General features: G+C 45.1%; 9 protein-coding genes across 15 annotated transcripts in view; 5 read left to right on the top strand and 4 right to left on the bottom strand.

Annotated features, from left to right (window-relative positions):
* Positions 1-55014, top strand: part of SYN3 (synapsin III) — a gene marked incomplete at both ends in the record, with an annotated part of 318172 nt that extends 263158 nt beyond the window's left edge. The window contains 7 exons of the mRNA XM_080935390.1: positions 33221-33363; positions 39881-39955; positions 44057-44159; positions 48238-48372; positions 49035-49122; positions 53623-53914; positions 54882-55014. Of these exons, the coding sequence (XP_080791516.1) occupies positions 33221-33363; positions 39881-39955; positions 44057-44159; positions 48238-48372; positions 49035-49122; positions 53623-53914; positions 54882-55014 (969 nt within the window). The remainder of the gene's footprint in view (positions 1-33220; positions 33364-39880; positions 39956-44056; positions 44160-48237; positions 48373-49034; positions 49123-53622; positions 53915-54881) is intronic.
* A 6853-nt stretch (positions 55015-61867) lies between these two features.
* On the bottom strand, positions 61868-87851 carry FBXO7 (F-box protein 7). Of its 3 annotated transcripts, none has more exons than XM_080934958.1 (9): positions 87576-87851; positions 85154-85448; positions 80207-80434; positions 78422-78563; positions 77148-77231; positions 66467-66562; positions 64922-65098; positions 63355-63392; positions 61868-62448 (listed from the first exon to the last, which is right to left on the bottom strand). In XM_080934958.1, exons 1-9 carry the CDS (start codon positions 87695-87697, stop codon positions 62062-62064), a joined length of 1569 nt encoding a protein of 522 aa, XP_080791084.1. In that variant the 5' UTR covers positions 87698-87851; the 3' UTR covers positions 61868-62061. The 3 variants fall into 3 exon arrangements, with proteins under 3 accessions (XP_080791084.1, XP_080791086.1, XP_080791085.1); XM_080934960.1 differs by lacking the exon at positions 87576-87851 and adding an exon at positions 87391-87446; XM_080934959.1 differs by lacking the exon at positions 77148-77231.
* A 20793-nt stretch (positions 87852-108644) lies between these two features.
* Positions 108645-150868, top strand: BPIFC (BPI fold containing family C; the record flags this gene model as incomplete). The annotated part of the gene is made up of 15 exons (XM_080935389.1): positions 108645-108768; positions 113127-113247; positions 116604-116732; positions 119124-119279; positions 119404-119467; positions 121557-121617; positions 130985-131076; positions 132697-132873; positions 134624-134677; positions 136090-136260; positions 137022-137089; positions 145378-145420; positions 148200-148263; positions 149233-149309; positions 150743-150868. The coding sequence occupies 15 exons, from the start codon at positions 108645-108647 to the stop codon at positions 150866-150868; spliced, it is 1527 nt and encodes a 508-aa protein (XP_080791515.1).
* Positions 150869-153637: 2769 nt separating this feature from the next.
* On the top strand, positions 153638-172610 carry RTCB (RNA 2',3'-cyclic phosphate and 5'-OH ligase). Its single transcript, XM_080935566.1, has 12 exons — positions 153638-153799; positions 155199-155277; positions 157481-157548; positions 159525-159624; positions 161631-161787; positions 162656-162812; positions 163517-163676; positions 165739-165914; positions 166316-166504; positions 167052-167162; positions 169335-169454; positions 172166-172610. The coding sequence occupies exons 1-12, from the start codon at positions 153707-153709 to the stop codon at positions 172271-172273; spliced, it is 1518 nt and encodes a 505-aa protein (XP_080791692.1). The 5' UTR covers positions 153638-153706; the 3' UTR covers positions 172274-172610.
* Positions 172611-182101: 9491 nt separating this feature from the next.
* Positions 182102-182539, bottom strand: ASCL4 (achaete-scute family bHLH transcription factor 4; the record flags this gene model as incomplete). Its single annotated transcript, XM_080935687.1, has 1 exon — positions 182102-182539. The coding sequence occupies one exon, from the start codon at positions 182537-182539 to the stop codon at positions 182102-182104; it is 438 nt and encodes a 145-aa protein (XP_080791813.1).
* Positions 182540-193433: 10894 nt separating this feature from the next.
* PRDM4 (PR/SET domain 4) lies at positions 193434-229978 on the top strand. Of its 3 annotated transcripts, XM_080935715.1 has the most exons (13): positions 193434-193568; positions 193647-193852; positions 197673-197806; positions 202276-202461; positions 204896-205690; positions 207362-207511; positions 208799-208917; positions 210170-210255; positions 211314-211441; positions 211965-212279; positions 213464-213632; positions 217612-217920; positions 220736-220876. In XM_080935715.1, exons 3-13 carry the CDS (start codon positions 197674-197676, stop codon positions 220743-220745), a joined length of 2400 nt encoding a protein of 799 aa, XP_080791841.1. In that variant the 5' UTR covers positions 193434-193568; positions 193647-193852; position 197673; the 3' UTR covers positions 220746-220876. The 3 variants fall into 3 exon arrangements, with proteins under 3 accessions (XP_080791841.1, XP_080791843.1, XP_080791842.1); XM_080935717.1 differs by lacking the exons at positions 217612-217920; positions 220736-220876 and adding an exon at positions 229908-229978; XM_080935716.1 differs by lacking the exon at positions 220736-220876 and having other exon boundaries at positions 217612-218972.
* On the top strand, positions 199821-201380 carry LOC308435242 (TATA-binding protein-associated factor 2N-like; the record flags this gene model as incomplete). The annotated part of the gene is given in 2 exon segments (XM_080935924.1): positions 199821-200213; positions 200217-201380. Coding segments are annotated over 2 exon segments (1515 nt in total). The 5' UTR covers positions 199821-199862.
* Positions 220754-234315, bottom strand: PWP1 (PWP1 homolog, endonuclein). The gene is made up of 15 exons (XM_080935718.1): positions 234183-234315; positions 231518-231576; positions 231211-231395; positions 229896-229981; positions 229701-229797; positions 227999-228109; positions 227159-227289; positions 226660-226721; positions 226091-226187; positions 225322-225383; positions 223668-223779; positions 222707-222797; positions 222501-222622; positions 221419-221524; positions 220754-220888 (listed from the first exon to the last, which is right to left on the bottom strand). Exons 1-15 carry the CDS (start codon positions 234252-234254, stop codon positions 220779-220781), a joined length of 1503 nt encoding a protein of 500 aa, XP_080791844.1. The 5' UTR covers positions 234255-234315; the 3' UTR covers positions 220754-220778.
* A 26620-nt stretch (positions 234316-260935) lies between these two features.
* ABTB3 (ankyrin repeat and BTB domain containing 3) overlaps positions 260936-288358 on the bottom strand; it is a gene marked incomplete at both ends in the record, with an annotated part of 259402 nt that continues 231979 nt past the window's right edge. For 2 of the 3 annotated variants that reach the window (XM_080935712.1, XM_080935714.1), the window contains 10 exons: positions 260936-261145; positions 265190-265303; positions 267627-267695; positions 271606-271687; positions 273935-274037; positions 278123-278228; positions 284670-284848; positions 286269-286489; positions 287090-287225; positions 287346-287439. In XM_080935712.1, the coding sequence (XP_080791838.1) occupies positions 260936-261145; positions 265190-265303; positions 267627-267695; positions 271606-271687; positions 273935-274037; positions 278123-278228; positions 284670-284848; positions 286269-286489; positions 287090-287225; positions 287346-287439 (1314 nt within the window). The remainder of the gene's footprint in view (positions 261146-265189; positions 265304-267626; positions 267696-271605; positions 271688-273934; positions 274038-278122; positions 278229-284669; positions 284849-286268; positions 286490-287089; positions 287226-287345; positions 287440-288358) is intronic. The other variant, XM_080935713.1, reaches the window with a different exon arrangement.

Below are 288358 nucleotides of genomic sequence, written 5' to 3'. Positions count from 1 at the left end.
GCCCAAGGTGTCTGAGGGCCTCAGTCCATCATGACAGGGTGACTCAAGGCTGTGAGAGACACATGACAGCTGAGGATGTCAGTCAAAACCAGAAGCAACTATAATCTACAAGGCCCCACTCTGAGTGATTTTTTTTTCTGACAACCAAACTCCACCTCTTTTGAAACTCACGTCTTCAAAATATCACCATAAGATGGGACTGTGCATTCAAACTGTGAGCCTGTGGGAGGCTTTCAGACCTGAACATTAATAAGGCACGAGGCAAGGATGCTACAAGGCTCGGCAAACTACTGGATCCAAATACCACTCTCATATACACTGGGCTCTGTTAATAAAGTTTTATTGTAACATGGCCCTGCTTGTTGATAAACATCCTAAAGAGCTTGTTTTTGCACTTGAGTGCAAACCTACTTGAGTAGTCTTATGGCCTGGGGTGTCTAGAATGTTTTCTACTGGACTTTACAAAAAGACTCACTAATTCCTGGCTTAATGCAACACCCTTTTCAAAATTTAGTAGCACAGACCCCGATAACTAACACATCTTTCCTTGCCACCTAATTCCAAAATCCTGAGCTAAGTATCCCAGAGCCACGCCTGCTGTCACTATGTGTAAGACGCCCTCATATTTTCTGTTCTAGGGTTTCACTTTTAGAGTATTGTTCATGGCCCGTGGCCCACTCAATCAATCGGATGCCCCGTGACGTGAATACTAGTTCACTACAAAACAGATTGCACTACTTTATTCCAGGGATATGTCTCCACCGCTTTCTACACGGCAGGCACTGTTGTAGGCACTGGGGTTGCAGTACGGGCTCCAGCAGTGTGCTACCATCTAAGGGAAGGCAGGTGACACAGAAATAGACAAGCCAACCTGCCATGTGTCACAGCAGAGAGGAAACAGCATGACCCTGGGCTCTAGGGCAGGAGCCTGTGCTCCGGTGAGTCGAGCATTGGGGGAGGGGCGGGTGGTAGGTCAGAAGAGTGCCACCAATAAAAAGGATCAGAGCAGAATGAAATCAGCCCCGAGGAAGAAACACTACACTGAGCTGAGCAGGTAAATCTGAGTCTCCGCCTGCTTACTCATTTGTCCCCTCAGGGGCTGGCCCCCTTTCTACAGGGAACAGCTGCCACATAATAAGTACAGGATGGGGACCCCTGGCCTTAAAACTGCTAGTGTTTTGGATCTGGTTGTGTGTTTGTTTGTTTGTTTTATAGTTTTTTTTTTTTTTTTTTTTGGTTTTTTGGTTTTCAGTTTTGGAGCTATTTATAAGTAATGAGATAATTGGGGGAAGGGACCCAGGCCCAAACACACACAATTCTTTTGTTTTATCTATATGTATCATCTGGCTTGAATGTAACTTTATTCAGTACTTTTAATCATATATAAAGATATAGATATATAGATATCTATACACACATGTAATATGTACTCGTGTGTTTGCATGGTTGTGAGTATACTGTGTATTAAACGGGTCCCTGCGTGCGAGTGTATGCATGTGTGTTGAAGTGTGGAAGTCTGCAGTCGGCATTGAGTCCTTTGGTTGTTCTCCTCCTTTTCTGACGAGGCCTGGCCTCTGGCCGAACCTGGAGCTTGTTTTGGTTTGCCTGGTAAGCCAGCTTGTTTCAGGAATTTCAAGCAAGTTTCGCATGGGTGCTTAGGATCCAGACTCCGATCCCAATGCTCATGCGACAGGCACTTTAGCGGCCGAGCCATCCCCCGCGCCCTGTGCCGTATTTTAAGTGTAACCTGTCACACAAGGTCAGAATTGTCCAATATGGCTTCATTTCAGTACTCAGAAGTTTCAGGTTTTGGAGCATTTCGGGTTTCCAGTTTTCGGATTAGAAATGCTCAAGCTGTATTTCCATATTCATAATAAGATACTTTGGGTGGAACAGAAAACTCATTTTTCTATAATATGCAAACTAAACATATAACCTGGAGGTGGTGTTGTAGCAATATTGTTAATAATTTTGTGCATGAAAACAGCTTAAGGGTATAGAATTTTCCACTTAGGTTTATGCTAAAATGTTCAGAAAGGTCCACATTTCGGATTATTTAAGACAAGGCCCAGGGGTGGGTGCTAAGCAGCAAAGGACAAGAGAAAAGCCTCTAATCTCAGTGCGTAGAGGCAGGTGGGGAACAGAGGTGGGGAGAAAGAGACAAGAACCGTGAGGGCCTTGAATAGCGGTTCCGAGAAGAGATAATGAACCCAGACAGGACACAAAGCAAGAGCACTGAGGAAAAGAACGCCGTGAAGGGATGCTGTAGTGCATGAACTCCAGCAAGAATGCTTGGCAAGGGAAGAGAAACTCTGCTTTGAGACCCCACGCCTGAAACAAGCAACCAACAGCAATGGGCGTCCGAGCTAAGAGAGGGTCAGTGAAGTGCTTGTGCAAACATGGGGACCTGAGTTCAATCCCCTGAACCCCTGTAAAAGAGCTAAACAGGGAATCACTGTAGTCGAGTACTGAGGAGGCAAGGCCAGGAGAACCGCTAGGGCTCACCTAATGGAAAGACCTGGTCTGAAACTGAAGTGTCTGTGGGGCCTCCGCCCCCATCAACTATGGAGAAGAACCCAGGAGACTGTTTCTGAGGACAGATCATTTATTGAAATAACGGGGCTAGCTTATACAGTTCAGGGAGGAAGGGAGGGAAAAGGACAAGGGAGGAGGTGCTGCAGCGGGGACAGGGGCCCTCCAAGCGTGTCAGCTAGATTAACAGACTGCCGGTCATGTGATTTCTGAGAAGTCAGTTCTCTAGTGGGAAAACCTGAGTGACCTTTGTCTTTATGAAGTTGAGTAGGCCCAAGCCTGACTTAGTAGAGAGCAGCCGCCCACGCCTGGGGCACTTCTGAGAGACGTGTAGGACATGGGACAATGCTCTACTGTCCCACAAGGGTCAGGTGCTGAGGAACAACGGTTGAGGTTGATGTCTGGCCTCCATCCGTACACATCCAAGTGGGGCGGGGGCTCCCCAGATTCTCCAGATGCATAAATCTGGTAGGATTGTAGTAGAAAGGTGAGCATTTTAAATTTGAAGTAACCCATTTAAACAATCACGTGTAAACCATTTGAATAGGACTCTTTGCTGGGCCCCCTGCTTCAGGATTTCTGTGCTGAGTCGTTTAGTTGTCTCAACTGCCAAGTGCACTCAGCTTGGCGTATGGTAATAAGATGTTTGGGGAAGACACCCAAGTCCAAACACACAATTCATGTGTTTCATTTACACGTCACGATCTGGTTTTCATATGATTTTATGCAGTATTTTTGTCACATGTACACATGTAATACGCGTGCGTGCGTTTGCATGCGTGTGTGTGTGTGTGTGTGTGTGTGTGTGTGTGTGTACTGTGTGTGAGTGCACACACGTGTGAGTTGTTGGAGTGTACTCTGTCTATGAAGATGTTCCTAACGTGTGAGTGGACAGATGTGGAAATGTAACTTAGCAACACTATCTGTGGAGTGCGGCATCTTCTCCACCGTGGAAGGCAGGGGTTTAACTTGTTATGATCTGGGGGTAAAGGCTTATGTGAGTCCCATGGTCACAAGTCCATTGCCCGCGGTATTTAGGAGCCCTACAGTCCACAGATGCCTGGCTGTGCGCAGTATGCGGCAGGTGCACTCGCTCTGCTCTGCTTCTTTTATGTCTTTCTTTTAATTTTGTGACGTTTCACCACGTAACATTGACTGGTCTGGAACTACCTTGTAAACCAGGCTGGCCTTGAACGTAAGAGATCTGCCTGCCTCTGCCTCCGCCCCTCGCCCCCCCTCTACCCCCTGCCCCCTCCCCCTCCCACGCCCCTCCGCCCATGCCCCTCCCCCTCCGCCCCTCTGCCCCCTCCCCCTCCTACACCCCTCTGCCCACACCCACACCCCTCACCCCTCCCCCTCCGCCCCCCTCGCTCCCTGCTCCCCCACCCTGCCCACGCCCCTCGCCCCTCTGCCCCCCTCCTCCGCCCACGCCTCTCGCCCCTCCCCCTCCTCCCCTCTTCCTGTCTGCCACTAGCTCTGCTACTGCCTCTGAGTGCTGAATGCCATCACGCCAGGCCTATTCCTATTCCCTTTTGGGTTTTTTTGTTTTGTTTTTGTTTTTTAATCTCTCTAAGGAGAAATCGTAAAGGTGGCGTGATCTTATCCCTTTAGCAGCTGTACATGCCCACCAATGATTACTTAATTTTAAAATTTCTTTTCACGAAGTTAATCTCAGTCAACTCACACATGCTCTGCCTTATGGAGGATAACTGTATAGTTTCTTCTGTAACCAAAATAGGGTTTCCCCCTTGTGCAGAGACAGAGAAACTTATTTTTCACATACAGATCTCTTGCCCGGCCCAATGCCAAATAGGCAAAGCTGCTGTTCACGCCTGTGTCCCCACATCCACGCTGCCCAGGTAACGATCAGCAAGGCCTTTTGGGATGTCCGCAGCAGAGCTGGGACAGACACTAAGGATACTTACCAAAAGTGAGAGCTGGGCAAACTGAATCTTTACTGAGTCCACGGAGAATGCGGCAGCTGCTTTCTCAGTGAGCTCAGGAGCAAGCGTGAGGCCTGACTCTGCACATAAGAGCTGCCCACTCCTACACCGGAGTCAGTACCTGGAATGTTGCTGTTGATTTGAGTAAATATGTCCAAACCACCTTCCATGTGCAAAGAGCAAGCAATACAGTAATGTATTTATCAGCCAAGTTATTTCACGGTTATTGGAGGGAACAGAAACTAAGAGACAGCCTGAAGCAGGAGTGCAAAGGGGGCTGGGAGCTGACCAGGAAGCAGGGGAGCTGAGCTTGTTGGGTGATCCCTGGGGGCTTCCCTGCAGGGGAGACAGTGGCACAGGGGCTATGAGGAACCTGCCTGCCCACAGCCTGTGTGACTATCTACAGAGACATTGCAGGCAGGGGGGGATAGTGAGGGTCGTGGCCCAGGGCTGCATTGAGCCTTATGAGTTCTAGAATCGGGAGAACGATGAAGGGGTGGGAGTAAGAGAGAAGGTCGGAGATGCGGAGATACATCAGGGCCACATCCTGCTCAGCCTGGGATGTCCACCTGCCCTGCAGCCTTCATGGGGTTCATTTGGGTGCTAACCAGGTGGGTGTGTTCTGTCCCATAGTGAATAATGACATTTGAGGTCACCCCTTCCTTGGCAAGGAAAGGGGCCCTGATAGGGTGGGGAGAGGTCAGGGGTCCTTCCTTTTCCTTCCTCATTTTCCCTCCCTGTTGTGCCCTGTCCCCAAAGGCTTCAGTATCTCCTTCAAGCCAAGGGGACTGAATGGACTGGGTCATATCAGAACTCTCCTTTCGTATGAACCCTACTGTTGTGGAGTGTCCAGCAGGGCTCAAAATGCGTAACTATAGAAACTAAAACACGGGGCTAGTGCATTTAGAGACTTTCCCATAACTGTGGACTTTGATGAATTAGGCCTTTGTTTTTAGTTCCGGCCGGTGGCGTTATCTACGGGCTAAGTTTTACAGCCTGAGTGGTATTTCCATCATGGGGACAGTTGTGCTAAGGTCTGGGGGGCCCACTAAGGTCTGAGGCCCTGTTACGTCTTCAGTTACAGAATAAATGATAATAGCATCATATTCGCTGTGATTTTAATTCGGTATTTTTAGTTTGTGATAGACATAAATTCATAAGAGAAGGCAGGGGGCTTGAGTGTGTGGTGGGAATCTCGGTGCTTAGAAAGCTGAGATAGGAAAACTGAGTCTAATGTGGGGGTGGGGAGAGAAAATGCGTGAGCCCCCCTGGGTTCTGTATGACTGAAAGCTCATAGGACCTTTGCAGCTAATCCCGCCACCCCACACAACTGTCCTAACAAGTCAAGATGGAAGGAACTCACTCTGAGCCACCCAGACAGCTCACGGACATGGTACCAAAGAAAGCCTGCTTTTGTAACCAAGTGCTTCTCCCTTGGTAAGCTGTTCATCCATGGATGGGTTCATCCACTTAGGAGGGTAGGGCCCAAAGGTCACACCTCCAACCTGGGTGTGTGGGGAATAAATGTCCCGCACATGAAACGTAGAGGCAGGCAGATGCCTAGGAGCCAAGCCTTCACACTGGTCACGCATCTACTTAGCAAGAGGTGGAGTCCTGAACACAGCGCTGAGCAAACAGAACGGCTGCCCTCTTGAAGACTGTGAGTCTAGAAGGAACTTGTTAGCTTGGACTAGCCTATCCCTGGTCCCTTATGCTGCTGCTCCCAGTAAAGATGACGTTTTCATTTGCTTTATTTTAGTTCTTCCCTAGAACCCCTCATAGTCTCCAGGTTTACTATTTTTAATCTCTGTATGTATATGATATATACACATGTGTATGTGCTTGTATGTGTAGGTGCAAGTATTCGAGTATAGAAATCAGGAGACAACCTTAGGCAACAGTCCTCACCTCCCAACTTGTCAGAGGCAGGGTCTCTTTGTTCACTGCTGTGTTTGCCAAGATAGCTGGTGTGTGAGCATTCGGGGATTCTCCAGCCTCTGCCTCTACTCCCCCAAGGGAACATGGAATAACAGTTGCACACTACCACACCCAGCTTGACATGGTTTCTAGCGATCCAAACTCAGATCCTCGCACCTTTATGGTAAAGTTCTAATCACTGAACCATCTCCCCATTCCTGGTCTGAGTTCTAATTGTGATTTTGAGATCGGCCTGGAAGACCTATGTGGGTACCATTCCCACAGGCCCAGGGTAAAGTGGCAGCCACTGGTGACTCGCTGCTTGTGTCCTGGGTTAGGCAGCTCCAGCAAGAACAGGTCTAACACGATAGAAATGTTCTGGAGACTCTGGGAAAGTTTAACCCTCATCAAATCTAAAGTATCCCAGATTCTAGTAGGAACCAAAAGGCTTTCCCTGCTTTGACCCACAGTATCATGCAACGATGATAGCTGTGAGCTTTTATGCCCCACGTGTTACTGCTTATGGGGAAGTGCTCTACCACTAAGTGCATCTCACTGACATGAGCTGGAGATGTGATCAGTGTCAAACACGGTTTTGCTATGTAACCCTGGTTGGCCCGGATCTTTCTATATAAACCAGGGGTCCTAGAACTCACAGAAATCCACCTGCTTCTGCCTCCTGACAGCTGGGATCAAAGACATGTGCTACCATATCCAACAGTAATGTCCGAGTTCCTATCGGTAGTGGGTAAGCCTCTGGGTTCCAACCTCAGCACAACTGAAACACATTGGTAAAATAGTACCGAATATCACTACCCTGAGCACTAAAGGGTGGTTTGGTTTGGTTTGGTGTGGTTTTTGAGACAGGGTATCACAGTGTTGTCTAGACTGATCTCATATCCATGGGCTCAAGCCATCCTACTGTCTCAGCCTCCCACACAGCTGGATGTGCAGGTATCTGATCTGTGAACAGATAGGCAATGAGCTTCCAAGTCAGATCCAATTGCCCGATGCACATAGAAATTCGTGTCATGTTATTAAACTGTCACTCATGGGTTCGTGTCCATCTGCATCACCCTGCAGTTGCCAGCATCATGCACTAAGGACCACTGGTGGGAGGAAGATGGTGCCAGGTCCTGAGCACAACGATGCCGATCTTATTCTTAGCCTACACATAACGATGTATGTCTGACCGGTGTACCCATTGCTTCATCTGCCAAAGTGAGAGTTGGCCTGATGCCTCCAAAGGTTCTTCACAGGCCAAGGCTCTTCTCTAAGTTGCACTGTAGGTAACACACCACAATAGCAGCTGTAATGTCTGTCCTCTATGCTCCCTAACAGGTCTCTTCCCAGAAACCACAGCAGTCTTCCCCACCTGGAAGAGAAACCTGCACAGCTTCTGTTTCTGCTTCTGCTTTAAACCCAAACTAAGCTCTTTAATCAGAAAGAGAGAAGGAAACATGTTTTAGGCAAGTCAATATATTTTCACTAACTCCCTAAAAGGCCGGGATCCATGTGGGAAGGGCTCAGCTACCTTGTTCTGTTGACCATCGACCTCATGTTTTCCCAAACCTCATTACAACATTCTCACCATTTTGGCTTTGTGCAATGAGTCACATCCCAACACACACATACACACACACACACACACACACACACACACACACACACACACACACTGTACTGCTTTTCAATTTTGTTTACATGGCCTTTAAGATCCCAGAAGTTCATAAGGGAGTTAACTGGGCAAGGAGGAACTCCACACCACTGTCTGTCTTTGGCTGTAGACAAACACTCCCAGTTTTTAAAGCAAGTCAGCATATTTTTCACCAACTCCCTAATAGATGGAGAAACATAGGGAGGGTTTGACTGTCATATTCAGTTAGAAGCTTCCAGGTGAGATAGCCCTGTATTGCTCTACCTAGTGCATTCTCGGTACAACCCACTTTCAAAACAGAGGACCAAAAAGAGAAAAACCCATGCCATTAAAAAAAAATCCATGCATAAAGTGGCTTAGATGATATTAATATATATTGGACTTTGCAATAAATAATAATCAACCTCAAAAGAGCCTTTATTATGGAGGTGTGACAGACAGCTGACATTCACCGTTCTGTGGACATGTTTGACCTTTCTATATTTTTAGTCACCATAGAAGGCACGTTTATAATGGTGAACCTGGTTTACAGGTGAGGAGAGAGGGATGGAGATAAGCAAGGAAGTTCCCAGAGCTCAGCACAGCACAGACCAGCACTCATATCAGTGCCTGCTGCTCTTGAAGAATCCATATTTTCTGTGGCTTTCATGCATATAATACCCACCAGTTTGGATTAAGAGAGAGATGATGAGGGGTTTAGCAGCACACACACATTCTGAGAGAGGGGGGAGGGAACAGCTCATCCCAGATTACAGTGTTTAATCTGAATCTAGATCAGCTTCACCCGAAGCTTAGAGCTTTCTTTCTGCTCCACATGAAGTCTCATCTGATTTTTCTTACTAGTGGCCTGGGAGGGAGGCGTAGTTTGGTAAAGCCTAGGTGTATATTCAGTGCAGTTCTGCTAGGCTGGTAAGCTTCAGGAGATCATGAAGCATTTGAGCAGCGCAGAACACCTCTCTCCTGCTGTGTCCTTTGTAGACTGTCTTCCTGATACCTGCCTCCCTTGTCATCCATCTATGGTCTGGATGCTTATTTTGTGACTGCCAAACGTGTCTTATGTTAAAGCGACGGTACTAGAAGGTGAGGAATCTTGAATGGCGTGAATCTGGAATGTTTCCAGCAGGCTCATGTTAGTAATTCTCAGACATCAGCCTGTGGGGCTCAGTTGAAGGTTGTGGAGCCCTTAGGGGACAGGTCCTGACTGGCATGTCTTTGAAGGTAGTACCTAGCTTTAGTTCCAGCCTACAGCCTTTGCCTCCAGGCACACACCATGTGAACAAACAGAAGCCTCCACCGCAGACCAATGTGCTCCTACCTCCGTGCCTTCAGCACCATGTTGGACTGTGACTCTTTGAAACCAGGAGCCAACACAAATCTTCCCTCTCTCGGCCACTTCGGTTAGGTATTTTGCCACAGCAAAGTGAAAAGTTGATAATATATTGTTCTCATAGAATAAGCCCAAGTCCAGCCTGCCAGCCAGGTCCAAGTGATAAGCTGCAGGTAAATGAGAGAATGTGTTTCAAAGAAAGGTGCTGCGTCACTAAAGATGACATCAGATGTTGTCGTACGGCCTTCACACACACACATATTAACTTGCACACACATGAGTATGCACACGCATACACACATGGGCATACATTTGTTTTAAATGCCTTTCCTTTTGAGACAGGGGCATGGAAACAGCAATAGAACGATTGCCTGTGTTTGACAACTGCTTACTTCAGGTTTCTTTTCTCCTTTTCTTTTTTCTGCAAGAATTTCTGCCAATTGAAATCAGCCCATTTGGGAGGGTTGGTAGTTGTCTTTCTAATTCAGGTTTCTCAAACGTGGAATAAGCAGCTTATTTTCAGCTGAGAGCTCCATCCACTGCCTTCTACTGTACTTCCAGCTGCCAGGCTTTATTGGCCGCTGGGATGTACTAAACTCTGCCCTGAGTACTGCACATGGTTGCTTAGCTGGTTCTGTGACCTGTAGTACCTCTCAAGTAGACAATGGTAACCACTCTGCTGGAACCCACTTCTTCATTTCGTGAGTCACAGTCCATCGTGGTTTGAATAGGAATGGCTGATGTGTCTGAATGCTTGGTCATAGGGAAGAACACTATTAGAATGTGTGTGTGTGTGTGTGTGTGTGTGTGTGTGTGTGTGTGTGTGTGTGTGTGTGTGTGTTTGGAGGAAAGTGCATCACTGTGGAGGCAGGTTTTGAAGTCTCCTATACTCAAGCTGTGCTCAGTGCAGCACACAGTCTCCTTCTGCTGCCTGTGGATCAAAATGTAGAACTCTCAGCTCCTTCTCTAGAACTATGTCTGCCTACATGCCACTGTTTCCTGACATGATAATAACAGACTAAATCTCTGAAGCTGTAAGCAAGCTGTAGTTAAACAGTGTCCTCTATAGGAATTGTCATGGTCATGGTATCTCTTCACAGTAGTAAAACCCAAACAATGACACAGTCCAAAGCCAGGTGAGCTGGTTTTGGGGGCCATGCTTGACTAATCCTTTTTCTTTTTAGTCCTTACAATCAAACCAGGTCCTTACAGACACTAGACATTTGATCGTCCACCAAGCCATCTCCCCTTGACTTACTTTTCTCACATAAACCCTTATGATCACCTTTTAAGAGTCCAGAATTTAAGGGTCCCAGGGAGGTCCCTTCCAAGAGCCTTCTGGCTGTGTTTATTTTCTCATTTTCTTGGGTCCTGTGGCCTTCCCAGGAAAGCCCTAAGAAGTTACCTAGAGATGTGGCCTGAGGCAATGAAAGTCCTAAGTGAAACACAGGCCAGCATCTGCCACCTCGGTTTATTATTGCAAACAAGCTGAATTCAGCCTAATAAGCTCTGAGTCACCTTTATTCCCCCATCCATCAGGCAAGACAGGAAGGAGTATGAAACATATTTAATGAGCCTTGGAAGGGAGCAGAGCTGTTCAGGTGCCAAGCACTCCAATGAAAGACCAGACAGGCAAGGGCTAGCAGAGAACCCAGTCCGTCCTACAGGGGTCATTTCGTGGGTGGATGATGTCTCTCTTATCTGCCAAGATGATTCCTAGCCTGAAGGTCAAATTCTCAGACACCAAAGGAGATTGAACAAGTATAGCTTTGAGCAAGGAACAAGACAACCTGAGGGATCACTCACAGAGCTTGCACTCCTCACACCAAGGCCAGAGGTCACAGAGGAACAGTGAGTGGGAAAGGGTGAAAAGCAGGTTTTAGTCAGGGTCAGAGAAGTTGCACCAAGTCCAGGATATTGCCCATAATGAATAGTCATTTCGAAGAAAACATTGAACTAATAGCCAGAAATAAATGTTGTCTTATTAACAAAAATGGGCCATTTCTCTTTGCTTTATAATAGGGGCATTAGATCTCAGACTGTAAAAAGTATTTAAAAGCAGTTACTTGGGCTAACAAGATTACTCAGCTAGTCAGAGCATCTGCCACCAAGCCTCAAGACCCATTCAACCCTTAGAAGTCACATGGTGAAAGAAAGAACTCCTTCAAGTTGCCCTCACCTTGATGAGTTTATATTAAATTTTTACAGTGCCATATCCAGGAAAAATGAGAAATAAAATATTTTAAAATTATGACATTCATCATAATGTATTTGTACGTGCATGCAATTTGATTTTCATGGTGAATATACCAGTTTGCATTCCAAGATTCACTGATGTATTCTACCAAACTTCTAGGAAGCCAATATAAACACTAACCCAACTGTCCCACAAAGTAGAAAGAAATAATTGGTCATCTGATCATGCTTTTCATACTCTTTTGGTCTGGAGGAAGCAGAAACCTTTTACCATCAGTGTCTTTATGAACAAAATAGGCAATGTTGTGATAAACAAGGGAAGAAAACAAAAAAAAAAAATTTTTTTTTGTTGTTTAGGTAATAGTGGTAAAGGAAAAATGTTAATGTTAGCAAAGAAAGATTCTCATAAATGTTTCGAAGCAAAAGGATCTGCATTTGACAACAGCCACTCCACAATCCAAGGACCAACAACCACATAAAGAGAAGTACAGAACTCGGAAAACAGCTACCGGCATCCACTAAGGGAACATCATGTTCAGAAGATACAGTGAGCTTCTGCTGTTATCCGGCATCCGTCACAGAACTCCTTTTATGCTTTGAGACCCATGTTGGGTGCCAAAATTTTCTGCCTTAAAGCAAAGAGAAAAGCATGTTACTCAAAGCAAATGTGAGCGAGAATGATCCAGAAATGTGGATTCAAGATATCCAGGGTGATGTGTTCCACTCTGAGAGGGGATATGTGGAAATGTAGTCACAGCATAATGATCATAAATCAAGACATTCAACAAATAAGTTGACAGAGGTGTTAAGTCAATAGGCTATAAAAAGTAATGATTTCCTGTAGGTATCAGGGAGAACAGATCCTATTCAACATCTACAGGAAACACGAGGGTAGGGAATTTGAGGTCGGCTAAGCTCGGCAATACATTCCAATGGGTTTACTTAGTAGTTTTGAGAATATTAGGGTAGATGCAAAGGTTAAAAATACATAGCCACTTTCAGAGAGGAACCAAAATCATCCAAGATGATGTTATCTCTTTACCTGCGACCATAATTATGATGTTCTACCTAGCCAACATCAACTCTACAAGTCTGATCCGAAGGAGAAAAGCAAATTTCATGATCCCCATGGGGAAGACAGAGTGAACCATGTTTCCCCTGTTTCCCCTGTTTCCCATCAGTTCCTCCAATGCAAATACGATAATGCTCCCCCTCAGGGTAGGCAGAGAAATAAGCAGCAGACAGTTGAGTATTCTCTCACACCGGAGGAAGCTGCAAGAACTTGGAAAGAAAATATTATCTTGGTTATCTCTTGCCCCACCCAAAGGCACTGTGATGCCCAAGAAAAGGACTCAGGAGACTTAAATTCTTCCAGAGTGAAAAATTCTTCTGCCGACGGGGATTTCCACGAGAACATTCTCTAGCCAATAGATCTGACCTGGCTGTTAGTAACCAGCTCATTCTAGATCAAGATTACTTTTGATGCAAGATTACTTCTAGCTCAAGGAAATATCACCTCAAACTGAGCATGTGTTAGCTCAATGTCATTAAGCCCAGCAATGGAAAGTCTGAGGCAGGAAGATGACCATTGGTTAGAAGCTAGTCTTGACTTCCAGAGTGAGTTCTAGACTATTAATGGGTAAGAAATAAAAGGGAAAGGAAACTCCATTTGAAACTAGTCTGGGGCTCGTGGGCCTAGCCTGGTCTCTAGCTCAGCTCACTGGCTTTAGGAACACCCGCACACGGTTGAGCATTTTCTCTGTTCTTCCTGCCTGCTGTCAGCACTGGGAGCCATGTGAATCCTTCTCATCCATATCTACCAGGACCAGGGAAGACCTGGAAGAAGGTGAGCTCTCCCAAAGGATTGGGCCATCAACACCTCAATAGTAAAAACGGAGCACTTGGCTTCTCCCCCTAACCTGCACTTCCTACAACCTGTCTCACAGGAGCATCACCAAGGGGGAGAAGAAATCTGTCCTTCCTCCTGTCCTGCTCCAAGCCTGGCATCATCCTTCACATTTACCTCTTTCTCTTGCCACGTTGTCTGCCTATCAGCAAATCCCTCTGTGTCCCCTTCCTAACAGTCCCAGAACCTGCCTGCCTTTCTTGGTCAAGGCCCTGCCATCTCTCACTGTTAATAAGCTAGCTTTCTGACCCATGTCCCTTCTCACATCAAAGCCAACCTTTTCACTGTAACAAAGACATGTCAGTTCCCCAACCCAAAACCTCCCTGGCCATAGTTGTCCCTGTCATTTCAAAGAAACCTTAAATCCATGTAAGGGCTCTGAAACCCACCATGACCTGCCCTCACCTATCTGATGCCCCTGCCATTCTTCCCTGGGTCCCCTCCACTGTCTCCACCCCAGTATCCATGCTGTCTGGCAAGTGTACCCAATACCTCCAGCTTCAGGCTCTACATTGTGCTCTCTACCAAGATCTATCAGAGGCACAGGGCCCACCCTTCCACTTCCCCTAGGTGTCTGTTCAATGTCTCCTTATTGCAGAGGGCTCCAAAATAGCTCCATATGGAACAGCCCCATTCTGACCCCCTAGTAGTTCTTAGTCATCTCAGTCCAATTCATTTCCCCTTCTACACTCGTCTCCACCCAATTACCATGTATTTATTTGTGGATGATCTTCCTATCCAGCCCCACTGCTGCACCCCCAGTTCCTACAACAATGCCTGGCTTGTAAGTGGGGCTCCATAAATATTTGTTCAATGAATAACTAGGCCTTAGAGTCAGACAGACTTGGGTTGGAATGTCAGCGCTTCTGTGTTCCAGCTCTGAGTCCCACAGCCAGTACCGTATCCTGGCTAGGTCCCGGCTTTTAATGTTCAAAATGAGAACAATAGTACTAACCTCATAGAATGCTTACAAAGACTAAACGGATTACAATATGGCATGTAGACTTGTGCCTGGCACATAAAATGCACTCATTAAGCACAGTTGTCATCATCTATCATTGATGTTATTATGACCATTGTCACTATTATTATTTATTCAGAGCCTGAGTCACAAGCCCTATCCCAGGGTCCCACCCCAGATTCCCTAGCTTTACTCTCCAGCCAGAGGTGGAGTGGGTGATTTGGGTGGTGGCAGCCTGCCCTATGAGTCAGCTGTGAACCACAGCCATGCTGGGGTCCTCTGGCATAGGCTGCCTTGGCCAAGGGAGCTCTAGGGTTGAATCATCAGGGGCCATGATTCCAGCTGGAGGATGCTTTGGCAGTGGAGTTTGGCTGGCAGAATCTGACCTCCCGAGTCCTTCCAGGAAGAGACTGGGCACCTGCCCCATGAAGCTCTCAGATGTTCTACCATGCCAGTCTATTGGTACAACATGAAGGAAGAGGCCAGATAGAGGTAAATAGGAGAGAGCTAGAAAGGAGAAAGTTGTATTCATCACCTGCTTCAAGCCAGAGCAGGATAAAGGACATCGTTCTGAATTCAAACTGGATGACCTCAGATAAGTCCTTCGCTTATCCGGGTCTCATCTATGAAGTGTGAAAGACAACATGGTCCTTTCAGAGTTCCAGCAGGATTTACTGAGTGGAAACAGGTCTTAGTTACTTTTTCCCTTACTGTGATGAAATGTTCGAGAGAAGCAACTTACAGGAGGAGGGGTTCATTTTAGCTCACAGCTTATCCCTCCTCCCCTCCCCACTCTTACAAAAAATTTGTAATTCCTCAGTAGTTTGCTTACAGATTTAGAAGGTTAGTCCTTAATTATCACGGCAGGAAGCATGGTGGCAGGAAAGCAGGCATGGGCCTGAAAGCTTACATCTTTTTGAGTCCTCAAAGTCCACCCCTTGAGTGGCACTCTTCCTGCAATAAGGGAATACCTGTTCCAGCAAAGCCACATGTCCTAATCCTTCTAATCCTTTCAAACAGTTCTACTCCCCGAGTGTCAAAGCACCATTCTCCTTCAAACCACCAGGGGGGTGGGTACTGGCAGCTGAAACTCAGTTCCTAGCAGTGGGAGTTCCTAACACAGTGGCTCACAGTGGATCAGGAAACAGTGAACTCAATGGAAAAGCCAGGCCTAGCTAACACACTCCAGGCTCACCTCTTTTCCCATGTTTCAGATCCTCCATCTAGGCTCTATCTTCTAAAGCCTCCATGGATTCCCAAAACAGTGGCACCGGCTGCGGATCATAAGTTCAAACCAACACATGAGCTTGTGGGAGATGGCTCACATTCACATCATGAGGGGAAAAAATGCTTTCTTCAAGTCCCAAATCCTTTATGAAGCCTTCACAGAGCTGAAACTCTTTTATAAGAGTTGCCTTGGTCATGGTATCTCTTCCCAACAATAGAACAGTACATAAGACACCCATGGTGGTCAGGGAAAATTGAGCTGTGAGCTAAAACAAACCCCTCCTCCTATAAGCTTCTTCCATCAAACACTTCACTCTACAAAGTCCCTAGTTTCAGTAACATTTGTAAAAGGAGAGAAGAATTTGCCCTTTTCCATGTTCCTCCTAACTCTCCCCCAGACGTGGGGACTTTAATTCATTCCTTCTGCCTTTCACACCATCAGTAGGCACTAATTGGGCACCTACTGCATACCGTGCTGTGTCATATGTAAACCATGACATAGTAGGAAAAGAAGCCAGCATATAAACGCATAAATAAACAAACCATTACAAAGCCTACTCAGTTCTAGAAACAGGTTGTTAAATAAGAGAGAAATACAGTAGGGCTATCAGAAAAATCATCCCAAGTCATGACAATCAAGCTGGGAATAAAGGAAGAAAATCTGGTAAACAGGAGGGAAGAACTTGCCAGGCAGAGAACAGCAGATGTAAAACTCCAAGGCTCGGACTGTTTGAGGAATGACCAGTAAACACTGTGCAAGCATGAAAACAGAGTAGGAAAAAGCAGGCTGAAGGGGGCTGAGCCAACACGAGGCTCCTATCCAGAGGTCCTCTCCTCTCAGTCACTGTAGCCTAGCATGGTCTGTTTCCACGGCCTACAGACAGTCGCCTCGGAGATTGCTCCCAGCTTTATGGTTGTTTACAAAGACAGAGCTCATCTGGGTCCATGATGGCCGGAAGCCCCCAAGACTGTTTCTGAAGACGGGATGATACGAGTAAACCTAGTGAGACGCGTCCTGGCAGCACAGCCCTGGCGTGTAGTAGCACTCCATACGAGCCAAAAAAAAAGAAGAAAACAGTAAGCTCTTTCCAAATAGTGAATATGAAAAGACCACGATCTGTAAAATCCCCATATCAATATCGACCATGTATTATTATTATTTCGCCCTTACTCCCCTGCTAGAGATAGCCTTTTAGGACCTTGGAAAAGCCAAGAGCCTATTTTACCACTGAATTATACCTACTAGACATTTCCTCTTTTGCAAAGGTATTATAAGTCGACACAGCATACAAGGTTGATGTAAATTTTCCTCAAACAAAGATGATAACGTATCCAGATAGCGCGACCTAGAAGGCCTGTGTGGATCATCTCCTTGGTCTCCATCCAGGGCTCTAAGAAGTTGTAGGAGGGACCACTGCAGACCCAGGCCCAGCTTCTTTCAAGCATTGTAGGAAGGAGCTGAATGGTGCAGGAAGGATGCTGTGTTTCTCTTCGTCACTGAGAGGCCAGGGAACTGGACTGTCAGGAGACTCCTTCCAGAGCAGTTTCGTCTCTGGGGTTGCTATAAGGAGAGCCGAAGTGCAATTTACTGTGGCCCCTGGAAAGCTTTCTGTGTGGTTCAGGGTCTATGTGGTGCATGCCCACAACATCCCACCTTTGTGCCTCAGTGGTGCTGGTGTCACCATCTTCTTTCTTAGTTAACTGTGATCTTGAGTTCCTGTTCTTTCTGCTGCTGCCCTTTAAGTGCTGGGGTTATAGGTATCTAATGTAACGCCAACTGTCTCAAATATTTCTAATGCATACTGAGAGAGAGAGAGAGAGAGAGAGAGAGAGAGAGAGAGAGAGGGAGGGAGGGAGGGAGGGAGAGAGAGAGAGGAGTAGAGGCCGGCCATGAGCATGTGGAGAGAGAGGGGAGAAGGGAATGGAGAGAGAGTACAGGCAAGAAGGCAAGAGTAAGAGAGCAAGGCGGGCAACCAGCCCCTTTCATGGTGTCAGGTACACCTGGCTGTTGCCGAGGTAACTGTGGGACGAAGCTTAGACAGAATGCTAACACTTGAAGGATTAATCTAAATAGTAAGCTTACTCTCTTGCTAACCACTTTAGTTTACACACACACACACACACACACACACACACACACACACACACACACCATGGTTCTGGTGTCTTCATCTTGAAAAGAGCTTACACAATGTTCTGAAGAGTAATCTTAAAGCAGGCACAGTGGCCCATTCCTGTAATCGCAGCCCTCAGGAAGCTAGGTATAAGATCCAATTGTTTGAGGCCAGCCTAGGCTACATAGCAAGACTCTTTCAAGATAAAAGTGGGGAGGGCTAATCTTTCAATTCCCTTAAGAGTGATCTGGTTTGAAGTGTCATCTGACCCATTGGCTGTGCCTCCAGTGGTCTCTTCCTCCAGGGACACTCCTCCAAAGACTTATGCTACTTATTGCTAGGGAAGAACCTGGAAAACAATCACATAAAGTCACACTTCCTGTACTGCAGCATTCTGTGATTTCAAAGGAAAGATGGCAGTTCCCAACAATGAATGGTCACTGTGCACATGACTAACCAGGTCGGTTAAAGCACAAGGTTGGATCCTGTGTTCCTCCCAAGGCATTGCGTCTTTGATTGGTGGGACTGTGTGGAGTTTGTGTTTTAAATAAAAGTGCCTTGTGAAAATCAGTGAGGGACAGGAAATGAGGTTGATGGTGCCCAGTGGTCTGGGAGTTTCTTCAGTATCCAACAAATTTACACACCCTCTTAGTAATCGTAAGTTCATTGGTAATGAAATATTATGTTCATTAGGACTTCTTGGAACATTTAACAAGTTTATCAGGATATAAATAACTGCTAAGCTAGTTAGCTTTAACCTCTTCAGAAATGAAACTGTTACGTTGGCCTAAAGATACTTTTTGTAAAGAAAATATAATACCTAAATTAGGCAACATATTCCCGGGAAGTCTGGGAACCACTAGCTTAGTGCTTCCGTAACTTTTCCATAGCTCTTCTAAGCTGTGGGTGAAGAGCTCAAGGGCTATTTCTGTGCTAAAGCATGGCTATGGCTTGACAGTAATGTTACTCAGAACCTATTCCTGGGGGAGGGGGACGTGTGCATATCCTTGTATATGCAGGTGCACATGCGTGTAGAGGGCAGAGGTCACCCTCTGCAGCCATTTCTCAGGAACTGTCCTCCCTGATTTTAGAGACAGGGTCTCTCACTGGGAATTAGGACTTGGTGAGTAGGCAAAGACACAAGGATCTGCCTGCCCAGCCCTGGGATTACAAGTGTGTGCCACTATACCTGGCTTTTGTATAGGTGCCGACAATTGGACTCAGGTCCTCAAGCATGCGCAGTAGGCTGTTTTGGACTGAGCCATCTCCCCGGTCCCTGGAACCTATTCATACTCCTGCCTCCTAGGTGTAGTTGCTGTAAGAGTCATTAAAACCTTCCTTGCCCAGCACCGGGTATTGTTATCGGTAAATGTACTTCAGCTTTTATCTGGTTGGTCAATAACCCAGGTCAGTAAATTACCTTACATGTTTATCTTTATTATTTTTTAAAAGCGTGTGTCTTGACCACAGCAGGCAGGAACATACTCTAAGCCCGGTCTTCCAGGGAGACATGATGGGAATGTACTAGGCTAGAGTGAGCAGCTGGCCAGCACTTGCTATAATGGTTTTGAATGGTCTGAAACAGTGCAGCGAGCTTCTAATGTGCCCACACATCATGCTTCTGGGGAAGGTCTGAACCCCGTTTCTACATTCGTCTCAAAGGGAAGATGGACTAGATGTGAAGGTTTGTAGATCTCAGCACCAACCATGTACCCCTTTACCTCGGGGTCCCCACTAAAAGCCCCTTCCTTGGCTCTTCAGCAAATGTTCATTGTCCTGGGCCCTACGCTGGGCGGTAGGGTATAGGATGGAACAAGAAGAATGACATCGTCTGTTAAGTGCTTGTGATGAGCCAAGTAGTGTGTTTGGAGCATTTGCATGTAGGGTCTTGCATAATGTTCAACTATAATACTCAGCAGCAGCCCTACAACTAGCTACCGATATTTTGCTACATGAGGGAAGTAAGGTAAGATCGGTTGGTTAATTTTTCCAAGGTCATCCAAGAAAGTAAGTGATGAGGCTGCGATTTCAGCCCGTATTTTCAAACTTTCTGTTGTGTTGCTCCCTAGAAAGACCACGGAGCCTTACATACAAGAAACGGACAGTGTGTGCGTTCATTGTCAACTGCTGCACAAGATAGCTGGCGCGCCAAAGGTCTAAGGCTTCAAAACCACACACTGGCTCTGGCAGGAGTGTTGACATCCAATGGCAGGAGCCGAGGGCTGGGAGCAGGGAGAGGCCCCTGCTGCTCTTCATAGTTACCTTTCCGGAGCTAACCAGATTCACAAAAGAATTGCATCAATTCCTGCCTACAGAACTGGAAGGAACATGAAGGTGATGAGCCATCTCCAGATTCTGACCTTAGGTCCACAGGTCACAGGAGAACTAGTCATATGAGAGGGGGCATCTCCTCCACTTTCAATCACTCCCTCCTAGGCTTTACCTCTTCAAGCTCCCTTACCATATCCTACTAGCTCATTGGGGACCAAGCTGCCCACCCATGAGCCTTTGGAAGACATGATCAACTATAGGAGCTTTACATTTTTACCCTAGAAACTCGTGGGTACAGACCACTTCCAGTGGCTCCGATGCTCTCCTGCAGGTGGCCTGGGAAGGAGCCACCCCAGTCTGCCAAGGCTCCACCCCAGAGCTCAGAGCACACTAATCCCACCAAAGCTGTCAACAGCTGTCGGGGTGGGAGCAAAACACACCTTGTTCTCTGCATCATCTCTAACTCTTCAGCTTCCAGATCAATGGTGTGCATGCACCTGTTTGCCACACAGCCCTCTCTGTCCCAGCGCACACTGGGAGGTGACATCTTTGCCTCCTTTCCTCAGTTCCAGCTGAGACACTTTACATGCCCTTGAGTCAGCATATTCAAAGGAGATTTCCAGAAAAGTCTTATCAGCAGGTGACAGCTTAGGGTTGAGAGAAAAATGGAGACTTTTATCTTTTTCCAGATTTTCTTTTATAGTGTAAGCCCTTGTGAGACCATACGTGTGTGATTTTTTTTAACTACAAAAGTACACTTTATGAAAGACAGATCAAAGTGGTTACAAAATTGCATTCCCTTGATCACTTGAAAGCTGCTTTTCTGAAATGATGTTTTAAGAAAAAGACATGAGGATATGAGATTCTTTGCAGTGAACTGTGTAACAGGAAAGCTCAGGTTGGGCTGCGGGATAACTCAGTCAGCTTGCTTTGCAAACATGAGGTACTGAGTTCAACACCCAGGACACACTTTAAAAAATAATAAATAAAATAAATCAAGTACGGAAGTGTCTGTTTGTGAGCTCAGCAAGATCTGGAAACAACAAGACTTGGAACTCTGGCCAGCTCTGAGCCTACTTGGTGAATTCCAGGCCACTGAGAGACTCTGACTCAAAATAACATGGTTGAGGAAGGAAAACTGAGGCTGTCTACTGGCTTCCAAATGTTCACCTACACACACACACACACAGAGAGAGAGAGAGAGAGAGAGAGACAGACAGACAGACAGACAGACAGACAGACAGACAGAGACAGACAGAGACAGAGAGAGAGAGAGAACTCTTAACCCCAGGTGATGAGAAGTTTAATGGATGAAGCATGCATGCCTTCAGCCATAACATCCTTGGTGTGACTTCTCAGCCCCCAGAGTTGTGAGAATAATTCTCTGCTGTTTCTGAATCTCAGTATGCACGGATCTGTGTGGGGACTGGAACACAGGAAGATGGGAGCCCCGGTGAATAAATCAGCTGTCAGTGGAGATCAGGGCCGGGCTGCCCCACAGCGCCCCTTGGAGGAAGCATGGGCAAACACCACTTTGCTTGTGCTGCAGGAACAGCTGTGACTCCTTTCCTCTTAGAGGAAAAAACTGGATGATGTTTGACCCAATTGTTGTTTTGGTTGTTTATGATGCACAACGGAGGGGCCACACCCACTGCTAGGCATTGCCACTTGCACTTCTATCCTTCTTATGACTATACTTTCTATATCCTTGTCTCTTTTGTCCTTTTCTCTCAGGCCTGCTTGGTCTTAAATTTTTATCATGGACATTTTCAAGTATACACAAAAGAGAAGAAAATGGTCAATCTTCAGATTCCACCAGTGTTTATTCATGGCCAGTTTTGCTACACATACACACACACACACATACACACACAGTCACACACATACACACACATACACATATATACACAGTCACACACATACACATATACACACACAGTCACACACATACACACATATACACACACACATAAACACACAATCACACACATACACACACAATCACACACATACACACACACATACACACACAGACACACACATACATACACACACATGCATACACACACAAACACACATACATACACACAGACACACACACATATTTCCTTCACACACATCTATCTTTTCTCCCAAGCACTAGATACATTTTATTTTTAAAATCTGAGATCTGGTTCTCAGACAATTTCTCCTAAGGTATGTGATTCAGTGTTGTGTTCCCTTGGAGTATGCACAGCTAGGAGCCATGACACCCTACAGTCCCATCTCAGTGCTCCATCCCCATCCAAAGTCCCTGCCAACCCCTTCGCCTTGGGTCCTGGCAGCAGCCACTCCTCTTCTTTCTGTCTCTATGGCTCGCTGGATGGTTTCAAAGCAAATCCCAGAGAGTGTGCCATTTTATCCAGAAATAGTCCTGAATGTATTTTTAACACATAAAGGCTTCTTTTGCTGTAACCCAGCCGAATGCCACAATCACACCTAAACCTTAATAATCCTCGGTCTAACAAGCAGGAAGTGTTCAATAGCTTTCATTTTTATTTGGATCTTTCATTTTGTTGTTGTTGTTGTTGATGATGATGATGATGATGATGATGATGGTGATGGTGATGATGATGGTGATGGTGATGATGATGATGGTGGTGGTGGTGGTGGTGGTGGTGGTGGTGGTGTTGATGGTGATGTTTCAGTAAGAGTCCTGCTATGTGACTCTAACTGAGCTAGTACTCGATGTGTAGCTAGCCCAGGTTAGCCTTTAACTGTAAATCAGCTTTCTAAGTGTTGCACCACAATACGAGTAGTCCCTTACTCTGGCTGCAGTCACACAAAGCCTGACGTCACACAGCCAGTCATGTATTTGCTGAGGGGGAAACAAGTACTTTTTCTATAGAATTTGCTCCATTCGGAGTTTATCTGGTAGCAGCCCATGGTGCTGTCACTGTCTTCCCTGGGACCTGGAGGGGCCGTGCAAGCAGGGTCCTACGATGAAGAGAGAACACCTTGAATAGGTAAGGACACTATCCTACACCATACCTGAGGCAAAGCCATATCTGGGAATTCTCTCTTCATGTAAAGCTAATGTGTGAGTTCAGGTGTTGTCTTCATGACCCCTACCCTGGGAAGTTCCTAGCAATTCTCCCCCAACAATATGGGCATCTACCACTGTTGCCTGGATACACTGTTGCTATGGGGTTTGCCAAAGGATGCCCTCCTTGGCCCTCACCCCTCCATGTATTATCAGAAAAAAACATTTCTTCATCCTTTTCAGAATAATGATGTGTCTTAATTTCCTCCAAAGGTGGCAGCCACTTATTTTTAAGTCGTGGATTGTTAACAATTCGATGTATTTAAATCTGCTGAATTAATTATTCTTCCTGACTCTCAAATGATCCATCTTTGGTTTCTAGGAGTCCTTCGTGAAGTAGATTCACAGTCTTCATGTATGCCTCTCTCTTCTCACTGTGAGGAGATGCTCCCAGCTCACCACACATTTTCTACCTAATTCTGGGATCAGCCATCCCTCAAGGAGCCTGGCTCCCTACAGGATAACAGCATTTTTAAGGACCATAATCAAAGTGCTAAGCATGTTTTTGCCATTTTGCTGTCTTTTAGGTCATTTGGGGGCGGGGGCACAAAAATAGATCATAAATCTATACTGACATTTTGAATTCAAATTTTAGGTAAGAGAGATTTCAAATTGCACTTTTTTTTCACTTAGGGCTACGGATATGACTGGGTGGTATGGCACTTGCCAAACATGAGAGCAGGAAAAGGAAGGAAGGATAGGGAGAGAAAAGGAGGGAGGGATGTAGGAGGGAGGGGAAGGGAGGATCTCGGCTCCTAATAATTCTGACATTATTGCTATCGCGGACCTTTTCAAACAGCCTTTCCATTACTCCCACAATGCAGTCATTGAATATAAATCTATATATGCTTCTTCGTTATTTTTAAGAATTCATTACATACTTCTGCCAAGGGTATACAGTTACTTGTTTATAATATGAATTACCCTTGTCCGTGTCTAGCTTCCAAATGGATGAGACTCGAACTGTGATTTATCAGGCTCTGCACAATTACTGGGGGATTACCCATAATCTAATTCTCTAAGATTAGAGACTGGCCACTTCCCCAGCTGGGCTCCCAAACACTTGCTGTTTGAATGTTCTGGGGTTATTTCTGCTCCAGACTCTGGTGTCCTGGGGGGGCATTTCACTCCGGCATGTGCTGCTGGTCATCATGACTAATGTAGACCTCCTGCTTTCTCGGTCGTCCCTCCTCCTCTCTCTCCATCCCTTCTTTCTCTTCCAGCTTTCTCTCTCTCCCTCCCTCATCGTTCTTCTCTCCCTCCTTCTCCTCCTCCTCCTTCTCCTCTCCCTGCTCCCCCTCTCTCTCCCCCAGCTTTCTCCCTCTCCCTCTTGGTTCCTACCTGGGACCCCAGCCCAGTAACCTCAAATTCCACATTTCTCTATTCCTTCCAGTAATTGGCGATAGTCATTTTTATTTAACTGATGGTTTTAAATGAGAGAGTAAGGTTTGCACAACAAAGGCTGGTTGGTGTACATGGGAACTTGCTCATCTTGGGGCAATGAAAACTCGGAGTACAGAACTTGGCATACGAATACAGGAAGCACCAGACCAACCCCCAACAGTTACTGCTGTGCTAAGTCTCTGTTTTCCAGGTTAAACCAATATTTATAAGCCATGTCCCAATTGCCAACTATTGATTAGGCAAAAAAGGCATTTTCTTATTTAACACCCCCCACATATAAGCTGCCTGTAGATCCTTATAGTGTCTTCAAATGTCTCAAAGGCTGTGGAGCTCAGCATCATTTAGCATGTTTTGGATGTGGATTTAGCCCCTCCCCGCATCAGAAATACCTCCGGCAGGCTCTGTACCGAAAGCCTTCAGTTCCCAGCCTGCACAGCTCACCCCTCGCTTCACTTATCCCCTGGGTGGTTCCTCTTTCCGCTCATTCCTTGCCCGCCTCACCCTGCTCTATCTTATTCCACAGCATCCCCTCAAATTCTATCTCACCATTAACAGTGTGTTAGCTTAAAGACTGTCAAAAAATTACCGGATAATCAACTTTAAAAGAGCAAAAGTTTGGTCTGGCTCACAGCTGTGGATGTTCCTCGGCTGCTTGGGTTTACGGTGAAGCAGGAAAGACAGGAGAGTGCTAGAGAAAAGTCTCACCTCGCGAAGGTTGGGAAGCTAAGAGGAAAAGGCAGGAGCCGGGATTCCAATATCCTTCTCAAAGACACACCACAGTGACCTAAAGTCTTTCCACTAGGCCACATCAGAAAGGTCTCACCACCTCCCCAGAGCACCCTGGGAGGAAGAGTAAGCCTTTAACACATGGCTCTTTGGTGGCATTTCAGATCCAATCTATAGCAAACATGTATAACAGTTCATGAAGAACAGCGGGGAGCTAACTAATTGTTGAATGACTAAATGAACACACCTAACAATGTATCTCGGAGATCCCATAAAGCAGTTCTATGTCACCCGACACCAGATCCACAGACCCTCACATTCTTCATTGTGGTGGTTAATGTTGTCAACTTAACAGATTCTGAGATACTTATCTAGGCATGCCTGGGAGGGGTATCTTGATTAAGTTAATTGGTTCGGGAAGCCCCATCTTAAATGTGGGTTGGGCTATTCCCTCTGCAGGAATTCCTGAGCCTTAAAGAGAAAGCAAGCTGAACACTAAAAAGCACCCATTGCTGTCTTCTTGTTGGCTATGGATGTGATATAAGCGGCTGCTTCCCCGGGACTGTATATCTTGAACTCTGTGCCGGAATAAGCCCTTTCTCCCTTAAGTTGCCTGTACCAGGATGTTTTATCAGTAGGAAAAAGACTAAGATATTAATAAAATATTTTAATGCTGGAATATAACACACACATTTATATACTTGTATATATGTATTTATATATGTATATATATACTTATTCTTAAAAAATAAACCATGTTTCCTTCCCAGTCCTGCTCCTGGAATGGCAACTCTCTGTGACTATTTATTATTAAATGTCTAGGACCATAAGCGTTGGCTCATTCCCTGAGAAGCTCGTAACTTATTTAGTCCAGTTAAACTTCCACTTGGCTAGTTGATTCTCTTCAGTCCTGGCCCACTTCTTCCTTCATATCTCCTTAGCATCTCTCCAGAATCTCTTTTATTGTATCCTGAATTCAGCTACCTCTCTAGTTTATATCCATCTCCCCAGTCCGGCTCCTGAATCTCTCTCTTACACTCTCACTATTCCCAGAATCCTCTTTCTGCCAGTGCCCCGCCTATTTCCTGCCTCAGCTCCTTGGCCATCAGCTTTTTTATTGGCAACTGATGCTTACAAAAGATTCTCTCTCCAACTTACCACATCTAAGACCATGTAAATGTTTTGTAAATTGTGTGTTACTGTTGTTGTTTAGAGGATAATGACAAAAGGTCTCCATATGTTTAGTATGAGCATATTTTGGCCAAATATTTTTAGTCTACAGTTGGATAAAACCAGGGACACAACACCCCTAGCTAAGAGGGGATAACAGTATTTACAAATATGGGACATCAGGTGCTGGCCTGGAATGTGGGGGTATAAGAGGGATATGAGACGGATTGTTCTTATCCATGGGGCTTGATACTTATTAACTGCCTTGTTTCTACTAACACAGCCAACTTAGTGTTGACTCTTCTAAGATCTGTATGGAGATGCCTTAGATAAAACTTCCAGGTCATTGTCAACCATGAGATCCTGAAAGTCCACATCTCTCCTTGGACTTGGCTGACAGAATATTTCAGTCTCGGAGGGTGTTTCTGCATTTCCCCAGCTTCTGTGTCTCCATCCGTCTTCCCCGTCCTTTCTTCTGATGGTCATTCTCATCTCTACATCACCCGTGAACCCAAGGGACCTTTCTCAAACAAAATTCCGGCTGTTCGTTAAGTTGCTTCTCTGAAGTTTGCTTTTCTTAACTCTTACATGAGATAATACTTACTTTACAGGATGATGAAAATTTTAATTAAATTATGATAATTATCCAAGGACTTGCCCAGCTTAATGTCTACCCCATTCTAGGCGCTCAATAGAAGTTGGTTTTCTTCAGTTGGCTGGTTATTGAGGATTCTGTTTTGCTAACGTAGAAGCATAGGTAAACACTTTGTTTCCTACAATAACTTCTTCTACTGCAAACTACTTTCTCCATACTCAGCCAAAGCCCATCTCAGCTCTATAGTATGGTGTGGATCATTGCAGAGGTCCGAGAACACAGTAGATGTTATTAAAATAAGTATATGTATTTGTCGGTCTTCTCTTGTTACTGTGGCTTCTCAGTAACCGACTAGGGATCTCAGGTAAAGTAGGGTCAGGGTCAGTCTATAAACCCTCTAGTCCCACCCCTACAGTTTCATTTCAGACAGCTAAGTCCCATGTGCAGAAGGTCCTACAGCCATCTTGAACAAGCACCACCAGCTGGACACCAAGGGTTCAAACACACGAGCTTGTGGGAGGACGCGTCCTCTTCAAAAGGCAACAGCGGTGTAAACAAATGGCCGAACAAAAATTCTGAGGATTGGATGGCGATTAAACTCGCTCATTTGTTGGCCATTTATTCATCTGACCTCATAATTAAAACAGCAAAAGGAGTCGAATGGAAGAAAATCCATGAAAATTGGAAAATGAAGTGATTCAACAGTATACAGCAGTGGTGACTTAGAACACAGATTTATTCTAAATAACCCTGGGAATCACTATGCTTCTAGGTTTTTTTAAGTAAACTAACTTGTTCTCTAGCCCTGGTATTACAATCTGCTTCCTTCATCTTCTTGTCAAGCAGATAAAGAGCAGATACAGGCAGATGGCCTGACACTTCACAGGGACCTTTCGTTTATTCTTGGGCCCACATACGGTGAGACAAGGTAGAGGAAGAGGAAGGAGCTGCCATGACCATTCACAAACCCTGCCCCTCATTAGAGATGTGTGAGCACACGGCAAGCAGTCCTTTGGGGGTGTAACTCTTTCTCCTGTCCCAGATGGGAATTCCAGGTCTTCACATAAGAATTCCCATCAGAAACCCTACCCCTTCTACAGCTTCTGTTGTTCTCTTTAGGATATGCACTCACATGCACACCTGTGTGCACATGTATATAACATACACATATACATCATGTACATGTACATTTACCACATATATATTATAAACATAATATATGCCATATACTACAAATACACATACACATATGCACACAAAGGAAGTTAAGCAGTTATATAGGCATTAAGGGAGAGGCAGGTAAAATCCTGAGCATGAACGTGTTGGGGAGAAGAGAGAGCATGAAAAGAGAGGAAAGACAAGGCAAGCCGAAGGTGAAAGGGTGAGAGAGGGTGGGACGAGACACCTAAAGAAAGATGAGAAGTAAACAACCAGTTAAGAAAATGGAACTTAGAAAAGAGGGAAAGAGATGTTAGCAGGAGAGTGGAAGGAGAGAAGGCAAAAGGAGGCAGGGAGGGGAGAAAAGAACAGAGCTGCAGGCACGATGGGGTGGGTGGTGAGGCTGTGTCTTCACAGTTGGTGCTCTTGGCCCCACACTGTGGGTAACACATGGGTCTCCTTGAATCACAGCTCATTTGGGTTTTCCTGTTCTCATCTCATTTTTGTGACCCCTGGAGGCTTTTCCAGCCAATATATCAGGCAGAGTACCAAGTTTCCCTGGCCAGGGCCCAGGTCTACACCCCACAACTGTGCTTCTCATGGCCCTCGGTACCCTACATCTCTGTCCTGAGGTCTGTCTCAGAGGCCTCTTCAGCTCTACCAACCAGCTACGTGGTACCTGCCTCTTTTCGAGGATTCCGGTTTCACTGGGGCTTTTGGCATTTTAGCAGGGTAGCATCCAGTCTAGAAATATGAAGAGGGGAAAAAAAAGTTCATCTTATAAAAAGACATACTTTTCTAGGGGCTGGACACATGATTCAGTGGGTAAGCCCTACAGGAATCTGGATCCCCAGAACTCACATAAATGGTGGGGGAGCGTGGCAGCCTGCCTCTAATTCCATCAAGACGCCCTTGAGGGCTGAGACAGGAGAAACCTGAGAAACATGGCTCACAGGACTAGCTGTGTAGATGAGCTCTGGCTTTGATTGACAGACCCTGCTTCAGTGAACAAGGTGGAAGGATGACTGAAGAGGTTTCACGACACCAACCTTGGGCCTCCACACACCTGCCACATACAGTGGAGAACAAAAATGCACATCCCTGAAGCACACTTGCTTTGCCACTCTGACTCCTTTACGTCTTCCACCACCATGACCCTCACCCAACCACAAGTTCTCGTCTCTATCCAGCTTCTTAGGGTCCAGAAAACACCTTTTAACGCCTATAATTATCATGTCAGACAGGAAGGTTATGACTTAAAATCCACTGTCCATCTCCATCACCAAGAAGCTCAGCATCTAAAGGGAGACGGGCACAGGAGATCCGGAGAAGAGCTCCAGCACTATACAATCTGGGGAGCCCTCCGTAAAGGAAACGATACCCTGTTGCTAGGAACAATTGGCTCTTTTGAAAGAGCCCATGGAAGAGCTATGCCAGCTCCGGAGGAGGTTAAGATGAGTATCATTCCCCCAGCTACCCAGAATCAAACAGAATATTTCCAGAGGAAGGTAGACTGACACACTAGCTCACTGATTAAACCACTAGATCTATGCTCTTTCTGTTTTAGTCCCCTTTTGTCCCCACTAGGGGTGGAGGGTGGGGAGAATCCAGATGCGTTCTAAGGTTTACATTGTGATTGAGATAAAATCTAATTGTCAAAGCAAAGTGACTTAAACAAACTAGAAGTTTCTGCTTCCCCTAATGGAACTGGATAAAGGGAAGCCCAAAGCTGGCATGGAGCCTCCACGGTTTCAAGGGTCAGTCTCTTTTCTTCATGTGAATCATCCACATGTCATCTCTGAAGCCAACGGGGGAAGGTCGAGAGCAAGGGGGAAAGCCCAGTCCTTCTTGGCAGATCACACCGCTTCTTTGATCCCACCAAAGCACCAAGGTGTTGTCACATGGCTACAATAAGGTGTTAGGGGAAAGGGAAAATGTCGTGTTTCTTCTGGTGGCCAAGGATCGCTATGTCAGAAGAGAATGCAGACGGAGAAAGGGTGCTGTGGACATTAGACATCCGTAAGGCTGCCGCATATCATGCACACTGTGTGGTCTAGAAGCCACGAAGCAGAAGTTCTAGTCGTTCAGAAGCCTCTAGTAACAGAAGCCTGGATGTGCTATGCTGTGCCTGCAAGCTCTCTTCTGAACTCTTTCATTCTGGTAACTTTGCATCCCTGCACCTGAGCCCATGTTTTGGCTAAAAATGATGCCCTAATGCCATGCAAAGGACACTGGAGGAAGACGAGGCAATAACCAACTTCGAGAGAGGTACCAAAAAGGAAACAGTGATGTGTGTGTAAACCAAACTTCGAACGTTTATCAATTCCAGATGTTAGCCAGAGCCACAATAGGATACAGCCCAGGGAACTCTATAGGATTCACCATTGAAGAGGTCTTGGTGGCTTTTATTGATTGGCAACTTGGCAGGATCTAGAATTACCTTGGAGACAAGCATATTCATAAGGGCTTATCTAGGTTAGGTTAGCTGGAAAGACTCATCCTAACTGCCAAGGAGGGCCAGGTGAGCATTCATAACTGTTTAGTGACTATGGATGGGATGTGATTGGCCACCATATGCTCCCACCACCATCAGACTATTCCCTCAGATTGTGAGCCAAAATAAACCCACCTTTCCAACTCTAAGTTGCTTTTCCAGGTCGCCTGTCCAAGCAACAAGTCACATAAGTAAGACAGAGGCCAAAGTGACTCTGACATGACCCAAGAGAGTGAGACCTGAAGACCGTGGCTTGAGAGAAAATCATAAAGTAGAATCTGATAGAAACAGAGAGTGGTGAGAACCCAAAGTGCCCATAGCAGACGGCAGACCCTTTGCTGACTGGTACCATCACGATAACCCACAATAACTGACACTAAAACATGAATGACAAAGATTCGGTACAGCTTCTCTCACAGAGACCAACACAACAGAACTTAGCTAAGTTAACGTCCATTGTTCTTTCCTGAAGAATCTAAAAGTACAAAATACTGAGGAGGGGTTTACAACACTGGGGACACTGGGTGACAGGAACCTCCATGTTACCACTCAGCCATCCTCAAAACATGACTCCTATCCCATTGCCCAAGATAACTGCTGCTACTCAAGTTACCATGTCCATATCACAGCCATGAGAAAGAAGGAAAGGGGAAATGAAGGCCTTCTAACCTCCAGGGACCATCAAGGAGTGTCTCACACCACATCTGCTTCATTCTCATTGGCTGGAACGTGAGGAGTTCACCACATCCACTTGGACACTAGAATAAAAGAATCTGTGTCTTGGAGATCAGGTCCTCAGCTTAAACTGTAGGGTCCTGTGGCTAAGGAGTGGGGACAGTCAGCAGTCAGAGCCTCAGGAGACCAAAGACAAGGAGACAAGGCACACCCTTGCCTCTGCTGCAGCCGGAAGGAGAGAGGGGTCCTGTGCGCGGGAAAATGAATAGAACATAGGAACCTCTTCCTGGTCGACCTTGTTTGCTCTGCAACATGTGCCTGAACATCATTGCTGTGAGACTGGACTCTTCAAAGACCAAGAGAGGGCTTGCTTCCCTACAACCCTCAAGGCAAAGAGAAAGTCTGCATGTGCAAAGGCCCTCAGCTGCTTAGGAACAGAGTGGGCCTTTGGCTCAGGGTTTTATCGTAGGCTCTGTGCTCCTATAAAGACAACTCAGTCACCACATCTGTAGAAAGACCATAAGGTATAGCTTGCACACCTTGCCCCAGAGGTGTACCAACTTTGCACACTGTAAAGTTGGTACGACGCACAAGGACCACACTGTGGAAAAAGAGATGGTGTTATCAAAGCCGAGATGCAAAAGGCGGAAGACATAGGAAAGAAGGTACCCTGGGGTTCAGCCCTTTGCTTGTCCCGATTCCAGCCACACTGTCCCTACACTCAGCTTCTCCCTGCCTGTGGCCCAGTGTCAGATGCTCCGCTGTCAACATGAGAAAAGAAAGGAAAAGTGTCATCTAGACAAGTAGGGTCCCCACAGCCAGCTGGAGACCACTACCATAGAGACGTGATTTTTGTACCCCGCCCTTGGTCTTGGGAGCTTTCTTAAGACCTCTTTTTTTTTTTTAACCTCAAAACATTACCCTGTGGTCCTGGCCTCGACCCATTAAGCAGGGCAAGTTTCTCCTCAGCTTCTGAATTATAAAGCCAGCAAGCATACATCCAAATACACACTACTATAAATACACAGTAGGACCAGATGTAAACACAAGATATATACAGCAAATACCACATGAACATTCAAAAACATACCATGTCCACTAAATACATGTAAACATGGTACACACACACACACACACACTCACATACACACATGCCACTTTTTTCTAGTTTCTCTATTGTCTTTTACACTCCCATTCAACCCCTCATACAACTAAATGACTGTTCTGAAAACACAAATTAAAGCACTTACTCATTTATACTCCAGTCTCTCTTCCTGTGGCTTCCAAAATCTGAACATATGATGAGAGTCAGCCGAACCTTCCGTGAACTGTCCCCTAGGATGCCACCCAACCACTGTCCCCACTTTCCTTCCCCCAACAACCACATGACTAGCCACCTTTCCCCAGAGGCTCTGACGTTTCTCATGGTTTGCTCCCCAGCCCTCCTACGTCACCAGTCACACACCCAGAATGTGTATTTACAGGCTGGGCATGGTGGCCCACACCTTCAATCCAGCACTCGGGAGGCTGAGGCAGGGGGATCTCTCAAGGCCAAACTGATCAACATAGGAAGCCCCAGGACTACAAGAGAGCGAGAGAGAGAGAGACAGACAGACAGACAGACAGACAGACAGACAGACAGACAGACTTTGACTCAATAAAAGAAGTATTTATTATCCTAAACCCCTTTGAAGCTCACCTAGTCCCTAAAGGGCTCCTGCCTTCCCAGTTGGAACCAGTCCCTTCCTCTTCTGTTCCTTGGGAAGGTAAGCAATGGGATGAGTCACCTCCTGTGTCTGTGTCTCCTGTAAGACAGATCGGAGTACCCTAGACAGCCATACTCACATGTCCTCCTTACCCCACAGATCAAAGTAGAAAACCAGCATGACTACCAGGACATCACCAGCGTGGTGGCCATGGCCAAAACCTATGCCACTACGGAGGCCTTTATTGACTCCAAGTATGACATCCGCATACAGAAGATTGGATCCAACTACAAGGCATACATGTAAGTCAGCAAGGGCTGGAAGGTGGGAGGAGTCAGTGGGCAGAGACCGGGATGTGGGAGGAGTCAGTGGGCAGAGACCGGATGTGGGAGGAGTCAGTGGGCAGAGACCGGATGTGGGAGGAGTCAGCGAGCAGGTGCTGGGAAGGAGGAGCCTGCTTTTTTCCACCAGGAGGACTCTGTATGTCCTCACCTCTGGTTCTGTTGCAGCTTAGCTCAGGGTAGATCTCTCTACAAAGAGATGTGAGTGTGTGTGTGTGTGTGTGTGTGTGTGTGTGTGTGTGTGTGTGTGTGTGTGTGTGTGTGTGTAAAAGGGAGAGATTAGTATAAATCAAGGACTCATTTGGGTACCTTACTGAAGGGTCAGAACTTTTTATGTGATGGAGAAAATTGTGTGGTCTGGTATGTGTATTGAACAGCAATCAGTTATTCACTGGAACCAACAAGATTCATTCTGAAGACACATTAAATTCTCTGGTTGCAAGCAACAGAAACTACTTCTGAATATTATGTTTTGCTTTTTGAAAAAAAAAGTTATAAAATCATAGGCAATCCCAGGACATTGCCGACTGCAGAAGCACTGAGGTTCAGGGAAGCCCCGGGAGCGTACGGAGCCACAAGTGACAGCTTGTGGTCATAGACCAGAGCTGAAGGATCCACCAGAGTCTTCCGCAGCACGTCTCTCAGAGTGTGACCTGCCCCTTGCTTTGGTTAAAGAGAGGCAGGAAAGCCCTATGGTGAGTCCCAGCAGGAAGGCAGGCAATTTGAGCAAGATCGCTGCCTGATGGGAGTAGAGGTGCTACCTCTAAAGAAAGAATATGAATGCCGTGTGACACAGGCAGTCCCCTGCCTCTGCTTCAACATGAGTCAACAAAGGATAGGCTAACCTGCTGCTGAGGCCATCAGTTTCAGTGTGACTCTGGAGTAGGTGGGAAGACTCCCCTTGCAGAAGTCTTCCCTACTCTGGGTCTCTGTCTGTTCCTCATATTGGAGTGTTGTTGCAGGTTTCTCTTGAAAGGATGAGACCCAACAGCCAATGCGGCGTTCTTGTCACCTTCAGACAGCACTGACTGTGGTCATAGCTCCATATCAGGAAGCTGCAATGACTGGCCATGGACAGTTGGACAGTCTGTCTGTTTATTTGATTCAATGCAGCATAGCTTTTGCCTGAGAATCCTTTGAGCAAGCCAAGCTGTCACCTGACTCTGTAAGGACACCAAGTCAAACAAAGCTGTGTCTGTTCATGCTGCGCCTGCTCATGAATGCATCCTCTGCCACAGCTTTTTACCTGGATTGCCTCGGCATCAGAAAAACAAGTCTTTGTGTAAGGGCCAGGCGGAGCCTGGGGAGGGAGCTCAGTCAGGACCGTGCAAGCATGAAGACCAGAGTTTGATTCCCAGCACCCACCTAAAAAGATACGATGTTACACACTTGTAATCCCAGCCCTGGGGAGGATCCTGGGGCTCAATGGCCAGCCAAGTTAATATAATTTACAAGCCCCAGGTCACAGTGAGAGAGTCTGTCTCAAAAAACAAGTTCCTGATGGACAACACCCAAGCTAGCTTCCATACTCCCTCACATATGTGTGTGTGTTTGTGCATTCATGCTCGTGTGTATGTGTGTGTGTGTGTGTGTGTGTGTGTGTGTGTGTGTGTGTGATTTAAAATAGGCCTGGAGTATTTCAATAAATAAAGCACTTGATTTGCAAGTACAAGAACCTGAGTTCAATCCCAGATCCTACATAAAAATACGAGTTATGAGGGCGAGTATGGTTGTGTAGCCTTTAATTCCAGTACCTGGAAGACAGGCGGGTCTCTTCAAGTTGGAGGCCAGCTTCATCTACACAGTGAGTTCCAGAGCCAAAGTTACCTAGTGAAGCCCTGTCTCACAAAGCAAAACAAAGCAAAAGTAACAAATGTAGTCATAAGCTCTTGTAGTCTATCCTAACGGGTTACCTCCAAGCTAATGAAAGACCTTATTGCAAAAGAGACAGATGGTATTCTACTGATGATACCCCAGGTTTTCCTCCAGACTCAACAGGCAAATGTTCACACACACACACACACACACACACACACAGAGAGAGAGAGAGAGAGAGAGAGAGAGAGAGCAAAATAAATAAATAATTAAATATTACTATTCATAATATAGAGCTAGGGAGTGATTTTAAGGTTTGAGAACCATGCAGTTGGTTGCAACTCTACGGTTACCTGGGACACTGGGAATTGACGAAAAAGAGCATAGTCCTAGAAAAGAGATAAAAGCCAGTTTTCAAAAGATAGTTCTGCAACAAGCCTTGAACCACACCCTCCACCCCTGAAAGCAGGCCAGAGTGGTTACTGCTTTCGGTTGTCCTCTCCCAGTCTTGGGGATCAGATCTCCCACTCCTGCCTCATCTGGGCTCAGCCCAGTGAGGTGCTTCAGTGTATCACTTCCTTCCTCCCATGGCCAGAACTTACATTTGATGTCGGTGTCACCTTGCCCCAGTTTCTTCTCTGGGCATTACCTCATTGCTGCATTCTTCAGGCTGAGCCCTTCTGGCCTGACAGCTCCAATTTGTCACTGCCTACTTAGAGGCCCAGACCCTCGGCTGGTCCACATCCAAGGGATGGGACTTATATCACATGTCAGCTAGGGCTGTCCTCCCTGCCCACTGCCATCCAACCTCCTCTGGCCCACATCCTGTTCTGCACTCAGGCCCTTTTTGATCGCTGCCACTGAGATGTGACTGCTCTCAGATTCTCTTAGCACACACAGCAAGGACATACATATGTATGTTTGCCCATTCATACACATGCATCCATAATTATTTCTGGAGCGGCACTGCTGTTGGGACTTTTATCTGGTACCACGTGGCTCACTTTTGCCTTCCCTGATTGCTTGTTTATGCCTCTATGCCAGCCAAGGAAAGGCTGGCTCCAGCACCCATCACTCCCTGGGCTAGTTACTTGATCCTCATCCATGTGAACAGTTTCAGCCTCTGCCTGGTGGTCCAGTGGGAAACAACTCCACCAACCACAGCACATGCTTATAGAAAGCATCATTTACCTTCCGTCCTAATGTCTTCATTCCAAGGTTGCTCAGACAGAAGCTTCTCCGCCTCCAAGGTTGTACATTTGGTCTTATACACCCTCCCGCCCCAAGTCATATTGAAAGTCTTCCCCTTCTTAAGTGGTAATCTTAGGAAGAGGGTTCAGAGAGGGGACTATGCCATCAGGGTAGAACATTCTAGAAAGTATTCAACGCTTGTTCTAGTTCCATTGTGTTACTGAAGGTTGACCACTCTGAACAAAAGCAACTGAAGGGAAGAAAAATGTATTTCAGTTTCCATTCCACGGTTGAGGAAAGTCAATGTGGAAACTCAAGTAGGAGCTTGAAGCAGAGACCATGAAAGAACGTAATCTGCTGGCTGACTAATAGGCATGTGCTTTGGGTTTTCTTATACAGCCCAGGAGCTCTAGGGAATAGTACTACCCACCATGGGCTGGACACTCCTGCATAAATTAACACAGATAATCGCACAGACATGCTCACAGGCCAATCTGACCTAGTTAGTCTCCCCACCGAGATGCCCTTTCCCAATGATTCTGGGCTGTATGGAGTTAAGGCAGAATTCTTAGAAAAAGAACTCAAAAGGAGCCCTTGCTTCATCCACTACATGAAGACACAGTAAGAAGGCACAGTCTGAGAATCAGAAAAATGTGTCCTCACCAAACCTGAATCTTTTAGGCATCTTGAGCTTAGACTTCCCAGCCTCCAGAACTACAAGAAGTGAGTTGTTGTTTATAAACCACACAGCTCATGATTCTGTCCCTCCAGCCCAGATAAATAAAGGCATATAGCCCAGATAGTTTCTCTGATCACTATGGGGATTACTACCCTACAGCCCACTGGCTGCATCTCATTCAAGTCGAAAGCAAGGGCCCATGCATGCATGTATAATGGGCTCCACGACCTCTACGTGGCCAGTTAAGGGTTTGTGAAGTCATTTGAAGGCATCTGCCATTAGGAGAGGATAACACCTGTGCCATCTCCTTCAGTTCTGTGGGGCTGAGCTGAGCTGGTGCTTACGAAGCCCTGTCACACGTGTCTCAGATGCCCAACGATGTCCTCAGGTGCCAGCTCTCCCAGTAGTCATCCTCTTGGAAGGAACTCAGTCTGGCTTGAGTTCCTGCTGCTTCAGCTCTTCAATGCCTTCTCACCTCCTCTTACTAAAAATAACAGCACAGCCCGTTGGTGCAGAGGGCCTGATGGGAACATTTCCTCCCGTTCATCCAGGACCCCACTAGCGTCTCACCTGGTCTCCGCTGATTCCCATCTTACCAGGAAAGAAGTTAGAGGCTGGCTGGTGCCGCCCATGGTAAACCACTAGACGACGCCGGAGCCTCTGACCTCATCAGTCCCTGCCTTCTTTCACCCTAACACATGATGCCAAGTGCTGTTCAGTTGCCAAGGCACCTCTCAATGGACACATCCTGGAGCCACAGCCAGTGACTTGGGGATTTCTTGTGCTTCCTGGAACTCATATCCATCGCTAATTTACCACGCCAGTCCTCCAGCTCGGAGCTAGCCAAGGCGGGAAGTGGGCGTAGACTAAGCCATATCCAGGATGATGGCTGAGCCCATGAGCACCATTGTCATCGTATTTTGTCAGCTTGACACAAACATTAGGCACCTGAGAGGGGCTCTCGGCTGAGGAATTGCCTCCGTCAGATTTTACCCATGCCGTAATGACCCTGAGGCATTTTCTTCATCACTAATTGGTGGAGAGGGACCCAACCTCACGTAGGTGGTGCCATCTCTGGGCAGGTAGTCCTAGGCTATATTTGAAAAAGTAATTGAACACGAACTAAAGAGCAAACCAATAAGCAGCTTTTCCCCATGATCTCTGTGCATCAGTTCCTGCTCCAGCCCCTGCTGCCTTGGGTTCTCTCAGGGGTGGATATCCTGAGCACTGTTCTGTGGCTGTGAAGAGATACCATAACAGGCACTTATAAACAAAGCACTTAATTAGGGGCCTGCTTACAGGAGTCCAAATGTGTCCTGGGTTCTCCCCAGCATACAGCACCCCTCACCCAGTCGGTAGCTCTTGGGCACATACTATATGCTGAGTCCCATTGGAAAGGTGTCCTCAAGGGATGGAGTGAAATGTGCTCCCTGGTTTTTGTTTGGTTTTTCGGTTTGTTTGTTTGGTTAGTTGGTTGGTTGGTTGGTTGGTTGGTTGGTTGGTTGGTTGGTTGGTTTGGAGGAGGGGGACGTCTCCTCTGTCGGGTCAGGTTAGATGAGCACTCCTGAACACAGTGCTGAAGAAGGGAGAGAAGAGGAGAAGAAAGGAGAGGAGGGGAGGGGAGGGAAGGAGAGCAGAGTCGTCTATGAAAGTGCAGGAAGATGTGACACAAGCCACATTCAAATGAAGCTTGAAAGAAGAATACTTAGGAAGGCAACAGTGGTAACAAAGACTGCTTGAGCCAAAAGTGCAAATGAGCGTGGAGGGTTCAAATCAAGACAGAACTCAGGCACAAACAAGCCCTAAGAAGGTAAACAGCCATGACTGAGGCAGAATGAAGTCCAGAAAAGGAATTGCGAGGGGTGACAAGGCAGGCGGAGGTCACAAAGCCTTCCAAACTCTTTGCCATGGGAAAGTGATTACTTCCTCCCTAAGACCATTTTTCCTACATTTAAACCTTTAAAAAATTCCAGAATCATAAGGTAAATACAATGCCCTAGTTCTCTTAAAAATGAGAAGTCATGCATATTAGTCATTTTTCCATTACTATAACAAAATACTTGAGCTAGTCAACTTAAAAGAAAAAAAAGGTTTATTTTGGCTCACAGTTTCAGAGGTTTCAGCCTATAGTTTTGTTTTGTTTTTTTGTTTGTTTGTTTGTTTGTTTTTTGTCACTGTTGCTTTGGGTCTGTGGTAACACACTCTTAAAGACTGCTCACATCATGGTAGCCAGAAAACCAAGAAGAGACAGGAAGTACCAGGGTCCCTTCAAGAGCATGACGCCAGAGACCTAACTTCCGTTTCCCAGGCATTAGCTGCTGAGGATTCCCTCACGTCCCAATGGCACTATAAGATGTTAAAAGTCAAGCCTGGGCTTTTGAAATCTGGTTTGGGGACACTGCAGCACCAAAGTGCCATTTTATCCAAGGCCTTTACTGAAATTTTATTGCTTTTGAAGTTCCCAGCATCCACATGGCACACACATGCCACACAACATACAAACAAAACACTCAGACACAGGAAACAATATAAGCAGAAAATACAAATAAATACAATTTAATCTTTAAATCTCAAAAGAAATATTTTGAAAGCAATACGTAATATCCAAGAATAAACAAACCAGTCAGCAGTAATGGAAATTACAGAAAGGAAAAAGAGAAGACAGAATACAGACATAAATGTTAGATATAATTTGGGCCACATAGTTGAAACATCTCCTAACCACAGGAGCAAAGAAAGCAGATTAGTGATAGAGATCTCTATGTCCTTGATGTGTGTTCTGTTCTAACCCAGGAGAACCTCCATCTCTGGAAACTGGAAGGCCAACACAGGCTCTGCAATGCTGGAGCAGGTGGCCATGACAGAAAGGTAAGAGACAAAGGGTATCCAGAAAAGATGCACCAGCATCTGGTGAGGTCAACCTCTGCCCAGTGCCCCACCCACTGAGCACTTCCCAGCTTGCTTTTCTAGCTGGTCAGCATCAATGACAGGGTAGCTGTCAAAATTACATTTACAGAAGGTAGCAGTTCCAAGAAATAAAGTGGTTTGTCCCCTGTTCCAGAAGTGGATGTGGAACCCTGAGGTCTTGGGTTCAAGTCATCTGGGCCCTGCCCTGCTGCCTCAGTAAAAGAACTAGGAGCCTTCCCCACTCCCCAATTGTTAGCAGATATCTAGGAGAAAGCAGTTAATGATTAAGACACGGTTAAAATGGAGATCAACCTTCCTCAGAACATATGAAGAAGGGAAAGCAAATTCCCCTTAAATTGTGAGTTGTTTAAGGTACAGTGTGGCTGGGGACCTATAGGTCTTTCTCACTTTAAGCACTACCGTGTTTGACCTCCTCAGCTGAGGAACGGCTGGGCACCTGCTCTCCGCATCAGTCACAGACAACTTCCCTAGGAACCTACTGGACACTGCCTGCAAGCCAGTAGGAGTAGTGGCCAGAGCATATGCTCTAGGGTCAGTAAACACTGAGTGTCTACTGTATACCACAGTGTGATGAGCAGTAAAGGGGCCAAGGAAAAAAGGCTCTGAGCATTTCCTCTAAGAACTGTGGCGCAGCTGCTGCAAGTGTGAGAACACAGCATGTTGGTTTGTGCCTTGGGGATGCACTAGCTTTTGTTGATGAAAGTTCAAGAGGCATGTGCTCAGGAGAGTCATAGGATCCCACCCCCACCCCTTCTATTGAAATTATTTCTTGCATGGCTACGTTGGATCACACTTTCTCTGACAGAGGGTCACAACACCACCAGGTTTAAAGCCTCATGGTCAAATCTGACAGAAAAGCCTGGGATGAAACCTTATCAGCTGCTTAGCCAGGATTTGGGTCACATGATCATCCCTAAGACAACACTATCTGAGAAGGCTACAGTGCTGCGTTTGCCGAAATCTACGTCAAGTTTCTACTCCGGAGGTTGGAGTGGGGCCTACCTCTTGAGTCTCAGGGAGGATTGTAATGCTATTTGTTAAGACATCTTTAGGAGGAGGGGGACTAATTGCCCCTCCTAATAACAGCCATCTTGCCCATCTTCCGTAAAGGAGGAGACAATTATGTTAGGACAGCATGAGACATGAACACTTGCAGTAGGGACAAGGAGACGGGGCACCCAGTGAAACTTTGGTAAAGAGAGATGAGGGAAGAGTTCCTGAAGAAAGGGGCACCAGAATTTCATCCTAAAGAATGAGTGGAAACCTAAAGCTTTGGTATCGTCTCTGCAACTATGTCATAAGCATTCAGTGCGGGCTATAGTTTTTAGAGCTGGGCCCTGGAGAAACAGTGGTGGGGTGAAGAGAGACATCAGCCCAGCCCCTGTGAAATTGTCAGTTCAGGGTCTGTAAGCTCAGGAAAGCAGATGAACCAAGGCGAGTGCCCCAACCCTTCTAGATAAGTTAACAGGTAACTCTGAACTTCTTCAACTGGAAAATGACGAAAGCAATAGACAAGTCCACGTGTCACCTGAATGACTAAATCCATGACGTGTGCCTATCAGGGTGGATATATGCCCTTCTCAGCAAGCATAGGTGGGAGCTACAGCGTCTTCTTAGAACTCCCTTGTACTAGTTGGTCTTATGGGGATGTGCCTGGCACCTATTCCCCCCAGGGGACCTTCATGGACAGCCAGTGCTGTAAGTCTTACCTTCTCCATTGCTTCAGAAGATCACAATGGAGATCCTCAGGTTGCTACCATCCTGTGGTTTGGCTCAGTCTCAAGCCACGCAGATGACTCCAAAAGAAACCTTCACAGGACAAGGTTTGCTCAGCCTAGCATACACTGTCCCTCATGTAGTCAAGAGCAGTGCACATGGCCTGGACAGACCTACCTAGTAAAATTCCTACAGTCTCAAAGTCCCTAGAGACCCTTAAAAAGGACCGGCCCCTTCTTAGTTCCCTACTTGTTGGGGAGTCTAACTCCTGAGCCGTGTTCATGCCATTTGATTAGCGCCAGCCCACCTGGTTAAAGAGATCTTTCCTATCTTTCCTGGCCCCTGAGGTTTCTGCCCCTGGGCTGACGCACACAGACGACCTGGATTTTCATCATTTGAAACAGTCTCTGGAATCTAGTTGCCTCTAGTCCTAAATCTAGACTCCTATCTCTCCAGGAAGAAGCTTGACTCATGAGTGAGTCTCAGGCACTGTGCGCTCCTTGATCATGTTGTGTTTCCATGAGTCTTTGAGGAAGAACTAAAAATAGGTAGCAGCCACCCAGTGACACAGGGCAAAGTCCTGAAGCTGGCCATTTATTTGTACCTGGGCTTCATTATCTTTGTGTGTCCCAAGCACAAGAACCAAGTGAAAGAAACGGAGGCACCCAGAGAGAGGGGCTCTCCCAGAATCACTAAGGAAATAATAGCAAACATCACAGATCAGGCCATAAGGTACTTGACGCATGAGCATAAGGGTATGAGTTCGATTCCCAGATCCCACATAAAAAAGCCAGGCAGGTATGGCAGCATGCAGCAGTGGTTCCAGCATGGGGGGGACAGAGACAAGAGAATCCTGGGGCTTGTTGGCCAGCCAAGCTACACTGTGTGGCAAGTCTCACATTCCGTGGTAGACCTTGTCTCAAAAAAACAAGATGGAAGGCTGCAAGGCTCCAGAGGAACAACATCCAAGGCTGGCTTCGGGTCCTAATACTCCTACCCAACATGTTTACATGCATGTGCATAAATACATACACATGCTTACTAGCTCCTCTGTGCGAAGTAAAAACAAACATACATTGTGATGTTGTAGCAGGCTCCAAATGAGAGAGAAGAGAGAGAGAGAGAGAGAGAGAGAGAGAGAGAGAGAGAGAGAGAGAGAGAAGGAGGGAGGGAGGGAGGGAGGGAGGGAGGGAGGGAGAGAGGGAGAGAAAGTTTTGCTTACAACCTGGTCACAGACAGGATCTAGGACTGGAAGCCAATATGTTATTTATTACTCTCTCCAAGCCTCAGCTTTTCCATCTGAAAAGTGAGTTCAGCCCTCCCTCTCTGATCAATTTGTGGTGAGCTCAGACAGAAAGAGGAGTTTGCCTGCCAGGCAGAGGGTGGCACAGAGTTGGAGTGGAGTCCAATGGATGTGGGACCTCCATCCTGCTGTTCTCACCAGCACATTCCTGGCAATGGTTAGATGAGAGGGCTAGACTGGGTTCCAGTTCTGGGAGCTCTAGATGAAGATGACCATGTCACTTCCCTTTCTAGAGAGACCCTCTCTCACCTCACTGAGCCCTGGTGGAGAAGATCAAAGACTGCATTCTTAGAGATCTCCAGCCATGCTCTCTCCTCATCCCAGGTCATACACACAAATAGATCTGAGAGCCAGAGTATTCCGTGTGACCCTGGAGAGTGGGGAGAGAAGCAGGAACTCAGACACAAAGTCCCCAGTGACTCCCAAATCCACTCCACAAGAGGAAGCCAAATGCAAGCCCAGAAGATCTCCCCAGATACAACCAACCCCTTGTTGTGGGGTCAAAGTTCAGAACCCAGATCTGTCCCCAGCAAAACAAACTGGCCCTGCAGCTGTCCGTCACTGGGACAGGAATAAAAGCCATTGGTCCAGAGGGCCAGGCCCCTAGGCAAGTCAGGAGCTGTCTGAAGGAACTCCCCTGCCACCCGTACCCCTCCTCCCCAGGCTCCGAGAGAATGAGGCCCTTTGTCCCCCTATAGGCTCTTGTCTGGCTGGGACTTTGAGTGGGGAGGGCAGCCGGGAGGGGTTTTTAGAGCCCTTCTAGCAGCTTTCCCAAGGGAAAATGGCTGCAGGGGTGTCTGGCTGGGTGTCTGGATGGCTCTGGATAAGAGCAAGGCAAGTTTCCTATTGCTGCAGAGCCAAGGCCCTGGGGCACTCATTCCTTCCCTCCTCCATTCTTGCTCTTTCTCTCTGTTTCTTATTGAGCAGCACCCCCACCCCCCAGTCTGCCCTCACCACCCTGTCTCCCTCTGACCTCCCTCTCGCTCCTCACCCCCTGCTGACCACCAGTCCTGTCTTTGCAGGTACAGGCTGTGGGTGGACAGCTGCTCAGAAATGTTCGGCGGCCTAGACATCTGTGCTGTCAAGGCCGTCCACAGCAAGGATGGCAGAGATTACATCATCGAGGTGAGGAATAAATTAGGAGGGGCTAGCCTGGACCATCCCAAGCAGGAAAAACTCCAAGCTGAATCCCAGCAAGGCAGCCACGCCCTGGCTCCTGGCCTGCCTACCTGTAGCTCAGGGTATATAGTAAGACGTTCCCAGAAGTATCTGTCTCGTACTTCATGCGCCTACCTCAGCTGTAGCAACAGCTGGAGCCTTCCTGTTCAGTACTCTGAGCTCAGAGATCAAAACTCAGGGCACAGCTTTTCCCCAGCTTGTCAGACCAAGAGTGCACAATATTCTGTGCCAGGGTTCTCATCCTTCAAGCGCCTGAGGTAAATACTTCCCTTAGCACCATGCAAGGGTTCCATCCTTACATTCTAAGACGCAGTCTTAAACACAGGAGATTCAGAATTTGCAGGGTACAAGAGAAGGTGACAGGGCATTGTTGAGCAAAGGGACACCATGGTATAGAGTGTGGCAGGAGGGGCAGATGCAACTACCAGAGATAGAATTGTATGAGATGCTCACAGATGGGCAATGGGACCCTTCTGAAGCCCATACATCTCTCTGTCCCATAGTATCCCCCTCCCTTTATGAGCCCTTCCTACCCTCCTCAGAGCCCCCTCTCCTTTCTTCTCCAGTTCCCAGTCTCCAACCCTTCCACAGCTTTACCCTGAAGCACCCCTGTGGCCTAAGGCTCCCCTCCAATCCCAGCTACCTATCTCCACAATGACATGTGAGCCTTCCAGCTCTCTCCTTCCATGAGGCTAGGGAGGAATGAGCTGACACTAGGCCAACACACGTGAGGGAAGCCCTGCGCTCACCAACCCCCTACAGCTGCCTCTCCACGAGTGTGGACAAGTAATGAGAGGCACATGGCTGGGAAGAGCACAAGCAGCCAGCTCTCCAGTCTCCTGTGTCTGCCCTGTGGCCTAGGGACCGGCAGGCAAACAGCGCCAGGTAACCGAATGCGCAGGAAGGTGTACCACCAGGTCAGGGCGCAGTTCCCTTGGCAGTGGGGGCCGGGAGCCCAGGGCAACAGACAGTCTCACCAACTGACTCAGCAGGAAGGTTGAATGTTCCCACCAGGTGAGGGGCATCCCTGTGTCGGACCCCATTCCGGTCTCAAGTCAGGGACCACATGCCCTCTGACTGTCACCAGAACGGAGGTGAGTAGAGGACCACTTCACCTGGGACAGCAGCACCTGTCAAGCCACCCAGCACTGCCTTTCCTCACTGGGACAGTAGACATAAATCTGGTGTGGATGCTCATGTGTGCACACACACACATACAAACACACACACAAACACACATACAAACACATACAAACACATATACAAACACACACATACAAACACACACACAAACACACATACAAACACATACACATACAAACACACACAAACACACATACAAACACACATACAAACACACACATAAACACACACACAAACACACATACAAACACACACAAACACATACACATACAAACACACACAAACACACATACAAACACACATACAAACACACACATAAACACACACACAAACACACATACAAACACACACAAACACATACACATACAAACACACACAAACACACATACAAACACACATGCAAACACACACACAAACACACACACAAACACACATACAAACACACACAAACACACATACAAACACATACACATACAAACACACACAAACACACATACAAACACACACAAACACACATACAAACACACATACAAACACACACACATACAAACATACACATACATACAAACACATACACACATACAAACACACACATAGAAACACACACACATATACAAACACACATACACATACAAACATACAAACACACCACACACACACACACACACACACACACACACACACACACACACGCAAGAGGAATGAAAGATGCTTCGTTCCAGTTTGGGTCTTCTAAACACAAGAAAACTTTTCAGAACTGTTGCAGAAAACCTCAAACAAACAAAATAATTTTCAGACTTGTTTTTTTTTCTTCTGAAGCATTAGAGAATTGTTCTCCTTTGGAGTTTGGGGTAGGGTCAGGAACAGAGGGAGCTTGTTCCTGGGAATGTAAAATGTATTTTTCCCAGTGAAGGGGGAAAAGGCAGCAGAGATCCAAAAATACCATCTCCCAGTGCTTGTGACACATTTGGTGAGGGTGCTCAGGGGAAACACCCTGGACCTCTCTGACCTGGCCCAGGGGATGACCTTGCTCACTGGGAAAAAAATGTTTCCCTGGGGAGAGCAAGTATCTACTTCCTTTGTCTGTGTCCACTGTGGGGATTCCAGTTCTTGACCTCAGGCACCTTGTAGCGGCCATTTTCCAGCACAGAGAATGAGGAGAACCACGCGGGGCAGGAAGCAGTGGGTAGGATGGAGGAGACAGGCAGAGAGCATCAGGGACAGACCCAAGCACTGTTATAACTACCGCTGGGGACTGCCTGGGACCTCAGCTTCTGAGACACTTTGGGTGTTTGTTCTCACCGTCTCCTGAAAGTCACAGCCAGGAGGGCCTTAGCAGCTGCCTGAACCCTTAGTTTGGTTGACAGGAAATAGACCTAGAGGAGACAAGAGACTTTCCACAAGCAAGTTCACAGCAGAGCGCAGGCCTGGAACCCTCGTCCCCTTCTGCTACAGAACTCTCCGTCTACTTCCTCACCACTGATGAGGAAACCATCATTATGGGACCTGCCTTGAAGACTCATTCTGAGATGGGGTCCCATGTAGCTCAGGCTGCCCTCCAATTCAGTATGTAGGAAGACCTTGAATTTCTGATGCCCCTGCCTCTGCCTCCTGAATGCTGGAATCATGGGTGCTGGGGTGGGAGCCAAGGGCCCAAGCATGCAAGGAGAGCAATGTAGTCACATCTCTAGCCCTGCAAACCGCAGCTCGGAGATAGCACGGACGTCATCTACACCTGGTTCTTAGAATAGTGTCCCATGTGACACTATACTGCTTGGTGACACTGTACTGTCAAGGCCTTCCCATGGTAAATGCAAGGACCTCCCCCCAGCCACCTGACTTTGAGTCTAGGTGGCCAAAAAATGATAATTCTGGGACTAAGCTCTCCAATGAGTCTGTTAAGTGAGCTCAGCAAAGGCATGGGTACAGAGCAACTCCTAAGAACATGTGTGGGTCTGAAGGGTTTCTGGAGGAAGGGCAGACCCTGGGTGTCCCATGACGGATAAGGAGTTAGCCAGGGGAGGGAGGGGTGGGCAGAGAGAGCTGGGTACAGGGTCTGGAAGTGAGAATACCCTATTAACCCAGAGCTGGGCAAAGGGCAAAGGCTTGACAGGGTGAGTCAGGTGACAGACAGGGAAAGGCTGCATTCCAACAGGAGAGGAAAGAGGTGGCAAACACAGCTCTGTCACAGGTCTACCAAGACTTTATGTCCCCTTAAGGCTACCAGCTGCCCATACCTAGTGATCACTTGGTACACTGACTCACACCTCTGAGCCTCAGTTTCCCCATCTAGACTGGGTCAACGTGACCTCCCAAAATACCACCCCTTCTTCCTTAAGGACAGCCTGGTTCCCAGGGAGAGTTTAGTTTTAGGCCTGTGTCCTGCCAGAAGCCCCAGAACAATGTCTTTCCTCTTTTGTCTTCTGTTAACCCTGGGTCACTTCCAGCTTGTGTCAAAATTTTAGTTGTTGTTCTAATTGAGCCCCCACCAGTTCCCAGCTCTGAGGACATCTTTAACCTTGGGTCAGAAGAGAGAGGGCCAGCCCCAAGCCCTGGGAGGAGAGTAGAGTGGGAAATGAGGGGGTGGGAAATGAGGGGGCAGAGACCAACGCCCCAAAGAAAAGTACAGAAAAGGTCAACACGTGCTCCCCGGCCCTGGTCACGTTGCTGGACTCCAGTCTGTGGGGGCTGAGTTGAATTGGATCCAGGGAGTCTGTTCAGAAGGAACTAGAGAGAACTGGGTGTCTGCTGGGAGCCCAGACAGCAGGAAGGCCCCAGCTGGGCACTTTGCATGGAGGACATTGCCATCTAGTGGTCATTCTGTCTTGAGCCCAGTGTCAACATTCCTGGAATATAGTGTCCTTTCCTCCACCACCACTAGGTCATGGACAGTTCGATGCCCCTAATTGGAGAACACGTGGAAGAGGACAAGCACTTAATGGCTGACCTTGTTGTCTCCAAGATGAGCCAACTCCTGGTGCCAGGGGCCACGGTGCCCTCGCCCTTGAGACCTTGGGTAAGGTTCCATTGAGAACAAAGGGGATTAGTGTGTCTGGAATGAAAACCCCCAGGATACGAAGGAGATAACCCCAGACAGGCTTCGTGTAGGAGAATAAGGTGGGGACTGAGGCAAGCAGGGGCCCTCCCCGCCTCACATCCCCTAGGAAGAAAACTCCTATCCCATCAGCCTTTGGACAGATTGATGGCAGTGTTCATCTCTGTGTCCCCATGTTGGATCTGAGTGGAGGCATGTGAAAGACCACATGTTCCCGGTGCACAGGTCAATCGAAACTATTGTGTCTCAGGCTTCCCCGTCCCCCAGCCCAGCAATCTCACACCCTCCCCCTGCACCAGCCCCACCAGAAACTACCAGACCACTCTTCGAAAGGTTACCAGCTTGTCAGCCTTCTGGGAAAACAGGTTTCAAGTTGTCCCCCCCAAGCCCGGCCCATGCTTATCCCGTAGAAATTCATCTTTTCATAGACAGAGGAATAGTAGTTGAACTCGAGAGGCTGCCGGGAGCCAGGGGGCTTTTGCAGCAGCCTCCATGTCTATTCTAAACGTCTATCAGGAGGCACGCTGTGGATTTTACACCAGTGGTTTTAAAAATACGTATCTAAGGCTCTGCCTCTCACCAGAAATACTGTAGCCACTTTCCTTTCTTTTCTCTTGCTCTAGGGTCCACAGACTAAACCTGCAAAATCTCCCGGGCAAGGCCAGCTAGGACCTCTGCTAGGCCAACCCCAGCCAAGGCCACCTCCACAAGGTAAGACACAGGACAGCCACTGAGAAACACTGTACCCATGAAGTTGAAATGCAGCGCAGAGGACAGTGAGGTGTCTCAGTGATAAGACTGTGTAAGCATGAGGACATGAGTTCAAATCCCCACCACACAAGTAACAAGCTGGGCCTGTGGCCATAGCACAGGGGGAAGGGAGGGAGAGGCAGCATAACTGGCTGACAAGTTATGTTAAGCTCCAATGACAGGCTTCAGGCTCAGTAAGAGATGCTGTCCAAAGCAGTGGTTCCCAACCTGTGGGTCATAAACCCCTCTGGGGTTGCATATCGGATATCCTGCCTATCAGACATATACACTGTGAATCATAATAGTAGCAAAATTACAGTTATGAAGTAGCGACAAAAAGAATTTATGATTGGGAGGTCACAGAAACCTGAGGATCCAGATTAAGGAGTCACTGCATCAGGAAGGTTGAGAGCCACTGGGCTAGAGGGACTAAGGTAGGAAGCAACAGAGGAAGACGCTCAGTGTCCTCTGACCTCCACGCGTACATCCAAGGGTGGGTACATGCACAGAGCAAGTAAATAATTAAATCAGTAAAAGTGCATTGCTGGAGACAGTCTAGTCCAGTGGTACTCAGCCTTCCTGATACCGTACCCTTGATATGCATATCCATCTGCATGATGAGGGCCCTAGGAGGGATGCTGTCCTCCTGAGGTCAGAGTAGGAGTAGGGAAGAGAGAACAGGATTGCTAAGAATTTAACCTGTCAGCCCCTGTGCTAGGGCCACTCCCTTCTACACTGGAATTCATCCATTCGTCCTCCCAGCCACTCTGCAGAGGAAGGGTTAGTGTTTCCCTTTCCCAAGGAGGAAGTTGAAATTTTGCCCAGGAAGGCGCAATGAGAAGATGGCACGTTTACAAGCCTGGACTTTCGAACCTTCTGGGAAATGTTATTTCTAGCCACTAGTGATGCCTGGGTATACATTTGTGAGCCAACCAGCTAGAGTGAGAAAGAGAAAAGAAACTCAGAACATTATACCCTCTGCTGATATTCTTCCTCAAAATCATCCCTGCACTACTCCAGAAAAGCCACTGCTTGTTAGGGGGTGGATGAAAGATGGACCACAAGAGCAGGAATCAGGAAAAAAAGACCTCCTGGAGGAAGGTCAGATGTGGAGGGCCTCCCATGCATGGGCTCAAGAGGAGTACCACAAAGTGTCAAGCAGATCGGGGTGCTCAGCCCTGCTGCTCTGGGCCAGCTGGGGCTTCAGAGCAGCTTGGCATGGAGATGCCAAGGCAGATGATCTCCTTCAGCAGAAGGAAGACAGCTCTATTCTGTCCTGAACTGTCTAGTCACTTTTATTAAAGCGACAAATTTGCTGGGGGCACCAGATGGCTTCCCCTCTCACAGATCTAGGAAGCACAGCTCCTCTTCCTTCCCTCCCTTCCTTCATCCCTTTCAGCCTTCTCTCTCTCCTTCCTGTAAAAGCAACTTTTATTTTGTAGTAATTATCTGAGAGGTCTAGTCCTAGAAGCCTCTGGCCTCCATACAATCTTACCTAGGCCTAGAATGTTTTCAGCCTCTGAGACTTGCCACTGAGTCAATTTACCATTTCTAGCTCTTTCTGATGACTGGCTAATTCAACTCAGCTGTCTGGCTCAAACTCCTCTCCAAGCTGACTGATTTCAGCCTGGCTTCTCTTGGCTTCTCCTGAATTGCTCTGCTTGGCCTCATACTAACTTTGGTGATCTGTTCTAATCTTCCGGCTTCTTTTCACTCTCTTGCTAGTTCTGTCTTCACCTGTGTAGAGCTTGCTCTCTCTTCAACCTCTCTCTGTAAAACTTTTCCCAGGGAAAACTGCCCATCCTCCCCTTCTCTCTCTTCCCTGCTCTTCCTTAGGTAGCCTCTCTTTTCTTGTGAGAGTTGGGCATATCCTGTTTTTGTTCTCTCTAGTGACAAAGTCTTCACAGTTTGAATAAAGAACAGCAACAGTAATTGTGTGGACAAAAACCTGCTGGCCCCACCCATAGAGCTTTGGGGGCCTTTAAGACACAAACCAAAGCAAACCCTGTATAGTGAACAGTCATGTTCTGGAGGAGTATATGTGTTCAGTCCAGTTCATCTCACCACCTTTCCGGTTTAGCTCAGTGATTGTGACCCATCAAAGCTCAAGTTCTGCAGTGACAGCAGAAGAAATAACCACTTCCAAGTCTATAGGATAACGCTGACCACCATTAGAAAGGGATCCAGCAAAGGGGTGGTCATTTGTAGAACTTCTGTCCTCACTAATAATTCACGATTAATGACAACTGCACGGCTCTTACGATCAATGCCTGCTGTCTTATGAGCAATTCTAATAGACAGATTGCTGTCCGTGGTTGTCATTAGCAATCCTTCTGACACATGTAGCTCTTCTCTCCTCCGACCTGACAATACCATACTTACAAATGGTACCAAACTCTGTATTCACTGCCCTCCTTTCCCTCTCTGGCCAGGATTTTAATGGCAGCCCATTAAAAGACAGACAGCTGGTGTGTTCTGATCTTCTCTCACCCACAGGAAAAGCCTACTTGATAAAGAGATTATTTTAAGAAACATGTGGCTAGGAGCTGGAGAGATGGCTGAGTGGTTAAGAGCACTGACTATTCTTCCAGAGGTCTTGAGTTCAAATCCCAGCAACCCCATGGTGGCTCACAACCATCTATAATGGGGTCTGATGCCCTCTTCTGGTGTGTCTGAAGACAGCTACAGTGTACTTATATATAATAAGTAAATTTTAAAAAAAGAAACGTGGCTAAACACTATGTTAAGTGAGTTGAAAAATAATCAATTTAAAACAAATTAAGGTAATTAGAGGAAACATTCAGTGAATTAATATTCAAACTAAAAATAACAAGGCTAATTTTAAAACATTTTCACCAATTTCTATAAATAACAAAATCACATTATGACTTTGTTTTGAACTTACTTCCAAACACAGTGAGCATAAAGTTTTCTTTTAATAAACTTCATCTTTTTAGGATCAAATTCTGTGCTTAGTAAAAATCATGTGTATTGTGTGTGTGTGTTTGTAATGATCAAATTAAAAATACTAAATTGTTTGCTTTGCCAAAAAGCTTTAAGAAATAGCCAAAGTATCTCTTGATGAATCCCAGGAATAATAGTTAATGAGTTATTTAACTAGGACACAGATTTTCCAAGATAGTTTCAGCCCAGAGGCAGAGGGGGAAGCGTAAGATGAAAGGAAAGAAAAAAACAGATGTTTTGTTTGACCTGCACTGGGTTGAGACAACAAAAAATGTTATCAACATACAAAATTCATAGAACTTTTACTTAAACATCTGGATTTTTCTCTTAAGTCTTCTACCCCTACTCCTGGTCAATTTTTAGCCTCTCTAGAAAGCCCAGATGTTTTAGAAATACCCAGCAGGTTTTCCTACCCAGCATGCCATGGTGATTAGTAAGAGATGTTCCCTTGGTCACAGAAACTTACTATTTGTCCCCGACCTTGCTCTTCTCCCTGCCTTTCCACAGAGATAAGAATCCATTCATATTTATTCTTTAGGAGGAGAGTGAGAACTATGTCTTACACTAAATGGGAATTAAGTCTTAGTATTTGAGATAGTGTCTTACTCTAAACACAGACTGGACTGAAACTCGCTGTATAGCCAAGGCTAGCCTCAGCAAGCTTTCCACAGTCCTCCTGCCTCAGCTTCCTAAGCACCGGGATTACAGGTGTGAGTCCCTATGCTTGACTCTGTACACCTTCCTGATTAGCTCTTCCTTTTCATTCCTATTACATCAAAACTTTACCTATGACCTCTTTAAAGTCCCGTTGAGGGTTTAAGGTATCAACATTTGAATTTAAGGAAACATGTTCTGTCTGTAACACCATCCCAATCCCTATCCTGACCCAATTGACCTACAAATCCATCCATACATTGGAGTGTGGGGCCTGACTAACTAATGTGCAACTTTCCAGTGTTTCTCTATTACATGGCTCTATACATTAATGCTAAAATGAAAAACACGTGCTATCTTGTAAACTGCCTTTCCTGTTTAGTGATGTATATTTGGCACATACTGCCGACAGGTTGGTTAATAGTACCCTGTCAAGACGTGATAATCATCCCAGACTCTGTTGCTTTCTTGTGGCTACTCTGTTTTGACACAGGGTCCTATGCCTCCCAGGATGACCTTGAGTTCTGCACATCATCAGTAATGACTTTGAATTCCTGACCTTCTTGCCTCTGCCTTCTGAATACCAGAATTACAGACATTCCCCGTCATACCTAACCGCGTGGAGAATCAATAATAGGACTTTGTGCTTTCTAGAGAAGCACTCTACCAACCCAGCTATGTCCCCAGCCATCTAGATGTTTCCTGATGTTCCTAACCATCTCCCTGAGCATCTATGTTGTTTTTAGTTATAAACAACATGTTTATATAAACATGTATTGCGTGTAAAGTCACATTTATTCCAAAAAAGAAAAAATGAACTTTAACCCTTTCTTCGCCGTGTAGGGGGCCCTCGCCAGGTTCAGTCTCCTCAGCCTCCCAGATCTAGAAGTCCATCCCAACAGAGGCTCTCCCCACAAGGCCAGCAGCCTGTGAGTCCCCAGTCAGGATCTCCACAGCAGCAAAGGTCACCAGGCTCTCCACAGCTATCCAGGGCATCTGGTGGCAGTTCTCCAAACCAGGCCTCCAAGCCAAGTGCCAGCCTCAGTTCACATACCCGGCCTCCTGTGCAGGGACGCAGCACCTCCCAGCAGGGTGAGGAGCTCCAAAAGCCAGCATCACCTCACCCCCACCTCAAGTAAGTATTTGAGAGTCTGAATGGGTATAGTATAGAGATGGAATATGCCCAAAGATGAGCTGACTCAGGGACCCAACAAGGCTTGCTTAGGATTCACACAGGGGAAAGTGGACCTATAGGGTGGCGTCTGTGTAGCAGCGATCAGCACTTTGAGAGTACAGGTTAGGCCCCAGTCATCCCCTGCTGTGTTACCAACAAATCCAAATTTATGCAGCTGAAGAAAAACAGTTTTCTAGTTGTTCTAATTTCCTTTCTGTTGCTGTGATAAAACATTTTCAGTGAGAAACCATTTTAGAGGGTGCAGAGAGACAGCTCAGGGGGTAAGAGCACTGGTTAAGAATACTCTTCCAAGTTGGGAGAAGACTGAAGGCCCAGAAATAGATGGGAACACCACAGGAAGTCTAGCAGAGTCAAGAGTCCTGGACTCCTGGGACCTCTCAGAGCCACCAACCAAAGAACATACACGGGCTAGAATGAGCCCCTCCCCTTCCCTGCCTCCCTCCCCCACACATGAAGCAGACAGGCAGCTCAGTCTTCATGGCTGCCCTGCCTGGCCTCAGTGGAAGAGAATGTGCCTAATCTGGCAGAGACTTGATGCGGGGAGGGGGGTCCCCACCCTCTCAGAGGAGAAGAAAAGGGGGAATGGGGGAAGGTACTCGGTGAGGGAGGGACCAAGAGGAGGAATGTTTGGAATATAAACTAATAAAATTTAAAAAGCAGAAAGCCTATCCAAACCAAATACTTGTCTTAGGAAACCCAGTCTCTATATACACCTAAGAAAATGAGGACACTATTACCCACCTTGCAAGTTCTAGGGTAGCATCATGTGCATACTGTAATGCCTGATTTCTGGTCTCACCATCTTTTAATGACCCTGCTCAGCCAGCAGGCTTCAGGACCAGCCCGAGACTCGTTTCCTTGGGAGTTCCAGCCTTGACCATCCCAAACTTCTTGCTTTCTGTTTCAGCAAATCACAATCCCTGACTAACAGCCTCAGCACGTCAGATACCTCCCATCGAGGAACCCCAAGTGAAGATGAGGCCAAGGCTGAGACAATCCGCAACCTGAGGAAGTCCTTTGCCAGCCTCTTCTCCGACTAGCGCCTATCCAGGCTGGAGAACAGGCGGGCAAGAAGCCTGGAGCCTTTCTCTGGTTCCCTCCTTCTCAGCCTTGGTTCCTGATGGAAATATGCTTCCTAAATACGTCTGACCCAGGAACTGGTGATCTGCATTCATTCCCACCTCCCTGACCATGACATTCCAATGCTGTCTGACTGAGTGGTAGCCTTGAGAGCCCATAGGTTCCTCAACAGGCCTCTAGACAGACAAGACACCCCTACACTCACCATTCGCTTGCTCCCCTGCCGCCAGTACCAAGTGAGACGTCTATGTGGCTTGTTTTTGCAGTCTTATTAGTATTTTGCTTGCCTTTGGGCAGAGGCCCCCTTCTAGGCCTTGACTCACCTTCATCAAATGCATACATTATAGTCAGACCTCAGCAACACAAGAGGCAATACTTTCTAATGGTGTTTTTGCAAAGAGATGGGAAAGCCCAGCCTGGAAGACCACTACTCACCTAAAGCAAACTAGTGTCATTCTTGCCAGGAATAGGCTGACAAAAGGCCCCATCACAACTTGATGTCAACTGGAAAAAGCTAGGCCCTATGCAAAAAGTGGGACCTTTGAGAACAGGCCAGAGGGAAACCCACAAAGCCAACAACAGGAAACCAGAAGAGAGAGCCTGTGTTCTCTGGGGAGAGAGTCACAGTATTGTACTTGTCTGATCTCACCCAGAATCTGTTCTTCATCCTTAAGGCTAGATGGGAACCCAGAGAAAGTGAATGGTTCCCTGACTCAGGATCAGAAGACTCAGTTTACCTGCTCTGATAAAGGAGTCAGTAGGCCACTCAATTTATAGTGGGAGAGCCTTCAAAAACAGTGTGTTTTTCTTTAGGAGACATTGAAGCCTTTTGGAATTTCTTCCAGAAAAAGTTCCACTCCAACCTTGTTTCATCGTAGTCATGATGAGTAGGATGGTTTGTTTGCTGCAGAGCTAGGCAAATTGGTCCTGATTCTTTTTCCAGTGGTCTTTCCCCTGCACCAGTCTGCCTCCCAGGATCACATCACCAAGTACCTGGTGCTAGAAACATTGTATATGCCAGAAGCAGCCTCCTGGTCCCAAGAAGACTGACCCAGGACGTCAGAACAGAGCCATGTCTCTCTGTACAGCCCCTGCGGTCACCTAAGGCGTGCTCTGTGTGAGGGAGGGAAGTTATTAACTGAAGCAGCTCTGGTTATTCTCGAGTTCTGCATAGTGTCTGGCGATCATCTGAGGCTTCCTTGACTCTCCAGGGGCATAGAAGCAGTCACTATGGTTTCTAGGGAATCTGTTTTCTTGAAACAGTCTCTCTCACTCAGCAACTCAGGCTGGCATGGAATGTATTATGTAGCCCACACAAGTCTCAAACTCTGACTCTATCAGCCTCCCACGTGCCGAGATTACATTTATGAAACACCACACCCAGCAAGTAAGTAATCCATCCCTTTTTGGTCATGCCCAGACATGAGTGGCAGAGACTCTCTCCTGACTTGGTTCACTTAGAACCCTGCATTTTTGCAGAATGCACTGACAGGCTGGTTTCCAGCAGGGATCAGCTCAGTATCAAAGCAGTAGCTATGCCGCTGGCTGCTAGAGATCCAGTTGGCCCTCAAGGTCATCCTCTTTCTCCTTCCCTCAAGACCAAGTCAGTACTGAGAGCAAGCATACTAGAGTTATTTCAGAAGCCCCCTTGGCCTCTCTTTTCATGTCCTTGGTTTAGTGGTAAGTGCCAGCTGTCATGTAAGCACACGTAGGACCAGTGACCACTGAGGCCATCATTTGGAGCTGGAGATGCAGGGCTTAGGCCTAGTTGGAAATGCCCAGAATCAACAGCAAAGTCGAGTGAACTACTGAAGGCCTAGAAACTCCAATACCAAGAAAACCCAAGCTGTCTTACTGCTAACTCCCATGAATTCAGTGTGAGGACAGTCCATGGGCATGCCCTCACCCATCCTGCCCACATCTCTCTCAACTGCTCTTCTACCACAGGATGAAGATGGCAAAAGCTTCCAGAATGCTTCTTTAGGCTAATGGGGATGACACACAGAACATATGTCAGTGCATTCTTCTGCTCCCTGGAAAGGGAGGACATGAGGCCAGCAGCTCCAGGCCATGCTTTAGGTAGGTTATCCAAACAAGAAAAAAGATTAGTCTGTTGCTTCCTCCTCTTGCCCCTCCTCTGACTTAGTTCTTGCACCTTTCTCTAGAACCTCTGAAGAAAGTTAGGTGAAGCATAAGGAAGGAGTATGGGAGGTAAGATTTGAAATATCAAGTATCAAAAGACAGTCTGAAAGTGAGTTTTACAGAAGAGGGTGTGGCTGTGAGTGCCTCGCTAATGACCAGAACGAGTACATTAAGACAGACGTAACATCTTAAAGCCCCATTCCCTCACTTCAGACTGTAGTCATCTTTCTAGCAGGTTCCTGATATTTGCTTCAGTGACAGACTGCTGGAGAAGCTCGGCCTCACTCATGAGGCACATGCGGAAGGCAATCAGAACACCTGCTTCACAGAAGCTCCTGACAGGAACAGCTCAAGTTGCTCCTTCAGGAGCACCTTTCTATAGAAAGCTTTGCCGTAGTCACACACATACACACACACACACACACACACACACACAAAGAGACAGACAGACAGACAGACAGACAGACAGGGGAAATCCTGTGGTCTGGAACAGAGTGAGAGGCATCACAGAAAGCTACCCTCTGGGTAATTAAGAACATGGGGACACAGGGACACAGGTAGCAGTCATCACTCTACAGCAGTTTCAACCTTGTCTCAAAAATAAAACAGCTCCTGACACAGTGGAGTAAAAACCAGCAGCAGGAAGTTTCTCAAAATGTGGGCAATGGCCCTGGACGTAACTAGTTATAAAGGCCCAGAAAACTTTGCTTCAGAGCACAGAACTGTGAACCTGTAGTTAGAGGGCTCAGAGCCTGCAGCTTGATCAGCCCACTGAGATTGGGCTCGGTTCTGAAGCAGGGCTTCAATCACCAGCCTTGCTAAGGACCTACTCCTTTAAAGTGGCTCCATAAATAACCATGTGGCCAAAATATTCTCACATTCTGCCATTAAAAACATCTCAGCAATCAATGACATCCCTCCAAGATCCTAACTACAGTAGCACAAATGTCTTTCAAAGTCTAAGTCAGGCTAGGCATCCTGATTTTTATAACCATGCAAGTGTGTCTGTAACATTAGACTGTAGCCAGCACTTTCAGTAATTTCCAACTGGCCTGGGAATGAAAACAGAAGCCAAGAATATAGATACAGCTCCCATGGAGCCCACATCTCTCTCCAGTGGACTGTTTTTCCCATAGGCTACAGTACATGTTGCTCCAAAAACTTTAACCTTCAATAACTGTGACATTTGGAGATGGAAAAGGGCAAAAGGAATGGGGGTAGGGCCATTGTAAATAGAATCTGAAAGGTTCTATTTATTGGGTTCTGCTCTTTTACAATTTTGACCCAAACAATAGCATTTTCCTTCCAAGCTGACCTAGTGAAGCTGAGACACAACAAAGACCTATTCAATTTGTACACAATGACCAGGGACTTCCCAACACACCCCAAAGGACACCTCGAAACAGCCACAGCACACTTCCTCCAGACAGGTCCCATGATCAGATGATGCTGGATGGACTTAAGGCACAGAATGCCCACACCATTCCTCTTTCCCCAAGGCTTCTGGGTTCTGCACCCACTCTAGCAAGCAGTTAGTCTATTCCCCAAGTATCAGATGTGGCAATTCTTCAGACTCTTTAAAAAAAAAAACAAAACAAACAAAAACCACCCTCCATATAACTGAACAGCCACTGTCTCCAGGAAGTTCTCATGTGAATACCCATAAAAGCAGCACCAGGGAAGTGAGCTTGCTGGGCACCTGGGATGTGGCACAGGAGCTTCGAGCAGCTGCTCAGCGGTAGTTAGGTATTAAGGAATCTCTTTGGGTTACTCTCCTAGAAAATCAGGAAATTAATGACATGTATGTGACAGATTAAGATTGGAGAAAGGATGGTTTCCTAAGCCTATAAGATGAGGAAGTCATCTGAAATTGCACCAACAGAAATATCAGTAAAAAGAGAAAATAGAAAAAAATGCTACTGGACCCAGGAAAGGAAGCGGCCCTCTACATGAGAGCCTCGAAGTCTATACTGATCAAACACAGCTCAGCTTTGTAAACAAGGCCCCAGGACAGTGTGCACCGGCTCCTAGCAGCAGGCCAATCTTGCCTGCTTTGGTCAGCTTCATAAAATAGTTTGGTGGTTCATTTTCTATATTCAGAAGTGGTGAAGGGCTGCAGGTTAATCCAGCCTTGCACATATAAGTGGTAACATAATTATCACCAGGACCAGCCCATTCTCTTCAAGAGAGTTTGCCCATTATCTCTAGGCTTCTTATCCCAAAGCCAAGACAGCTGATAGAAATAACCTGGTGTCAGATTCGGCCCTAAACCAGAGTAGCTGATTAAACTGTTTAATATTTAGACTTTAATAGGCAGCACTTTAGGCTGGATTGAAGACAAATGAGAAGTTGGGTGACAAGCAAGCCAAATTGGTCCACTTAGGAGCATAAAGGACAGACACAGAAGCTCTTTTGTGTTCCCACAAAGCATGAGCCCAGACTGATAAAACATGCACACCCAGGCTTCATATTCAGATCTAACTGGCAGACCTAGAGAGAGAGAAAAAAAAAAAAAAAAAAAAAAAGAGGTTTTTTTCATCAAGTCTCGAGAAGTTAACACTTTTTATACCCAACACTTTCTTTTACTTTGGAATATCAGTAACAAGTGTTAACAACTCACACGAGATTCCCAGTAGAGAAAAAACGAAGTCAAATCAGATCTTTAGGGCCTGGAGAGTTCTGTGTTTGCAGTACAAGCACAAGGAGCTGTATTAGACTCTCAGAACCCATGTTGAAAAGCTGGGCCTGGTGGTGAGCGCTTGTAATCTCAGCACTGGGAACACAGTCTGGAGTTCACAGGCGAGTCGGTCTAGCAGAGTTCCTCCAGGCCAAGTGAGACAGTGTGCACACATCTCTACATGACTGGCCTAGCGTACCCAACTCCCTTACCCATGCTTACAAAGCACTGCTAGCACCTAGCACAGCACAGTACCTGTCCAGCTCTTCTCCAAGGTTCAGATAGGCAGACAGGAAGAAACAGACCTAGGAACCAACTCTGAACGGAAGCGGGAGGATAATCCAACTCACCGGTTAAGAATTACAGAGATATGTACGAGGCAATGTCTTCAGCAACTGAGAAGAACTAGAAAGGAAAAAGCTACAGAATTCTGGATTTCTACACAGGGAGTCACAAGTTGGAAAGGGCTCTTCCAAGACTGAATTACCAGCCATGTCAAATGGGCAAAGGGGAGGAGAATCAAGGTCCTATTACTGAAAGTGACTGCTGGAGGACTTAGGGGCTGAGAACGATGGGAGGCTACTACAAGCCAACACACTGGGGCTGCACCATTCTCTAGCGCTTGCCATGGGCTTCTAGGCTGTCCTGTTCCCGTTACAGTGCACGGAGAAGACATCACAAAGCCATGATTCACTCACTCTGTTATCAGCAATACATAAAAGCTCAACAGTCCAATGACAAGGATGCAAAGACTTTCTAAGCTTCTCAATATAAAAGAAGCTGTTAGTCAAGAGGAAATGCTTTGAGGACACTTTAATAAAAATTCTGAGAGGTGCCTAAGTTTAGATTTAGAGCACTCTGCCAGTATCTTACACTCAAGACTTGCAATGTCTGCCAGTTAAGCCCAGTGAGGCCGGACACCAGCACCATCGGGATCTCCCAGGGCCCATTCTGAAACTTGTAATTGGTGCTCTGGTCATCACTGTTTCCCATGTCTCCTTTCTCACACACTTGTGCATACACACACACAAACACACACACACACACAAAATCACTCCATGGGCAACCTAACATTCAGCTACAAAAACATGTTCTGAAATAGAATCTAGATCAATCAAAACTTCAGGGTGACCTCTTTAGCCATACCTAAATGAAGCCTATGGCATTCAGTGGACATTAAGACTGTCCTATAGATCATAGAAACATAATGTTAAAGGTCATACAGCCTCTAGCCTCTGGAATATCAAACAGAATTTTCTTCACTGTGATGCAAAGACTCAAAACACATGTAGCAAAGTGTCACTCGCATACAGGACTCAAAATATCTCTGCAGCACATATTCCAAGCCATTTCCTAATATGCAAACATGTTTTTAAGAACAGGAAGACACTGGCACTATTCCTATTTCCTGCAGATGTTAATAGCATTTTATTCTTGTGCAGCAGCTCCGATATAAATGTGTCACTTCAGCATGTTCCTATAGTAATTTGTATGAAGTCATTTGTGTTTGGGCTTTTTCTTGTTGTAGAATAAATAAATGTTGAATTTTGAGTATTTTAAGTCTTAAAAGCACAACCTCCCAGAGAGGGGGCTGTCCTTGAACAAGTACATCACTTGACAGCACATAAAGAATGCTGGTGTTAAGACTGTCTTTGATACCAAAACACAAGTGGGAAACCAACCCTGGGTTGTGTCTATATCAACTCTGGTGTTCGGAGCCCTTGAAGTTCCTCACAGAACCCAGAAAAGCTGCTAAGTAAAGGGTTGGGCTCACTCTGAGTTCAAGGGAACTAGTTCAGCTTTTATCATGATGTAAGCTGAGCTTTCACACGATTGAGCACCACTAATAAAACAGGCACTTCCTATAATCAACCACCTTTTCACACTGAGGTGTGAAAACACATATTTTCAAATATACAAATTAACAGTGTGACTAAGGTTTTTCTACTAAATATATCCTTAACAAAAGTCAAATCTGCAATACAATTACAATTTTTACTTTTATTAATACAACACGGAACATTATCTACCACCATCTCCATCCCAGAAGTGAATCCAGAGAGGAGAGACTAGCAGTCACCTATTCCATGCTAAGCCCTCTTTGAGCAACCTTGTCCTTGGTGCCCACAGAAGCAGAAACTGACAGCAAAGATCAGCATCCATAGTTTCCACGAAGTCTCCAAACTCGTCACAGGTATGGCAGCCGGCTGTCAGTTGACCTACCCCTGCCGGGTCTGAAGGGAAATCTGTTGTTGGGGCTAGCTCTTCCTGGCAAGAGAGAGTTAGGTCCTGGAAGTGGGCCAACAGGATCAAAATGTGGTCTGAGTGGATGGAACTCGCTAGAAGGCTCCCCAGGCCTTGGGATGAGTGAGGTGACTGGGTCCCCAACACTAGGCAGTATCGGCCTCTCATCATATTCACCACCAATGATTCCTGGAGGAAGCAGCGAGGTGGGAAGGTAGGTCCTGGGGTAGACAGGAATGGGACAAAATGGGATAGGGTGGGTGGATGGTAGGAACATCGCATGCCGCAGCCTCTGAGCTTCTTTTCTTTGTATGTGCTTCTTTCTGTACAACTGTAGAAAAAGCAGGGGAGAGTAGGGACAAGATACGGTGAGGAATGGAGGTCACCCCAAGCTCTAAGCTGCTTCCCTGCATAATTCATCTGTACTCTTCTTTCTCACTCTCTGCAAACAAGGCAGACACACAAGAGAATGGTTGCCAGCTTCTACCACATCAAGAGCCTTGACTCCTGGTGCAGTGCCAAGTGAGCTCTGGTTCTTAAGTACTTTGCTACAGGTGACTGTCTAATCTGAGGTATCAAGAAGCCCAAAGAAGGAAAACTCAGTGGTATATATTTTTAAGAATAAAATCTAGTACTCCATGGCTAGCATAGGTTTAGGTGAACCTTCTGGGCATGCAATTTAATGACTTGTTGAAAACTCATGCTATAAATATCATTCAGTACTACTGGCAATTTCTTGTTTCCATCCCTAGTGGATCTCAATTTAAAGTGCACCTGGTGACTGTTTTAAAGGGCAGGACACAGACTCAAGAACAATACTGACACTCTGCAAGCAGCTGAGGACTTCATTCACTCATTTTTTTCCTTAGTCCTTCATCCAAAGAGTTTTCCTCAGGCTTATCAGTGATTTTTATAGTCACATTCTGCAAATAAAACCACTTATCTTATTCTTTTCACAATGTAGTATGCTAACATTTAGATTACCCAAATATAACAAAAATTTTTATGACAAAAAACAAAAAAACTTTGTTATATTTCAATGAAAAATGTACTAACTTTTCTTTGAAAACAAGGACTAAACCTAAAATTAAAGACATTTTCATTACCAATATTTAACAATAAATTTAATTATAAATGACTTTATAATATCACACTAAAAGTAAAATAAAACCTTTCATTCTTGACTCACTCGTTATTTGAGTCATAAACATTAGTCTTCATATTTAAAAATACTTACTTCTTTCCAATCTGTGTCAGGACCTCTGACAGCACCATCTGAGAAAGTAAAACAAAATATAAATTATTACAAAGCACGGCCTGCATCCAGTATCAAACAGTGCAGACATGGGGCATCTGTAGCACACGCCGCGCATCATTACTTCCACAGTAAGTCAGGCAGTCTTCACTGCCATGTGCACTACCTCAGGACACTGTGGGGCAGCACGTGTCTTCTGCCCCAGGCTCATGAAGGTGTACCAGCTGCTTCTAAGCCATGCTGTGAGTTACACTGGTCTAGCCTGACAGCATTTATCTGGATTACAGCCCACATTCATTCCTGAGGTCAAACTGAGCAGACTTCCCTCTATAGGAGTATAAGCATACAAAGAACTACTACTATAAGTGTACTTAAAATTCATGAAATGAGGAAAATTCAATCATCATCAAGTCTAATGAGTTTAGGATAAAGCTGGCCATGTCTCCTCTACGAGGTATTGACTAGCTGTGAAAGCTCTAGCCCAGTGGTCCTCAACCTGTGGGTCACGACCCCTTTGGGAGTTAAACAACCCTTTCACAGGGTTGTTCAACCCTGTTTCTCCTAAGACCATCAGAAAACACAAATATTTATGACTCATAACTGAAGCACAGTGACAGTTACATGTTTTATGGGGAGAGGGGTCAGCACACCATGAGGAACTGTACTGAAGGACTGCAGCATTAGGAAGGCTGAGAACTATTCTAGTCTCATACGAAGCTGTGACCCACAATTAGAAATGAACCACAGACCAAAGGCGTGTGATTTTGTACGGCAGCCCAGTTCTTGTCAGTTGTTCCATGCATGCTCATCTCCATGTATGCTGATCACTATGTCTTTTTCTTATTACTTGTCTGTAAGACAAATGACTCCATGATATTCTATTAAAGGGGATCTACCCAACAGATTTTCACACTAAGGTAGTATGTTACAGCATCCTCACATGTTCACTAAGGTGTTTGTGACAGGACACACGGAAAGTATGTTGTGCAGCACAGCAGTCCCTACTTGAGATGGCCCACTCCTGTTTCCATGTGGTTCTGCTGCTCTCTGCCTGCTTTACAAACCGCCATCAAGTCAATTTCATGACCCACCCTACAGTTTAAACAGTCAGGCTCTTCTGTTTCAGAAACCATGTGCCCAGGCCTAGCATCTCATGACTGCTGCTGTGACCACCCAGTCACAGCTGTGAGTACTGCAAACAAGACACAGCACATTGACAGTGACACTGGTCCCAAAAGGCAACGGGCAGAGTGTGGTTCATTTAAGTCAGAGACTAAAAATGCTCTCTGGTCTTCTATTTTATATCCTGACATAATAGTTTATTGCTACTTAAGGGTTGTATTGCAGAAAATATGAAAAAAGAGGGCACAGATAGTGTTTGTGGCACAGGCTTCTTTACTCAAAAGCTACCCCTTAACAAGCTGCAGACCAAAACAAAACAGCAAGGGAAGAAACCTATACTTAAACCCTTAGCCAGCTGAGTAACACCATGGCAACCACGGACAAAGAGCCTTTTATTCTCCCACCAACACGTCATTATGTAAATCACCTCGAAAATCCCGCAGATACAAACACCTCCACAGCAGGGGGTCATTTGATGCAATGAGGAGGTCCTGACAGACTGCAGACAGAGCCAGGACAGACCGAACATCCAAAAGTCGGAAGATGCGGAGTTTCAGCTCCAATGGAAGGACAACCAGCCCAAACACATCTGGAAGGTTCAGTACTAGATGGGAAAAACAGCAACAGAGTTACTGAGGAAAGAGTGTCATCCAAAGCTGTCACTGTTCTCTGAAAAGATGACGGGTCTTGACTATCCGCTTTCTCTGTAACTACACTGTCAGCCACTCCCATCAAGTGTCACATGACTTGCTCTCTGCAGCACACTGGACCTCAGCACAATCTTCTGAGGACCAGCACATGGCAGGCTCTGACAAGCATGCCCCTGATGCAGGTCACTCCACCAGACCCAATACACATGCACATAACTAAAAATAAGTGCCTCACTATTACATGGAGCAGAGAGAGCTGACTTATAAAAGATCCTCTGAAAAATATAAAGCTTGCTGAATAACAATTTCATCATCCATAAAATATCCATAGTAAAATTAACTTCAAAGTTACTAACATTCAACAAAATCACCAATGTAAAAACATCTTGTGCCCAATAAAAGTTGCTTCCAAAACAATGAAACCAGTAAAGCTGGAGAGAAGGCTCAGCACCCAGGTTTGTTTCCCTGCACCACATGGTGGATCACCACCATCTGTAACTCTGTTCTCAGGGGTTCCAACTGCCCTCTTCTGATCAGCCAGCACTGCAAGCACACATGGGACACACATACCTGCAAGCAAACTACTAATACACATAAGTGTGTGGGGTTTTTTAAAGACGCATTTAAAAAAAGAGGAGAGGGGGAGCTGGTTATGGCTTAGCAACTAAAGGTGCCTGTCATTAAGGCTGGCCTTAGTTCAATTCCCTGGAATCATATAATGCAAAAACAGAACTGATTCTTGCAAGTTGTCCTCTGACCTCCACACACATGTCCTGCATAGCGACCCAAATGCACATATGAACACATGTTCACATACATGCACACACATACACCCACACACAAAACAAATAAATGTAATTAAAATTTTTTACATGCTATATATACTTTGTTTACTAGTCTGGCCTATTGTGGGCGAGAAAATGAGAATACAAAATTGATTAAGATATATTCTTTACCTTCAAGTCACAACCTTACACTGAAAAGAAATCATGTCAACCATTAAAGGTACAGCACAAACACTGCCATGGAAACCAGGTATGGCAGAGAAGCTGAGCCAGGGGAATGACAAATTCAAGGCAAAGCCTGGGCTACATAACAAGTCAGATGCCTCCCTGGGCTACAATAAGATGAAAAAAAAATTGAAAAAGGGTTCTGGGTAAATGTACAAAGAAAAAGAGGGTAATGCTTAAGGAATAATGCAGTGATTTGAAAGCAGGATTTCAGTAGAATGGAAAGACAAGTCAGATCTCAGAGTTATGGGACACTGAGCTCTGGCCACCCTTTCAGTCACTCAACAGGAACAATTTACCACACCTCCTCACCTTGTCGCGTGAAAGCCAGAAGAGGGTACACCAGCTGGTCTTTGAAGAGACGAGAGAGCTTCTTAAGATCTTTGTATACTTTGGCTGCACTTTCCCCTAGAGTGTTTTTACAAAGTAGAAGTCAAAACCAAATAGAAAAACCTGGAGTAGCATCTGTCTTCCAGTTCTGTCAAACAAAATCCAAGTGTTAAATATTCATGAGTAACTCCTACATGGAAAGTAAAACTGAAATCCTTAAAAAAAAAGAAGGAAACACAGCACATGACTGATAAAAGTCATCCTCAGGTGCAAAAATTCATGTCAAACTAATAAGAAATAAGCTCAAATCCAGCTTTCCGGGCTGCAGAGAAAAGCCTGAGGGGTCTGTGCATACCAGTAAGACTTACCGACTAGCTAACAGCCTGCTCTGAGCACAGTGCAGTGTAGCAATGTCCTTATGCAGCATGAAGCCCAAGAAAGGGACAGTACCTATTACACAGCAGACATGTACTAAACAGTGTCGAGAGCTCTCCAGCTTTCTCACAGCAGTCTCCTCCAAGAGAAACCATAAAAGAAAGGTACCACTTCACCCTTTCTAAAAACATGGCAGAGTGTATCCTCAGTCCCAGGAGTGATGAGGCCAAAAGGGTACAAACCTAACTGTGCCTGACCCAAAATACTCGGTTTCCAAGTATCCTGAATCACAGAATAGCCATCTATACCAGGTCATGCCAACTTAACATGAGCTACAGTAGTTTTAGAAAATCAGATAGGCCTCTGGTGACCGAGCTTACTATAGTGGTGACACCCCTGGGGCTGAATGAACAAACTGAAACAGCAAGTGAGCAGTTTTCCTCTATGGGCTCTGCATCAATTCCTGCGTCCAGGTTACAGCCTTGCGTCCCTGCCTTCACTTCCCTGGATGACTGATGGGACAACACGCTATAAAATGAAATGAACAGTGAGCGAAGCGTGTCTCCACCAGAGCCCAGCTATCCTACCACAAGTCCTGATCATCCCAAGGGAGCTGAAGCACGAGAAAACTGCCTTAAAACCAACTATGGGGAATGGCAGACGTCATGTGAGACCAAATGAATAAATCCTTTAAATAAATTCAAGAGAAAACAAACAATTGGAGGAAATAAATAATTTCCTTAAGAAAATGCAGTGTAAGGAAACAAGTAAAACTGTTCAAGACCAAAAAAAAAAAAAAAAAAAAAAAAAAAAAAAAAAAAGGAATCAGAAGCAATAAAGAACATATAAAATAAGAGAATTCTGGAAGTGAAAAATTTAGGAATACTAACAGGACCTGCAGGTGCAAGCATGGCCAACAGAATGTGAGACAGAAGAGAGAAAACATGAATATGTTATTCAAAATAATGTTTTTAAAAATGCCTGACGTTGTTTAATGAGGTTCAGGAGTTCTCTGGTGGATTTTGGGGATCACTTAAGTATACTATCATATCATCTACAAATAGTGATATTTTGACTTCTTCCTTTCCAATTTGTATCTCTTCCATCCCATATATAGTCACTAAACCCAGACAATATTGTGGATGCCAAGAAGTGCCTGCTGACAGGTCCCTGATATAGCTGTCTCCTGAGAGGCTCTGCCAGAGCCTGAGTAATAGAGTCAGATGCTCTCAACCAACCAATGGACTGAGAACGGGGTCCACAATGGAGGAGTTAGAAAAAGGACTGAAGGAGCTGAAGGGGTTTGCAATTCCACAGAAAAAACAACAGCATCAACCAACCAGACCCCCCAGAGCTCCCAGAGACTAAACTAAAGAGCACACATGGAGGGACTTATGGCTCCAGTGCCATATGTAGCAGAGGATGGCCTTATTGGGCATCAACTAGAGGAGAGGCTCTTGGCCCTGCGAAGGCTCGATGCCCCAGTGTAGGGGATTGCCAGGGCGAGGTGAGAGGGAGTGGGTGGGTGGGTGGGTTGGGGACCACTCTCACAGAGGCAAGGGAAGGAGGGATGGGATGGAGGTATTCCAGAGGGAAAGCCAGGAAAGGGAATAATAACACTTGAAATGTAAGGAAAGAAAATATCCAATTAAAAAACTTTTTTAAATTTCTGAGACAGAAAGAACATCCCAGAAATCTGGAACACCATGAGAAGACCAAACCTAACAATAACAGGAATAAAGGAAGAAGAAAAATCCTAGCCCTAAGGTATAGAAAATATTTTCAATAAAATTGTAGAAGAAAATTCCCTAACTTAAAGAAGGAAATGTCTACAAAGGTAGAAGCAGAAAGAACACCAAATAGATTGGAGCAGAAAAGAAAGTCCCCTTGTCACATAATAATGAAAACACTAAACATAGAGAACAAAGAAAGAATGTTAAAAGCTACAAGGAAAATAGACCAAGTAGCATATAGAGGCAGGCCTATTAGAATTATGACTGACATCTCAATGGAGATTCTAAAAGTAAGAAGGTTCTGAATAAATATGCCTAAGAGACCAGAGATGCTAGCACAGACTATTATACCCTGCTAAACTTTCAACCACCAAAGATGGAGAAAATAGGATAATCAACGATAAAGCCAAATCTAAACAATATCTATCCACAAATCCAACCTACAAAAGGTGCTAGAAGGAAAACTTGCCCTCCTGAGGTTAAATACAACCATGAAAACAGGAAAAAAATATTCTCACACCAGCAAAATTTTTAAAAAAATCAAAAGTGTACATGTATATATATACACACACACACACACGCCCAATATAACTACCAACAATAACAAAAAACAAAATAATAGGAATCAGCAATCACTGGTCACTGATCTCCCTCAATATCAATGGTCTCAATTTCTTTAATAGAAGGAAGACATAGAATGGATGTGAAAACAAGATCTCTGATCCTACTGCATCCAAGAAATACACTTCAACATCAAAGAAAGTCTTACCTCAGGGTTAAGGGTTGGAAAACAATATACTAAGCGAATGGACCTAAGAAACAAGCTGGTATAGCCATTTTAATATCTAACAAAATACATTTCAAATCAAAACTAATCAAAAAAATGGGAAGGACACTACATACTCATCAAAAACAAACACAAAAAAATGTACCAAAATGATATTTCAGTTCTTGACATCTATACCCAAACATAAAGGAAGTCAAGATTGTGAAACACCACTACAGTTTAAATCACATATTGACCCTTACACACCGATAGAGGGAGATACCAATACCCACACTTACTAATGGAAAATTTATCTAGATAAAAAACAAACAGAAAAATGCTGAAGTTAACAAATGTTATGAAACAAACAGACCTAAAAGGTATTTACAGAACATTTCACCCAAACACACACACACACACAAAGAAATCTTATTCATACCTCATGGAACTTTCTCCAAAATTTATCTCATACACAAAGCAAGTCTCAATAGACACAAGAAAAGTGAAGTAATTTCCTGCCATGAATCAGACAACAACAGAAACAACATAAAGCTTACAAACTCATGAAAGCGGAACAACTCTCTATTGAATTTAAAAAAAAAAAAAAGTGTCAAGGCAGAATAAAAAAGAAAATAGTCTTTCTAGAATTCATTTTTTAAAAAGTTGGAGATCTCATATTAACAATTTAAGAGCTCACTTGAAAAACCTAGGGAAAACAAAACAAAACAAAACAAACAAACACACCCAAAAGAGTTCTTTAAAAAAAAAAAGTGAATAAATTGCTGATGCCAAGAAGTGCTTACTGGCAGGAACCAGATATGGATGCCTCCTCAGGGGCTCTGCCAGAGTCATACAGATGCAGCTGAGCATTGTTTGCAGCTAACCATTGAACTGAACACAGGAACCCCAATGAAGAGCTAAAAAGAAAAGAATGAAGGGGCTGAAAGGGTTTGTAACCTCATGGGAAGAACAACATTGTCAACCAACCAAACCCTCCACAACTCCCAGGGACTAAAACACCAACCAATGAGTACACATGGAGAGACCCATGGCTCCAGGTGCATATGCAGCAGAGGATAGCAGTGTCTGGCATCAATGTGAGAAGAGGCCTTTGGTACAGTGAGAGTTCATTTTCCTAATGCAGGGGAATGCCAAGGTAGTGAAGTAGGGAGGGTGATTGAGAGAGGGTGCACCTTCATGGAAACAAGTGAAGGGGGTGGGGAGATGGGAGAGCAGAGGAGGGGATAACATTTGAAATGCAAATACAGAAGAGTATCTAATAAGAAAGAAATCAACAAGATCGACAAACCCATATCCAAATAACTAAATGAGACAGAATATCCAAATAAAATCAGAAACAAAAAATGGAACATAACAGACACCAAAGAAATCCAAAGAACTATAGGACATACTTTAAAAACCTGTGTTCCATCAAATTGGAAATCTAAAAGAAAGGGACAATTTTCTCCACAGGTACTACTTATCAAAGTTAAGGCAAGATCAGATAAACAATAATCCCCTAGTGAAATAGAAGCAGTCATTAAAAGTCTTTCAATCAGTCTGCCCACAGAGGGCTGAACACCCAGAGGAACCTCAGGATCGCTCTCACTCCTGAGTCCACGAATGAGTCCCCACGTTCTCTCCACTGACTATCCATGGACAGACCACTGGGAACTCACGGAGCACAGAGCCAGTCCACCACCATCAGGACTCACTGCCTACCCACAGAGAGCTGAAACCTAGGAGCAATCTCCCTCCTGAGTCCATGGACCCACAGACCCACAGGAGAGACAAGCTCCAGTCAGAGACAACAAGATCAACTAGCACCACAGATAACAAGATGGCAAGAGGCAAGCACAAAAACTTAAGCAACAGAAACCAAGACAACCTGGCAACATCAGAACCCAGTTCTCCTGCCACAGCAAGTAGTGGATATCCAAATACACCAGAAAAACAAGCTATGAACTTAAAAATCATACCTCATGTTGATGATGGAGAAGCACATGAATAAACTCCCTTAAAGAAATACAGAACATAGGTAAACAAGTAGAAGCCCTTAAAGGGAAAACACAAAAATCACTTAAAGAGCTACAGGAAAATACCATCAAACAGATGAAGGAATTGAAAACAGAAATAAAAAAATAACAAAAGGAGACGACCCTTGAGATAGAAAACCTAGGAAACAGATCAGGAGTCATAGTCACAAGCATCACCAACAGAATACACAAGATGGAAGAGAGAATCTCAGAAGCAGAAGACACTGACACAACTGTCAGAGATAATGCAAAAAATCAATAAGCTCCTAACCCAAAACATCCAGGAAATCCAGGACACAATGAAAAGACCAAACCTAAGGATAATAGGTGTAGAAGAGAGCAAAGACTCCCAAAGAAAAAGGTCCAGTAACTATCTTCAACAAAATTATAGAAGAAAACTTCCCTAACCTAAAGAAAGAGATAACCATGAACATAAGAGAAACCTACAGAACTCCAAATAAATTGGACCAGAAAAGAAATTCCTTCCATCACATAACAGTCAAAACACCAAGTGTTCAAAAAAAAAAAAAAAAAAAAAAAAAAAAAAAAAAAAAAAAATACTAAAAGGGAAAAAGGAAAAGTAACATATATAGGCAGACCAAACAGAATTACACCAGACTTCTCAACAGAGACTATGAAAGCTAGAAGATGCTGGACAGATGTCATACAGACCCTAAGAGAACACAAATGCCAGCTCAGGCTACTATATCCAGCAAAACTCTCAATTACCACAGATTGAGAAACAAAGGTATTCCAGGACAAAACCAAATTTACACAATATCTGTCCACAAACCCAGCCCTACAAAGTATAAAAAATGGAAAACTCCATCACAAGGAGGGAAACTTCACCCTAGGAAAAGCAAGGAAATATTTGTCTTGCAACAAACCCAAAAGAAGAAAAGCACACAAGCATAATTCTACCTCTATCAACAAAAATAACAGAAAAAAAAACCACTATTCCTTAATATCTCTTTATGTCAATAGACTCAATTCCTCAATAAAAAGAAATAAACTATCTGACTGGATATGGAAACAGGACCCAGCATTGTGCTGCATCCAGGAAACTCATCTCAGAGACAAAGACAGGTACTACATCAGAGGCTGGGAAAAAACTTTCCAAGCAAATGGTCCCAAGAAACAAGCTGGAATAGCCATTCTATTATCAAATAAAATAATCTTCAACCAAAAGTTATCAAAAAAGATAAAGAAGGGTACTTTTTACTCATCAAAGGGAAACTCTATCAAGAGGAACTCTCAATCCTAAACATCTATGCTCCAAATACAATGGCACCCACATTCTACTAAAGCTCAAAGCATATATTGCACCATACACAAAAATAGTGGAAGAATTCAACACCCAACTCTCATCAATGGACAGATCATGGAAACAGAAAATGAACAGAGACACAGCAAAACTAGCAGAAGTTATAAACCAAATGGATTTAACAGACATTCATCACGAACATTTATTTCATCCTAAAATGAAGAATATACCTTCTCAGCATCTCATGGTTCCTTCTCCAAAATTTACCATATAGTCAGTCACAAAAGAGGCCTCAGCAGATGCAAGAAAGATTGAAATAATCCCATGCACCCTATCAGATCCCCATGGACGAAGTTTGGTTTTCAAGACCAACAAAAACAACAAATATCCCACACACACATGGAAGCTGAACAATGCTCTACACAATGATAACTTGATAAACCATCTAAACAGCCTCATAACACCTAAAGAAATAGAAGCAGTCATCAAAAGCCTCCCAAAAAAAACCTCAAGACCAGATAGGTTTAGTGGAGAAATCTATTAGACCTTCATAGAAGACCTAATACCAATACTCTCCAAACTATTCCACAAAATAGAAATGGAGGGAACACTACCCAATTCTTTCTTCAAAGCCACAATTAAGCTCATACCTAAACCACACAAAGACCCTACAAAGAAAAAGAACATATTCTTTGACTATCAAGTAAAAATACTCAATAAAAATTCTTGCAAATCAAATCCAAGAAAATATTAAAACGATCATTCACCATGATCAAGTAGGCTTCATCCCAGGCAAGCAAGGAATGGTTCAATATACAGAAATTCATCAAGGCAATATAATACATAAACAAACTCAAAGGAAAAAAAAAAAACATGATCATCTCATTAGAGGCTGAGAAAGCATTTAACAAAATTCAACACCCCTTCATATTAAAAGTCTTGAAAATATCCGGAATTCAAGGCCCATACATAAACATAGTAAAAGCAATATGTAGCAAACCAGTAGCCAACATCAAACCAAACAAAATAGTGAAAAACCTGAAACAATCCCACTAAAATCAGGGATTAGACAAGGCTGCCCACTCTCCCCCTACATATTCAATATAGTACTGTAAGTCTTGGCCAAAGCAATTAGACAGCAAAAGGAAGTTAAAGAGATACAAATTGCAAAGGAAGAAGTAAAAATAGCACTATTCGCAGATGATATGATAGTATGCTTAAGTGACCCCAAAAAAATCTACCAGAGAACTCCTAGAGCTGATAAACAATTTCAGCAAAGTGGCTGGATCTAAAATTAACTCAAATAAATCAGTGCCTCTACTCAAAGAATAAACAGGCTGAAGATGAAATTAGGGAATTGACACCCTTCACAATAGTCACAAATAATATAAGACACCTTGATGTGACACTAACCAAGCAAGTGAAAGATCTATATGACAAGAACTTCAAGTCTCTGAAGAAGAAAATTGAAGATCTCAGAAGATGGAAAGTCTCCCATGCTCATGGATTAGAAGGATCAACATTGTAAAAATGGCCATCTTGCCAAAAACAATCTACAGGTTCAATTCAATTCCCAACAAAATTCCAACTCAATTCTTCATAGAGTTAGAAAAAGCAATTTGCAAATTCATTTGGAATAACAAAAAACCTAGAATATTGAAAACTATTCTCAACAATAAAAGAACTTTTGGGGAGGGGAGGGATCTCCATCCCTGACTTAAAGCTGTATTACGGATCAATCATGATAAAAAAACAAACAAACAAACAAACAAAACCAAACAAAAAAATGGTATTGGTACAGAGACAGGGAGGTATATCAGTGGAATAGAACTGAAGACCCAGAAATGAATCCCACACACACATGGTCACTTGATTTTTAACAAAGGAACTAAAAACATTCAATGGAAAAAATACAGCATTTTCAACAAATGGTGCTGGTTCAATTGGCAGACAGCACTCAGAAGAATACAAATCGAACCTTTCTTATCTCCTTGTACAAAGCTTAAGTACAAGTGGATCAAAGACCTCCACATAAAACCAGATACACTGAAACTAACAGAAGAGAAAGTGGGGAAGAGCTTAGAGCACATAGGCACAGGAGAAACTTTCCTGAACAGTACACCGATGGCTTGTGCTCTAAGACCAAGAACTGACTCATAAAATTGCAAAGTTTCTGTAAGGCAAAGGACACTGTCAGTAGACAAAATGGCAACCAAGAGATTGGGAAAAGAACTTTGCCAATCCTACATCTGATAGAGGGCTAATATCCAATATATACAAAGAACTCAAGAAGTTAGACTCCAGAGAATCAAATAATCAAATTTAAAAATGAGGTGCAGAGCTAAACAAAAAATTCTGAAAAGAAATGTTCAACATTCCTAGTCATCAGGGAAATCCAAATTAAAACAACCCTGAGATTCCACCTCACACCAGTCAGAATGGTTAAAATCAGAAACCCAGGTGACAGCAGATGCTGGCGAGGATGTGGAGAAAGAGGAACACTCCTCCATTGTTGGTGGGATTACAGATGGTACAACCACTCTGGAAATCAGACTGGCTGTTCCTCAAAAAATTGGACATAGTACTACTTAAGGACTCAGCTATATGACTCCAGGGCATATACCCAAAAGTCGCTCCAACATCTAACAAGGACATATGCTCCACCATGTTCATAGCAGCCTTATTTATAACATCCAGAAGCTGGAAAGATCCCAGATGTCCTTCAACAGAGGAATGGATACAGAAAGTGTGGTACATTTACATAGTACTACTCCGCTATTAGCAACAATGAATGACTCTTTGAAATTCCTAGGCAAATGGATGGAACTAGAAACTATCCTGAGTGAGGTAACCCAGTCACAAAAGAACACACATGATATGCATTCACTGATAAGTGGATACTAGCCCCCAAAAGCTCGGCATCCCCATGAAACAATTCACAGACCTTATGAAGTTGAAACAGAAGGAAAGCCAGAATGTGGATGCCTTGGTCCTTCTTAGAAGGAAAAACAAAACACTTATGGGAGTAAATACAAGGTCAAATAAAGGAGCATGGATTGAAGAAAAGATCATTCAGAGACTGCCTCACCTGGGGGTCCACCCCATAGCCACCAAACTCAAGTACTATTGCTGATGCCAAGAAGTGCTTATTGGTGGGAACCAGATATGGATGCCTCCTCAGAGGCTCTGCCAGAGTCATACAAATACAGCTGAGGATGTTTCAGTTAACCATTGGACTGAACAAGGGGACCCCCAATGAAACAGTTAGAGAAAGGACTGAAGGAGCTGAAAGGGTTTGCAACCTCATGGGAAGAACAACATTATCAACCAACCAAACCCTCCACAACTCCCACAGACTATAAAACACCAACCACTGAGCACACATGGAGAAACCCATGGCTCCAGTGGCATATGTAGCAGAGGATGGCAATGTCTGGCATCAATGGGAGAAGAGGCCTTTGGTCCAGTGAAGGAGTGTTTTCCCAGTGTAGGGAAATGCCAAGGCACTGAGGTAGGAGAGGGTGGTTGGGAGAGGGAGCACCTTCATGGAAGCAAGTGGAGGGGGAGGGAGGGGTGGTAGGGGGGAATAACATTTGAAATGTAAATACAGAGAATATCTAATAAAATAATAATGAAAAAATTTTTAAAAGAGTGGTCTAGTGCCAAGATCTGGATAAGCATCCAGCTAGAGAGCACTGTAAGAACACTTTGTGCTGCTCCTCTTTCCAGCTGTTTTCTGGGGCCTGGTCACAAGAAACTGTCTTCAGAGGAGCAGCCTGGATCAAGCCAGGCTTGAATAAGAGATGCTACTGTAAGTGCCATCCCTCCCCTCTGCTCAACACCCTCCTCACTACCACAAGAACTAAAGGGACAGTACACGCCCAGCCGAAACAGAAAGGACAAGTTAATTCTTCTTTCCACCCATCACTCCGGTTGAATGCCTAGTCTCTCACAATTAAGGTTTAAACAAAAACAGAAAAAGAGAAACCTGACTTTTTTACTTCTATTAATAATTATATGGGATATAGGCAAAGCCATACTAAGGACCCAAATTGTAGGGAAATTCTGACCTCATTAAATAGTAGAATTTATATCAAATTTATATTTAAAATATTCAAGTAGCTTTTCCTATATTAATATTCAATTAAGAAAACCACATTGAATTGCTTGTTAGAAACATCGATCTTCTCTGTTAAATACATAGTTGAAAGATCTGCAAAGATAAACACAAGAAGCCAAAAGGGAACATCAAACATCAGTGAGAAAAATTATGCCCAAGTGTTCGTTCTTAACACTATGAATATAACATGGTGCTCAAAGGCCTCAAGAATTGGAGAAAACAAATTCTTCAAATTGTAATCAAATCCTTAGAGGCAACATTGCTTTGGAATTTGCTTTAATCTGTTCAGAAAAGTGAACAGGCTTTGTTGTTTTCAGTAAACCTCCCTCTCAAATCTTCCTTCCAGAAGTTGGGGCAGGGTCACATTACCTGGCTCCACTCCACAAACGTAGGACCCTGGCTGCAGCTGCACTGACTTCACATTTTTAATCCCACCACTGATTTTTATTGTAGCTGTAAACAAACAAAACAAAGATGGTAAATCAATCTGTCACTTCCTGAATCAATTCCCTTTTCCTTGCCTCTGCAACTAAGGATACATCGTTCCAAACTGCTCTGAGCCCATTCTTCCTCTCAAAGCACGGTCAAAAGGCTAACCCTGCCATGCAGTAATCAGCCTCAAACACCCCCTGTAAATACTGCGTAAGGATCTTCATACACAATCCACCAATGTCACCAACGGCAGCTTATTAGCAATGGACAGATCTGTAACAAGGTCAGTAAGAAGCAGGCAAGCACAGAAGACCATTATTTCTAATGAAGTCACTAAAACACTATACATTTTTAAATCCATGGCAATGGCCAATCCTTGTTCATTAACAGGACCCTGCTAGTTTTCACAGCACCAGTGCTTTCTCGACCCAAAAGCCCAATATTCTTGACATCAGCAGAGAGTTCAATTTTAGTTTGGCATACAAAGGCATACTTCATCTCAGCTTATGAAAGCTAGTGATGGGCTCCTGCACATGTGCAAAGGCCATGCCCTGGGTGAGGGGGATTTAAAGACACTGTTCCTTTTCAAAGAGCTGAGGCTGAAATAACCAGCTACTGTTGAGAGCCTGCAAGGCACTAATCTGCAGATAATTAAAGCACAAAATACCATAAATATTTAAAAATCACCGAAATGAGGAGAGGGTAGTATATGCATGTCATTAGTACTTTTCTATGAAACTGAGGTAAAAGTCACCACCTCATGTTTGTTATTAACATTTGGTAACTTCCATCTTCCCAGGTGTGGTGTGATAAACCAGGATGACTACACAGAAACAGACCAAACAACAAGCCTTACAAGCATCCACCTGGCAGCTAACAGCATCTGTAACACCAATCCCAGCAGACCTGACACCTTCTGGCTTCCACAGGCACTACATGCATGTGATGATGCACAGATATAAATGCAGGTAAAACACTTAAAACACAAAATAAAAATATAACATCATTTGAGAAGAGAACAAGGGGGCTACCCCAAGAAGGAAGGGTGCTGTCCTAAACCAACATCCTCTCATTTTAAATCTTCAGGTATGTCATCAGTGGTATAGGAGTCAAGCTGTGGATGACTCGGCCAGCCACTCAAAAGGCTACAGAATGTTTAAAAAGAAACAACTTAATTCATAAGGCAGCAACCATGACTGCTGTTCCATTACCATTTATCATGACAAGGTTTCCCAAAGGCACACAGGTAAGCACAGCAGAGCCGCCCTCACAGAGAGGATGCATGTACTGCAGCTTGTAGACCCCACTTGACTTCCATTTCTCAGGCATTGATGCTGCTTTGGCTTCAGTCCCCTGGGGAATGAAAGGAAAGGAAAAATAATGAAGAAAGGTGTTGTGATGAAAAACCTGAAAACCAGTAACACCCCTAACTCACTGTGCACTGTAGCCTTTGAGCCGCTGGCATAGCTCAGGAGGTAATGTGCTTGTCACAGAAGCCTAATACCCAAGGTTGAGCCTTGAAAGCCATGTGACAGCAGAGAACCAGCTCCACAGAACTCTGCCGACTTCCACACAAGCTATATGGTGTGCATACGCCTCACATGCACATCACACACATTTTAAAAAGATGCACAGCCTCCTTAACAGACTATGCACATCATTAATACTGCTGCTAAAGGAAGATAATCTGTTGTAATATTTTCCTATCAAAAGTTTTGTTTTAATAGATAAAATGGCATCATAGAAATAAGGCTTTGTTTTTCTCCTCTAAGACTCACATTTTCCACCTAGCAAAGATAAACATCATTCAAGACTGCAGGGTGAACAGCACTTCTTCCATACAGCCCTTTTTCAGCAGTTATTTCCTAACATTCTGTGCACATTTCCGTCACTGCAGATTTGTTAGGCTTTGTGAGTTTACACTGTTATTTGTAATGTGTTTTACTTGTCTGGTCTTTGTGCTCATTTGAACTCTGGGGAACCTGTGCCTGTGAGCATGGTGTGCACAGGCACACAATGATCTTGGGGCACTCTTCATCTTTGTATTCCATCACATGGCCCACAGGGGATGTGAAGGCCAGAGGTTTAGGGGATAGGCCGAATAGGCAAGAAGCTCAGCTCCATCCTAAGCTTAAGGAGTCAGAATCTGTGCTCTAATATGATCCCATGGATTCCTCAGCTCTACTCTAACTGCTCTCTTTGGGAGTTCCTGGCACTCTAGATGTGCAAATGTCTGTCCTAGAAATTATACAATATACTATAATGATCTAAACCCCTGTCTACTCTCAGACAGTAACTTGAAACAAAGACCTAAGACCCAGAACAAAAGCAAGTCACTGCATTAGTTAATGCTCAACAAACCCATGCTGAATGAAGATAAGCAACCACAGCACAAAGCTATGAACGTGAAACGGTAGTTAGCCAGCATTTAGTCATACACGGTCCACACTGCTGCTACTTTATCTCTATAATACTAAACGCTAACAAGGGAAATAATGGAAAAAGAAAAAATGCTGGAAAGGGCACATTTACTGAATACCTGTGACAACACCTCACTGTGTCTGACATTTTATATACAAGAACCAATCAATCAAGATGGACTACCACAATGCCCTTGTGACTGAGGTACCTAATGAGACCTCATGTCTTAGTTAGGGCTTTACTGCTGTGAACAGACACCATGGCCAAGGCAACTCTTATAAGAACAGCATGTGATTGGTGCTGGCTTACAGGTTCAGAGGGGCTCAGTCCATTATCAAGGTAGGAGCATGGTAGCTTCCAGATAGGCATGGCACAGAAGGAGCTCAGAGTTCTACATCTTCATCTGAAGGCTGGTAAGAGAAGACTGGCTCCCATGTGGTTAGGAGGAAGGTCTCAAAGCCCACCACCACAGTTACACACTTCCTCCAATGCAGTCACACCTCATAATAGTGCTACTCCCTGGGCCAAGCATATTCAAACCACCACCCCTCAAAAGGTATTTGGACTGAACTCACCTGAGGGATGTAGCCCGACTCAAGCATAAGGAGATGCACCAGCACTATCAAGGCATCACTGATGCTGGAGCAGCCGGCTGACTGATACAGGGTCTCTAGAGAATGTGGCACCTGCCCATCCTCTGTTTCATTGCAGAGCATTGGTTCCAAAGGATGGAAACCAGAAACCTCTTCCATGCTCATGACATCCTGAACTGACTCAGTGTCAACATTTTGACTAGGCCCTTCCTAAAAAAGATGACAATAATAGATTAGGTAATTTTACTTTTTTTTTTAATAATTATTTATTTATTGTATGTATGTGAGTACACTGTAGTTCTTCAGACACACCAGAAGATGGCACTGGATCCCATTACAGATGGTTGTGAGCCACCATGTGGTTGCTAAGAATTGAATTCAGGACCTCTGGAAGAGCAGCCAGTGCTCTTAACCACTGAGCCATCTTTCCAGCCCTCGTTAATTTTACATAGGACATTTTATACCCTAAACTGAGCAAAGATTAGCGCTCAAAACAAAAGCCAGCATAAGGTTCAGAAACAGGAAGTGCCCATAAATAAATGAGACTGCAACCTACATCTCCATCCTGAGTCCCATAACTCCAGGCTAAAACATGGCGCTCATCAGCAAGTCTCCGCACATCACTAAACAGTGCTCAGTGTGGTGTGCTCATAGCTCCAACCACTACTGTGCCTGAATCCCAAAGCTGTGCTCCTTGTACCACTGGCGTCCTGGAACAGTACCTCACGGTGCCCGCCTCCCTCTTGTCTCACACACACCATGCACTCCTGCCACTTTCCCAAGAAACTAAGGATCCAATCACATCTTATGTCCCAGTTTAAAACTCAGGATTCCTCAAAACAGGAAGCACTGCTTCCACAAATGTTCCTTAAGTCCATATCCCTGGATGTCAGAGAAAAAGTTGGTTCAAAGTCAACTAGAGAAAAACTACATGCTGTGTCTGTCTAACCTAACCCTCTAATTCACAGGATCTGGTAGTAACCTTATAAAAGCTCTGAGAATTCTGAAAATAGGAGTCATGTGTTCATTTAACCAAAATGCATTTGCCTTCTTCAGAGACAGACGACAGAGTGCAGACCCAAAAAACTAGGTCCAGAAAACGTAGGCACATGAGGCCGTCACCATCCCATTCCCTGACTCATCCATCATCTGTTCACCTCCTCCCAGCCCTTCCTGCCACTGTGCTTTTCCCACTTCTTCAATAGACCCAAGGGATGCCACCACAGCCTTTATATGCCTTACCACACTGGACTGCTCTTTTCAGTTCACACATCTGCATCTTTCCGTGACTGCAGTTTGTGTAAAGTACAAGACCACACAAGCTGTCTATTCTGTAAGAAGAACACAGAGCCTGCCACATGGTGCACATTCAGGAAAGGCTTGTGACCAACTGCTGAAGGATGACATTCTGGTTTTGCTTACCAGGTAGTTTCTCATAACTTAAGCAGAGAAGAGGGAAATGACTTTTTATAGATAGTATAATTTTAACTCAAACAAATTAATGACTAGTCAAGATAACCAACCAGTTTATACAACTTTGAAATGAACCAGGTCCTCAGATTCCCCATTAAGGCTTTTCAGTGTAAAACATGCTTTAGTAAAGCTAAGTTGCTAGGTTGACTTTATTCAGAAAGCTTGTTTCCTAGTTTGTGCTCAACTCTTAACACAAAGTTCTTTTATTTGGGGTTTTTTTTGTTTTGTTTTGTTTTTTGTTTCTTGTTTTTTGTTTTTTTTTTTTTTTTTTTTTTTTTTCTTTTTAGGATTGAATTTCCAAAAGAACCAGGGCAATTTACAGTTCTATACTGTAAGACAAGGTTGAAGGGCTGGACTGGAGCCACAGCTGACATTCATTCTTCCAGAACAGCATCGCTAAAGCTGAATGGTTAGCCAAACTCATTAGCCAAACTCTAGTCAGGCACAGACACACACACCTAGACTTCTTCTACTGGGAAAGCTGAGGCCCAATAATTTTAGAGTTCAAGGTCAGTCTGAGGTATATGACAAGATCCTGTCTCAAAAAAAAGAAGATTAAAAAAAAATTAAAACTTAAAAGACTACCTAAAAAGATGCTATTGCTCAAAACATTTCTACAATTTTCTTTGAACAGACAAATCACCATATTAAAAAGCTATATATCGAATCTAAATTATGAAAATAATCTCTTCACTTTTCCCCATTATCCCTACTTTTGCCATTTACTTAGCCAGTAGCAAGGAACAAAATGTGTAATTTTTTTAAGAAGCATTACCCTACGCTGCTAACAACATACCCACTGTAGGCTTATCAAACCATATTCCTAAGTCCAAGAAGCACTGGCATCCTCTGATATGAGTGTTTATCATCTTCCATGTGTGAGGACAGAAAACAGATGAGCATCACCTCTACAAAGTCTTGCCACAGGCCACTTACAAAAACAGAAACAACTGGCTAAACTGCATCTGAGCGCACATCAGGTCTGATACAGGCTATCACTTGCTGTCATTAACAGTAACACCCAAGAGCTATGAAATAAAATTTATACTTAGTTACAAAATCAATTCCTCTCATCTGGTTTTGAGTCTTGCCCATCCATTTATTTTCCTTTTCCACAGCTCCCTTCTCTACCGAACTAGCAGATCATACAGATTCAAGGCCTCCAAGCATTGTTTATGACTGCAAGCTCAGTCACCCTGCTAAGGTGAAAACCCTACAAGACAAACAGTATGCTCTTAGAACTGGAATCACTACCTTGAGGCACCAGTAACTTCTCAAAGCTTTTCAAAGAAAAATTAACAAGGTATTTCACACTATAGAAGTCCATCTTACTACAGGATTTTTAGAACACTCCTAAGTAAAAAACAAGCTCTTCTCTCTAGGTTTATCTCTGAAAAAGCCTATCGGTAAAAGCAGACTCATGAGTAAAATATAAGTATACAATAACATGTTCTTAGTCATCCCACTGCAGAAACACACAAAAGATATAAGAAAGATTCGAAAGACAAATTAAAATTACTGTATTAGAAATTATTTTAATAATTTATGAATCGATTAAATACTTTGATAACCACCTATTCAGAACATCTGCCTATTCTTATGATATGGATCAATGTTTAAGGCTTGCAAAAGAAATTGGAGTGATAATAAGACAGTTAAGAATTGTATATGTTGTCAGTATTAATTGTTTTGCTCAAGGCCAGCCTGGTCTACAAAACAAGTTCCAGGATATCCAGGACTGGTAGACAGATAAACCTTCTCTCAGAAAACCTAAAACAAATAAAGAAAGAAAATAAAGAATCATTTCACACAAAGTACAAAACAAATAATTAGGAGCTGCAGAGTTGGCTCACTGGTAAGAGCACTGGCTGTTTTTGTAGAAGTCCTGAGTATAATTTCCAGCAACTACATGGTGGTTCACAATCATTTATAATGGGATCTGATGCCCTCTTCTGACATGCAGACCGACAGGAAGACAGAACACTATATACTATATACATAAATAGATACATCTTAATAATAATGATGATGATAACAATAAGGAACTTACAAAGTAACAAAGATCACCAATAAATGTTTAAATTGCTGAATTAGCAAGGACCCTGGAATACAGACAGAAGTACAAAAAAGGAGGGTCAGCTCTAGGCTGCCACATCACTGGTCACAAGGACAGCAGGTTACGCATTTGTTGAGAATGAAAATAGAAGAATGAAGCAAATGGATGGATATAGAGAATATCATCCTGAGTGAGGTAACCAGTCACAAAAGAACAGACATAATATGCAGTCACTGATAATTGGATACTAACCCCAGAAAGATCTAAATACCCAAAAAACAACTTATAGACCATATGAAGCTCAAAAAGAGAAAAGACCAAAAAGTGGAAGCCTCAGCCCTTCTTAGGAAAAAAAAAAAAAAGAATAAATAAGAGTATAGTACCCTCTCAGAGTAGAGTACACCTAGTTCTTAAATCATTAATAATTCAAGAGCTAAGAAGTTGCCTTGTGGCAACTCTTGGTATTTAAAAATCATTATATTTAATCTTTACACACCAAGAAAACTTTGACCATTTCCACGTTACATTTTGTTTCACATGTACTTTATGTTCATTGTAACTAGCAAGATTTCAATGCATACTGTCAAACCTTTAAAAAAAATCATTACTGACAAAAATATATTCGTATAGTTTTAAGCAAAAATGCTTTTAAAAATTTGTATATGTATCTCTGGGGTTTTTTTTTAAATAAAGTTGAAAAAAATTTAAAAAAATAAAAGAAAATGGAAGAATGAGAATGATCAGCAATCTACTAACTAGAGACAACCACTGACAGGAAAAGAACATAAAGTGAGCCTGGAGAGGTAGGATGGGACAACCTGGGTACAGGACAATAAGGAATTTTCTCTTCTGTGAAATAGCACGGTTAGAAAAGAAACAGGCCTCTCAGACACAGAACTACTACAGAACAAGAGCGTGACATAATGAAGCTGTAGGAAGCAGGTAACCTGAAAAATAAAGCGAGGAACAGACTGGCATCCTGTGATAGAAGTCAAAAGGCACAGTGGACCGGCGCTCCCACTGAGGGGCAGCAGAACAGGAGTTCCTATGTGGAGGGCCATGAAAGTTAGGATGTCAGCTCAACGTAGTGCAGAAACTCTGCAGTTCAAAAGATGTTCAAGCAGGGCAGTGGTGGTGCACACCTCTAATCCCAGTACTTGGGAGGCAGGTGGATCTCTGAATTTTAGGTCAGCCTGGTCTACAGAGTGAGTAGCAGAAAGGATAGCCAGTACTACACAGAGAAACCCTGTCTCAACAAACTAAACCAAACCAAAGTGTTCATAAAGGGCACAGTCTGTAATTTACTGATGCTAGTCATCCTGGCTGGTGTAGAATTCCCCTGAAGTGTCAATATACCTTATCAATTACTCTATCCCACCTCTTCATCTTTTAATACCCACCATACTGTCTTGAGTCCAGGCATCAAATTGGGTGGCCTGTCCTTGGGATGAATCACTCCCTTGTTCATCCGGAATATTAGCCTGACTTGAGGTGGCAGCCAAAGAAGGTTGGTCATTATTCTGGAGTGAGGAATGCTCTGAATCTGTAGATGAAGGTAAGTTAGGTGCTGGCATGTCATCTTCAAGAACCAAACATATCAAGTCCCCAGAAACAATCCCATATGAAGCCAAGGTCTCTTCATCTCCAGTGAGCGCATCCTTGTTGTTCAAGGTAATTTCAAATCGGGTATCAGAACTGCCAAGAAAGATGGATGAGCATGGTAAGAGCTACCTGCCAATATTCCAAATACTATTGGAATACATTAAAGTACCCAAAAGCACTATGAAATATAAAAAAAGAAAGCAAGCAAGCAGGAGACAAAATTACTTGTTCTTCTCATCAAATGCCTGGGTCATGGACTTCTAAAACTTTAATAGGCAGGAAGGTATACTCATCATTAACCTACATGTTCATCAGTGCCAAAGCACACGCTTCTTTTATTTCAACATCTCTGAACTTAATGCATCAGTATAATCCACAGCTTTACTTCCCATGGATGCTGGGACTTCAAGCTCCAGCGCCAGGCTTGTGTAAAAATGCTTTAGGCATCTCCCCAGCCTGACTCAATTTACACACATCCTTTGTTTTCTTATCAATTAAAGAGACATGACTGAACTGTTCCTACTCCTCAGAAAATAAGCTGCTCTGCCGCTTGCAAAATGTTCTGATCAACAAGAAGCAGAAAATCTGCCAGTGCCCAGGAAAACGCCATGTCAGCTTTGGCAGAAAAGGGGAAACTCCCCAAGCAAACATCTCGTTCTGTAGACAAGATAAAGAACAGTCTGTTTAACAGAAATGCTAGCTTCCCCTCCCACTTTTCTGAAATGTTTTCCAAGGTCCTATTTTCTATAATTATGGGAATTGGAGGATTTTACCAAAATTAATGCAACTCTAGAAGCTTCAGATTTAAAAAAAAAAAAAATCTATGTTATACCAATCTTTAATTTGCTTACCTGGGAAATACTCTTTAAGAGTAACAAGTGTGTCACATAAACACATTTTAAAGTTTCCCTTTGGTTCCCCAAACGAACAACAAAATTTCAGATGAATGAGTTTACTTTCACAAGCTGAAAGTTAAATTCCATCCAACTAACCAACCTCATGTGAAAACAGCATGCAAAAGAAACTAACCTAGGCTCTTGGATTTCAACAACCTTTCAAAACTTAACTGAAAAGTAATACAATTTGTAAATACCTTAAAAACTGAATTCTCAAAGTGTGAGGAGGGGCAATTGTTACCAACATAGAAAACATTCAGTTTTACACCAATAAGTAACACGTAAGTAGGTCACCATTATATGGATATAAAATATATAATATGGCAATACATTAATTCTTTTAATATGAAAAAAGGCTCTTTTTTTAATGTTTTGGCTAGCCTTTTTATTTTATTAGACAGGGTCTCATTATGTAACACTGGCTGGTCTGGAACAGGGTAGCCTTGAATTCAGAGATACACCTGCCTCTTCCTCCTGAGCACTAGAATAAAAGTGTAGCTCAGGGTCGCATAATGGGGGAGGGAGGGCATCCATTCAGAGTTTCACTTTGCTTGATTCCCTACAAATAAAGTGTGAGAAGGCTTATTTAAAATGCCAATTGACAGTAAGTTTTTTTTTAATTTTTCCCTTTAAAAGTCCCAAAGCCATCTTTAAAATGTATATATATATATTTCTTCACTAGTTCAAATTTCTAGCTCAGCACTTGAAGTGGGTCTTCCATCTAGTGGTCTACGTCCTGAAAATATCTTCTACAGAAACACAGAGGCTTCATCTGCAACCCCATAAATAAGTAACTGAACCCAATCCTTTTTCAACTTGCCACGAAACTGCAAGCTCTCGGGGATCACGCAACATTCTCACCCAGGAAAAGCGTGCTTCCTCGACCCTTACAGTGAGAACGTTAGTTAGGTGCAGTCTAGCACATGCGCGCTCTGCTGTTTTCTAAAGTTACTGTAGCCTTAGGCAACGGCACAAATTACAGCCACCCTGGGTGTCTAGAAGTTTGTGACTCCAGGCAGGAGGCTTTCCCGATTTAACCAAAGGAATATCCCAACCGCTGAGGTAAACTCAAGCTACGATGGGTTTACACTGGGAGATTTGGGGCGGCGGAGACTGTAACCCCGGAAGTGACTACTCACCGGGGAGGACAGCGGCACCCGGGGGAGGCTGGGCCATGGTCACCCAGAGCCGGACCCCGGCGAGCACCCAGCTGCCGAGCGTCACAGTCACAAGCTTCCAGCGCAGCTACGCCCCGGAGGCCCGGACCTCACGTGACCGCCCGAAGCGCGCCATCCCCGAGCCCCGCGACCGCGAGGCCGCTCACCTGAACCCCCACGTGGGCAGCAGGACCTGGCTGAGGTGCGCGCGCAGCTGCCCGAGCGTCGGCTCCGACTCCGGCACCTCGAGCGGCTGAGTCCGCTTCTGAAGCCGCACGCGCAGCTTCATGGCGACAAGACCGCCAGCCTCGGTCGGCCCGGGGAGAAACCGAAAGCAGGTAGCTCCGGGCCTGCGCGCCCGAGGAATCTCAGCGCTCGCCGCTCTCTCGACTACGCCCCCTAGAGCCTTCCGCTCGAGCGGAGTGCCGAGCGCCTGCGCTTCCCTATCGGTGGCTCGGCGCGCGACAGCGCCACCTAGGGGCGAGGCGCGCACGGCGCAGGCGCTGAGTTTGCTTCTGCGCACTGAGTCTCCGCGCTCTACCCCGCGAGCTTCCATTGGGGGGGGAGCAAGCTTGTTCCTTCCAAGCCAGCTTGCAAGATCTTCAGCGCTGAAAGGAGCGCTGCTGACGGTGTGGAGACCTGACAGACAACCCTAACCTGTTGGCACTGGTTTTGGCTGCCCAGAAATGAACTGCTCTATCCGGGTCACTAGAGTGCTCAGACCTGCCTGAGTAATAATTTACACAGGTCCCCTGTGATGACTAAAGAAACTTAATGTGGAGCCAGGGATTCCTTAAGGGCTGTTGAATGTCTGAGAGATACTGGAGGCCTGCAGGTGAGATAAGAATAGGATAATGGCTGTGAGGTATTAGCCTTTGCTTCTTTAAAACTCGCTATCGCTATGGGAAAGAGATGAGACGGTCTTTTAATTACTATATAGCGGGAAGGTAAGAAACAACTGAAAAGTAAATAGTTTTCCTGCCTAGCTGTGAGTTTCGTAGATAGTTGTAATATACACCTTTCTGATGCCCAATTAAAAACCCCACCTTAATCCTTAATTCCCCTTTTCCCTATGGAAAGCTAGGGTGCTCTTCCCTGTATAACACAACCATTTTGGATACCCACCCTCTTTTGTGCCGTTTGGCCTCCTGGCTGCTGCTTCTGGTTCCCCTGTGTTTCCTCTCCCTTCCCGCCCCCTCCACGTGGCACAGGTCAGTCTGGTCACTGTCCACTCTGGCCTCTCCTAGATGTCTCTGCCTGCCGCTGGTTGTGCTTTCCCAAATATCTGCAATGCGCTGCCCTCCACCATAGCAAAAGCAGTAATGTTTCCTTTTCCTTTTTATTTCTTTCTTTCATTCAATAAATAAATTTGTTCTGACTTGTTCTACATAGCTTATTTGTCTATTTCTTCATTTAATCACTTATATTAGTGAACTTAGGAATACTTTACAGTCTGTGTCATAATTTAATAGTAATTCTTCATTACTGATGTTGCTGCTGCCCAGTTTTACCCGCCCCCGAAGACTTACATTGGCTTGTATCCATTTTCCATCTCTGTATTTTCCTTCATTTGTTTTATTCAGTTCCATTTTTTAGCATTTTCTTACTTTCACAACCATGAGGTGCTATGGGTTACTTTTGTATGTTTTCTGCCCCATAACCAAAACCAGCAATTTGGTTTTCCAAGAATCCTTACCTACTTCCTTTTTTGGATAATGGTATTTGAAACCAAGACCTGGGCACTAATTATGTTTATTGTTACCGAAGTGTCTTCGTTTCTACACCTTCCTAGCTGACTGAGCAAGGCATATTCTATTTCCATAATAGAATATTACTTCTATGCATAACCAGGCATAGCAGTTTGATGGACCCAGCTCAGACTCATTCACATATGAATCAAACCTCCTCCTGCCTCACCCAGTACAGCATAAGCTAAAACTTTGAGTTCCTGGACAAGGAGAACAGCGATTCCTGTAGAGACACACAGAGTCTCTCAGTTTTCTTTACTTGAAGGGAGAACCACTTTATTTTACAATCTGGTGTATTTAAAGGGAAAAGCAAAGTTACTAGATGACTGGGTGTATCAAGCCTTCCCTGGAGCTTTAGGTTATAAGGACTCAGAATTATCTGAGGCACTTTTCTTCTGGCTATCAGATTGCCCTACAGTTTTCCACTGAGATGAGGGAACACAGAGGTAAGGGTTTAACTAAGTCCCAGGCTACCCTTGAATTTGATTTTGTCCCTAATAGAAGCTATACCAGCCTTCTGTATAGCAGCACCCTCCCTATCTTACCTTCATCTTCCCAGTCAAACTATGTGACACCTGCTGCCTGTTTGCCTCATTACTGTACATGCATGCTGCCTTCAGGACTATTAGTCCATACACTGTGCATTAACTAGACTACCCATGCATGCTGCCTTCAGGACTATTAGCCCATACACTGTGCATTAACTAGACTACCCATGCATGCTGCCTTCAGAACTATTAGCCCATACACTGTGCATTAACTAGACTACCCATGCATGCTGCCTTCAGGACTATTAGCCCATACACTGTGCATTAACTAGACTACCCATGCATGCTGCCTTCAGGACTATTAGCCCATACACTGTGCATTAACTAGACTACCCATGCATGCTGCCTTCAGGACTATTAGCCCATACACTGTGCATTAACTAGACTACCCATGCATGCTGCCTTCAGGACTATTAGCCCATACACTGTGCATTAACTAGACTACCCATGCATGCTGCCTTCAGGACTATTAGCCCATACACTGTGCATTAACTAGACTACCCATGCATGCTGCCTTCAGGACTATTAGCCCATACACTGTGCATTAACTAGACTACCCATGCATGCTGCCTTCAGGACTATTAGCCCATACACTGTGCATTAACTAGACTACCCATGCATGCTGCCTTCAGGACTATTAGCCCATACACTGTGCATTAACTAGACTACCCATGCATGCTGCCTTCAGGACTATTAGCCCATACACTGTGCATTAACTAGACTACCCATGCATGCTGCCTTCAGGACTATTAGCCCATACACTGTGCATTAACTAGACTACCCAGTTCTACAGTTCTCCTTGTCTTCAGACTCCTTTCTTTCCCACATTTAAAGTCTATTCTTTTTCCGCCAAAACTCTCCAGTTACGCCATTTCAAATACTTGCGACCTACAAACCATAGCATGGAAGAGAGATGGAGATGGTGCCAATTGGCAAAGTCATTCTACCAGCCTCGTTCGGTAGAAATTCAAAGCACAAATTTGTATTGCTCATACAAATTCAATTATCTAGTGAGGAAACCAGATGGGTTACCAAGTAACAGAATTGTCCTATCTACCTGGCCTTCCACATACCCTGAACTTGGGTTGCCCTACAGTGACCTTCCTAAAGCAGTTAGAAGAATATCACCCAGATCCCGAGTGTCAAAACAGATGCCAAGCTTCACCTCAGCCCTTGACCTCAGTGTCTTCATCTGTAGCATGGAGATAGTATTTGTTCCTTGCATGGCCTTGGCAGGGGTTTAGGGAGTCCATATGTGAAAAGTACCCAAAGCATAACAAATGCATGATAAAACTAGGTCTCATTTCATAAACCCCTTATGTCTCCTTTGTTGAGTTCCTTTCTAATCAGACTTCATTAGCACAAGTGCTGGGGAGACAAGGAACAAAGCTTGAAATTCACCTTTTGCCTCCACACTGCCCCTTCTGGCTTTCCCTTACCCCATATACATATAACTCCATCCTTGCCATAAAAACTATACTTTATCTTCAAGTTAAAACAACAACAACAACAACAAACTTACAGCATTTCCTTCTACATGGAAATATAGTTCCTTCCTTAGGGAGATACAAATCATGTCCACTGATCCTCAGACAGCCTCAGCGACAAACCAAAGCTCACCTCGGGAACACGGTGAGTTTGTGTGGCTCCCTGACAGAGCAAGGGTTACTGGCAGGAACATGGGAGAAACCCAAAGCAGCCAATTGGAAAGCCAGCATGGATTATGACTTCCCAGAGCTGCATAATGGAGTTCTCTCAGTTAATCTTCCCCAACCTATATATTCCACACCTCCTGAGAATCTAAGGCCACAGGCAAGCAGAACAGAGCTACATATAAATGACCCAGATGAACAGCTTGATCTCAACTGAAGATCCTCCTCTCCAACTCTCTCCTCTGAGGGAACAGTCGACAGATTCCCTCTTGTAAGTATGCACAGCTGATCTGATAAAAATGGTGGCTGCTTTGCTCAGAGCACCAACTTCTACATGGTACACATTCTAGGATCCTGGAACTGGGGATGCTTTATTCATTTCTACTGGATCTTGGCATCTTTCTTTAACAAATAATTATTCTGCCTAGTTAATTATTATTTTTCTTCTGGAGCTTTAATTAAAAAGTATCCCTTGATCTAAAAAGAGCAAGTCTCAGTCAGCCATTAATAAATGAGATAAGCAATCTTGTGTTTTAGATTGCAATCGTGAGTAGTCTGAATAAGCAGGAATTACCAGAGAGGGTTTTTGTTTTGTTTTGTTTTGTTTTTTCAGTTAAATGTGGAAAACCAAGAAACAAAAAAAAAAAAAAAAAAAATTGGATGGGGCACTGTTGGCTTTTGTTGTTTTTTTTTTTTTTTTTTTTTTTTTTTTTTTTTTTTTTAAGCTCCAGTTGTTTGTGTCCCTCTTAAAAAACTATTCTGCCTCTCAAGGGAGCTGTACAGTTTTTCCCATAAATGACCCATTTCTTGAAATGTTTTTGAGGTTTCTCAAAAAGGAGAATGGTCATTTTTTTAAAAAGGCATCTATAAAATTACATGTGAGGGCTCTGGTGGCACACACCTTTGATCCCAGCCCTTGGGAGGCAGAGGCAGGAGAGTCAGTGAGCTCAAGGTCGATCTGGTCTACGAGTTGCAGGACAGCCAGAGAAACACAGATTTGGGAACCTGCAGAGGATTGGGAGCCAATACCCTGTGGTCATGGAGCGATGACTGTAAGCAAGAATACTAATTAGCATTTTTCCAAGGGGGAACAAATAAGAAACCATTGGTGCCATCCTAGGAAGATGCTGAAGAAAGCATCAATGTGTAGAGCTCTTTTATGAATTTTTCCATATGATATGTGACATCATTCATCTTCCAGCTTCTGCATTTCTTTCTGATTCACTAAGAAGGGGCCACAGTACAATTTGATGTGCTTGTCTGTGTGGTGCCTGGCATTATCTCCCAACATACATCATAGAACCCCATGCCCAGATGATGTCTTTCACTTCTGGGTAATGACTCAAAATCCATGTTTTCAGAGACTTCTTCCCTGACCTCAAGCTACACACACACACACACACACACACACACACACTCAGGCATGCACATACACTACACACACATACACACACATGTACACATTCACACACACATACACATACATACACACACATGCACACATGCACACACACTTACACATACACACACATACACACACACCGTCACCCTGACAATGCCTATCACTGTGTCCTCAAAAAGTATATCCAATGGCTCACTTTTCTCAGTCCCCTTCCACTATTTCCCTTCAGTGGCTTCTAACAGCCAGAGCTCAGTCCACATTACCTCTGCAGAGAGGCCAGCCTGGACCATCCTGACAAAATGAGCAGGCTTCCTGCAACTCTATCACTCTACCAACATTCCCTTATTCCCTTCCTATAGTATATGCTAGGCAGCGTTCCATCACTGTAAGACATTACCTGACACAATTAAGTTATAAATAATAAAGGTTTGCTTGACTCACAGCTTCAAAGACTCCAGTCTATGACAGTTTGGCACCGTTGACTTGAGCTATGACAAGGCAGGAGTTTGTGACAGAAGGAAATCGCTTGCCTAGGGAACAAGAGAGTACAAAAAAAGGGAGTTTAAGATCCCACTGTCCCCTCCAACAGCATACCTCCAATAACCTAAGAGCCTCCTATGAGATCCCACACTCAAAGGATCCACCATTTCCTCATAACGCCACACTGACAACTCAGCCTGGGAGGGGACATCCAGCTTTCAAACCATAGGATAGGACACTGGTCTGTGCAGTTTTGCTCTGACTGTCACACACTGGCTTTGTTTCTGTCTGCGGAAGATGTTCTCCCGGGGGGCCAGTACTCCTCGTCTTTTCTGCTAAAGAGACCTTCCCCACGGTAAGCTCTTGATAAAGGTTTGTAGACTGAGTAAGTAGATTTATCTGTGATGACTGTCTCCAGACCCACATTGCCATTGACAAGGCCACTAAAACTGTACGGCTTTAATGGCCTAGTCTCATGTTAGCAGTGTTTCCTGTTGATATACAGAGCCTGTTCATGTGGAACCTAATTTGGCCCAGGATTTTTAAAAATCAAGTCAAGGAGATAACTAGAAGTCAAAATATTCATCACCATCACCACCATCATCATCATCTTTCTTTCCTTATTACATCCCATCCCCAGTTTCTCCTCCTTTCTCTCCTCCCAGTCCCTACCCCCAAATTTCCCTCTTCCCCAGATCCATTCAAGGTATTTTTATGACAAACTTGCAACCCCATCAGCAGTGGGGATATTCCAAGTTTCTCTGCTCTCACTAGAGAAACTAAATATCTTAATTTGGCCTGAGCTACCGGTGCTTTAGTATTGAAAAGTCACATAGCCTAGAAAAACTGAGTAAGTCTACCTTACCCTAGACAACTTTTAATGCAGATAAAATACAACATTTCATGCAATCCAATCCCTGGTCATTCAAAATGCACTAACTAGCTTCATGTGGTGGTACCCACCTGTAGTCCTCACACATGGAAAAGGATTGTGAATTTGAGGCCACCCTAAGCTACACAGAGAAACCTGTTGCAAGGAAGAAAAACAGTAAAGAAATTGGCTAAATCATGTAAACCACAGAGACAGAGGAGCTGATAAACACATACAACTTGTGTCGAAGAAATGTTGGGATAGGAAGTCATAGCATTCTGAAGAGGAGCAGCCCCTTAGAAATGCCTTCTGTGGTCCTGCCTTGAATGACAAAGACTCTAACTACACCAGCCTGGTTATCAAGCCACATGTTTTTACACTGAATATTTTGATCCACTTCAAGTCCATATATATGTGTGTGTGTGTGTGTGTGTGTGTGTGTGTGTGTGTGTATGTATGTATGTATGTATATATGTATATGTATGTATGTATGTATGTATGTATGTATGTATGTATGTATATATGTCCTATGCAGTGGTGGATCAATCTACTGCAGGCACCCTGTGGGGCTTATTGTCCCAGAGCTGCTGCTGCTGTTGCTGCTGTTCCTTCTCCTCCTCTCCTTTCTCCTCCTCTTCCTCCTTTTCCTTTTCCTCCTCCTCATCTTTCAACTCAGTATTTCCATTTGTCCATGGTGCTGGAGATGGAATCCACGGTCTTAGACATTCTAGGTAAGCACTCTATTTCTAAGCTGCATCCTTTTTCTTTCTTTTTTAATTGGATAGTTTCTGTATTTACCTTTCAGATGTTATCCCCTCTCCCCCTCCCTTTGTTTCCATGAAGGTGCTTCCTCTTCCAACCACCCTCTCCACCTCAGTGCCTTCAGCGTTCCCTTACACTGGGAAAACAAGCCTTTACTGGATCAAAGGCCTTTCCTCCCATCAATGCCATAGAATGTTATCCTCTGCTGCATATGCCCCTAGGGTCATGGGTCTCTCCATACGAACTCATTGGTTGGTGTTTTAGTCCCTGGGAGCTGTGGTGGGTTTGGTTAGTTGATCATTTTGTTCTTCTCATGGGGTTGCAGACCCTTTCAGCTCCTTCAGTCCTTTCTCTAGCTCCTTCAATGGGGTCTTCGTGTTCAGTCTGATGGCTAGCTACAAGCATCCTCCTCTGTATCAGTATGACACTGGCAGAGCTTCTGAGGAGGCATCCATATCAGGTTTCTGCCAGTAAGCACTATTTGGCATTAGCAATAGTGCTTGGGTTTAGCGGATGCATATGGGGTGGATCCCTAGGTGAGGCAGTCTTTGAATGGTCTTTTCTCCAATCCCTGTCTGAGCTACATCCTAAGTCAGTTCAATAAGAATTAAGACCTTTGGAGTCTGGAAAGGTGGTTCAGTGGTTAAGGACACTGGCTGTTCTTCCAGAAGAAGCGGGTTCAATTTCCAGCACCTACCTGGCAGCTCACACCTATCTATAGCTCCCATTCCATGAGATCTGACACCTTCAAACAGATATACATTCAGGCAAAGCATCAATGTATATAAAAATAAAAATAATTTTAATAGGAATTATCACGTTTTTAAACAGTAGAGCAGGCCAAGCAATGGTATAGTACTTTAATCCCAGCAACCGGGAGGCAGAAGCAGGTGGATCTCTGTGAGTTCAAGGCCAGCCTGGTCTACAGAGCTAATTCCAGGACACCCAGAGCTAAAACAGAGGAACCCTGTCTTGGAAAAAAAAGTAAGATAGATCTAAAGTCTTTTCTTAGTCACTTTGGTAAAATGGCCAAACACCTTCATAAGTATTCTGTGCGTGTATTTGGCATGTTAACACACATGTGTTATAAGAAGGTAATGATTGCATAGGCGGTCTTGTCTGTTCATCTCAGGAGAGACTGTAGTCTTCATTCATGCCATTGGGTAATTGTAGTGAGGCAATTATGTATCACATTTTGAAAGAGTCATCTGAAAAAAAAAGTTCATGGCTGGGATGACTCAGACTTAATTATCTTGATGTTTCGGCTTCTGCGTTCAACACACACAGTAGAGAACACTCCAGCTTCAAAGGTGAAGGGAACTGAAGACAGCCCCAGCTTTGGACTCATCCTGAGCTTGAGGTAAGAACCCCAAACAAACTTCATGTCTCTACTGGCCCAGGACCTTGGGATGGGGACCTTGGATGCAGACATCCTAGATTTGACACTCGGTAATCAGCTGTCAAGCATTCTGAATTCTTACTGCCAGGGTTTTTTAAAGCTGTGTTCATTTGTCATTCTGGTTGACCTGGAAAGGAGGAGGTTTGATGGAAACTGGGGGATGGGAGGGCAGAAGAAGAGTAAAGAGTCAGTCTGAAATATACATCTACCTCGAGTTAGCTCATAGTAACGTGGAGTTTGGGGTTTTTGATTGTTCATTTGAGCTTCTGTTTAAGAGAAGAATTTAGCAAGTGGCAGAAAATTCTCTTGTCCCTCAGTCATTGTAGTCAGGACCACGGAGCCATTGTGATCCCTGTGCTTTTGAGCTGTGACCTAGATCTCGTCACCACAAAACTGCCTCCCACTCGTCTGAACAGTTGAGGCTGTCAGTGCTAAACTCCAAGTGTGGAAAGAAACAACTTTGCAAGAAATTTCAGGGCTCTCCGGCCCTGGAATCTTGCTATACCACAAATGTAAGGATAGAATCTCTTGAAAGATTTCCCAATTCTGCCCATATTTCCTTTACACCTTAACATATAGGGGTTTTTTCCTTAACCAATATATTGGAATACCCTAGTGGAGACATCTTCAAACCCGTTGAACTCAAGTTTTCAATGGGTGCCTGTTTAGAATATTGTTTGGCTTACTCCATGCTCCCCTAACTGGGGTTTCCAGATCCATCTTGTCATTAGTAGCAGTGGGAAGCTGAGCTGTGAGATTCCAGAGTGTCTTAAGCAGTGCTGGTGTTTTATTATCCCTGCTGTTTAGGGCAGCCAGACCATTTAATCTAAGGGTGTTTTTCTCTGTGTGCATTAGCAAGGAAATATTGCTGTAGAGGACTGGAGTCTTAGAAAGAAACAATTCCTGAGAGGCAACAAAATGGGTAACTGGCTGGGAGGGCTTCTGAGTCGTCTTGGATCCTGTCCTGGAGCGGGCAGCTCGCCCTGCCCTTACTTGTCAGACAAATTACTTAACCTTTCCCGAGTCATCGGCTTGCCTGACAAGGTTGCTATACTCGTCTGCTCATAAATCATCATCATCCTAGGCAAACAATTCAACTGAAAGTTATGGACAATCCGGCCCTTTCTACTTCTGTCATTCCACGCTCTCATAAACGGTCCATGGAGAATATGTTTGTCTACAGATGGTTTGAGTTCCTGGACTGCCACCAAAGTGCCCCGAAACAGACACTTCCCTTAGCCAAGAAGAGAAAACAGATTTTTACCTGGGGCCGGGGAAGACTTTAAACTCCATTTCTGCCCAAGAAAATGTAAAAGAGGGGTGCTCAGGAACGCTTGAAAACTTCCCGGTACTGGTTGGATTGCTCCATATTGAAGATGTCCTCCAGGAATCCTTACCTAAAACCTCTAGACGAAAATGAAAACCTAGCATTTACCGACTCGTTCGATGGGGGTAATCAATAATTCGATGGGGAGGATGATCAATAACACCAGGACTGGGAACCAGAAAAGGTGCAATTGATTCTCGGGTGTCCATGGAACTGAGTGAGAATCATAGGTCTCCATTTCCAGGCGCCTAAAGTGGGGGTAAAACAATAATATCGCTCTGGACAGACCGTGTGAGATTTGTTGTACTTTTTCACTGCAGACATGGGAATGTCTATATATGTGCACAAACATGTTTGCATGTATATACGTGTGTGTGCATAGTTTAATTATTCTTTTGTCCCAGTCCTTTCTAGAGCCTCTTTTTAAAATCATTTTATTGGATATTCTCTGTACTTGCATTTCAGATGTTATCCCCTTTCCTCTCACTCCCATCTCCCCTCCCCCTCCCCTTGCTTCCATGAAGGTGCTCCCTCTCCCAACCACCCTCTCCATCTCAGCACCTTGGCATTCCCCTACACTGGGAAAACGAGCCTTCACAGGACCAAAGGCTTCTCCTCCCTTTGATACCAGGCAATGCCGTCCTCTGCTGCATATGCAGCTACAGCCATGCAATCTTCCTGAGGTCCTGTTCCCTCATTTTCAAACAGTCAAGTTGGTCCAGGCTTTTCTCATTGTTCCTCGCTGCTATGAGAACTAATTTGCTCTTTGACAAAAATCCCTCTGGTGCCCATTTCAGAGTGACATTTCCACATCTGGTCTTTGACACCAGTGGTACTACTGTGGCCACCAGCAGCAGTGTGGCCTCTCCATTTGGTAAAATATGGAAATATTCTGTACCAATTGGCAAATAGCCACTGATCTGAGGGCCTGGGGTGTTCTTCTCACTCACACTAGCCCATCCCTCTGGGGCCAATCTCCACTCCAGAATCCCGTGTGTGTGTGTGTGTATGTGTGTGTGTGTGTGTGTGTGTGTGTGTCTGTTATGATGTGCATATGTGTGAGTGTGTTCTCACCTTTGTGCGTACACATTGTGTAGGCAACTGGTTGGGCATTTCCTATCTCTCTCTACCTAATTGTTTGGGCAGAATCACTCACAGATCTGGAACTCACATCTCAGACCTGAACCCCTCAATCTCTACTACATGCACAACATCCATCCCCCCCCTCCAAGCAGTGGGGTTACAAACATACACTGCCACGTTTGGCTTTTATGTGGGTGCTGAGGATCCAAGCTCGGGTCTTCGTGTTTGCACAGAAAACACTTTACCTAATAATCCATCTTTCCAGTTCCCCAGGATCTCTTGACTGCCCTGCCCCTCCAGTACAATTCCAGGATCAGAAAGGCTTAGAATATCAGGAAGCCGCAGGACCTGCCCGCATCCTGAGTACAGGATTCTGTTAATGCCCGGCACTGCTCCCCGGCCTTCACACCTGTTCCTCCTCCCCCAAGATCAGCTAACTCCTTGCTTGGCCAGAAGCCTGCCTCTCCCACTGAGTGCCTCCCCATCAGCTGGGTCTCCCTTTCATCCTCCTGGCATCCCAGCCCTCAGCTCTGCTTCACAGGCTGCCCCTGGGGATGGCTCTGCAGAGTCAAAACCAGCTGTGCAGGCTGAAAGATCACACTAGATTCACAAGTGTGAAACACCAAAATGCCTGAGTCCACTAGTAAAGAGCCACTACTCTGTGCACCCATGTCCTGAACTGCCCTGGACAGTCCTCCAAAATGCCCTATCCGCCCCATGACCCAACCTCCTGGATTCTGCTGCAAGACTGCATCCAACATCTGCTGGGTAGCTGTAGTCTACTAACTTACATGCTATGCTAGTCACCCTACCGTGGGCTCCAGCACAATCCAGAGTAAGATGAGAGTTATTGCTTCCTTTATCCATTCATAAATTCATCCTGTCACACTGATCAATTCATCTGTGTCCCAGATCTGGAGCCTCCAAACAGTGTGCTTGCATTCTGGTAGAAGGAGCTGATGATTTCTCAAGAAAATAAACATACACACATAAATAAATAGACTCTTTCGCCTATAGTTCAGAAAAGAAATGAGATGAGCTCACGGAAGTCAGAAAAGCCTTCAGAAAGAATACCTAACACATGCCTTCAGGGGCCGTGAGGATGGCACCTGTGGATAAAGCACTACAAATGTCAGGACCAGAGTTCAGATCCCCAGAAGCTATGGGAAGACTGGGAAGGGGCTGGTGAGATGGCTCAGTGGATAAAGACACTTGCCAACAAACCTAAGGACTTGAGTTCAATCCCCAGAATACACAACTCCAATAACTTGCTCTCTAACCGACACAAACACACACACACACACACACACACACACACACACACATATACACAAATTAAGAAAAAAAGAGCTGGGCAGGCAAAGAGGTTACCTATAATCCCACCACTTGAGAGACAGGATTCTCTGTCCAGGCAAGCTGAACATAAACACAATGGAGAGAAATTGAAGAGTACATCTGGCATCAGCTTCAGCCCTACACATTCAAGTGCATACACACGCACATGCACACACGCACGTGTGTGACATTGCATACTCACATCCGTACACACCACATACACATACACAAATAAAAATATTAAACTGAACTTCCAAGGGGCGTAAGGTTTCTGCAGCCTAGGTAAAGAGAAACACGAGCATTGGTTTTTGTTTTGTTTTGTTTTCTTATTTGTTTGTTTGTTTGTTTTTGAGACAGAGTTTCTCTGTTTAGCTCTGGCTGACCTGGAACTCGCTCTGTAGGCCAGGCTGGCTTCTAACTCAGACATTCCATTCGCCTGTCTCTGCTTCCCAAGTGCTGGGATTAAAGGCATGCGCTACCACCACCTGTCTATGAGCCGTGGTATTTATTATCTGGACATCGTTCACTTATAGGGGCTTGAGGCTTCACCTTGGCTGGGTATTACATACACAGAGGAGGCTCCTGAGAGGCCAGGTGAGAGAAGCCAGCAGGTCTGCGTGGGCTTACACCTAAAGATAGACGGAAGAAAGACTGTCACAGGCCAGTCAAGACACTTTCTAATGCTCAGGTCCCTCCAGTAAAATAGTAATCCGGGCACAGGCCCACTGTGTGAGATTGGTGTTCTATGCACTAGAGAAAACCAGTAGTTCAAAGGGTAAGTGAGGGCGCTCTCCCCCCACCCCCAGCACACACATCAGTGCGATGCTTTGCTAACACGCTCTCTCCACTGACACCTCTTTGCTTCAACAAGGGGACATCTTTTTCCATTTCACCCCAGAGGTCCAAGAAAGAGGAACAACACCCTTGCTTGCCCTTCCTACCCTAAGCACACTGTTTTGTCCTTTAAAAGCGACTCTACAGAATCCACATGTCTGCATCTTTATCTCCATCTCCATGGTCTCACCTCGACGGCTACAAACTCTGTGGACCAAACTTCTCATGTGCGTTAACCAAGCCCCGCCCTGTCCCCTTACAGTGACCTGTTTCTCTATACCAGGTATGTCCCCAAGGTCTAAGCCTCCCCTACTGCTTATCTGGCCACACTCCTCCTTCTGACCAAGCCCAGAACTCTCAGAAATGTTTCTCTCTTGACCACCTCTCATGACTTGTTTTAAATTCATGTGACTTTGCCTTTGTGAATTCAGCGACAGCTCATCCAAATTGTAAACACCCCAAAAATGAAGTAAGGCTTGTGCGGGTATTAATCATCTGGCTGTCATTGAAATAAGTCTCCACCACTATTGCTATTGACATCTGTCATCTAGGCGACAAGAAAAATCCGTTGGCATTAATCCACAGGACGACATTAATTGAATGAACAAACAATTGCTTACTTACACATTCCAAACATGGCTGACAGAAACTGAGCTCACTGTGTTTCTTTGCCTTGGAGAGTGTGTTTGTCTCATCAAGACACTCCTGCATGACTACTTTGAGCCAGGCACTGTACTAGACTCTGGAGCTACAGAAATAAAGCACTCCCTTAGTAAAGAGGAAATCACAACTTAGAGCCTTGAGCACCTCATACTAAGGTCTCAGGACTGTCCTGAGCTACACAGAAACCTTTAAGGCACATGTGATTCAATTCATAGCCTCGAGGAAGCAATGATTCATTGGTCCAATCCATCACTCAACGTTTACCCATTGCCTACTGTGTAAGCTGCTGTCCCAAGTGCTGATACAATGAAGTCATTCCTTGTGGCACTGGAAATTTTCCAGTAAGGGGGAAAACCCAATAGCCAGTATTTAAATAATGATTAGGTTATAGCTTCTTAATCTAAGAATCACACAGCTCCATATGAAGTCTCGTAACTGATGGAACTGGACAAAAAAAAAAATTTAACAGGAAAAGTTATCTAAACACACAATCACCAAAAATTAATTCCAAAACTCATAATGAACCTAAAGTGTTTCTGGGAATGTACACCAGCGTTCCACTGTGTGATGTCACTGCAGCCATGGCTCTGAACGCATGACGTGCTCACTGCACAGGATGTCACACCATACAGCACCGACATTTGCTGCTGAAATGCCGCAGCTCACACTGAAGACTATCTTGCAGTATGAACATCAGCGTTTTTACTGTGCATACAAAGGTTCATCCTCTCATAGAGACACAATGGTCTATTTACAGAAAACAAAGACTCTTTATGGCATTTATTTATCTGTGTGTGTGTGTGTGTGTGTGTGTGTGTGTGTGTGTTGGAATGGGGGCACACGAGAGACATCACATGTGTGGAAGTCAGAAAACAACTTGTACAGGTTAATTCTCTCCTACCATGCGGGTCCCAGAGATCAAACTCAGGTTATCATACTTGGCAGCAAGCTTCTTTATCTGCTGAACCATTTTGTAGGCCATTAAAAAACAAATGTTTAATACTTTTCTAGAATCATTCCTCAGCATGTAAATATCAAATTAATATATCTTTGGAGTTTGTTGCATTAGAATGTTTTTTACGTTATAATTATTTTAGAATGTTTTATTTTTTGAAGGTTTTATTTTTGTTGCTGATTTTCATCCTATAAAAAAAAGCATGAAATGAATTTTGGATTACATATATTTCTAACAATTCTGTAATGGTTCTAAATATACTTTTTATTACTTATGCAAAGTAACAGTCTCTGTAGTATAGTTTTAATTCAAAATATTGATCTATTCTGAAAAAATTATTGAAGGTGTTCTATGTTCAACATCATCAAATATACAATAATTTAATTCCTTATATAAATTAAATAAACACATTCCTCTCAATGGTAGGCAAATTTCCTTTTGTCCTTAACAAATAGTAATATATATATATTAAACTCTGTTTTGTGTCCATAAAGACTGATCCCAAGGGAAAAGCTCAGCCTCCCTTTATTATTTTAAAATGAATTTGTTTTTTGATTTATTATCAGTAAATGTTGGCCCTATATAGGTATTTTATAAGCCCACATAGCCAGAATAGAATAAAAATTTCTTGGGCAAGAAGGGTTCTGAGTGGGATATTTTTCAAGAAGCCATGTGGTAGATGATACATGCTTTGCAGAAAAATAATTCTGAGAAAGATCACAGGAATTATCAGCGGAGGGCCTTGCTTTCCATAGAGTGGATAGGAAAGGCTCTCTGAGGTGGTGCTGGACAACCCGGTGAAGGTGAAAGCCCTGGGCACGAGTCCATCTAAGGAAGTCTGTATGAGCAGAGGAAACCAGTGAAGAACAGAGACGGGCTGTTCCGGGTGTTGAAGAACTAGACTGCCCGGTGGCGTGGCACTGGCTTGAACCAGAGACTAGCAAAAGGTCTGTCTACCTGCCTTCTAGCAGACAGCAGCATGTGTCACGTGCCCCAACCCATAATGCTTTGCTGTTGCGTTGGGGAATTTTTGTTTAGATTTGTTGCTCCTGTTTTGTCATCTCGACACAATCTGGAGTCATCTGAAAAGAGAGGAGCTGAGAAAATGTCCCCAGCCAATTGTCCTGTAGGCAAACCTGTAAGGCAGTCTCTTGCCTAATGATTGATAGGGAAGAGCCCAGGCCACTGTGAGTGATGTCACTGCCAGCCCTGTGGTCCTGGGTGTCTAGGGCACCAAACTGAGCAAGGCAGGAAAGGCAAGCCAGTAGTGGCTCTTCTTCATGGCCTCTGTATGAGCTCCTGCCTCCAGCTCACTTCCCTGCTTGAGTTCCTGCCCCAGCTTCCTTCGGCCTTGAGCTGTGCTATAGAATTGGATGTAAAATTAACCCTTTCCTTCCTGGGTTGCTTTTGATGGCATTCCTTTGTCTGTCTGTCAGTCTGTTTGTGTTTTCAGGTAGGCAACTGTCCCTTAAAAACAAGGCGGAAAACATTTTAATTGTTTTTAAATATCAGTTTGAATTTCTAATCCAATATGAAAAAGACGGAGAGAGATAGGGAGACCATAGTGGTCTATTCCCAAATCTTATTTTCGTGCGACATCAACATGTATATTTCATTATATAGATTAAAAAATAGCTGAAAGAAATTACACTCTACAAATTTTAAAGACTTGCATACTTCCTATGAATTATGTTATTTTTATGAGAATGTTCCAGTGCATTTGGGGGGTGAGTGGATTTCCTTTTTTGGTGAAATGTGGTTTACTTGTTTGTTTCTATCGAAAATAAATTCTCTCAAACACTACATCCCACCACAATTTCCCCTCCCTCAGCTCCTCCCAGCCTCCCCCACCGCCCTCTCTCCCAGATCCACTCTCCCTCTGTTTCCTCTTCAGAAAAGAGCAGGCATCCAGGAGACAACAACCAAACACAATCAGACAAGGCAACCTAACAGGAGGAAAAGAGTCCCAAGAGCAGGCAAGAGTCAGAGACATGTCGGCTCCCTTTGTTAGGAGTCCCACAAAAACACCCAGCTAACAGCCATAACATATATGCAGAGGGTCTGCTTCAGTTGATTCTGTGGGTCTTGCTCTCCTGGTGTCCTCTATGCCCTCTGACTTCTATAATCTTTTCTGCTCTTCCATGGGCTTTGCTGAGCTCTGAGGGGAGGGACCAGATGGAGGCCTCCTATTTAGACTTTCTCTCCACCTAAAACCTGCTGCGGGTCTCTGCACCCTCTCCCATCTGCTGCGGGAGGAAGCCTCTCTGAGGACGTCTGCACAAGGTGCCAGTCTAAGAATATAGCAGAAATCATTAGGAATCATTTCATTGTTCTGGTTGGTTCTGGTTGGTTTTGGTTTTGCCAGTTGTATTTGGTTCCACCCCGCGCTTCTTGGCTATCCAGACTCTGGTTCTTGGTTACCCAAGCACTGTCAGTCATGGGCTCCCTTTCATGGTGTCTGCCTCAAATTAAATTAGACTTCAGTTGGCCAGTTCCGGAAATTCTGCACCACCGTTGCCCTAGCACATCTTGCAGGCAGGACAGATTGTAGGTTGAAGGTCTTGTGGCTGGACTGGTGTTTTCACAGTACCTTCTCACATTTTTAATGTGACCCTGATGTCAGTTTTCAGAGTGACCCTCTGCCCTCACATCAACCTGGGTTATTTGGGGATCTCCACGAGACCTACTCAGCCAACAACTCAACCAAATGCAAGCCAGTCCCACCACTGGAAGCCTTGCCTGGCTATAAGAGATGGCCAGTTCAGTCCCTGGATCCTCCGTTGCAAGGAATCCTCTTTAGAATCACCTTCATGGAGATTCCAGAAAGTTCCCACCACAGTTGGTTTTCACACTGCCTCTCCCCCACCCCCCGGATGTCCTCCAATTCCAGCCTCTCTCCTCATACTCTCTCCCTCCATTCCTTCCCCTGACCTGATCCTTCCTGCTCCCATCCCCACAGCCACACATAAAATCTATTCTATTTCCCTTTCCTGGGAATATCCATGCTTCCCCTCGAGAGCCCCTTCTTACCTAACTCTCTCGGTCTGTAGATTGTAGTTTGATTACTATTAACCTAACAGCTAATAAACACTGATAAGTGAATACATAACATATTTGGCTTTCTGGGTCTGGGTTACCTCACTCAAGATGAAATGTTTCTAGTTCCCCCATCCCTTTGCCAGCAAATTTCATGATGTCATTTTTTAACAGCTGAGTAATAAGTACTTCATTGTGTAAATGTACCGTGAATTTTTTTAATCCATTCTTCTGTTGAGGAATATCTAGGTTGTTTCCAGTTTCTGATTATCATGAATAAAGCTGCTATGAACATGTTTGAGCAAGTGTCCCTGTGGTACAGTGGGACATCTTTTGGGTATAGGCCCAGGACTGGTAAAGCTGAGTTTTGAAGTGGAGCGATTCCAAACTTTCTGAGAAACCACCATATTGATTTCCGTGGTGGTTGTACAAGTTTGCACTCCTACCAGCAATGGAGGAGCGTTCCCTTTGCTCTACATCCTCACCAGCTTGTCATTTGTGTTATAGTTTTACCCCTCCTGCCAGGCGGAAGATGGAATCTCAAAGCAATTTTAATTTGCATTTCCCTGATGGCTAAGGATGTTGAGCATTTCCTTTAGTATTTCTCAGCCACTAGATATTTCTCTGTTGAGGAGTTCTAGGCTTAGAGATGTATCCCATCCTTAAACTGGCTTATTTGGTTCATTGATAACTAGTTTCTTGAGGTTTTTTTTTAAATATGCTTTGGATATTACTGTTCAATGAGGGGTTGGTGAAGATCCTTTCCCACTTTGTCCTCTTGATGGTGTCCTTTATCTTACAGGAGCTTACTGCTAATCTTAGCACCTAAGCTATTGCTGTTCAGACAGGAAGTTGTCCTCTGTGTCAATACATCCAAAGCTACTTCCCAGTTCTTTTCTATCAGGTTCAGTGGGTCTGGTTTTATGTCGAGGTCTTCAATCTGCTTGGACTTAAGTTTGTGCAGGGTGATAATATAGGTCTGCTTGTACTCTTCTACGGCAGACATTTTTCCCAGTGTGTATTTCTAGCTTCTTTATAAAGAAAAAATCAGGTGTCCATAGGTGTATGGATTTGTCTGAGTCTTTAATTCAATTTTGTTGATCAATGTATTTTCTATACCAATACCTTGTGGTTTTTATTATTACTGCTCTGTAGTACAACTTGATCAGGGATGATGATTTCTCCAGCAGTTCCTTTATTGTTCAGGATTGTTTTAGCTACTCTGGGGTTTTGTTTTGTTTTTCCATATGAAGTTGAGAATTGTCATTTCAAGGCCTGTAAAGAGTTGTGCTGGAGTTTTTGTGGGAATCACTTTGGATCCGTAGATTGTGGTAGAACAGTCACTGTGCCACCCATGAGCGTGGGAATCTTTCCATCTTCTGATACCTTCTTAAAAAACTTGAGATTTTTAGTATACAAGCCTTTCACTTGATGGATAGGGTTAGCTCAAGACATTTTCTATTATTTGAGGCTATTGTGAAGGGTGTTATTTCTCTAATTTCTTTCTCAGTCTGTTTGCCGTCTATATATAGAAGAGCTACTTTTTTAAAAAATTAGTCCTGTATCCAGCTACTTTGCTTGAAAGCGTTTATCGATGGTAGGAGTCCACTGGTTGGACTTTTAGGATCACTTAAGTATATTACCATATGATCTTCAAACAGTGATGCTTTGACTTCTTCCTTTCCAGTTTGTATCCCCTCAATCTCAAGTGGCCCTTGGTTGAGAAAAGGTGTCTGCGTGAGTTGGGATCTGGGACACGGCAATGGAGAGGGGCGAGAGCAAAAGGGGGGGTCATAGTCTGTGGGATCCACAAGAGATATGAACAGGGAGAAGGGGGACTGCAGGTGGTGTTCTGTTGCAGCCCTGTGAGTGGGTTTGGGGGAACAGAGAGCTGTTTGAGGGGGTTTTCTCACAGCAATAAAGCTCTGCCTAAGACACATTCATTATGCGAGTGTGAGGGGGGTATGTAATGAACCATGCCTGCATTAAACGGCCAAGAGAGGATACTGAAGCTGACCCAGGACAATGATTTCACCCAGGAGACTACAGAGCGGTGACCACAGTACAGGAACTAGAATGGAGGAGCTGCACACACACACACACACACACACACATACACACACAAGCACACACACACACATACACACACAAGCACACACACACACACACACACACACACACACACACACAAGCACACACACACACAAGCACACACACACACACATACACACACAAGCACACACACACACATACACACACACACACAAGCACACACACACATACACACATGCACGCACACACATACACACACACAAGCACACACACACATACACACACAAGCACACACACACACATACACACACACACACACAAGCACACACACACACATACACACATGCACACACACACACACATGTTCACATGGGGAGAGTTAAACAGAAGGCCCACAGTGCTCAAGGACCAGTAACCACTGAGTAGCAAGTGGATGGTTCTGACTGGCCCATTTGGAATACTCTCAAGAACTTGCTAAAGAGCCAAGGCTGGCCTTGAACTCCTGACCTTCATGTGTCGGCCTCCTAAAAGCTGAGATTACAGGTGTGCACCACCATGCCTGGCCTAAAAGAGAGCTTGACTGCTGTGCTAAGAGCTTACATCAGGTCCTGTAGACAAAGGAGAGCTACCAGAGATCCTTAAGCTGATGAAAGTTTGTTTTGTGGCCATAAGGCTACATGACTGACTTATATGTTCTAAAATGTATTTGTTATGCATATCACCCCACCAGAATCCTTCTCGGGTTATAGCCCCATTAAAGGTATTTTACTGCATTGTGTTCTAAGTGTGTGTGTGTGTGTGTGTGTGTGTGTGTGTGTGTGTTCATATACACATTCAGTTCACTCCCTAGCCCATGGAAAACAAAGATGAGGGGTCATATGCAGGTCATCTCTACATCTACAGTGCATTTTGCTATACATGACGGCTGAATAGACGCACGGGGGGGTCAGCAAATGGGAAAAGGCATAGATGGATAGGTGAACCTAGAGAAGTTAGCAACAAAAATAAGAGAGCCTAAAACAGTGGGTGGAAGTGACGGATGATGAAGTAAAAATACTTAAAGGAACTCTAAATGTTGATTCACTGCAGATGCGACCAAAGCAGGCTCCAGTCCTGTGGGCATGCTTCGTCCTGTGGAGTCTCTACATCGCCTCCTCCCAGACTGCTTACCCTGGAATCAAGGCGAGGATCACCCAGCGTGCACTAGACTACGGTGAGTCCGATGTCAGAAAAAGGGATCTTGTCTTAGAGTGGTCTTTCCACCTTGTGAGTCATAGCAGGTCACAGATCTGAGGTCTACCTGCCTGGGTGTGGGGGTCAGTTCTGCCCTTTGCCTCAATGCCCAGCCTCAGGGAAGCAGGTTTGCTCATCTGCAAAAGTGGTGATGAGCAGTTGGCTCCTAGGTCGTAAGTAGCAGGAGAAACAAGTGAGTTCACCTCTGGAGAGGCAGGATGGAACCATGGAGATGCGAAGGCACTGTGGTCGGAATGCCTTCAGCGTCGACAATGCCAGGCGGAGAATGTGCTTCTATGGCCTTGGGTAGACTATTCCAGTGAGAGCCCTATGAAGAAGCTGGTGTCATTTCACAGAAAGAGACTCTGCGATGTCAGGAGTCTCATGCCAGCAGAGGGCTAAGTATAAACTCTGTCCAGCTTTAGTTGGGTTTCCGTCTCTGTGACAGAACACCTGAATAAAACAGCTTTTAAAAGAGAGAGATGCTTTGTCCCACAATTCCAGACGTTACAGCCCATGGCCATGTTGCTTAACAGGCAATTCTATTGGTCACTCTAGGCCTGTGACGAGGCCCACATCCGGCAGGGCTTGTGCAGGTAGAGAAAATTTGGTCATCATGATGGTTGAAGCAGACTCCAAGCAATGCATTTCCTCAAGGACATTTCCTCAATGACTTGCTTCCTCTGACCTACTTCCTTAAATTCCCTCCATTTCCCAACAACCCTTTAAGTTATGAATCCATCAATGAGTTAACCCTCCGATGGAGTTAAAGCCCTCATAATAAATAATCCAGGGCCACGCCTCGACCACATGAATGTTGAAGAAATATTTTTCTCTTTTTTGTATACATTTATTTTAGTTTTTGAATACTAGGATTGGAGCCCAGGGCCTCATACATACAAAGCAAGCACTCTACCAACTTATCCATATCTCTAGCTGCTGGACATACCTTTTAAAAAATGTTTTATTAGCCTATGTCAACTATATGTAATTAATATAAAATCATATGTTTCATTGTGACATTTTCATACATGTATGTAATGTATTTTGATGGTATTCACACCTTAGATACCCTCCCTTCCTGCCTATTCAATTTCACTAATTTCCTTCCTTTTCCTACACAGTCCCCGTGCATGCGTGCCTTCATGCGTGGGTGCCTTCCTGTCCCAATTAGGGTTGGCGCAGAAGCACGGGTACCTTATCAGTGACAACACCACAGATAAGAATGTGTGTCCCATTCAACCATTATGTATAAATCCTCAGGGGAGGGTGGAGCCCTCTGAGCCCTCCCACTTCCAAAACAGTGTGTCAATAGGCCCAATCAGTGCATATCTGGTGTAGTTAATCACAGCTGCCCTGAATTCAAGACTATAAAAGCTACTCCACGTCCAGAAATCGGAGCTCCGCGCTTCTTCCTGGTTCTTCCCCTAGCTCTTAGATTCTTCCCCTTCTTTTGTGATGTTCCGGAAGCAGGCTGCAGAGATATCCCAGTCTCTTATTCTCAGTGCTTTAACGAGTTATGAGTCTGAAGCCACTATTTACCACTTTCAAAAAAAGGTCTTCTGGCAGCAGCAGTAATGTGAATATACATAGTTATTTAGGAGGCCATTTTATAGGCATGACACGTTCATTTAACAAAACAACTTTCCCACTAGGGCCTATGTCCTTCCCAGCCATGGGCTTCTGATCAGATTTACAGTATGACATACAAACTACCCCCTGTGGACCAGCTAGCAAGTCGAATCAGAAAGTGGTTGGCTACCCCATAGCAGACTTGCACTAACGTCCCAGTAGGCTCACCTGCCTGACTGGTATTGTTTTACACTGGGTTCACAGTTGAGAAACCTGTTGGAAACTCACCCCAGCAATCAGTGAGGCACCTTCTGGCACTATGAGATTAGCCAACAGGGAGGGAGCTTCCAGACAAGTTCTCCTGTGGTTTCTGTGTGTCTTGATCAACGCATTTAGTGTCTGCAGCAATAAGGTCTCGATATCTAATTCTGTGAACATTTACAAGCAGTGACAAGAGTCAGTATGGTTTTGGAGAGCTTAGTGACCTCCCCAACCAAACATGGGGAAATATTTCCAAACAGGTCTCACTCAACAACATATGCTCAGAGTTTTGTTCCTCGTGCCTCGAAGCCCCACCTGATGACATTCACTGGCTATGGGATCATGGGCACGTCAGTGACTCACGCTGAGCCTAGGCTCATGTGGACTTGGAGCAATGTCTTACCACTGAATTGATTTGAGACTTGAAGGAAAGAACCCATATTGAGTGTGGACAGTCTTGACACATACAGGCCCTCCACACAAATTAACTATTATCATTATTAACCATAGCAATGGTACGCCTCCATATTTTTACGTAACACAGTTTGCAGTGTTCTGTTGCATGCAATTTTAAGAGCCAGGCCTGCTCCTTTACCCGGGCCGCGCTCTCGTCTTAACTCTGAGATCACACTCCCACCAGCCATACTACCTCCTTCCGGGGGCCAGCCTTACTTCCAATCTGCCCATTCCTTCTGGCAAGCTTTGCAAATCTGCCAACAACATCCCCGGCTTCCCTCTTTCTCCTCCTGCCCACCTTAGCTTTGAGGATGGAAAATAATGGACAGTTTTATTATTTTAAAACTAGCCAGGTATCTCGATGGCTAGACGAAGAATTTCCTGCCCTAATTTTATCAGCCAGCTGCCTCCAGCCTCCTCGGCCTCTGCTCGTGGTGGAGACTACAAACCCTAGGTACCCTAAGACCTACATGACCACAGCTCCCTCCTTGTTCCAAAGCCTGGCCCAAATTTTCTTCTCTTCCTCCTGGACCCGGAAGTCCCACCTTTTCCCTTTCACCCAGTAATTGGCGTCTACCTTTTTATTGACATAAACAAGAACCAATTAGGAATACAACACTTCCCACCCGCAGTTCACTTTTCTGTCCAATGAAAACAAAACAAAGCAAAAAACTCTTCTCCCATATATAAGCTGAATTGTTAGGCGTATCTCCAGGCTGCTTATCAAAGCGGACCTAAGGATAGCATGCCCACCTCTCAGCTGTATCTGGAGATGAGTGAGTTCACATGCGCGAAGCACTGAGAACAAGACGCCTAATAAATATTAGTGAGTAGATCCTTTCCTGGGCACCATCATTCCCATGTCACAGATGAGAAAAGTGAGTGACACGGAGGGCCAAGTCACACAAGCTTGGTGTATGTCACAAGTGCATGGCAGTGCTGGGTTCAAGCCTGAGCTCTTCAATACTACCTGTGGGTTTTACCTTTACCTCCTTTATACTGTCTTTACATCCCCATATTACAATGGTATCCATGGCAACTTACAGGATGCTATCTCTCCCTCCAGTCCAGGGAGGGTAGATCAACTGGGAGGAGCCTAAAGGGAGAAAGGTGAGGTTAACAAACATTACCTTTTAAAATAACATCTATAATTTAGTGTGTGTGTGTGTGTGTGTGTGTGTGTGTGTGCATTCGCATACATGTGCCATGGTGCACATGAGGAGGTCAGAGGACAACGTGTAGTAGTCTGTTCTACTGTGTGGATTCTGGGGGTCAAACTCAGATCAACGGGTTTGACAGTCAGCCTCTCTCCCTGCTGAGTCATTTAGCCACCCTGGAGGTACTTTTATTGGGTTCTTTTCAGCCCACATGCTCAGAGCAAAGTGTTCTGGAATGCTTCCATGCAGAGGACTTAGTAAACGGAACAGAAGCAGTGATTAGTCACTTCTTCTGAGTCAGGTGGGCCTGTGGAGAATTCGAGCTTCGCTTCCACTGAAAAATGAAACCCTGTAACCACGCAACCTGCTTACTGCCTTTTACTGGGATTTCAGTGTCCCCTGAGCTTCATGTACCTTTTGCCAAAGCATCTGAGTTCAAAGAATCTGAAAAGAAGAGGAGGAGGAGGAGGAGGAGGAGGAGGAAGAGGAAAAATAACTATGAAATTTAAATTGTCCATAACCCAGAATCTGGGCCAAATTACTCCGAAGTGGCTCCTAGCTCCCCAGAACCCATACTTTCTGAGGCAAAACTTAACAGTGTTCATATCTACAAGTTGTACCTGGCAGGGACTATAGCGTCCTTTGAGGACACCTTTCATTGTTTCTGTCACAAGCTTGGGCACGCAACGAAAACTTCTCAGGGTAGCCCTGTGGCCTCAGACAAGCTCCTGCACCTCTCTTAAGGCTAGAGTTTCCATATGTGAAGCCAGGAATACAACACCCCTTTCTTCTCCAGCATCGGGTCTTTCTCAATGCCGTGTCTGTAGGGTTAAAGATACTGCGTCGGCGCCGTCTTCCTTATGGTCAACAAACACTTCTGCATTCTTCGCAGGTCTTCAAGTTGGGATGAAGATAATGGAGCAATTGGCAAAGGAAATCGTCATCCCAGATTTAAATGGCTCTGAGTCTCTTAAATTTCTGAAGATTGACTATGTGAAGTACAACTTTTCAAAGTAAGAGAGTGGAGCATACTGACTTATACTGCAAACAGCTCAAAACCAGTGGAGAAATCTGAGGCAGTCCTAGCTTGTTTATCCTTTTCTTTTCTGTTTCATCTGAGTTCTGACTTCTATTCCCAAGTTTGCCTCATAGCTCGATATAGCTAATAGAGTTCCAACCATCTGATGTATAGTTCATTTAGCGAAAAGGGAAAAATGTCTCTTAAAAACTCAGTTAAATTTAACCTCAGCCATGTTAATTTTCTTTTTTGAAGCTTTGTCCGAGGCTCTAAGCTAAGCACATCCCATCTATACAACTTAGTCACATGTCCAGGGATGTTTAGGGAAGGGGAAATGGGTATTCTAATGGCAACAGGGATCCAATAAGATTTCAAAGGAAGGGGATGATGTGTTTACAAACTTGAAATCAATCTTAAAAGAAGCGAGGCGAGAGCAGCTTTTCTATGTAGGTATCTAGCATTGTAATTTACCCTTTGCCACAGTGCTTGTTCAGGTGCTGTTTGCTCTGACACCTTCAGCAATGATCCCCCCTGATGTCAGCAACAACCCTCTATAAAATCACAAGGTATATCCTTGTTGCAAAAGAGATGGTACGAGGAAATTTCCTTGCAAATTCCCTCACCTGCAGTAAGCCAGTTGCTCAACGGTGTTTCTTGACCAGCTACCTCACAAAGGGCTTTGTTCTAGACACAACGGACGTTATAGTGAGTGTAGCTGTAAGTCCTTGCCCATGATGTTCTGTGGAAGAGATGGGCATCACATATATAACTTTAAGGATAACCATTTAACTATGATGACAATGACACTGCAGAAAAGTTCAGCGAGTTACATAATAAGCGGTAAGAGAGATGAGGAGAAATTGAGAAGAAATTCGTTGCTGGCATGTGTAGGTATATCTGTATAATTTTAAGCCTGTACTGTCCAAACAATAGACAGTGATCATTCATGATTACTGGGAGTTTGAAAGTTGTGTAACAGAGAAACTACATTTTGATTTAGTTAATTTTAACTAAAAAGCTGACTGTTACTCAACCATATTGGTGCATGCTAATAATTCCAATACTACATAAGCCAGGTTTTGTAGCGCACACCTGTACTTGGGAGGTAAAGGCAGGAAGATCCGGTGTTCAAGATCATCCTTAGCTATGGGTCAAATTGAAGGGCTAAAAGGGAATACACAAAAGACCAACAAATAAATGTGTAGACAAGTTCAGCATAGACAACTGTCTGGAAGAACACACATCAATACACACAGAGGGTGGCTCTTCCCACTCTGCATGTATATATGCCCAGTAATTTCACTTCTCAGCATCCTCCCTGGGAAAGTTTTGTCCACAAGGAATAGGTATGTTCCCTATAGCACTGTTTATATGACATAAACAGCTTAGAGAAGGATTTTGGAGTATTCTGTAGAAGTTATAATGAATGGATTAGCTCAAATCTTTAATCCTAGCCTTAGGAGGCAGAGGCAGGCCTATCTCTGTGTTCAAGGCCATCCTGGTCTACATAGTGAGTTTCAGGACAGCCAGGGCTGTATCAAATCCATTTCAGTTAGAGAGACAAACAGACAGAGAGACAAACAGACAGAGAGACAGAGACAGAATGGGAGAAAGAGAAAAAAAATGAGAGAGAGATGGAGACAGAGAGAAAAGGGGAGAATGAGATAACCTTATGTGTCAACTGAACATATTTCTAAAGCACAATAAATGAATCTCTGCCATTCTCTCCTCACAGTGGGACTGGAGTATGTGGTAGAGGACAGGCAGGAGACCATGAGTAGGAAAGGAAACAGCAGCCTCATTTATCAGCTGACAAAAGTATGTTTAGACTTTATAGTCTCAGGTCAGAATAGCCTTTCTCCTGTGCAGCACCTAGGCGTGGGTGAACTCGTTTCAATGTTGTCTTTTCATCCTCCCTGTGAGGGGCACTTCTTTGTGAACCATTGACTGAAAGAAGGTAAGCACCTTGCTTGAGGTTGTGCAACTGGTACAAACCTTGACCCAGGTCAAGTGTTCACTGTATAACATGTAGTGGCATGACCCAGTGATGAGGAGGAGTCTGAAGTCAGATTGCAGAGGGTTCCAAACCTGGTTCTACCACTTACAATGGACTTCATAGGCCTTTCTTATCTTCTCATATCTGAACTGGAACTTACACATGTACCAGAATCCTACAGAAATACTGGGAGGACCAAACAGCTGTGATGTAAAGTGGTTACCAAGAGGCCGGGCAGTTGGAGATCACCCAAATCACAATAATTTGTCATTGTGCATGTAGTGGGGGATACAGAAGGCAAGAGACTTGCAAGAAGGGTGGTGGCCAATGAAGGCCCACAGGCCATGGGATACAGCTCCACCAAGTCTAGTCTGCTTTTTGTATGGGTGCTTGAGATTTGAATCAGACCTTCATGCTTTTGTAGCAAGTACTGTTGCCCACTGAGGGGTCTCCCTAGCGCTTTGCAGTTCCTTAAAATCAAAAACAGGTACAACACTGCCATTGTGGTTTTCTTTCTTTCTTTTTTAAATACCAGTTTCACCTCTTCTTAAAGAGGATGACATCTGTTATTTTGTTGAAGCAGCTGGTTTCTTCAGGGGACTGTCATTTACACTGGCAGGCATTTGGCACATGTGTCAGCGGTAGCCTTGACTTCCACTCACTGGGACAAGGAAGTAAGCCTTTCTCCTTCCCTTTCAAGGTGCCCCTATGTGGCACTTTCCCTAGCCCGGTTGCTGAGTAGGGCTGATTTCCTGCGAGATTCCCTGAGCTGTCAAACAGGTCATCCCAGGAACCTGTCAGACAGTGGTTTTGCTTGTCATCCATGAAGAGAGAAACTACATGCACAATGACAAATTATTGCGATTTGGGTGATCTCCAACTGCCCAGCCTCTTGGTAACCACTTTAAATCATAGCTGTTTGGCCCTCCCGTATCCCTGTAGGATTCTGGTACATGTGTATGTTCCAGTCCAGATTTGAGAAGATGGGAAGAAGATGGAGCTTGATGGGACAGAATACCTGAGTCTGCCTCTGGCTTCAGTATGCACACACTTATGCATGCATAAAATACACACACACACACACACACACACACACACACACACTAAAAATAGATTATTTGATTATTTACAAATTTTGTTCTAAACTTGATTACTTCCTCCCTCAATTAGACTCAGGGGCTTCTTGCTAAGAGGACTCCTGAGACTGTAGGCAGACAGATCCCCCACCCGAAAGCTGGGAGAGCTCTACCTCTGTAGGAATTTGCATTCTCAGAGCAGCTCCAGCCTTGCCAAATTTGCTCGCCTTATCGATGTCCAGAAGCGTTGGCCTCACTTTCCTGTCTCTTGTTTCACAGCATAAAAATCAATACCTTTTCATTCCCAAACACCTCACTGGCCTTCGTACCTGGGGTAGGAATCAGAGCACTGAGCAACCACGGCACTGCCAACATCAGCACCAACTGGGAAGTTAAGGCTCCACTTTTGTGAGTATTTTACTGACATCCACTACTGTTAAGGGGGAAATGGAGATAATTCGCTGCTGCTTTCTATGTAAGCTTCTTTCTCTGTGTACCTTACTTTCTCAAGAGCATTGTCAGGCGAGTGAGTGCTGGCTCAGGAAATCCCTGCTTTGAAGGGAGGTGGAGGAGAGGGGGGTGGAGGAGAGGGAGGTGGAGGAGAGGGGGGTGGAGGAGAGGGAGGTGGAGGAGAGGGGGGTGGAGGAGAGGGGGGTGGAGGAGAGGGGGGTGGAGGAGAGGGGGGTGGAGGAGAGGGAGGTGGAGGAGAGGGGGGTGGAGGAGAGGGGGGTGGAGGAGAGGGAGGTGGAGGAGAGGGGGGTGGAGGAGAGGGAGGTGGAGGAGAGGGGGGTGGAGGAGAGGGAGGTGGAGGAGAAGGAGGTGGAGGAGAGGGGGGTGGAGGAGAGGGGGTGGAGGAGAAGGAGATGGAGGAGAGGGAGGTTGAGGACAGGCACCCTCTCCTAGAAGTAGAGCAACTGAGCATTAAAAAATCTCAGGGCACGGTGGTGCATGCCTTTAGTCCCAGAGGCAGAGCCAGGGACATCTGTGTGTTCAAGGCCACCCTGATCTACAAAGTGAGCATGGCCAGTGAGGACAGACACAGTGAGAGTCCATCTCAAAATAAATAAAATGAATCGATATAAACACTTTGTCGTCTGTTTTCCAATATGAATTATTGTTGCCTCTCATCCATAAATAACTACTACACTGACATTTATTTTATGTAATCCCCTTGCTTCTGATGAGTCCCATCCACAATATCCATTCTAAGACAATACTTTTATGTTCTGGAAATGTGTGCAAAGTGCATCAAACTTGATGCTATCATTTGTAACTGTTTCTTTTCTCTGCACATCGTTAGGGAAACGTCCGTTTATTGAGGTTTGCTTCATCCTTTTACATTTCCAAGCAGAGTCACATTACACCGGGCAATGGTTTATTTATGAGATTCCCCTGTAGTTTACATAAAATGTTTGCTTCTTACCACTTATTCATGTTGACTTTTCATATTATAAACCAAATTGCTCTGAACCTTCTTTATTTGTGTCAAGAACATATATCTAAGGGCTTCTTGGTATTTATCATCAAGAGTAGAAGTATTGAGTGGCAAGTATTGTGTTCATGAGAAAGGAAATATAAAATCTGCATCCATATCAGAAAAAAAAAAATCCCAAGAACTAGAAACCAACTGGGAGGAAAAACTCCTATAGATTCCATATTATCGGTCCACTGACCTGCACCCGATGTTTAGAGCATTTCCCCATCTGCAGGATCAAATGGTGGGAATGGAACTTCCTGTCTCACATGGAGGTTGGAGGGTAGTAGTTAGCTTGAGCTGCACCCTTCTCCAACCCAAAGATCCCTGTGCCCTGGAATAGAAGAGAACACATTGAAGCTGGCCATGGTGCCTCAACACCTTTAACCCAAGCACTTGAGAGGCTGAGGCGAAAAGACTGCTGACAGCTCCAGCTTCATACTGAGTTCCAGAGTGAGATCATGTCTGAGAGAAAAAGAAGGAGGAGGAGGAAAGGAAGTTAGAGTAACAGAAAGAGAAGAGCTGTTAGACTGGAGAGATGGCTCAATGGCTAAGAGGACCTGAGTTCAGTCCCCAGCACCCACATTGTATGGTTCACAACGCTTGTTTCAGGGGGTTCTTGTGCCCTCTTCTGGCCTTCTTAGACACCTGAGTGTGTGTGTGTGTGTGTGTGTGTGTGTGTGTGTGTCTGTGTGTGTGGGGGGGGAGATTGAACTCAAAGTATACCTACAAGCCAACTTCTATAGACAAGTCTTTGACCCAGTATAAAAGAAGTTTGGTCTGTCTTGATTGGCACCTCAAAATAACACATTCAACCATTCAGTAGGGTACTCCATGACCTACAGTTGAGTGCCTGTATATCATTTTTCAGTCTAATAGTTTCCAGATAAATAGCATATTCCCCCATTAACAACACAGATTCATATACTTCCTCACTTCTTTGATGGTTTAGCAGGGTCCTATGCAAAGTCTTGAGTAACACATGATCCCCAGCCTCAAGGACTCCCCACATGTTAAGCATCCCTTACCCATGTACACCCCCTCCTAAGTAAGGTGTTTACTGCTGGTTTTCCCTCTCAAAACGAATACTGTATGTAAATGGTGCTCCGTCCTGTCTTAGCCTCAGCAGCACCAGAGCACTGCGTTCCCTGGCTGTCCGTTTCCCACCTGGCTTATTCAGTAAGCATGCACTCGGCACACACGGTGCTCCTGAGTCTGTTGCTGGCTTTAGGGACCCTGATAGGAGCGTGACAGTAAAGAGCACAGCAGACCCATCTCCACGTACATCGCAGACTTGGGTAACCTTTCCCATTCTCTCCAAACAGCCAAGACTCAGGAGCTGCCGATCTGTTTCTCTCTGGAATCTACTTTACGGGCATCGTAGTCATCACCCGTAATGACTTTGGTCACCCAGCCCTGGAACTCCAAGACTGCCATGTGCAAGTGAGCCATGCCCGAGTCTCATTTTCTGGAGCCCTCAGGTGAGTGACAGCAACATAGTGGAGGGGACTAGCCCTGAGCTGGAGCTTCCGGCTGCCACTCAGAGAAGTCTCCCACCGCTGTCTGCTGGTCTCTGATAAGCTCCTGTTTCCATTTTCCCCACAGTGTCCTGTATAACTCCTTTGCTGAGCCCATGGAGAAACCCATTCTAAAGAATTTAAATGAAATGGTGAGTGTTCAGAAGTTAGACAGCCATGGTATCAGCAGGCCTATCGTACTTTAATAATTTTTGTCATAACACTTATTGAGCACTAACTGTATGCTAAGCACCATCTAAGATACTTTAATTTATTCTATTCTATGCAATGCAATAATTTCTCGTGGTTCAAGCATTGTGGCAGGAGACACAGAAATGAATAAAACTACATCCCCTTCTTCAAGTTTCCCCCCAATAGGATGGACAAGCATTTTGTTCCTAATGCCTGGCTAGACTGAGAACAAAAGAAAGAAACAAATATTAGTCACTCTAGAAAAAAAACAAACCCAGGCTTGTAAAATAATACCTGAGCCAGAGCTTGAATGTAATGCCTGCTCACATGATGGTGAGACTGAACTGAAGGGGTTAAACTGGAAAATTTGTTTATATAGGGAACTGGACCTTGAAATACAGGGAAGATCTTGGTAGGTAGGGACTAGGCAGGGGATGGCATGTATTTCCAAGAAATACATTAAGAATACATTTAAAAGGCAGAATAAGTTAGGTTGCCTTCTAAAACGCTAAACGTCCCGACGCTAGAAGTCAGGGCTTGAAGGAGGAAAAGGTGGAATTGGCCATGTTCTCTCTTCTTCTCCTCACCATACCTACCCTGAATCCCTTCCTCATTGTTTGGAGGGATTAAGGACAGGGAGAAAGGGGAGGGAGAAAAGAAAGATGGGGAGGGAGCCTGGCACTTTCGAGACCCCAGGGCTTGGCTCTGTCTGCTAGACAGCAGGTGTTTAATGATCAATGACTGAAATCAGCATGAACGCCAAAGCATGAAGCAGCTTGCCCAGGGAGACTGCAGAGCAGGTCAAGGTGCCCTGAAGCCATGTGGCCTTCTTTTATGCTCATCTGACAGGTGGCAACTGCCAGCGAATATGGACCCTGGAAAGGAACTTGGGAATAGTGTTTTAAATGAAGGGTGGTCCTTTGGCCAATGGATATGAATTAGGAGTTTGGTCCCCAGCCAGCTCCACAGTGGTTGAGCATACCTGTCATTCTAGCTCTTGGGAGGCGGAGACAGGAGACTCAGAAGTTCAAGGCCATTTTACAGATACATAAAGTTGGAAACTAACATTGAGCTACATGATATTTTGTCTCAGAAAAGGTAGCAACAGAGTCGCCAAATACAGAGTGTGAGCTACAAGTTCAGTAGACTCTTACCTTGAAGAGGTAAATCCAATAACCATATCCATGTTGCAGTGAGGAAACTGAGGTCAGAGTGGAAGTAAATTACCAGTGGTCCCCACTCCCAGGCCTGGCTGCCCAGCCTCTGCTAAAACCACCGTGCTGCGCGAGGGTGGCTAAGCACGTGGCTGGCACATCTGTGTTTCCAACTTAATAGTTTCTCTCTACAGTACACTTCACTGGCACCCAGTCTTACAGAAATACAAAACGGGACTGGGTATGTCTCTGTTGGTAAAGCGTTTGCCTGGAATGCATGAAGTCGTGGATTTGATCCCTAGCTTCACATAACCTGGAACCATAGCATCTGGGAGGTGGAGGCAGAAGTATTATAAGTTCAAGGTCATCTTGGACTACATAGCAAATCTAAAGGTCAACATGGGCCACATGAAATCATGTCTCAAGGAAAGGAGAGGGGGAGGGGACAGTAGAGTCGAGTCCTAAATGGATTTCTAATCTTATGGTCTCTTCAGTTAGGCCAGGTAGAAATGGAGGTTCCAACTGAAGCCACTTCAGGCAGGGCTTAGAGCTGCTGGTGCAATGGGAGGCAGGGGTATTCAGACAGGAAAGACACAGCTGGGGTGGGAGCAGGTTCCTCTGGTGTGACACCAAGAGTGTAGACAGAGCACATGCCATAACATGTCTAGAAAGAAAAGCCAAGCTCTTTTATGGAGTTAATTGGGTGTGGTTCCAGCTACTACGAAACTCAGCCAGAATTCAATGACATACTGACCGTACCTGTGGAGGCTGAAAACCAAGAGCATCAACTAACTTAGAGGAGCGTTGCCATGGCCACAGGGATGATGTCTCCCAAGCAGAAGGCTTGTTTTCAATATGGTAACATGATTTTTTTTCAAACATTCTTTCGGTCCAGCTTTGCCCAATTGCCATCAACCTAGTGGAAGAGTTCAATGTCAACATCAGCGCACTGGAGCGTAAGTCTTGGAACTGTCTTCTGGATGGTTCTCTGCCCAGCCTCAAACCTTCCCGAGGTCTTTCTCTCAGCAACAACCCATTCGTCACCCGCTCATATTTTCTCTTTTCTGCCTGAAAACTAGAGTCCAGGACTCCATGTAGGACAGTGAACAATCTTTGTCACATGTAGTCCTTGGCAGCTACCCAGCTTTGTTACTGCAGCAGAGAGGTGGTTCACGGCAACACACAGCCAAGCTAGGGAGAAAACCTCTGCCTGGCTCCAGTCCGAGCTATGGCACTAAATCCAGCTTCTTGGCCAGGTTACCTGCCTAGCCTTCTCCAACCCCATCTGGGGCTGCCTTCAGTATACGTCAGGCCCCCTACCAGTGTTCGCTCTGTCTCCTTCTCTCTGCTTCATCCCTTCTGCCTCCCTTCTCACACCTTGGCTTTGCCCACATTGACCACTCTACAGAGAAGACCCTTCTCTCTCCCTCCCTTCATTCCTTTAACCAACCTTTACTGAGCCCTCTTTTCACACCAGTACTTTTCTGGGGTCCATAGACTACCTACCCGCCTACCTTCTCTTGTCCTTTCCGTTTCTCTTTTTCTAAAGACTCGGCTTAAGAGACCCTCCCTTCCATGCCCCACAGCAAGGCCTCCCCTTACGTGCGACTTCATACGCGTCTCTCTTTGCATCCCATCCATGTGCTCGCTGACGGTGTGCAGAGCACTTAGAATCACCTGAACACTGACCTTGGGTGCCAGAGATACACAGAGTCTAGGAGACAGAAAACCAGGAGAGAGTAAAAAACAATCGAGTGTAACCTGTACTGGGGAGATGCAGAATGATAAGAAGAAAAAACTAGGGAGGGGCTGAAGAGGGGTCCCTGTTTTAGATAGTGTGGTTAGGAAATGCACTTCGGAGCAAGTGACATTCAAGGATCAACCCAAAGGAACTGGGGAGTGAGTGCCCCCCCCACTCTGGGTTGTCTTGGTCCTTTTTCTGTGGCTATAACAAAATTCCAGAGGCTGGGTGGATTTATAAACAATAGAAAGGTATTTTTCTCATGGTTCTGGAGTTATATCTGCTGAGGGTTTCCATATGAGTCACAGCCTAAGAGAAGGGCAAATGAATGCACATAAGACAGAGAAGAAATCAAGGTAAGTTTGTAACAAACCTGCTCTCAAGTCCACTCTCTATTCATAGACTATTCCTGAGACCATCGCCCCATGGCCTAGTCACCTCTTAAAGCTCCACTTCCCAGTATCCATACTGGTAACTAAGTTTAAGTGTGAGTTTTAGAGGGATGTTCCAATCATAGCGTGCCTGAAGAAGAGTCAGATAGAATAAACCATATGTGCAATGGCCATGGGGCAGGGATGTGCTGGATGCATTGAGAGACTATGAGACCACAACAGAACCAGAAGAAGGGCGTGGTTGAGGGAAGTTCAAGAAATAAATTTGCCAGAGAGCAGCCTAGCATAAATGTCCTTTGAGATGCTTCACCCAGCAGCTCACTGAAACAGATGCAGAGACGCACAGCCAAACATTAGATGGAGCTCAGGAATCTTGTCAAAGAGTTGGGGGGGGAGGAATGAGGGACCTGGAGGCCATAGGGACTCCACAAGAAGACCACCAGAGTCAACCAACTTGGACCCTTGGGCCCTACCAGAGTCTGAAGCACCAACCAATGAATATACAAGGGCTGGACCTAGCCCCTCCCCTGCATATATGTGCAGCTTGGTCTTCCTGCAGCTCCCCCAACAACTGGTGCAGGGGCTGTCCCTGACTTTGTTGCATGCCCATGGATCTTGTCCAAACTGGGCTCCCTTGTCTGGTCTCAGCTGGAGAAGGTATCCCTAGTCCTGCAGTGACTTGATGTTCCAGGGTGGGTTGGTACCTGGGGGGAGGGGGGCTGGATTCAGTCTTTTCAGAGGAGAAGGGGAAGTGGTGATGGGAGGGACTATGGAGGTGGGGGAACTGATAGTCTGCATTTGGGATATAAAGTGAATGAATAAATAAATAAATGGAAAAAATAAATGAGTTTGCAGGTGAGGGAGGAGGTAGCTAGACTTGTCAGGCATCTGGGCCACTGTAAAGTCTGACTCTTAATTTGAGACAGTCATTCTGGTGTCCGGGATAATAGACAGGACGGAGATGTGAGGTGGCAACAGAGAAACCATTTAAAACAGTAGAACAATGATCCACACAAGCAAGGAGTGCAGCTAGCCTGGCGGAGTGACAGAGAGAATGTGTTCCTAATCTGGGCACACCTTTCAAGTAGACAGCAGTAATGGCCAACAGATCGAATGTGGGTTAAGGGAGTATTCAGGGATGACCTCAGGTCACCCTGAGCCAAAAGGAAACTTTGTGGTCAGATCATCAGGTCAGCTTCCTGTGCTGGGTTATAATTTTCTGGTCATGTGTCTGTCCCCTGTCCCTCCTCCTCCTCCTCCTCCTTCTCCTCCTCCTCCTCCTCCTCCTCCTCCTCCTCTGCCTTTCCTCCCTCCCTCCCTCCTCCTCCTCCACCTTCTCTCCTCTAAACTCTGAATTCCTAGGTACTGGGAACTTTTCTCTAACATCAGGCACAGGCCAATAAATACTGAATCAATGAAGGGATAAATGGAAACAGGCAATGAGACAGAGGATGGATAGAGAGGAGGTGAGTGGGTGGGGAGAAAGGGGGGGAGAGCTATCACGAGAACTCTGCTGTGTACCGTCCTCCCCAAACCTCAATGCCCTCACTGTAAGGAAAGCCCTATCCTGATCCCCTCACAGAGAGGTGTGGGATCTCTTTAGATTGGGCACTTTTAGAACATTTAAAAATCTATATTTAATTTTTAGAGACTAAGTGATGGTTGTTCCTGCAGAGATCTCAGGTTCTGTTCTCAACATCTACTTCTGGTAGCACATAACCACTTGCAAATCCAGTCCTGGTGGCCTCTTCTCACCTTTGTGTATGGCTCTTACACACATGTAATGCACCTACAGACAAGCAGGAACTTACATACATATGGATAGAAATAAAGTATACAGATTTAATTACTAACTTGGCAAGCTACTTCACCTCTGCAGGCTTCTCATCCTCTTCTATGGCAAACCAAACATGATATAAAGGAAGGTATTCTTTCATAATATTCTGGTGATCCTTGGGTACCTTCCTGGATCCTGGAAGGAATCTTCAGACCACAGAGTATAGAGTATACAACAAAGCTGCTCTCCTGAGCTAAATCATAGCCCATGTGCTACACTGATACCATCTCAGGCAAAGCTGCTCTCCTAGGCCAAATCATAGCCCATAGCACTGACATCATCTCAGGCATGAAATCTTTCCTCCCAGTGGCCCTACTCACTGTTGTCCCTTCTCACCAATCCATCTAGTGCCAGAGAAGCTTCTCTGATGGTGACTGGATAAGGCACTGAACTATGATTATATCTAAGTACCGTTGAGAATCATTTTATTGCTACTATTTTTTTAAACCAGTAATGTTTGGTTTTACCCTAGGTCTCTGAGCTACCTAGTCTCTGGTTCTTAGTTACTCAAGCAATGTTACATATTGGCTCTGACTCCTTGAGTTGGCCTTAAGTCAAATCAGACATTGGTTGGCTGCTGCCACAAGTTCTATATCACCATTACCCTAGCAGATTTTATAATCAGGACAAATTATAGGTCAAAGGTTTATGGCCAGGCTGGTGTTTGGGTTTTTCTTTTCACAGCCTACAGAGTACCTTTCTGCACCATAAACCCTAGAACATCCATGAAGGTCCCATGTAGGCACAGCTCAATTTCTCCATGTTCAATGAGTTGTGTGGGTGTTGCCTTCACAATAGGGTCCTGCATCCCATCATTGTTTTAGGAACAGCCTAGGTGGTTTGGGGTTTTTTATGAGACCCCCTTGGGAATATGCTATTTATCTGGAAACTATTAGACTGAGTGCAACCCAGTTCCTCTACTGGGAACCTCATTTGGTAAGGAGACGGCCACATGAAACTCCATAAACCAGTTATTAGGGGAACTTATTAAGACCACCTTCATATGTTTTAGGGCGTTTCTAACGCACTGGTTTTCATATCATTCCTCCTTTGCCCCTACATTTTATCTTTCTCTCCCTCCATTCTTTTCTTATCCTCCATTTCCCCTCTGGCTGCCCACCAGACACCCCTGTTCTCATCCCCACATATCCCCAACTCACTCATAAAACCTATTCTATTTCCTCCTCCAAGGGAAATCCATGTGCCTACCCCAGACCCTTCCTGTACACCTAACCTCTCTGTGTCTACGACTGTTGCTTGGCTATTATATACTTAACAGCTAATATCTCCACATGAACAAATACATATCATATTTATCTTTCCCGGTCTGGTTTTCCTCACTCGGGAAGATTTTTTTATAGTTCCATTTATTTGCCTATTACACGAAGTCAGTTTTAACAGCTGAGTAAATACTTCATTGTGTAAAAATGTGTACCACATTCTGTTTATCTGTTTTTCTGTTGAGGGACATCCAGACTCTGGATATTATGAAAAAGCCACAATGAACACCGTTGAGCAAGTGTCCTTGCGATAGGATGGAACTTCCTTCAGGTATATGGCCAGGAGAGGTATAGCTGGATCTTCATGTAGATCGGTTCCCAGTCCTCTGAGGAAGAGCAATATTGATTTCCATACAATTCTGTTCCAAACTGGCTTACGTGTTTTTACTCCCACCAGCAAAGAAGGATTGTTCTGCTTGCTCAACATCCCTGTCACTTGTGTTGTTAATCTTAGCCGTTCTGACTGACGTAAGATGGAATCTCAAATAGTTTTAATTTGCATTTTCTAATAGCTATGAATGTTGAACATCTTCCAGTGTTTCTCAGCCATTAAAGATTCCTTTATTGACAATTTTTCTCCTTTTAGATCTGTACTACATTTTGCAGGGGGAACGTATGTAGCCCTGGCTGTCCTGTAACTAACTTAGTAGACCAGGCTGGCTTCAGACTCAGAGATCCACTTGCCTTTGTTTCCTGAGTATTGGGATTAAAGGCATGAGCCATAATACCCTGGTACCTGTACCTCAATCTAAAAGTAGATTATTTGGGTTTATGATATCTAGTTTCTTGTGTTCCTTATATATCTTGGATATTAGTGCTCTCTCGAATATGAAGTTGATAGAAATCTTTTTCCATTCTGCAAGCTGCCACTTTGTCAGACTGACAGTGTCTTTTGCCTTACAGAAGCTTTTCAGTTTCATGAGGTCCCATTTATTAACTGTTGATCTTAGTGCCTGGGCTACTGGTGTTCTGTTTAGAAAATCATTTTCTGTGCCAGTACATTCAAGGCTGTTCCCCACTTTCTTTTCTATCAGGTTCAGTGTATCTGGTTTTATATGTTGAGGCCTTTGATCCACCTAGACTTGACTTTTGTGCAGGATTTTATGATAAATGTGGATCTATTTTTTATTCTTCTACATGCAGACAGCCAGTATGATCAGCACCATCTTGTTGAAGATGCTTTCTTTTTTTCCAATGTGTATTTCTGGCTTCTATAGCAAAAATCAGGTGTCCATAGGTGTTTGGATCTATATCTAGGTGTTCAATTCAATTCCACCGATCAACTTGTCTGTTTTATGCTATAGTCAGTAATTTAAACATGGTGTTCTCATCTGTTCTGGTTTTAGCTCCCAAATAATTAACAGAAAGACTTATTAAGCTTATTAACAAGCTTTAAGCATGATGACTGGGCAGCTATTCATCTAGTCTAACTTTCTAAGCTATCTATCCCCAGCCAAAGGCCTTGTGTTACCTGCAGTGTGAGTCTGACTCTGGCTTGCTACGCTCCGTGTGTCCTCATGTCTGCTCTCTCATTGCAACCTCATGGAAAATTCCTTGGCAACCTGTTCATCCTGTCTCCTCCTGTCTCCTCCTGGACCTGCTGCCTCATGGTCTCTCTCCCTCCTTTCTTTGTGTTCCTTCTCTTCTCTCCCTGGGACCCCCAGCTGGGATCGGAAGTCCAACCTTCCTATCTCCACTGCCCAACTATAGGCTGATTAGTTCTTAATTAACCAATCAGACTTAATCGAGGAGCATTCTTTATATAACATTGATACGGGGGATGGTTCAAGAATTATGACAATGCTAGTGTCTGGATTGTAACCAGATCTCTGGGCAGAGAAATCAGCGACTAAATGTATAGTGTGCTTTGTATTACTATAGCTCTGCGGTACAACTTGAAATCAGGGATGGTGAGACATCCAGCAGCTCTTTTATTGTTCAGGATTGTTTTAGCTATCCTGGATTTTTTTTTCATGAGAGATATTGGTTTCTAGTTCTCTTTTCTTAATGAGTATCAGGGTAATTGTGGCCTGATAAAATGAATTAGGCAATGTTCCTTCTGCTTCTATTTTGTGGAATAATTTGAGGAGTCTTGGCATTAACTCTTCTTTGAAACTCTGGTAGAATTCTGTACTAAACCCCTTGGCCCTGTGGGGTTGTTTGCTGTAGGTGTTGTTTGTTTTTTGTTTTGGGTTTTCTTGGTTTGTTTTGGTTTTGGTTTTTGTATGTTTGGTTGGTTTGGTTTTTTTTTTTTTTTTTGGTTGAAAGACTTTTAATAATTGCTTCTATTTCACCAAGTGTTATAAATCTATTTAAAGTGCTTGTATGTTCTCTATAGGACTATGGTAAATGGTAGCTACTGAGAAACTTGGCCATTTCTTTTAGATTTTCCAATCTGGCGAAGAACAGGTTTTTATGGTGTTTTTGTGATTCTCTAGATTTCCTTGATATCTGTTGGCGTGTTTGCCTTTTCATTTTTGATTTTATTAATTTCAGCAGCTCCTTTCTGTCTTTCATTTTGGATAACGGTTTCTCTGTCTTGTTGATTTTGCCAAAGAACAAACTTCATAGAGTTGGTTTGACGGCCTTTTTACTGAGCTTCAACTGTGTTGGAATATTCAGGCCCTGCTGTGGTAGTATTGCAGGGCCATAGTGGGGACATGTTGTCCTGACTGTTACTGACTGTGGTCTTATGCTGGCATCGAGACATCTGGGTTTGGAGTGATGAAATGTCTAGGTACTGATTTCTGCTTGTCTTTGTTGTGTAGGTGTTTTTTTTGTTCCTTGTTTTATTTTCTCTCTGGGTTTTCAGAGAGTGATAATCAAAATGCTAAACATAAAAAACAAAACCAAAGAAAGAAAGAATATTCGAAGCTGCCAGGGGAAAAGACCAAGTAACATAAAAATTGCCTATGAGAATTACACCTGATCTTTGAGCACACATTGAGAGACTAGTTGCATATGTAGCAGAAGATAGCAGTGTCTGGCATCAATGTGAGAAGAGGCTTTTGGTCCAGGGAGGGCATGTTTTCCCAATGTAGGGGAATGCCAAGGCACTGGGATGGAGAGGGTGATTAGGAGTAAGTGCACCTTTGTGAAGGCAACTGGAGGGGGATGGGGGTTGGGAGTGGGGTGGAAGAAAAGGATAACATCTCAAATGTAAATACAAAGTATCTTATTTAAAGAAAAAGTTACGGGCTGGTGAGATGACTCAGTGGTTAAGAACACTGGCTGCTCTTCCAGAGGTCCTGAGTTAAAATCCCAGCAACCACATGGTGGCTCACAACCATCTGAAATAGGATCTGATGCCCTCTTCTGGTGTGTCTGAAAACATCTACAGTGTGCTCATAAAATAAATAGATTGTTTTAAAAAAAAAAAAGTGTAAAGTGTAGAGAGAATTAAAAAAAAAAAGAATTACACCCGACCTTTTCTTTTCAATCTTTATATTGGATATTTTTATCTATTTATATTTTAAATGTTATTCCCTTCTCCCCTTCCATGAAGATGCTCCAACTCCCAACCACCCCCTCCCACCTCATCACCCTGGCATTTCCCCTACACTAGGGAAATGAGCTTTCACAGGACCAAAGGCTTCTCCTCCTATTGATGTCAGACAATGCCATCCTCTGCTACATATGTGTCTGGAGCCATTGATCCCTCCATGTGTACTCATTGGTTGGTGTTTAAATCTCTGGGAGTTCTGGGGGGGTATGATTGATACTGTTGTTCTTCCCATGGGGTTGCAAACCTTTTCAGCTCCTTGAGTCCCTTCTCTAGCTCCTCCATTGGGGTCCCCTTGTTCAGTCTGGTGGTTAGCTGCAAGCATCCTCCTCTGTATCAGTATGGCTCTGGCAGAGCCTCTGAAGAGACTTCCATATCAGGCTCCTGTCAGCAAGCACTTCTTGGCATCAGCAATAGTGACTGGGTTTGGTGGCTGCATATGGGGTGGATTCCCAGGTGAGGCAGCCTCTGGATGGCATTTTCTTCAGACCCTGCTCCACTCCTTCCCCCTGTTTTTCCTCCTGTGTGAAGACTCTAAAAGCTGGATGGTCCTGGATAGATGTGCTGCAGGTTCTAAGAGACCAGTGATGCCAGAGATTTTCAGTGGCAGTGTGTTGTTTGATTTCCTGGTGTGTTCACAGGGAATGTCTGTTGGTGTCGGACACAGAAATAATGGGTGAGTTAGCGGGGAGGAAGGTTGGAAGAGATCAATGTGATGTGTTGGGGATGGGGTCAGAGAGGAAAGGGAAACCACAGGAGGTTTCCTGCCACAGAGCTGGGAATGAGACTGGGGGGACTTAATCTGCAGGAGCAAAAGGAGGGGCGTGGCCCCACCTTCAGCCTACTTCTTTTTGATTTCTTAAAAATGGAAGCACTAGGCCAGTGAGATGACTGAGGGTGTAGGTACCACCACCTGGCAACCTGAGGGTCAACTCATACCAGTTGTCTTCTGTCTGCCAAACACATTTATGTGTATACATGAATTAATCAATGTCAAAATTTTAAAACAGAACTATATGGGCTAGTGAGTTGGCTGAGTGAAAAAAAATGCTTGCAACGCAGTTCCCAAAATCCATATAAAAGTAGAGAAGGGAAATCTGTCCCCAAAGTTGCCCTCTGAGCTCCACACATGCATTGTCATATGTGTGCAGCCATTCTCTCTCTCTCTCTCTCTCTCTCTCTCTCTCTCTCTCTCTCTCACACACACACACACACACACACACACACACACATACACACACAAACACACACACTACTACTACTACTACTACTACTACTAATAATAATAATAACAATAATATAAAGTTTTTAAAAATGAAGAAGAATCTCATGCATTGTGTGTGAATGTTTTGTGAACATATTTACAATAAAAAGATGTGCCAAAATTTTGCTAACGTTTCTCTGATAGTTGAAGATAAATATTCACTCTTTTTCTTTTGACCTCTCTCTTTTTCCTGAGTTTTGAAATGTAAATATGTTTCTTATGAAAAGGGAGAATTGGTGTTGCAAACATTATTCATAGGCCAGGATTTTAATGAACATAATTTTTTTTTTCTTTTTTGGTCCTTTAGTTTTAACCAAGATTGACAACTATACTGTGCTGGATTGTTCCCTGATCAGTCCCCCGGAAATCACTGAGAACCACCTCGACTTAAATTTGAAGGTAACTATTGTTCTAGAGTGCCCAGCTGGCTATGGTGACTATTTAGAGGCTGGATTACGTCCAGAAGAGAAAACACAGCATGCTCTTCAAGCATTTTTATTTCTTATAGCACCTGATGCATGTCTACACATGTGAGCTCTCCTGGCGACCCTTTCTTGGTGATTGTTTTTTATGTCTATCTTCTTGGTGAGAAATATCAAGACATTTTGCCTCTTCCTTCCTGGAGAAGATTCAAGGCTAGGAGCCTGCAGGCAGAATGGCCCGCATTTATTAGAGCCCAACACATCAGTGGTGCTGAGGAGATGCTCAGTTGGGAACATACTTGCTACACAAGAATAAGGACCTAGGCTCAGTTTCCTGAAGCCCACATGAAGAAGGACAGGCATGGCGGGACACGTGAGGGCAGCTATGGAACAGTCCCTAAGGCTTGCTGGCCAGCAGCCGGTGAATCCTCAAGCTCCGGTTCACCAAGAGACCTGAACCAAAAACGAATCTGGAGAGTGATTTAGGAAGGTCAACATCAACCTCTGGACTACAAACATGCACACATACAAGCACACAGACAGAACACACATGCACATACACACATGGACATGAACCCATAAATGCATGTGAACACTCCACATTCTCGTGCATATGTGAGGAATTTAACATGTCAATGGACTGTACAAAGTGGCAGGTTTCACTAAGGCGCTCTTCCAAAATCCTAATTATATAGAAATGGTGGTTACTGGCTGTGGGAAAGCACAGTCCTATCCAAATTAATATTGCAGTCTTTTTCCTACGTACCTACCTCTTGCTGTCCTGGAACTCACTGTGTAGACCAGGCTAGCCCCAAACTCATGGACCTCTGTCTGTCTCCGCCTCCCAAATTCTCGCATTAGAGGCATATGCCACTATACCTGATATATTATAGTTTGTAGAATAAAAATTTGTTTTTATTTCCTTCGTTCGCAGTTTTTCGAATCAGTTAAGTGCTGTTCAAGATAGGATATTTAAATAATGCCCAAGACCTAATGAGACCAGGATTGAGCATGTCTGAAAGATGCTTCATTAAGCCACTCGGCATCCCTGTCCATCCTGAGAACTTCTTTGGTGCCCTAGTTATTCAGAGTCGAATATTTTAAAGGCCCAGAGCTGATCATCTGAAAGGTTACTCCATGAGCTATACAGATGTACACCTCATCTGACAGCACCTCCCCCTTTATCTAAGAAAACTCCAGCTAGGAGCATCTCTAGGAGCAGCAGATATTCACAGATATTCGCAAACTCTCCTGTGCTCTGGGGCTGGAGAAATGGCTCAGCCATTGATACACTGCTCTTCCAGAGGACTTGAATCAGGTGGCTCACAACTTTAACTCCAGTTCCGGGAGATCCAATGCCTCTGGCCTTTAAGGCCACCCGCACTTACATGCACATACAAAACACACATATAATTTAAGATAGATTTTTTTTTAAGCCCAGAGCTTTAACTCAAAGCCACTAACCAAGGAGCCTAAAGACCTTATCACATTCTCATTCTTTACCAAGAAGTGTCTGGGATTTTTTTTTATCCCAGTTTCCTTGTCTACGGCATTTGTATTTCACCTGATAGGTGGATTTCCTTCCTGCTCCCCACAGGGTGCATTCTACCCACTGGAAAGCCTTGTCGACCCGCCCTTTATACCAGCCCCCTTCAAGCTCCCGGAGAACAGAGATTCCATGCTCTACATTGGCATCTCTGAGTACTTCTTTAAATCTGCATCATTTGCTCACTTTGTCTCTGGGGCTCTGGGTACCATGCTGTCCACCAGGGAGGTAAGTAAGGTGTTGGAATGGTGGTTGGGGCCATCATCTTTAACCGTGTGTGTCTGTGTGTGTGTGTGTGTATGCATGTGTGTGTCTCTGTGTGTGTGCATGTGCATGTGTGTATGTATGCATGTGTGTGTGTGTATGTATGCATGTGTGTGTGTGTGTGTATGTATGCATGTGTGTGTCTCTGTGTGTGTGCATGTGCATGTGTGTATGTATGCATGTGCGTGTGTACATGTATGTATGTGTCTCATTTTTTGTAACAGTTTTGATTCCTGGGTCTTTTTATATCATCACTTCTAGAAAAGATGATGGATGAAGGATTATAGGGGTGCTGTGCTTATTTGGAAGAGGGGTTATAAGGTTTCCAGTTCAGCCAACTTAGTCTTCTTCATGATGTCTAGCCACTATTCTAGAATAATCTTAACTAATGAAAAGACATTTCTCCACCATTTGTCATCTGTGACCTTGGGTCAATTCAACCTATGTTTGTGTGTTGGTTTTATCATCTTAGAAAAGGGGGCAAGAGTTCTATCTACACTCTTAGGTCATAATGGTCATTAAAGAATTTAAACATACAAGGCTTCCAGAACAACCTCAGTACACAGTAAGTGTTCTACAACTGTTGTTTCTAGATTATATCATCATTATCATCATCACCACCACCACCACCATCATCACCACCACTATCACCATCACCACCACCATTATCACCATCACCACCATCAACACCACTATCGCTACCATCATCACCACCACCACCACTATCCCTATCTTTACCACCACCATCATCACTCCTTGCATTTTGCCAATATAAGAATTTATTAGTGATCACAAGTGATTAATGCCATTAAGCAGTAATGCTACACAGACTCATTGATTCTCTCTGCCATGTGTCTCTCTTTTGATCACAATGCCTCAGTTAGGGTTTCGTTGCTGTGAAGAGACACCATGAACAAGGCAACTCTTATAATGGAAAGTAATTGAATGGGGCTGGCTTACAGGGTCAGGGGTTCAGGCCATTATCACCAAGGGAAGCAATGGTAGTATGCGGGCAGACAGGATGCAGGAGAAGCCTTGAGTTCTACGTCTTCATGTTCAGGCCGCAGGAGACTGAAATTCCACACTGGATGGAAGTTGAGCATAGGAAACCTCAAAGCCTACCCCAACAGCAACACACTTCCTCAAAAAGGCCACACCCATTCCAGCAAGGCCACACCTCCTAATAGTGCCACTCCCCAGGGGCCAAACATTCAAACACATGAATCTATGGGGGGGGGGCAAACCTATTCAAACCACCACACACCACAACACCCTTCTCTGGCTAGTCAACCAAAATGACCCATTTTTAATCTTTACTTTCTGTGCATTGTAATTGTACACACTGCTGTAAACCTCATGTTCAGCGTGGCGAGGACAGCAGCACTTTAGCCCTGCCTTAGCCTTGAAAGAAACACTTAGCAGGTAATTCACTTAAGCAACTTGTGCCTTGAGGGCTCTCTGAAAATGATAACAATAACTTGAGACTTACGGGTCATGACTGTAGTGTTTGCACGCATGTATGATGTGACTTTGGGCAAGCCTCCCGCCTTTTCTGGGTCTCAGGTTTCCTAAGGTTGGGCTATAAAATAATGTTACCTAAACATCTGGGGGCTCCATTCCTTCTGAGTTCACGTTAGCGAGGATTCTGTGTTTTACTGAGAGAGTCAGCCCAGATTAGATCTCGCACCAATGTAGTACTTTGTTTCTGTCTCAGATTTCCAACTATTTCAATCAAAATGCTCAAGGAATTGGCAGCGTGCTCTCCAAGGTGAGTGCTCGGGTTTTGCTCCTCAGCGCTCACTGAAGTCACTTCCAAGAGCCTCTCGGATTCTCCACGCTCTCTTTGGATCCAGGCACGAGTCAATTCATCTTTCTACTATGTCTTCTTCTCCATTTTCTCTTCCTTTTCCTGCTTCTCTTCTCTCTCTCTCCCTTTCTGCTCCCCCTTCTTTGTTTCTTGACAATGTAACCCGGGTAAACTTGCAATTCTCCTGCCTCAGCCTCCCATATACTGGTGTCATAGGTGTAGATGACCATACTTGATCATTTTCCATCCTACAAGACTTTTTCTTTTTATTCAAATATCCAGAAGTATTTTATACATAAAGCACATTAAAATACAACTAACGTATTCTAAATTTATAAAATAACCAATCCACAAAATCCTACCACTCTTAAAATAACTTATTTAAATATAGAAATTAATCCTTAAATTTATTTATTTATTGGCAAGGTCTCACTAGTAATCCAAGCTGATTTGGAACTCAATAGTTAACCCAGGCTAGTCTTCTATTTTTGATCCTCCTGTCGCAGCACTGCAAGTTCTGAGGTTGCACATGACTTTAGTAAACAACTCTTACTATATTATTCCTTCATAGCATCCCAGGTATCACACGTAATGGACCTAAAGGCTTCATTTTGTCTTGAAGGACTGAGATGCTTCAGAGGGAGGGCACTCAGGGCAGATAGAGCTTAAGTTGAACTTCAGTTCTATAATTTATTCTGTGAGAACTATAAGAAAAGCACTTAGTTTCTCCACAGCTCATGCTCCATTATAATACAGCACTAGTGCCTGGAGGTGGAGGCACACGCCTTCAGTCCCACACTCAGGACACAGAGGCAGGGGGACCTCTGTAAGCTCGAGGCCAGCCTTGGTTTACAAAGTGAGTTCCAGGACAGACTACACAGAGAAATGATAGATAGATAGATAGATAGATAGATAGATAGATAGATAGATAGGTAGGCAGGTAGATAGGTAGGTAGGTAGGTAGGTAGGTAGGTAGATAGATAAGTAGATAGATGATAGATAGATAGATAGATAGATAGATAGATGGATGGATGGATGGATGGATGGATGGATGGATGGATGGGTAGGTAGGTAAACAGACAGACAGACAGACAGGTAGATAGATAGATAAGTAGATAGATAGATAGACAGATAGGTAGGTAGAGAGATAGAGATAGATAGACATACAGACAGACAGACAGACAGACAGACAGATAAAATAAACCAGCACTATTGCCTTGGAGTTTTATGAACAGTGGATAAGAGATGGTAAGAGGTGTTTTCTGTTCTAACTCGTGATGCAAGATTCACTTAGCACAAGTCACCCCAGGTTTATGGGTTTCCCCTGATCAGCTCCCGACTCTCCATCTCTGTTTCTCTCCCTGAATGGACAGATTGCGGAGATCTACGTCTTGTCACAGCCATTCATGCTGCAGATCATGGCCACAGGGCCCCCTGTGGTCAACTTACATCCAAACAATTTCAGCCTGGAGTTCCCCGCTGCTGTCATTATGCTCACGGAACTGGAGAACTCTACCATCCAGCCCATTGTCTCCATGGACTTCGTGAGTTTGGGAATACAGGAGGGCAAACCTCTGGGCATCAGTCCTGTTCCTGCTGTGAACCATTGGCCAGCAGCCTCTTGATGTTTGAAGTAAAGGTGATTCCTAAATTAAGAGTGAAGATAGAGTAGACACTGAGGCTGCTGTCTGAAAACAGACCCACCAACCCATATATGGAGACAGAAGAGCTTATGAACCTGTGTGTAAAATATCTCACCTATTTCTACTTCCCATGGTTTCTTCCTTTTACATTAGAAAGTTGGAACCGGGTTTTCCTGGCCAATTGAAGGGAACAGTAGTATATTGACAGTAAGCAAAATTATACACGGGAATGGGAAGAACCATTAAACTAAAGAGGGCGCAGAGGCTGTAGCTCAGCGATAGATGGCTTACCTAGCATGTGCAAGGCCCTGGGTTTAATCCACAGCAGCTCCAAAGACTAATTGAAAAGAAATCCTCAAAGAATAAACCTTTACACTTAGCTTCTTTCCCTGCAAGACAGTATTTTCAGAGTTGCTTATTTGTTTGGTTTTGAGACAGAATCTTTCCATGTAGCCCAAGATGGCCCTGAGCTTTATTCCTCCTTTCTCACCCTTTCAGATGCTGTTTATACTCACATACTGCCCAGATGTAGAGCTAGTTCTTGCCAACACCCATTGAATAAGAGGGAACTTTGGGCTGTGATGTCTCCACTATAGAAGATTACACTTGTGGTCTAAATGGACAGCTACTCACCTCATTAACAAGGGCTTTCTCATTGTTAGGTTGCCAGTACCAGTGTTGGCCTGGCTATTTTGGGACAAAAACTGATCTGCTCCTTATCTTTGAACAGGTAAGATGAATTTTTTGACTGTTGGAAACCTTGGTAATGAATTAGAGAACATCCCTCAAAGGCAAAGGGACCGTTGAGAAAACAAACTGCTGTTGCATTGTGGGACCGTGAGTCAGTTCAGTACCTGCCTCTAACAGAACAGATGAACTCAAAGGTTGAATTCGGTAAAAGGAAATCACACTTCTGTTCTTCTCCTTTTTCCCCACAAGAGCAATGGTCGGATAAAATAGGGACAACGTCATTGTGAAGATAATTCTATTAGCATCCATTCTGGAGATGACTAAAGTTCCTCTAGGCAACTCAAGAGAGGGATATTGCAAGAAAAGGAATTCATGAGATTATTTAGGTGCAGAATACATCTTTAGAGATTAAAGCGCCAATTTTCAAATCCCTTCTCTTTGGCCTCATGGCCGTGGTCAAGTCTTGCCTTAATAAGGATTAGTATTGCTGTGAGAAAATACCATGGCCAAAAGCAATCTGGGGAGGAAAGGGTTCATTTGGCTTGCGTATTCTAAGTTACATCCCCATTGATGGAAGCTTAGCCAGGAACTCAAACTGGGCAGAAACTTGAAGGCAGAGGGGAGGGTGGGCTAATGCAGGCCATGGAGAAGTACTGCTTACTGGCTTGCTCCTCATGGCTTGTTCAGCCTGCTTTCTTACAGAACCCAGGCCCACCAGTCAGGGTGCTACCACCAAGCTGCTCTGGGCCCTCCTACATCAATTACTACACCAGTCAGTGTTAGCATTCTGTCTAAGCTCTGCCCCCCAGTTACCTGGCAATAGTCAGGTGTGCCTGACACTATAAAAGGGGCTGCTTGCCCCCTCCTCACTCTCTTGCCCTCTTACCCTTTCTCCCATTTGTCCCTTCCCTCCCCATTCCCTTCCCCCCTCCCCCCATCTCCATGTGCTCATGACTGGCCTCTACTCCTCTCTCTCTTCTCCTCTCCCCTCACCTCCCCCCCACTATCCTGTTAGCCACCCCCTCCCCATGTCCTGAATAAACTCTATTCTATACTGTACCATCATGTGGCTGGTCCCTCAGGGAAAGGAATGCCTCAACATGGGCACGCCAGAAGCACCCCCTTCCCCCACTCCTCACCGCGCCTCCATAGAACATATCCCCCCTCTATCTTTTTATCTTTTTAGAAACGCATCAGTCACACTCTACAGGTTTGCCTATAGCCTGATCTTACAGAGGTATTTACTCAGTTGAGGACCGGTCCTCTATAGCGTGTGTCAAGGTAGAAGAAAAGCAACCAGCACAGGCCTGTTAACCACTTCCACTTCAAGTCTCCGTTTCCTTATGTCGAACTGGACTGACCCAGTATCCCTCAGACTCTAGCACGTCTCAGGGGAGGTGATAAGGTGTGAAGGGGCATGAACAGTTTCTACATACAGGTCACTCACTGCATGCCATCTTCAAAGTGCGTCATCACAGAAATCATGAACCAGACTACCTAAGGGGAGAGTCTGCAGAAAGATTAGATGGCCCAGGCTAAACTCATGGAAGATGAAGAGGTAATTAAAAAGTCAGAAAATAACTGAAAACCAGCGAGAGAAAGTCGGCCTGCCTCCCTAACCCTTTCAATAAAATCATCTTAAGTAGAAAAAAAGAATACAAAACTACGTAAATACAATAACCAAATGTGCAATGAAAAGCTTCATACCTAGGCAGATCAGCCATCACCCTCTCAAAAAGAAGTCAGGATCCAAGATTATGAGATTGGGAGATTAAAGAAGAGCAATCAGTTAGAAAGGGTATCTGTAGAATAGGGTCACCCCGAGAAAAGGCCTCTTGAGGTGTTACTCAGACTTGCCCTCCAAGCACTACGGGCTTTCCAGAAGGGTTCAAAGATAGTAGTGTATCTGGAGTTCACCAGACTGAGGGAATAAGGACAATACATTCAAAGATCTTAAAAAGAACACCATGTGGGCATGGCGGCGTACTGCTTAATCCCAATGCTAATTGGGCAGAAACCGGCAGATCCCGGGGGCTTCCAGACCTGCCAGACGAGCTGAAACAATGAACCCCAAGATCAGTGGGACACCTTGTCCCACACAAACAAACAAACAAATACAGAGTGATGGAGGAAGACATCTGACATGGAATCAAAGGTACATACACAGATGAGCACATAACACACACACACACACTCACACTCACACTCACACTCACAGACACACACACTCACACACACACACACTCACACTCACACTCACAGACACACACACACACTCACACTCACAGACACACACACACACTCACACACACACATTCACACTCACAGACACACACACACTCACACTCACACTCACAGACACACACACCCACACACACACTCACACTCACAGACATACACACACACTCACACACACACACACTCACACACACACACACTCACACACACACACTCACACACACACACACACACACACACACACTCACACTCACAGACACATACATACAAGGTTTAAAAGTTATGAATAATGTCAAAATGGAAACTGAAGAAATCTGAAGGTGTCTCCAGGAGACCAAGCTGTATTTAACTCAGACACTGAGCCAGCTTTGAGCATGGTTTGTGGGTCGTGCCTTTCTTGGGCAAAGAGCCAGAGACTAGGATTTAGCAAAATTGCCCAGGCTGGGCTGAAAAGCAGTCTTGTCCTCAGGCGTGGGAGCAGCAGCCCCGCCTTCCACATCATTCCCCAGCCAACTCCTCCACTCTGGGACTCTCAGCTGGGCCTTTCAGGCTGAGCTGGTTTGGTATTTGACTGATGTCACAGAGAGTCATCAGGAAAGGAAGGGCATGGGTGGAGATCCATGAGACAAGTCATCAAAGGAGAAGAACCAGGCAATAATACAGTGTCTCCAAATAAACTCCCAGCATACATGACCTTCTAACAGACCCCTGACTGAGATGCTTGGCATTGGCAGGTTGGATATGAGAGGCAGAGACTCAAGGCAACCCAAGGGAGCGGGGTTCTGGTGAGTCAGAGAGCATGCCTAGCTGGGTTTAGGTCCCAGCACTGACATTTATCAGCTAGGTAGTCTCAGGCAAGTTCCTGTTAAACAAGTGTCCTAATACTCAGCCTCCCATTTAGCCCCTACAAGAGCGCTTCAAGATTCTCCCTGTTAAGAAACCTGTCACTCCTCTGTCTCACACTTGGCAGGGACTTTGGGGGACACCCTCTACTCCTCTTTTTTGTTGGGCTTTAAATTCTACCAGGTCCCAGTGTGAAACCTGCTTTACTCCACTTAATTTTTTTTCTTTTCTTCTCTCATGCATTGCATCCAACTGCAGTTTCCTCCTCTCCTCCCAGTCCCCTTCCCCCACCACCTCCCATTTCCCCCAGATCCACTCACCCTCCAGTTCCCATAACAAAACAAAAGAGGGCTGGAGAGATGGCTCAGCGGTTAAGAGCAATGATTGTACTTCCAGAGGTCCAGAGTTTAATTCCCAACAACTACAAAGGCAACTGATTATTAACTCTTCTTCTCAGAGGTTGGGCAGGTAAATATTTCCCCATCTGAACCAGGAACACTTGTCCACAAACAATGAGTCTGTAGTTTCCATTGTAAGGATGCTCTGGGCTCTGGTAAAGGAGGAAATTCCAAATGGACCCTACTCTGGAGAATCTCCAGGCTGCAGGAGGGGCTAAGGCTAAAACAGTGGGGAATTGTTGTTAGTAGATATTTCTCCATGGGGGGGGGGGGGAGTTTAACTGAAGGTTAAACCCACAGCTTGATGGTTTTTGTTAGTTTGTTTGTTTTCATTTGGCTTACTTTCAAGTTCAAGGGTAATTAATACAATTTAATACAATAGAGTTTAAAGGACCCTGGAGCAGGCAAGCTGTAAATCTCAGCAGCTGCCCAAAGAAGAAAAGAGAGAGCCAAGCTGTTTGATCTCTGCTAGGAGATCAGCCCAGAAGCAGAAGCCTGGCAAAAGGAGGAACGAGGGGCCAGAAAAGAGTGGGGAAACCCAAGTAGGAAGAGCACCAGTCTGACATCTGAAGCTCTTCAACTGTTGGTCCTAGTTTCCAAACCCCCAACCCAGTTCTCCCGGCTTCCTAAAATTTTGCTTTAGAATGCCTTAAACCTCAAAGGGATCCCCTATTCCAGCTAGTACGCCCTATCTATCTCTCTGTCTGCTTCTCTCTCTCTCTCTCTCTCTCTCTCTCTCTCTCTCTCTCTGTGTGTGTGTGTGTGTGTGTGTGTGTGTGTGTGTGTACACATGTGTATGCATACACGCATCCATTTAGTAAGGATTTCTTGAGCACCTATTTTGTGCCTTCTACTGTTCTTAGCCCAGAGAACAGAAAGAAGGACAATGGTCCCTACCTAGTCTTGTGATTGGTGGATGCAAAGTATCATCCTAGAGATGCATATGGAGTGCTTTCCTTAAAGGACAACTTGTTTTTTCTCACAACACACACACACACACACACACACATACACACACATACACACACCACCACCACCACCGCCATCATCTGTCCTCTTTCTAGCCCACACTGACTTCTCCCCCTTTCACACAGTTTAAGAACTCCTGGGTCATCTTTACAATATGTAAATCCACAAAGAGCCACCTGGGTCTGGGCTACTTTGTAGCATCCTCTAGGAACTTAAACTCTTGGCTTGTCTAGCACCTGGCTGAGCACTGAATGAGCTCCTAGGAAGCTCTTGCCTGTCAGTCATCTCCCCACGGGTAGCCTGGCATCCTGCATCCTCAGAACCTTCTAGAGTGAAGATCGAATTCCACATGGTGGGGTTACCTAGTGTGGGCAACCTCATCTGGCTCTCCAGCACCGTTTTCCTGTGTCCTCTCTGGGTCTCTGTTCTCTCAAAGGATCTCTGCCAGCCTCCCTTCCCTCTTCCATCCAGTTTTCAGCTTTCCTTTTCAACTCTGCCCATCCTGTTTCGGCTCAAGAAGTCTTTAAAACACAGAAGTCTTTCTTTGGGAACTTTCCCCCATCTACCAAGCCAGGCCAAGTGCCTCTGTCATGCGACTGGATGACTCGTTTCTTCCCTTCAGATCATTTATCTCAATTTGTGGTTAAACTTTAATTGCTATGATTTGTCAATAAGGCTCCCAACCCCGCCTCCAGGCTGTGGGCTCCCTGAGGACTCTAGCTGAGTTCAATTGTACCCACAGTCATCTCTAGCACCTCCCCCTGAACTGACCCATTAGGTGCCCGAGAAACAACTGAATTGGGCCAATAAAGCCATACTCAGTGCTGAGATACTCTGAGATGTATACTCAACACAGAGATACAATTATTAAGACTAGATCTCGCCCCTCAACAAGCTCAGGGTCACAGACTGACGGAAACAGTTAGATGGAGGGCACTGGGTAGGAGGACTGACTTCCCTTGTCTCCTGTGGGACACGATTGGCGCACCCCTGCATTTGACCTTGCTTCTTGGCTTTTGTTATACCTGTTTCATCATATTGTCTCAGGACACGAATGACCTCTCATTCCACTTAAGAGTCTGCAGTCTTACTCTGGTGTCTAAGCCAGGTAATAAACTTTCTCTTTTTAAGTGAGCTATTCTCTCTCTCTCTCTCTCTCTTTCTCTCTCTCTCTCTCTCTCTCTCTCTCTCTCTCTCTCTCTCTCTCTCTCCCTCCCTCCCTCCCTCCCCCCCCCCGTGTGTGTGTGTGTGTGTGTGTGTGTGTGTGTGTGTGTGTGTTGCTAGGAATGGAAACCTGCGCCACAGGCATACTAAGTGGGCTCTGTCACTGAGCCTCACTCCTAGCCCAAGAGTATTATTTGTCTTCAAGGAAGGGCCCTTTGATCTTGCTTGCTTCCTTCTCAACCACTATATGGCAGAAAAGTAGGAGTTTGCTCTAAGTAGCAGCTGACCGAATAGAAGATAGTCCAAAAGCTGAAGTCAGGAGTCACCTAGTGGTCTGAGTTGGGATTGTCGTTTTCAGAGCCAGGACAGTGATTTTGCCTTACCACCATGTCTCTGCAGCTAGAGACAAGCTATGAGCACGCCACAGCAAGTTAAGGTGACCCTAGGAAAAAGACTGAGTATATGGTGCACCACGCGCTTCGAAGGCGTGTGTTCTCATGGGAAGTGCGTCCGAGGAGACTTAAGGCTGAGTTCCAACATGATTTCCACATGGAGAGAGTAGACAGTACGCTCAGGGGGAGGGACCTCCCTCCTGCCTCCTCAACAGAGCCTTTTAAGATTCCTGTGGATCCTCCAAGGTCTGTGCCAGGGACATCATCTCTGCTCTCCACCACACTTAAGGTTTGCAGTATTAATTGTGAGTTTGAAGCTATCCCAAACCTAGTTTCTACTAACACAACAGTACCTGATAATCATGAGAATCTGTGTTTTAACTGCAGTCACAAAAAGATTCTCAGAAGAGGTAGCAGAGAAAATAATCAAGAGATGACCAGGCCGGTAATACAGTTTAGCAAGTAAAGGTGTTTGCGGTGCAATCCTGACGGCCTGAGTTCAACCCTTGATGAACTGACTTCCGACCTCCAAACACACACACACACACACACACACTAATTAATAATAAATAGTAGCAATAATTATTATAAATTGTAAAAAGTAAAGCCAATCAAGAAGAAAGAAAAGGGCCCAGCCCTAAAACAGAAAACATCCTCAGTGAAGCAGAGAATCCAAAACATTATGAAATGTGTAAAGAAAGGAAATATCTCTCAGGCAAAAGATTTTCTTCAGCCCCTCTAAGGTTTGAAGACTTTGGCCTAAGTCACATTACATATATTCAAATGCAACGAACGGAAAATGCATCTGACTATGGATGGAGTTAAAATGCAGCAACCACGTGGCCATAATGTTATTTTAGGTGAATATGTATTATTTTTTTCTGTACGAATTTTTTGGATATGTGTTTGGTGCCAATACCTTTTTGAACCTTAGTTCACTGATGCTTGTGTGAATAAAACAGCATCACCTTTTATAGTTCTAGGCCAACGAGGATAAAATTCAAGCTGCAAAAGAATCTACAGTTGACACTGAAAAGGCCAATGGGAGCCAAGGTAGAAGGGAGTCTCTTGTGCCCCACAAGCAGCTTGGGCTTTACTACAAGCCGTTAGAGTCTTGGTCAGGGGAGTGGCTTCATCAGACAGATCATCCCACAGCTTACCCTGGGTGTGGCACAGAAGATGGAGACAGGCAGATTCAGGAGAAAGGTGAAAGAGACCTGGGCAAAGGTGACCCACAGAAAGCTCAGGAAGAGGGGTGATGAACGGATGTGAGGAGAACTGGCTTCTGGTGGGTGTATTGCACAGGGCTGCCATCCTGGCACACAGGAGGCCCAGGAGTTCAGGGCCATCTTGTCTCAGGGTTGGGAGGTGGGTTCTGGGTTCTTCTCCTACATTTATTCACTTTTTACTTCATTTTTCTACTCTGCAAAATGAAGGGGTCTCCCCCCAACTAATTGTAAGTTCTTCATATTACCTTCACTAGTGGATAGAAGCGTGTACCTTGGGAAGAGCCCTTAGGAGAAGTGGGAGAGAATGTTGTTTTATAAAAAGATAGAGAAAAGGCAGGGAATGTGTTTGGTGGAGTGTATAGTGTGGGAGAAAGGAAGTGGGCCGTCTGCATCCTAAACGGCAAATTACTTACAAGGGGCAAAGATGTAGCCTCTGTTACCTTCCAAGTCAGACTTGTTTGTTTTTGTAGAAATATCTTGCTAGGTAGCCCAGGTGGGCACAAAATACCTACTCCTGATTTAGGCTCCTGGTGCTGAGTTTGGACGTGTTCACTGTCATACCTAGCTATGAGCAAATTTTTCATTAGTGATTTTTTTCTTTAAAATTTTAAAATAAATCTACTTACTTTCCTTTTGTATTGTTACTTGTTATTTTTGGTGTTTTGTTTTGATGTTTTTTGAGGGAGGATTTCTCCGCATATAGCCCTGGCTGTCCTGGAACTTGTTCCATAGACCAGGCTGATATTGAACTTAGAGATCTGCCTCCCGTTGCGTCTAGAGTGCCGGGATTAAAAGCGTGTGCCATCATTTCTTATTATTTCTGAATTTGCCTTTCTTTTACAATTTTTTTTAGATTTATTTAATGTGTATGAATGTTTTGAATATATGTGTGCCATGTGCCTGAGTCCTGAGGTCAGAAGGTCATTGACTTCCCCTGGAACTAGAGTTACAAATGGCTGTGACTGACCATGTGGGTGATGGGGAATTGAACCCTGGTCCTCTGCAAGAGCAGCAACTGTTTGTTAACTCTTAGCTGCTGAACCATCTCTCCACACCCATGAATCTGCCTTCCTTTAACCTCCTGTTTTCTTTCAGATTCCGCCTCTCTTTGCCAGAGAACAGCCAACGAGATGTTAAGGTAGGAACGCAAAGCTCACAGGGTTTCCTGAGAAGGTGTGAGAAACGGAATTCTCTCCTATTGTGGCTTGTGTGTGTTGTTTGCAATGATTTCTGAATAATTCCAAGCTTTAGCTTTGGAGTTTACTGTTCTTTTGTTTGCCTGCTTTTACAGCACAGGGGATTGACCCCGGAGCCTTCGTGTGACTCGTTTATTTATAATTTAAGCCCCCAAGCTTAGCAATATACTTTTGAGTAAAAGTTATTACATACTACAGGGCTTTGAAAAGAACTGTAAAGACTGTGTGTGGTGCTGGAAAAACCGGGCATTGTCATGAGGTGGGGGTTGTTTCCTAGATAAAATGACCTTCTCGAGTTAAATTTCAGCTTTGGAATTTCATAATTGGGTTCATCATCGTGCTTAGAAGTAGACACCCTATACTGGCTATTTTTTCTGGGGCTGTGAAAAATACCATGACCAAAAGCAACGTATAGAAGGAAGGCTTGTGGTTTCACGATGGCAGGCATGTCCTGGCTTGTAGCGGGAACGTGAAGAGGCTGGTTACATTTCTGAGCACACACAGGAAGCAGAGCAAAGTCAGGTGAAACTATAAACTCTCAACCCCCCCCCATCCTTAACTGATACACCTCCACCCCAGCAAGGTTTAAACCTCCCCCAGACAGTGCCACCCACTGGTGACCAAATGTTCAACTACTGGAGACTGAGGGAGACATTTCTCATTCAAATCCCTGCAAACCCAAACTTGGAATGTGCGTACCCTTAGATGTCAGAAACCTCAGCCAGGTTCATGACTGTCTGTGTTCACAGATCACAGAGGGTTTGAGCGCACGGCTTTTGGTGGTGGGATTTTCTGGGTAGCGCTCTGCCTAAGAGCACGCTCATACGCCAAACTTTCATTCTTTATGTCATTGTTCTTATTAGAGCTTCCTACTGAGCACAGCAAGACACGTGTCACCCTTGTGGCATTAACGTTCTCCACCGAGATTCTCTACGAGGGTCCACTTAGTCCTCAGTAAGCTTTCCAGAGCACACCAACCAGCCCCCGCAGCAGCAGCAGCAACAACAATAACAAAAACCCCACCATTGGAAACAGGTTTTAGACTATGTGAGAGTATGCGTATGCTTTTGCAACAAGTTGGGGCCCGGCATAGCGTGCATATGTGAAAGTAATACAGAAAGGCTGAGTCGGCATTGGAGCAGGGGTGGAGGTAGGGATCTCTCAGGATTGCAGAGAGGATCTGCTGAAGCCAAATTCACTCAGCGCATCGGCTGCATGGTAAGTGGCAGGCAGGAAGTAGACCGGCCGCTGTTTCTCCACTTCTCATAACTGATCGGTCTCTGTCAACGGATGATAGACACCATAGCTTCATAGGTTAACTCTGAGTCCTAACTGCAGGAGTGACGTCCCACTTACTGGCTGTGTGTTCTTTCTTACCCAGGTTACTTAGCTTCTCGTGAGGTAGGGCATGGGACTGGAGTAATTGCTGTCACATCTAAGAGAAAGGTCATAGTAAGACAGAACCAGGCCTGGGGATGTTAGTCAAGTCAGTGATTTTCAAAATAGATGTTCCATTTTTGGGAGAATCCTGAGATCAGGTATCAGGAGCAATGTAATCCATAAACTGGAATTTAAGACGTACCTTTCAGGCAAGCTTCAGACATCTTGTGTGTGGTGATGCACACCCGTAATCCCAGAAAAATGGCAATGGTTTGTACCTAGCATCTACATAGTACTAACGTGTCTAGTTCTGACAACCACCCTGTAAGCTGCTGATGGTGATGATGGTGGTGATGATGATGATGATGATATCCTACAATTATTGTCTTCATCTTATAGTTGATGGAATTGAGGCACCAGGGGATTGAGTACCTCTTCTAATATCACAGAATATGGGGGGAAATAAAACAAGAGAGATAAGCCTAGACAGACTGCCTTCAGGGTGGCCATTTTTTTTTTAACTGATTCAGGTATGGTGCCAAATGCCTGTAATCCCAGCGTTAGGAAAGACTAAATCATAAGAACATGAGCTCAGGGGCCAACCTAGCCTTCATAAGGATTCCCAAGTAAGTCTGAGTTATCATGAGACCCCATCCCAGCAAACAGATCAAAAAGTATTCACTAAATAAGTTGCTGTCCATCTCGGTCCATTTACTTCTTCAAGATTTGTGTGTGTGTGTGTGTGTGTGTGCGTGTTGTGTCCATAAGATCTGATGCCAGAAGAGGGTATCAGATCCTCTGGAGCTGTAGTGACACACAGTTTTGAGCCACCTGATGTGGGTGGTAAGAACTGAAAGCCTGTCCCCTACAAGAGCAATATGTGCTCTTCACCACTGAGTTACTTCTTCAACCCCCATTTAATACCTGGATCTTTCCAGAAGCAACACTGACTAGAATACCCAAATAAAATGTATTGAAGATAAAGAGGGTGTTTTAGTTACACCATTAGGTTCAGGGTATGACGCAGTGCAAAGGGAGGGCCTGTGGCCGGCGTTCCCAGTAAACACGGGGAAGGCTGATAACTGGGGAGCCTCTTAGCTCTCCATAGTTTTACCTGGTCTGTGCCTAAATTACCATATGCACTCCTGTCCTGGTTCTCTGCCCGCTGTCACCAGTGTAGAAGGAACCAGAAGTGCCATCCTGGTTGGGAGGAAAGAACCTGATGGCACTGCTTTCCACAAAGCATTCTGGTCCCTCTGGTCATGGCTCTCCTACCCAGCCGGGGCCTGCTACTCTCAGGGATCCTTGACTGAACTGATCCAGTCCCCCTTTGCATTCTAGGTTGTGAGGTTTGAGAATATCCTGTCTTCCATTCTTCACTTCGGCGTCCTCCCACTGGCCAACAGTAAGAGCGTCCTTAAAAAATGACGAGACTCTGGTATTGGTTACACTTTGGGTTTTGTCTGGAACGTTTGCCCTATTGCCTGCATTTTTAGGGTGTCACTGTGAACTTGGGTCAGAGCCAGAACTTTGCAGTGTACAGCATTAGGAGCTGCAGGAAGCAGTTAACAAGTTCACGCTTGTTAGCATCAAGAGTTACAAATTCAGCAAGAAGGGCTAACTTGGCTTGAGTGGAAGAGATAAAACCTCTGTGTCTTCTAGATCAACTAGAAATGGTAATATTCTCTTAGTTATGGCTTTCTTTGTTGTGAAGAGACACCATGACCAAGGCAATTCTTTTTTTTTAAACCAAGGTAATTGGGGCTGGCTTACAGGTTCAGAGGTTCAGTCCATTATCATCAAGGCAGGAACTGAGAATTCTCCATTTTGATAGGACTGTAGCCAGGAGAGACCATCTCATAGGCGGCTAAGGGGGACTGTCTCAAAGCCCACCCCCACAGTGACACACTTCTTCCAACAAGGCCGCACCTCCTAATAGTGCCACTCCCTGGGCCAAGAATATTCAAACCATCAGGGATAGAAGTGAAAAATAACACCGAGGTTATTCTCTGGCCTCGGCATGCATGCATGTGCACACAGAGACACACAAACACAAACACGGACACACACATATGTGTGTGTTTCTTATGGAAAGTATAGTCAGGCATGGTTGGTACTTAAGGGAGAGAAGACAGAAAGTGATGTGCCAGTATCCAAATATATATAATTACAGGTCCTTTTTGATGAATATAAATCAATTGCACCAGCAAAGTGCTAGGGACGTATCATTGTGAAGTAAAACAAGACCAGGACACTGATAAGATTAAACTATTAAAAAAAAAAAATACTCTCATTCATCACTTTCTAAAATGTCTGCCGAAAAGCCTGCGCCCATGCCCAATTAATTACCTTACACATTTTTTTTCCTACATAGCAAAACTGCAGCAAGGATTTCCTCTTCCCAACCCCTACAATATCTCATTCGTCAATTCGGACATTGAAGTTCTTGAGGTAAGATTCCAAATCTCTTCTTCACTATTTACTTTCACAGTACAGCAAGCTCCTGTTTTGTTTATTACCTATTTTTTTTAAGATTTATTTACCTTATTTCATACGGATGTGTGTGTGCGCGTGTGTCTACATATGCCACATTTATACTGGTCCCACACTAGATCCCCTGGAAGTGAAGTTACAGACGATGGTGAAGCACACAATGTAGGTGCTGAAAACCAACCCCAGTCCTCTGTAAGGACAGAGTTCTCTTACCCATAGACCCCTCTTCTTCCCCTCACTGCGTTTTATTTTGCTTACTGTGGACTTCTGCCAGCCCACGGAGTTTCATAAACAAAATATCCAGCTATTAAAGCTTCTAAATGACAGTGAAAAATGTAAAAGTCAGACCAAGTCTAATTTCATTCACTTTGAGGTCACATTTAACCACCCTTCAGCATAAGGAAAGCAATTCAAAGTATTTCAAAGTGTCTTATTTCACCAGAGAAGCTGTAAGGCTGAGATTATGAATCTCATTTCATGAATGAGGAAAGTAGACCCAAAGTGTCTTGGGTAGAAAGGAAAATGGGTGGTAAATTAGTCATCTCTCTTGTCACAGTGACTAAATGCCTGACCAAAAACAACTTAGAACTTTGGAGAGAAAGCGCTGGTTGTTGGTGGTGGTGGTTGGGTTTTTTTTTTTTTGTTTTTGTTTTTTGTTGATGTTTTGTCTTGTTTTGGCTTATAGCTCGAAGGCATACAGCCCAGCACAGCAGGGAAAGCCATGACAAGAGAAACATGAAATACCTGCTTCCATTTCCTAGAAGGCAGGAAGCGGTGTACAGAAAACAGACCAAGCCATAAAACCTAAAGACATGCCCCACTGACCCACTTCCTTCAGCAAGATTTTACCTCCTGGGCTACGAAACTTCCCAAAGCAGTGTCATAGGCTGTTGACCAAGTTTCTAAACACACCAGGCTGAGGAATTTTGCGTAGGAACCATGACAGCTAAGAACCCAGTTGGTTCTTTGACACTTTCAGCCAAATGAACTTCAGGACCTCCCCCTAGATACCATCCTTTGGATGTGCCCTACTGAAAGCTGCTTCCCAGGTGATTCAATTTATTAACTTCATGGCACTGCTGCCCTTCCTCTGTGTTTTGTTGTTGTAGTTGGGAAAGTAGAAATATGTTTCAGAAAGCATATTCTGCCTGCACACTGGTACACACTTCTCATAGCTCCCAGACTCCCTCTTCTCTACTCCCCACTACCTAAGTCATATCTAGGGACAGCAATCCAAAATGGCCACTTCTTGCATCAGGGGCTCTCATATAGGGCCCCAGGGGTTGAGAAAGGCTTAATGCTTTAAGGCCTGGCAAAGAAACTTTCCTTCTGTCGTGCAAACCCAGATGTGGCCTTAGTTTAAAATTGTCTTCATTCTGCATTCCTCTCAGGGTTTCCTTCTGATTTCTACTGACCTGGCACATGAAACATCCTCAAAGCAACAGCCAAATCTCCACAGCTGGAGGGATCTGAACCTGGTACACGGACCATGGAGAGAACAGTCAACCCATCGATGACCTGTTCACGGTGTACCCCAGGAAGTAAACAGCCTTCAGTTCCACAGAAATGGTAAACCTGGAAGACGAAGGCTGTACCTCCTGGATATTAAAGCCCTTGTGAAAACAGTGTCTTTCTGGAGCCCTAAGAGACTTAAAGTGAGGCTGACTTAGTTCAAGTGCTGAACAAGAGCAGGGGAGTGGGTGTGGGATCTATGTATTCGAGCATATGTAAGCACATTGTGTGCAGTGTTTATCATTTGTGGGAAGGAGTGGGGATGTGGATTCAACCAGGTGGGCAAGGAACTTGTCTGTGTTTGCACTGGAAGATGTGTGTGTGCATGCGTGTGTGTGTGTGTGTGTGTGTGTGTGTGTGTGTGTGTGTGTGTATAAGACTATGTCTGCTCTTCAGAGACTTTCTACTTTCATTGGACTTTGTGTTTTATGTTTACTGTTACTGTCCTGTGCTTAATTAAAATTGTTTTCTATCAGTGTCAGTATCTGTGTGTGGAAGCTCCTGTCCTGAATTTATTTTAATAAAATATGACAGAAAATAGAAAGCCTTCATTTTTTTTAACTTTGGCGAAAACTGAAGTTCTACAAGTACCAATATAAAAAGAGAGCCGAGCTCTTGCGCTCTTGCCCTCCTCTCTCTTTCTCTCTTGCTCTCCCCCTTGTCCCTCCTCTTCCCCTTCCCCCTCTCTCTCCACATGCTCATGGTTAGCCTCTACTCCTCTACTTCCCTCATCTTCTTTTCTCTCTCTCTCTCTCTCTCTCTCTCTCTCTCTCTCTCTCTCTCTCTCTCTCTCTACCTCTACCACCCTCTTAACTCCCCCATGGCTTGAATAAACTCTATTCTGTACGAGAAAGAGAGAGAGAGAGAGAGAGAGAGAGAGAGAGAGAGAGGGAGGGAGAGAGAGAGAGAGAGAGAGAGAGAGAGAGAGAGAGAGAGAGAATCTTAAAACTTTCCTATGGTCATCCTGTGTCATTAGTTTAAGTTTGTGGGTGTGTCCTTTCAAAGATTGGAAGAAATAGGGGCTGGAGAGATGGCTCAGCAGTTAAGAGTACTGACTGCTCTTCCAGAGGTCTTGAGGTCAATTCCCAGTCACCACACGGTGGCTCACAACCATTTGTAATTGGATCTGATGCCCTCTTGTGGTGTGTCTGAAGACAGCGACAGTGTACTGGCATACATGAAATAAATAATTCTTTAAAGAAAAAGATTGGATGAAATGGCAGTGCAGCTTACTAAACCTAGGCAGTTCACGGTTGACTTTAGTGTTATTAGTCAGCAGGCTGGGACAGCCAGGATAGCTGTGTAAAAAGGAACAGAAACCATACCCTTTGTTTAACTCCTTAGGTCACTGGGTTAGAAGAGAACTGTATAAGTACTTAACACCCTGGTCTGGTTACTCCTCCAGTTTCATTTCTGTGGCTGTCATAGCCACTCTATGAAGAATTATGATCCCATTTAATTGGAGTTAAAACAGGAAATTATTACACAAAGGTGGTAATGGCATAGTTGGAAACTGAGCCCAAGTCTTCCTGATTGCTACTCTGGTGTTTTTCACAGGGTAGGACTATCCTGCAAATCACTGCAAGTTCTCTTATTCCAAGAGCAAAAGCCAACTGAGTTTAAAGGTACAGTTTCAGGACACACTTCAAACAAAGCTGGGCTACGAAACACAATGATCCCCAGCAACTAGAATTTATTTGTCTTTGCAGGGCATTGCTGGCCAGAGCAGATTTCCTTCATAAGCATTTGTAGAAATAAATGATACACTGTCATGATATGTTTCTTTGGAATGCTCTTTTTGTAATGGAGAACGTTTGTTGTTTAGTGTTAGGGGAAGAATGAAGAGAGTGAGGGGGCATATGGCCTATGGAGGTGTGGCGAGGCCTGGGGGCAAGGGAGATGCCTCTGAGGGGTCCATGTTGGGAATCCCTTTGCCCTGAGGGACCAGCCACACAATGGTATAGTACAGAATAGAGTTTATTCAGGTCATGGGAGAGTTAAGAGGGTGGTAGAGGCAGAGAGAGAGAAAGAGAGAGAGAGAGAGAGAGAGAGGGAGGGAGGGAGGGAGGGAGGAGAGAGAGAGAGAGAGAGAGAGAGAGAGAGAGAGAGAGAGAGAGAGAGAGAGAGAAGAGGAGTAGAAGCCGGCCATGAGCATGTGGGAGAGATGGGAAGGGAAGGGAAGTGGAGGGGTAGGGGTGGGAGAGCAAGGCTGCAAGAGCACAAGAGCAAGAGAGAGCGCAGCTCCTTTCATAGAGTCAGGTCACTGGGGAGGAGCATACCTGGCCACTGCTGGGTAATTGAGGGGTGGGGTATACCTGGCTGTTGCTAGGTAACTGAGGGGTGGGGTTTACAGAATCCCAACATTTAGTATTTTTTCATGCTCAGTTGTTTCACTAACGAGGGCATGAACTCCAAACTACATATTCTAAACAGCAGTTGACCTGATCCCGAGTGAAGAGTTTTCAGGAGCTGCTCAAAAACATTCCCAAGCAGCATGTCTTTAATAGCAGCAGTCAGGAGGTATTGACAAATGTATCTCTGAGAGTTGGAGACCAACCTGGTGAGTTCCAGGCTCACCGAGGCTAAATAGCAAGACCTTACTTTAAAAGGGGGGGGGGGGGGCGAGAAAGAGAAAAAAAAAAGTCCAAGAGAAGACTAGTGGTGTAGCGAGACGAACACGACTCGCTCGAAGAGTTTTGAGCCTCGGCGCCTGCCATCTTCCCACCTGGGGCGGAGCAGGTCGCGCCTGCGCCCTAGAGGCGGCGCTGCGTGGAGCGGGTGGATTGCGCGCTGGCTTCTGTTTCTAAGTGTAGCCGAGAGCTATCGCTAGACTCGCCGCCACCATGAGTCGTAACTACAACGATGAGTTACAGTTCTTGGACAAGATAAATAAAAACTGCTGGAGGATCAAGAAGGGCTTTGTGCCCAACATGCAGGTAAGTAGGGGCAGCGGCCTTCGGAGGTGCAGGCCGCGGCTGCACCGCGAACCGGCCTCCTCCGCCCAGCGCCGGTTCCACGGCTCCCTCCCCAGCTTCGACCCACAGCCTCCACGCGCGGGGTCCACGCACACGAGGACAGACGCAGCGGAGGGCTCGCGCGTGTTTTCCCCACGCACCGTCAGACAGGATGTGTGTTCCTGGTCTTCCGAGGTTCCTGTGGACTTTACCAAGTTGGCCTCGCTAGCTTGGAACTCCGTTCCTCTTGAGTCATGGTAGTTATTTAGATGACGTTTACAGATGGCATTCTCAATACTTATCTGGCCTTTAATGTAACGACATTCGGCAAGATTCAGACTTTTAATCTGTTCTTCGCAAAGGACCCCGAGGATCCTCCAGTTGGTGGGTGACCCATCTGTACCCATCAAGGAAGACAGCCCTGACTTCGTGTCCAGCCTACTTTTTTTTCTAAGCCTAGATGATGTGTCCTGGTTGAAGACTTGGGAGCCAGAGACCAGGGTCTGAAACTCTGGGCTTGCTGTCTCCGCTGCCGTTTGTATTCCTAAATTCCGTTAAAGCAGAGGAAGAAAACACTTGTGAGATTTTTGGCACATGTGTTAAGTGACTCGGTCCCTTAAATGACCTAAGAATTCGATAAAGGTTTGCAGTCCTTTGTCTAAGTAAAGTGTTTCTGATAGGCTTCACTTGGTGGCTTGAGCCTATAATCCCTGTATGCAAGAGGACAGTTTATTATATGAAGCCAACTAGAGCAACTTTAAGTAAGACACTCTTTCAAACCACACAAAATTTTGTCAGAAGTGGTAATGAATGCCTTTAATCACAGCACTCGAGGCAGAGGTAGGCAGATCTCTGAGTTCAATGCCAGCCTAGTCTGCAAAGTGAGTTCAGGACTTGTTACACAGAGAAACCCTGTCTCAAAAAACAAATACACACAAAACTTCCTTTTGCAAAGGTTCTGGGGAGAAAAAGTCCACAGCAGTGAAGAAGGGAAGGTTGTTTAGTAGAGTTACTTGCTAATTTTTTTAGTGACACATGGAAATTGTACATTCCATATATATATGATGGTTTGTTATAATGTGTAAGTTATATAATAGCAAAATCATGGTAGACATCTTCTCAGAAATTTTGTGAGCAGTTTTTCTGATTTGGAGATAGTTGATTAGATTTTACTAGTTGGACATTTCCAATTTAAACCCAGGTCTAAAATGCTCTAAAGTCCTTTTAGTTAATGATTGAAGTTTTTCTCTTACAAGAGGTAATGTGGTAGTTTCGTGCAGAATGAAGATAAATGTATAGTATATATACATTCTGCCCAGTGTGTGTGTGTACTTGATGAACTTGGGTTCAGACAGTGTGTTTCGCTTTTCTTTTGTATCAGGTTGAAGGAGTGTTTTATGTGAATGATGCTCTGGAAAAACTGATGTTTGAGGAATTAAGGAATGCCTGTCGAGGTGGTGGTAAGTACACTAGAGATTTGTGGAGCCTTCCCTGTTCCCTGAATGAGGAGGGAACTCAGTCAGTGTGAAATATTTTTAAGGAGTGATCTAGACTTGAATCAAAGCACCTATTTATTTGTGCTCACATGCTGGGGCATGCTGCTGTATAAAGGTTTGGAGCTCGGAACGTGTTCTCAGATAACTGCACATAGTAATAGCCAGTGCTGCCGTTTATCCTGCACTGAGTGTGTGTCGGGCACCTCATCAGATACCATGTTTGTAATAACTAAAAAGGAAGATATTGTCTGTCTTTTGTAGAATTCCAAAACACAGAGAATTTAAGTGAATTTTAACTTGTCCTTGGTCACAACTTAGTGACAGAGCCAGAATTAAAATCTCAAAGTGCCTAATTTTCAAACCAGTGCTCTTTTCTTTTTGGGGGGAGGGTACTTCTCAGAAAAATGTATTAATACCACACTGTAAAGGGTACTTGGGGAAGTGTACAGCGGTGTTCCAAGTTCCCATTTAACACAGCTTGTTTAGGTTTAGCTTTAGCACGAAGCAGCCTGAGTGAAATCAGAGAGTAGTGAGGGATGGCCATGGGCAGGTGCAGGGCTGGAGCCTTTGAAGCTTTACTTTTATCAGCACTCCTGATTTTATAAAGGATGAAGGTCACCCATTTCTACCCAGATTTCCTGCTAAACGTGGGTCTAGTAGGGTTTCATGGGGACCCACTCATTTTTTTTTCTTTTAAAGATTTACTTATTTTTATTCATATGAGTACATTGTCGTCATCTTCAGATGCATCGGATCCCATTACAGATGGCTGTGAGCCACCATGTGGTTGCTGGGAATTGAACTCACTCCGGAAGAGCAGTCAGTGTTCTTAACCACTGAGCCGTCTCCCCAACCCACACCCACTCATTCTTAATAAGCCTTCGAAGCATCTCAGTAGGACCAAGACCACAGGACATACCAGATTCCACATCAAACTGGGCAAAATCTTAACTGGTATGCTGGCTTTAGTGAGCATCAGGATTGGTACTTATTTCACATGGCTGCAGGGCGGTTTAGAAGCAAAGGTGTGGTGCTCTAAAGCGGCGGTGGGACAGAATCTTTTAGCTATTTTCATTTTTAGATTAGCAAAATGAATCCCTTCTTCCTGTTTAAATCTGCTCACTGTGTTAAGTGGCACTGCTAATGGCATTGGCTGTGGCGCAGTGAGTGAAGTACCAGCTATATAGCCGGGAAGACCTGAGCCAGCATCCCTCGCACCCACGGAAAGCCAGGTTCAAGGGTACCTCTGTAACCTCAGCACCTGCTGGGGAAGGGAGACGAGACAGACCTCCAGAGCTGGCTGGTCAGTCAATTTAATCAATAATTTAGGCCCAGATTTAATGAGAGACCCTGTCTCAAAAAAATAAAGTAGAAAGCTAGAGAGATGGCTTAATGGAAAAAGTACTTGTTACACAAGCCTCAGGACACAGGTAAAGACAGGAGGATAGAGTCGGCTCCACAAAGCTGTCCTCTGGCCTATGTGTGCATGCATACATTATACAGTGGATAGGTCCTAGGGAAAACACGTAATGTTGTCCTGTGGACTCTACATACATGTACGCACACATTACTTTAAGAAGGACCTGCAAGCAATTGGGAAAGCTGATTCGTCCTCCATCTGCCCTGACTCTCAAGCCATTATTGGGTTCCCAGGCTCTTCCCCATGGCTCTCCTTTGTCACTTAGATGAACACCACTGCTGATCTGGTGTGGTTTTGGTTTTAAATGGTCTTCATCCCTGAAACTGGAGTTACAGATGGCTAGAGATGGTTGTGAGCTGCCACGTGGATGCTGAGACTTGACCCTGGGTCCGCTGTAAAATCAGCCAGTACACTTAACCACTGAGCAGTCTCTCCAGCCCCACTGTTAATAATTTAATAGCTAGTGTGAGTTACTGAAAGAGTACATTTTATACTGGCAACATAAATGCTATAGTTAATGTTTTCTGTCCCTACTACAGTTGCAAGCCTGCTTCTTACGAACACAGAGCGCTGGCAGGCATGTTGAACTGTCTTGTCCTTCCTGTGAATGTGCTTTTGTCTTGAAGTTCTCTCCCCACTTCCATTTCAACTGTCCTTCTCCACTCGGTACTACTGCCTCTTCATGTATGTAACTAATGTTGAAAACCAAATGTGTCATTTTTCTAAAACAGGGTTTTTTCCCCCCAGGTGTTGGTGGCTTCCTGCCAGCCATGAAGCAGATTGGCAATGTAGCGGCCCTGCCTGGAATAGTTCATGTGAGTCAGAGTCAAAACCTTAATCATTTATATAGCCTAAGGTTTGTTGAAAGGATGAAGGGCTCCACCCAATTGATGCTGGTGTCATTTAGACTATGACCTTTGGCTGTAGCAGTAACCCTTGGAGCTAAGAACTGAATCTGAATGGCCTCTTAGTCTGTGGAACCTAAGCATTTTCGGACCTTTCAAGTACTTTTTATGGCAAGATTTAAAGCTTGCCATTGTGGATCATTATTCCCTCCCTAGTGCACCTTTCTAGGTTCTACTGTGGCCCTGTACAGTTGGAGAGGAGATGAAGTGAGGTGAGTTAAACTGAGCAGAGAGAAGGAGGACCCCCTACCTAGCTATCTAGCCGTGACAGAAAATAGTGTGGAAGTGGGTGTTGTAAATGGGCCCCACTGCCCTTCAGGGGAGTGTTGAGAGTGGGTCCATCTACCTCCATGAGGCCTCTTAATGCTAGCTGCACTGCTGTGCAGTGGGGGCTTGTGTATTTATGAACTGATATCTCTAGCTCTCTCCATGTCCTTGCCTTATCTGACCTCTTTTCTGTTTGGCATGCCATCCTTCATCTCAGCCACACATGTATGATATATGCTATATTAATGCTATCAAATAGATTTCTTTTGGGAAATTCCTCATGACCTATTGACAAAACCACACTTTGCCAGTGTCTTAAGACAATTTTGGGAAGTAGCAGCACCTTTCCTTTAGTGTGTGACTCTCCTGTAGTTTGCTGCTCTGAGGCTTTTCTGTTGGCAGTCAGACTTGATGAGAAGATGTCCTTGGCTGTATTCAGCTTTGTGAGTAGGAGTCTGTAGACGAGTGGCTCACCAGTAAGGACTCAGAATTGCTGGAGACCAGCTCCAGCTACAAGGTCCAGGTCCTGAGATGGGGAAGGGATATCAGCAAATGAAGATATTGACCACCTGTTGATTTTCAAACAGTGGCCCTTATATAATTATGGTCCTGCTTGCCTGAGCAGTGACATCATTGCTTATTTTATTAAAAGAAATCATAACATCAGCATTATAAAAGCTCAATTAATTACAAAAGGCCCCCAGTAGTTTCCATTCCTCCTCCTTCCGGCTGGGTTAATTACCCTGTAACCTTATTTTGCACTACAAAGCACAATTTCAGCAAGCCAAAAATAAATGTCTAGTCAGGTGTGTCTTGATGAGCACAAACCCAGCTCGTAGCAAAGTGGTTACACGGTTGCACAAGGCGGGAGACAGATTCAACATTGCTGGGTAGAAGTGCAGTCATCAAATAGCACCCCTCTGTCATACTTTTTTAATTGCAGGTATAGACGTGCTCATTATTACCAAGAAGTCTTTCCTGATATACACCTATCAGTTCTTGATACCATCTAAGAAACATTTTCAAGTTTTTATTGATTAGATATAACTTCTCTATTTTTAAATCCCTGTTGGTCAGACAGCGCTGCCTCATTTTAAGTCTCTGTGGATCAGACATCTTCCTCAGAACAGTCATGCAGACAGGACCCACTGCTCTCCACAACTGTCCCCAGCTTACTTAGTGTGACTGTAGTTGTTTCTCTAGGGACATGATTATGTGTCTCAAAGTACCCAGGAGTAATGGCCACCTTTAGAGGATCGACTGAAGCAGAGAGGAGAAGGTTTTACCTCTTGAAAGAGTATTGAGAAAGCATAGAACCAGCTACTGGGCTTTCAGCCTGTGCGATGTGGGCCTTGCCCTTTACCAACAAAGTTAAACTCAATTTTGCTGTGCATATAGACAACATAGCGAATGCAAGGAGGCTGCCAGATAACCACAGGTCCTTGACACGTGGGAAGGGGTCTCCATGGGTCTCGCTGGAGTAGTCCCATCAGTGGGGCACTCACGCTGTTCCCTGCAGATGTTGCATGGCCACTGCCACAGAATCAAGGGCAGGCCCCTCAGGCAGCAGGGTGCAGAGTGAGTGGATCCGCTGTGCTTCATGTCTCTTTCTCTTCCAGCGGTCTATTGGGCTTCCTGATGTCCATTCAGGCTATGGGTTTGCCATAGGGAACATGGCTGCCTTTGATATGAATGACCCTGAGGCAGTTGTATCCCCAGGTAAGGTTCCTGTCCCTTCTGCGGTTAGAGCATGGCTTCTCTCTGTGTTGTGTGGCCTTTCAGAGACAGTGGATTTGTGTGCATTTCTCAGTCGCAGCATATTCTTGGGGCCTTTTTTTTCCACGTTAAACTTGATTATGGACAATTGGGCTCTTAAAATATCAGTCAAACCACTTATTGAAGAGTTTGGAGACTTTTGTCAGATGCCAGGCAATATCAGACACTGGCTACAAAAGAAACACTTCTGACGTCCCTGTGTGCTCAGCTGTGTGAGTGCACACCTGTGTGTACCACAAACAAAAGAGGATGTTGAGAAAAGGAGATGCACACTGTTAGTGAGACTGGATGGATGAAGCCATTGTTGAGAATGCTTCATGAGAATTCTTTCAACAAATTAAAAACTACGACTTTATATGACTCAGCTATGCTTTTTTTGTATATTTCTAGAGAAACTGGAATCATTTCAAGATGATATCAGCATTAGTATGTTTACTACAGCATTAATCCACAATAGACAAGCTAGGGAAACAGCCCAAGTGTTGGTTAAGGAATGAATAGGTAGAAGCAATGAGAGTGGATTATTATGCAGCTTGAAGAAAGGAGACCCCACCCAGTTGGTATACATGGGTAAACCCATGAGCAAAATAATCCACACAAAGATGGCGAATACCGCAGCCCACTCATGGAGAGAGTGGTGGTTGCCAGAGCAGAGGGAGGGTGGAGAGTGTTGGGAGATGTTGGCTAAAGGATTCAGATTACAGAGAAAAATGAATCACAGTCCTGGAAAGCTAATGTACACTGTGGTGGGCACTGTGTGCTTGAGATCTGCTAAGACATCTCGTCTTGAGTTCTCCCCAGGAAAAGGGGTAATTGCATGAGTGACAGATATGTTAACTAGTTAATAGTAATAGTTAATTGTAGGGATTGTTTCATGGTGTGTATACATAATACTGTGCACCGTGTACATGCCGTATCCACAGTCAGAACAGAGTGCCAGATCCCCTGGGGCAAGAGTTACAGATGGTTGTGAGCTGCTACATAGGTGCTGGGAATCAAACCCTAAGCTTCTGGAAGAGCAGCCAGGGGCCCTAATCACTGAGTTATCTTTCTTGCCACATGCCTTTTCTTTTTAATTTTAGACAAAGTCATATGAACGTTCCTTATTAGTTAATAAAGCTAGGAAACATCGTTTTCAGAAATACTTAAATCTAAAAATTTTAATTTCTGATAATCCCATACTTGGATACAAATATACTGTAGCCCCAAATGTTCAGAGTAGGAAAGAAGGAGGGCTACAATATCTTTTCTATTTAAAAAATCATACTTACTTAATGTATATGATGTTTCACTTGAATATATGTGCATGTAGCATGTGTGTGCCTGGTGCCTGGGAAGGCTAAAGAGGGCATAACAGATTCCTTGGGATGGTGAGGTTGCAAGCCATCTTGGAGGTGTTGGGAATCAAGCTAGGGCCTCTGGAAGAATAGCCAGTACTCTGCTCTTAACCACAGAACCATTTCTCCAGCCTTCTGGAATGTCTTTGAAAGTTGGGAGAAAGAGCAACAATTTAGACTAGCAAAAGGCAAAAAATTGAAAATCATTAGAAAAATATAATGAAGATAGACAGAAGAGAAGGTCACCAAAGCCAAAGGTTGGCTATTTGAGACTAATAGAATTAATTCGTCAGAGCCCGATGCGAGAAAGATACAGGGAGACATGTCTCCATTTTATCTGTCTGCCATCTTACCCACTGTTGGTGAAATACCTGAGAGAGAGAGAGAGAGAGGGAGAGAGAGAGAGAGAGAGTGTGTATGTGTGTTACTTACATGATTTTGGTGTTAGCTGGCTTGACTCAGCAGAGGGCCAATTTGAAGGCTACATTAAGACATGCTTGTCTTTGAAACAGTGAATATCCTTTTAGCTTAGTACTAGTTATTAATACTAAGAACGTCAAGTAATGCTTTAACTATCTGGTTTTGCTAATATTTGACTTCTGAATGTTGTAGGTGGTGTCGGATTTGATATTAACTGTGGTGTCCGCTTGCTAAGAACCAATTTAGATGAGAGCGATGTGCAGCCCGTGAAAGAACAACTTGCCCAAGCTATGTTTGACCACATCCCTGTTGGGGTGGGATCAAAAGGTGTCATTCCAATGAATGCCAAGTAAGAGCACCAGTTCTGGGAAACAAAGGGAGGGGAAACCACATGCTCTGGGCTTAGGTTTAGACTTGCTGCTTCCAGTTTAGACATTTCTCAGTCACTCCTTAGGAGGTGCAGATAAGTTGCTTTTTAAAACATCTGTCCCAGCCCATGTTCATTAGAACAGACCTTGAACTATACTTGTTGGAATACGCCTGTAGTCCAGCCTCTGAGGAGGATGACATGGTAGGATCATTTTAACTCAAGAGTTCAAAGCTACCCTGGGCAGCATATAAGACTTTGTCTAAAATTAAAAAGAAAAGGCATGTGGCAAGAAAGATAACTCAGTGATTAGGACCCCTGGCTGCTCTTCCAGAAGCCCAGGGTTTGATTCCCAGCACCTATGTAGCAGCTCACAACCATCTGTAACTCTTGCCCCAAGGGATCTGGCACTCTGTTCTGACTGTGGATACTGCATGTACATAGTGCACAGATAAATGCTTGGGCAAAACTCCCACATACAGAAAAATTGACTAATTAAAAAAGAAAGAAAAAGCTTATCTGAAGTTAAGATCATCCTTGGCCACAGTGAGTTCAAGGCCAGCCTGAACTACATGAGAATGTGTTTTGGTTCGTCTGTTTTTAAATACAACAGACCATGAAGATAAGTGGAACTGTAATGTTGTTGTAATGACACTGTCACAAGTTTAAATGGTGATCATGTGACTGTTTTCCTCAAAAACAAAAAAAGCTAGAGGGCTTAAACTCTAGAACAGAGCCTGGTGCATAGGAAGTAGTGGTTGTCGCGTGTTCCTATGCTCTTTGATTCGTGTTTCCTCCTAAGTTTTACTGTCCATTGCTGTGAATGACTTGGGTTTTCTCACTCACCCAGAGACTTGGAGGAGGCATTGGAGATGGGTGTGGACTGGTCCCTGAGAGAAGGCTATGCCTGGGCTGAAGACAAGGAGCACTGTGAGGAATATGGAAGGATGCTGCAAGCTGATCCCAATAAGGTCTCACCCCGGGCAAAGAAAAGGGGCCTTCCTCAGGTAACTAACTCACTGTGCAGGTCAGTGTAATAGTTTAGCTTCTGTAAAGGGAAGCAACCTGTACCTTCTAGTTAACAAAAACGTTGTCCTTGGACATCAAGAAGAACAAATCTGTGTGCTTATGAGTCATTTTTCTGAAAGGTTATGCAGAGCTTTCAAATATTCATAAAAAACTGAGTTATAAGTATATAGGAGAAAAGTGGGATATGATTATGAGGTCTGCAAACTGTGCCATAATTTAGATTTAAAGAAATTGTTTGAAAAAGATGGAGGTAGTGAGATAGTTGGGAACACAAGCCTCACAGTTGAGCTCAGTCTACAGAACTCACACAGTGGTGGAAAGAGAGAGCTAATGAAACAGTCTGTGATTTCGTGTTTCCTGGTACTTAACTTGAAAAATGATGTATCAAAAATCATTTCAACCTTGGGCTTATCTGAGATTTAGCATTCTTCCTGGACTTTGGCCCATCTCCATCATACTTAAAACCTCTGTATAGAATACTTAAAGCATATGATATTCTAAACCTCCAGAGCAGTCCATGTTATTTTTGAAACATAATAATAAATTTAGAATATTTTCATTACATGAAACACTGTATGGCTATTTTGTTGTTGCCTTGGTTTCACCTATTTGCTTTTTAAATGTATATGTTTGTTTTTAACCAGAATAGAAAATGCTTAATCAGACATTCTTGCATTTACAGTTGGGGACCCTGGGAGCAGGCAACCACTATGCAGAAATCCAGGTTGTAGATGAGATTTTCAATGAGTATGCTGCCAAGAAGATGGGCATCGACCATAAGGGACAGGTGTGTGTGATGATCCACAGTGGAAGCAGAGGCTTGGGCCACCAAGTAGCTACAGGTACATTCTAGACCTGAGTTTTTACTTGGAACTAAAATGTTTATTTTATGTTTAGTTTACTTTAGAACAAAACAAGAGAGCTAATTGAGCCATAGAAATATGGTGAATGGATTTGTAATTTGTGGCTTCCTGAACTTACAATCCTGAAAAACGTGTTCATTGGACCTTAACTTTCTCATCTGAAAAAAAAAAAAGGGTATCATTACTTCATCTAGTATTGTTATGGAAGATTAGTGAAATACTATATACAAAGCATGTAACTGCACATGGCACTTAGAAAGCACTTGGTAGTACATGAACTATGGAGTTGAAGTAGATGCTCATTCAATGAACCTGTAATATTCAGCAAGGTAAGGAATTTTGATGGAGAGGGTTCTAAAATAGGTACTTGACCTCACTTTCTGATGGATAAGATCATGTTCATCAAGAAAAAGAAGTTAGAAAGATAGCTCAGTTAGAAAATGCAAATCAAGTAGGTGATGTAAGTTCATTCCCTCAGCTCTACAGAAAAAAATGCTAGGTACGGCAGTGGTGCACACTTGTAATGAAGTGTGCTGGGGAGGCAGAGACTGACAGATGCATGGAATTCTAGCCAACTAGCATAGCCTGGGTGTCAAGCTCGGGGCAGCAAGAGAACAACCTCTCTCAAAAAAAACAAGACACCCAAAGAACAACACTAAAGATTGACCATTGGTAACTACATGAAGACTCATCCAAACCCTCCACCAACCCTGTCTTCGTTAGGGTTTCCATTGCTGTGAAGAGATACCATGACCAAGACAAGTCTTATAAAGGACAGCATTTAGTTGGGGCTGGCTTGCAGGTTCTGAGGTTCAGTCTATTATCATGGTGGGAAGCATGGCAGTGTCTGGGCAGGCATGGCTTTGAAGGAACTGAGAGTTCTACATCTTGTTCCAAAGGCAAACAATAGAAGACTGGTTCCCATGTGGCTAGAGGAAGGTCCCAAAGCCCACCCCCACCATGGCACACCTACTACAAGGCCACACCTCCTCACAGTGTCACACCCTGGGCCAAGCATATTCAAAACACCACAACCACCAAAGAGAGAAAATAGTAATGGATAAAATATTGTAAGAAAGACAACATAAATGTAATGTGTTTGAAAAAAATATTTAGAGAGAGCTTCATAGACAATACTCAAAGCTAGGCCTTGGAGTTTGAGTGGTAACACATAGAAGACATTCAGGACAAACAGGTAGAAAGAACAAAAAAGCAAGAGTAGGGACGTTGTCTAAATGACATAGAGAGTAGTGAAGTGAGAGACAGTATACACACTTAAAATCATAAACGGGTTTCATTTTACTGGTTAGCTTTGCAGACTCGATCCTTTGTGCCAGCCTGACCTTTACTCTAATCTAACAGTATATACATATGTATATGAAGGAAGCAGGCACTAAACATATTTAAGATGTGTTGTTCACACACTGTGATCTTGTCATTCAAGGGGCTGAGCAGGAGGGTCTGACCCCATCAGTGCAGTTAGTCAGAAGATAAATGGGTTAGAAAGTGAGACCCTGTCTTTAAAAAGAAACCATGATGGTAATAGAGTACTGGTTCTACTCATTCACTCACTAAAGCTGTGTTGCTGTTGTACACAGCCCAGTTCACATTTCTAAAGGCAAACGCTCTGTGTGTCTCAGAAGATTCTCAATAAATACCTTTTTATAAAAATAACTTAAAGGCTGTGTGTGTGTGTGTGTGTGTGTGTGTGTGTGTGTGTGTGTCTGCTTGTCGGTATTGTACAATGTGTATACCGTGCCCATGGAGGCCAGAAGAGGTTTAGATTCCCTGGAACTGTAGTGAACAGACAACTGTGAGCCACCATGTGGATTATCCCAGGCCACCTGCAAAGAGTATCCAAGTGCTGTTAAGTGCTGAGCTGTCTTTCCAGCCCCAAATCTATCTTAACCGAGCAAATAGATGAATGCAGAAGCATACTTAGGGTTTTGTTTTGAATTTGAATGTTCACTTCTTTCTACAGTAAATCTGAATGATTCATTTAAGAGAGCCCTATCTGGTCTGACCTATGGTTCTGTTGCAGATGCACTGGTAGCTATGGAAAAGGCCATGAAGAGAGACAAGATTATAGTCAATGACCGGCAGTTGGCTTGTGCTCGGATTGCATCCCCAGAGGGACAAGACTATCTAAAGGGAATGGCTGCGGCCGGAAACTATGCCTGGGTTAACCGCTCTTCTATGACCTTCTTGACCCGTCAGGTAAAGTAAAATTGTTCTCTTGAGTTAATCAGGAAGTTAAGCATGGTTGGTTTTAGAAATGTGCATTCTAGATGCTAGGGAAGTGTCTTAGGGTTTTGGTGTCAGGAGAGTACAGCCAGAGTGACCTAATGTTGCCTTGAGCCTCAGCAAGAATGGGAATCCATTCTCTGTGATTGAGAAAGCTGGGCACGAGTTGTCTCTGGAGGCAAGATCCAGAGCGGTGAGCAGCCTTTCCTGAGGTAGACGTATATATGGTCTGGGTCCTCTGTGCTTCGTGTGAAGATTGTGATGGCTGTTAGAGCTCTGAAGTCCACCGTGCACTCAGCACTCACTAGCTGACAGCAGGGAAATCTGTTCACAAGAGCTAGAACTGACTGCTTCGAATGGAAACTTCCCTCCAGGCTTTCGCCAAAGTCTTCAACACAACCCCTGACGACCTGGACCTGCACGTGATTTATGATGTTTCTCACAATATCGCCAAAGTGGAGCAGCACGTGGTAGATGGGAAGGAGCGGACACTGTTGGTGCACAGGAAGGGGTCCACCCGTGCTTTCCCTCCTCACCACCCCCTCATTGCTGTTGATTACCAGGTATGTGGCCTGTGTTTGTGTTTGAGTAGGGAGGTCAGGAATAGAGAATTCTAGATACAAGTGTAAAGAAAGTCTCCTGTCCCTGTGACAGCTATTCCTAGTCTGTACCAGTGACAGACACCCCATCCCATAGTGAGTGCTGACTTAGTGCTACACTGGGTATGTTTTAGTCCCCTGAGCTGAATATGACCTGGAGATCATTGTAAGGCAGACAAAGGTTAAACTGTCCTGTTTCTTTGCCTTACTTTTGGTTTTGCAGAGGAGGAAACAAGTCCAGAAATAAAAGGTGCCTTGCATGGATGAAAATCCTAACCATACTTCCCCCCCAGCTTGAGTATTTTCTGGACTATATTCTGTTGCAGGCCCTTACAGCCTCCTTTTCTTTCTTTTTCCAAGAACCAAAAATCCAAAGTAATACCTTGTAGAGTTACAAGAGCATTGAGTTTAAGACATTTAGGTTTCTTCTACAGTTCTACAACACAGCAGATTTCAGGCATAAGAAGCATGTGCCTTTCTAACATTTAATGTTGGTTTTGTGTACCCTCAGCTCACTGGACAACCAGTGCTTATTGGTGGCACCATGGGGACCTGTAGTTATGTTCTCACTGGCACTGAACAAGGCATGACTGAGACCTTTGGAACAACCTGTCATGGAGCGGTAAGAACGAAACTTGCTTAGAAGTGTTCAGTTTAGCTATTGTGCATCCTGACAGGGAATACCTGATTGACTTTAGTGTGGTTTGAGTGTATCCAGACTACCTCTTCAAATGATTCTGTTTATATAACATACGCTTTAGTGAACTGACTGTAGGACCAGATTCATCCTTATCTTGGAGTCCAGAAAATCCAAATGGGACAGTGGCCAAAGTAGCTGAGTTTATTGCAGCTGGTTTATAAGTGGCATAAGTAACTGTTGCACCACGCTGGGCTCATGGCCCCAGGCAACAAGCCATTGGACCTACTCATTTGTCTAAATGTTTCTTTCTCTTTGACAGTCCACTTCAGGTAGAGGGGTATGCACTCTCCAAAGATCAGCACCCGTGTTTCAGTGTGTTGCCTTGCATCTTCTAAGCCACCTATCAGTGAACTGTGTGTAGAGAGCCAGGAGGCTCTGGGAGCTATACATTCATCCTGCCACAGTTCAGCTGTGCCATCATAGGACTATATAAAAACATTATAAATGTATTTGGAAACATTTTACCTACAGCACAGGTGGTTGGCTAAACTATCAAAGTGCTTAGTCAGTGTTAGAAGGGAAATAAAATCCATCTAGATTGCCTTCTCAAATACATCTTCATGCTTATTCCCCTCTAGTCACTCCTCAGTTCCAGCTGTCTGCCCTCCTGTTGTCACCTAGTGAGTCTTAACAGTGTGAACTCCCTCCTCTAGAGGCATGGACAGCATCTGGATTCATAATCAGTGATAGTGGTTCTGTTTGGAAGGGTGTTACCTTTATCTAGTGGTAAAAGCCAGGAGACTGCTAAACAGCTTAGGAATCACAGGGCTGTATGATAGTTATGTAATTCAAAATGCCATTGCTAAGGTAGAGAAACATTTAAATCACAAAAAGCTGTGTATGATGGAAAATTAAAATTTATATTGAAGTATAGTTAATGGTATTAGAAGCATACAAAATAAATCTTTGAATACAGAATGCTTTAGGTAGAAATTTATTTTCAAAAAGTGAAGAAGCTTTCTAATAAGACAAAGATGATAAGGTTAAAGTAGAAAAGACAGGTTTGTATGTGTGTTTGTTCATGGTGTGCATGCGCAGAGTCCAGCATTGGTTGTTGTTGTCTATTACTTTTCACCTTATTTTGTAAAACAAGGTCTCACTGAAGCTGGTGGTCACAGATAGCTAGACTGGTTGGCTAGCAAGACCTTGTGAACCTCCTGTCTCACCTTCCTGAGTGCTGATCTGACAGGCTCGTATAGCCATTCCTAGCTTTAATTGAGAGCCAAAGTCAGGGTTTCATGCTTGTTTAGCAAGAGCTTTATCTACTGAACTATTTCCATAGCCCAGGTCATTTAGTTTAATCTTAAAGTTTTTATAGTGCTTTGGTGAATGTGGGTATGTTAGGGTGGGCTGTAATGTGACATAGCATGTATATGAAAGTCAGGGCAATTCTGTAGCATCAGGATCTTTCTGTCCATGTTCCGGGTTCCAGAGATTAAACTTAGGGGGGGTCAGTTTTAGCAGCAAGCACCTTTACCCACCTCAGTAGCCTGTCAGGTTAGGTGGTTGGTTGGTTGGTTGGTTGGTTGGTTGGAGTATAAGATAGAAGGAAAATGAAGCCTCATACAGTGATATATGCCTGTAATCTTAGCTACTCAGAAGGCTGATGTAGAAGTACGAGCTCAAGGCCTGCCTGGACCTTGTTAGCAGCAGAGCAAGACTTGGCTCAGAGGTGAACAAGTAAGGCAGGTGAGAGCCTTCAGCAGGTAAAGCTCTTGCTGCAAGCCTGATAATCCCAGTTCCAGCCCTGGCGCCCCACCTTGTAATCCCAGCACTCCTACACCAACATGGGAAAACTAGAGCCCAGGTGTGCTGGAGTTCACAGCAGCAGCAGAAACTAGAGACCCTGCCTCGACAGGAGAGAGCCCACTTCTGACTCCACACACATGCCATGGCTTTTGTTCATACATGTGCTCATGTGAACACACACCAGCATTTGAGGGGATAAGTACATAGCAGACTGTGGTAATGGTGAGATTTCATATCAGGGAAAAGGCATAGGATTCTAAGGGTTTAACTACTGGAGTCAAATGGTGTTTTAGTTCGAAATGCATGAACTGGTTTACTCCTGTCCTTGGTCCTTTCTCATTCTAGGGCCGTGCTTTGTCCAGAGCAAAATCACGTCGTAATTTAGATTTCCAAGATGTCTTAGACAAGCTGGCAGATATGGGAATCGCAATCCGAGTTGCTTCACCCAAGCTGGTCATGGAAGAGGTGAGTGGCATCCTGAAAGTGTTTAACAGAAAGCCTTAAGATTTATGCGTGTGGGCAGAGACTGGAGTTTTGGTATCACAGAAATGATGTAGGTTGTCAGTGACTTCAGTTTGGACATTTGGGGTTTTTTGTATTTTGTTTTTTCATGTTTTGCTGTTTTGACAGTTCCATCCACAGATGGAATCAGTTTTTGTCGCGCCCACTCACCCTTGCAGTTCCTCCTTATTACGCCCCCACCACTCACTGTCCCAGAGGAGGCCAGCTCCAGCTACTCTGGCCTTGAAACAGTCCTTAGGCTCCTGGATGCAAGGATCACAAGTGTGAGCTCCTGGCTCTGATTTGGGTTTATCGCATTCTATTTGCTCTGTCCTATATTCAGAGACTAAGTCTACTGCAAGCTAAGTCTGTTAAAATTATTTTTACTGTTCATAGTTATATTTAAAAGTAGGTTGTAAGGACCAACATGGTGACCTGAATTTAATCTCCAGGTCCCATATGGTTGAAGGAGAAAACTTATTCTTTCAAATTGTCTCCAACAGCCCATGTACAGGCAATAGAATTTAATTGTTAAAAATATATATATTTTTGGTCTTGTTCTTTTTTTCTTTTCTGTGTTGACCTGGCTGTCCTAGACTCACTCTGTAGACCAGGCTGGGCTCAGACTCAGAGAACTGCCTGCCTTTCCCTCAGCTCTTGAGTGCTGCGATGGAAAGTGTGTGCCAACACGACCTGCAGTTGTAAGAACCTGGAAGTAATAAGTAGAAGTCCTTAAGATGACCCATTGTAACCTCGATTTTGCACAGTTGGATGCTTACATTTCAGTTTAGGACAAATTTGAAAAGGGGGGGGAGACATGTTAAGAGAGAAATAATTTGTGTTTAGTTCACAGAGAGGAAAAATTGCATTTAAGTGATCTGCATGAACTTAAGAGAAACCCAGTTACCCCACCCCGCCTCCATTTTGAAAAGCACCTACCACCTTGTTTCACTGATGCAGCTGAGGATGACGTTTTCTTTGTCCTTGAAAACTGCAGCTCCTTCTGCACTTCTGTGTCACTCTTCACTCTGCACCAGATGAGCGGCTTGGCTTCTGGGCGTAGTGCACATGGCTCCTCTTTCTTTGCTGCTATAAATTATGTTGTAAAGGCATATTCATTCTTGAAGCTTTTGATAATTAGAAGTCTCAAGTGGAATTACTGAGTCAAGCTTGGGTTTTTTTGTTTTTGTTTTGGGGGAGTGTCTTTGCTGTAACTTAATTTTTACATGTTTTGAGGAGTAATACGTTTAGGGTTGGGGGCTGGAGCCATGGCTCAGCTGTCAGGAGCACTTGTTGCTCTTGGAGAGGATCTGGGTTCAATTCCCAGCAGCCACATGGTTTTTCACATCAATTTCTAACTCCAGTTCAATTAACTGTCCTCTACAGGCACCAGACAGACATAAAAATGCAGAACACTACTACACATGAAATAAGTAAATCTAAAGTAATAGTCACAGTCTAAAAGGTAGTAACCGTTTAATTTAAACAGTGTGGAAACCACTAAGAAGAAAGGATGTGTGAGGGCCAGAAGACAGTTTAGTGGAGTCAGATCTCTTATACTTAAATGAGTTCCAGGGATCAGAGTTGGATTGGCAGGCTTGCACATTCCCCACTGAGCCATCTCACAGGCCTATCATGCTGTGTCCTTCCTCTCTGCTGGTGGTACCTGGAGCATCAGTATAGGTAGTCCAGTCTGTATTGTCCTTTGCTGGACCTGAAGGGGAAACAGCAAGGTCTGGGAGGAATACTGTGGTTCCCAGTCTTATCTCTGTACCACTGGGAGTCAGGAACAGGGCCACGGGTCTACCTTTAACCAGGGTATCTGCAGGACAGGCATAGAAGGGAGGCAGATTCCCTGGTCTGTATGGGAGTAAAGGCTGAGTATACTACCCATAGGGGTGGAAGAGGAGAAGGCCTTCCTCCACAGCTCATTTTAAAATGAAGGCCTTCCCTGTTGTGATCTTAATGAAGAGACAATTCTTGCTTGTTTATTTGATGGTGGATGTGAATGCATACCCTTTATTCAGGGTGAACCAGGGGTTAACCTTTTGTGGGAAGGAATACCCAGGAAGGGAAGCTCATTGGCTGAAGGCTTGGAGCTATCTAGATACCTCACTCCAGGTGTTTATGCTGTGTGACTCAGTGCTAGTTGGTGGTCCTCAGTGAGGCGTCATGGTTACCTGTTCCAGAGCAGGTAGAAGCATGTAGGGGATGGCTCCATTCCTGCCATTCTAGATTCCCACAGTTTGAGCTCATTCAACCTTACCATTTCTCATGCCTACATGGTGCCAAGGACCCACATGCCCTTCACTGGCCCCTGCTTTTAAGTATACAAATAATATATATGTTTTTGGAGAAATGAGAAAATGCAGATGAAAATGTAAGACCATGTATTTATCACAGCAGCATTCAGTTCACTCATGTTTTTAACCTTTGTTAATTTTTGTTTCAAGACAGGGCTTTTCTGTGTAGCCCTGGCTGTCCTGGGCTGGCCTCAAATGCGCCTGCCTCTGCCTCTCAGGTGCTAGAATTAAAGGAGTAAGCCATCACACTGTGCTAATCTCTGCTAACTTAATGGGCAAAAATAGCATCTGAGTATTTATTTCAAATAAAGCTTAATAGTTTGAAAGATTTCCTATTAGTGGATTTTACAGTGTTCAATTCCTTCCTTGTAGGCTCCAGAGTCCTATAAAAATGTGACAGACGTCGTGAACACCTGCCATGATGCTGGGATCAGCAAGAAGGCTATTAAACTGAGACCAATTGCTGTTATTAAAGGGTAGATCCAAGACTATCAGAGCCTCTGAGGTGCCTGTGGACTGAAATTCCTGAGACATCAGACTCGAGGCCTGACCGGGTCCGAATCACAGAGCTGTTGCTGTGCTGCCACAGTGGCTGGTGGAGAGGCCACTGTCATGGGTTGAAAAACAGCCTTCCAGAAGACATATGTCTCTGTCGGGAGCAGGCAAATGAGCCCCTTCTTCCCTTGTCCCACAGGGTTTTGTGACTACTGGGGTGTGGGAAGGGTCATACAAGTCGGTAATTCCCAGAGTGGACTTCTTTACACCAAGCTCTGTTTGTAGCCCAGTAGCTATCATGAAAAACATAGTGCTAAACAGGTTTTCGGATGTTTCCTTTCTTCTCTTCCTGTGTCAGTTTTGTCTGCTCATCTGTGGTGTTCCACTGCAACAAGCAAACTCAGATTCCCTTCTCACAGAGAGCACCAACATTAGTGGGGTGTGTTGAGAGGACATTGCTCAGGAACTGGGCAAAGGAAAGTAACTTTCCACAGCCTCCTGTCTTTCTTACCCGACATACACAGCAGAGTACCTGCCTCGGGATGCCGCTGACCGCTCACTAGTGAGGCTGGCCTGGCCACACTAAATGACCACAGCTGGTGATGCTAACAGTTGCTTTGTGTGGATATCTTCTGCCATCTTGTGAGATTTCGTTGTAGATGGTGACATCTTAAAGAAGCTTTCCATTGTGTCAGGGAAGTCGTAGCAGCCAGAGGCAGCTGGTCACATCTTGCATCAGGAAGCAGAGATCAGTTCTGGTGACCGGCTCATGTTTTTTCATTCCGTTCCCAGCACATGGAGTAGAGCCATCTACACTCAGGGTAGACACTCCCTCGTGGGCACTCAGTTGTCTCCTGGGTAATTCTAGGTGGCTCTGCTGATGGTCACAAATGAGAAGGCATTTTCAGTCAGGCGCTTTAATGTATATACTTGGTTGGTCAAAGGACAACTTGAAAATGTCGGTCCTCTTCCAATGTGGGTTTTGGGGATCAGACTAGGTTGTCAAGCTTGGCAGCAAGTGACTAATACTGAGCAGTCTAGCCATCTGGTGCTGTCATCGATTCCTGTGTCTCCCCGGCCTTCACCTAAGTCTTGTCAGTTCTAATTCCTGGCCATCCATCTCTAGTCCTCCCCCTCTTCATTTAAAACCTACCTCATCCTTTAGATACTGGTCAGCTCTCAAACTACATCAGCCACATGCATCCTTTTTCTTCCGATAGCTGAACTCCTGCTTCTCGGAGAGCCAATACCCCCCATTTCAACTTTCAGTTTGTGTGGGTGAGCTAACCACATACAGGCTCTGACCAAAACACACAGTCACTTCTTCCAGTTCCTGACTTGAGGAAGTAGAACGGGGTAATTAAATACTGCAAGTTCTCTCACTCAAGTGCAAGGTGTTGTTCGCCATTGTTGCTAGGATAGCACAATAAAGGTCTGCACCTGTGAACCGCTATCTTGTTACAGAACCCCCCCAAAGAACAGAACCCACGTACAGGGAAGTGGAGCTGAAGGAAAGAAATCATGAATCCAGTGCATGATTTAGGAACTCCTAGACTCATCTGTGCCAGAAATGAGGAAAGACCTGGACTTAGCAGTGTGTATGTAAGAAGGGACCATCAGCGTGGTGCTAGCCTATTTGAGACAGAAGGATCAATGATATTGCTGGAATTTGTAACCTCAATATAAGTACACACAGTTCAGTTATAAGTTATATGCCTAGATTGGACAGATCTAACTAACCCTATACTAACTTATTCCCCAGCTATAAGACCCCTTGCACCTTGTGGTTTCTCCAGGCCATGTGGATCTGTTCCATCATTGCTTCCTCCTCCTCTTCAGTCCTCTCTCCTTCACCCCTCGTCCTCTTCTCTCTACCTGCCTCCACTCCCAACCTCCAGTCCCACCTTTCCCTTCCACTATCCAATCTCTATCCTTTACTGACAATTTAAAATAGAAGGTTCACATGAGATCACAAGAGTAGATGATGTACTTACTGCTCATCCGGCAAACCCTTGAGGAAGAAGAATTAACATCAGAATACAAACAGCGTCAGACCAACCCACAACATTTCCCCCTTTTTGTCCAATTAAAAGGCTCTTAGAGTAACAAACAATGCATGGTAGGAACTATTTTGAAGCAATTATGAAAATTATTAAGTATGAATTACAGGGCTGGAGTGATGGCTCAGCAGTTAAGAGCACTGACTGCTCTTCCCAAGGTCCTGAGTTCAATTCCCAGCAACCACATGATGGCTCACAACCATCTGTAATGGGATCCGATGCCCTCTCTTCTGGTGTGTCTGAAGACAGCTACAATGTACTCGTACATGAAAATGTTTTCTTTAAGTATGAGTTTCATTATAATGTCCAGTTCATTATACTTGGAATTAAGATAATGTCCAAACTAAAAGAACTTAAAATTCTGGACCTCAATCATGTTTGATTCTAACTTTTATTACCATCTGAAAACCATCCTTCCATAACAACATCTTTAATGTTAACAATTAAAGTTCAATGTGAGACTATAACTATTCTTCAACCCCGTCAGAGATTTGAGAAGGAATTACATATTACCTGAATATGTAAGACACAGCTTGCAAAATTTATACAATTGGCAGAAACAGCCAACTCTCTGGATAGTCCCCAAAATTCCTTATCATGTTGGAACATCTGTCTTCATCCTTCTGGCCCGGAACCATATGACAGACCTTAAATGAAGCAGGAATGTAAAGGACTAGCTTGCCCTGTCTTGGCAGAGCATACTTGTTGACTATCCTGCATCCATTGGTCTTTTTTTTTTTTTTTTTTTTTTTTTTTTTTTGACAGTCTTTTGTAGATGAAACTGGGGCATTTCTTGCCCAGTGACTAGCTTGCCACAATTGAATCAACTGCGGGGAGGTAATGATGCTTAATGTCTTCCTTAAAGTGGAATGGGGGTACTGTCAGGAGCAATATGTCTCATACTCAGAAGGTCTGCTATTCACTATTTGAATAATCTTGAGAACACTTTGTTACAATTAACTAAATGAGACTCTAATGTGACCATGAGTTTCACTATCTGACTATTAACTTGCACTACTTAATCATCCTAAACAGTTTGTAGTAGCAGCTATTAAAAGGACTGGGTCTAAGCCTTGCATTCTTAAATGAGTTGCATAGGCACCTAGGAGTAACAATTTAACCTTGTATCAATATAAAGACTGCAATGCTTGTAGGTTGGTAAAGGATAAGGAGATGAACCACTTTGGACATGGTTTCTGCGAAAAGCATCTGCTTTATTGTATGTGAGCAGCCACTTATATAGCAGAAGCCTACAGACTGTGATTGGTTAGCACATTCTTCAGATTAGACAGTGAACACTCGTACCACTAGGGTCTATGTGGAAAGTGCAGACACATCAGCAGACCAGCTACTCGCTACTTCAGAATTCAGCATTCTGACTTCCGGGAGAGCATGCCGTGTCATGCTTCTTACTTAGAAGCATAGTATGCCAAGCCAGCTGACTACCAGGGCATGCCTACATTTTCTTCTACATTTCCTGGTGGTTTCTAGTCTTCCATGCTTCCATTCCTGACTAAGCCTCTCAACGCGTAAGCCAGCCCCAATGAAATGCTGTTCTTTACAAGAGGTTGCCGTGGTCACGGAGTCTCTTCTCAGCAATAAAGCCCTAACTAAAGCAGAAGTCGGTGCCCAGAACTGGGGAATTTCTGGGACAGGCCTGACCATGCTTTTGTTTGGAGGAATGTGGACTTTGGACTTCAAATTAAAAAAGCGGTTGACTGCTTTAAGTTTGGCTTGATGGAACCTACTAGTAGAAGCATGGAAGACAGTAGTTCTGGGGTGAGTTGAACTGTGGGGCCCACCTTAAGAAGTTTCAGAAGAGGAGAATATTTGTCTGTGGCCTAGAGACAGAATGTGGCTGCTTTTTGCCCTTTTCGGAAAAATCTGCCTGATGTTAAATTGAAGAGTTTTGGATTAACTTTATTGGGAGAGGAAATCTCAAAATCAAAACACAGCCTAGTATTGACTCTCTTATGTGATTATCAGTGTTTCTTCTATTTTTTTAAAGATTTATTTACTTACTAGATATAAGTACACTGTAGCTGTCTTCAGACACACCAGAAGAGGGCATCAGATCCCATTCCAGATGGTTGTGAGTCACCATGTGGTTGCTGGGATTTGAACTCAGGACCTCTGGAAGAGCAGTCAGTGCTCTTAACCCACTGAGCCATCTCTCCAGCCCCAGTGTTTACTCTTATACAGAGTAATTAAAAGGAGAAAGGTGAGCAAGAAAAATATAAAAATTGTACAGTTCGAGGCAAACGAGCACCAGGAAGTAGAGCTAAATCCTGTGTTATTAAGGAGATAAATGGATTTAAAATGTTAAATGGGGGATGGAGAGGGTGAAAGCTGGATTGTTTCACACAATGGTGGAGCAGCCAGAGCCACGGGATACGGACAGGCAGTGGAATCAGACCAAGAGAAGTGTGTTGCAGTCAACAGATCTAAAAGGACTTGAAGATCTGAGGAGTGCTTTGACATCACACATGGAGGTGCAGAATTCGGAGTTTGCCCAGCTGGATTTCAGACTTGTTTTAATCCAGTATTTCCTTACTATGCTCCTTGTCATCCCTTTTGGAATGGTAATGTATACCCTGTGCCACTGTATGTTGGAAGTATGTGATCTTTTTTATTTTGATTTTACAAGGGTGTCTTAGTTAGGGTTTCTATTGCTGAGACAAAACACTGTGACCAAAAAAGCAAGTTGGAGGGAAAGGGTTTGTATATTCAGTTTACACTTCCAGATTACAATCCATCATTGTAGGAAGTCAGGACAGGAACTCAAACTGGGCAGAATCCTGCAGGCAGGAGATGATGCAGAGGCCTTGAGGATTACTGCTTACTGGCTTGGCTCTTCATAGCTTGTTTAGCCTACCCTCTTATAGAACCCAGGATCACCAGCTCAGGGATTGCACCATCCACTATGAGCTGAGATCTCCCCGCACTGATCACTGTACTGGCTGGTTTTGTGTCAACTTGACACAAGCTGGAGTTATCACAGAGAAAGAAGCCTCCGTTGGGGAAATGCCTCCATGAGATCCAGCTGTAATACATTTTCTCAACTAGTGATCAAGGGAGGAGGGCCCAGCCCATTTCGGGTGGTGCCATCTCTGGGCTGGTAGACCTGAGTTATAAGAAAGCAGACTGAGCAAGCCAGGGGCAGCAAGCTAGTAAGTAACATCCCTCCATGGCCTCTGCATCAGCTCCTGCTTCCTTGACCTGCTTGGGTTCCAGTCCTGACTTCCTCTGGTGATAAACAGCGATATGGAAGTGTAAGCTGAATAAACCCTCTCCTTCCCAACTTGCTGCTTGGTCATGATGCTTGTGCAGGAATAGAAACCCTGACTAAGACAATCACTAATTGAGAAAATGCCTCACAGTTGGACCTCATGGAGGCATTTCCTCAACTGAGGCTGTTTTCTTTCTGATAACTCCAGCTTGTGTCAAATTGACACATAAAACCAATCAGGACAAAAGTTCAATGATCACCATGAGTCTCTGAAGAGACTCTGGATCTCTAAGCAAGGTTGAGACTGTCACAAACTATAGCGACGTTTGAAATTGGACTTTGAATCATGATATGGCTACAAGTCTATGAGGACCAGGTAGTGGAATGTGGTAAATTGAATAAAAATGGCCCCCAAAGAATCATTGTGTGTGGCATTTACTAGAGGTATGGTGGTGTGGGAGTAGGTGTGGCCATGTTAAAAGAAGTGTTGTCACAGGACCTGAGCTTTTGAGGTTTCACAAGCTCAAGCCAGGCCCAGTGTCACTCTCTTTCTGCTGTGCACCAATCCAGATGTAGAACTCTCGGCTACTTCTCTAGCACCATGTCGGCCTGCACGCTGCCATGCTTCCTGCCATGACAATAATGGACCAAGCCTCTGAACCTGAGCCAATGAAATGTTGTCCTTTATAATCGATTTCCATGGTCATGGAGTTTATTCCCAGCAATAAAACCCTAAGACAGTGTCATTAAAGAGAAACCTTGGACTTTGCACAGGACAGTAGAAAAGATTTCCTGAAGGCAATACTTCATTTGCCTTCATCCCGAGTCCCAAGGTGGAATAAAGCAGACTCATCTAGAAGACTTTCGTCTAAAAAGAGAACTAATGAACAAAAGTCTAAGGCTATCTTAGTTAGGATTTCCATTGCTGTGAAGAGATACCATGACCAACGCAACTCTTAAAGAACATTTAACTGGGACTGGCTTACAGGTTCAGGGGTTCAGTCTATTATCATCAAGTCAGCTTCCAGAAAGACAAGGTGCTGGAGAAGGAACTGCGAGTTCTACATCTTGATCCAAAGACAACCAAGGAAGACTGGCTTCCAGGCTGCTTGGAAGAGGGACTCAGAGCCCACCCTGACAGTGACACAGTTCCTCCAACAAGGCCACACCTACTGCAAAAAGGCCACACCTCCTAATAGTGCCACTCCTTGGGCCAAGCATATTCAAATCACCACAAAGGCATTCTGATTCAAGTAAGGATTTAACTGGTACAGAATTTTTTTCCAGATTCAGCCTGGAAGGTATAGTCACAGCAGCTGTGGTCTAAAGTGGCCACCCTACATCTCAAACTGGAAGCAAAACTTGGTGGTGTGCATGTGTGTGCGTGTGTGCGTGCACGCACACGTGTATGTGTGGTGCTTTTAAATTTTTTAAAATTTAGATTCATTTTGTTATATTTTACATATAAATGTTTTGCCTGCATTTGTATATGCACACCATGTGCATGACTGGTGCCCACAACGATCAGAAGAGGACATTGGATCCCTTTGGACTGTTGTAACCTGCCATGTTCATGCTGTGGAAGGAACTCAGGTCCTCTTCAAGAGTAACAAATGGTCAACCCCTCTGCCATCACTTCAGTGCCATGGTGCTGGTTTACACACACACACACACACACACACACACCAAAAACAAAAAAACCAAGACTTATGGAGTCACTGAAGTTTACGACAAGGTTCCAGAAAGCCACTGAAGCCATACCTCACAGGACGGTCATGTCACCTGTGACAAGATTTACTGTGTGGGACATGCTTCAAGCTGTGAAGGTGAAGCCTAAGTTGCAGCGAACACTCCAAGATCCTGGGGATACCAGAAATGTGAAACATTCACCAGTACAGCTGCAGGCTCTGAGTGGAGTTGGTCCAAGAGAGATACGGATGTGCTGCACCAGCAGAGCTGGACGGCAACACTACCAAGCTTGTTAGAGCTTGTTGGACGTCATGATGCTACCCACATGCTGCACATGGGGCTGAATGGTTTGATGTCTGCTCTGCTGGGTTTCGTTTGCTCTGGTCTGATTTGTTCCTGTTATGTACCCATTCTTCTTGTTTGGAAAAGGAACTTTGCCATCGTAAGTTAGAAATATATAGCTTAAGAAAACCTTATTTTAGCTCTGTGGTGGTGGCACACACTGTAATCCCAGCACTCAGGAGGCAGAGGTGGGTCATCTCCCAGGGCTACATAAGTAACCTTTCTCGAAAAACCAAAACGAACCAAACTAGGATAGGGTCTCCTAGTTAAGGGAGGGACATCACAAGACTGAGTAGAGTTTTAACAGTGGTGAAATGTAGACATCTGAAGTTGAATTTAGTGTGTTTCACATACTGAGATAGCCATGGGCAAAGGAGACAGCTACGGTTTGGATGTAAAACATCCCCTAAAGGGTCATGTATTTGAACACTCAGTCGTTAACTAATGCTACTACCTTGAGAGGTTGTACAACTTTAAGAAATGGGGAAGCAATGGAGGAAGTAGCTCCTTGTGGGGGGGTCAAGCCTTAAGATTTATAGCCTTATATCACTTCCGGTCTTAAATCATCAGGTGCAGCCAAACTCCCTTCACCTTGGAGCCACAGACTTCGATGCCTGCCCCAGGTATAACCCACTCCAGTCATGAGCCCAAATTAGCCCTTCTCCCTTAAGTCTCCTCTGTTGGTGTTTCTTGAAGCGGTGAGCAAAAGGACTAGGGCGGCCAGTGACTCTCTAAGCCTCAGGTTCTGCATCTTTAGAATGGAGGTGATAATCCATTTCACACCGTTATGAACAGTACAGCGAAGGGCTAGCCTGCTCTCCAGTATAACCTCAGGACCTGCTAGCATATGGAATGATCTGCCTTTAATTGTTTTTTATAAAGAAGGAGGAGGGGAAGGAGGAGGAGGAAGAAAAGAGAAGGAAAGAAAAGAAAGGCATGCCTGAAGATGAGTATGTGCCCTGGATCAGTCCTCATTTGTTTAAACCTCCTGGAACTCGGTCGGATCATCTCCCAAGCCCCTGACTACAGCCCACATATAGAATTCTTTGATAAACCACCTGCAGAATTGACCCTCTCTAGGCCCACTCTGGAAGCAAAACCCAGTTTGGAGAGCTCTATTGCCTGGATGGATACCATTCCGCTGTGGCTGCGGTTAATGACAGTGAGAACGCCAACATGAAAGGATGAAGGACAAGTCTTCAAGCAAAGGACACAGCCAAATAGCTATGTGATTAAACAGCCTCCCCACCCAGACAGCCTACAAGGAAAACACATATGCAACTCCGTGACAACAATCAAAGGGCTGGAAACAGTCTTAGGTGCCTGTAAAGGAACTATAAAGCGATTTCCTGAGATGGGGCTCACTTCCTCAACTCCACCCCTTACCCAAGCTACCTCTAACAAAAAGGTAATCTCACGAGATTAGAAGAAGCATATGATGGGGTATAGACCAGTGGAGGGCACTTGCCTGGCATGCATTAAGCCCTAGATTCAACTCCCAGCACCTCAGCAAGGGTGGGTGGGTAGCTCAGGAGCTTTAGACATCAGTTTACCCTCAGATGTCAACAAGCATCTAGTGATTTTTTTAAAATATAATTTGTAACTGTTGGGTGAGGTAGAAGGTATGATCATAGTTAAATACTTAATACGCTGGAGAGCTTTCAAAGACAAATGGCTTGGATATGTATAGCAAATTCAATCCAACCCCATCGTCCGTAGCTCTCTCTCTCCCTTCTGCTAAAATGCCAAAAGGCACTGTGTATATTTGCTTTTCATGTGTCAAGTCAGTGTCGAACACCAAAAGACATTAAGCATATTTGCTTTTTTATTTTTTTCCAACTACAGGTTAGACGGAATGAGAACTGTAAAGGGTAACATACAGATAAAGGGGCAAGAGTAACCGTGGGCAGAAACTGGGAGCAAAGATGGCCATTCGGATCTCCAAAAAAGATCATTAACATTGCAACACTTTATTATTTACTAAAATTTCCAATCGACCTCTTGCCGACAAAGCAGTATGAGTCGAGCATTGTCCTTTTAGCACGGGGATTCAGGACGATGTTCAGGTCCAGCAGATGCTCCACAAATGTCTTAGAGTGTCAGCTCAGCCACCTTCCAGTGCATTTCCCAAAGGGACGGGATGAGTGAGAATGTTCCTCTCACATGAAAAACTGTCGTGTGTGTGTGTGTGTGTGTGTGTGTGTGTGTGTTTCTCTTTGGCTAAGGTTTCTTACAGCCCTTTATGTTTTTTAAATCACCGCATAGATTTGAGATGGTCCTTCTGGGCTTCAGAATACAAGAAATGTGTTTTCCTTAAGCATTTATAAGCTGAAAGCTCGGAACCAATGAAAGTGGAGGGGGATCAAAACCCCAAACCTTCTAAACATTAAAGTACCTTTCTTTCCTAGACCCAGGAGCAGTTCACTGTTTTTTGTTTGAAGATTTGGACCCAGCAGAGAAGCAACCGTGAAAGCCTGCTGGGCGAGGGCGCTGCTAGCCACGCTCTTCGGGCTCGCTGCAGGGCGAGGCCCCGGAGGAAGCTTTGGACTCGCCATCGCTGTTGCAGTCCGGCCTGTGGCGCTCCAGCAGCTCCTGCAGTTGCTTGATGTAGCTGATGGCGGCGCGCAGGGTCTCCACCTTGCTGAGCCGCGGGCCCGCCAGCTCGCGCGGCAGGTGCTGGCGGAGGCGCGCGTAACCCTCGTTCACACAGCGCACGCGCTGCCGCTCGCGCTCGTTGCGTTGACGCAGAAAGGCGGGCTCGGCGACGCCCCCCAGCGGCAGGGACGGGCACGGCCGTTTCCGCGCGCAGTCTGCCCCGGCATCCTGGCGCGCGGAGACCCTGCAGGGTTCCCTCCCGGGCAGCGCGCCCAGGGGCGCCGTACGGAGCGGGGGCGGCTGGGCAAGCAGTCCGGCCGACTTGCGTTTTTCCATTCTCTGCCGAAAAGCACGCAGATGGCTCACCTTGAAGACCAGACTGGAAGCTGTCGTAGCCGAGATGCTGGTCCATCCAGACTTCCCGGTCTGTCTTTGGAGAAGTTTCTAGGTACCTGAGCACACGTGGAGGGGACTTTGCATGATTTCCGAAGCTCGTTGCTCTCCTCGGGTCTTTATAAAGCTTCAAAGAAGAAGGAGCAAAGATAGAGGACGCACCTCATCCACACTTGTATCCTTGTGCCTCCTCTGTTCAGGAGTTAACAAAGGATCTCCGGCCGGAATAGACGATCGAACTCTAAACAAATTAATCTTTCAAAGCTGCCGGATTGCTGTAGTTCACTCCTGGGTCTGCAAGTGTGGCTATCCGGGAGCCCGAACCTGTTCAGGAATTGAGCCGAGACCCTCCCGGGGCACTGGCCGATCGAAACCGGCAGAGCGAAAGTTTACTCCGGCGTTCTCCTCAAAAATCCAAACTTGACTGCCCTTTGTGGTTTCTGGCGTTCAGGTCTGATGGAAAGAGCTTTCAGAGTGTTTGCAAACATCCCCCTGCTCTTTCATTTCTCGGGAGGTGGAGAAGAAGCGCCCATCAAAGGGAAGACTGCTCTCTTGTGGTTAGACGACGTGTCAAGTCCTCCTTGGACCTCCGGGGAAGCCCGAGGTTTTCTTCTGTGAAAGATTCTTTTAAAAACCGAATTAGACTCTTTTCAAAGGTAACAAGAACAAAACGTATGTACTTTAGCATCAAATTTAAGGATCCGCATATTGTACTTTAACGTATGTTTAACGCGGGGCCCTTTTTCCTTCTGCTCTGTAAAAACACATCAAAAGCCTGAACAGTAACAAACACTTTCAGCCAGTTATTTCTCAGAATGCTTACTGTAAACACACCTTTAGTCCAGCCTCCCAACCTCTGCTAATCCCACTCAGGATATAACGATATCTTCCCATAGCACAGAGTATTTTCCCATTGTATTCATCGTTTATTTCCTTCCTCCAAGACTAAAAAACAACATTTGAAAAAGAAGAGAGCCCCAATCCCAAGGAGAAAGGATTTGGCTTTGAAGGCTTGTCTTTTTAACACCCCCTACCCCCCCTACAAATGAATAATTAATCCATCTGTGCTGGTAAAGGGCTTTGAAGATGAAAGTGTCATTAAAAATCCAACTATTCTGGTTAATGTCAAAGAGTGTTATCACATGGAAAAATCAGATTTCCTGTACGGCAAACCAACACATTAAAGGCATCTTCTACTTGAAAAGTCCAACTTAAAAACAAGAGATGCAAAACCCCCTAAGTTTACAACCAGACTTGTCTCTTCTCTGGAAGCTGGGGTGTGGCCCTAACATGTTTTTTTGTTTGTTTTTTTCTTTTTAAGGAGTCCTCTGCTTCTGTGTTTACTAAAGTTTAGAGTCTAACTGATCAGCCTGAAGCAACTGGAAAAACATTTACACCAAGGCAAATGAAAAAGAAATAATTATTCCTTTTGCCATAAATTAGTCCCATTTTAGAAGGTGTAGCTCCCTATAGGCTTATACTGGCAAACTCAATGTGGTGTAGAGAATTCATACGTCATCACTTTTGCATGAATTGAGAAAGACTTCCTAGTCGATGATAAGCCTCCTGCTGGACAGGTAGGCTTCCAGACCATGAGTTCCTGCATAGGGCCAGGTCAAAGATTTTGAACTTCCGCTAAGAGAGAGAAGAGAAAACGAGATAATTGAAAACAGGAACACGACATAGGTCTGTTTGTATTTCTCAGTCCGACAACAAATAAAAAGACTGCGAGCCAGGTGTGGTAGTGCTCGTCCTTTTATCCCAGCCCCAGGGAGACAGAGGCCAGCCAGCCTGGTTTACATAACAAGTTCCAAGCCAGCCAGGGCTGTTCGTTTATTTAAAAAAATAAAATAAAAAGCGGGAAAGGTCGACTAACAACTGCCCATGTTGAGGACTTGGGGGGAGGGAGGAAGCATAAATCACTCAAGTGTTTGGGAAAGGAATGACTATAATTCACAGCATATTTATTATCCCACCACCGCTCTTGATTCAGAATTGCTGACAGTTTTGTCCCACAGAAAGAAATACATCACTACAGGTTTCTATGTAACTACAATAATACCGAGCACAGCTGTGCCTGGGGCTGCGTACCTGTAGTCTTAGCTATATTGGGGGGCTTGGCAGGATGATTCCAAGTTCAAGGCCTATATAATGCTACCTGTAGACGCGTTTTCAGAACTGACCATGTGGTATTGGATAACCCGTTGGTGTGCTCTTCCCTGGGAAAGTTATTTTTCCTGCTATCAGCATCCTTAGTAGCCTGTAGTTCCCTGCTCAGGGCCAAGTCTTCTTGGGCTTTCCCCAGTCCACATTAGCATGTCTATGGCAGCTGGTCCTTGTTCTGCTCACGTTTAGAGCTGTGTTAGTCTGATTTACGTATTGAGGAATATATGTGTTTATAATATGCATATGTGTATGTTTTAACAATTAATGAAAAAACAAAGAGGTCATAAACTTGAAACAGTGAGGAGGTGCACATGGGAGGGGTTGGAGAGAGGAAATGGAAGGGGGGAATGGGGTGACTATATTATAATCTCAAAAAATATATAAAACAATAGCTGCAATTTTAAAAAATGAAATAAATCTTAAGAGGAAAAGGAAGTTCAAGGCCTGCCTGGGCTGCAGAGCGAGTCAAAGCCAGTCAGGGCAACTTGTGAGACTATGTCTCAGAAGACAGAGGGATGGTGGGTGGTGGTAGTGTCTTTGGTCCCAGCACTCAAGAGGCAGAGGCAGTGGCTCTCTGTGAGTTCGAGGACAGCCTGGTCTACACGGGTCAGTTCCAGGACAGAAGAGGCTACACAGAGAAACCCTGTCTCAAAACAAACAAAATTTGAGGACTAGGATTATCCTTGGGTTCTGTTCCAAGGAAGCAGGCTGAGGAGGACACAGGACACCGTGAATACTTCTCCATAAGGAAACGACTAATACAGATTTTGTTATTACTAAACGTAACATAAATATTTTACATATGCTATATGTAAATACAGAAGTATAAAAATGTGTTAAAGAAAGAAAGAAAGAGAGAGAGAAAGAGAAAGAAAGAAAATTTCCGGCTAATGTTTGCAATAGGAACATGAGACAATTTAATATGATTTATTTTTGTTTCTGCCTTTGAAACAGGATCTCACCGTGTAGCCCAGGCTAGCCTCAAGTTCAACATCCTCCTGCCTCAGCCTCTTGAGTACTGGTTTAACACCGTAACAGGTGACATCCGTGCCTTCATGTGTTTGCACAGACGTGGAGAATGAAGTGGAAAGATGTAACCTAACACTTTGTCATTGGTTGCCTAGAGAGCACATCGCTGGGTACAGAAGCCTGGTCATCGTCCTTCATAGATCTCACTGCCGCTCTCTTACTGCAAATAGCACATGCTTTATATTTCCAAACTGACGAGCTTTAAAACAATAAAGAGGGAATGCACATAGCACATAAATGACACACTGATTCGAGCCAGACCTGCGGCTTTATTATTAGCATCCAAGGCTATTGGACCAAGCTTCCTTATAAAGTCTTTCTTGGGGAATGTGGTATAGTTGTTTTCTGCACCCTTGACAAGATCAGCAGGATCATGAAGCAGAGAGGCTGAAGTGATCCCAAGAGACCTTGGGCACCATATTGGCAAGGAAACATGAAGCGCACACATCACTTATCGAGGTCTATGGTGATGGGACAAACATTTCTTCTTACAGAGGGGAGGAGTCCCAAGAAAGTCCTTTTAGATTCCATCAGAGCTGTAGAGATGAAGGTAGGCATGATAGTGCATACCGGTAATCACAGCATTTGGAAGGAAGATACAGGAGAGTCAGAAGTTCAAAGCCAACCTTGGTTCTAGAGCAAGTTTAAGGCTAGTCAGCTGCATTAAATTCTGTTTCAAATTTTTAAAAAAATGCCTGAGAGTGGTGGTAAGACTTTTCTACTGTGCAGTTCACAAGTTGCCCATGCTCCTATAAGCAACGCCAACGAACTTATAAGTTGGGTTTCATGGAATCTTTCTTGGGTCTGTCTGCTCCTTCTCTATTGGAAGTGAATACATTTCCTTTATGTTTCGCTGCCAGGAAGGCTGTGGAGCAGAGAGGGATATGTATAGGATTTATAAGACTCTAGCAAAAAACATCCACATGCTAACTTGCCATCTGTTTTGATCAAACGTTTCTCTCCAGCCTAAGATGTCTCACATAAGGCTGGTTAGATGGAGATTCAAATTTGCTACAGCACCAAGATCACTTGGAACTGGGTTTGTGCCATCTCATTAGGATCTGTCAATCAAAGGGGAAGGGAACTCACCAGTAAAGTTGAAACTCATTAGATTTCAAGGTATCCCTGGGGAAGAGGAAAATTTCCACCCTGACAGCTCTCACATCACCTGCTTGAAAGAAGAGAATTTACGTTGGCTCTCTTTGCACAATATTTTATGTCTCGTTACAGATTTTGGTTTTCTGGGGCTGTGACATTAAGGCATACATGTGCTTCTGGCCCTGGAGTTTTCATCACTGTACAAGTGATAACAAGGATCTATATATTAAGATCTCATACTAGAATCCTACTAGGTATAATTCAGTCACATCGATTATCTAACATGGGTGTATTTAGTTATCCCTTCTCTAGGTAACCTAAGTACTAAGTATTTGTCTCACAATGTGCTGTGTCTACCAAGCATATCTGTGGTGGTTAGAATAGGTATGGTCCCCAAAGATTGATCTGTCTAGAGTGCTCGGCAGATAGGGAGTGGTTATATTAGGAGGTGTGGCCTTCTTGGAGCAGGTGTGGCCTTGTTGGATGAAGTCAACAGATGAGGGGGCAGGCTTTAAGGTCTCCTATGCTCAAGCTCCTCCCAGTATGGCACATAGTCTCCTGCTGCCTGCGGATCAGGATGTAGAACTTTCTCCAGTACCATGTCTGCCTCCATGCTTCCTGCCATGAGAATAATGGACTGGCCCTCTGAAACTGTAAGCCAGCTATAGGGGTAGTGTGGATGCTAAGGTCCTGTTTCCCAATTGGTTCCTGATCCATCAATAAAGATGCTATCGGTCTATGAGCTGAGTAGAATAGGCGGGGCTTCCGGGACCTGGCAGGCAATCTAACAGAGGCAGGAGAGAAAGGAGTTATTTTTACCATGCTTCTGAGGGAGAAAAGCCAACCGGCCATGTTAGATCTTGGGCAGAGTGGCCATAGGCTGCTTTACCAGGAGTGAGGCTGTGGTGTTGAGCTGGTACTGAAGGGCAGATTACAGTGTTGAGCTGGGAGTATTGGGAAGGGCATGCTAGCTGTGGTAAACTGGAGGTGCCCAGCAGTTGAGCCCAAAGGGCAGGTTGAAATTGAACAACATGTGTGTCTATGTTTTGTTATCTGTGAATCCAATATTCTCTGGGTGGGAGCATTAAGGCGGCTAGCAAAAGCTACACACAATAGCCAGCCCCAATTAAATGTTTTCCTTTATGAGAATTGCCATGGTCATGGTGTCTTCACAGCAACAGAAACCCTAAGACAGGGCTGCAGAGATGGCTCAGTGGTTAAGAGCACTGACTGCTCTTCCAGACATCCTGTGTTCAAATCCCAGCAACCACATGCTGGTTCATAACCATCTGTAATGAGATCTGATGCCCTCTTCTGGTGTGTCTGAAGACAGCTACAATATATTCATATATAATAAATAAATAGATCTTTAAAAAGAAAGAAACCCTAAGACAACTAAAACTCTAGTCAGGTAAAATTATCAATAGCCAGTGTGTGTGTGTGTGTGTGTGTGTGTGTGTGTGTGTGTGTGTGTGTGTGTGTGTGTAACTATATTTTAAACCCCAAATCATTTGAAAAGATGAATGTCTGGATTGACAGTTCAGAGCTGGACACAATGCCATCTCAGAGTATAGTAATGGGTTTGTCTTCACTGCCAACTAAAGATTTTTTTAAAAAAAGCAGGAAAGAAGTTGTTAGGTATTCACCACACTCAAGTGGCAGGAAAGGCTTTTCCTTCAGTGGACTCCCTTTGTAAACTTTGTAAACCCTCAAGGCAGGAAAGTGGCCAGGGCCCCATCTGAGGGGCTCTAGTAGCCCAGCCCCTGACCCAGAACTCCCAGGTTTAACTGTCACAGAAGTCATGTCCAACCCCTCAACAGGAATCTCCACAGATGTGGAAAGCTTTTGGGGTGGCTTGGCAAGAGTTTGACATTGGGCCAGGACAAGAAAGTAGGGCTACTCCAGGCAGGAGTATGACTTTGCCTAGGACGGGGAAGTGGGTTCAGATAAGCCTGCCATCTTTACAAGCCCTTAGAAACAGTGATTGTGGGGTTTTGATTATGGCCCTGCTTGTTCCCTGTTTGTTTGTGTTCATTGTCTTGCTTGTTCACTTAACCTTTGGGAGGCAGCCACTTCCTGAATTTAGTTCCTCTATACCCTGGATCCTCCAATAAATCTTTTATAAGATTTACTACCTAGTGTGACTCATTGGAAGATGACAAGAAGCAATGAAAAGAAGAAGGGGAGAAGTAATGGGAAGGAGCAGGGTTGAGGCTTCTTCTCAGCTCAGCTAGACACCCACCCCTGAGAGCTACAACACCTCTACTGAGGAGGATTCCTCTCAGAGCTATGTGGTTCCTGGATTTTCGAGTCCCAGGACACTTTCCCATCCGAGTAAAGAGGTCACGGAAGTGATATCTGAAATCTCAGGGAGTCCCCATAAGAGCTACATATGATACCTGGGAATTCAGAGTCCTCTATGGGGGTTCTTGGTTTTGTTAACAGAAGAATTTAAGAATGGATTCAAACAGAATCTCGAGGACAGTGTGTTAGAGTTTAGAAGGAAAGCCCCAAGTTAGGCAAGCTGCAAATCTCCAGCTGCCCAGAAGAGAGGAGAAAGAAAAGAAGGACCAGAAGTCTTGATAAGGTGGTAGGAAGGCACACATGGTTGGCAGTCTAGATCACTAGAATGGAAGCTTTAGGAAGAGCAAGTTAGCCCAAAGCATTAGTTAGGGACTTTAAAGCACACTTAAGGATTTAGCCATTAGCCAGAAGAAAAAAGTCAAAAGAGAATAAGTTAAATAGGTCTTTGAGTTTGGCCTCGGAAAGATAGGCAGACCCAGCCGAACTTCTTGGTGGTTCTGGTGGTAGGTATGCACCAAGGGACTGCAAATCTGGAAAGGAAAGGCACTTCTTATAAGGTCCCCTAGCCAAGTCCCTTCCCTATTAGATTAACCCTTAAGACAGGAGGCATCTGACCTGTCTCCAACTAGAGGTAGGTTCCATTCTTTACAGCCCCATTAGGTGTTCCACCTGAAGTCACTGTCACAACCCGAGATGTTGCTCAGGACCTCCCCACTGAACTAAGTAATTGCTCAGGTGCAAAGTACCATATTTGCATCACAGTTGCTGTAGCTGCCTGAACATCCAAGATTCCTGTCCTTGGAGCCAGCGTTTCTTGTCACCATTCCACAAGAGGAGCCTTTGCTGATCTCAGAGGTCTCAAGGAGTCCCCACACTCAGGAGGCCCAAAAGCCATAATCTCTGGTCCAATATTTATATCTTCCCATCTATACTTGCCCATGAAGCAGTTGCTTTAATGTGGATGACGCTGCCGAATGGTTTGAGGAGTCCAGGGCTCAGAAAGACAGACAAAAGGATGTTGAGCGAAGGTCAGTTGCCGTGTAGAAAGGGGAAGCTTTATCAATCCTTTTCCATACTCTTACATTCTAATTTAGAGATCATGTTGTTTCCAAAAGCATTTAAAGAGCGAAATTATTTAGTGCTATTCATTAGTGTTTTTCTGTTCTCTTCAAATATTAAAAAAAGTTAACCTTGCCTTTTCCTTGTTGTGCGTCTGAAGGCAGACGGGTCACCAGCAGCTCTACTAGAATTACTCACGGAAGTTTGGCCAGGGCTCTCCCTCTTGCCGAGTCTGCTCTAACCGCCATGGTCTGATCCGTAAACACGGGCCGAACACGTGCCGTCAGTGCTTCCGGCGGTACTGGAAGGACACAGGCTCCATCGAGTTGGACTAAGCCACCTTGAATGGATTACTCAACTGCCTACCCAGTGAAACCGGATCATGCTACTACTCTTGTGCACAAAGAATAAAAAAGTGAAGACTTTAAGCACTCTACCACTGAGCTGCATCACTAGCCCAGCAATTTTTTAACTTTATTTTTATCTATGTATATGTGCATCTGTCTGTGTGCACACATGTGTGCCTGTGAGTGCAGGTGCCCTCTGAGGCCAAAAGTACATGTTGGACCCTCTTGAGCTGTAGTTACAGGAGGTTGTCAGCCACTAGACATGGGTGCCAGGAACCCAACTTGGGTCCTTTACAAGAGCAGTATACACTCTTAACCACAGAGCCATCTATGCAGCCCCTGCTAGTTGGTTTCCTTGTATGGTATGTATGTGCATGAGTATACATGCATGTACATGCATATGTGTCATGCCATGCTTCTGGAGTTCAGAGTTGGTTCTCTATCCACCATGAGAGTTCTATGAACTGAAATAGTTAGGGTTGGAAGCAAGTGTTATTATCTGCTAAGCCATCATGTAAACTCCTTAAAAATAAAGAAAATGTGTGGGTACAAATGGGTGTATATGGGCACATGTACCATGACTTACATGTGGAGGTTAGAGGACAGCTTTGTAGAGTTGACTCTCTCCTTTCACTTCCTTTGAGTGGATTCCAGGGATCAAATTTGGGTCATTAGGTATACATAGGAAGTATCTTCACATGCTGCGCTACATATGCCAGAATCTTCTGTAGCCTAGTGTGGTGCTTGGCCCAGAAAGTGTCACTATATGGAGATGTGGCCCTGTTGGAGTAGGTGTGTCACTATGGGCTTTAAGACCCCTGCCCTACCTGCCTGGAAGCCAGTCTATCCTAGTGGCCTTCAGTTAAAGATGTAGAACTTTCAGCTGCTCCTGCACCATGCCTGCTTGGATGCTGCTATGTTCCCACCTTGATGATACTGTACTGAACCTCTGAACCTGTAAAACAGCCCTAATTAAATATTGTCATTATAACAGTTGCCTTGGTCATGGTGTCTCTTCACAGCAATGGAAACCCTAACTAAGACACTAGGTTTGTCTAGAATGTACTATGAAAACCAAAATGACCTTGAACTTCTGATTCTCCTGCCTCAGTATCCCTAAGTATTGATATTACTCATATGCACCACTATGCCCAACTTTTTACTTTTTAATACATTATTAAAAATGACAAAACTCACTGTGTGTCTTAGTCAGGGTTTCTATTCCTGCACAAACATCAGGACCAAGAAGCAAGTTGGGGAAGAAAGGGTTTATTCAGCTTACACTTCCATATCACTGTTCATCACCAAAGGAAGTCAGGACTGGAACCCAAGCAGGTCAGGAAGCAGGAGCTGATGCAGAGGCCATAGAGGGATGTTACTTACTGGCTTGCTTCCCCTGGGTTGCTCAGCCTGCTTTCTTATAGAACCCAGGTCTACCAGCCCAGGGATGGCACCACCCACAATGGGCTGGGCCCTCCCCCTTGATCACTAGTTGATCCTTACAGCTGAATCTCATGGAGGCATTTTTTCAACTGAGGCTCCTTTCTCTGTGATAACTCCAGCTTGTGTCAAGTTGACACAAAACCAATCAGTACACTCACCAATCTTAATTTTACTATTTGAATAATCTTCATAAACACATACAGGCATGTAAACATCATCTAAAATGTGATGACCCCTGTGTCTTTCTCTACATAGGCAATTCATCTCTTCACCTTCACTAACTCCCAGCATCCATCAGAGCTGTTAGAAAAGAAGTTTATACAGACATGTAGTCTTCTGTGTCTGATGCTATTCACTTGGTGGAGGAAGCTTCTAGAGGTCTACTACATGCAAATAGTTTGTTACTTTTTATTTCTGCCTAGGGCTCCGCTACAATGATTCAGTGTAACTATTTATTGGTTGATGTATATTGGGATAGTTATAGATCAAAGTTTCAAGGAACTTAGTGCACATACTTTGTACATACATACACACATTATGCTTATATATTTCTGTGTTGGGTAAATACTTAGGTATGATTAATGAATTGAGAGGTATAAGATATTACCATGTACAAACAGACAAGGTGGCTCAGAGGGTAAGGCCCCTTTGATTCCTGGGACCCACATGTGGGAAAGAGAGAACCGATTCCTGTAAGTTGTTCTCTAACTTCCACATGCAAGTTTGCTTTCATGAACATACCCACCCAACCACCCACATGAGTAAACATTGTAAAAAGTTGGCTACGGAGCAGGTGGTGTGGTTTCATTGATCATTCTGAGCACGGTGTCTGTCTGTGCAGTAGGATGGAAAGAAAGGCAAAGAGAGAAGAAAACCTGCACAAATCCCAACATCATCCTTTATGAAGTGGAAGCAGGGAAACTTCACATAGGCTTTAAACGTTTCAGAATCGAAACTCAGTTACTCCTGGGCCACACCGCCGTCTGGCCCAATCCTATATTTAATAACGTTGTGTTATGGGGATTCATGCTTCCCTACTTGAGGACAGGCCATTAGGACCGAAGAAAAGCAGACTCTTGGAGAACCTTGGCGTTCAGAACGTCTCCTAGCAACGGCGGGTCGATTACTCTGCGCTCGATTGGATTGGCACCCACTGAGCTGCAACGCTCTGGGCGGAGCGTCTCTAAGCCCGCCCACTCCCCGGGGCTCTGCCGTACACACGCGCAGAGAGGGGGCGGTGCGTACCTACGGAAGGGAGGATCGGGGCGCAGACAATGGGCAGGTTGCACGTACGCACAGTGGCTGGGAAGCCGGAAACGGGCCCCGAGTGGCTGAGAAGCCGGAAACGCGCCCCCGAGGGTGCGGCCCTGAGAAGGCGGCGGGCCTGACCGGGCGGGGCCAGGCGGGAAATGTTAGGGGAGCTGTAAACTGGGCGCGGGGTCCCGGGAGGCAAGAGCGTCCCGGCCGACGTCTGGCCGGATGAAGAGCCAGGCGACCGGGCCAGTGCTCCCCAGCGCGGGCCTCAGGTGAGCGACGCGGCCCGGGCGGGCTAGAGCGGCCGCGGCGGGGAGAGGCCACGGCTGATCGCCTTTCTCTTCTTCCAGGTCGGCCTGTCCGGCTGCCAGCGCTTCTGGGAAAGCAGCCCCGGGCGCCGCCCAGCATGCCGGGCACTCGGCGCCGAGCGCAGCCGCCGGCCCTCGGAGACGTCGGGCGGTGCGGGGAGGCGCGGCCACCGGCGGGATGTGGTAGCACGTGACACCGGCCCCAGCGCTCTCCTCTCCGACGCCGGCCCCCTGCCCTGGACGCGCAGGTGAGGAGGGCCGAGGGAGCGGGGCGGGCGCCTCCCGAGGGGGCGTCTTTGTTTGGGTGCCTCGGGGCACACGTGTGACGGGTAAAGGGATGCGAGCACCGGAGCCCTATGGAAACATCCGAAGTACTGGTGGATTCCTGGTGTGAGTGATTGTTCCGAGTAGCCAGACATTGTTAGCTGCTTGGCACCTCTTCAGTCGGCGAGTTATTTTAGCTTTTGCTATTTTAATTTGGGCTGTTGCCGTAGGATCGCCGACCTTCACCTTTGGGGGTTACAGTAGCCGGGGATGGTGGAGTGCGGAGATGAAGTTATTGAATTGTGCAAGTCTCGTGAATTAGAAGGTACTTGGCTCGCACAGCACTGCACAGCAACGAACCAAAGATGGAGTAGTATTTAGCTGGTAGTTTTTCCAGAAGGTTTTATAAGGCTGTTCATAGAGCGGGGAAGAGAAAACATACTGACTGAAGTTACTGGAGCCGGTCGATGCGTATTGCAAAGTGGCTGTATTTCTGTTAGCTTTTTAAACGTCGTTTCCAGAAAGCAGTGTGAGGTCTGCAACCAACAAATGGTTATGTCGGATGGAAACATAAGAACAGTTAAGAATGATTTGTGGAAGGCAGATGCAGTGGCAAGACAGAACTCAATATCCTTACTTTAGGCCTTGGGACGCAATATGAGAAAGGGAGAATGGAATTGCCTTGTTGAATGGGAAGGCCCTTTGGGAATCACAATGTACATTCCTTCCTGGGGTAGTCTGTCTTTTAGTACTTGTTACCTTTGGTTTATGGCAGGTGAGGTCATCACGTTTTGGGGACTCACAATCAAAGCAGAAACCTGCTGAGCCTCTGTCACTAAAGTCTGGTTTGAACTGGTTTGAGAAAGTCTAGGATTTCACATGTGTTGTTGTTATTATTATTATTACTATTATTATTAATTATTATGACATATAGACGTCCAGGAGCTTTCAGAATGGGAGGTGAAGCCACACACATTACTCTGCTCAAATAAATCACTGTAATCTGTATGTTGTAGGCCTTGTGGTTCTGGTGATGGTTGTGTTTTAGTATTGTTGCAGGTGGGAAAATTTAGAGAAGTCTTCTTAAGCTAACTGGAGCCTAGAACCTTTGCTAGTTGAAGTAGCAGTGACTTCGTTAGGCTATAAGGAGTTTCCATTCTTCTGTGAGAAATGACATGCTTTTGTTGATTTATGATCCTTCAGATAGTCTGCCTCATTTGCCAAGTGGTTCTAGCTGTCTTTCTGGGGAAAAGTGGGCACAGCTTTAACGGTTTTTGGACGGAGTTGATGTCCAGAAGCTAGTTTATGATTACCGTGTAGATAGAGTGTAACTCTAGAAACAGCTCTATACCCTATACCCCATAGTTTAGCCAGGTTCTAATGTAAATAGGACTATGCAAAAAAAAAAAAGCGGAAAAATTGTTTGCAGTTTGTTACTATGTTAAGAGATTGGGAATCTTAAATTAGGTCTGAGTTTTAAATTTAGCTCTACCTCTGAATAGTTAGGTCGTTTTAGGTGTTTTTTTTTTTTTTTTTTCTTTTTGTTGTTTTTTTTTTTTTTAAACCTCAAAATCTAGGCTTTCTTATCATTAAAGTGGGACTGAGGTACTAGTCCAGGGCTGGGGAAGTAGCCCAGTGGATAAGAGCAGCTGGTGTAGGGAGGCTGACAGTCCCAGCGCGGTCTCTGGCACTCACATAAAGAACTGTATGCAGAGGCGTGCACCTGTAATTCCAGCACTCCTCTGGGAAATGGGAGTCCGACATAGGAGATCACAGGAGCTGGCAGGTCATAGCAGCAAGAGAGACCCTGCCTCAACAGCATGAAAGCTGAGAACTACCTCCTCACCACCATAAACAGCCACAGCCCTTTAAACACATGTATGTTAATTACATGTATGTTAATTAAAAAGAAGACAAAAAAGTGGATTAGATAACACTGCAGTTGCTATGACAAAATTCATGACAAGAAGCAACCTAAGGGGGCTGGAGAGATGGCTCAGTGGTTAAGAGCACTGACTGCTCTTCCAGAGGTCCTGAGTTCAATACCCAGCAACCACATGGTGGCTCACAACCATCTGCAGTGGAATCTGATGCCCTATTCTGGTGTGTCTGAAGACAGCAACAGTGTATTTATATAAATAAGTATATCTTTAAGGGAAGAAGGTTCACTTTGATTTACAGTTCTAGGGGACGCAGTCCATCATGGTGGGGGAGGTAGTCACATTACAGCCTGTAATCTGGAAGCAAAGGGAAATGTGGGGAGGGGCTTGCTTACTCACTTTTACCTAATGGGATCCTACCCCATTGAATGTAGGTGGAGTCACCCTCATAGACACACCCCGAAGTGTGTGGTCATGTGGTTCTAAGTCCACTGTGGTTGATGGTGAAGACTTACCATCAAACAACCTCAGAGTATGAGGTTTGGGAGAGGCAGGAGTAAATCCCTTGCCTGTTGTTTCTTAGGTAGCCTAGGCTCACAGGAAGACTGTGCTGCAGGAAATGTAGTCAGGATGGCAGGTCGTTGATGATCTCCTTTAACCTCCTTTAAGAACTCTAGTGTCTGCACATGATAATAAGATGGTCTCTAATCCTGATTAGAAGCTAGTATATATGCATATATTTAATGTCTGTACTTATGCAGTGTATACATGTCCCTCTTAGGCTATAGGAAGGTGTGGAATGCCCAGAGCTGAAGTACAGGTTTCTGAAGCCACCTGATGTCTCCTGGGAACTGAACATGGTTACTGGGGTCTGAACTCACGTCCTCTGCAAAACAGCAAGGGCTCTTAACCCATGAGCCATCTTTCCAGCTCTGTGTATTTTCTTTTGAGGCAAACTCTTGTTATGTAGTGCAGACTGACCTGGAGTTTACCATGCAGTCCATGGTAGTCTGGGAACTTCTGGCAGTCCTCTTGGCTCAGCCCCCTTTCTGTGCCACACACCTAGCTAAAGCTAAGCCTTTGGATAACAGCTGCCAATAATGCCTTTCATATCAGTATTCTTTACATGTGGTTAGTGACATTGCAGGATGGTCTGTACAGAAAAGGCAACTTTGTGACTCTTCAGCCTTCTGAAAATGTTCTCAGTATTAATAGTCTGATGTGTTGGAACATCTCTGACAGTCCTTTGCAGAATGGCTGATACCCCTCCTTTTATTGAACCACTTTATGATCTGAGGCATATGTTATATCTTTGACCCTTAAATACTCCTCTACCTTACTTTGCAGAATTAGTGTGAAAATTCGAAAGTATTTTATTAGAGTTCTAGCAAAGCTTGCATGATGAACCTCAATGTGTGAGGGTATTAAGATTATTGTTTGATGAGGTATGGTTACAAATTTTAAGAAAATACTGATTCTTAGGGAGAGCATGACACTTCTTTATGCCATCTGAATCTGTCTCAGGATTACTTTTAACTCACTATAGAAAGGGTTAGTAAAACTATTCCAGTATTTTAAAAATAATCCCTAAAAACTACTGGTTTGAGCTGATAAGCTAAATGGAGATAGTAATCACAATGAGATTGATTTAATACCCGAAACAGAATAAACCCACCTTTACTAGTGCTGCAGAAAGAAGACTTGTGTTTGGTTGCTGTGTGTAGGGTTTGGAACAAGGCAGATTAGATTCACTCCAGTGTATGGTATACAACACGACATGTATGAGTTAACTCGGAATCACAGTTCCTTGCTGTGGTTTCAGAGTCATGTGTATAAAGAGCGGTTGGTCAGGTCCTATTTCCCCATCCCTAGATTCTTGGCTTCTTAACATGTGGACTCGATGGTTGTCTCTGTTTTTTCCTAGGATGAATGACATGAACTTGAGCCCAGTGGGGATGGAGCAGCTGTCTTCATCCTCTGTGAGCAATGCCCTGCCAGTCTCAGGAAGCCACCTGGGTTTGGCTGCCTCTCCCTCTCACAGTGCCATCCCTGCCCCAGGTGAGTGTGAGGGGAGCCACTGCATTTCAACATTGTCTTCAGTTCTCAATGTGTTTAGGGTTGTACGGAGAAACTAGTGAGTGACCTCTGCAAAGTGTTTTGTATGGTTGCAGCAGCCTACTGGACAGAGGGGGGCAGCTTTTTTTCTGATACTCTCTTTTGTGTTAGTCACTTTCATCCAGAGATGAAACTGACTTTGCTTTTTATCCTGGGCGTTGCACACTCTTCTGGTTGACACCTTGCCGTTATGTCCTTAATTAATAGAAGGTCAGTTAGTTAGCTTTCCTCTGTAAATTCCAAAGCATTTGAAATTGGGCTTGTTTTCTTTTAGATTGCAAACTGAGCATCTGTAGAGTTGTACAAGGCCTGGCTTTTTGGGAAGGTAGTGCCAGGGATGGAGGTCTTATGTGGAACTTCCTGTGAGCATGCACATCCTCAGAAACAGGAGGGGGACCTTATTCTTCCTATCCATGGCTTAATACACAAAAACTCCCTTTTTATTTTGTTGTTGTTGGGAGACTGTTTTGTTTGAGAACAGGTCTTATAGACCCGGGGTTGACCCCACTGTTAATATAACCACGATGGTCTTGTTCTCTATCCTCCTGGCTCCACCTCCCAAGTGCTGGGATTATAGGCATGTGCCACCGTACCTGGTTCCGAAAGCCCTTGTACTATTTTAAGTTTTTTTTCCTATGGAAATGAGAAATGAGTAAGGATATGTAGCATTGTAATGTTGTATTGGAAAAGATGTTTAGTTCCTCATGGAAAATTATATCCTGAATTAATAAAATGCAGCAGCCAAATCATATTAATTGAAATAAGCATCTCTTTTCTTAAAAGTAGCAACAAAAGAATTTTTTTAAAAAATTAAAGTTTATTTATGTGATGTGTGTATGTGTTTTGTCTGATTCTTGTTGAAAACACGGTGCTTCTTTATACATTGATAATCTGAAGCAGGCCCAAGATCACTTTTGTATACTACATGCGTGCCTGGTGCCCACAGAAGCCAGAATAGGGAGTCAGATGCCTTGGAACCCAGGTTGCAGATGGTTGTAACCGACCATGTGGGTGCTAAGATTCTGAACTTGGGTCCTCTTGTAAGTGTAGCAAATGTTCTTAGCAGCTTAGCCATCTCTCCAGCTCCCCTCCCCCCAACAAACAAACAAACAAAACCCTAAAAGAATATAATGGAATATGCTGTAATCTCACTGTTATTTAATATGGGCAGGAAGATCAGTTGAAGGCCAGCCTTCGACAGGAAACTGTCTTTGAAAATTGTTAACCCATCCATTCATCTCGTAACTATTTCTTTCAGGAAACATTCTTATAAAGAGGATAAACTTTATATTTAAAAAATATTCCTTGAGCTGGAGCGATGGCTCAGTGGTTAAGAGCACTGACCACTCTTCCAGAGGTCCTGAGTTCAAATTCCAGCAACCACATGGTGGCTCACAACCATCTGTAATGAGAGCTGATGCCCTCTTCTGGTATGTCTGAAGACAGCAACAGTGTACTTATATATAATAAATAAATATTTTAAAAAATATATTCCTTCTAGCCAAAATATGCAGATCATCACTGGGTAAGTTGGTGGTATTCATATAATGGTTAGGCACAGGAAAAGTCATTTAAGCATTTTGAAAATGAGTATAATCCAAGGTGGGTATAGTTCAAGGTCAGACCTCTTTGATTGTGTTCATAGAGAAAGGGCTGGAAATACACATGTATAGATGTCCATAGCTTTAATCTGATGGATTTCAAGTACAAGCATACCAGTTTTTTGTTTGCTTCATTTTTAGACAGGATTTCACGATGTTGCCTAGGCTCAGATTCAGAATGCTTCTGCCTCAGCCTCTCTGGTACTGGGAGTACAGTAATGCACCACCATGCCAAGCGTTTGAGTGTTATAAACGTGAAGTGTACAGTCATAAGAATAAGAATGGGCCTCAGCCTGCCGCGCCGCCCTCAGAGCAGCTCCAGCAGCCGCGCCGCTTGGTTTTTCGTTTTCCTTGTTCTCCGAGGGCCGTGGGGGGGCTCTGCGCCGAGGCTGTTAGTCATGTCAGATTCTGGAAGTTACAGTCAGTCTGGGGGTGAGCAGCAAAGTTATTCTTCCTATGGAAATCAAGGCAATCAAGGCTATGGACAAACAACACAAAGCTATTCTGGCTATGGACAAACAACTGATTCTTCGTATGGACAAAACTATGGTGGTTACTCCGGATATGGACAAAATGAATCAGGTTATTCACAGTCCTATGGTAGTTATGAGAATCAAAAGCAGAGTTCTTATGGCCAGCAATCATATAATAACCAGGGACAACAAAACACGGAATCATCAGGAGGTCAAGGTGGAAGAGCACCTTCATATGGGCAGTCAGACTATGGTCAGCAAGATTCTTCTTATGACTAACAGTCAGGTTATGATCAGCATCAAGGCTCATATGATGAGCAATCCAATTATCAGCAACATGATTCCTATAATCAAAACCAGCAGTCTTACCATTCACAAAGGGAAAACTACAGCCACCACATACAAGATGACCGTTGTGATGTGAGTAGGTATAGAGAAGATAATAGAGGATATGGCGGGTCACAGGGAGGAGGTAGAGGGCGTGGGGGATATGACAAGGATGGAAGAGGTCTTATGACAGGACCAAGTGGTGGTGACCGCGGTGGCTTCAAAAATTTTGGTGGTCACAGGGATTATGGACCCAGACCAGATGCCCATTCAGAGTCTGATAATTCAGATAACAACACAATCTTTGTGCAAGGACTTGGGGAGGGGGTGTCTACAGATCAAGTGGGAGAGTTCTTTAAGCAAATAGGAATTATCAAGACTAACAAAAAGACTGGAAAACCAATGATAATTCTTTACACAGACAAAGACACAGGAAAGCCAAAAGGGGAAGCAACAGTGTCATTTGATGACCCTCCATCAGCTAAGGCAGCCATTGATTGGTTTGATGGAAAAGAATTCCATGGAAACATCATTAAAGTGTCATTTGCCACTAGAAGACCTGAATTCATGAGAGGTGGTGGAAGTGGAGGTGGAAGACGAGGTCATGGAGGATATAGAGGGCGTGGAGGTTTTCAGGGGCAAGGTGGAGACCCCAAGAATGGGGACTGGATTTGTCCTAATCTATCATGTGGAAATAATAACTTCGCTCGAAGAAATTCCTGTAATCAGTGCAATGAACCTAGGCCAGAGGACTCTCGTCCCTCAGGGGGAGATTTCCAGGGGAGAGGCTACGGTGGAGAAAGGGGCTACAGAGGTCATGGGGGCAGAGGTGGAGACCGAGGTGGCTATGGTTCAGATAGAAGTGGGGGTGGCTATGGTTCAGACAGGAGTGGGGGTGGTTATGGTGGAGACCGAGGGGGCTATGGAGGAGACCGAGGGGCCTATGGAGGAGATCGTGGTGGTGGCAGTGGAGGCTATGGTGGAGACCGAAGTGGTGGCTACGGAGGAGACAGAGGTGGGGGTTATGGAGGTGACAGAGGTGGCTATGGAGGAGACCGAGGTGGCTATGGCGGCAAAATGGGAGGAAGAAACGACTACAGAAATGATCAGAAATGATCAGCACAACCGACCGTACTGATGACTGTTTCAAATATTCCTTTGTCTCTGACATGATCCATGGGGAATTGTCAGAGTGTGCCTGCTGCTTTCCTCATGGCCTCTTGAGTAGTGAAATTGACATTGGGTTTTTATTTGGGTGGGAGGGCTGGGGACAGTTCCTTTTAGAAATATCCATCAAAATTTTCCCTTTTAGTTTTCCACCTTCTCCTTCCCAATCCTTAAAGCTAAGTGCGTTGTAAAATATTGCCAAAATGGAATGTGTTTTGTAATACTGCAATAAAAGGTGCTTGTTTTTTGTGGGGAAAAAAAAAAAAAGAATAAGAACATACCTGTGAATAGCTTTTGTTTTTGTCTGTCTTAGAGTGTGCGCATGAGGGCAGGTGCCTTGCAGAGGCTTGTCCTGGAGCCAGAGTCCCTCTGACAGGGTGCTGGCAGTTGAGCCCTGGTTCCCTGCTCCTGTTGAGCAGCACGGTCTCTTAACCACTGAGTCGCCTCTCCGGACACGATTCGTTGTTTTGTTTTCAATGTTTTTTCCTCTTGGCTGTTATTTAAACTAGATTGTTAATTGTTGGGATATTTAGCAGATATTTTAAAAACCTGATGTGCGCACATTCACACTGATCTCGTTTGAGGTCAGGTTTGCTCATGCACATCTCTGAGTCTAGCATTCTAGAAGATCGTAGGTCAACCCGAGCTAAATAGACCCTTTCTGAGAAGTAATTTGGGGACTAGGACTGTGTGTATGTTTGTTATAGATGTAGCCCAATTCTCTCTTGGATTAGAAAGTGCTACCAGGGTAAGATTTTGGTTTTGTCTCTGTAAATAAGAGTTTTTGTCAGTGGTGTTTTTAGGTACCAATCTTTTAATTAAGAAATGTATTTTTCTTTTTTAGGACTTCCAGTGGCAATTCCGAACCTGGGTCCCTCCCTGAGCTCTCTGCCTTCTGCCTTGTCTCTGATGCTCCCCATGGGCATCGGAGATCGAGGAGTAATGTGTGGGTTACCTGAAAGAAACTATACCCTACCTCCACCACCTTACCCTCACCTAGAGAGCAGTTACTTCAGAACCATTCTACCTGGTAAGTTTTGTAGTTCCTTGTGGGGTGGGGAGTAGAACCAACTTTTGACCTCAGTGTTAGGAGATTAGGGTTGATTAGAGTTGACATCTTTTTCTCTCTGGGTTTGTTATTTGTGTACTTCGCTTAGAATATGTATTCATTTCAGTATTAAAAAAGCAATTTAAATCTGATAGCAGTTTTTTTTTTTTTTTTTTTTTTTTTTTTTTTTTTTAATTGTTCTAATGTTTTGAAGTGGTAGAGATTGAACCTAGGACCTCATGCATGTTAGAAAGGCACTTTACTGATGAGCTACAGCTGATGCCCACCCCTCTTTTTTTGAGGCTGCGTAACTACCAATACATGAGAATGCCCTTGCTCCCAATCTTTTTCCTTTCCACCTTCAAAGTGCTGGACTACAGGCATGAAGGATTTTTGTTGTTGGCTTGAGACAGGATCTGTCTTATTTGTAGTCCTGGAATCTGCTCTTAAGACAAGGGTAGCCTCAAAATTTAAGTCCTTCTTTCCAGCTCTTCCTCCTCAGTGTCAAAATTATAGATGAGTCCCACTGTGCCTGGCTTGTGTTACCATTTTTCTCTTTGCATCTGTGTATGCGTGTAGTGTGCATGCATGTGTATGAGTGGGCAGGTATCTGTTGATGCATGTGCACATGAGGCTAGAGGTTAACATCAGTTGTCTTTCTCTGCTAGTTTCTACCTTAATATTGAAGTGGGGTCTCACTGAGCTCAGAACTTGCTGACGCTCCCGTCAGTGATCTGTGGGATTATAGATGGGGCTCCATGTGGGTGTTGGGGATCCAAACTCAGACCCTTTGGCATACACAGCAGTCTTCAGTTCCCCATGGTACCGTGCTAATCAGTTTTCTTACGAAGCCAACTATCATCACTGAACTTCCATTTAGTTTTTTTAATTCTGTACTTTAACAGCTTAATTCTGTACTTTAAACCTGCCTGGCTTAAAGCGTATTGACTTTTATTCTGTTATAAATGTGTTATATATATACTAAATGTGTTGTATATACTTTTTAGAAAATTTAGCAAACAGGGAGGAAGGGAAGCCACATCTGCCGATCTTTTATTTTGGAGCATTGGCTGCTGCGGTTTTCATGATTAAGACTGACTTCTCTGCAATTGTGTGTCTTTGTACTTAGTATTTTCTCCTGATATTAGATTTTTCATAACCCACTTCCTCTCCTGTTTTTGAAATAGGCTATGTTCTGGCTGGTCTAACGACTCACTACATAGACCAGGCTGGCTTTGAACTCAGAGACTTGCCTGCCTCTGGGATTAAAGGTGTGTGCCACTGAGCCCAACACCTATAATGGTCTCTTTAAATGGCATACCCCTGCAATTCCAACATTTGGGAGGCTAAATGAAGCAGGGAGATCAGGAATTCAGATTAGACTAGCTTTTGTCTGTCTCAAAAAAAAAAAAAAAAAAAAAAAAAAAAGTCCACTGATCGGATATTTAATGGTTTGTTACATCAGTGGCCAGCTTGGTTTTTCCAGACTTTATTTTCACTGTAGCTGATGCACTTAGTGTGTCTTATTTGTGTATACAGAATACACTCAGGTGTTTAGGGAAGGCTGCTGTGAATGGAAGTTTCATAATACACTGTGTTTTAATATACACTCTCCCACTAGCAGTTTGGATTTGGGATGTAGTTTTACAGTAAGACTTTTTTTTGTTTTTGAGGCCCTGGGTTTGATCCCAACCTTCTCCCCCAAAAAGTTTCTGTAAAATATGCTTATTTTGAATAGTTGAATGAATATATTTTGATAGTTTTATAACAAGTTCTTAAAGAATTTTATTGTTCATTTACATATTTTATAGCACAAATGTCCCCCCAGTATTTCACCAAATATTTTTTATTGTGCAGCCAAGAATGCCACATAAAAGGGTCACTGCAGCACTTTAGTTATTTTCTGATCAAAGGAAGAAACAAACCAGTATGGTATTACTACTATCAACTTTTGAAGGTTTACAGCAGTTAAAGTATTTTGCTTTTATGTATGAAGGTTAAAAATATCATTTTTTTTTTTTCATAAAATACAAGAGCAACCAATTTTACCATTAAGTAAAAGTAAAAACTGGAATTAAAAAAAAAAATTAGTCCAAAGTGGCATTTAGGGACTTAGTTGTAGGCTGCTGCGTATAGCACACATTTTACATCTTAGGGCCAAAGAATTGCAATCACATAGACGTTGGAGGGCGGTTCCATGTAAGTTGTTTCATTGGCTTCAGATCAGCGTCATGTATTTAGGGTTTGAGTTCCATAGAGAAACTCAGAATGGTGTATGAGCTACTTGTATAGTCATTGATTAAAGAAGTAGTGTGTTATTTAACTTAGCTGTATTAGTAAGAAAAATGGTTCCTAACACTTGACATGTTTAATGTTTAACAATGTACTAATTATCTGATATCTCTTCTTTTCTCAGGCATTTTGTCTTATTTAGCTGACAGACCACCTCCTCAGTACATCCACCCCAACTCTCTAAATGTTGATGGAAATACAGCATTATCCATCACCAACAACCCTTCAGCACTAGATCCCTATCAGACCAATGGAAATGTTGGATTAGAACTAGGCATTGTTTCAATAGATTCTCGCTCTGTAAACACACATGGTGCCCCAAGTCTTCATCCTAACGATGGCCATGAAGTAGCATTGGACACAACAATCACTATGGAGAATGTTTCTAGGGTTACCAGCCCAATCTCCACAGATGGAATGGCAGAGGAGCTTACAATGGATGGTGTTACGGGAGAGCATACTCAAATCCCAAGTGGCTCCAGAAGTCATGAACCTCTCTCTGTGGATTCTGTGAGCAACAGCCTTACAGCAGACACTGTTGGACATGGTGGTGTGATACCCATTCATGGCAATGGTCTGGAGCTCCCTGTGGTCATGGAGACAGACCACATTGCAAACCGGGTCAGTGGAATGTCTGACAGTGTCCTCAGTGACTCCATCCACACCGTGGCCATGAGCACCAACTCTGTAAGCGTGGCACTCTCTACCTCACACAACCTCGCCTCCCTAGAATCTGTTTCTCTCCAGGAAGTTGGCCTTAGCCTAGAGCCTGTGGCTGTCTCTTCCATTACCCAGGAGGTTGCCATGGGGACAGGTCATGTAGATGTGTCCTCAGACAGCTTGTCTTTTGTACCATCTTCGTTGCAAATGGAAGACTCCAATTCAAACAAGGAAAACATGCCAACCTTGTTTACAATTTGTGAGTGTGCTTCACTGTTCTTTTCTGGAAATGCTTTCTTTGTGTTTTAAAATTGTGTGTTTGAAGGTTTTGCCTGCCTGCATGTACACGTATTACATATATGTCTAATGCCTGCAGAAGATAGGGCAGTGTTGGATTCCTTGAAACTGGGGTAACAGATGGTGAGCCAATGTGGGGGTTCTGGGAATTGAACCTGGGTCTTCTGTAAGAGTAGCAAATTGCTGAGCCATCTCTCTGGATCCTTAATGTTGGTCTTAAAGTACCATAGTCCTAACTAGTGTTTGTCATAGTCAGATTAATGGTTAATGTGACATAGTCAGGTTAATGGAGTATAAAAAAGAATTCATTTTGGAATTTTCTTTGCCCTCAAACTGTCCTTTTATGAATCTGGTGCCATTTTCTCAAGTCAAATAATAAAGTACAACTCGTTGTTCTTACGGTGATACCCTGGAGTAAACGGACAGCGTAGTCATGTCTCTGTTTTCCCTATAATATTCAAGGCGTTTTCTCAAACAGAGCCTTACAGGTGTGAAACTTAACACAGATAATCTTGGTGATATACATCGTGCTTTTTCAGCAAATGCCAGAAGAAAGGAGTTGCTGGCTCACTTTTGTAACTGTGGGAAAATGTAGTTGATATACAGTGATTTTTCTTAGAGCATATAAATTACTGTGGTTGGGCATGTAAAAGTTCTTTATTAGGCAGCAACAAAACCATGTAAAATGGTTGATTTAGTGGTTTCACTGTGTGCTTAATCCATGCAGGAAACTTTGATGTGCTCAGTGTATGCAGTGCTCTGCCAGATGCAGGAGCAGGGCAGCCTACCAAAACAGTACAGAGCAGGAGGGACCTGCAGCCCGGCAGCTGTAGTACAGAATAACAGGAAAAGCCTGATGATGGGTTAAGCTCCTGTTGCTCAAGGAGCTTGAAGAACAGCTGGGCTGTGAAGGCTCAGGGCATATTAGCCACAGAGGGCAGCGTATGCTCAGCAGAGGCTGAAGACAGACAAGATGGTAGGCGATTGATAGGATGGCAGCCGCCGGCAGCCGTAAGTGCCTACAATAAAAGAGTCATCAATATTTACCTCTTACGGGGTTCTACTGCATTGTGAGCTGTTAGGTTTGTTAGAGGCAGTTACTGTAGGAAGATGATGCTGAAGTTCAGGGGAAGGTGATTATTTCCTCACAGTAGAAGTGACTAAGATGAAGAAAGTAGAACATTTGTGGAACAGCCATGAGAGCTTGTAGGTGGGATAAAGTTTCTGAATGAGAAACTACAAAACTGCTCCAAGGTGGGAGAGTAGATTGGTAGCTTTTGGGAAGGAAGAGTGACAAATCCATTCTAGACATTGATCCAGTGTGTAAGGTGCTCAGTAGAGATAGCTAATGGAGCTCAGGGAGGGATTAGCTTCCGGGAATCATCATAGCCATGACAGTAGGATAAAACTGTCTGGAAAGGTACAAAGGAACTGAATACAGTGAACAGTAAGGTCCAGAAGTGCAGAAGCCAGTCGGTGGGGAGCCTCTGTATTCGTCTGTAAAGTCTCCAATTACTAAGTGTCAATGATTAAGATCCTTACTTGTTGCATTTAGTACATAGCATTTCATAGCAAGAGTAACTTAGTTTATGTGTTACTATACCCATTTGTCTTTGACATGTGCTGCCTGCAGGGTGCACTCTTTGTGACCGAGCCTACCCCTCAGATTGCCCTGATCATGGGCCGGTGACTTTTGTTCCTGACACACCAATAGAGAGCAGAGCAAGACTATCCCTCCCGAAGCAGCTTGTTCTTCGCCAGTCCATGGTGGGAGCAGATGTCGGTAAGAATGTTGGGAGAAACCACAAGATCCCAGTCAGTCTTTATGGGGGTGGTGCTGTGAGTGAGTGAGTGAGTGAGTGTGTGTGTGTGTGTGTGTGTGTGTGTGTGTGTGTGTGTGAGTGTGTGTGTGAGTGTGTGTGTGTGTGTGTGAGTGTGTGTGTGTGTGTGTGTGAGTGTGTGAGTGTGTGTGTGTGAGTGTGTGTGTGAGAGTGTGTGTGTGTGTGAGTGTGTGTGTGTGTGTGTGTGAGTGTGTGTGTGAGAGTGTGTGTGTGTGAGTGTGTGTGTGTGTGTGTGTGAGAGTGTGTGTGTGTGAGTGAGTGAGTGAGTGTGTGTGTGTGTGTGTGTGTGTGTGTGTGTGTGTGTGTGTAAGTTGGTGAAAAATTCAGTGGCTTCAAATTAACAGTAGGGAATAAAGTTGTACATGTTAGGGAATGGTTGACTTCTCTGATGAGAACAGTAAGCCTATGAAAGCTTAGGTGGGAGCCTCTCCCGAGAACCGGAATTGAGTAGAAGCACAAATCCTGGCCTGTGTCTTTGACAACCTCTGTTCTCAGACACCCACTCTCAGCTACCAAGCCACTTGCTTGAAACTTGTTTTCTAATAAAATGTGGACCAGAAGATAAGTGGACTTCAAATATGTACTGTGTAGCCTTATCACGGAGAAATCAGTTACCAGGACTCACCCATATCGGAACTTAGCTTCTGAAGTACTGTGGCAGTCCTTTGAAAATGCAAAATGGGACCTGCTATTTTCAGCCACAGCTTGGGCATGAACCTTGAAAGTGCTGAACAGTTAGATAACAGTCATGCTTTATATTAAGCTGATTTAGTTTATAGAGATTGCTATTTTTTGATAAACTTTCTGATCTTGTATTCTAAAATAATGTGTTTGGAAGCATGTGGGTTTTCTGTGTAAATAACGGGAATTTGATTTTGTTTCTGCATTTCAATTTAATTTTGTGTGTATGTGTGTGCTCGTATGCATGATACACATATGCCAGGTACACGTATGCCATGCCATGATACACATGTGAAGGTCACAGGTCATCTTTTCAGAAGTGGAGTTCTGTGGGTGGAACTCAGGTCATTAAGGTTTCATGGCAAGTGACACTGAGCTGTCTTGGCTACTTCTGTCTGTCACTTTAGGCTAGGACCTACATGTCTTAGCGGTCTCAGGATTGTTGACACATCAAAAATGTTAGTTAGCTTTGGTGAACATGCACCTGTCTCAATACCCTTATCAGTGGTCTAAATCATTTTGTATAGTTGGTGTCCTTCCGTTGATAGGTGTATGGACTGCAGAAACCATTCCTGTGCGGACTTGCTTCGGGCCTCTGATTGGTCAGCAGAGTCACTCCATGGAAGTAGCAGAGTGGACAGACAAGGCAGTGAACCATGTCTGGAAGGTCAGTGTTGAAGGAGCTTCTGACTGTGGCTGCGACTGCTATCTTGTAGCCCAAGCTGACTTTAAACTGAGCTTCTTCTTCAGCTTCCTAGATGTTGGAATTGTGCCATGCCATCATGGTGCTTGGCATTTTGGGGGGCAGTTTTCATTGTTTAAAGCATGGCAACTCAGAATTGGCTAGGACTGAGAATGCATTCACCTGTCCATTCTCTGTACTGTATTTTCTCTTATTTCTGTCACAAAAGTTCTACAGCAGTCTACCAGCTGTCGAACAAATGGGTAAACTGGTGCCGGTTTCATTTTATGGACTGATGCAATGATTCTGATCTCTTTTATCTTACGTTTGGGTAGTTTGCCTAAATGAGTGTGTAGCACTTGTGTGCAGTGCCTATGGAGGCCACAAGAGGGATCTGGAGCTAGAGGTAGTTGTGAGCTTCCCTGTGGAAGCTGGGAAGTCAGTGAACCCAGAGCCTCTGCAAGAGTAACTAATGCTCTTAAACACCAGGCTACCTCAGCCCCAGTTTGAATCATTGTATGCGTTTTTAAAGATTTATTTCATTTATGTGAGTACACTGTCCCTGTCTACAGACACACCAGAAGAGGGCATCAGATCCCTGTTATAGATGGTTGTGAACCACCATGTGGTTGCTGGGAATTGAACTCAGGACCTCTGGAAGAGCAGTCAGTGCTCCTAACCACTGAGCCATCTCTCCAGCCCCCACTTTATGCATTTTGATTTCTTAAGGCTGCTGAGGATATGAACTTTGTTTACAAAATAAAGGTTATTTAGTTAATTAAACATTCCTTCATTATTTGGCTTAGGAAACAGTTTTAGAGTTAGCTACAATTATTTCTATAGTTTCCTAATGGGAATAAGACATCAGTAGGTTTACCAGTAACATATTTATAGAGATGGGTGCAGAATTGCAGCGGTGGTGCGCCATAGGGGACTTTCATTTTAGTGTCTGACTGGGAAAATGGGTGGAGCTGGCTCTCTGCCTAAAGGACACGGTCGTTCCCACGGAACCTGTCTGGTAGTTTTGGTAAAGATGGATAGATAAGTAGACTGTAGTTTATCTTTTTAGCCAAAAGTACTCAATAGTGAAGTCATTCTGTACACGGAGTAGCACCTGGAGACCTCTAGACCTCTTCCTTGTATTTCTGGAAGCGGGAGGGGCTCTAGCGAGCTCGTACTAGATGAGTAAAGAAGAGGTGGTCAGTTCCCTTTACCTGTGCTCGCCTTCTGTTGGCAGATATACCACAATGGTGTCCTAGAATTCTGCATCATTACAACTGATGAAAATGAGTGTAATTGGATGATGTTTGTGCGCAAAGCCAGGTAAGGCTGCTTTCATAATGGTATTGCTACCATTCAGATAGTTGTTCAATAGAAAACTCGGCATAAACTATGGATGAGCTGATGAATACATATTGCCACTCGATGTCCTCAAGCCCAAGCCTCTTCAGCATTTCCAGTCTAGTAGCAGCTGACTGACGGTGACTGTAAAGCAGAATATGTCTTCTTAAATAAACATTGTCTTTGACTTCTGGCCAATAAGGAACGATACAGTCGCCAGTGAGTTCACACTGCGTCTTCACACCAGCCGTGGTCTCTTTCAGGCCATCATTGGAGTTAACTTCTGTTAGCTTTCTCTTTTCATGTGTATTTGTCAGAAAGAACTTTTTTTTTTTTTTTTGATATATTTTATTTACATTTCAAATGTTATCCCCTTCTGGTTTCCCCTCCCCTTGCTTCTATGAGGGTGCCCCCCCATCCCCAGGAAGAACTTTTAAGGCTTCATGGACATTGTGACTCAGGCCTAAAATAGCCAGTGACCAGTACTTGGGAGCCTGAGGTAGGAACCTGTGCAAGTTCTGGGCTGTCCTGGGCTACGTCGCAAGTCAGTCTGAACAGAGATTAGGACCCAGTCTTGAAATAAACACACACTTCATTTTAGTTTAGCTTCTGTTTGTTTTGAGATAGGATCTCCTTATGTACTTCAGTCTGGAACTTGGAGCAGTGCTCCTGTCAGCAGTCCTGTCTGCCTCTCTAGTGCGGAGTTACAGGAGTGAGTTACCCATACCCTGCCTTACTCGTTTGTCATCTGCTAACAGACTGATGTTTCCGACTAAAGGGATAACCACCTACATTCTAAAGCAAGAATGACGTTTCTTCACGGTCCCTAGTAGGGGAGGGTAGAGAGTTACAGAAATGATAGAGAACAACCACAGCACTGAAGGGGAAAGTATCCTTAGCCAAGTGTGGCATATACTGTAGCCCTAGCTATATAGAAGGCTCAAGCAGGAAAGTTAATGAAGCCAGACATTGACAACCAGCCTGAACAACACCGTGAGAACCTTTCTCTTGCACTTGATCTATTGCATGTGATTATGTAGGAACCGTGAAGAACAGAATTTGGTGGCCTATCCCCATGATGGAAAAATCTACTTCTGTACCTCACAAGACATCCCTCCTGAAAATGAGCTGCTCTTCTATTATAGCCGGAATTATGCTCAACAGATGGGTAAGTCTGTGAGACTAGTTTCCATGAATCTAGTGCAGCTCCATCAGTGACCAGGAAGAGCAATTGATAATGGTTTTACAGTGGCAGCTTTATAAAAGCAAGGGTATGAGGTGACAGAAATCGGTACTTTTAAATAAACAAGCTTTTATTGTAGGACTTTGAGTCAGGGCTTGTAAATCCCTGGGGAAAGAATTCTTTTTTTGAGCTTCTTGAAAGTTAGCAAAGCCCCTTCAGTTTGATTTAATGTGTTTTGTTACATTTATAGGTCTACTTAAGAGTTTGTGTGCACTACAAAATGTAAATGTTTTCTCGGGGGAGGGGGGACCTTATCAATTCTATGTTTACCAAGTACTAATCCTGGAGCACTATTTTAAATGACAGGAATAGGAGTGCACTGAATGAGGCTTCTTAATTTGACAGTGAGTCAGACATTTTGGTAGAAGGGGAAATTGTAATCATCAGTTATTAATGTCAAGAACAATTTTGAAGTTAAAGTAACAGACGTTGATTTATTTTTTTAAAGGTGTTCCTGAGCACCCAGATGTTCACCTCTGTAACTGTGGCAAGGAGTGCAATTCCTATTCAGAGTTCAAAGCTCATCTGACCAGCCATATCCATAGTCACCTCCCTAGCCAGGGCCACAGCGGCAGCCATGGGCCCAGCCACAGCAAGGAGAGGAAATGGAAGTGCTCAATGTGCCCCCAGGCTTTCATCTCCCCTTCCAAGCTCCACGTTCACTTCATGGGTCATATGGGTATGAAGCCCCACAAGTGTGATTTTTGTAGCAAGGCTTTTAGTGATCCAAGCAACCTACGGACACACCTCAAAATACACACAGGTAAGCTCTATTGAACCACTGGCAGGCAGTTTTTATAGTAGTATTTGCAGCCATAAAGACTTGGCAGAAGGATATTATTGAAAGTAGAGTTAAAATATGCCATAGAAGGTGAGCCATGGAATGTCATTGGACGGTTGCCTGTGAGGTGGCCACTTGAGCTCCTAAGGGTGTTACTTCCAAGTCCTAATACGTAGTGGGAAGGAGTCTGGTTTTTATAGTTGAGCTTCTAGTTTCCAAACTTGTGTAAACAGTTCTAAAAGAATGACTTATTTGTATTTTATGTGTACAAATATTTTGCCTATGTGTGTACCACTTGCATGCAGTGCTTGTGGAGGACAGAAGAGGGCATCCATCCCTGGAATTAGAGTTGCAGATGGTTGTGAGCTGCCATAGGGTGCTGGGAACTAAACACAGGTCCTCTGTAAGAGCAGCCAGATAGCCAGTACTTTTAACCATTGGCCATCTCTCCAGCCTCTCAGTTTCTTGTTTTTTTTTTCTTTTCTTTTTTCCCAATTTGCTAGGCCTTATCCCAGAATTTTCTTACAAATATACTTACTTGGAAGAATTTGATTTCCTTTCTGCTTTGTGAGATCATACCATTTAAAAAAAAAAAAAAAAGAAAAATACAAATTATTCAATGAAAGACCTATAGACCTGTAGATTGATGCTATAGTGTGTGAGTTATTTCTCTATTTTGAAGTGAGTCTCGTTACACCAGTTTAAGCCTCATGCTTGCTGAGGATGACTTTGAACTTCTGACCCTCCTATATCAACTTCCCAAGTGCTGGGCTGTAAAGCATTTACCACTATACCTGGCTAATACGCTGGAAATTAAACTAGGGCTTCAGGTGTGCTAGACAAGTACCTTACACTGTTACATTGCAAATCCCAAATTCTTTTAAGTTAGGGAGAGACTGATATCATAAAATGTTTTTTCCTCCAAGTTTGTCTATGTGGCAGCTGCAAACACACTTTAGATAAGAGGTCTCAGGAGGTCAGAGTTGCTGGCTTTGCTAGCTTTACTTTAGGTTATGAATTTTAGATAGACAGCATAGGGGAGTATTGTGCCAGGCAGGAGTCATTTCTGCTTGATTCTTTCTTGGGCTGTTTCTCCAAACTTGCCTCCTTGTCAGAGAATCTGTTGTTACTTGATTCTCAGTGTGATATCCTGGAATAATTTGCAGGTCAGAAGAATTACAGATGTACTTTGTGTGACAAGTCTTTCACGCAGAAGGCTCACTTGGAGTCTCACATGGTCATCCACACGGGTGAGAAGAATCTCAAGTGTGATTACTGTGACAAGCTGTTCATGCGGAGACAGGACCTCAAGCAGCATGTGCTCATCCACACACAGTGAGTATGCTGCTTGCTGGAGGTGACCCATGTGTGTGCAGTCCTGAACCTGAGGTGCTGGAGGCCAGAGCTGATGGTCTCTGACAGTTGACTCCTGATAGCAGCAGGGGATTAGAAAAAAAAATTACTTGGGCTCTAACTCAGGGGCTTCTCAGTGTCCAGTTGGAGCTGATTAACTTTTCCTGAGCCAGAGAGAAAGAGAAAGTTGTGCATATACACACGCACAGTCTGAGCTGGGCTTGACCATCAATTTCATCAACTTTGCAAGTGCACATGCATACTAACATATGTATGTACACACCTACAGGCAGACATATATACACATACTAACGTTTGATGGATGGAGCAGAGTCCCAACAGCCACACCTTATTTTTTCTCAGTCTTTGTTAGCTACCTAGACAAAAGTTCTTTATAAAATCACCTCACAGATTAATGCTGCACAAAAATAAGTTAGTGAAGGATGTTGATAGTAAGTTCAAGTGTATTTCATCCTGTAAGCTTGTAAGTTCAAAACGACAGTTTCATGTGGCCTTGTTTTATCTCACTGCATACATGTGGCCTTCTCCTTCCACTTGACTTAGAATGAATGTTTTTTTTCTTGTTCTTACTTTGTCCCAAGACTCTTTTCTTCTTAGTGCAGTTTTTGAAAGCTCATTGTATTCTACTGTTCTGTGAGGCAGGGACACATTCTAGTCTTGATTCTAACTTGATTATATCTTCTTGGCAAACCATCTCGTTAACCTTTCTTCCTAAAATTATTTGAATCAAATCAGGAGTTTTATGAAGTTAGTAATTCATCTAAACAGCATTATTATATAAAGGTACATCTTTATATTGATCTGTAGGAAATCTGTCCAATAGGTGGGCTGATGCCCAGGAGTCATTTATGTAATAGTGGCAGGAAAGGCCTATTGGCAGTGAGAAGCAATCCTGGGGCGAAGTCTCCAAGGCCCGTGTCTCTCAGAGTGCACCCATTCCAGCCACGCACAGTGGTGGGCCATCTCCAGGAAACTCGCTTGCTTTCCATGGCCTTTCCTACCTACATGTCTTTGCAAGTCCTCAGGCTATACTGCGAAAGATTTCATATTTTTATATGGTCTTTGCATTCATTTCTATCCATGTGTTTAAAGCATTAAGTGTTTAAAATGGGCTCTTGGATGCTTGATGCTCAGTGTTGTGTTGGGGATAGAGATAGAGACATTGTCTTTATCTTCAAACAGCTCCAAGTTTGGAAAGAGAACAAATAGTCAGTAGTTACCATGCAGAGTTGCACTGGGTGCTGAAGACCGTACAAAGCAGCACTTGAGCCTGGTCTAGCAGTAATCTCCTGATATCTCATCCACTCAGGATACTGAATCGGGCACATTGTGAGTTAGAGGACAGTCAAAACAGAAATGGGAGGTACTGGAAAGGTGGCTCAGTGGTTAAGAGTACTGACTGCTCTCAAAGAAACACCCACACGGAGGCTCACAACAGACTATAACTCCAGTTTTAGGGGTTCCAGCATGCCTTTAGGCACCATGCAGTCAGAATATTCCCACACACAGAAAAAGATCTTAAGGGCTGGACAATGGTGGTGCAAGCCTTTAATCCCATCACTTGGGAGGCAGAGATCTCTGTAGGTTCAGGGCCAGCCTGGTCTACAGAGCCAGTTTCTAGGACAATCAAGGCTATACTACACAAAGAAACCCTGGCTTGAAAAAAACAAAACAAACAAGACACAAAGTCTTAAAAACAAAGGGTTGGCAATACAGCTAAATAATAAGAGCAGTTATCTGGCCTAGGTCAGGGGTCCAGTCCCCATTACTGAAGAGATGACACATAGGCCAGCCTTGGGCCACATTCCCTAGTTGTTTAAGCTTCGTCTTAAGGTCAGTTAGAATTAAGAAACTAGAGAACGATAAGGAGTTAGAATAATATTTTAGATGGCAGCAAGGGTGTGAGAATACCATAGGCAGAAACAGAAGCAAAGAATATAAAATGTGTTTCTCTGTGTTAGAAAACAGTACTTTAGAGTGGTGAGAGTCAGACCCTACATCATAAACAATCTCTTTTCTGAGATACAGTCTCATGTATCCCTGGCTGGCCTTGAACTCACCACATACCTAGGATGACCTGATAAGATAATGTTAGTGCTGTGATCACATGAACTGTTTATGCAGTGCTGGGGGTCCAGCACGGGCTCTTGAAACTAGGTAGGTACTCACTCTGCTGAGCTCTGTCCCTGTTGAAGGTCTACCAAGGAAATTTCATTCTCAGAATAATGGTGAGCTGTGAGCAGAATTGGCTTTCCTGCTGTGCTAAGGGTGTGTGTGTGTGTGTGTGTGTGTGTGTGTGTGTGTGTTTAATAGAGAAACAATTTAGCATTTTTTTTAAGATTTGAGTTTACCAATATTAGTTGTATGGAAAGAGGTGTCATGTTTGGTGACATACCTCTTCTGTTTCAGATGGACAGAGGTGTTAATTCAAGGGGCATGGGTTGTGGGAACGCCAGGCAGATTGCCTAGGAATGTTTTATTGGATCTGGGCATAAGAAATGGTCTCTTTGCTATTAGTCACAGTGGTAGTAGGCAGATGCAATAGATAGTATTGTCCTCAGCTTTGAGCAAGTGTTGGAAGATGGGGAGTTCACTGTAAACGTTATATTTTAAAGAGTCTCTTTGGTTTCAACTGAGGAGTTGAGTGTAGCTCTCAAAAGGACTCCCCCCAACCCCCTTTCCATTAGAGAATTTTGCTTAGCCCACATTGATCTCAACCTCCTGACTAGCGGGTCACAGATAGGCACCACTGTATTTGCTATACCACTCCAAAGAATCTTTTAAAGAAATACTTGTATGTGCGTGTTTGTGTGATTCATACATGCTGTGGTGTTCACATGGAGGTCAGAAGACAACTTATAGACCTTCCCTTCTTCCCTGTGGGTCTTGGGAATTTAACTCAAGTTGTTGGGCTTCAGGCAAATGTCTTATTCGCTAACCCTTCTTTATAGGGTCATAAGCCTTCTGACCCTATAAAAGATTACAATAATGTCTTCATTAGTTTCATTGTGAGATTTTAATTAGACCCTGACTATCAAATAGAAGTTGTACAGTATAAGAGGTGAGATCTCTGGGGTCATCTGAGTGCTCTTAGGCAGATGCTCAGACAATGCTGTCACCAGCAGCATCCCAGCGGGAAGAAGTAGCTGCGATTACACTTCAAGTTGGGCACTTGGCAGAATGAGCTAGTTGCCTGCCCTAGCCTCCAGGGCTGTGAGGAAATAGCACTGTTTGCTAAGCCCCCAGCCTCCTAGTTTGAAGGTAGATGGTGAGAGGGATGTGAATGAGAACAAGAGCATCAGTTCCTTTCTCTCATTTAAGACACAGTTCTAGGCTCCATGTTCTCTACTGTATCTAAACCCAATTCCAGAAAGCCCCACTTCACCCTGGAAGTTAGGGCTTCAAAATAGGAATTTGGGGCTGTGGGAGATGGTGGGGAAAGACTCAGTGTAACACTGCCTGTTATAAATACAGGGTCCCTCCCACATTAGGGATGCTAATGTAATTGGCTGGGCCCAGAGCCCGTCCTAGCCTTTTCCTTCCTTCATAGTGTTCCTCCACAGCTGAACTAGCTCTCATTATTCTCTCTTAAGACTTATTTGTACACATAAGTAAGGGTGTCGAGGTCAGAAGAGGTGGGCCTCAGACTTCTTCAAGCTGAAAGCCACCAGAATATCTATAAAGAACAAGAGAAACCACTTGCTGACCGTTTTCTAATTACTGCATATTAATGGAAGGGAACAAACTGTACTTGGTCAACTTGAGTGAATATGACAGGTTTTCATTTTCTGTGAAAGAAACGTATGGTGGATTGTTCTGTTTGCATAGTACTCTACAAGCAGTCTGGTTCTAATTCCTATGAAGGCCTGAGATTAGGGAATTTCTGTAGCTTGATTGTTGTTTACACCCCAAGCAGATATAATTTTTATGTTTCTCTTAGAGAACGCCAGATCAAGTGTCCGAAGTGTGATAAACTGTTCTTGAGAACAAACCACTTGAAGAAGCATCTCAATTCTCACGAAGGAAAACGAGATTATGTCTGTGAAAAATGTACAAAGGCTTATCTAACTAAGTACCATCTCACTCGCCACCTGAAGACCTGCAAAGAGCCCACCTCCAGTTCCTCAGCACAGGAAGAGGAAGAGGATGAAGACTCAGAGGAAGAAGATCTCACAGACTCCATGAGGACAGAGGACTGTAGACTGAGCAGTACCATTTACTCAGCTGACGAGTCTCTCTCTGCACATAAGTAAGAGGAAGAAGCACCTGCTTTGGCTGGAACACACATCGGGGAAGCATAAAACCAACCCACTGGAGTGGTTTTTATATGAAATGCTTTCTGATCCTTAACCCACTGTTAGTGGACTGAGTGGGGATAGCTAAAGCACTTAGAAGAATGTCCTAATGGATTCTTTAAGGGACTGGGAGACGAGGCACGCTTCTGTCTTGGGTGGCAATAAAAGGGCCAGCTTTTGTTACCTGTTTTTTATTTACATGGTAATTTGGGAGATGCATTTATGCTTGAGTCAAAGTGCCCTTTTGTCCAAACAAATCAGATTTATCTCACATTGTTCCATTTTCCTCCAGCCATCGTGACTTGAGCCATCCTACGGCTAAGTCACATTATGCACTATTGTAGGTGTGCATCTCAGAGAGGACTGTAACACAGCTGTGCAAGTAGAGTGACTGTTTATCACTGGGAGTTTAGATCCTGCTCCTCAGTCTCAGCGGGGTTGAGAGGGAAGGTAAAGAAGCAGTCATGGTCTATCAGACAGTGGCTGAGGAAAAGGTCCAGAAATCCACCTTCAATGGAAGCTAAGGTTAGCCACCTAGTTATGTGCATGTGTACATCTTTGTGGTCTAGCCATGTCTCTATCTTCAGGAAAGCCTTCTATCTTTCAGAGTGGACCTAAAATATACAGTGTTCAAATAATGCTGCTGGGTAGTCTCCAGTCAGCAAGTGCACATGGGCTCACCCGACAGACTTGGTTCTTCCGCCTACAGGATGAGAAGGGGAATGCTTTTTTTTTTTTTTTGGTAGGTTTACTTTATGAAAACCATTAAAATGTTGCTAGCTGAAAGCAACAAGTAGTTCCAAATGCATTGGTGGGTTTGTCTTCCTGAAGGTCCTCACCAGCTAAGTGTAGAGGATTCCAAAGGATTTGGAAGATAGAGAAGGCTTATTAGTCGCCCCCTGTGAGCAGGCACACCCAGCTCTTATCAAGAAGCAGACAGACACATCCTGAGCTTGACAGGATTGATGGAACATGCCTTCCTGCTCAAGGCTCATAGAAAACTCTGCTGGGGAGGTTTTGCTGCTAATGTATTTATAGAATGAATGTATTTCATTCAAATCTGTATTCCTCTAGGAAGAATTAAAATCATTTTTAATGAAAGTATGGAATTTCTCAGTCCTTTGTGGAGGATTTGAGTGTTAAAGGAAGCATTTCTTAGTTTTGTTGAGATCATATCCTATCAGACTGCTGCCGGGCTTTGTGGCCTCTCTTCCCACCCTAAGGTGTTTCACATTGTCTCCTTGGAAACGAGCAGGTCTACAGTTGAAGGTCAGCGCTGTGGGTGGCTGCTAATACTAAAGCATGAAGCCTCTCTCGCTACTAGCATCCCAAGTATTTCTCCCTTTTCTCAGGAGCACATACTGGGTTAAATTCTTTTACTTGCCCTGTACAGAGATGCTCCTTAAAATAATTAAAGGATGTAGCTTCGTGGGTTTCCGTGAGTTTAAGTGGCACATTTTAAATTATTCTTTTAAGGGATAAATCAGCAATTACCCTTCGGCAGGATTTAATGTTCACTGCTGCTGTTGGGTCAGAAGGCATACTGTCTCAGACAGGATATGGTACATGTGTGCCCTGGATCCAGCTATAGCTTTACTGTGGGATGATAGTTTGTAACCTTAGCCAAATTACACAGCCTATTGGGTGTTTCTTAATACTCTTTTATAAGCTTTGGAATTAGAAATAATTCCTTTTCTGAACTAAAGCCTAGAAACATAATGCCTGGATTATGGTTGGTGGTTCCTTAAAAGGTCTTAGCGTATGTGCTAAGTCCAGAGTGTCATTAGAGGCAGCAGAGCGCCAGTCTAGGTCTATACTGGGCTTTTAGACTGGTGACCTGGGAACAAATGTGCAGTACATACGCAGGAACCCTCTGTCGGCTTTCTGAGAAACCATATGCAGCGACCTTTAGTCCATCAGTTTCATAAACTAATTATCCCACCAACTAATCTGAGTGACCACATAGAATATTTTACCGTATTATTTCAAAAAGTATTAACATTGTAAAACTTGGAAATCAGCTCAGCAGTTGACGTCTGGGAGGCTGAGTGACTACCGGGAGCACTGTATGGGCTCGGCAAGTTCGAGTTTATTTGAAGTAACTAGACAGAATTTACTGGAACCAAACTTACAAGGGTGTAGAATGTTACTCTGGAAGTCTGCCGTCTATTTAGTATTTTGATCATAGAAAATTGTATAAAGGAAATCCCAAACATTTAAAAAATACTGACATTTTAAATAAAATATCCCTGAAAAACATGTAAGTTTACAACCAAAAGGTGGTTGCACTGTCAAAATATGGTCAATATGCGAAAAACAAAAATATCTTTAGGAATCACAATTTAAAAACAATGGGCTAGGGAAGACTGCTCAGTTCATAAAATGTTTAATCTGCAAACATGAGGGCCTGAGTTCTAGAACCTCCCATGCATATAGGTAATCCTGGCCTGGGAAGACAGGCCAGGCTAGCCGGCCACAAGTCCTAGCAGTCTACCCATCTCTCTTCCCCAGCGCTGGGACAAGGACAAGCCACCACACCAGCTGGGCTAGCACAGCAAGTTCTTTAGAGCTTACCAGGGACCATGTATTTTATAAACCTACAGTTCTAAGTCAGACAGCCTGTTAAGGAATCATTAAAAACATTTTTTAAGAAGTGCAAGAACTCTGTACAGTACCCAGTCGGAGGCAGCCCAATGGTTGTGGGCTACCACCAAAGCTGCAGAGAGGAATGGCAACAGGAACTGAGTTTGTTTCCATTGTTGGTTGTAGGTGCACATGAACATTTAGGCCAGCTGTTTGAAAGTGATCGCTGTCAGGACTCCATGGGAGTCTGTGGGCTCCTGCTCCCACAGGGGCCACCGACAGATAAACCTCTGGTGTTGCCAATAGCCAGTCTCTCCCGTCTTCCAAATGCTTCGTTTACTGAAAGAAACCATGATAAGGAGGTAAGAACACATCCTCTAAAGACAAGAGTATTAAACAAGGGTCTGCTATGAGGTAAAAACATGCAAAACATTTAACACTAAGTGAGATTTCTTAATCATCTCTGTTCTTCTCTGCCTTGACCTGCTTCAGGTTTTCTTTTGTCCCTCTGTCTCAGACCACACATACATAATCTATACATAGGCAAAGCTTAGGACCCTTTCTCCTCGTGGGAGGGAGGACTTAGTGGAGACATACTGTTTACAGAGCACACCACACCACCCCAGGACAGTCACCAGCTGGGACAGAAGCACTGAGGTGCCAGGGCTAGAGAAGGGGACGGACGGCTCTTCCTTGAGACTTCTACATGTTCTTCCTGCTTTCCCTGGAAGGTTTTGTATTTAAGGTAATTAAAAAGTAATTTACACTTTAAGTGAGGACCACAGGATGTGCACTGGACATGCCTTTGCCGTCTATGTAACACATCAAATTCTAGCCCTTATTCTTTGAGGAAAAACAGGAGCTTGTACCTGAAGAGACAGTGCTTATGTCCCAAACCCGAAGCCCTTCTTTCTGTCCTCCAAAGGCATAAACAAACGGCAAATCAGGACAGCATGAAGAACAAAAGAGAACTCCCTGGGGAGAAAAGAACAGAGTCAGTGATTTCTATCCTTTCTAACCTCTTCTTGGTCCTGACCCTACTCTGTAAGAACAGATCTGACGGTTAACCAAAGCTAGGGAAGCACAGCATTTCGGATGAACCGTGAGGCTGGTCACTATGTATGTAGGTCTCATTCCTCTAGAAATTTACCTGATTTGCTGTGTACACCCAGAAACTATCCATCGTTTACCATAGGTCACTATCAAGTCTTTTGCAGGTTGGGGAGCAGAGATTCCTAGGGAGTGGGCAGGTGCTCTACTCCTGAGCTGTGTCCTCAAAGCACTGGCAAACATTAACCATCTGCAGGAGTTGACTCTCACAACATGACCATCAGCCTTAGCAGAAGTGCCTCTCTCCAGCTCCCCTTAACTTGAATCAACATTTTCATTTTTATTCCTAGATACTAGAAATTATACATTGTGGAAAGTATGGACCAGAAAAATAAAGCCCCTCAGTGAGATAGCTTACTTGGGATAAGTGTGGAATCAAGTGCTTATATACCCAAGCCTGGGAGGGGCTCAGAAACGTCATGGCCTGCCTGCCTTGCCATAAGCCGAGGGAATGCACACATGGTTTTAACTGCTGTGTGCTCCACGGTGCTGCCAGTGTTGTTCATGAAGCCCAGTGCCCTACAGCTAGTACTTGCTTTGCTCACCTACGCATCATCAGCTTCGACAACAGAGCTAGCCATAAATGAAGAGCCCCCAATAGCTCTAGTACCTCAACTTTCCAAGATGTCCTGAGGCAGCCCTGAGCTAAGGATAATAAGTTGTAGCCACTCCTTATCCTTTCTCCATTCTTGATCCCATCAAGTGACTATTAAACTTGTAAACCTGAAAGAATTCAGATGATAACTCCTACCACACCTAACTTCACACATCCTTGACTACAGTGATTCCCAGGAGAGAGGCAGATAGGTCTGACTCAGTAACGTGTTGAGGAGATGCTCACCATTTTCATGTCTCTAGAATGAACAAGACTTGGCCTGTCTCCTAAGATGTCCCAGATCTTCACAAATTTGTCTGCGGAAGCAGTCACAAGGCAGCCTTTGATCTGACTGCTCAAATCAAGACCTGGAAGATAAAATTAGTTAGGAGCTACTGCCTGAGATTTAGACTTTGTCATTTAATGCATTTGAAAGAAACATTCTTTCTCACCAGAGATTTCATCATTGTGCGCATTAAGGGTAAAAACTGGCTTATCTGAACGAGCATCCAGATTATATACAAAGCCGTCATCTGTACTGGCCTGCAGAGGGAAAGACGGGCAAGAGCATGTTAGATGACACTAGATGTGGCAATGGAGAAGTATAAAATTACAATAAAATCTGTTTATCTGTGAATTAAGATTTTGTATGAGCTATGTTCATGAAGCAAGAGAGTAGGGTTAGAGTTTGGAAACACAGAAATGGCAGTCACTGCCCAAGGGCAGATGGGGAGGAACATGGGTGTGTGGTGTGGGGGTGGTAACTGAAGAGCACACAGGAGAGGCAGAGGGAGAACTTGAGAAGATCTGTCTCAATAGACCACAGCACTGCACTGAGAGACGGAAATAAGCTAAGGCTCTTAGGAATTAGGGAGCAAAGAAAGATGAGGGAGGCCTGAAGCTCCACACCAACACAGCAAAGGTGGGAGACAGGCAGTCCTTGCAACACTAGGCCTTTATTTCTGTTTGGGTGATGTAGAATGCTTAGATCTACCAACTTTTTTTTCTTTCTTCCCTTTGGTAGGAAGTGCTATTAATCACTGACAATCCTTATCTCTAAAGCTTAATCTACACATAAGGAATTAAGAAGAGTATAGTATCTTTTGGACTGATTTAACCATTAAAAAAAAAAACACCAAAAATAGGTAGAAGGAGGAGGATTTGCAAGGTCAAGGCCAGCCTGTGCTATACAGATCCTATATCATAACCTTGAGACAATACATTATGATGATTAGTATTTCAAAAATACTATAAGTAGTACAGTGATTTAAAAATATAAATATGTAGTCCAATGGAATAGTTGAAAATTAACTAATTCACAAACTACAAATTTTTTTTGTAGTTAAGTAATTGCAGAGAAAATGCTTTTCTGAGGATTTCTCTATAGTGGAATTAGAAAAACAATATTCTTACCAAGAAATGACACGGTGAGAAGTGGTTCCAGGTCACTCTCTCGATCTGCCCGCTGAACCGCCACAGGCGGTGGTTCTGGCTGGGATCTCTGCAGTCGTACAGAGCCACCGACCTGCACACATTGCACGCTAGGGTTACGTTTGAGTAAAATGGTGACAGACCAGCATTGTGAATTCAGAATTCAGTTATTTAGCCTGTTTTAAGGTTCTAAACTTTAAAAAAAGTTCCATTATGTTATATGTGGCTCAGAAGACACAGGATCCTTTAGAGTTAGAATTGCAGAGGCTGTGAGCCATCTGACGTAGGCACTAGGAGGGAACTTAGGAGAACTTGCTTCACTTCCAGAGAACCTACTGACTGAGCCGTCTCTCTAGTCTGCTAAAGTATTTTGTTTTCTGTTTTGGATTTATGTGTTTTGCCTGCATAAATGTATGTGCATCGTGTGTGTGCGTGTGTGTGCGTGTGTGTGCGTGTGTGTGCGTGTGTGTGTGTGTGTGTGTGTGTGTGTGTGTGTGTGTGTGTACAGTGCCTACAGAAGCCAAAGAGGGCATCAGATCCCCCTGAAACTCAGGGTTCTTTGGAAACAAAAAACAAAAAAAAAAAAAAAACAAAAAAAAAAAAAACCCAAAAAAATTGTTCTTTAACTGCGGAGCCATCTCTCTAGCCCCAAATTGACTTTCGCTGGTGGATTCTGTTTTTGTCACTGGAAGTTACTGTGGTTCTAACCAGGGCCTAATTCTTCTGCAGATCAAAATCTTGACTTATGGAAGAATCCTTTCCCAGGTGGGGCTCAGAGCCGCTCACCTCATGGTCCACCCAGGGCTGTTCTAGTCAGGTCACTGTGCTTGGGGAAGTAAGGGATAAGTCTGTCTTACAGTTTTTCACAAATTACATCTAAGAAAAACGGGGAACTTAAAGTAAGGATAAGGAATCACAACAAAGACTGCTGACTGGTCTGAGTCTCTTGGCCATCCCTCCCCTCAGATGCAGCCTGTGAACCTGTATGACCAGGGCTCCTGCAGGTGACTGGAGTAGCTCCAGCTGCTCATTCCTTATACCATTGCTTCTACCACATAATGTGGGAATGATCCCCGGAGAGGCAGAGCATCTTCCAGGTCATATGACATGCTGCATAGGGGGATGACATTAGGGTGGGGGGGGGGGAGAGGAAGTGTACTAGTTCTGTACCAAATCTCCAAAGGCCTTGGAATTTCTGCCTTTGGATAATCAAGTGTCTTTGTTTAGCCTAACCAAGACACTCTGAGCAGTTGAACTCAGTCACTTTTTTCTTTTGAGATTCTGTCCATGTAGACTGCCACTGAGCTTATATGACAAAAATCTGGCTAACTCATACATCTTTTAAAAACTGGGTAAGTTGCTAGTTCCTATAATTAGGTTACTATGACAAAACCATATTTCTTTTTAGTGGGAATGAAGGGCAGGGTTGAGAAACAGCATTTATAGTTGAAACATGTAGCACCTCAGTAATATAGCCTGTGTAAGCATCAAATGGCACCCCTGTCTTGGTGCAGACAGAACTCAATCTTTTGCACCCTGGGCAGCAGCCTTTCTGAGCTACAGTCCTAGGCCAAGTACTTTTAAACCAGTTCAAGGACACTGCAACTGCAGAACAGTCGAGTAAGGGCTTGCTTACTTGTCATAGGACCCGGAAATCAGAGTCTGTGCTTCAAATGGATGAAACTGCAGAGTCTGAACCTGAAGGGAGGGAGGATAAGAGATCTGTCTTTACCTACTTGGAGTAATATTGCTACAGTGTGGGGAGACAGAATGGGCAGTGCTCCCCTGCGTTCCCTCTAAGATTCCAACAATTTGTCATCTTTGTTTGGTTTTCTTGGAGAGGTTCTCATTACATGAGCATGGTTGGTCTGAAACCTGCCATAGACCTGGCTGCCCTAATGGCCTTGAACTTCCTCTGCCTCCTGAGTGCTAGGATTAAAGGTGTGTGGCCGTCAGAAACTCAGGAAGGGAAAGCATATTCTCAGATAAAGGCTAGCACTCCTAAGGATGTGGCTTTCTTCAAATGTTGTGGTGGAACACTTGCATCCCTCAGCAGGAAGGGAGAAGGGACTGGGCAAGAGCACAGGTTCTCAGTACATCAGCACCCTGGGCAGACTTCTGTAGTTGTGCATCTGCTACAATCTTTCTTTACTGCTGTTGTGACTGGACTCCCCAAGCCCCACCCCAACCCCAGCCGCCTCCATGAGCAAGTCACAGGGCGTTCGTGTTCCTCATTACTATTCTGTAAGATCACAGGATTGTATCTATCACAGAAAGGGTTAGTGAACCTCACTGTGCTGTCAAAAGCACCTTGGAAATCACAGAAACATACATAGATGTCCAGATTACTTTAGCTAGTGACCTGTCGTTTCTGTAGAAGCCCTCTACTCCATAGGACACCATACCTTGTCTGTATGTGCAGTAAGCCTGGCTGCTGATTTCCCCACAGACATATCCCAGAGGATTACAGTGCTATCTGCCGATGCACTTGCCAGCACATTTCTGAGACACAGACAAGAGAAATCACTTTTAGAAACAGAGCATTAAGGGTTCATTTGTACCATCAAAATAGCAAAATATTAGGAATTTAAAAAACAAATCTTAAGTCTCACATTCTGAAGACTACCAAAGATTATCAAAATAAAGAATGTCAAAGTGGAAAGACTCTTCTGTACCAGAAGATATACTGTTGGAGATTCAAATAGCACCTCCAGGTTGAGCTTCAAGCTAATTAGATTTAGCCACACCAACACATTCAACCGGCTCTGCTTAAAAACTTACTTAACTTCAGCAGAAAGTGTAGCTGGCGTCTAAAATTTCTATGTCTGTACAAGGAACCCATAATAAAACAGGAAAGCCTCAGTACTGCAGGAAAGAGGGAAGATAGACACAAAAACCCTCGCACGGCAGACGGACAGCACAGGAACCAACTAGAACACCGCAGACACACATTACGAGAACGCCATCTTCTTACCTGACTGTCTTATTCCAGGAAAGGTCAAGGACAGCATCACTATGTCCTTCTGCTGAGGAACTCTGTAATATATTTTAATCACTGAAGCACCTACTGCGAACTGTCACCCTATTATCTAGTTATCACTGTAAATACTTCTTCAGAAAGAAACCATAGCAGTTCAAAACTTATCAACATTGCCCCCGACCTCTCCCCGAACCTACTTTAAAATTCACAAGAAAACTATAGATGTTTAGAATCCATCACACAGGCAGGTAGACAGAAAGCAGCACTGGGCAGAAGCTGTTCTACCTGAAGGCTCGTCACCGGGATCATCTGTTCTGTGTGATGATTACATGCCAGTGTTCATGCATCCAGAGCATACATGGACTTTCTGAAATTACACTAACCCTGTAACTTCCTGTCCTACCAAAACTATCTGATTGCAAAAATACATGTTCCTATACCCCGTCTCCAGTAACACAGCCCAGCTTGTCTTTAAATATTCATTCCTCTTTACCTTTTTCCCTTTCTTCTTCTTCTTTTTTGAAAGCTTACTTCCCAGTATGAAGACTGGTTCTAGAGAGTCCACAATGTCCAGGTCCCACACTTCAATGACAGGGGTCATGTTTCCCACAGCAATGTAATTTCCTAGGGAAAGAGACGGTGCCCTGGCCATTACAAAGCACCCACATCTGCCCGTCTAGCACATCACACCGTGGAGTGACTGGGCAGTGCTTCTGACCCCTCTGAGCCATCACCTTGGAATCCTGCACATCTAACAGTTCCCACGCCACCACTGAGCTGCTGGCTGGAGGGTCTAATTCTAGTAATGGAGGTTTGGTCCTTTGGCCTCAGCTGTCATGCTCACTCTGCAGTAAATATTTATTCTACCTTTCCCTTCACGGCCAGCTGCAGGGAAAGGATCAAGCCAAGACTGTGAGCGCCATGAGAGGCCAGTTACCCAGGACAAGGTCTTTGTTCTACCTTTATCTTTTTTTTTTTTTTTAAGCTTTTTGGCACAAGGTCCCACTATATAGTCTAAGCTGACCTGGAACTCAAGATTCTCCTCCCACATCTCCCAAGTGATACACTACCCTTCCTGGCTCACTGAATGTTTTCTAAGACAGGTTATGCCCCTAAATTCTAGCTGGTAACATACCATTTTACACTAGGCTTTCATGAGATCCAATAAATCTATAGTCAAAAAAGCTTTCAAGATAATATCTTTCATCCCATAGTGTATCGGCACATAGACCCCAGGCAATTAAGTGACATTAAGATAGAGATCATGTAAGTACTGCTTCACACTCTCAGCGACAGTTCTGACTCATAAAGAACAAACAAGTTTCCCAATTACCAGTAGACGCATCTGGGCTAGGGTCAAAGTTCAGCCATTCCACACTCAGAGGATATGCAGACAGGAGTATGTCATGGTGGACATAGAAAGACTCCTCTTCTTGATTGTAAACTAAAAAGGTTGGGAAGAGAGACTTTGGTAAGAGAGAACTCACCCACCTCAGACCAGTACTCAAACAAGACAGGTGCTGCCAGTGTGTCTGTCTAGTCGGCTACATCCTCACCTCCTGGCATTTTCCATGAATACTGCCAGCCAGATAAATGATTCTGTCTGTTCCCTTCAGTACAAAACCACACCCTACGAGCAGGACCGACTTATCTGCTAAAGGTCTAGCTGGTTTTAAGTCAGAAGGAACAAACAAAAACAACCTTGGAGGAAAATAATTGTCCTTAGAAATGTAAATGCCTGCCAAAAATTATTTCAATATTCCAAGAGTTTATTGAGACTAACAATGTAGACCAAAGATTTAAGGGACTCCCTTTCAAATATGGCAACTCACAAAAGCAGCTCTTTAACATTCAGGGATACAGAAAGTTAAGGAACAAAATCACATCAAGAAAGCCCAATTAGCAAATTCTACTTGCCCCTGTCTCCTTTAATAAGCTCTTTATTAAGGAAAAAGTTATTGATAAGGTAAGGACTTTTATTTTCCAGATCTCTGATTACGGGACAGATTCTGGGAAATTTCATAGCACGTTCTGTCTGCTGAGAAGGCTCGGTCCTGCAAAATCCTTGGCCACCACCAATGTGGGGCACACACTATAAACCAAACTGGTGGTAATATAATGATCTCAGATGTGCATGCACAAAACCAATCTCACAGACACTAATACTACTTAGATTTCTTTTGTGTGGATTCTCTTGTCTCAGCCTCCCAAATGCTGGATTATAGGCCTACATCACTACTAACCTGCATGGTTCTCAACTAACACATCTAAAAGTTTAAAAACATCAGGAGTCAGGACAGCTTCGTGTTATACATGCTATTAAAAGCATTATTTTAGAAGAATTTTACAAATATCGACAGAACAATGATATGGGAGCTAAAATGGACAACTAATAAATCATAGGTTTCCCTGTGAGTTGTGGACCCTCTGGGGGTCAAACAACTCTTTCATAGAGGTTGCTAAGACCATTATGTCTGGGAAACACAGACATTTACATTATGATTCATAACAGTAGCAGAACTACAGTTATGAAGTATATAACTCCTGGTACACAAACATCGTTTAGGCAAACGTATAAAATGAGTAAATCTTTAAAAAGGGCAGTAGCTCTGTTAAGAAAATAGAATGTTCTACGAAGGAAAGAATCTCAAGTGGCTAAAATACAGACAACAAAACAGTGCAGGACAAGGTCACTTGTTGCTCTTGCAGAGGACCTGGGTCTAATTCCCAGAGCCACAGATTCTCACAACTGTCTGTCGCTCCAGTTCCAAGGAGTGACACCCAGTTCTGGTTCCTTGGGCACCAAGCATATATATAATGTACAGTTACCTTCAGGCAGAACACTCACACATAAAGAAATAAACCGAGAACCTCTTCCCCGAGGGACCCATTTCTAGACTATAATGCCTCGAATAACCAGCACAGGACATACAGGGTAGCCTGGTTTGTCACCAGCTCCAATGGGGAGCTGTGGGAGTGTGCGCTGCACTATTTCAGCATCACTCAGAAAGCTTTTACTCTTCCGATTCACTCACCGTGCACTTCTAAATTGCACTGCTCTTGTTCAGCACGGCCACAAACGATGAGGTTGTCCGTCGGCTTAATCAGGAAATCTTCCTGCTCATATTGCTCCTAAGGGGCAGGAAACAGTCACTGGCTAGAGGCAGGGCTTCAATGAGGGCTTTAAACACTTAGGACCAATGTGGAAACTGATATGGCTAAAGATTTACCGTGTCTTTCAGGGTGACGTATGGGTCCTGATCATTACTGCCATAGACCGTAAGACCCAACAGAGATTCACCAATGGTCTCAGCATCTGTAATCAGAATCCACCCGTCAAAATAAAATATTAAAAGTCACCTTGACAAAACCTTTCCCCAAGACTTCTAGTATTTGCTTGGGTCTATTTTATCACCAACTGTATTGCTCATATTTGGGAGAAGAAGCTGTACAAATTACCAAGTCATTTCTATTTGACATCTGAAATGAACTCCTAAGTTGTGGAAGTCATGATCTTCGAATGAAAGAATTAAATCAATAATTTAACCCTTTTAGAAAGCATTAAAGCTTTGTTGAGATTTTCTACCTTGTCCCATACAATCAGAAGTCAAGGTTCTTTGAGTATTTGAAGTAAGTGTTCCCCAAAACAAACCAGGTTGTCAGTTAAAAACCAAGAGGGCAGGCTTCATAGCCGGCCAGGCTGCTCTGCGGGCAGTGAATCATGTGCTTCACAAATCTCAGAGCGAATCTTTATACTACCTTTGCAAGGGCAGCATCGAGCGGACCTAGGGTAAGTGCCATGGTTTGGATCTGATGTATCTTTTAAAGGCTCTTGTGTTAGGGAATGGGCTGCCAGAAGACAATCTTCCAGGAAGGGATTAAATCCCCGAGTTCTGACCTAAACAACAGATTTATAACACGATGGCATTGTTTCCGGCTGGTGGAGGGCAGGGACGCCACAGAGCCACAGCCCAACCATATTGTCTTCGCCTCCATTATGTGGTGAGGCAGTAAAGTGAAGGATGGTGAGACCTCATGAGAAAAGAGGAGCAGAGCAGCAGCAACAACCACAAGGCACAGGAAGCATCAAAACAGAGAGCACGTTAAATAAGAGAAGCAGCTTCTCTGGTGCCTGTTGTGTGCTGTCCTTTACCTGATGAATGGCACCTCCATGGACCACCGCTCGCCCGCTGAGGTCCGGACAGCAGACTGGTGGCCCTGACTTCACTTTGCTGCGACCACAGCAAAGCCCACACTGAGCTGATGTTTTATAGGTCAGCTCATTTGTTTTTCGGATGTCATAAGTTGGGAGTTGCTGAGTCTGAGAATTCCACAAGGTCCCAGAGTAGCTTGGCATTTACACGTTACAGAGATTATTAACTCTGTAACGTTGTCAGAGCTTCCCTTTAAACTAGTTTAGGAAACAAGTCCAAACCTTGAGCTAAATTATCTGATCTGATCGCAGGGACAGTCAGACAGGAAAGATTTGGGCCAACAGCAGAATCTAGAGCATGTGGGCACACAGTGGCGGTGAGCGCGTCTCACCTGGATTGTCCTCTTCGTCATAGTTATCCAAGTCGTACTCGGCCAGCTCAGCGTCGTCCACTGTGCGGTCATCTTGTGGGTCCCCGTCCTCCAAGGGCTCCCTATGCCGTGCCTGGGTTCCGGCACTCTGCACGACATCTTCTGAAGGGCTACCTGCTTCCTCTTCCTCACTCCCACCTTCTTCTCTGAGTGAGAACAGAAAGGGAAAAGATGTCACCCTGAGGGCACCTCCTAACAGACACGTGACGCACTTCACCTGGACTTGAGCACAGTCAGCGACACTTTGAAACTATGTGAAATTACTTACTGTAATTTTTCTTTTGCTTCAGCAATGAGACGTTTCACTTCCTCTTTACTTAGCTCTACCTATAAGGGAGCAAACACTTCATTAGAGCATATTTATGGACATTATTAGAAGCCTTTGAACTGAGTCTTGAAGCAAATATTTACAATCCCAAGAGCTGTCAAGAAATCTCACACAGTGATTTAGGCTCTAAATTAATGAGGTGGAGCTTGTACAAATCCTTGTGATTAAGACCCCTCCCACCTAACTCTGCTCCTCCGCCTTCTCAACATTCAAATAGCTTGGTTTTTGTAAAATGGATCTGTGGTCGCCATTTTTCTTCCAACTATCTCAGACACCAAGGGCACCTCCCTCTCTGGCCAGTGGTCACTACCAACAAACCACATAATATCAGTCCTCTGCTTTTTCCTATCTTCACTGCCAAATGTAAATGGAGTCTTTGAACCAATTACCTCCCAACTTCCCCCAATCTTGAGTTCAAACTCTGTTTTCCCAACTTCCAGCAACATTTCACATTTGGCTGTCTTTTGTTCTATTGGAGTTCAAACTAAGGCCACTGTCTTCAAAACTGGCATTCCCTCACCTAAACAGTGACTCAGTCAGTATCTTTAAGACCCCTAACAGTCTATGCCCTTAATCCCAGGGAGGCAGAGGCAGGCAGATCTTTGTGAGTTCAAGGCCTGCCTGGTGTAAAGAGTGAGTTACAGAATAGCTACATAGAGAAAGCCTGTCTGGAGAAAAGAGAAGACCTAACACTACTACATTAAGTTTGTAAAGGCCAACACCGGCCTGGTGTTGTTTATTTACTTAAGCCCACAGTGTGGGTTGGCCATAATGACAATGTTCCACGATTGAAGGTAAATCAATCATTCAGTTTCTACTAAAGAGTCTCCAGATCTTCAGTGGCTCATACCTGTAACTCTTGTCTTTAGGAGGCTAAAGCAGGAGGATTGCCATAAGTCTGAGGTCATAGTAGGCTACAGAGTGAGACCTGGTCTTCAAAAAACAACAAAAGATTTTGTGATACAAGAACCTTCCTGAGAATGTCATTCACTTCTGGCTGAAAAAGATCCAGAAATTAAAGGTTGAAAAACACTTGGGCAGGGAGGATGGAGTCTTAGGGTTTCTATTCCTGCACAAACATCAGGACCAAGAAGCAAGTTGGGGAGGAAAAGGTTTATTCAGCTTACACTTCCACATTGCTGTTCATCACCAAAGGAAGTCAGGACTGGAACCCAAGCAGGTCAGGAAGCAGGAGCTGATGCAGAGGCCATGGAGGGATGCCGCTTACTGGCTTGCTTCCCCTGGCTTGCTCAGCTTGTTTTCTTATAGAACCCAGGTCTACCAGCCCAGGGATGGCACCACCCACAATGGGCGGGGCCAGGGATGGCTCCACCCACAATGGGCTGGGCCCTCCCCCCTTGAGAAAAGGCCTTATAGCTGGATCTCATGGAGGCATTTCCTCAACTGAGACTTCTTTATGATTAACTCCAGCTTGTGCCAAGTTGACACACAAAACCAGTCAGTACAGGGGTCAGTCAGTAAAGTGTTTGTTGAGCAAGCCTAAGAATCTAAGTTCTATCTTAGAACCCACTTTAAAAGCTAAGTGAAGTGTAGAACACACACACCTATAATCTCAGCACTGGGGACTAGAGACAGGAGAATTCTGGTGCTTTGGCTAACCACTCTAACTCAATTGGCTAGCTCTGGGTTCAGTCAGACAGCACACAGATACACAAACACACAAGCACAGGCATGCATACACACACACACACACACACACACACACACAGTTACTTGTATTGCTTGGGGTTGGCACTTGAGCACTAGGGATTCTTAAGACTCTGCTAATACTTCAAAAGCTGTGTATGCCCCTTTAAAAATGAAACCAGTTTCCTTTTGGAGAAAGTTTAATGAAGTAATTAGTTGTCCCTATTCTATAAATATACATTGATTGCTTGCTGTTGGCAAAACACCAAAGAAAACAGTGACTAAACATCTGTACTCTGGTGGAATTTACACCTAGTAGGAGTATTTCCATCCCTCACCGCATGTAAATTCATATACGGCCACTCCCATGTCTTTCATAGAACGAACTGTCACGGACCCAACTGCACCCACAGCAACCCCTTCACTTCTTTTAGGACACTTAAACTCCTCGACATCCCGAAAGTCAAGTGCAAAAAATAACCAGGGCTTTGCCCTATTTCGCTCCAACATATCCCGGAACTCCGGGCTCCGTTTGGCTTGCAGAAAACAAGTAGTGTAATGAACAAAATCGCCTGAGTAATCGCCTCTTTTGCCACGGTCTCCAACTTTTGTACGACTTCCTTCATGATGTGTCACACCGACACCTTGTTCTCTCTGCCCCATAACGTCTAATCTGGATCACCGTAAGAAACTCCTAACAAGCAAGCACCCCCGCCCCTTCCCAGTGCACAAACTCCACGGGCTCGCGCATCTGGGCGGTGGGACCAGGGTTCCAGCTCCAGGCAGGGTAGTGGCGCGCGTTCTCTGCTCGCCCCCGGGCAAAGGAGCCACACCTCACGTGGCTACAGCCGGGTCAACCTTGGCAGATCCCGTCGCGTGGCTCAAGCCGGGCGCGTGCGTCCCGAGACGGCACCAAGCCCGCGGGTATCCGAGGCGACTTCCCCCACACAAGCCTCACCTTGTCTGGCGTCTCTTTGGCCACACCGCGGCGGACCCAGGCCACGCAGGTCACTTGGCGGCTGCGGTTCATGATCTTCGGCTTGAGCACGGCGCAGATTGAGGATCTGGTCGCCGGGAGAAACTACTGTAAGCTCCGCGAAGGGGAACTGCGCGCAGGCGCGGGCGCCCGCCTGGCGTCATTCGCAGGCGCCAAGAGAAAGGGGCGGGGAACTTGCAGGAGGTGGGCGGGGCCGTATGCAAATAATGACGGCTTCCTGAGTGGTCCAAGTTCCTTGAAGGTGTGGGTGGTTTCTTGGAGACAAAGGGAGGAACTCTAAGGACCAGAGTTAAAAGTCCCACATCACCACTCTTTTCTGTGTGGTTCCATGGACTAAGAGATGACCAGTGGAGACGTCATTAAATCTTAAGCTTTAGATGAAATGAATTTGGTTTAAAAAAGGTTCTTTATATTTCTTTACTTTTTTTCAAATTTAATTTTTATTAGTCACTTTAAATTCAGCTCCCGCTCACTGCTTTCCTCCCGGTCACCCCTCCCTTTCTCCTCTGGGCCGGTAGGGACCCCCTTGGGTAGCCTCTCCCCTCTCTGCCCTGTCACTTCAAGTCTCTGGGAGGCAGGTGCTTCCTCTCCCACGGAGGCCAAGACATGGCAGCCCAGCTAGAACAAATCCCACAAACCGGCAACAGCTTTTGGGACAGGCCCCACTCCAGTTGTTCAAGACCCACATGAAGACCAAGCTGCACATCTGTTACATATGAGCGGGGAGGCCTAGGTCCAGAGCCTGTGTATGTTCTTTGTTTGGTGGTTCAGACTTTCAGAGCTCCAAGGGTCCAGGTTAGTTGACTCGGTTGGTCTTCCTCCGGAATTCCTATCCCTTTTGGGACCCACAATCCTTCCTCCAGTTCTTCCATAAGATGTATACTATTACATCATTCGCAATAGCGATACTTTTGACTTCTTCCTTTCCAATTTGTATCCCCCTTGATCTCCTCTAGTTGTCTTATTGTTCTGGTGTTTTGGTAACTATTAAATTGAATCTGTTGGTACTGGTCCCGTGGGGGTCTCACTCCAATGGAGTCTCACTTTGCAGGAGCTGCTCCAGTGTGGAGTCGGGCACCTGATCTATTTCTCTACAACACGGTCCTTTAGGCAGTTAGTTACCAAGCCTGGTACACACTCATCTCATTTTGTGGGCCCCGGGAATCTGCACACTCCAGCTGACTCTCAGCTGTTGCTTTAACACAATGTCTTTCACAGTCTGGTAAAATCACAACCCAACAATCAATAACTTATCAAACAGGTTTATATGTTAAATTCTCAATCCACAGTACCTCCAAACAATAAATTCACTGCTAATTAGTAAAGATATAAGCCACCCACCTAGACAAGATAAAATTGATCTAGTTCACCTTGATTTGAACCATCCTCCTCTACCGCCTCCATCTTGAATCTCCAGCTTCTCCTTCTCCACTTAGCAAACTTTTCCCCTGCCCCACTCTCTACCATCCAATCATGTATCACCTTGACCTAACTAGTGCCAGCCCTCACCTGCATATAGACATCAACTGACACTCTGGCTAGAACTTCAAGTACTATATTGGATAGGGAGAGAGTGGGCAGCCTTGTCCCTGATTTTAGTGGAAATGCTTTAAGTTTCTTTCCATTTAGTTTGATGTTGGCAATTGGCTTGCTGTATATTGCTTTGATTATATTTAGATATGTGCCCCCATCCCTGATTTCTCTAATACATTTAACATGAAGGGGTGTTGTATTTTATCAAAGGCTTTTCAGCATCTAATGAGATAATTAAGTGATTTTTTTTTGTTTGTTTATATGGTGGGTCATGTTGATTTTTATATATTGAACCATCTCTACATCCATGGGATGAAGCCTACTTGATATTGATGGATGATGTCTTTGATGTGGTCCTAGACTGGGTTTGCAAGTATTTTATAGATTATTTTGAATCAATGTTCATAAAAGAAATCGATCTGAAGGTTTTTTTTTTTTTTTTTTTTTTTTTTTGGTTGAGTCTTTCTGTGGTTTAGGCATTGGGGTGACTGTGGCCTCATAGAATGAGTTTGGCAGTGTCCCCTCTGTTTCTATTTTATGGAATAGTTTGAGGAATATTGGAATGAGCTCTTCTTTGAGTCTGTTAGAATTCTGCACCCAAACCATCTGACCCTGGGCTTTTTTATTTGGAGACTTTTAGTGACTGCTCCTATTTCTTTAGGTCTTAGGGGGCTTTTTAAATGGTTTACCTGATCTTGATTTAACCTTTTTAAAGTGGTATTCTGTCTTAATGAAATGAAAATCATCCGTTTTATTAAGATTTTCCAATGTCGTGGAGTACAGGTTTCTGAAATAATACCTAATACTCTCTGAACTTCCTCAGTTGTTAGGCTCCCTTTTTATTAGTGGTTTTGTTTATTTGGATGCTGTTGTGTGCAATAAAAAAAGACGGAGGAGGGCTGGAGAGATGGCTCAGTGGTTAAGAGCAGCGACTTCTCTTCCAGAGGTCCTGAGTTCAATTTCCCAGCAACCACATGGTGACTCACAACCATCTGTAATGGGATCTGATGCCCTCTTCTGGTGTGTCTGAAGACAGCTACATTTCTTAGATGTAGTTATCCTTCTTTGGTTGGAGTTTTTTTCTAGTATTTTCCATAGGGCTGGTTTCATGGATAGGTATTGTTTGAACTTGGATTTGTCTTGAAATATCGTTTTTTCTCCCTCTATGGTGATTGAGAGTCTTGCTGAGTAGTCTAGGTTGGCACCTGTAGTTTTTTAGAGGTTTCAGGATATCTGCCTGCGGCCCTTTTAGCTTTTAGAGTCTCTGTTGAGAAATCAGGTATGATTCTGATAGGTCTGCCTTTGCATGGTCCCTGACCTTTTTCTCTTACTGCTTTTAATGTTCTTTCTTTGTTATGTAGATTTTGTACTTTACTTCTTTGTGTTTGTGAGTTTGTGTGTGTGTGTGTGTGTGTGCATGTGTACACTTTACTTCTTATGTACTGGGAGGATTTTCTTTTTTGTTCCAGTCTAGTTGGGGTTCTGTAAGCTTCTTGTATATTTATAGGCATCTCTTTCCTTAGGTTGGGAAGTTTTCTTCTATGATTTTGTTAAAAAATTTTTCTGGGCCTTGGAGCTGGGACTCTTTACCTTCTTCTGTTCCTGTTATTCTTAAATTAGGTCTTTTCATGGTATTCCAGGTCTCTTGGATGTTTTGTGTCAGAACTTTTTTAGGATTAACATTTTCTTTGACAGATGTATTAGTTTCTTGGGTTGCATCTTCTACCCCTAAGATGCTCTCTTCCATCTCCTATGTTCTTTCGGTGATACTTGCTTCTGTTTTTCCTGTTCTTTTCCCTTCCTCAGGACTTCCTCAGTTTGTGTTTTCTTCATTGCTTCTATTTCCACGTTCTGGTCTTGTACAGTTTTTTTTTTTTATTTCCTTCATCTGATAATTGTATTTTTCTGTATGTTTAAAAGGGATTTATCCATTTCTTCTTTAGAGGCCTCTGTCAGCATTATACGATTGGGTTTGGGGTTATTTTCTTGTGCTTTGGTTGTGTTAGGAGATCCAGGGCTTGCTGTAGTGAGGTAGCTGTGCTTTGGGGTGTCCTTTTTCTTTTTCTCTCCTCAAACCCCTTTGAGATAGGGTCTTAATACATGGCATAAGTTAGCAGACCCATAGTCTTCCTGCCTTGGTTCTCAAATGCTACAATTACAGGCATGAACCAACCACTTTTGCTTCTGTTATGAACCATAACGTAAACATCTGTTTTCTGAGGATCTTAGGTCACCCCTGTGAAAGGGTTATTTGGCCCCCAAAAGGTTTGTGACCCAGATAGATTGAGAAGAACTGATATAGTTAGTAATGGTAAGATACCTTTCAACTCTTGCTTTTGCTACACACGTTTCTGGTAGAACTGACCAGTGGTTCATCCATCCTTTTCCGATATAAGTGACCAGTAGCCTGGTAACTCCCCATCTAGCCACATAAATGACATCTTTCAAGTTCCCTCAGTTTCAGGCTTTCAGTGTCCTCGGCAACAGCAGCCCTGGCAGATAGGCGTGTCTTTATCTTCTTTCTGGGCTGGTTTGTTACTCGGGATGCCTAGAGTTGGGAGGTACTTAATTTGCCACAGATTCGAAGATTGAAGCCCAGGAAAAGACCAAGATGTGGGGATGGAGTCCAGGATTCTAGCTTCACTTCTGGGTGTTTTCTGCTACACTTGAATAACAGCTTTTCTGGGGAGGGGGTGGGGGGATGGGAATGTGTGTAAAGGGGGTGGGAGGGGGTGGGGGGTTGGGAATGTGTGTAAAGGGAAAGCAAGGGTTTTCTCTAAAGTCACACATAGAAAGAACTTAGTCACATTCTTGCCCCCACTCTGAATGGCAGGAACAAGGGCATGGATCGTACACTTTCCGGAAGCATGAGGAGAATGTCTGGGCAATGGTTTGCTCTCCCTTTCTCTGAGGCCACAGGAGAAAGGTCCTGACATTCCGGAAGACTTCGAGCAGGGTTTCTGGCATTTGCAAACGCCAGTCACCAAACAGTTTGGGCCAAATCGATACCAATCACGTGTTTCTTGTCTCTGCAAGTGTCTTTCCCATTCTAGCATTCCCAGGGACTGGCAGAATCCAGGCCAAATACATACCTAAAGACAAAAGGGAAGGATGGCATAGCTGAGCGTTTGTTATGGATGAATGAATGGAACAACATAGTCCTCCCATAGACGTGAAACATATGGAAACTGATAAGGGTTAATCCCACTGATCCAAGGAGAAAGACCAGGTCAAATCATCGTAGCCAAAGTAATTAAAACAAGCTTCTCTCTAAAGGTGGGGCTCAAGAGATCAGCACTGGACGTGGGTAAGATCAAGATGTTTATAGTTCAGGAGAAGGGGATTTCCAAGTGGAGGATTTGGCAGGCAAATATCTGGGGGTACAGAAGCAGAGCATTGCTGTAACAATGTGGTCATAAACAATGTGGACATAATAACCTTTTGAAACGAAGACATGGTTGTCATTTCCTGGAACAGGCAGTACAGAATTTGTAGTTAAAGTTACAGGTGGGGCATAGCCCATTCCCCCGAGGAACAGATATACGGTTGGAGTTCCCATGCCTGTCACGTGTGTTTTCACACTTAGCAAAGACGTGGTGAATGACCAGGTAGACGGATTTAAAAAAAAAGAAACTTGTAAGCTCTGATGAGGCCGATTTACGCTCTTCACACTGAATGTGGGGGCATGGCGCCACCAAGTGGGCACTTTGGAATTACTCCTGAGCCTTGAACATTCCCTTACCCCCAACGCTTTTTCACTTTTTTTTTTTTTTTTTTTTAATTTTGTGGTGTCTCTTATCAGCACATTCCTGCTTCATACAGACTACTTGCAGGTGATTTGGAAAGTCAAAACAGGCAGTTTGTAAGAGATACTCTTAGAGGACAGAGCAGGACAGCTGGGACGAATTAGCCTAGAGCTGTGAATACAAGGCACTGCAGCTGCTGTCCTGAAATGTATGCCCAGCTGTGTGGCCCTGAGCAGCCCATCCCTTGTCTTATATGGGGAAGCTGAGTCTGAGAGCAGATATATAGATGGTGATGTGTCTGTAGGGACCACCAATGCTACAGTAGAGGATACTGGCTTTATATAAGGAGCCCAATGCTTCAATAATAAGGGTCATATCCAAGGTCGGAGTTCTGATCCTCCTGAGTTTGATGTTGGCACCACACCGCAACTTCTTAAAAAAGAGATTTGCTTATTTTTTTCTATTTATATATTAGCTTACTATCTGCAGTACACCCTGTTTGCCAGAAGAGGGCATCAGATCCCATTACAGATGGTTGTAAAGCAACATATGGTTGCTGGGACTTGAACTCAGGACCTCTGGAAGTGCAGAGCAGACAGTGCTCTCCAGCCCACACCATGCAACTTTTAAAAGACTATATCAAAATGGTCAAAAGTGTTGCCCCTGGAGTTTTGATCTCTCTGAGTGGATCACAGTTCTGCCTATGGACCCACTTGGCAATGTGTGGTCTTGGGCAAGTAATTTAATCTCCCTGAGTTTTAGTTTTCCGGTCTGCAAACTGGGGTAGCAAAGTGCTTTATGAAATTTTCTGTATACGTGCATCCTATCACTTAGAATGTTATCTAGACATTGTAGACTTTACTTATACGTATGTGGGTTCCGCTTAACCTTTTTAGGATCCCTGATCTAAGGACCAAATCCCAGAGCTCCCTCTTGAGGAATGTCTTTCTTTTTTCCCTTCCTTCCTTCCTTCCTTCCTTCCTTCCTTCCTTCCTTCCTTCCTTCCTTCCTTCCTTCTTTTTTCTCTTCCTTCCAACTGGACATAAGCCAGAGTCATCTGAGAGAAAATCAATTGAGAAAAATGTCCCCATCAGATTGACCTGTAGGCCAGCCCGTGGGGGCATTTCTTGCTTGGTGATTGACATGGAAGTGTGGGCCATCTTGGTGCCACCCTGGGCAGGGGCTCCTGTGTTGTATAAAAAACCAACCGGGACAAGCCACAGGGAGCAGTACTTATTCATGGTCTCTGTTCTAATTATATTTTTAAATTTATTTATTTTATATGAGTGCACTGTAGCTGTCTTCAGACACACCAGAAGAGGACATTGGATCCCATCACAGATGGTTGTGAGCCACCATGTGCTTGCTGGGAATTGAACTAAGAACCTCTGGAAGAGCAGTTAGAGCTCTTAGCTGCTGGTCAATCTCGCCAGCCCCCTCTGTTCTGGTTCTTGACTTCAGGTTCCTGCCTTGAGTTTATACCCTGACTTTCTTTTGTGTAAGTCAGCAATCCATAGGGTGAAATAAACCCTTTCCTTTTTAGGTTTGTTTTTGTTTTTTGACAGGGTCTTTGAGATGGATCAGCAGTTAAGAGCACTGTCTGCTCTTCCAGAGGTCCTGAGTTCAATTCCTAGCAACCACATGGTGGCTCACAACCATCTTTAATGGGATCAGATGCCCTCTTCTGACAAGAAGGTGTACATTTAGATAGAACACTAATGCAAAATAAATAAATCTTAAAGAAAGCTGTCTTAGTTAGGGTTTTACTGCTGTGAACAGACATCATGATGAAAGCAACTTTTATAACATTTAATTGGGGCTGGCGTACAGGTTCAGAGGTTCAGTCACTATGATTAAGGTAGGAGCATGGCAGCATCCAGGCAGGCACGGTGCAGGAGGAACCAAGAGTTCCACCTCTTGTTACAAAGGCAGCTAGAAAAAGACTGGTTTCTAGGCAGCTAGGATGAGGGTCTTAAAGCCTGTGCCCACAGTGACACACTTTCTCCACAAGGCCACACATCTAGATATTGCCACTCCCTGGGCCAAGCATATTCAAACCATCACAAAGGCTATCTTCAAACTCACATAGAGGTACCTGCCTCTGCCTCTCCAGTGCTAAGATTAAAGAGAGCCATTACATTCTGCCTCCAAAATTGCTTTTGGTCTTGGTGTTTTATCACATCAATAGAAGTCTAACTAAGAGCTGAGCAGGGTGGCTTTAGTCTTTAGTCCCAGCACCCAGGAGTCAGAGGCAGGAGGATCTCTGAGTTTGAGGACAGTCTGGTCTTCATAGTGAGTTCCAGGACAGCCAAAGCTATGTAGTGAGACCCTGTCTCAAAAAACAAAAAAACAAAGAAACAAACAAACAAAAAAGGCAAACCTAAGACAGGTGTGATTTGTAAACAAGCAGGCCACCAGTACAGTATGTCTCATGGTACCCTCTGAGTATGCCTGGTCTTAATTCTGAAGTATAGAGACACCTATCTCATTTCCTGAAACTTCTGCGTGTACACTCACGTGCGCGCGCGCGCGCGCGCACACACACACACACACACACACACACACACACACACACACACCCTTCAACTTAGCCTGCTTTGCCATATTCAGAGTTTGCACCTACCTTCCAAGCTGAAACTTCGAGAATACTGCTGATATTTATGGCCAGTTAATCGTCTGCGGTGGGCTTCTGCCCTGTGTGGTGTACACACCAGATGCTCCTGTGGGCAGGAGGAGCCCTGTCTAGAGCACCAGTGTTCCAGAGCAAGTACACGAAGCTGCAGGCGGGTGGCTTGCTGAGACAGCACAAGTTATGTGGCTTGCCACCCCAGTGAGATCTTTCTGGAAAATGCCATGCATGAGGATGGGTTGTGTTAGAGTGGCAGTGGGGTGGGTATGACCCCGGAATTTTCTGGAAAATTGACATGCTGCATTTTGTACTGGACTATGGCATCTTTGGGGTGGATTTTTTTTTTTCTGTGCTGTTGAACAGTTTATAGACTGCCCAGCACTTCTTGATAAAGACACAGGGGCAGAACCTAAGAGCTAAAATATTGGCAATTTAGGACATTTTATAAAAAGTAGTTTCTTGTTATTTTATACTTTCAAGGACATGCCTAAGGAAGATATTTCAGAGTGTAATTTTCCTGGCTAAAAGTACCTTTAAGAATTCTCCTTCAAAATGCCTTAGCCTGATGCCTCAAGATCTCCATGCCAAAATCCAAGTCAGAAACTTGTGTCTTCCAGCTTCAAGATCAGGATCACAGAGGTGAGCCCTCCAATTCTGGATTGTGGTTCATTCCAGATATAGTCAAGGTGACAACCAGGAATAGCCACCACAAAGACCATTCCCCTCTTCTGGCCTCCATGGGTAATCATATCTCCCTCCCCCCTCTCTTTCTCTCCCTCCCTCCCTCCCTCCCTCCCTCCCTCTCCCTCTCTCTCTCTCTCTCTCTCTCTCTCTCTCTCTCTCTCCCCCTCTCTCTCTTTCTCTCCCTCCCTCCCTCCCTCTCTCTTTCTTTCTTTCCCTCCCTCCCTCTCCCTCTCTCCCTCTCTCTCCCCCTTTTCTCTTCCTCCCTCCCTCTCTCTCTTTTTCTCTTTCTCTCCCCCTCTCTCTCCCTCCCCCTCTCTCCCTCCCTCCCTCTCTCTTTTTCTCTTTCTCTCTCTTTTTCTCTTTCTCTCTTTCCCTCCCTCCCTTCCTCCCTCCTTCTCTCTCTCCCTCTCTCCCTCCCCCTCTCTCCCTCCTCCTCTCTCCCTTCCTCCCTCTCTCCCTCCCTCCCTCTCTCTTTTTCTCTTTCTCTCTCTTTTTCTCTTTCTCTCTTTCCCTCCCTCCCTTCCTCCCTCCTTCTCTCTCTCCCTCTCTCCCTCCCCCTCTCTCCCTCCTCCTCTCTCCCTTCCTCCCTCTCTCTTTTTCTCTTTCTCTCTCTTTTTCTCTTTCTCTCTCTCCCTCCCTCCCTTCCTCCCTCCTTCTCTCTCTCCCTCCCTTCCTCTCTCTCGCTCTGTCTCTGTCTCTCTCCCCCCCCCCCTCTCACATACACACATTCTTTTTTTAGAAAGATGTCTTAATTTGAACTGCTCCAATAAACAAGGTACAGACAGGGTAGCTCAAACAAACATTTGTTCTCATGGTTCTAGAAGGCAAGAAATTCTAGATCAAGGTAGCAGCTGACTCACTGTCCAGCAAGGGTCCTCTTAGACACGCCTTCACACCTCACAGCCAGGGCAGGAAGGACAAAGGTGGTCTTTAAGACCACCTGCACCTGAAGCTCTAGAGCCAATCACATGCCAAAGGACATTCTTCCTGATATGATTGTACCATGTTTAGAAGCTACATATATGTTTGAGGGCAGACATAGAATTCAGTTTGTAGCACTGCCTCTTCTAAATCTCCATTGTTGTTAAGGGAGTTGTTAGGGTCAGAACCTGGGCCCTGGTGGTCTTGACTGGGGAGGCCTGTTGTTAATGGGTCAGTTAAAAAGGCAATAGCAAAAAGCACAGAAAGACTTACTTTGTGTGGTCACATTGGGAAGGGGGAGAAATAATAAGGTCCTTCCTGACACCAAGGCAAATGAAAGACAGGAAGTATGCATATCTGTATTTGGTTTGTCTCTCATTCTGTTGCTGTGATGAAATACCATGACAAAAAAAAAAAAAAAATAGAAAAGAAAAGAAAAAAAAAAAAGATTTGCAGAAGAAAGAGATTCCTGGACTTACGGTTTCAGAGGGACCCACCCGACTGTCATAGAGGGAAACCATGGCAGCAGGAGCAGGAAGCTGGCAGCTCATGTCTGCATCTTCTTTCGTTTTCCCACGCAGAGGTTTTCTGTGTAACAACCCTTGGCTGTCCTGAAAATTGCTTTGTAGATCAGACTGGCCTCAAACTCACAGAGTCCTCGCCTCAAATCCACAGAGATTAAAGACACGTGCTACAACCACTCGCTGAGATCTCGAACCTTCAAATATAAATATGAAACAAAGGAGGAGCCTGGAAACAATCAAGCCCATCCCCAGAAGCCCGCTTCTTCCAGCATGGATCCACTTCTCAATGGCTCCACAGCCTCCAGCAGACAGTACCAATGGGGGCCATGGTGACAAACCTGAGCCTGAGAGGGACAATTCATATTTATATCTCCACTGTAGCTGAGGAGTCTATCAAAGGTGTGGTCCCATCTGTCACTGAATCATCACTGTCTCGGCTCCAGTCTCTCCTGCCAGGCATTCTGACAGCTTGTCAGTTCTGTGGGAGATTGTCTGTGAGACAAGTCCCCCGCTCTGGCTGAGAAAAGAAAAGAGGCCTTTTTCTTCCCTAGCATGAGGCTCCTTGGGGTACACGTCTGTGTAGTCTCTGGCAGCCTAGGAGAGAGCACAGGGGTCTCTTCGGCGTATCTTCACTTTCACTTAACACTTTCGGAGCCATCTTTTCCACGTTGGGCCCACTTTCCACATCATCGTAGTTTCATAAGAGCAGGTGGCGGGAAAGGGTAATGGCTTATGTAGTATGCCAAAGCTTTCCACGACATTCCCACCGGGAGAGACATCAGGGAAAAAGCCATCCAGTGGGAAGGTTGATTTAACAAACATTCACCAAGGGCTTGTAAAGCGCCTCATGCCCTCAGCCAGGGAGAATCACAGGCAATAGAAGAACGAACACAGCTGTGGGAAAATGCCTCAGAGAACACGGATCTCTTCAAATGTCTTATTCCAGATGAACACAGAAAGTACGTGAAGCAACTTCTCTCCTTTCCTAGTTCCATCTCCTCCTCCAGCCTTGGATTACATAGGCTGTCTTTGCAGGTACCATTTTGTAGGGTTAACGTGGGCATCCTGCATCTGCTCTGCGACAGGGCACAGCCACTCCAGGAGGCAGATGTGCGAAGTTTAACTGCACTTACCCCACGCCATTGCCAGGCAGGTGTCAGGGCAGTAGGGCAGCTGCAGGGCATCCTTCTGGGGGTTAACACAGTCTGAGGTGGCAGGGATGGACAGCTGGAGCTGTCTGGGCCTGTGACGAGACCAGGGTCATTTGGTTTCCAGGCTCTTGGACACCCAGGAGCTGCTGGATGCCACATAGTCCGGAGGGGTTAGTCCTTGTCTTGTAGGTGGTTAGCTGCAGGCTTGGTGGAGGCCTTGAGATTAGGTGAAGGGCTTCTTGCCTTCTTGGCTTTTCTACGGCTCCCCATGGTGGATCCCAGTGAAAAGAGACAGTTCTCTAATATCCAGATTAGAATTCGGTCTTCCCACAAATAATTTAATTAAGAAAAAAAAAGTTCATCACAGGTGTACCCAGCTGCTTGGATTGTAGTCAATCCCAGATGTCATCAAGTTGACAACCATGACTAGTCAATCACATTCCCATCCTTAGAGCAATGGAAGAAAGGCCACTTCTCTTTATGGGCCTGTGTAATTCTAAAAGCTCTGGAAGTAAGTCAGTTTTTGATGGTTTCCTTTGTTGTAATAAAACAATAAATGCTATACTTCTAAACTTTAGGCTGTTCTCTGGGCCTGGACTCTGGATGCTGCAATACTAGCCTACCAGGCAACAGGTACCCACACGTGTTATTGTGACTTCACTGTCTTGGGGCAACCAACTGCTCTCTGATTAGATATGAGTCTGTTCCAGGTAAACCTGGTCAGAAGCCATGACTGTAGGCTTAGATTTTTCAAAACCTACTTTAATAATGGTTCTTAAATGTTTCAACCTCCTTTGTAGTCTACCGACCAAAGGTAGATGAGAAAGATAGTTAATAGGACAAGGGGATATGGCCTGTTTAGAAGCATTTCTTTGGGGGCAGTTCCAATCTTTGTTGTCAGGATATCAGCAGTCTAGTCTAAAATATCAAACATGAATCAGTAGCAGAAGTCCAGTCTAATCAGCAAACACCAGACATGAATCAGTAGCAGTGACTCTGTCCAGAGGAAACTGTGAGGTTCTGCAGAACTGGCACAGATATAAGGAAGTGGCAAGAAACAGTCAGAAGCTCTTTGGCATGTTTTTCTCTGTGAAGTCATGGCAAGAGAAGCTTAGTGAAGACCAGAAAAATGTTGCAAGGTGAACCAATGCAAGGGTGTCATTCATGTTGATTTCGGTTTTTACTCCTTCCAAACATCACGTGTCCTCTCAACAGTGCCTCAGCAAAACATCTTCTCATAAAGACAGTGTTCAGGAAAATATTGCATGACACAACTGAGTTTCCAAAGAAATCAGAAACTTCCACTTCTGATGAGTGGGGAGTCACAGGCCCTAGAGTAGAACCTGAGAGGTCAATGGGAGGAAAGAAGGCTAAAGGAGGGAGAAACTCCATGGCATGCAAGTTTTCATTTGGGTGTAGAGTAAAACCACAAAGGGGGCCTCTGTAAGAGTCAGAACCTAGCATCCATATTTTACTTAGGGCTACTATTGCTGTGTTGAAATACCATGGTGAAAAAACTCGGGGAGAAAAGGATTTATTCACCCTTGCTTCCACGTGTCAGTTTATCACCAAAGGCAGCCAGGACAGGAACTGAAGCAGGCAGGAGCTGATGCAGAGGCCACGGAGGGTGCTGCTTACTGGCTCGGACTCTTCATGTCTTGCTCAGCCTACTTTCTTAGAGAATCCAGGACCACCAGCCCAAGATGTCTCTACCCACAATGGACTGGGCCCTCCTACATAGATAACTAATTAAGAAAATATTTTACAGGCTTGTATACAGCCCTATCTTTTACAGGCACTTTCTCAGTGAGGGCCTCTTTTCTCTGGTGACTCTAGGTGGTGCCAGGGTAGCATTAAATTATCTAGTACAACCGACTTACAAGTCAGGGTAGTTATAGGGCACAAAGGGGTGGGTGGGGTGGTGAGGAAAGTTGAAAATTTTCCCTTTAAGTCTGTTACAGGTCATTGGTAAGAGTAACCACTGAGGAGCAGACAGTTCAAGATGGTTGATAAACATCTCTCTTAGTAAGACATTACCTGGGGTTCACAGGGCAGGGGAGGCAAGAATCTAGAAAAGCTGGGTATGATATTATGTCCTTTAATCCTAGTACTTGGCAAGCAGAGGCAGGTAGATCTCTGTGAGTTCAAGGAAAGCCAGGCTGGTCTACATAATAATCACTGTTTCAAAGAAAGCAAGAAAGAGGAAGAAAGAGAAGGAAGAAAGAAAAGAAATGAGAGAAAAAGAAAATAGAAAAACAAGTAACTTATTTTTTTTAAATACAAAGAGCCACTGTTATACAATCTTTTTTAAAAGATCCATTTATTTATTTATTTATTTATTTATTTATTTATTTATTTATTTAATTAATATAAGTACACTGTAACTGTCTTCAGACATACCAGAAGAGGGCATCAGATCTCATTATAGATGGTTTTGAGCCACCATGTGGTTGCTGGGAATTGAACTCAGGACCTCTTAACCACTGAGCCATCTTCCCAGCCCTTAACTTACCTTTAAAACCAAATTACTACAGTTATTGGAATTGTCATAATTCAATGGAAATGGGAGGGTTTATGAAATGGTGTGGCCATAAAGAAAATATTATCATTATTTTCCTAAATGGCCAGTCATGCTCTCAAGTCTGTCTTCCCATGATTTGTGTTTAAACTCACAGACACAGCCTTGGCTCAGTCTTTCTGCAGTGGGCAGCGCTCAGCACAGATTCAGGGTTGGTCTAAGTGCTGAGACCTGGTGTGGGGATAGAAGGAGAGAAGTAGAGGGTAGATGTCACCACATTTTGTTGTTTACATGGATGATGTTCTCAAATAATAAATCTGAAAAAAAAAAAAAAGATGGACAAAAAGGACAATGTAGTTCTAAATGGAGGGGCAGAGTTGAGAAGGTGTGACACGTGAGGTTAAGTCCCATCTGCAGTCCAGGCCTGCCACTTACCTTGTCTTTACCTCAGTTTCCCTATTTGTGAAGTGAAAATTCTTATGCAGAATGTACTACAAGGAAGGAGATGTTGGTATAACCAGCAGCCCGAGGAGTGCGTGACAGAAAACGTGCCGGCCCCCACACAGTGGAAACTCTAGTCCAGATTTCAGTGACAAAAGCACCTCTGACTGACAGAGACTAGGGACGCAGGCTGTGCCCCCGTGGCCTCTCAGATGAAGTGTGACAATTTGCTGTCAATCACACGGTGAAATTCCCTTCCCTAGTGATAGCGCCAAGCAGAGGAGGCGCCTGAGCTCCAGGGATGGAGGCTGTCCAGAGTGTCACAGATCAACCTGAAACAGATGCTCAGACTCTATCGTGTGTGTGTGTGTGTGTGTGTGTGTGTGTGTGTGTGTGTGTACTTGGCTGCCCCTCACTAAAGGCCTTATAGAGCCATTGCTGCTCTTAGGGAGCCAACCTGTTGGGAAAGTCGGTTTCAGTAATTAATAATCAGAGCCAGACCCGGAGCCTGAGCACGCACAACTTTCCTCTTGCATAGCTTCTGTAAACATGGCATTCCAAATTGAGAGAACACCACACACACACACACACACACACACACACAGTCACTGGTGCTTCAGGGAGGCCTGTGCTCCTCACTGTCTTAAGGCAGTGACATTCCCATTCTACAGGCAGGAAGACTGATACTGGCGAGGGAACTCATCCACTAGACACCGTGCCATGCTGGACACTGATTTAGATTTTGTCTTGAGAAGCGAATTAAGGAATTATAGTAAGAGATGATATAAACATAGCACGAGAGACATAATTATAGAACATGCATGTTTATGTGGGTGTGAGGTAGGGTCACGAAACTAGAGGGCTACAGGAGCCAGAAAGGGGGTCGGGAGAGGGTGACCAAACACAAGGGACGGGAGTGTGTAAAGGGGGGAAGGGTGCGAGGAGAGAGGGGGTTGGATAAAAATGCATATGAAATGCCATAATGAAACCGGTTCCTCTGTATGCTAATTAAGATAACATGAAAAATGGAGTGATGGAGTACTCTAATTATAAAAAGGAAAGCATTAAGAGGCTCTTCCCTTGCTTGATGAATGACTGAGATTCAGTTTTTTTACTTTATAAAAAGAAGTCTCATATTTCAGTGACGGGGCTGCTTGCGGCTCTCTCCCCTCTTCTAGCTGGTGGGGTTTCGTGGCCCATTTCTCTTCCTCCTGTACTAGATGAGTGAGGGTAATGGACCAGCCCGCTGCCTCACTGACTTGATGAGGACAGATAGAGTGGCAGGTTTTAATAAAATGCAGTCCTGGCCAAAGAATAAATGAACTCTGCAAGGTCATTATACATGCTACATGAGATCTGTCATGGCAGGCATCCGTCTTCTGAGGCCATATAAATGATTCCTATCAGAAGGAAAGAAAGGATGATGCCCAGGACGGTAAGGCCCTCAAGCCTTGTGTTTCTTGAACCCCCATCAAAGGGTTAACAAGTATTTTCTCAACTATTTCCTGGGATGGTCGCTTTCCCTCCCTGCCTTTTGTTTTGCTTTGAATATTTTTAATCTTTTGAGACCAGGTCTCGAGTAACTCAGGTTGGCCTCGAACCCTTGATTCTCCCGAGTCTACTGCTCAGTGCCGGAATTACAAGCCCGTGGCAGCATGCCTGGCTCGGCATCCTGGGAAGGCTGGGCTCGGATGGTTCCAAGTCTGTATGCATCCCATGGGGCTGCTCACGTTGAGTGGGTCTTCTTACCCTGAGGAACCTCATCTAGAAACTCTCTAACAGACATTCCAAGGTTTGTCTAGTTGGTAATCAATAGGGACCATCACACCCTATGTCCTGGGTCCAAATGCCACTACCCCCTCTCTGGCTGCTAAGATGCCCTCCTGCCTGGGGGTGCACCTATAGGGGACAGCAGAAGGAAATGGGGCCTTGCTCGATGCAGACAAAGCGGAGGCTTTGAGCTTCCTGGTAGGTACAGTCTATGCTATAGTGGTGCTTGTGGGCAGACACTAAGTTCAGAATGGTCCATATTCATTCTTGCTTCTGTATATTTGGTGGCAGGAGTGACCACAATGACCTCAGCAGACTGCTCCCATGTCATAGCTTGTAAGCTGTTCCCGAAGGCTCCGCTTTTGGTGGTCTTTCCAGTGGGTGTGTGACTCCTCTCATGGTTTTGGATAAACCTCGTATTTCCCCCTACATTGGACAGAGTTGCTTGCTGTTGGAGTCTTTGACTCACACGGATACTGAACTGAATATATATGTTCTGTAGCAGCTACGCTAGTTCACCTCCTTCATCTTAGACGTCATCCCTCTGTTAGTATATCCCAGTTAGCTCTTAAATACAGCCATACCACAATTGGTTTACTTTAAACTGTACTGGCCAACTAAGAACCTTGTCAGGGACAGAGATTTAATGCCTAACTCAAGGAGTTTCAGGAAAAGTGGATTGCGTGTGCTTTTTCCCCCTGTGTATTTAACAGAGAATAGTATTTTCAACGTTGATCTTTGGTGGAAATTTCTTTCAAGTGTTGAAACTACAGCCCTCGACAAAGATCAACAATCATGGCTGAAAATGGGAGAGAACCTTCTTTCTGCCCACGTGTTCCCCCAATACCCAGCTGACGAGCTTCAAGGACACCAGCAGCCATTTTGAACCAGGTCAACCAGGTTCACCGTGATCTGGTTGATCCTTCACCCCTCCACATTATTCAAGGACCTTTGACATGAGTGCAGAAGGGACAGGATCTTTGCCACTTCCTACCTTGACCCCCACCCCCATCCCCAAGCATCCCTCTCACTCCAGGGCTTCTGAACTCCTATGAGCACAGAAACTGTCCCCTACCACAGACAAGACACGGGAGGAGCTTCCTTCCTTCTACTCTGATCCTGAGAGAAAATGGTGAAGCAAAGCTGCAGAGGTTGGGTGCTCACATCAGGGGGAGAGGTGGTGCCCTGTGTAGAAAGGACAGCGCCTGTGAAATAGCAAATCTGATTTAAAACCAATGTCCAGGCAGGGAATAGGAAGGCAGAAGCAGTTGTGGGTGACTTGTTCCTCAGGCATAACCTGACTGAGAGTGTTAAAGGACTTTCCCAGATGCTACCCATCTTACCCTCACTGCCTATGTCAGAAAGCAAACTCCTGACAGCTCTCTTACAGAGTGTCTGGAAAGGCCAGGTGATAGAACAGAAGCCATAGGTTGACCTGGCATTGAAGGTGACCTCTGACCTCTCTACCCTTGGCCTTTGCTACTCAACGTATGAAAGTATGGCTTTTGGTCCAGAGCCTCAATGGGGCTGAGTCAGGGTTTGCACTGTCCCTGAACGCTTAGGGCTTGTGTACAGAGCAAGTCTGTGAGTTCCTACCCTGTACCACCAAGAACTTAGTCATCAGATGAAAACCTAGTTACCATAGCTGAAGGCACCTGGACCCAGGAATTCATCACAAACCCAGGATTGTTGGTACTTTCTCATGGCACATATTGCAGGACAAAGAACCCAAGTCAGTGCTCAGGAGACAGAGTTGTTTCCTGGGAGTGAGGACTGGTACCTACCACGCCTGCGGGCCTGATGCTGTAGTTAGAAGGTGCAGTTTCGTGGTGCTTGTCTGCTTGCCTGGCATAGGGAGGTCCTGGGTTTGATCTCCAGGATGCACATGTGAGATGAATGAGCCAGGGAACGAGAGAGGATTGTTTGACAATGACAAGGAATAGAAGTTTGCTATGCTTGGAGGTATAGTCTTGCCATCTCAGCGACACAAGTTCAAAGCCAGCCTGGGCTGCTCGGTGAGACCTTGTCTCAAAAGAAGAGGGTTTAATAAAGAAAATAAGGCCAAGGGTACAGGATGGCCGAAGATCCCTCCCATGATGTGTATGTTCAATTCTGAGTTCCACAGAAGAGGTGGGAGAAAGAGGAGAGGGATGAGGAAGAGGAGGAAGAGAAGATGAGAAGATGGAGCACATGTTTGGTACTTACTGTATGACTCTTGATGTAATATTCTTGAAATAGTGGATCTATAGAAATGCTGATGAGATAGATGGGTGCTTCCCAGGGGCTGGCTAATGTGAGGAAAATAATGTTGTTTTTTTAATCAAAGTTATCGAAGCCTGCCAAGAGCCAATGTTCTATGAATCTTTCCCCACCTGGTAGAATTCTATGCAAAGACCCTAAAGCATCCCCCAGGACTTAGTGGCCCGGAGCAGCTGACTTCTGTCTGCTTTTCTTCATTTCTTTTGAGCCAGTTCTTTTTAAAATGACAGCCTTGAATGACTAGAGGGGGAGAGACAAAATCATCACCTTCTTTAGAATACCAACCAAGAGAGCGTCATGGTCCCAGTGTGCTTGCTAGCAAGGTTCAGTTCTCAAAGCACCCTTTTCTCAGGAAGACATGGCTTGGTTTAGTTACTTTGCCTTGTTTGTGTGCTTCTTTGTGTGACTCTGAGAATCTATGTTTCTAACATTAGAAAGAATGGCAGAGGCGTTCGATATTTGCGGTGGTGTCGTGGGGTGAGTGTGGTGGTCTTTAAATGAATCTGCCTATGATGTCACAGGAGTAAACACACATCACAAACACACCAGTGCGGATTTCCTGGCTTGGGTGGATTAGACTTGCCTGACTTCTGTCACTGGAGGAAGCTTCGGGAAGGGGAAACACGGGGTCCTTTTTACCACTTCTTGTAAATCTGTAAATAAAACGCAAGGTAAGCCAGCAAGATGAAAAGATGATGGCCACGTGTGACTGTGACCTAGTGAGAGCAATCTTTAGAATTAAACAGCCAGGACCCGGTTCTGAAGTTTGTGTTTGGTTTTCTGCTGGGAGCTCGTCGAACGAAGACGTCATGGTACCCATGCATTCCAGAATGTTCTACCACTCTAAATGGTGTTGCCAGGTTTTGAAATGCGCAGATGTGTTAAGGGTGTCTCAGTCTAGACACTGGCCCAGTGGACCCTCGTTTCAGAGCTGAGGAAAAAGTCCAGGATGTGGAGTGGGCCTGGCCAAGGTCACCCAAGGTCACCCAAGAAGAACCAAGGGTGACACCTGCCACCCTCCTTTCTCTTGAGCTCTCCTCTCACCCTAGAGGCTTAAGGCATTAAAATTCAGAACTCATCCGAAGGTTATGTCGGAGAAGCAACAGCAGAGGAGGCGATCAGCATCGGGGCATCTCTTTTAATTGCCTATTCACGCAGACAGATTGTCTTTTCTTATTCCGATCTAAACTCGGAGACATGTCCTTCTGTGGGGCCCTTGTTATCTGGCTGCCTCATCAGGACTGGGAACTAAAGTGCAATTTGATTGCTGAGTATAGGTTCTATTTTTTTCCTTCCTAAGCAGGAAGTTCAAAATCTACTGGGTTATTTTTAAAGAGGGCGGAAAAAAAAAAAAAAAAAAGCAGCGATCATAACAGCTTTTGAGAAGGCCCTGTCCGAGACTCGTGCCTCTGGGCCTCAGCTGAGTGTGGGAGGAACAGAGCTCATAGCTGGGGTTCAGACCCGGTGACACCAAAGCGGATCTGACCTCCAGATTCTCCCAGTATCTCTCAGTCCCTACCTGTTACAGGGCATGGCCGGCATACCCTCCTTCTACCCTGAACTTTCTGGCCCAGGGGCTGGGCTTCCTGTCCCCCAGAGGCTCTTCCCTATATAATCTAGACATTTTGAATTTCTTTCCCCCCTCTCTGCACTCCCATCTCCCTGTTTGCATGGTGAGTTCGCTGACCCTCCTGTGAGGTCGATGAACTCACCTTTGTGCTTCATTTCAGCTTTAATTGGCTTATTTTGTTGGAGAGACGTGTTCACTGATGCAGAGTTGCATATGGGCCATTTCTTAGTGGAGGGGTAGGGCTGCATGGCCGTACAAAAGGCAGCCAGGGACATATGGGGCTGGTACTGAATCCATGGTGACAGTGGTCCCAGATTTTTTTCTTTTTTTGGAGCCGATATCCATCTGGATTAATTGGAGGAGCTGTGGCTGCCATCTTGACCACAGAGCCATGGGTCCTAATGTCGACTTGACAGGTGACTCTGGTGGGTTAAGGCCTTTTTTAGTTGTTTGTAGAGCCTGAAATTTTAGGCAAACATAGTGGGGATGCCAAATATAATCATTGCCTTATTGACTAAACATGGAGGAATGAATCCCTGAAACATTTTCAGAAAATACTATATTTAAAGGGAAGGAAATGAACTTGCTTGTCTTAGCCTAACCGGTTATTGATGATTGATTGTATGAAGCCATGTGCTGGGAAGCAGAATTATAAATGAGACACGCAGTTTTGGGGGAGGTTCCCAGCATCCATTAAAATGAGCAGTAAATCCTGGAAAACTGCAAGGCATCATGGGAATGGGAAGTTCTAGAAACAAGAGGCAAATGTATTAAATGTTCTTTTTCTTATACAAATTGTCAGCTCCTTCTTCTCTCTGCTTGATTTTAGAGGCTTAGGAGTGCCATCTCCCTGCGTTGGCAGCGGGAAACCCATAGAGTATACACCTTCTTCCTAACCCTGGCAGCTAATTATAGCGAAACCTATATTTTCTCTCTCTCTTCCATTCCTCTCTTTTACCTTTCTTTCTTCTTTCTAGGACTATGTGTCATGCAGCCCAGGTTGGCCTCACTCACTAGGAGCCAAGTGTGACATTGAATTTCTGATCCTTCTGCTTCCATATTCCCAAGTCCCACTGGCTATAGGTGGTTTGAATAAAAATCGTCCCCATAGGCCCATAGGGAGTGGCTTTCTTAGGAGACATGACCTTGTTGGAGGAGGTGTGGCCTTGTTGGAGGAGGCATGGCCTTGTTAGAGGAGGTGTGGCCTTGTTGGAGGAGGTGTGGCCTTGTTGGAGGAGGTGTGGCCTTGTTGGAGGAGGTGTGGCCTTGTTGAAGGAAGTGTGGCGCTGGAGGTGGGCTTTGAGGTTTCAGAAGCTTAACTCCAGCCTAGTGGCTCACTGTCTCTCCTGCTGTCTGTGGATCCAGATGAGGAACTCTCGGTTCCTTCTCCAGCACTGTAATCTGTATGCCACCATGTTCCCCACCGTGATGATAATGAACTAAACCTCTGACCTGTAAGCCAGCCCTGACTAAATCTTTTCCTTTTTAAGAATTGCCATGGTCATGATGTCACTTTATAGAAACGAAAACTGTAACTAGGAAAACAGGTGTGTTTCATTGTACATGATTTCTATGGTAGCTGGGAATTGAACTCAGGCTTTGTGCCCCTCAGACAAACATGCTGCCAACTGAGCTACATCCTTTAAGCTTAAATTTCCCAAAGAGGAAAATGTAAACTAGACACATTGATAATTTCCCCAGACTTTCAGAATTAGTCAGAACCAAGATGGAAAGAAGCATGTGTTCCTGAGAGGGACTGAGGAGAAGGACCATCTGCCTTGGAGGGTCTTTGGTGGGTGAGGTACTAGTCAGAAAGGGCATGAAACATGGAGGCGACATTCCTGATGCCTTTATCTGTGACTCAAGGTGGGCAGAGAGAGAGACAAATGTTGAATTCTGAAAACAGACCCTAGGTTGTTAGGAGTGCTATCCTTTGACCTCTTTGTCCACACTTATCAAGGAACGTCCTTTGTACTTTATGTCAACTTGACACAAGCTAGAGTCATCAGAGAGCAAGGATCTTCAGTTGAGAAAATGCCTCCATGAGATCCATTAGTTATCAATGGGGGAGGGCCCTGCTCTTGGTTGGTTAGCACTACCAGCAAGTGGTCTGAGTTCTATAAGAAAGCAGGCTGAGCCACCTAGGGGAAGCAAGCCAGGAAGCAGCATCCCTCCATGGCCTTTGTGTCAGCTCCTGCCTCCAGGCTCCTGTCCTGACCTCTTTTAGTGACAAAGATCAATGTGAAAGTGTAAACTGATAAAAACCTTTGCTTCTGAACTTGCTTTTTGGTCATGGTGTCATGCCAATAGAAACCCTCACTAAGTCTTGTATGCCATATAAGGTCTTCCTTCATGGGACTCCCTACCATAGCTGGAGTGACATTTTTGAATGGGGCTTTACATGAAAAATCAGTGTGAGGCCCACAAAGACTCAGAATGAGGAGTGAACTGCATCATGGAATTCATCCAACTCTGCCCTTGTGAGTTCTCCATTTTAGCCAGTGGTGGGTACCCACACCTGGTTTCCACAAGGGGTTGGCTTCTTCTTCAAAGAGGACGAATGATATTCAGGGATAGCATATCTAAGCTCAGTTACCTTGGGAGTGGGCCCAGAAGCCAAAATTGGGGCCTTTGTTTTAATTTTGCTGAAGGAGGGACCACCTCTGCTGTCCCCCAGATGCTGGTGTCCCCCTTTATAGGCCTCAAGTAATAGCAAAGCCACCTGTTGCACACACACACACACACACACACACACACACACATACACACAAATGGTGATTGTTACAAAACTTGCTTTATTTTGATAAAAGGAAGGACTTGAGCCCACTCCCACTCTACTGAGGCTGTTCAGAAAGAGAAGCATGTCAGAAAGGAGGGACCTTCTGTCCTGACCTGACTCGCACAACTGTGTTCCCTCTCCCCTACCGAGACCACTCAGCAGAATGAGCCATCCTTACGGGAGATGAGACCAGCTCTTTCCCCGACTGCTCCCAGGGACCTGGCCAAGCAGGCTGGCCTCTTCCTGCTATGGAGAACGTTGCAGCTTGAGTGAAATGTCCTCCAAGTGCTCATGTCTCCAGCTGCTTGTATTGTTTGGGAAGGTCGAATGTGTAAGGTGTGGGAGCCACAGTGGGTGACCCGGAGTGGGCCTTAGGGTTTTACAGCCTGGTCCCACTTCCTGTTGGCTATCTGTTTCTGGATCCAATGTATCCAGTTGGCCTCTTATTGCCACGTCTCCCCATCCATGATGGAATAATCTCTTCAAACTGTGAGCCAGGATAAACCTTTCCTCCATTAAAATCCTTCTTGTCAGGTGGTTTGTCACAGCCACAAGAAAAGACCATCTATGGTGCATCTCTGTGCATTACCAAGGGACACCAGATCCATGGGGGCCTGGGCTGGACCAGGCTGAGCAGCAGAACCCACCAATTGGGGACTTGGTTTGACTTCAGGGATGATGGTACCCAAGAAGGGAATTGTTTGTCCTCTACTTCCTCACTCCCCACGAGGTGGCATCAACCCATGCTGGTCTTAGGAAGGGGACACATTCCTAACCCCCTCTCCTCTTGCTTCTTCCATTTTTCAAGACAACATCTACCCTGGTTAGTTTTATGTCCACTTGAAACAATTTAAAGTTATCTGAAAGGAGGGAACCTCAATTAAGAAAATGCCTCCAGGGCCTAGAGAGATGGCTCATCGGTTAAGAGCACTGACGGCTCTTCCAGAGGTCCTGAGTTCAATTCCCAGCAACCACATGGTGGCTCACAACCATCTGTAATGAGATCTGATGCCTCTTCCGGTGTGTCTGAAGACAGCTACAGCTGTATGCAAGCCTGCAGGGTAATTTCTTAATTATTCACTGATAGGGAAGAACCCTGCCCATTGTGGGTGGTGCCATTCCTGGGTTGGTGGTCCTGGGTTTGATTAGAAAGCAGACTGAGAGGCTGGAGAGATAGCTCAGTGGTTAAGAAAGCAGGCTGAGCAAGCCATGAGGAGCAAGCAAGTAAGCAGCATCCCTCCATGGCCTCTGCATCAGCTCCTGCCTGCAGATCCCTGACCTGCTTCAGTTCCTGTCCTTCACTTACTTCCTTCAGTGAAGAAATGTAAGCCAAATAAACCCTTCTCTTCCCAAGTTGTTTTGGTCATAGTGTTTCATTAAAGTAATAGCAACCCTAGCGGCATCTCACCATGTATCTCTGACTGATGTAGAATTTACTACATAGATCAGGCTGGCTTTGAACTTTTATCAATGCTCCTGCCTCTGCCTTCTGTGTGCTGAGATTATAGGCATGACCATCCTCAGGGACTTGCCTTTAAAGACGAATCTAAAAAGAACTAAGTTTTATTGTATGTGCGCCTGCGTGCACAGTGTGAGATGTAGTGCCACCACAATTGTGTGGAGATCAGAGAACAACTTTGTGGAGTCTCTTCTCTCCTTCCACCTTTACACCAGCTCCAGATGTCAAATGTAGGCTTCCAGCCTTGCGTAGTAAGTAATTCAACCACTGAGCCATTTTTTTAAAAATAAAGGTAGATCTCTGTATGATGTAGTTTCAGCTGTCTGAGAACTCACCATGTAGACAGCTTAAAATTCAGAGATCCACCTGCCTCTGTTTCCCAAGTCCTGGAACTAAAGGTACGTATCACCACCATGGGCTGGCCACTGAGCCATCTTGATAGCTTGAGACTTGTTATTTTCTTATCTTCGATTCCCCAAAGTGTCACCGCAGTACACTGAGAACAGCCAGAACTTGAACTGAGAACGGACCCACGGGGAAGGTCTCCACTGTAGACAAGAAGGACAAGTGGCCAAAGTGGATGTACCTATGGGAAGGAAACCTGGAGAGTCACCCAGAGCTGTGTGCAGACCCTTCCACCCCCAGCATGTGTCTGATCCTCTCTGGCCTCTCTGTTGTCCCATTCCTGTCCTCCACATTTTCTGCAGAGCCATATTCCAATCTCTTCGCAGAGGGAAGACCCCAGATGTGAGCCCAGGGAGGAAGCGCTCCTGTGAACCATAAAGAGATGCAAACTGTGGGAAATAATTTCTTTTAATGGCAGAGAAAGCACACCAAACTGAACAGAAGTCTAGGAAGGAGTTACCAATGTACAGATCAACACCCAGAGGTCTAGAGAGCATTAGACAGCCACAGAGAACCAGCTAGGTTAGAGGGCAAGCAACAGTGTGTCACCCTTGTGTGTCTGTGACTTAGTTGTCACCTCCAGCAGTTGCTCCCATCCTCATTTGATGGTAGGGCTGGGGAGGCTCATGGATGACTACATGGAAGGGAGAGGCCTCAGGGACCTGCATCACAGAGGAGTTGGTGCTACAGACAGACTCAAACTGGGCACCTTGGGTACCACACCCATGGAACCAGACTTGATATGGGTCCTTGACAGGTGCCGAGGAAGCAGGACAACAGGCAAAGGATACAAGTTCCTTTAGACTCTAGGGTTTGGCGCAGCTTCCCAAAAATCATGCTAGGAAATGGGTTTATCAACAAAACTTGGCCATCCCGAAAGACAAAAGCCATTCTCCTAGCTTTTACCTTAACGCATCTAGAATTAAAAATAAAGAATGAGGAAAAAAAAAAAAAGGCTGCAACTTAAGAATTATTTGGAGTATTGTGGCACTTTACCAATCTATTTTGCATATATATACATATGTATATATATATATTATGTGGCAGAGTAAACATAACCCTGTCAATATAAACTTTCATCATAGATAGTTGTAGACTGTACACTCTCAGAATCCAGAAAGTGTGACGCCTATCTTATACTCTTCATCTTTAAAAATAATCTAACATAGTCATACTCTCTGGCTAGTAACAAACTGTGAACATCTGAGAACACAGATAAAGCTCTGAGATTAATAGTAGATTCTCTGACGTGCTCCCCCCACCCCACATTCAGTTTCAGAAATGAACGTGTTTCTGCAAAAGTATCCCCGGAGTCATCCGTGGTCAGGAAAAGAAACAGATAGGTTGGTTTCACCAAACGGGCTTTTAGCAAGAAGCGAGAGAACGAATCTTACTTTGGCAAAAGAAAACAAAGTCCATACATGGTGTTGTACAGGTTTGGTCCATGCAAATGCATGTTTTGTTATGTGGGGGTGCCCTAGTCTCACCCCAAAACCACAATCAGCATGCAGGTTATTGTCAACTATTGGATTTGAGATAATCAGAAGTAATTGGCAGTGCACCTCTTTTGTGGAGCCATGATCGAATCACTAAGGCAGGAATACTCGACCTTGTATAGTCTCAGCAGGAATTTGTTGGATGCAAGTTTACACGGCACGAACCCGCAACTCACCGTCTAAAAAGTGAAAAGAACCCCAAACACAGATGTCCTAAACACAATTCAGTTGAAAACGAACCGTTAAGCTTTTAGAAATATATTCGAAATGAGGACGACACTGCTCTGCGTTTGCCGTACACAAACATTTTTAAAAAGTCCCCACTCCTAAACACTGGCCATCTGATTTCCTCATGCCAGGTAACAGCATCCACAACTAGCCACCATGGCTGATGCCTGAGCAAGTACAGCCTCCAAAGTCATTCACGTGTGTGATGTGAGGCTTTCCAAGGTCACACTTTTGAGTGTTTCATCAGTCAACCAGGAAACAGAAGGATCATTTAAGCCTTGGTCTATCTGTTAGATCATGGTCCTCGGCAGCGGGTGTCCATGGCTCTCGGGCACCGGAGGTGGCTTGGCTGCTGTGAGTCGGCCTGCAGGTTCTGGCCTCTGCTACAATCTAACCTGCAGACACATGGAAGGTTCTTCACTTCGGAGCACGCGGAAGCCAAGTCCACTGACCGGAGAGCAGCTGAGGCAGTGGGGGCAGCTCCTTGGCCCAGTACGACAGACACCAGGAACAATTCGTGTGTTTTTTTTTTTTTTGTGGCGCCAATGCAGGAGGGAACCAGAAACCTTGCTCCTGGGAAGCGGTGCCACGTGAGGGCATTTCATACCACGGAACCCTTGGAAGACGACAGGTGGATGGACTGAATCCTAATGGCCAACGTCCTCTGTAAGTCCTGAAGCACGTCCTGGCCGGCCCCTTCGCCATTTTTGTCATACAGAAGCTGCTTGAATGCTTCGTTTTCAATGAGGACCATCATATTTTTAAGGAAGTAGCCTTCACAGTACGCGGAGAGCTCCATCACCCCAAGGAACTGTGGGGAAGGGAAGGAAAGCAGGTGGTTACTGAGATGAAGCAGCTGCAGCCGCCTGAGGCTCATCAATCCCGACCTCCCGACCCCAGGCTGTGGCTTTGCGGGTCCCACTCAAAGGGCTGAAGTCCCTTCTTTTGCCTTGAGCCCTTGTGCAAATCCAGTCACTCTTTTGAGCTTTAGAATGAGAGAGGTAGCCTAGGACCACTGTTTAGGACAAGGTTATAAACAGGGACTCTGTGATCTTCAAGGAAACCAAGCAGCGGAAGCACCAGCCAGAGGATTGGAGTCCTGTCGAGCACCTTCTCAAACAGGATCCAGGCGCAGAAGTCTGTAGCCGAGGAGCACTGAGCTCACCCCTTCAGTGTGAGTCCCGCTCTTGGGTGTCAGAGCACAGGGCCTCATGGTTGAGGTTCAGCCTGTTGCTATGTGTAACAACACTAAATTCTGTATCCCAAGGTCTAGTTGCCTCAGTGAACTCTCACGAGTGCCAGTTTTTGTTGTGAAAATCTTGCTCCTTAATTTAAAACAATTGGTTAGTAAAGATGCCAACAGCCTGTAGCTGGGCAAAGGAGAGGTAGGCGGGGCTTTGGTTCTGGGGTTTGGGGTCCAAGGAGAGACCACAAGGAGAGGGAGAGGAGGAAGGAGGAAGGCGCCATGGGGTAGGTGGATCATGAGTGCAGCCTGTTGGAGTAGGAACATGGTAAGTGATATCTCAAGGTTACTGACAGGGATGTAGAAGAAACCAGCGCAGAGGGCTGATGTCTGCAGTGTTTTAAGGCTTATTATAAATATAAATATTTTGTGTGTTTTATTCAGAAACTAATCTAAGGTGTGTTAGAAACCTCCAAATAATATTTAATGCAATACCCCATTTTACACATAGGGAAACTGAGGCTCGGAGTGGCCCTTGGAGCTTGCTTTGTAGATGAATGTCACACCACACAAGTTAGTATACAGAAGAAGTAATGCAACATACTTACATTAGCTGCATGGTGACGATGTATCAGCACCCGCTCATCATCCCCACACAACCAATCACACACCCACGCAGTCTAAAACTCTCAGCTCTCACCCCGCCACACACAGAGGGTTATAGACTACAGCTCCCCCACAAACCTCCGCCGCTAAATCTAGTTCACAATTTGTTTTATAAATAAAGCTTTATTTGAACACAGCCATGCTGTTTGTTTCCTACTTGTGTATGATTGTTTCTGCACTAGAGGTAGATTCAAGTAGGGAAAACCAAAATAAGACATTGAAACAAATCATCTCTCCTCCTAAGCCTGCAAAGTCTTGCAAATAATTTTCTGCCCCTTTCCAGAACATGTCTGCTTGTTCTTGTCCTGCTACATTTTTCAAATGCAGAGATCACATCTTACTAATTTCTTTTCTGAGATGGGGGGAGGTGTCTCACATACTTGGCTGAATTCAAACTTTGTATGTAGCCGAGGATTGTCTCAACCTTCTGATCCTCCTGGAATTACAGGAGTGAGCCATTAAGCCTAGAATGTCTTACAGATTTCTTTATTACATTCTGATGAGTACACTCCTAGTAATAAAAATGTAGGTTAATAAACCCTACAGGAGGGCTTGCCTGTGGTTCCCAGATGCTGTTCTTTTAAAAGATTGATTGATTAATTGATTTATATATTATATATTAAGTACACCATAGATGTCCTCAGACACACCAGAAGAGGGCATCAGATCTCATAACAGATGGCTGTGAGCCACCATGTGGTTGCTGGAATTTGAACTCAGGACCTCTGGAAGAGCAGTCATTGCTCTAACCACTGAGCCATCTCTCCAGCCACTCAGATGCTATTCTTACCACCACAATACTGGAACTGTGGCTGAGCTTTACTGTATCTGATGAACCAGCTTGTCCTCTTTTTCGAACACAGACAACCTGAAGGGCCATCAGGGGCTCAACACTGAGCAGCTGAGACAGCTTCTGGAAAGAAGAGATGCCAAGCCATGCATGAATGGAGCGGGTTTCTCCTCTGTCTCAATGCTGGAGCTGTGTCAAGTGCTTCCCCGAAGCACAGAGGTGACGCTGTGGAGGTCCTTGGGAACACTTGGAACTTGGCTGCTCATATCTAAGTGTCTGTATTTCCTATGGCGCTAAGCAACTGGTGCTTCTCTGCTTCTCTATTGCACTGCAGTCAATCCGCAGCCCAATCTGTCAGTGCAGGAATCCCAGTGGCTGGCGAGCATCTGCCGAGGCTGCCCCGCCCATAGCTGAGGGAAGTAGTGCACACACAGGGCAGGAGGCAGCTGGCCCTGACCTTTCTAGCATGCAAATATCACAAATGGCAGATGTTGATACTGGAACCACTCCAGGATGGGACCTTGGAAGCAGATGCTGATGTCTGTCCAAACAGAGGCCCTGGCCACAGGTATACCGTGGGAGACAGTTCCCCCATCACAGGCGCTCTTGGCCTGTATTCCCAGCTGGGGCTCACATCAGCTTCCATAGGGAATCAGGGCATGTACTGCTGCTCATACGTGCTTAGGACTCTTAGGGTACGGACAGGACTCAGCCAAGGTGAAAAGTTCCAGAAAAAGCCACCCATGGAGGCCCACGGTTAAAGGGTGGAGAGGAGACAGACAGAAGGTCTCTCTGGGTGGTGCCATTTTGCAAAACCACCCATTTAAGACGAAGACAAACACTGCCTAGCTGGGCACAGGTAAAAATTTCAGTCTTCAGGGCCAAAGCAGAAGGATGCAGAGTTCAAAGCTAGCTAGTGACTCTTAAAAAGGAAGAAATAAATGCTTAGATCCTTAGGAACCAGATTTGGGTGTGATCCACACTAACCAGAATAGCATGAGAATGTGTGTGTGTGTGTGTGTGTGTGTGTGTGTGTGTGTGTGTATGTATGTGTGTATATATGTATATGTGTGTGCATATGTATGTGTATGTATGTGTATGTATGTGTGTATATGTGTGTGTGTATGTGTGTATGTGTGTGTATGTATGTGTGTATATGTGTATATGTGTGTGCGTATGTATGTGTGTGCATGTATGGGTATGTATGTGTGTATGTATGTGTGTATATGTGTGTGTATGTGTGTATGTGTGTGTATGTATGTGTGTATATGTGTATATGTGTGTGCGTAGGTATGTGTATGTGTGTGTGTATGTATGTGTATGTATGTGTGTATGTATGTGTGTGTGTGTGTGTGTGTCTAGAGACAGGAAGGAAAGTGGCACTTTGCATGAAAAGTGTCCCCCATAGTTTGGGGCATTGAAACGCTTGGTTCCCGGTTGGTGGTGCTGTTTGGGACGGCTTAGCTGGTAAACTCTTGATGGAGGAAGTATGACATTGGGGGCGGGCTTTGAGATGAAAAGCCTCACGCCAGTTCCAGCTCATTGTCTCTGCTTCATGGTCACTGCTGTCCGAAGACGTGAGCTGTCAGCTTCCTGCTCCTGCTGTCATACCTGCCTCTTGGTGCTATGCCTCCCCACCAGGAATGACTTCTGTTCAGCAGGGACTGTAAACTCAACTTAGCTCTACCTTCTAACAGAAAAATAATTTACACACACTTAAACTTGCACTGGAATCAGGGACACACACCGTGGCCCCGAGTTTTTGGCTTGATAGGTGTGACTTCCTAAGAACAACCCCCTCCCCTCCGGAGATCTGGGGTGCGGTTTCCTAATACATTCCTTGCTCCAGCTGCTGAATTGGAGACCACATTTTGAAGCCCACCATTCTAAAACGACCAGGATGACTTGAGAGCCGAGGCATCGGCTAGAACCTGAGTGGGAAGCAGAGTCTGTGATGTGATTCTTGTCACTGCAGAGTGAATGACACTCTTAGAGACCACCACCGTCTGGCTTACCTTCCAGTGTACAAGGCGGAAAGGAGGCTGAGGAGATGGTTGATCTGAAGCAGGAGAGAAAGCTCTAGGGCTGGGGACATAACTGAGAGCAGAAAGAAAGGACTGGCTGCTGTGTGCTAAGCCCAGAGTTGAATCCCAAGCCGCATACCACAGGAAGCCTTGGGAGCACAGGCCCAGCTTTGGCGTTAGTGGGAGGCCTACCTTGGCGTGGCTGTAGATATCCACACAGTTGTCAGTATTGATGCTTTTTGCACAGATAATCTCACAGTGTCGCTGCAGAGCCTCCAGCTGGAAAAATTTGGCGGCAGACAGAAGCTGGAATCCAGAAAAAGAGCCCGTTAGAGGCAGAGGAGGGGAAACTGTAGGAATGAGCCACTGTGCCGGTGCGAGTGAGAAATGTCCCTCATAGTCCCAGGCATTTGACACTGTCTGGGGGACAGTTCAGGAGGTGAGGTTTCGTTGGAGGATGTACACTACAGGGGGCAGGCTTTGAGGGCTCAAGGCTTTTCCCTGGATGCTGCTCCAGCTACCATGGCTGCCACCTGCTGTCTCCACGTTTGCGACATGAATTCTTATCCGTCTGGGATGGCAAGCCCAAATAAACCTCTTCTGAAGCTGCCTGAGTCAGAGTGTTTGGACAGAGCGATAGAAAGACAAGACGGGGTGCCTGGTTGAGGGTCGGAAGTGTACTGGAGGATACTGCAGGCAGAGGGTGAGACCAGGGCCCAGGCCCTGGTTGTGCAAGTTTATTGTGGGACAGAGAGCGGGGTGAAGTGAATCACTGGCATACCGGTTATAGCAGGTGAACCCCAAATGCCCCACATCACATCTATCGAGGGGGAGGGGATAGGATGGTTACTAGCAAGGTAGGTATCACTGCGGCTCCTCTTGCCTGTGTTCTCTGGGTCTCCACCCTGAAGTGACACCTCAGAGGGGCTTTCTTTGCCACCCCACCTCAGGGACCTTCCCTCTACCCACCGCCATCTTCTTCCTCCTTACGGTACTTCCTATCGAGAAGCTATTTTCGTCCTGTCTGCCTTGACAGTCCAGGAGGTCAGGTTCTTCCCGCCACTGGAGCACTGCCACACCCAGTTCAACCACGGTCAGCTCTGGGAGGCTCCCAGAAGTGTACTGAAATTGATGGTCTCTGGAGAGGGGAGCCACAGTTCCCCAAGTGTGTGTGTGTGTGTGTGTGTGTGTGTGTGTGTGTGTGTGTGTGTGTGTGAGAGAGAGAGAGAGAGAGAGAGAGAGAGAGAGAGAGAGAGAGAGAGAGCAGACTGGGGTTTATCATGACCTGTGTTGTGATTTTTTTTTCTTTCTGAGACACAGCCTCACTACGTAGCCCTGGCTGGCTTGGGGCTTCCTGTCTATTCCTGGTAGGCCTCAGATCCCTCCCAGGTTCTGCAGTTACAACATGAGCCGCCACGGCTGGCTGGGGCTTAAATGTGAATTAGTTTACCTACGTAAACTCTCTCAGTGAATCAGCTCTGAGGGATGCTGGGCAGGTGAACATGTCCCTGTCCCAGGACGGCAAGGACGTCCCAACTCCACAGAACTTAGGTTGTGGGCTGGCTGTGTGGATCCTCCCCTGCCTCCTTATCACAGTCTCTTTTGCAAACTAGTGAACGTAGTAAATGTAAAAAGAAAAATTTCAAATGTTTATAAAGGTCACCTGGTCCTGTGGAGAACAAGTTGAGAAGAGGTGGCCAGGGAGATGAGTCTTTTGGGCGTGGGGGTGGGGAGGGTAACGGAGTAAGGAACTAGGACACTGGGCACTTGAGACCACAAAGCCCTACAACTGTCTCCTCGGCCAAAGGTGGCTAAGGATCTTCTAAAACAGATGTTTGTAAAATCCTATTAGACCCCAAAGCATGGCCACTTCCAGGAGAGAAAACAGAAGCTATGTAGGTCAAATAAACTGCCCAAGGCCCCACAGATTAGACACGGCAGAGCCCCGATATAACCCAGAGTATGGGCTGAAGGGCTCTGGCACTAAACTCCCAGCTTAAATAAGATATTTAACTAATTATTATTTTTTAATTAGGCAGCTCCGGTTGTCCAGAAACTCCCTATGCAGACAAGGCTGGCCTTCAACACCTAGAGATTCACTTGCCTTTGCCCCCAGAGTTCTGGGATTCAGGTGTGAGCCACCATGCCTAGCTAGTGGCTTTGATTTAGGAAAATGGATTTGGATGTGGGATGCAGTGGGGAGTCAGGTGCAGAGGGAGCAGAAGCTGGGATGGGGAAATGTAGTGGTGGAGGCAGTGGACGGGGAACAGCAGACAGGGGTGAAGGATGGCTCCCAGCTCTTAGCGTCTAAGTCCAAGGGAGCATGCTCCTCATGGATGCAATTCTCTTAGCAACCACAAGGGGGAGACGAGCTCTAGGATACATCCTGGTTGTGCTACAGAGGTCTAAGTGTGCCTGGTCCCCCCAGTCTACTCTCGAACTTGCCCCTCACAAGCCAGTTAAGACTGGTTTCTACCCAGGGCCCCTGCTGCAGCCAGTCTCTAAGGGAAGGCCTTCCTAGAGAAGCTGCCTTGTTTGGGAGGACCACAGAGCCAGGATCATGGAGCGTGGGGTGGGCCACCAATCTGAAGCCAGATTGAAGGGAGACTGGGGACAATGGTCTCCTTACCTCCATGATCTCATTGTTTTTTATGAGAAGTGACTCTGGACCACCATAGTAGAGATACTGCATGACCAGCTGAAAGGAACGAGACACAGTGAGAAAGACCTCAGTTGGACACAGTCCCTTTGGAAGCCATCATCCTCCCCTCCCCAACCCCTGAACATCACTTCACTGGATGGGGGATGCTGGGACAGGTTTCCCTGATGATACCCTGAAATCATGACCCTATGGTTCCAGGTCTTGCCTCCACGTCTCTTCGCGGGGCCAAATGAAACCTCCCGAACTTGGCTCCTCATGACAGGTGAGTCACCTGACGATGGAGCCAGCCTACCTCTCATCCAGTCGGGCTGTGCAGGTGACACAGCTTAGCCTCCTGAAATCCCAGAGGGCCACTCTGGGAGCCTAGTTCCTTAACAAGCTTATGACAGAAGCCATATGAGGGGGAGGGGTGGGTCCAGGGTTTTGAAAGTCACTGGTGGTGCTGTGAATGGTCCAAGCAAGGCTGTCCCTTGTCACGTGTCTCCCAGTGTCCGAAGAGTGTCCCAAATTACAGAGTTTTTTGAATGGGTGTTCCCGGGATGACAGAATACCATGGATGTATCTGAATTTAGTATGTGCTTCACTTGACAACCAAGGGTTCTTTTGCACAAGGTGTATACATAGTCCAGTTTGCCCTAGGATCTCCATTTTCAACTGCCTTTCACGTGACCAGCTTTTCCTGCCTGGAGCCTCGGTGATGGGGTTGGAAAAATCTGCAGACTGGTCATTTCCTGTGGTGGGATCACACTGTGGTACAGCCACTACCATAGTAAAACTTTGGAAAAAAAATTTCAAATGTGCCATGGTATATTCAAATGTGTGTTTGATGCACATACGAGCACACACCACACACACACACACACACACACATACACACACACACACATACACACACACATACACAAACATACACACACACATACACACACACATACACACACATATACACATACACACACACACATACACACACACATACACACATACACACACACATACACACACACACACACACACACAAACACCAATCTTGGGAAGTGTTTAATACTCTTAAACTAGCAGATATTTCTGTTTTAGCCGGGACAGGCCGTGGAATTACCCCGTTTGCACATTTCAGTAAAGCAGATCCCTAATAGAATTTGGTTTGTTTGCTTGCTTGCCTAACTTGCTGTGTAGCCCAGGCTAGCCCCGCACTCACATTCCCTGTACCTCCACTGTCTGAGTGCCTGGAGTACAAGTGGGGTCTCCACATCCATCCCGGTGCCCGTCTTTTATGTGCACCGTCCTCTCTCGCTTCTGCCAGAGCCTGGTCATCCCGCTCCACCAGCCTCGAAGTGCTCTCTTCTCTACCAGTAGAAGCTGACCCTTCTTTGGGTCCAGCTCAGTGGTCACTGGGTTAGGAAATTTGGTCTCCTTCACATCAAGTTTTGTCTGAGGCAGGAGCCTGTCTGTAAGTGAAGTGTCCTTTACAGTCCTCTGAGAGTACAGATGCCTCCCACGCACTGTATTTCTGTGCCTAGCACAGTACCTGGTGCAGACACCACCACCACATCGTCATCTGGATAAAGGGTCTCGTTTGGTATTCTCAGGCTGGCCTGGAACTCATGGCAATCCTCCTGCCGCCACACCTCGCCGTGCCCTCCTCATGTGAACATGTCAGACATGACAAGTCTCCTGTGCCTGAGTCTCCCTTGTACTGACGGGTTTCTGTGTCCAGCTACCTGGTAGAGAGGTGGTGACCTTGTCTAGGCCTTGGGAAATAACGCCACACTCTTCCCCTCCCCCTCCTGCCTTGGGGAGTGGAGCTTATAAGTGTGGGGACACCGTCAGCCAACACTGGGCTACTGGCTTTATTAAAATCAATCGATTCCTCTAGTACCTTCCTTATAAAGGCCAAACCAATAATAATAATAATAATAATAATAATAATAATAATAATAATAATAATAATAATAGTAATAAAACCACCGTGGTGATGTCTACTCCCATCACAGGCTCTCAATTTATAAAGCACTTTCCTATCAGTCACATGCATCCTCTCATTCAAGGCCAAGCCACGGGCGGAAGCTGCTGCCTGGGCAGAGGTAGACGCTGGGCTAATGGAACTTAAACCGGGCTATCCCAGCTCCCGATGGTGCAAGACTCTGTCAACGTAAGTGTTTTTCTCTAAGTTGGTGCAACAAGCCCTTAGGCCAAAGGGCAAGCACATGGAACTGTTTGTCTTGGTGGCTACCAACCTATACGAGTCAGGGACTTTTGTAGCCCGATGGAGGCCTAGCTCCAGGTGTGGCCTCAGCGGGGCTGGCTTTTGTGCACAAGTGATGTTAAGTAGGCTTGAGGGAGGAAACACAGTGCAGTATCAATTACTGAAATCTCTTCTGCCAAAATTTATATTCCAGAAGCATGTAAGGCCCACAGGCTTCTGGGAGCCTCCTTCTGGTGTGGAGACAGCCTTCCTTGGCCTATTTCAAGCCTTCTTTTATGGGGAATGGGCAGCGACACAGACACGTCCCCAGGGCCTGATAAATCTTCCTTTCCATTACAGAACTGGAAGCTAATGTGGCCAGCAAACTTTCCCCCTCAGAAGCAATTACAGGCTTGGGATCCTTTCGAGGCCAGTCTTTCCTGTGTAGGACTCTGAGGAGAAGTCCAATGGGCAAACATTTGCTGAGTGCCTGTCAGCTAGCTTCTTACTGAATCCTTCCCAGTGAGGGCCAGGCTTGACAGTCATGGGGATACTTCTTGGTGTGTGTGTGTGTTTGTGTTTGTGTATATATATATATATTTGTGAATGTCTGTGTGTGTGCTCTTTTACTTGCCTTCAGCTCACAACGCCCCCCCCCCATTCCCTGTGCTCCTTTAACAGGCCTTCTTTCTGTGGGGTTAGGTGACTCCAGAGCCAGCTCATGTTCCCAAGGACATAAGAAAACAATGGGACCAGGTTCAGTTTAAATCTCTGCTCTTCTAGGGGGCAACCATGGAAACTTGGGTCACATTCTTCCAAGAGCTCTTGGTGGGGGTCAGGGTGGGGTTGGAAGGGTCAAAGGACACAGGGCCAGCAATAGCTTTCAGGTTTGGAACCCTGGGCCCAGCAGTATTAGAGGCTCTTGTCAGAAGTCAGGCTGTAAGGGCAGGCCCTAGGAGTTCCTGTGTAACGTGTTTCCTGTTTTAACAGTCATCCTAAGAGTCTGCAGGACATCTGGATACCTGCTAACATCCAGTAAATATATTAGGGAGAGTGCCTGGCTACATGGTGGTAAGGAAGGAGGGAAGATCACAGTGTGCCCAAGGTTGGGACCTGCTCTGAGATCCTGATTTTACGGTTCTGATGTATAGACTGGCCCTCCAGGGACATTTTCAAAGCTCCCCAGGCAATGCCAGCGTGTTGTGGAGGCAGAGGGAACAGGATTTCTGTTTTGGTATGAGTTTTACTATAGAAGGACCATCTCAGAGCGGACAGGCTGGGCACAACATTTAAGTCCCTGCTTTTTCTAATGTGGCTGGACACAACATTTAAGTCCTTTCCATGCATTCTTCTCTTTGCCTGGAGTGTTCTAACCTCCTTGTCGAGCCCAGAGCCTCGTTCTGAGTCTCCCAGCTTTGGCCTGGCTTTGGACTCTCCATTCTTAACCCCGCCCCAGCATCCTGGGTCTGAGCTGTTACAGTACACTCTTCTGAAAAGGGTGTCCTCTTTTCACACCCCACACTACACTGTAACTGACTAGAGCTTGGAGATACTCCCTTTAGACTTAGGAGTCTTTGAGAGGGGGTGCTCTTTACCACTGCACTCCCTTCCCTCAGCCAAGATTGGTAGCAGGCACCGGGCTTCAGGGCCAGCGTGGGAGGGGTGGAGTAAGGGAGCTTGAAGTATAGCTGCCAGCAACTCAGTCAAGGGCTGTCCCAGGGGTTAGAGCAGCTGAGGGCTGAAGGCTGCCCCAGCGCTCACCTGGAAAATGGGGTACTTCACGTAGCCAATCTCTATGCAGGTGCTGTCATTCGTTGGCTTGCTGGAGAGGAGAGCCTTGAACCTGAATAACACAGAGAGAAATCAAAAGACTCGTTCACACTTCTGCAGCTCACCCAAGTCAACTCTCCTTACGTCAGAAATCTCTGGACCCTGCTCTAAAACATAGCTGGAATGTAGCCATGAGGGTATTCATTTAAAGCTATAGCCCACGCCTAGAACTCAGATTCTTTCCCAAACTGGCCACTGGGAAGGAATGGATACTCTTTAAAACGCATCACTTCCCACCAGGGTTGCCTCTGCAGGTGTCTGCCCTGGCTTCCTGCTTGTCTGGTACCCCCGGGTGTTGTCACTGCCAGGCTTTTTATTGCTCAAGCTTTGCTCCAGAGGAATAGGAGCTTGGGGTTTTGTGAGACATGAAGCCCCCAAGAGCATTAAACCCATACTTGCTTTCTTCGTCAGGGTCTCCATTGCTGTGATGAAAACACCATGCCCCAAAAGCGAGTTGGAGAGGAAAAAATTTATTGAGCTTACACATTTCCTGCTGTTCATCACCAAAGGAAGTCAGGACAGGAACTCAACCAGGGCAGGAACCTGAAGGCAGGAGCTGATGCAAAAGCCATGGAGGGGTGCTGCTTACTGGCTTGCTTCTCATGGCTTGCTTGCTCAGCCTGCTTTCTTATAGAATTCAGGGCTCCCAGCCCAGGGATGGCACCACCCACAATGGGCTGGGCCAGGGATGGCACCACCCACAATGGGCTGGGCCAGGGATGGCACCACCCACAATGGGCTGGGCCAGGGATGGCACCACCCACAATGGGCTGGGCTCTCACCTATTGATCACTAGTTGAGAAAATGTCTTATTGCTGGATCTCATGGAGGCATTTCCTCAACTGAGGTTCCTTCCTCTCTGATGACTCTAGCTTGTGTCAACTCAACACAAAACCAGCCAGTACACTTGCTGATTTGGGGAGGGGCTCCCCATGAGTAATTATAGGTCTTGGTGTTTCATTGCAAAGTCTCTGGACTGTAGGCAACCTATTAGTGGGACACACTGATTTAGAGACTTTTGCAGAGAATGAGGTTTTAAGAGAATAGGCCAAGTTGTCTCTTCTATTTTTATTTTTTTTTTAAATTCTTTTCCCTTTAGGATGCTAACAAGTTTCAAGAACAGCAGATAAAACAAAGCAGCTGTGTTCCCCCCACCCCCTGAAGATTCTCTCAGGGCTAAAACCTCCAGGGCCACAGTTACCATGAAGAAAACTAAGCACTGGACACTGGCGCACTGTGGAACTGCTTGTCTGGTGGCACCAATCAGACACCGGTGTGGAAGGCTCATTTTTCTTGTGGCTACAAAGCAGATGCCTGGGGATTGTTTGCTTTGAGGGTACACAGGAGACAGATACTTATGAGTAACCATTCTTGAGCAAACTCCAAGAGGGGCTTCTCTATCTGTATTGCCAGAGTCCTCATCCTAAGTGGGCGCCCCCTGCTCCCTTCCTGTCTCTGTCAGGTGTGTCAGCCTGTCTGCCCATCACACCAGCACTGTCTTCTGTTCTGCTATGCCCTCTGCTCCCTGAACACATTCCAGATGCACTGAGACCCCGTAATAAGAGATGCCAGCCATAGGGCGAGGAGAGAGGATGCAACTACCCTTCCCGCTTTCCTTAGGGCTAGAACTCAGGGCTTCATGTGACTCTTTACCACTGTGCCGTGTCCCAGACACTCCTGCAAGGGATTCTCACCTGGCAACTGTGCAATTAGGGAAAAGCGAGGCCAATGCCCTTTTATTTTGGTGGCTTGTAGCGAATCTATTTCCTAACAGTTGGAGGATGGGCCTCTCCAGGCTGCCGTGGAAGGAGTCTCAAGTTGTCAGCTGCCAAGAGCGTCTGCTCATGCACTTTTACCCCTGGTGCAGAGCTCTGCCAAGACAAGAGGGTGCCTAGGTTGCATAAAGGTACCCTGTACTCTGGGATCTTTGATTCTGAGAAAATGTGCTGCTAGCCCAGTGACGATACCACCAACACCAAACTTCAGAAAGCAGCGATAGTGGTTAGGGGTGGAGTTCTGGTGGTAAAGTGGGACCTGGCGTTCATGAGGCCTTGGGTACAATTCTTCATGTACATGGTCATACTGGTGCCTATCTGTGACCTCAGCATTAGGGATGCGGAGGCAGAAGGACCAGGTCAACCTTGTTACACAGTGAATTCCAGGACATCCCGAGTTACATGAGATTTTTGTCTCCGAAAAGAAAAAGAACAGGAACAGTCACAGGCACACTCCAGCCACACTCAAAGCCAAGGGTACGTACCTGGGAGAGGCTGTGAACAACAGCACTTTGTGAGCGTAGAAGGGCCTTCCCTCTACCAGAAAGGTCACGTCAGACATTTCTTTATTGTTAAGAAAATGAGGGTCTAGAACAGAGAGAGGAAATGGGTATGTTAAAGAGGGTAGGGTGAGCCCGAGAGAGAGGACAGGGAAGCTGAGTGATCTACTCATTCCTCACGGGTGACCCAAGAGTTAAAATGGAGGACAGACGCATCGCTACTACCCAGCTCATCACGGGAGATGCTCCAAGCTGACCTGTGTTAGAAACAGCCCTTGGGCTGGTGAAATGGCTCTGGGGGCAATACTAACCGTCAGAGCACGTGGGCTGACCTGAGTTCTGATCCCCAGAATCCACTTAAAAGTTTGATGTGCCTCTGGGGCTTGGTGACACACCTTTAATCCTAGCACTTGGGAGGCAGAGGCAAGTGGATCCCCGAGTTTGAGGACATCCTGGTCTACAGAGTGAGTTCCAGGACAACCAGAGCTACACAGAGAAACTCTGTCTAGAAAACCAACCAACCAAACTAACCAACTAGCTAACCAAAAAAAAAAAAAAAAAAAAGTGGGACATGGTAGTACTAGCATCTTGTACAGAGAGATGGGTGGCGGAGACTGAGAATCCTTGGCCGTCAGCTAGGCTGGTGTACACAGCAGCTGAGAGGAAACCCTGCCTTAGACAAGGAGGAAGTGAGACCTGGCAGCTGAGATTAGACTGTGACCTCCCATACCCTCACGCTCACAAAGAAAGTCATCCTTCTCCACAGCAGTTACACCTCCAGGGGGAGCTCGGGACCTCAGGGTGAGAGGCATGTCTGTGAAGGGAATTTACCCATTCTCATGTTCCTCAGACTAAGACCTTCTGCCTGGTAGAAGCGCTATAGAAGGGCAGCCGCCCCCTTGCCACTGGACTCCAGGTTCTTCTCTCCCAGCATCGGTGACAAAGGAGCCTGCCCCCTGTTCTTCCCCCTCAGACCAAAGGCACCGTAGCCAATACGCACATACCAAGTCCACCTTATGACATGGTAGGCCTTGTGCAGGGGTTCCATCCCCTCTACTGTGCCGTGGAAGAAACAGAGGCATGCAGACATTACCGTGACTGTGCAAGCCAGGATTTGAACTACGGGATTCCGGTTCTCGGGCTTGACTCACCAAATACCAGGCTCCCGCGTATTACCTTTAGTTTAGCCATGAAGACCCAGGACCCTTCTGGCTGGCCCTTGGAGTCTGCCTTGCTAGGAGACTCTTCAACCCTCTGCCCCCCTATCCTGCTCAGTCCTTACCAAACACAAACAAGGTGGCTCTAACTGCCAGGGTCTTGCGGTAGGTCACCTGCATGCCCACTGACTAGAACTACAAGCTGTCATGGCTGCCCTTTCCACAGGGCTTCCTAATGAGCCACAACATCTCATCTCTACTCACCTAAGTGATTCTCCGGGCTCCGGGCTCATGCTGGCTTGCTTCTCATCCAGAAGAGAAGTGCCCCAAACTAGGACCAAAGCTAGGTCACCCCCAAAGTCCTGACCATCTCTCTCTCCTTGCCCTTCATTCTGTGCCCCCCCCCCACCTTTTTGGGTTACGTCATGTTTCTAGACACGTGTGGAGCTTCTTGTGGTCTCTTTGCCTCGCTCGCCACAGGAACCATCCCTCTAGAGCCAGATCCCGTCTCGAATGGGGGTGGGAGCTTGCACTTCGCAGTGCAGGAAGGAATCTGCACACACATGATATCAACTGCTTTGGCAGGGCAGCTGGTATGGCTTGCTGGTTCTGAGTTAAATCTCTAATCCAGGGGGATCTAAGAAGAACCTGAGCCCAGATACCCAGAGAATGAGGTCCAAGAGATGTAAAGAGAGGAGACCCAGAGCTGGGACTGATCACCTGACGGAGAGCAAGACTGAGCTCCGGACTGGCTCACTATCTCTGTTCCCACCATCCCTATAAGGCCGTTGGCTGGAGAGGAGAGGGTTTTTAGTGTGTTAAGCCACCTCTGATCCCTGGCACGGCTTGATGCTTCAGTTCCTGCCTCCGATGACTGTTGTTTGTGGGGACAGGCAGGGTGGGTTCTGATTACGATGCAGCTCTCCCCTCCTACAAACCTTTCAATAGCTCCTCTGTGTTCCTAGGAAAAGCCACTTTCCTTTCCTCTTTAAAAAAAGATTTATTTGTATTGCTTTTAATGGTGTAAGCAGCTTGTGGATTCTAACTTCCCTGGTCTGGTCCTACGGGCAGGTGTGAGCTGCCGGATATGGGCGCTAGGGACAGAACCCGAGCTCTCAGGAAGGGCTGTTCCAGTACATCCTCTTAACTGTTGAGCCGTCTCTCTAGCCTCAGTCATACTTCCTGACAAGACTGCTGGGACTGGGTTCCTTTTCTGCCTCTGCCTATTCAAGACCCCTGCTTTCTTTAAAACAACAACAACAACAACAACAAACTCATTTTATTTTATGCATGTGTGCCTAAAATAATTTCATTTTATATATGTGTACCATAGATATGTAGTAGCCCACTTGGGTCAGAAGGGGCACCTGGTGTCCTGGAACGGGAGTTATAGACAGCCAAGAGTGACTGGGAACAGAACCTGGGTCCTCTGCAAGAGCAGGAAGTGCTCTTAACCATGTGGCCGCTTCTCCAGTGCCATCTCTGCCCTCTCAGGATGCTAACCTTGGGATTCTGACCTGTATCCTAAAGACCGAGTGCCTTTCACTGCAGACGAGAGAAACTGCACCGGCTTGAAGAATTCTCTTTCCTTAGTGGCTGCCGGAAGCAGCTCTGATTCTGTGCTCTTGACTCAGCCCTCAAAAATGCTCACACGGACAAGGTGCCTCATAAGGCTAGCATGTTCTGTCATGTCCCCGCTGTCATGTTCTGGGAAGGTGGCCCTCCGCACCTACCACCTTCTCACTGGGTTGGCATTTCCAACCTGTCACCCTGAGGATCAGTGTTTTCTGCAGGGTGGACATACTTGTGACTTAGGTACCATTCAGGTTTGTCACATGCATAGCCATAAAGGCAGCATCTAACCTTTGACTCCACTGCTGACATTTTCTGTTTTAGCAGAAAGCTGTGGTACACTGAAATGTGCGAGTTACTCAGAACATTAAGGAAAATCCTTCGAGCCAGCTCCACGCACTCAGTCTAACTGGTAAAAGCAGGGGGGTTTGCTACAGGACAGATGCTTCTATTTCTCCCACATTTCATATTTAGAAGGAAAGGGCACAGGAAACAGGGAAGGTCCCAACCCTTATAGGAGAAGCAGACCTCCCTTCATTGTTAATTCTTTACTACTCTCTGGGAATCGGGGGATGGGTTTCTGCAATAGCAGACTTAGGTTCCCAGCCTCATGACAGCCTTGCTCTGCCTTTTCTGCCTTGTCTGTAGTCATTCCAGATCTGGATGAAGCCAGTGCCTACCCAGGGAATCTTAAGAGCTGGGTGTACAAGAGAGGAACTAGAGCGTTGGCAGTGTTGGTCTTTTTTTTAAAAAAATAAGATTTATTTATTACATATAAATACACTGTAGTACACACCCGAAAAGGGCATCAGATCCCATTACAGATGGTTGTGAGCCACCATGTGGTTGCTGGGATTTGAACTCAGGACCTCTGGAAGAGCGGTCAGTGCTCTTAACCACTGAGCCATCTCTCCAGCTCCCTCCCATTCTTCTTTGATAAGGGGGAGCCCCCCCATACCAACCCACCCTGGCGCAAGACTAGAGAGCCCACCCACTTTTAGGTTGGGTTTTCCCCACAGCAACAATCCAGTGAAGTCAACGTCCATAGACCAACCTAACTTAGAGACTCCGTCCTTAGAGATTCTCTTCCTAATCCAGACTGTATCAAGATGACTATCAAAAGCATCAGAGCTGCCATGGACAATGGCCCATCTATCATAATCTTTTGTGCATGGGACTTATGCCTCAGCTGTCCCCAGTGTCAGTGGATGAGGGCAAAGTCTCATAGGTGAGGCACTAGGGTTTCTTTATCCATGTTCTCTGCGCTTTCTCCGGAGAGATTTACCATCGACTGAAGGAGAGCCCACTTCTTGGGCCTGGCTTCTCCTCTCTGCCTCTTGTTTGCCCTCCGAAGCTTCCACCCTATATTTGTTCCACGAGTTTGCTTCCTTCCCACCCCTACACCCCACAGCCATAGCCTGAGTGTACCCTGTCCCCTGCTCACCCAGGCGTGAGGTCTGCTTCCTCTTGATCTCAGTGAGCTTGGGGATGGGGTAGGGACCATAGCAGTGTGTGAAGATGACACACAGCTGCTGGCTGATCACTTCATTCTGTGAAGGAAGGAGATGAGAGATGTCATGGGAGTGCTTGGGTCGCACAAGCCAGGCTGTCACTATAGAAACCTGTTCCCACGGGCAAGAGGAGCCCAAGCATTGATTGTCCCCCTGAAGCATTGAATTATGTTTTCACTTACCACCCCTGGACTGACCTGCTTGCTCTACCAGCTCACTGTCTATTTCTTATGACTTCACTGCTGGGTGCTTATGAAATTTATAAAAAAACAAAACATTTCCCAATCTCAGCCTGATCATTAGCTAGCTAAGGGAAAGCAGGTTTTTTTGTAGCTCATAAATAGAAAGCTTTTTACCCCCAATCCACCTTTATCTATATCCGCAAATTCTGGAAGCAGTCCTTGGTCCTGACCAAGCCTCAGAAAGCCCTTGTGGTCTTGTGACTGCGTCCTGCAAGGGCAGGATGAGCGCCTCCGATTTGGCTCTGTAATAAGTCGGATGCTAGGGCTCAGACGTTCTGAATCTGGGAGTCATCAGTTGAATCACCTCTCAATAAAAATAAAAATCAGGACGGAGGAAGAGAGCTAGCTCTGTGCGTCCAAGCTCCTGCCGCCCGTGGTTCAGGGAGGAAGGAGACTGCCCTGGGTGACCTTCATCCTGGAGTTTTGGTTCTTTCCCAGGTTACGGTCCTTCCTGCTCACCGCCCTCCAAGAGCAGGTGTGCAGGCCGGGAGGAGGGCTGTGACTCACAGCACTCTTCTGCTCGTTATGGGGAAACTGCCTAAAATAGGGGCTGGACAAATGTTTACAGCAGCTGTGGTTCGACCAAGCGTCCCTGCGGGCCCATGGGTTAGGGGTGTGGCCGCTTGTTCACAGTGCCATGGAGAGATGAGACCTGGCAGGAAATCGGAGGTCCTTGAGTGTGTCCCTAAAGGATTACGGGGTGCTGATCTACTCAGCTCGGTGTCTCTTTGCTCCCCAGCTGGTCCTACTGTGAGCTTCTCCTGATGCCCTGTCTCACCTCTACCCTAGAAACAACGGTCCAACTGACCACACAGCTCCAAAAACACCAGCAAAACGAACCTTTCTTTTTTTTAAGTTGATTATCTTGGGCAATCTATTTCAGCAATACCAAACTGACTAACACAATAAGGGTTTTTTTTTGTTTTTGTTTTTTTTTAAGTACATTAACACACACTTTGAAAAATAAAGACTGAAGAGGTCTTAGAATAGACAGAGATAATTATTTTTCTTTATATTTCTAATGAGTAAGTATTGCTTTTGTGATCAAAATAATAAACACCCCCCTTTTCTTTTTAAAGGTAGCTTTGGGACAATCGTGCCAGTGGTTTACCATATTCTCAAATTGAACCTCCAGTGCAGGACACAACACCTCTACATGTGCAAAGAAAATCTAAGCCCTTCATTAAGGTGGATAGATCACAGAAAGCACAGTGTTACCTAGGACATGATTCATAGATGTGTCATCAAAGTGAAAGGAAAAGGGGCTTTTCTCAAGGATGGTGTGGATGTTATGTTATGAACAGAGGGTGGGAGGTGCTCCTCCCCCTTAGCAACCTCAGCAGTGACTACCACCTCAGGGGTGGGCACATGTCCTCCCTCCCCATGAGCAGCACTGGGATTCCCTGGGAGTTGGTAAGGAATGTAAATCCTTTTCTTTCATTTTCTCCTCTCTCTCTCTCTCTCTCTCTTTCTCTCCCTCCCTCCCTCCCTCCCTCTTTCTCTCTCCCTCCCTTTCTTCCCCCTTGTCAAGGCACAGGCTCTCTTTCTCTCCCTCTCTTCTCCTCTCCCCTCCCCTCCCCTCCCCTCCCCTCCCCTCCTCTCCTCTCCTCTCCCCTCCTCTCCTCTCCTCTTCTCTCTTCTCCTCTCCCCTCCCCTCCTCTCCCTCTCCTCTCCCCTCCCTTCCCTCCTCTCCCCTCCTCTCCTTCTCCTCTCCTCTCCCTCTCTCTCCTCTCCCTCTCCCTCTCCCCTCCTCTCCTCTCCCTCTCTCCTCTCCTCTCCCTCTCCTCTCCTCTCCTCTCCTCTCCTCTCCTCTCCCCTCCTCTCTCTCCTCTCCTCTCCTCTCCCTCTCCTCTCCCCTCCCTTCCCTCCTCTCCCCTCCTCTCCCTCTCCTCTCCCTCTCTCTCCTCTCCCTCTCCCCTCCTCTCCTCTCCCTCTCTCCTCTCCTCTCCCTCTCCTCTCCTCTCCTCTCCTCTCCCTCTCTCTCCTTTCCCTCTCCCTCTCCCTCTCCCCTCCTCTCCTCTCCTCTCCTCTCCTCTCCTCTCCTCTCCTCTCCCTCTCTCTCCTCTCCCTCTCCCCTCCTCTCCTCTCCCTCTCTCCTCTCCTCTCCCTCTCCTCTCCTCTCCTCTCCTCTCCTCTCCCTCTCTCTCCTTTCCCTCTCCCTCTCCCCTGCTCTCCTCTCCTCTTCTCTCCTCTCCTCTCCTCTCCTCTCCTCTCCTCTCCCCTCCCCTCCCCTCCCCTCCCCTCCCCTCCCCTCTCCTCTCCTCTCCTCTCTTCTCCTCTCCTCTCCCCTCCCTCTCCCTCCCTCCTCTCTTTCTGTGTTTCTCACTTTCGTTTGAGACAGAGCTTAGATAAGCAGCTTAAGCTGGTTTTACACTCCGGGTCTTCTCGCTCACCTTTCCAGGGACTGACCCAACAGGCAAATGGTACCACACTGCATCTCATGCATGTTGGGGAGCTGGGCAAATCTTAGCAGCAGGGTGTGCAGAGTAGGGGAAAGCACTGGGTAGGTGACAGTCAAGGTTCCTTTCAAGGCAGCCACCACTAGCAGATGTGGGGTGACCTTCCCATTGGCAGAAGGCTCCATGGTTGCATGCCAATGTTTCTTTCTTTCTTTTTTTTTTTTTGAGAAGACAAAACTGTCATTTCACAGTGAAACATGTATTGCAGGCAAACCCAAGGGTTTACTTTACAGTTGAGAACGTGAGGTTTGCCTGGATTAAAATCCTGGCTCCTCTGTATCCCCACTACACAGGCCCACCATTTCAAATGGAGACAGTGATGCGAAGCCCAGGGGTCCTATGAAGAGGGTGAGTCAGGAACGGGCAGAACGGCCCTGAGCACACAGACGTGCTTTGTAACGTGGCTCACGTGTGCAGAGCGGGTCTTCCCCGCACAGGCTGTGAGGACTGGGAGGGCTGTGTGAGGGATGTGGGAGAAACAGGGTGAACAAGGCTTTGATGGATGGGTGTGAGCAGAGGGGGACCGCTGAGCACACACTTGTCCTGCTTCACTGTTCTCCCTGAAGTTGATAAATTAAGCAGTTTTAGCAAACGGTGTTTACACTGAGGCCCATTTTCAAGGTTTTCCGGGAGGTGGTTTGGGAGCTCTGCTGAGACATGGCAGACTGTCTCTGGTGACTTGTGGCTTTTTGACGCTCTTGAGGTTCACTTAGTGCCTGTCTCTCACTGATAGCTGTTTGGCAGGTGGATGTTTAGCTTGGAAATTGCTCAGCGGCTCCCTAGTCCGGCTTACTGTTGCTTTTGTTTTCTGCTTCGATTGACATTTTTACTTTTATACTTTTGGTGTTGCTGCTCGTTGTGGTCCACTGAGGGACACCGGCCTCTTTGAGGGTATCTGAGATCCGAATGCTTTCCACAGAATAATGCTGGTATATCCTGCCAGCCAGAAAGCTTTTTAAAAAATAATTGTAAAAGAGAGGTTTATTTCCAAAATATCATGCAGAGGCCTCAAGTAAACCTACAAGTTGCAGAATGATTTTTTTTTAATTCAAACAATCATATTTTGTCTCCTGTCAGTGGGGAGATTGCCCATGATGAACTGCTACAGTTTCATATGCTTTGTCTCCCCTGTAACACATGTTAAAATTTGGTTACCAGTCTGATGATGCCGAGGACAGTCAAAATATCAGCACTAAGATATCAGGATGAAGGACAAGCTACAGAAAAATATCTGCAAACCTTATGGCTTGCAAAAGACTAGAATCTAGCATGAGCACACATGCGCGCGCGCGCGCACACACACACAGACACACACACACACCCCCCTCTTAGGCTTCAACAATTCAAATGAAACAAAAGAACAAACAATTCAACTAGAATGCAAAAAAAAAAAAAAAGCTGCAAAGATAAACTTTGATGAAAGGAAAATATGGATGATGGACCGGTGCATTCTGGAGGATGGGGATGGCTGACCCCAGATGCTCAGGGAATATTTGATTGCACACTGTAGTTATGTTAAACGGTATGTTTCCCTCTGGGTCAGTCTACGTGGCATCATACCAGACAGGTAAGGGTTTCCCTGGAGCTTCCCGTGAAAGCAAATCAACTTTCTTTCCTTCCTTCCTCCTCGGTACCGTTCGTTTTAGGCCTGCCTCTTCAGAGAATGGAGCTGCCTGTGTTGTCTATGGATCACCTATCCCGGATGAGCCGCACAGCTGACAGGGAGCATGTGGTGAAGGCCTTCCCTTCGTCCCGCCTTTCACATGTTCCTGTTAGGGCTGTCAGTGACTCAATGACCTACCCTCCTCCTGCAGTCAGACACTGGCTGCTTGTGGAAGGCTCCTCATACCCTGAGCTATGCTAGTTCAGTGAACTAGTTACAAGGTGTTAGCAGTCAGAGAGGGATGGCTTTTGGGGAGGCCTGGGAGACAGAGGACCTTGGCGTGCTAGGCGTGCTGTGTATTGTGGTCTAGTGCTGACTGTTTGGTGTTCAGCTGATGGGAATTCAGTTAGAACCTGAGAAATTTTCTAGGGGTATGTCATACTTCAAAGTGACATTTACGGAAAAACCAAACCAAACAAAACAAAGACCTGAAAGATATAAATCCGAGGTACTTCAATAAATTCTGGAATTCCTCTGTAGCTTGGGAAGAAAAAAAGTTAAAACCAGACAAACCAGAAAACGCAGGAATATAGAGACTGGGAACACATTCAGTAACGTCTTTTCACCGAGGTAGTTTTTGAGTAATTTCAGGTGAAAGCTTTTACTCATTGCTTTGACTTCGCGGGGGACTGAGGAGGACCCTGCTTTTGGAACGTTCCCCGAAGGTTCTGCTCTCCATTGACTCAATGAGACCCACTATACAGAAGCTTGGTGGCACAGAGGGACTCTCAGCACAGTCAGCAGGGGCCTGTGGAGGTTGGCTTGGGGCTGAGCCCTAACAGGCACACCTATGGATTTGCTCTGGCCCCAGGGCTCCGAGATGCTCTGAAAGTGGACGGATGGGGGCCGTTGGCAGGCTGTCTCTGAGTTAGTTCCCATCTTCCTGCCTCCATTTCTCCTGCTTGTTAAATGGAGATAAATTTAGGGCGCCATCTAGAAGTGCTTGGGAAGACTGTAACTGTAAGAGCTCAACTTCAAATGTGCCGAGGTGAGTGGCTGGCTTGTAATTAAATATATATTCTTACGTTGTACTTAAATATATATGTATAAGCTTTGAAAAAAAAAACTTCATTTATGTCTTGAGACAGTTCATTATAAGAGGGTTCCACAGACAAATAAGTTTGGGAAACACCCTAATTCCTTTTATGACATGTGACCCAGGTATTCACAGCTAGCTGCTGCCTGCTGTTGCCATGGGCTGGTGTTTATAGATGAGCCCCAGGGAAGCACCGAAGGCCTGCATCATCTAGGCAGCTTTTCAAAGCCTTCAAGAAACCTGTCACATGGTGGGCTGGCCATTTTTACCACTGTTTTACTGCTGTTTTTACCACTTTGGACTCAAGACCATCTAGAGAGGCCCACATGATTATTGGCTCGTTTACAGATAGGGAAATTTAGGCAGAGAGTTTAGAAAACTTGACCTCAATGGGTATCAGGGAGCAAGTTCATCAAGGCTCCCTAAAGTCAGTACCTCCTACCTACACATAGGTATGTGCCATACACCCCTGGAGGGCCTGGAGTGTCTTTATGATATTTTTCAAATGGATAACTTCACAGGGATTTTATGGAACAACTCTCATGATACCCGAGAACAATACTGCTGTTTGGAAAGGGAGGCAGGGATATGGGATTCCTTTGCTGGGAATAGAGGCCTTTGTAGGTGCGAACCTCAAGGAGTCAGAATGCAGTTCCTCTGCCTGGCTGTCCTGTCAGAGTTGTCTAACACTGTGATGCTGTGACGAGACATCACCTACAAACACGCTTCATTGTCCACACTCATCGTCATCCTGGGACGTTGTAGCCTATGAGCTACATGGAGAACATACTGTCAATTTACATGGAGAGGCGTCTCCCAGGTCCAGCGATGGGACCTTTTCCCCCTTTCTACTTGATTCCCACTGTCCTTCAGACCTGGCCAGTGCCAGGCCCTCGGGGAAGCTCCCATTCCTCAAATGTGCTCAGTCAAAAACCTGCCCCACAAGTGATTGTGCTGGGATACACCCTCCACCTGTGGCTGTGAGGGAGGGACCGTTGTTTCCCAGTAAGGGACCTTCCAGATCTGTGAGCCTCCACCTCACTCTCCGGTGCAACCACAGTGGCTTCACCCTCCTCGTACCTTGCTTGCTTTTAGGATCTCAAACATCAGGGGCAGGCCTTGGGTCACGAGCTCCTCGGTGTACTCCTCCTCTTGAATGGTCTTGAACTCCTTGAGCAAACACTGGATGAGAGGCCTGCGGTGCTGCTGGAAGGCGATCCGAAGGGACTCCAGCCACGTGTGCAGAGTCCATGGGACACCTGGACAGTGAGGGATGGGGGAGGGGGGAAGGGGGGAGGCACAGGCCAGATGGAGGGGAGGGCAGTCGAGAGGGGGGGCAGAAGACAACCAAGGAACAGGCATGTTTTTATCCTGAAGTTGGCCTTTGTCTAGGACATTGACAAGCTATGAGACCAAAGGACTAGTGTTCAGTGAATGCAGGTGAGACTTGCACAAGTTGGAACTGAAGGTCATAACTCAGTCTCTTGCTTATGTGTACTACCCACACTATTAGGGGCTGCATCCTACAGTACCAATCACTCAGTGGAATCTTTTAATCACTCTTTCCTATGCATCTGTGCCTCCAAGTCCATGGTCTTCCTTCTCCACTGGGGAGAAAAAGACTCAGGGAAGAGCGAGTTCTGTCCAGGATGAGATGACCCAGCCACACTCAGATGAAAGCTAAGAAACCAATCAAAGGGCTTAAGCATCTCCGGTCACAGCTTAATAAATGCATGGAGACCTCTACCGGTCCCCTGTGTGAAACATCTCCATCTGTGGCACCTCATCGGGCCTTTTCCCTTTAGCAAAGTCTCCTCGGCAAATGACTGCTGTAGTGTGGAGTGAGATGGAAGACATCTTTCACCTCTTTCAAAATGCACAGGAAACATCATTCCAAGCCAAGCTTCACAGTCACGTCAAACAGACTCTCAAGGCAACAGCGTACATTTCCCATACATTGTCAGAGGCTCGTTCCAGAACCCTGATTCTGTTTGGTTTCCAGCCTGCTATGCCAGGGACCCATTTCCATGTCTCCCCATTCCCTTCCTTGCCAGGTTAGAGCTGCCAGACTGGTGCTAGTCTAGCCTTAGACCCCAGACACACCAACGAGACAGCTCTGGGCTAGCTCACACAAGAAGCTGCTGCTTGCCAGAATGGCTCCTGTTGGCTCAGAGGGAGAGTCCTAACGTGGAGGCATTTGTCGTTGCCCTGATGGTCTCTCTGTGTCAGTGGTGTTGGGTGTTCTGTGCAGGAAGTCCTCAACCACTGGGAAGCACCTGGAGTGATTGTTAAATATAAAGATTTCCAGCCTTTATCCATCCAGACCCCTCAACAGCAGAGCCTCTGGGTGCAGGGTCTGGCAATCCGTATTCAGACAAGCTCCCCAGGTGATTATAGTATCTGACCCAAGATGCAGAGTTTGGGAACCAGGACAACAAGGTCTAAGTGTAGAGCCTCAGGACAGGCAGGGTGCTGCTGTCTCTGGCTGGGGTCAGCGTTGGAAATGTTCTAACCAGTGAAGGAGAAGCTCCCTGAGAACCCGTGATGTGTGTGTGTGTGTGTACCCAGTGATATGTGTGCATGTATGCATGTACGTGTGTGTGTGTGTGTGTGTGTGTGTGTGTGTGTGTGTGTGTGTGTTCGCGTGCTATGTCTAGACATGACGGTGCTCGGACTGACCTATGCTCCTGATGTCAATTGTGACATCCACGTAACCGTGTTCAGCGCTGTGATACATGGCCTCCCTCAGAGCCCTCAGTTTGGCCTTGCTGTTGCGGCTGGCACACAAAGGGGGCGGGGCTGTTTCTGCCAGGTCAGTCCCCTCAGCCAGAATCTCCTCCAGGGACAGGATATCGCTCTTCTCCTTCTCTGGCTGAGCGAGCAGTTTGCGGAACACATTCCTGTCAATCATAAACCCAGAGAGGAAGACACTCAGAGATGGATGTGGCTGTGGTGGGGCGGGGCATGTCAAGGGTTGGGAAGCTGCTCACTCAGGGTCAGGACTGGGGCATGGTGCTTTGGGAATGAAGGAGATGGTGGGGTGTGTATGACTGATCACACTTCCTGGAGGACAACTCGAGGAGGAGCAATACTCAGAAGGTTCTGGAACTCTGGCCTTTTTGAGTGTTAGTCTGGTAAATTTGTTCTCCTTTGGGTAGTGTGTAATAAAATCAGAAAGAAACCTAGACAAGGACATGGGCAAACATGAAGAACTCTGTTGTCATTATGTGAACTCTTCTCACACTGTGGCAACTTATGTGGTGAACTCTGACCCATACAGGTCTAGAGTGATGCATCCTTGTGGTTAAAGCAGGCTGAGAGTGAACGGGACATGTTGTTCTGCACGTGTGTGCAGTGTAGGGAATTCGCTCTTGTCAGGAATCTGTGAGTGAGGGCAGTCCCCACATCCAGAGAGAGAATGGGTCTGGGGCAGGCCTGGGAATCTGCATTTTTAACAAGCACCACTTGGGAGCTGGCGGCCTCGGCTCATCCTAGCCTACCTGTGTCCATGGGCTGCCGCCTGGCTGAAAGAATTCATATCACCCTGGGGGGTTGTAGAAATTCCATTCCTGTACATGGTTCCTATCAGAGGATCCGCACCACGCTCCAACAGCAAACTAACCAGCTCAAAATTTCCTGCAAGCCCAGAGAAGGGGATTTCATAAGAGAATAAAACAAAACAAAACAGAAGCTAGTCACGGGTACGTCAAAGGCCACGGTGGAGATGCCAAGTCTGAGGTGGAACTGCTAACTTACCAACAGCTGCTGCGAGCTGGAGAGGGGTTTCCGAGTAGTTCTCCTCGCCATGTTCCACGGAGCCTTCCACCTTGGCTCCGGCATCCAGGAGGAGCTGCGGAGGAAGAGTGCTCACTGAGACACGCGAACAGCACGCGTGATGGGGAGACACCAGCGCACTGGCAGGAACCAGCCAGACACTAGTGTCCCCTTCCCCCGGGTTGGTTACCCGTGTGCTCGGAGGCAACTTTACCTCAGAAAAGGAGCCCCAGACTTCCCACAGAGCGGTCCATGCACAAGGACGGGTTAGAGAGTTTGTTAGAAGGGCTGTGTCTCTGGACCCCCGCCCGGACACTCTGAACTAGTCTGCAGTTAGCAGGTTGTCCAGGGCATCCTTAGGGTTTCTGGAAGCACTGAGACAGAAGCATCCAAATGTAGCAACTCTCCACTGTCCGGTCTGTGTCACAAGCCTCAGAGGGTAACTGAAGTGGTCCCTTTTGCCCACCGAAGCTCAGGAGTTAGGAATGACTCCAGGGACATGCTCGGCCAGCCGGGGCGAGAATCCCCCCCAGCACTCCCTGGATGGTTCTGAGGACAGGCGAGGTGTTTAAGTTAGTTCTCTGGCTGGCAAGATCCTGTAGCAAAAGCTGCAGAAAATTTGCTTCTCCTGCCTTCGTTCAGTGCATTGGCCGAGACAGGCGAGCTTATTAAGGGAGGCGGAGCCTCTGCCGTGCCGGTTCTCAGAGAAGGTGCTGTCTGCATGTTACATGTAACATGGGGGAGAGTCCCCCACCTTCACTACCTACCTACTGAGGGCACAGCCCCAGGTTTGAATCTGCTGCCGGGGACGAGTCAGCCTGACCACCAGGAAGTTCTGCTTGGCTTTCGGCTGGACCCTTTCCTGAATGAATGGCTGAGGATACCACTTCCTATCCAGGGATGCTGTCTGTGGTCTCCAGAAGACACCAGCTCCCTCTTTCTTAGATGCCCCTCTGCTAGGAGGGGGCTGAGGTTGATATTCTACAAGCAGAAGC

The sequence above is a fragment of the Micromys minutus genome (genome assembly GCF_963924665.1).
Source record: "Micromys minutus genome assembly, chromosome: 22".
NCBI lineage: Eukaryota > Metazoa > Chordata > Mammalia > Rodentia > Muridae > Micromys > Micromys minutus.
This window is presented reverse-complemented; position numbering and strand designations above follow the sequence as displayed.

Excerpts from the sequence above, each read along its gene's own strand:
- FBXO7 (XM_080934958.1), bottom strand. The coding sequence starts at position 87,697 with ATGAAGCTGCGCGTGCGGCTTCAGAAGCGGACTCAGCCGCTCGAGGTG. Across the intron at positions 77,232-78,421 it reads AAACCTTGTCATGATAAATG|CTACAATAAAAATCAGTGGT; the intron begins GTAATGGAACAG and ends GTTTGTTTACAG. Across the intron at positions 62,449-63,354 it reads CTGACACAGATTGGAAAGAA|TTGTACAGAAAGAAGCACAT; the intron begins GTAAGTATTTTT and ends CTTTTTCTACAG.
- RTCB (XM_080935566.1), top strand. The coding sequence starts at position 153,707 with ATGAGTCGTAACTACAACGATGAGTTACAGTTCTTGGACAAGATAAAT. Across the intron at positions 165,915-166,315 it reads TGACCTTCTTGACCCGTCAG|GCTTTCGCCAAAGTCTTCAA; the intron begins GTAAAGTAAAAT and ends ACTTCCCTCCAG. Across the intron at positions 167,163-169,334 it reads GAACAACCTGTCATGGAGCG|GGCCGTGCTTTGTCCAGAGC; the intron begins GTAAGAACGAAA and ends TTCTCATTCTAG.
- PRDM4 (XM_080935715.1), top strand. The coding sequence starts at position 197,674 with ATGAATGACATGAACTTGAGCCCAGTGGGGATGGAGCAGCTGTCTTCA. Across the intron at positions 207,512-208,798 it reads CATGGTGGGAGCAGATGTCG|GTGTATGGACTGCAGAAACC; the intron begins GTAAGAATGTTG and ends TTCCGTTGATAG. Across the intron at positions 208,918-210,169 it reads CAGTGAACCATGTCTGGAAG|ATATACCACAATGGTGTCCT; the intron begins GTCAGTGTTGAA and ends TTCTGTTGGCAG.
- PWP1 (XM_080935718.1), bottom strand. The coding sequence starts at position 234,254 with ATGAACCGCAGCCGCCAAGTGACCTGCGTGGCCTGGGTCCGCCGCGGT. Across the intron at positions 226,188-226,659 it reads TCCTGGAATAAGACAGTCAG|AAATGTGCTGGCAAGTGCAT; the intron begins GTAAGAAGATGG and ends TCTGTGTCTCAG. Across the intron at positions 225,384-226,090 it reads TTACTGCACATACAGACAAG|GTTCAGACTCTGCAGTTTCA; the intron begins GTATGGTGTCCT and ends CCCTCCCTTCAG.